This window comes from Anolis sagrei, chromosome 6, assembly GCF_037176765.1.
Source record: "Anolis sagrei isolate rAnoSag1 chromosome 6, rAnoSag1.mat, whole genome shotgun sequence".
In the NCBI taxonomy this organism is placed as follows: domain Eukaryota; kingdom Metazoa; phylum Chordata; class Lepidosauria; order Squamata; family Dactyloidae; genus Anolis; species Anolis sagrei.
In genome coordinates, this window is record NC_090026.1 from 126,819,946 (window position 1) to 127,069,344 (window position 249,399).

General features: G+C 43.3%; 1 protein-coding gene across 1 annotated transcript; it reads left to right on the forward strand.

Moving 5' to 3' along the window:
- Positions 1-35,224: 35,224 nt before the first annotated feature.
- Positions 35,225-177,360, forward strand: LOC132779027 (vasoactive intestinal polypeptide receptor-like). Its single transcript, XM_060782673.2, has 13 exons — positions 35,225-35,669; positions 82,960-83,056; positions 120,341-120,439; positions 133,472-133,578; positions 138,866-138,963; positions 140,250-140,382; positions 158,218-158,371; positions 159,900-159,960; positions 163,783-163,849; positions 165,912-166,003; positions 171,502-171,640; positions 172,373-172,414; positions 174,791-177,360. Exons 1-13 carry the CDS (start codon positions 35,604-35,606, stop codon positions 174,980-174,982), a joined length of 1,347 nt encoding a protein of 448 aa, XP_060638656.2. The 5' UTR covers positions 35,225-35,603; the 3' UTR covers positions 174,983-177,360.
- Positions 177,361-249,399: the final 72,039 nt, after the last annotated feature.

Genomic DNA, 249,399 nt, shown 5'->3' on the forward strand with positions numbered 1-249,399 from the left:
TAGGGCTTAAGCTGCATTGTAATAGGTGGTCTGTAGTTTGCTCTTTTCCACACTCCACATGTCATGGACTCCACTTTGTGGCCCCATTTCTTAAGGTTAGCTCTGCATCTCATGGTGCCAGAGCACAGTCTGTTCAGCACCTTCCAAGTCACCCAATCCTCTGTGTACACAGTAGGGAGTTTCTCATCCGGTCTCAACCACTAATTGAGGTTCTGGGTTTTAGCCTGCCACTTTGGGACTCTTGCTTGCTGAGGTGTTCCTGCAAGTATCTCTGTAGATCTTTGGAAGCTGTTTCTTGATTTAAAACTCGTGTGCCAGCTGCGACCGTACCTCGTGAAGTCGGATCTGGCCATGGTGGTCCATGCCTTAGTCACCTCCAGATTGGATTACTGTAATGTACTCTACGTGGGGCTGCTCTTGAAGATGGCTCGGAAATTTCAATTGGTACAACGGGCGGCAGCCAGGTTACTAACTGGAGCGACTTACAGGGAGTGGTCAACCCCCCTGTTTAAGGAACTCCGTTGGCTGCCGTTCATTTTCCGGTCCCAATTCAAGGTGCAGGTTCTTACCTACAAAGTCCCGAATGGTTTGGGACCCACCTACCTGCGTGACCACATCTCTGTGTATGAACCCACTCAATCTCTTTGATCATCTGGAGAGGCCCTGCTCTCGCTCCCGCCTCTTTCACAGGCACTATTGGTGGGGACAAGGGAGAGGGCCTTCTCTGTGGTGGCCCCCCAACTCTGGAACTCATTCCCCAAGGATATCAGACAAGCCCCCACATTGGCAGTCTTTAGGAGGAGCCTGAAAACGTGCTTATTCCAGTGTGCCTTCCCTGAATAAGGAAATAATGCCCTGTTCTGATTAATTCTCTGCAGTTGTCCTCAGAAGCACTTACCTACCCGTTGGGTTGCTCTCCCAACACTAAATTTTAAAACCCTCCTGCTTAGTTACATCCTACCTCTGTTCACGCCCAGTGTTTATTTTAAAAAATTTAATTTATTACATCTGGCTCAGCCATAAGGTTTTAAATTCTCTGTGTTATTGTTTATATGTGAGTTATATTAATTGTACTGTTTTATTTGCTTGTTGTTTTGTTTTTACTGATTGTTGTTCGGCTTGGCCTCATGTAATCCGCCCCGAGTCCCCTTGGGGAGATGGTGGTGGGGTATAAATAAAGTATTATTATTATTATTATTATTATTATTATTATTATTATTAGGCATTGACTTGCTGGCTGATAAACAAACAGAGAATGGGCCAGATATTTCAATACCTTGTCCCTTTTATTACTGGACACTACTTCCCAATGGATGCCAGGTGGTGCAATACCTGCTAAACAGAATAATTTCTCCAGTGATGTGGGGCATAGACATCCTGTGATAATGCAGCATGTCTCATTAAAATCCACATCTACTGTTTTAATGTGGTGAGATGTACTCCACACTGGGCATGCGTATTCAGCAGCAGAGTAGCAAAGTGCAAGGGCAAATGTCTTCACTGTGTCTGGTTGTGATCCCCCGGTTGTGCCAGTCAGCTTTCGTATGATATTATTTCTAGTATCCACTTTTTGCTTGATAATCAAGCAATGCTTCTTGTAAGTCAGAGCACAGACCAGAATGACTCCCAGGTATTTTGGTTTCCTGCAATGCTCCAGTGGGATTTCCTTTTAAAACACAAAGTACAATCAAGTAATCAAGATGCAGGCGAAACATCAGGAGAGAATGCCTCTAGACCATGGCCATATAGCCTGAAAAAACCTACAACAACCCAACGATTCCGACCATGAAAACCTTCGACAATACATTGAATCAAGTACTTAATTTCTTCTTAATCTTCAGTTTGGATTGCTACAAAAATAAAACAGCTTGTATGACCAATTGTGCACCAAGAACTAAGTACAATTTCTGTTCTTTTCATATTGCTTTGCTTCAAAATGCAGATGAATACCAGGAAGATCAGATGAATCAGAGCTCAAGGTGCTTGCCTGTTCTTAAGGTGAAAAACACACGTTTGCATTTAAGATGGATTAGTAATCAGCTGGTTTTCTTTGCAATAGGCAGTAGGAGCACCTAAAGCTTTGGGGAGCTTCTGTCCAACCATTCCAAAGCTCCCTGCTTGAGCGGTGATAGCACAATTGTCAGCATAGATGAAACTCTCTATCCCATCTGGTAGACATCTCTCCATCCTACTTATGGTGACCCTAAGCAAACTTATCATGGTGTTTTCTGGGTTTTAAAGTATGTGACTTTTTCTCAGTGGGTTTTTATGGTCAAGCAAGGATTCAAACACTGATCTCCAGAGTTACAGTTCAACACTCAAACCATTTGTCACTGTCTGTGATAGGGTTGCCAAAATTCGGAGTACATCACAAAAGGGAAACACAGGCAAAATCCAACCACCAACATGGCCCACGCCAAAATGATTTTCCCTATCCTTTCCTGGAATAGTGTACAATATGGCCCCTGCTTCCATGGGGCTGGTACTTTGAGTTTCATTTACCATGTCCAACAACAAATGTCCTCTATCTAAATAGTAGGAAAAAAATTCCTGATAATCAACTCTCTTCAACTATCCCAACTCTATGGTTCTATGCATTATCTAGGTCCACCAGGTGAACCTATGGTATGTTTCTCACAATCATTGACCATATAGTTGTACTGAAGGACCTGAGCAGTGCTAGAGAGGTGTCCTGGAAGATATTCATCCCCCCCACACACATACACACACATGGATATGGGGGCATACGGTAATTTACATTGAGCCAGACTCCCAATGTAGATGCTGCATGACTTAGTACTATCTGCCAGCCATTCTTCAGGGCATTCAATCCATCCAGCTCCCTTAGCCAAGAAGAATATTCCTCCAAATGGTGATTATACTGATTGCTTTTCCTTCACTTCCCATCTGTTATGGAGCGGTGCAGAGTGTGACTTTGTCTTACAGGGAAAGCAGCTCTTCCCCCTTGGCCAAGCCATTATTAGATTCTGGTCTCAGGCTGATCATATATTTCCTCTCCTTCTCCAAAGAGTGCAATGGCACTCAATCATCTCAACTTCCTCTCTCCCCATAAAGAAGCCCTCATAGCTCAGAGACAGCACCAGATGACTTCCTGGAAATGGCTTCATCCTTAAAGAGCCATAAAGCAGAAGCAGAGTGAAGTTACTAAAGGTCATTTGAATCCTTCTGGGGAAATAAGATGTCATCTATTGAAACATCTCCATCCTATCAACTCTGGAGACACTTGAGAGACTTGATGAGGAGATGGCACTCACGCGGTTCCTTGCGGAAGTCATGACCTTGTGTCAGTTTCCTTACATGCACAGTTGTGTATTTTGGGCCACCAAAGAACAGATAAAGTCAGTTAACAGTTGCAAAAGCTCAATTCCACAATTATAAAGGTAAAGGTTTTCCCCTGACATTAAGTCTAGTCATGTCTGACTATGGGGATTGTTGCTCACATCCATTTCTAAGCCAAAGAGCCAGCGTTGTCCATATATCTTGGAGTCCTTGTGGACAACAAGTTAAACATGAGCCAACAATGTCATGTGGTGGCAAAAAAAATCCAATAGCATTTTGCCCTGCATCAGTAGGAGCATAGTGTCTACATCTAGGGAAGTAATGCTACCCCCCTATTCCGCTTTGGTTAGACCACACCTGGAATATTGTGTCCAATTCTGGGCATCACAACTCAAGAGAGATATTGACAAGCTGGAATGTGTCCAGAGGAGGGTGACTAAAATGATCAAGGGTCTGGAGAACAAGCCCTATGAGGAGCGGCTTAAGGAGCTGGGCATGTGTAGCCTGAAGAAGAGAAGGCTGAGAGGAGATATGATAGCCATGTATAAATATGTGAGAGGAAGCCACAGGGAGGAGGGAGCAAGCTTGTTTTCTGCTTCCTTGGAGACTAGGACGTGGAACAATGGCTTCAAACTACAAGAAAGGAGATTCCATCTGAACATGAGGAAGAACTTCTTGACTGTAAGAGCTGTTCAGCAGTGGAACTCTCTGCCCCGGAGTGTGGTGGAGGCTCCTTCTTTGGAAGCTTTTAAACAGAGGCTGGATGGCGATCTGTCAGGGGTGATTTAAATGCAATATTCCCGCTTCTTGGCAGAATGGGGTTGGACTGGATGGCCCATGAGGTCTCTTCTAACTTTTTGATTCTATGAATCTATGACATCTCCAAGATCATATGGCCGACATGACTGCATGGAGCACCATTACCTTCTTGCCAGAGCAGTACCTATTGATCTACTCACACTTTCATGTTTTCTAACTGCTAGGTTGGCAGAAGGTGGGGCTGACAGTGGGAGCTCACCCTGCTCCCCAATTTCAAACCACTGTCATTTTGGTCAGCAATTTCAGCATCTCAGTGGTTTAACCTGCTGTGCCACCAGGGGCTCCCAATTATAACTATCCCATATAAGCCTAGATCCTATTGTTAGTTCCAACTAGAAGAAAGCCATAAATCAGTTGGATTTACTGATGACTTGACTCATCAGTCAACTACTGGTCAAATGAATCTTGTTTAATTGGGGTTAATTTACAGGCTAAAGTCACTGTAAGTGACAGTAGACAGGTGGGACCTGTGTCATGGCCAGAGATTTCCATGACATGAAAAGAGGATGGGGATGGGATGACCATCTAGTTGCACCAAACCATTTTCAGCACCACTGGCTAGTCAAGACTCCCTTTTGCCTCTGTATTGGAGTGGCTGAGGGTGCCTCACTGACTCATCCTGGACCCAACCCAGCACACGCCATGCAGATAGGCCCTATGATAGTGTGCCTGCCTTAAGACATTGACTAATGGATTCAAACCACAGGAAAAGAGATTCCCCCTAAACATTTTAACAACTTCTTGATGGTAAGAGCTATTCAATAATGGAATATGCCGTCTGGGGTTGTGGTGGAAGTTTTTAAACAGAGGTTGGAGGTCTTTTTCTGCATGACAGAAATGAGTTAGGCTGGATAATCATTGGGGTCTCTTCCAACTCTATGAATCTATGATTCCCTATAAACTTTCCAAGAAAGCCCCATGATATGGTCATCCTAAATTGGAAGCAACTTGAAAGCACACAAGAAGACAACAACCAATGCTATACCACCCACACATTGGCATATTTTGCGGGTGATGTACAATTAATTGTCAGTGTATTTGATGTGCCACTTTCGTTGACAGGATGGCAGAAACATGTCTTTACACAAGGTCTCAACAAACAGTCACATTGGCAGATACACAACTATGTACAGAAATATGATGTATGCCAATCATCATGTAAGGACAAAAGCGCAAGGTTTACACTGCACATTCATGCAGTAGGATTTCACCTTTTGCACACCCTCATTAGTACTAGCTTTCATCTACAAGCACTGGATGTTTCACATATGCATTTCTAACTCATAAGAGCCACCATGATGACCCTGGACAAAGGCTTGCTCATACACTCACTGTGTCACAAGAAATTCAATGTGGAGATTTGAAAAATATGAATTTAAAATGATGTGTGGGAATGAATGGAAGAATGGAAGGATGTGTGGTTGGAGTTAATAATTTTGGAAACACCAGTATAATATTAAGGCCTGCAATGACTAACTACCTGCTTGCTGGAACTGTGATCAAAACTTGCTAATGAGAATTGATAAGAACTGTGACAATGGTTCTTTCAAGTTAAGGAAATGTTTGCATCATTCCTTATGTTAAGAAGGAAGTCAACATAAGATCAACACCAATCAAGAAGATCAACATCTGGCCAGGAAACTAAGATGGAGCCAGGATGGAAGTTGTCTATTATTAATTTACAACTTTGGGACTACATCAACAGAATATTCCTATAAAAGACTCAGTCTAATAATGGTCAAATTGTGACAGACAGAGACACTGTTCACCCACTATGCTCTGCTCCATGGGAAGGAGAGAGATAGTGTACCTAAGGGGAGTGACAGGTATGCTATGGAAAAGCATGATTCTGGTCACTTTGGGGCTTCTTTCTCAAGGGAAGAGGAAGAAGTGCGCTTGTGGAGTCTTAGATTTTGTGCAGGGAGTCAGGTTCTGCTGTATGGAAAACAGAGATCTGGTCCTTGGCATTGTTCTTAGGGAAAGAAGTTTTGGCATTTTGGCGTTTTGAACCGTTATGGAAGTTTTGGAACTATACATTGGCAGGCTGCAAGAAAGCGGGGTCTGGCCTAAGAGGTGCTTCTCCAAGGTGGGAGAAAAATGATATGGTAACATTTGAATACCTGAGGATGAATGGGTGTACATGTGGTGTGAATGTTGAGTGAAAATGTAATTCCCCTTTGTTTGTTTGATAACCAATGTAATTGTGAATCCAATGTAGTTGCATAGAATCTGTATGTCTGTATGTCCAATGTCATTCTTTGTCTACATGTTTTCTGTAATCTGATATACCTTCTCACACTGGAAATTGCAATAAAAAGAACCTATGCTTTAAAATCATTGAAGAGTCATTCATGGCAACTGCCCAAACAAATTGTGCCAAGGAAAGGTTTGTTCAACACTGGACTATGCTGTCTGAGAGAAGATGGTTTCTCCATCTTTGGTGGCCTTTCAAAAGATCAGATGAGCATCTTAGAATTCTTTTGTTGTTTAGGGTTCTTTAGGGATGGGGCTTGATGTCCCAGTTTCAAGAACCCATGATTCCATCATTCCATGAAAAGCAAAATATAAACAGACAAGCACTTGCAAATCCAGTCCAACAACAAACAATAGTTCATCATGCATTTATTTATGTCTTTAAAAGGCTTCTCTTCTGTTCGGCCTCTGAAGATTCCAGGCTGGTGTGTGTGTAGAATTAGTTGCCAACACGAAGGCTAACTTCCCTTGACTCAGCGAACAGATATTGTTCCTACTGCATGGGGCTACGTGAGGATTTGCTTCTGTACATATTGAGCTGGCAAGAGCCCCCCCCCCCCCAAATGCTCCACGTGCCCATTTGGAACACCGGTCCAGAGCCAAGACATACGGCCTAATCCATCACTTACAGGAGACAATGGCAATAACCTTTACAGAGCCTTGGCTCAGCTTGTTTGAGGCTTAATCCTCAGCAGCCTTTTCCTAAGATGTTGCTGAATGCTGTGTTTCTAATCCTTCGTAGGTTAAAACTGTACTCCTATGCACAGTAATACCACTGAACTCAGTGTATGAGCCTGAGCATTGCAGAGATGCAAGACAAAACATGTTCAAGCAACAGCCCAGTGTGATCAAGATGATAGAAGCTACTGTTCTGGTACAGCTGTACCAGAAGCTCCAACTTTATTTACTTTGTATTAAATGTTTGGTTGCAGTCCTGGGTTTCAGGGACTCTGCAGATAGGTGGCTTCTTTTGGTTGCAGTCATAGGGCAAGTCACCTGTCCATCATCGTTAAGTTTTGGTCCCGCCCCTTGCTCAGGGCAATTGGGAAGGGAAGGGAGCCATTTTAGTTAGTCTCAGCAAGGAAAACTAATGTACAGGACGTGTGCAAGCTTCCCCTGTACAAAAGCTTCAACCCTTAAGATTTCTGGGGGGAAACAGTCTTATGAGCATCCAAAAACTCTCAAAGTTTCCCAGGGAAACAGCCCTAAAGCTCTGAGGAATTTCAGAGGGAAAAAACAGCTTTGAACATCAAAGAACTCCAGCTGAAGAGACTACAGGCCTTGCTGGTAGGTCCACTCGGTGTTTTGAGATGCAGTTCAACCCGGTAGTGGTGCCCACATCAGTTAGGTTTAGGTTCACAGTCAGCGTGGGAGAAGTTAGAAAGGGATTTTCCTTTAAAGTAAAGTAACAGTTAGTAGCCACCAGTTGCACAAAAGCCTGGAAGCATTTGTTTAACCTTTTGAAGACAAGAGAAGTTTCTGTTTAATTGTTCCTCAATAAAAGACTTTGTTATATTTCACAAGCACTCTAAAGACTGTTTGTGGTAGAAAATTCCTAAGAGCTTCTCTTTGGGCCCCCTGGCTTTCCTGCTGGGCAAAGGTTACACGTCCTGTTTTAAAGACAATTCTTTACAGAGCCAGCGCGCGACAGAACAGTTACTAATAAAGAAGAAGACGCAAGTTAGGAGGGTGGTTTGTGTGAGTTTATTATTTATTTCTTTATTATTCCTTTATTAGGTTGCTGTGAATTTATTTCTTACTAACTGTACCCAGTCACACGTTGCTGTGGCCCAGTCTGGTTAAATGGAAAAGAAAGGAAAAAGAAAAGGCTGGTTTCTAATATATGTCATTTCATAATGCTTGTGGATATACAATATTTTTTGTTGTTATATTATCTGTGAAAGAAAGGTGTAAATAATAATAATACTTGCCTATATAATTTATATAATGATAACACTGGTGTATATAATTGGAGGGAAGGATACTACAGACAAAGCTGAAGTCTTTTGGCCACATCATGAGGAGACAGCAAAGCCTAGAGAAGGCAATGATGCTGAGGAAAGTGGATGGCAAAAGGAAGAGGGGCCGACCAAGGGCAAGATGGATGGATGGCATCCTTGAAGTGACTGGACTTGGATGAGCTGGGGGTGGTGATGGCCGACAGGGAGCTCTGGCGTGAGGTCACGAAGAGTCAGAGACGACTGAACGAATGAACAACAAAATATAATAATGATAATAGTAACAATGATACTGGTTTATATAATAACTAGCCATCCCCTGCCACATGTTGCTGTTGCCCAGTCTGTGTATATGTATTTTGTGTGTGCATATGTGTGTGTATATTTGTGTATATGTGTTTTTGTATATATATGTGTGTGGTTTTGCACATGCGTTGTAATGTATTTTTGGTTTTTTTGCTTTTTAAGTCTTTTTTTCTGTGTTTTTCAGTGTTTTTATGAGTGATGGTCACTTGTTGGCCTGATAGGTGTCTTGTGTCCAAATTTGCTGTCTATTCGTCTAGTGGTTTTTGAGTTATGTTAATACCACAAACGAACATTACATTTTTATTTATATAGATGACCAGTGGGTTTGGGGAAAACCCTTTCCTTTCCTTCTCTCCTATCTATCTCTCCCTTCCTACCATTCAATCCTTCCTTCCTTCTGAGCTTCTGTCTTCCTTGAGGCATGGGCATGAGGTGGTGCTGGGCAAGGCCGGGCAGGGCGTGAGGCTACGAGAACCTGGGGCTTGGGCTGGGCCCACCTCCTTGCTTTCTGCCTTTCATCTCCCCAGCCTGGATTTCCCTACCTGCCCCGCTGCCCTTTTCCTGCTCTTCTCCAGATTCTGATCTGGAGGGAGGCAGGCAGGCAGGCTTGGTGGGGAGAGATCAGGCTGCGGATGGCTAATAGTGGCCCCGGCCCTGATGGGATCACTTCACGATGTGTTGCTTGGATGTCCAGCAGATGACACTATTTTTGATGCCAAGCATGTTCTTACCTGTCACAGGTGTGACACCTATACAATAGTAAGTATGTGAATACATAAAAACATTCACCTGTTTGAATGCCAAGTTGTGTCCAAATTTTGAAGCAATTGGTGGTGTTTTGGGAGTTTTGAGGTCATTCACAAATGGACATTTACATTTTTATTTACATAGATGTCTTTAGTTACTTCATTTGTATCCTGCCTTTCTCCCCATAGAGACTCAATGTGGTTAATATTAATGGGTTTGACCCCACTTAAACTGCTATAGCTCAAGCTATGGAATCCTGATGTTTGTAGTCTAGTGAGACACCAGCACTCTTTGGAGGGGAGGCTAAACATCTTGAGAAACTACAACTCCCTTGATTGCATAGCATTAAGCCATAGTAGTTAAAGGGGTAAGAAACTACATTAATTCTACAGTGTAGATCTACCCTGAGATAGCTGAATCCAGACAACTCAGTTTGCAGCAACTGAAGTGGAAAAGCATGAAAAAGAGAGAGAAACTCAAATGTTTTAAAAGCTAATGAAAAAGTAGCTTGACAGGGGAGTAAAGAGAAGTTATCACGGCCAAATCAGGACAGCCGTTGGGTATTTCGAGGAGAATGAATTTCCCCGTAAATGTGCACACGATCAGACTGCACTCAGTCTGCTAATCTAGAGAAAATCCATAAAGTATAAAAGCCAGAGACAACTAGAACCCTGAGGCCACAAAAGTAAATAACAATTGAACCAACTTCCAGGCACTGAGAGATAAACAAGCCTGGTCCTTAATCACTGAAGGGATGTCCAATTTCCCCATGAAAGCCAGAATGGTGTGGTGGTTTGAGTGGGTCTGGAACACTACAAGACCAGAGTTCAAATTCCTGTTCAGCCAGGAAAAGCCACAGGGTGACATTGGACAATCCATATTTTTCTTAACTTATGAGGAAGGCAATGGCAAACCTCCCCTGAAGAAATCAGATCAACTTTAGCCAGAGCTGACTGGAAGTTGCACAACAGGAAGATTTCTCATTAAATGTTCTCACCGTTAATAGAACAACATGTCTATCAAGTTATAAGTCTATCTATGTTCCCTTAGTATCTGCACTGGCTTGGTTCCAAGACCTTTGCGTGGATAGTAAAACTCAAATCCCATTATATACAATGGCATGGCAAAATGGTGTCCCATGCATAAAATGGCAAAATCAAAGTTTGCTTTTTTGGATTGTTAAAAAATATTTTCAAGCCATGGATTGAGGAAGGCTAAGGAGGGCCAATTGAATATCTATCCTTAATACAATGGGATAGGCAACTTCTTAGTAGAGAGGAACCCCATTAGTCATGTCTCCAGCTCCTGGAAGCTTAAACTGTGTTTGTCATCAAATTTGGGGGGGGGGGGGGTTGTTTTGTTTTGAGGTTTTTTTTGTGTCAGGAGCGAGTTGAGAAACTGCAAATCACTTCTGGTGTGAGAGAATTGGCTGTCTGCAAGGACGTTGCCCAGGGGACTCCTGAATGTTTTGATGTTTTACCATCCTTGTGGGAGGCTTCTCTCATGTCTCCACATGAGGAGCTGGTGCTGACAGAGGGAGCTCATCAACTCTCTCCTCGGATTCAAACCTGTCAGTCTTCAGTCCAGCCAGCACAGGGGTTTAACCTACTGCACCACCGGGGGCAAATTTGGTCGCAACTACCATGGTTTTCTATGACGAGGGATAATCCTGCATCACCACACTCCTCATTGGAGAAAGAAATGGGGCTACAAAGTGGAATCCACAACATGCTGCAATGCAACCTGAGCCCTGCTACGTGCACAATGGAGGACCTTCTTATAGTAACACCAGAGGCATTCCAAGTTGCCAGCTACTGGTCAAAGGACATTTAATCAACTACCAAGCTTGCAAACTTTGTGCTTTGTTTGTTTGTTAAAAAATGCAATACAACTGTTTGGTTTGCTCCTGACATGATAAATAAGTAAAATTGGAGAAAGCATCTTCACCACTCTCAGAAAGAAAGGAATGCAAAATTGATCTTTGCTTCTGAATGTGGCAATGAATTAGGGAGAAAGTGGACCACAAAAATGTCTGGGAGAGCCACTAATGGTCCACAGTAGATGAAAGCCCTGGTAGCGCAATGGGTTAAACCCTTGTCCTGGCCGAACTGCTGACCAAAAGGCCAGCAGTTCGAATTCAGGAAGCGGGATGTGCTCCCATCTGTCAACTCCAGCTTCTCATGCAAGGACATGAGAGAGGCCTCCCACAGGATGGTAACACATCTGGGTATCCCGTGGGCAACGTCCCTGCAGACAGCCAATTATCTCACACCAGAAGCGACTTACAGTTTCTCAAATCACTCCTGACACAAAAAAGTAGATGAAATTATCACACAATGTGAACAAACTTTTGCAAATGCACATAATACTTCCACATGTGTTCCTAACAATTATTACAATGCACTCTGAAATCCATCTGTTAAGAGTTTTATATCTCAGGCTCATCATCATCAAACATCTGAAATCACCATAACCTTTAATCGTAATATAGTATTTGAAGAGAACTTGGATCCATCATGAGATAAACAGTGATTCACCAGCAATAGATAGGGATGGTTGTTTTTCAATTGCAGACAACAGACAAGCATCTCCTTGGAATGGCAATATGAATCTTGTACTGTTGCTGACATTTCTTAAGGTAGCTCAGTCCTGGATGACAATGTTTTTTAGGAACCAACAGAGAACCTAGTCTAGGCGCTCTGAAGACTTTCATCCAAGCAACAATAGCAGTGATCCAGATAATTAATTGCTTAGCAAAGTTGCTTTTTTTGAACTACAGCTACCAAAGTCCTCCAGATAATATGAGTCTGAGATGATGCCATGACAATACAAGTGGTGAACATCCAATGTATATGCAAAATGAAACGAAAACCAAAGGGCAGGAAGCAAACCCAAAGGAATGAGGTTTGACCACATTCATAAGGTACAGAATGATGTCTCATTTGCAGTGACAGGAACAGGAATGAAATGGAGTACACATAACATAGGTATCTATACCAAGCTCTGAACAAGCAACCCTCCATACTATAGAATTTGTTTCAGGCCCCATTTGTCTGGCCATAGCTTTGCATGCAAGAGGTTCCAAGTTCAGTCATCTGAGGCTGTGTCAATACTTACCTGATTAATCCAGATGGCCAGGAGGGTTAAGGGCTCAATGTGGATGCTGTTTGGCAATGTCAGGCTGTTTGGCAATGTCACATTTCCTGGTCCCATGGCTGGATGTCCTGGTATGACCTCACCAGAAGTAGTGTCATCATCTAGCCTTTGCCAGGGACCTGGCCTTGGCCAGTGAGACAGTGATGGGTCTGTTGGAGGTGTGAACAGTGGATCAGGCTCTTGGATCACTTCTGCTCCATCATCCGGATACTCTGGACTCTGGAGTAAATCCAGTTTCCCTTTGAGTCTCATCAATGTTTGGTTACAGAGCTTCTACTATATTATCAGGACTTTCTGGAACAGTTGAGTGGTGAGTCCATTATTTGAACAATGTCAACATGGCCTGAGAAAGACCCAACTGTAATATTGGAGAACTCATGCATAGTACTATATACAGTGCTAGATCAACCAGGGATCTCCTTCAGCTTCCAAAGATTTGAACTTTTTCACCAAAAGAGAAGAGTAAACTGGAAGTTGTCCAAAGTCCACTCACAGAAGTCAAGGAATTATTTCTATGCCCTCCTAGGCTTTCTTGAGTTACCTCTCTGTCTCCCAACTCTTTAAAGAACAGACAAAGCTTTGGAAATAAAGTCCCTTTCCTCCAAGTTCCCCTTTCCTCATTCAAGTACCCCCTTATCATTTCTTTCTGACCAAAGGTCTGAGGTCTGACCAAAGAAGAATAAAGTGGGACTACAATTTAGCTCAATTTATATCAACACTGTATTGTCAAAGGCTTTCATGGCCGGAATCACTAGGTTGTTGTAAGTTTTTCGGGCTGTTTGACCATGTTCTCGAAGCATTCTCTCCTGATGTTTCGCCTGCATCTATGGCAGGCATCCTCAGAGGCTATGACCTCACAACCTTTGAGGATGCCTGCCATAGATGCAGGTGAAATGACAGGAGAGGATGCTTCTAGAACAGTGGTTCTCAACCTGGGGTCCCCAGATGTTTTTGGCCAAAACTCCCAGAAATCCCAGCCAGTTTGCCAGCTGTTAGGATTTCTGGGAGTTGAAGGCCAAAAACATCTGGGGACCCCAGGTTGAGAACCACTGTTCTAGAACATGGCCATACAGCCTGAAAAACCTACAACAACCTATATCAACACTGTTTGCTCAGAGAAGTTTACACTGGATTCTGCTTGTGTTCTTCTCCTTTTGATGTTCTGGTTGCCTAAGTATCTGGATTACAAACCAAAGCAGCTGATCTTCAAAAAACGTCATACCCTTCAGTCGTGAGTGGATGTGGGTGAACCTACCACTCGATAGCTCCCCAGAGCTTTGGGGTCAGTGACGTGCAAGCAGCATCCATCCCAAATGCATCCAGAGCTCCTCAATGAAGAATTGACGGTGTTTGCACTGCACCACGATGGAGATGATTCACTCTAGACTGCAAGCAATCCACCCACCATGTCAAGGGAAGTGAGAGAGTGCAACTCCGCTCTTAAAAGACACTTCCAAGGAGTCATGACTGAATTAATGTGTTTGAAATCATGAGAGCTGCAAGAGCATGTGAAGGACTACGTATCAAATGTAGAGATATAGGATGGGTGAAACCTGGCTTGACAGCAGTCCATGTAAAACAGTGTTTCTCAACCTGGGTGTCGGGACCCCTAGGGGGGTCGCCAGGGGGTGTCAGAGGGGTCTCCAAAGACCACCAGAAAACAGTATTTTCATGTTGGTCATGGGGTTCTGTGTGGGAAGTTTGGTCCAATTCTCTCATTGGCAGGGTTCAGAATGTTCTTTGACTGTAGGTGAACTATAAATCCCAGCAACTACAACTCCTAAATGTCAATGTCTATTTTCCCCAAACTCCACCAGTGCTCTCATTTGAGTATATTACGTTTTTGTGCCCAGTTTGGTCCAGATTCATCATTATTTGAGTCCACAGTGCTCTCTGGATGTTGGTAAACTACAACTTGAAAACTCAAAGTCAATGCCCACCAATCCCTTCCAGTATTTTATGTTGGTCATGGGCATTCTGTGTCCCAAGTTTGGTTCAATTCTGTCATTGGTAGAGTAAAGAATGCTCTTTGACTGTAGGTGAACTATAAATCCCAGCAACTACAACTCCTAAATGTCAATGTCTATTTTCCCCAAACTCCACCAGTGCTCTCATTTGAGTATATTGAGTTTTTGTGCCAAGTTTGGTCCAGATCCATCATTATTTGAGTCCACAGTGCTCTCTGGATGTCGGTAAACTACAACTTGAAAACTCAAAGTCAATGCCCACCAATCCCTTCCAGTATTTTATGTTGGTCATGGGCATTCTGTGTCCCAAGTTTGGTTCAATTCTGTCATTGGTAGAGTAAAGAATGCTCTTTGACTGTAGGTGAACTATAAATCCCAGCAACTACAACTCCTAAATGTCAATGTCTATTTTCCCCAAACTCCACCAGTGCTCTCATTTGAGTATATTGAGTTTTTGTGCCAAGTTTGGTCCAGATCCATCATTATTTGAGTCCACAGTGCTCTCTGCATGTCGGTAAACTACAACTTGAAAACTCAGTCAATGCCCACCAATCCCTTCCAGTATTTTATGTTGGTCATGGGAATTCTGTGTCCCAAGTTTGGTTCAATTCCATCATTGGTAGAGTTAAGAATGCTCTTTGATTGTAGGTTAACTATAAACCCCAGCAACTACAACTCCCAAATGACAAAAGCAATCCCTTCCAGTATTCAAATTTGTATTTGTGCCAAATTTGGTCCACTGAATAAAATACATACTGTGTATTACATATTTACAGTATGATTCATAACAGTAGCAAAATTAAAGGATTGAAGTAGCAACTAAACTAATTTAATGGTTGGGGGTCACCACAACATGAGGAACTGTATTTAGGGGTTGCAGCATTAGGAAGGTTGAGAACCACTGATGTAAGAGATAAACAAGCTGAACATGAATTAACAGTGTGATGCAGCAGCTAAAAAAGCTAATGTGGTTCCAGGTTGCATCAAGAGGAGCCGTGTTTATACCAAGGGATGTATAATCCTACTCTCTTCTGCTTTGGTCAGACCTCATCTGGAATACTATTTCCATTTCTGGGCAGCTATTCAGGAAAGATATTGACAAGCTGAAACACTCCCAGAGAAAGGCAAACAAAATGTTCAACTGTCCATCAAGACAGGAGGTAGATGATATTTCCAACAATTCCCACCAGTGAGCAAAGTCGGGACAATTAGAAACAGGATGCAAGTACAATTCTTTCTTGCAGCCTTGTTGCAACACAAGGAGACTGGGAACATCCAACATTTTCTCCTTCCTTGATGGTCAACTGAATAACAGACCACCTTCTCCTTATCCAACTGGGAAGTAGTATTTCCATTCTATTCTGCTTTGTACTTCACCTTGAATACTGTGTCCAGGTGAAGAAGAATATTGGCAAACTGGAAGATGTCCAAAGATGGGTGACCAAAATGGCCAAAGGTCTGGAAACCATGAATCTCTCTGAGGAGCAGTTTAAGGCACTCATAGAAGAGGAAGCTCAGAGGAGACATAAGATCCACCTATATAAATAAAAATGTAATGTTTGTTTGTGGGATTAACATAACTCAAAAACCACTTGACGAATTGCCACCAAATTTGGCCACAAGACACCTACTAACCCAAAGAGTGACCATCACTCATAAAAAATGATTTTGTCATCTGGGATTTATAGTTCACCTACAATCAAAGAGCATCCTAAACTCCACTAGCAATGGAATTGAACTAAACGTGGCACACAGGACTCCCATAAACAATAGAAAATACTAGAAGGGTTTGATGCACATTGACCTTGAGTTTGGGAGTTGTAGTTCACCTACATCCAGAGAGCACTGTGGACTCATACAATGATGGATCGGGACCAAACTTGACACGAATATTCCATATGCCTAAATATGAACACAGATGGATTTTGAGGGAAATAGACCTTGACAATTGGGAGTTGTAGTTACTGGGATTTATAGTTCACCTACAATCAAAGAGCATTCTGAACCCAACCAACAACGGATTTGGGGTAAAATTCCCACATAGAACCCCCATGACCAACAGAAAATGTCGCATGTTCCAGAGCAGGCAAACCAGTCAATCTCTACATCAACACTCACAAAGAAACAGCAAGAAATACTGAGTTGTTGTAGGTTTTTTCGGGCTATATGGCCATGGTCTAGAGGCATTCTCTCCTGGCGTTTCATCTGCATCTATGGCAGAGGTAGTGAGGTCTGTTGGAACTAGGAAAAAGGGTTTATATATCTGTGGAATGACCAGGGTGGGACAAAGGACTCTTGTCTGCTGGAGCTAGGTGTGAATGTTTCAACTGACCACCTTCATTAGCATATAATGGTCTGACAGAGCCTGGAGCAAACTTTTGTTGAGAGGTGATTAGATGTCCTTGTTTGTTTCCTCTATGTTGTTGTGCTGTTGTAATTTTAGAGTTAGAGCAAGAAATACTGTTTACCCAAAAGCATCATGAAGTTACATATATTAGAAACCAACACTTTCTCATTACTTTATTTTCCAGATCACCAGGCTGGGCCACAGCAACGCATGGCGGGGGGCAGCTAGTGTGTGTGTGTGTGTGTATGTGTATGTGTATATGTGTGTGTGTGTGTGTGTGTGTGTGTGTGTGTGTGTGTGTATATATATATATATATATATATATATATATATATATATGAAAGGATGATACAGTGAGGGAGGAGGTAGCATGTTTTAGACTGCTGTAGAAACTTGAGCATGGAGCGATGGATTAAAACTATAGGAGAAGAGATACATTAGGAAGAACTTGCTAATGGTGAGACCTATTTGAAAGTGGTATATGGTGCTACTGGAGGTAATTGAACATGGTTGAATGGTCATCTGTTGAAAGTGTTTGGATTATAATAAAGAGTAAATAATAGTGATTGGTTACATGAGAAACTACCTATAAAAAGATCTGCTACACTTGAAGTAAACACATATGGTGTTCCATGTTTTCTGGAAGCCAACCTTAAAATCTCTGGCATAGACACTGAGAACTGGGAAGCCCTGGCCCTTGAGCACTCTAGCTGGAGGTCAGCTGTGACCAGCAGTGTTGCAGAATTCGAGGAGGCACGAGTGGAGGGTGAAAGAGAGAAATGTGCCAGGAGGAAGGCGCGTCAAGCCAACCCAACTGGGATCGCCTCCCACCTGGAAACCAATGCCTTCACTGTGGGAGACGATGTGGGTCAAGAATACGGCTCCACAGCCACCTATGAATCCACAAGGAAACCCATCATAGAAGACCATCTTACTCATCCAACGAGTGATCGCCTAAGTAACTAAGTAAGGAAGTCTACAGAAGGAATAGGTCAGTAGAGGAGGAAGGGAGAAAAATGGGGACATTTAAAAATGGGAATTAAAAAGAGAGCCACAGAGGATTGATCATAATAGTTGGAGGCTGAGCAGTTCAAAGGTGTATTAAAAAGTGTGGCGAGGTCCTTCCATCCTCTTGGCTTCTCTCCTGTGCCCTTGGTTGCAAACAAATGCTGTGGAAACACAAGAAGAGAAGGAAGTGGATGTGGAGAAGTTGGCAAGCCTATAAAAAACTCAATTCTGATAGAAACCCCTTTTGTTGCCCTGTAGATGTTTCCTATATTTGTTTAGTTGTGGGTAGCTGGCATTTGCCAGTGAAACCTGTTAGTCGGAAGAGCCGTTCCTCTTTCCTCCTGGCCCTGAAAGGCCTTCCTCTTCTTTCTATATCATCAGAAAACTGAGGGAGGTTGCAGTCAAGAAATACAATCAGACTCGTATTGTGCAGAAAGGTGAGGTTGGTAGAAGGGCAAAGCTCTTCCAAACAACATTAGATCCTCACTCCTTTAAACCCAGTATTTTCTGGAAGAAGCTTCCAAAGTCTTGGACATCTGGTCTTTCTCAAATCTATAGTTTTAAATCCCTTTTGAATAGGGGCGCCAGGTATAGAATTTGAGACCTTTTTCATACCACCTCCAACTGTTCTGATTTGTCAGGGACATGAATCTTGCTTTTCAAGATGGTTTTAAAATGTCCTGGTTTATTTATCCACCTCCCACTTTCTGGCCTTTCCTTTACCTGCTGCAAACTGAGTTCAAAATGTAAAAGCACAGGCACTCCCAAGTCATAAACAAGAGAGGTTCTGTATGTTTGTTCTTAAGTTTCCTTTCTTTCTCTTAGATACTGCTCCACTGGCTCCCAATTTGCAACCAGGCACAATTCAAAGTGCTGGCTTTAGCCTATAAAAGCCCTAAACGGTTCTGACCCAACTTACCTATCTGAACGTGTCTCCCCTTACAAACCTTTCAGGAATTTAAGATCATCTGGGGAGGCCCTGCTCTCAATCCCGCCTATCTCACAGGCACACTTGGCGGGGATGAGGGATAGGGCCTTCTCAGTGGTGGCCCCTCGACTGTAGAACTCCTTTCCTGTGGATATTAGAGTGCACCCTTCCCTCCTGACCTTTAGGAAAAGTGTAAAAACCTGGCTCTTCAAGTAAGCTTTTGGAACCTCATTGTAAACAGATAAACTCAGTATTGTGAACGAATATGGAACGGCTTAACAATGCAAATAGACATGGATTTAAACCCAGAAGTCATTGATTTTAATAGTTTTAAATTGTTTTTATATGAATTTTATTATGTAGTTTAACCTGTTTTAAATGATGTATTTATGTGTGTTCAGCATCTAATTGTTGCCAGTCTATACGCCGCCCTAAGTCGCCTTCAGGCTGAAAATGGCGGGATAAAAGTGTGGTAAATAAATAAATTAAGTTGAATTTGTATGTAAGTCTTGGGAGGAGAGCAATGTCCAGTCTCGATAAAATAGTGAAGAGTAGAGACATCAGACTGGCAACAAAGATCCATTGCATAGTCAAAGCCATGGTATTCCCTGTAGTCACCTACGGATGTGAGAGCTGGACCTTAGGGAAGGCTGAGCGAAGGAAGATCGATGCTTTTGAACTGTGGTGTTGGAGGAAAGTTCTGAGAGTGCCCGACTGCTCACTGGAGGGAAGGATACTAGAGACAAAGTTGAAGTACTTTGGCCACATCATGAGGAGACAGCAAAGCCTAGAGAAGACAATGATGCTGGGGAAAGTGGAAGGCAAAAGGAAGAGGGGCCGACCAAGGGCAAGATGGATGGATGGCATCCTTGAAGTATCTGGACTGACCTTGAAGGAGCTGGGGGTGGTGACGGCCGACAGGGAGCTCTGGGGTGGGCTGGTCCATGAGGTCACGAAGAGTCGGAGATGACTGAACGAATGAACAACAACAATGTACCTGTTCCAAAATTGTGTGTGTGTATGTGTGGCTGGAATTACACTTAAAAATGTACCTGTTCCAAAATCTTCTGAACAGGGCACAGACAGCAAAACAAACTTCATAGCTGGGCTTTAGCACAGTGGGTTAAACTGCCTACCGCAGAAAATCTTGCCAATCGAAAGGTCAACAGTTCAAGCCCAGGTTGGGGTGAACTTCCAACTATCAGCCCAGGTTCTGTTCACAAAGCAGTTTGAAAACATGCAATGTGAGTAGGTTTTTTTGTCGTGTCAGGAGTGACTTGAGAAACTGCAAGTTGCTTCTGGTGTGAGAGAATTGGCCGTCTGCAAGGACGTTGCCCAGTGGACACCAGGATGTTTTGATGTTTTTATCATCCTATTGGGAGGCTTCTCTCATGTCCCCGCATGAGGAGCTGGAGTTGATAGAGGGAGCTCATCCGCCTCTCCCCGGATTCGAACCTGTGACCTGTCGGCCTTCAGTCCTGCCAGCACAGGGGTTTAACCCACTGCGCCACCGGGGGCTCCTATGTGAGTAGATAAATAGGTAACGCTTTAGCTGGGATGTAATAAAAGGCACCCATGTGTACATGCCAGCAATTCAATCAAGAGAGTGAGTACGGACAACAAAGCTCCTCAGCATGGAAGATGGATCAACAGCACTGTCCATGCCCGGAATCGAGCACAGCGTTCAGATGCCGGAGATGGAAAAAGATAGGAAGCCTTTACTTCTATTTATATGCTGTCTGTCTTTGTTAACTGTATAACAGCATTGAATATTTGCTGTATAATTGTACTGTAATCCACCCTGAGTCCTCTCGAGAAGTTAGAGCAGAATATAAATGAAGTATATTATTATTATTATTATTATTATTATTATTATTATTATTATTGCCTTCTGCCATAATAGTTCACGAGGCGTCCATCTGCTACAGTTCTGCAGTGTGGATACAGCCCAAGTTCAGGCACACAAAGTTCTCAATGAATCCCAGCAGCAAAGAAAAAGAAAGGAAACGGTGCAGGTGCATATTCAATCCAGCTGGGGATGGAGCCAGCAATGATTTTCAAAACCCGAAAGAGCAAAACTACCATTTGGTGCCAGAGTTATCAGTGTGTGATTAAAACAATATTTTATTTTATTTTGGGGACAACACTTCTTGCCAGCAGCACAGAGAATTCATCATGTTAATGGCAGCAATTCTTTGGGCCAGCTTTGGCACTGGATGTATGGAGAGAGAAACACAGCAGTAGAAACCCATTACTGATGTAGGGCAAAGATTCAAGATAGATTTGCTGGGAAGAGTGAGGGCTTTTCCACACGGCCATATAACCCAGAATATCAAGGCAGATAATCCACAATATCTGCTTTGACCTGACTGTGAGAGCCGTTCAGCAGTGGAACTCTCTGCCCCGGAGTATGGTGGAGGCTCCTTTTTTGGAAGCTTTTAAACAGAGGCTGGATGGCCATCTGTCAGGGGTGATTTGAATGCAATATTCCTACTTCTTGGTAGTGGGTTGGACTGGATGGCCCATGAGGTCTCTTCCAACTCTTTGATTCTATGATTCTATGATTTATCTGAGTCCACACTGCCATATAATCTAGTTCAATGTGGATTTTATAAAGCAGCTGTGTGGAAGGGACCGGAGGGTGAGGAATCAGAACTATTTTTTGACCAGAATTCACTTGTGAGTATATCAGTTGCACAACCCAAATTTCGTACTGAAGAAACAAACATCTGTCATACCTCACCTCTAAAACGGGTCCAGCAACTTGGATCACTCTATTCATGATCGGGCTTAAAGTTGTATCAGATTCACCAGCTCAAGGACCTGAGAGCCACCAGATGGCAATGAGCACAAATATGTTTGGAAGTTCTTCCTAAAGAGTTACAAATTTGTTCTAGATACTTGAGATGGTTTGCCGATATGTCTCAAGATGTTAATCCATAAGGATGAGAAGAACAATAGTGGAGAAAGCTGAAGAGATGGCTGGAAGTCCCGCCTAAGAACATCCTCATATCCCAAAACCAGTGGTCACATATGGCTTCCACCACAAGGTAGTGGATTCAGGTTGTGATTCCAAATTTGAAGAGGCTATCCCAGGTGCTGGAACCTATCTTTCAAAATGTGAACTAAACCCTGGAGAAAATGTGGCACTTCACAAACATGAATGCCACCAATAAACAGGAATCACAGAATCATAGAATCAAAGAGTTGGAAGAGACCTCATGGGCCATCCAGTCCAACCCCATTCTGCCAAGAAGCAGGAATATTGCATTCAAATCACCCCTGACAAATGGCCATCCTGCCTCTGTTTAAAGGCTTCCAAAGAAGGAGCCTCCACCACACTCCAGGGCAAAGGGTTCCACTGCTGAATAGCTCTCACAGTCAGGAAGTTCTTCCTCATGTTCAGATGGAATTTCCCCTCTTGTAGTTTGAAGCCATTGTTCCGCGTCCTAATCTCCAGGGAAGCAGAAAACAAGCTTGCTCCCTCCTCCCTGTGGCTTCCTCTCACATATTTATACATGCCTATCTTATCTCCTCTCAACCTTCTCTTCTTCAGGCTAAACATGCCCAGCTCCTTAAGCCGCTCCTCATAGGGCTTGTTCTCCAGACCCTTGATCATTTTAGTCGCCCTCCTCTGGACACATTCCAGCTTGTCAATATCTCTCTTGAATTGTGGTGCTCAGAATTGGACACAATATTCCAGGTGTGGTCTAACCAAAGCAGAATAGAGGGGTAGCATTACTTCCCTAGATCTAGACACTATGCTCCTCTTGATGCAGGCCAAAATCCCATTGGCTTTTTTTGCCGCCACATCACATTGTTGGTTCATGTTTAACTTGTTGTCCACGAGGACTCCAAGATCTTTTTCACACGTACTGCTCTCGAGCCAGGCATTGTCCCCCATTCTATATCTTTGCGTTTCGTTTTTTTCTGCCAAAGTGGAGTATCTTGCATTTATCACTGTTGAACTTCATTTTGTTAGTTTTGGCCCATCTCTGCAAGTTATGGCATGAAGTACTGATCAAAGCAGTTAAAGGAGGAAGTGCATGCAATGGTAACCTCAAGACTGGAGTTCCGCAATGCACTTTACATTGAGTTACCTTTGGGCCAAGTTTGGAAACTCCAGTTGGTCCAAAATACGGCAGCCAGATTGGTTAGAAGAACATCCAAGAGTGAGCATATACTAAAGAAACTGCACTGCCTGTCAATTAGTTTCCAGGAAAAGTACGAAGTGTTGGTTTTGACCTTTAAAGCCCTACATGGTTTGGGTCCAGGTTCCCTACAGGATCGCTTCTCCCGTACAATCCATGGCTCCTTCGGACACTGAGGTCCTCTGCAGGGTGGCTTCTCCAATCAGTCGAAACCCAGTTTGTTGCACACCAGGACTGTGAAGGCATCTCTGAAACAATCTCATACTCCAGGGTCCAGTGTATAAGCAAAGCATTTTATTGAAGATTAAATGTAGCTTCAGCAAAAGAATAAAAAACTATCAAAAGTAATATAAAGTATTGTCCATAAGAAAGATCACTTCAAACTTGAAAACAGAAATCCAAACAGCAAGGCACAGGCAAACTAAAACTGAAGATATGGCACACAAAACTCATCCAGAAGAACAGGAATACATGAAAAACGTGACAATCAAGAGTCGGTGATCCCAGTATAATCCAGGAGCAATACAAAAAATACAGGAATATTCACTTGAAAACATGAAATCCAATGCTCATGAAAGTTGAACAAGAGATGGCATTGCTACCTTAAACCAGATGTTAATTCCGCTAAGGAATCAGTCCTCATATATCACTCCTCATATATACTATTAAAAAAAACTATGCCTTTTCCTTTGGGAAGACTTGGGAGGTTTCTTCTTGTCTAGTAATCTGATGGAGCAACATCTCCCCTCAGCCATCTGTCTTTGTTGACAGATCTGACTCTTCTATCTAACTCAAAGGTGGCATCCTTTTCTGAATCCACAATTAGTACACTCTTTTCACATTCCTACCTTGATTATCTTGGGAAAGCTAACTCAGGCCTCTCACCCTCTTTCTCTGTCTGTAATGGATCATCTAATGCAGGCCTGGCCATTCCAAAATCCTCAGCTTCATCATGACTAACATCACTTTCCTTCCCAAAATCCCTATTTCCAGACCCCTGTGGGTCTGCAGAAGCTTGTTCACTGTTAAAGAAGGAAGGGCATGCAATGGTAACCTCAAGGTTGGACTTCCGCTATGCACTTTACATTTAGTTACTTTTCGGCCAAGTTTGGAAACTCCAGTTGGTCCAAAATACAGCAGCCAGATTGGTTCATTATTTGCATCTCCAAACATGTGCGTGTAAAGGCAGGAAAGAGTGCCATGCACTTGAGTTGTCTCTAGAATCATCCATCAGCATCCCTGTAAACTTGGAAACAAGCCCTTGTCTGCTGACAGCAGCTTCTCTGATGACTTAATAAATGCAAAACTAGGAGCCTCGGCACTTGAAATAACATACACACACCCAAATGTCTTCCCCTGAAAGAATCAGCAAAGATGGCTTGTTTGGCTGCAATTCCACCAACTGCAGCCTTCTTTCAAGAAGACTATGCAACATTATGTAAACAACACTGTTCCATTTTGTCACGATGTTCCCTTGCCGTTTGTCATCACTGAGTCCAGCTTCTGTGTTCCATTAAAACAAAACTGTCCTTGTGTGTGTTGAGTGTGGAAAGATGGAGCATCTGATGGCACCTGTTAAGTTGCCTGTTGAATCAAGCTGCTGAGAGATTGTTATTCATCACTTGCTGCAAAGTGTGTCCGAGACACACCTAAGATCGTCAGCATTTGATTTCTCGAACATTTCCTACATTGTGAGAACAAAGAGCAAAGAGAACCAACACAGTGCTGTAGTTTGCCTCTGGAGACCAGGACATAAATAAATACAAACTGGAAGAAGTGAGAGCTGCCACCAAACAGCTTCCAGGCCTTTGTGATTCAACAGGTCTTGAGCTATTATTTACACTGATTGAAATTGAAAGGTGATGGTTTATACACCTGCGAGTGCGATCTCAAATCTCAAACCTGGAACCATCTGGCAAGTATGTCACCCATCTATCCATCAAGCTTGTGAACAAAGCCCTTGGGTGTCAGGTTGATGAATGGCATTGGCAACATAAACCTGCCACCTATTTTTAATACTGGGTGAAGATGCCAAGGCAGCTTGCATTACAGCAACCCAGGTTGGCAAAGGAGTGCCATGCCTCCCATTTTACCTACCAATAATTCCAAATTAAATAAGCACCTCTTTAATATTATTTCTGCAAAAGAAGAGGAATATTGTGGAATATTGTGTCCAATTCTGGACACCACAATTCAAGAGAGATATTGACAAGCTGGAATGTGTCCAGAGGAGGGCGACTAAAATGATCAAAGGTCTGGAGAACAAGCTCTATGAGGAGCGGCTTAAGGAGCTGGGCTTGTTTAGCCTGAAGAAGAGAAGGATGGGAGGAGATATGATAAGGTAAAGGTAAAGGTAGTCCCCTGACATTAAGTCCAGTCATGTCTGACTCTGGGGTGTGGTGCTCATCTCCATTTCTAAGCCGAAGAGCCAGCGTTGTCCATAGACACCTCCGAGGTCATGTGGCCGGCATGACTGCATGGAGCGCCGTTACCTTCCTGCCGGAGCGGTACCTATTGATCTACTCACATTTGCATGTTTTCGAACTGCTAGATTGGCAGAAGCTAGGGCTGACAGTGGAAGCTCACGCCGCTCCCCGGAATCGAACCTGCGACCTTTCAATCAACAAGCTCAGCAGCTCAGTGCTTTAACCCACTGCGCCACATTATATAACCACCTCTTTAATATTATTTCTGCAAAAGAAGGAGAATATTGTGGAATATTGTGTCCAATTCTGGGGACCACAATTCAAGAGAGATATTGACAAGCTAGCATGTGTCCAGAGGAGGGCGACTAAAATGATCAAGGGTCTGGAGAACAAGCCCTATGAGGAGTGGCTTAAGGAGCTGGGCATGTTTAGCTTGAAGAAGAGAAGGCTGAGAGGAGATATGATAGCCATGTATAAATATGTGAGAGGAAGCCACAGGGAGGAGGGAGCAAGTTTGTTTACTGCTTCCATGGAGATTAGGACAAGGGACAATGGCTTCAAACTACAAGAAAGGAGATCCCATCTGAACATGAGGAAGAACTTCCTGAGTGCGAGAGCCATTCTGCAGTGGAACTCTCTGCCCTGGAGTGTGGTGGAGGCTCCTTTTTTTGGAAGCTTTTAAACAGAGGATGGATGGCCATTTGTCAGGGGTAATTTGAATGCAATATTCCTGCTTCTTGGCAGAATGGGGTTGGACTGGATGGCCCATGAGGTCTCTTCCAACTCTTCGATTCTATGATTTTAAGAGGAACGGGGAAGAGGAGGGCAAATACATGAACTACAAACACTTCTAGAGGTGCATCTACACTGTAGAATTAATTCAGTTTGAAACCACTTTGATTGCTATAAGTCAATGTGATAGAATTGTAGATAGAAACTACAATTTCCAGGATCCCATAATATTGAGCCATATCAGTTCAAGTGGTGTCGATCTGCATTCATTTTATAGGGAAGACGTGCCCTTCTTAGCCTCCTATACATTCATTTCAATCCAAAGGGAGTCTTTCAGATCCATCTTCTTCAGCAACTCAAGGTGGAAAGGGACTAAAGCATGTGAAGTCATTCATGGCTTGGAAGAAGCTGAGCTAGGTCCTCGTCAGCAGGATGTAAATAGCTTGCTTCTTCAGTGTCGATCCAGAAAAAAGCCGGGGGAAGTCAGCCATTGCTAAATAATTAATCTGCTTCAGAGAGAATGACTTCAGCCGAAGCCAATTCTTCTGTTTCAGTATTGTTTGTTGGCTATTTAGCCTTCCTATGGTAGATTAAGCTGGAAACATTCCCGTATTGATTAGTGTGGTTTTTTACATTTCTCTTTACTTGAGAAAAGACATTTGCTTTTCCATGTTCATGCCCTCTATTCTTGAGCCTTTGAAGGCAAGAGGGATGTACAACATAGACCAGGCAAGGGCAAACTTCAGCCCTCCAGGTATTTTGGACTTCAAGTCCCACAATTTCTAACAGCCTAGACCAGTGTTTCTCAACCTGGGGGTCGGGACCCCTGAGGGGGTTGCGAAGGGGTGTCAGAGGGGGTCGCCAAAGACCATCAGAAAACACAGTATTTTCTGTTGGTCATGGGGGTTCTGTGTGGGACGTTTGGCCCAATTCTATCATTGGTAGGGTTCAGAACACTCCTTGATTGTAGGTGAACTATAAATCCCAGTATCTACAACTCCCAAATGTCAAAGTCTATTTTCCCCAAACCCCATCAGTGTTCACAATTGAGCATATGGCGTAATCCATGCCAAGTTTGGACCAGATCCATCTATGTTTGAGCCCACAGTGCTCTCTGGATGTAGACGAACTACAACTCCCAAACTCAAGGTCAATGCCCACCAAACACTTCCGGTATTTTTTGTTGATCATGGGAGTTCTCTGTGCCAACTTTGGTTCAATTCCATTCTTGGTGGGATTTAGAATGCTCTTTGTTTACATGTTAACTATAAATCCCAGCAACTACAACTCCCAAATGGCAAAATCAATCCCCCCGCCAATCCCACCAGTATTCAAATTTGGGCATACCGGGTATTTGTACCAAATTTGCTCCAGTGAATGAAAATACATCCTTCAGATCATTATTTACATGGCGATTCATAATGTTCGGGTTCTGGTTGGGGGTCACCACAACATGAGGAACTGTATTAAGGGGTTGCGGCATTAGGAAGGTTGAGAACCACTGGCCTAGACCTTCATAGCCTAATTCCACTGCATAATTGTAATACCACAGTTCCATCCTCATGAATAAGGTGTGATAGCACAGCAAGTGTCTGAGGATATGTCAGAGGATAAGGGGGATGACGGTTTTCAAAATGAGGAGTCTGTGATTTGAGAGAACTGGAGGCCTCAGATCAGAGAAAATTGCAAGCAGATGAGGCCGAGGCAGAGGACGCTGTCATTATGGATTCTGGAGCTAGTTCCCAGGCAACAGAGGAAAGTGAAAGTCCTTGGACTGATGGATAGTTTTCCCAAGAAACTAGATTAGGCCTGAGAATGGAGGGAGTAAAAAAACAGACAAACTATATATTCTCACAGAATCCATGAGAAGACCTTTAAGTCCATGTGTGTTTGGCATGATGTCATGGGTATCTGGATGGACTTAAATTAAGTGGTCTGGCTTCAAGCTTCTCAGAGGAGACAATGTTGCTAAAGGGATTTTCCTGTCTCTGCTCATGATTCAATATATAAACTTATTAGAATTTCAATGGGAAGTGTGGGCCTGTTTTTGACTGATGAGATAGGATTGTTGTTGTTGTTGTTGTGGAGATGCGGTCACGCAGGTAGGCAGGTCCCGAACCGTTTAGGGCTTTGTAGGTGAGCACCTGCACCATGAATTGGGACCGCAAGATGAACGGCAGCCAATGGAGCTCCTTAAGCAGGAGGGTTGACCTCTCTCTGTAAGGAGCGCCAGTTAACAGCCTGGCCACCACCCGTTGGACCAGTTGAAATTTCCGAGCCGTTTTCAAGGGCAGCCCCATGTAGAGCACATTACAGTAGTCCAGTCTAGTATTCCACCCTCCTCACCCCGCAGGGGACTCAGGGCAGATTACAATGTACACATATATGGCAAACATTCAATGCCAATTTTGACATACCAACATATACAGACATACACAGAGGCTATTTAACTTTTTCTGGCCACCAGGGGAGCTGTCGCTTTCCTCGTCCATCTGCGACGCTGATGGTGCATTCCCCGCATGCTTCCCCGCTGGAATGCTTTGCTGGGGTCTTCTTTATGGCCTCATAAATCAGTTAATTTAGCCTCCCCACACTTTTTTTTTTACTTACTTACTACTTAGGTGATCCCTCATTGTCCGAGTAGGATTGTCTTCCAAGATCAGTGTACTGGTGCTGGGTCCGTAGGTGACTGTGAAGCTCAATTCTTGCTCTGCATCTTCTCCCACAGTGAGGGCATTGATTTCCAGGTGGAAGGTGGTCCTGGTTGGGGTTGGCTTGACGCGCCTTCCTCTCGGCACATTTCTCTCTCCTGTTATATCGTCAGCAGTCCCATTTCGAGTTCTGCCTCCCCATCACTTACTTACTCGTTGGACCCCTCGTTGGATGAGTAAGATGGTCTTCCATTATACGTTCCCTTGTGGGTTCGTAGGTGGCTGTGGAGCCCTATTCTTGACCCGCATCTTCTCCTACAGTGAGGGCATTGGTTTCCAGGTGGAAGGCAGTCCCGGTCGGGGTTGGCTTGATGCGCCTTCCTCCTAGCACGTTTCTCTCTTTCGCTCTCCACTCATACCTCCTTGAATTCTGTAGCACTGCTGGTCACAGCTGACCTCCAGCTGGAGCGCTCAAGGGCCAGCGCTTTCCAGTTCTCAGTGTCTATTGCCAGAGTTTTTAAGGTTGGCTTTGAGCCCATCTTTAAATCTCTTTTCCTGTCCATCTACATTCCATTTTCTGTTCCCGAGTTCAGAGTAGAGCAACTGCTTTGGGAGACAGTTGTCCGGAGCAACATGTATATAATGTATATGAATATTTATGGTTGGAAAAAAATGATTGCATTTGTTTCATCTTTCACCACCGAAGGAGGCACAAGTCAGTATTCAGTGATCCATCTTGACATTATTATTTTTTTAAATGTCCATATGTTGTCATTATTCCTTTACTCTGTTCAGAGGGCATGTCATCGCTATTCTTTGGTTACAATAGCCAGGACCTTTCCATTTCTTTATATTCCTTCTCTTTGAAAAGAAACCTTAGAGTTGATAAGAGAGGGCATAACATTTTTAAAATTCCTTTTTAAAAGTGCTAGAGGTGCCAAAAATGCCCTTTAAAAGTAATTCTGCAATGTAACCATAAAAACAAGGCATATGATTCCGTCTAAGGGAAGTTAAATCAGGTCAAGCCATCAGGAATTACAGGCATTGCAGGCTATTTTCAGAGGAAGGCAGGCACCTGTGAATAATCCTTCCTTAAGAAACCCCGAAAAATATCCCATGATAGGGTTGCTTTAGAGCAGGCATGGGCAAACTTCAGCCCTCGGAATATTTTGGACTCCTGGCTGTTAGGAATTGTGGGAGTTGAAGTCCAAAATAGCTGGAGGGCCGAAGTTTGTGTCTGCTTTAAAGTCACTACATCAGGCATGGGCAAACTTTCTAACTTGGGGGCACATGCTAGCACACCCTGCTAAGAGGACTGGCTGCCCAGTGATGGAACGAAGGAAGTGAAGGAGAAAGGAAAGAGAGATGGAAGGAAGGATGAAAGGGAGGAAGGGAAAGATGGAAGGAGAAAGAAGGAGGGAAGGGAAAAAGGAAAGGAGGAAGGAAAGAGAAAAGGGAGGAAAGAACAAAAGGGTGGAAGGGAAGGAAGGAAGGGAAGGAGGAAGGAAAAAGAGAATGAAGGAAGAGTGGAAGGGGAGGATGGAAGGAGAAAGAAGGAGGGAATGGAAAAAAGGAAGGGGGAAGGAAAGAGAAAAGAAGGAAAAAGAAAAGGGAGAGAAAGACAAAATGGTGGAAGGGAAGGAGGAAGGAAAAAGAGAAGGAAGGAAGAGTGGAAGGGAAGAATGGAAGGAGAAAGAAGGCGGAAAGAGAGGAAGGAAAGGAGGAAGGAAAGAGAAAAGGAAGGGAAGAGAAAAAGGGAGTGAAGGACAAAATGGGAGAAGGGAAGGGAAGGGAAGGGAAGGAAGAGAAAGAGGAAGGAAAAAGAGAAGGAAGGGAGGATGAAAGGGTGGAAGGGGAAGGTGGAAAGAGAAAGAGGGAGGGATGGGAGGAAGGGAAGGAGGAAGGAAAGAGAAAAGGGAGGAAAGGACGGTGGAAGGAAAGGGAAGGATGAAGGGTGGAAGGAAAGGGAAGGATGAAGGCAAAAGAGAAGGAAGGGAGGGAGGGAGGGAAGCAGAAAGGAAAATACAAGGAAGGAAAGAGAAAAGGGAGGAAAGGATGAAAAGGTGGAAGGGCGGGAAAGGAGAAAGGAAGGAAGAGAAAGAGGAAGGAAAAAGAGAAGGAAGGAAGGATGAAAGGGTGGAAGCGTAGGATGGAAGGAGAAAAGGGGAGGGAAGGGAGGAAGGGAAGGAGGAAGAAAAAAAGAAGGAAAGAGAAAAGGGAGGGAAGCACGAAAGCATGGAAGGGAAAGGAGGAAGGGAAGGAGGAAGAAAAAAGAAGGAAAGAGAAAAGGGAGGGAAGGACGAAAGCATGGAAGGGAAGGGAGGAAGGGAAGGAGGAAGCAAAGAGGGGCAAAAAGATGAAAGGGTGGAAGGGAATGATGAGCCTGAGAAAGAAAAGGGGAAGGGGAAAGAGAGAAGGAAGGAAAGACAAAATGGAAGAAAGGAACAAGAAAGAGAGAGAGGGGGAAGGAAGGACAAAAGGGTGGAAGGGAAGGAGGGAGGGAGAAAAATGCAGGTAAGGAAGGGAAGAAAGGAAGGAAGTATGAAAGGGTAGAATGGAAGAGGAGGAAGGAAAGAGAGACGGAAGAAAGAATATGATGGTGAGAGAGAGGAGAGCCTGAGAAAAGACCTCAAGGGGACACATCCAGCCGCTGGGCCTGGGTTTGCCTATACCTGCACTATATGGTGCAATAAACACAGTTGGAAAACTGACATTTCACTTAAAAATAGTAACAAAATATCCTTTAAACAAACAAGAAGAAGAGTAGCCAAGTAAACAGAGCTGATAAGCAATCAAAAGAGATCAAAGGACGTAAGAGCTGGGACATTTAAAAGGCCTTCGTGACAGTAAAAGCTGTTTGTTAAAGAAGGAAACTGCTTCACAGGGTGGTGGATTCTCCCCTTTCCAAGATATACGAATACTGAGATTCCAACCTTTTCGAAAACAAAAATCCAGACTCCAAAGCACTTCTTGGTCCCAAGCTTTTTAGATAAGGGAGACTCAACTTGTAATTGCTGTCATAATTTGATGCATTTCATACCTTTTTCGTTGTCCTGATAAAGGTGCCACCAAAATATATATACCTCTATCTGTAATACAATATCTTGCTTTGCTATAATGCTCTTATGCTAATAATAACTCCCGGAGCAGTAATATGAATTGTTATTATGATCCCTATGAAGTATTAAAATTACTATTGTATTATTAAGGCAAGAAGATAGGAAGAAGTAGGAGGAGGTGATGGGCAAGGAGGAGAAGGAGATGGAAGAGGAGAGGAAGGTAGAGAAGGAAAAGAAGCAAAAGAAGGAGGGAAAGTGGAGCCGGTGGTGTGGGAGAAAAAGGAAAGGTAGAACAAGGTGGAGGAGGAGAATGAAGACGTGGAGAAGAGGGTAGAGAAGAAGGAGGTGGTGGTGGAGGAGGAAGTGAAGGAAGTGAAAAAGAAGAAGAGAAAAAGAAAGAAGGAGGTGGTAAAGGAGAGAGGGAGATAGTGGTGTAGAACAGGGAGGAGAAAAAAGAGAAGGAAAAGAAAAAAGGATAATTGGAGCTGGGGGAGGAAGAGGAAGAGGTGAAGGAGGACAAGGAGAAAGTGGAGAAGGTAGGGGAACTAGAGAAGGAGATGGAAAAGGAGGTAGAGAAGATGGGGGTGGTGATGGAGGAGGGGAGGTAAAAAAGGAGAAGGAAAAAAAGAAAGGATGAGGAAAGAGGGAGGTGGTACACAAGGAGGAGAAGGAAGAGGAGGGGAAGATAGAGAAGGAAAAGAAGGAAGAAATGAAACTGATGGAGGAGAAAAGGGAGAATGAGAAAAGTGGTGGTGGTGAGGAGGAGGAGAGTGAGAAAGTGAGGAGGTGGTGAAGGAGAGGGAGGAGCAAGTAGTAGTAGTAGTAGTAATAATAATAATAATAATAATTTAAAAAAATTAGAGAAGAAGGGGGCGTGGAGGAGGAGGAGGTGTTGAAAAAGGAGGAGAAGGATAAAAAGAAAGGAGTCCGTAGAGGGTGGGGTGGGGTGTAGGACAGGGAGAAGGAGTAGAAGGAAGAGGAGTGGAAAGTAGAGAAGGAAAAGGAGAAAGAAGAAGTGGAGCAGGTGGAAGAGGAGAAAAAGATAGAGAAAGAGTTGGTGGTGAAGGAGTAGACTGAGGAGACGAAGAGGAAAGTGGAGGAGGCGGAGGGGATGGAGGAGAAAGTAGAGAAGGAGGTGGTAGTGGAAGAGAAGGAGGAGGTGAAGGAGGAGATGAAAAAGAAGGAGAAAAAGAAATAAGGAGGAGGCAAAAGAGAGAGGGTGGTGATGGAGGGGAGGACAAGGAAAAAAATAGGGAAGGCGAAGAAGGATGAAGAAGTGGAGTTGGAGAAAGAAAGGAGAAAAGGGAAGTGGTGGTGGAGGAGGTGGAGAAGGACGCAGAGGATGAAGAAAAAGGAGAAGAAGAAAAAAAGGGAGGAGAGAGGAAGACCATGGTGGAGGAAAGGAAGGAGAAGGAGGTTGAGAAGGAAAAGGAGGAGGAAAAAGAAGTGGAGCTGGTGGAAAAGGAGAGGTGCAGGAGAAGAAGGACAAAAGGAGGAGGAGGAGGCAGGAGGAGACGGAGGTTGAGTAGAGAAGAAGGATGTGGAGGTGGTAGAGGAGGAGAAAGAGGAGTTAAGAATAGGGATGAAGAGGAGAACAAGGCGGAGGAGGAGGTGGAGATGAAACTGAAAGAGAAGGAGAAGAACGAGGAGTAAGAGGAGGAGTCGGAGAAGGAGGAGGAAGTGGAGGAGGGCAAAAAATAGAGGATGAAGAAGAAGAGGAAGAAAAAGAAAGGAGGAAAGAGGGGGGCCGTGGTGGAGAAGAGTTGCAGAAGAAGAAGGAAAAAAGGAGGAGAAGTGGTGGTAGTTGAGAAGGAGGAGAAGAAGGGGGCGAAGAAGGAGGGAGGAGGAGGTGGAGAAGAAGGAAGTGGTGATGGAGGAGGGAGATGAAGAGGAGAACAAGACGGAGGAGGAGGTGGAGACGAAACAGAAAGAGAAGGAGAAGAACGAGGAGTAAGAGGAGCAGTCGGAGAAGGAGGAAATGGAGGAGCCGAAAAATAGAGGATGAAGAAGAAGAGGAAGAAAAAGAAAGGAGGAGAGAGGGGGGCCGTGGTGGAGAAGAGGTGCAGGAGAAGAAGGAAAAAAAGGAGAAGTAGTGGTAGTGGAGAAGGAGGAGAAGAAGGAGAAGGCTGGATGGCCATCTGTCAGGAGTGATTTGTATGCAACATTCCTGCTTCTTGGCGCGGGGGGGGGTTGGACTGGATGGCCCATGAGGTCTCTTCCAACTCTTTCATTCTATGATTCTATGAGAAGGAGGAGGAGGAGGCGAAGAAGGAGGCAGGAGGAGACAGAGGTGGAGGTAGAGAAGAAGGATATGGAGGTGGAGAAGGAGAAGGAGGAGGAGGAGAAAGAGGAGTTAAGAAGAGGGATGAAGAGGAGAATAAGACGGAGGAGGTGGAGATGAAACAGAAAGAAAAGGAGAAGAACGAGGAGTAAGAGGCGGATCCGGGGAAGAAGAAGAAAGTGGTAGAGGAGGAAAAGGAGAGGATGAAGAAGAAGGAGAAGAAAAAGGAAGGAGGAGAGAGGGGGGCCGTGGTGGAGAAGAGCTGCAGGAGAAGAAGGAAAAAAGGAGAAGTGGTGGTAGTGGAGAAAAAGGAGAAGGAGGAGGAGAAGAAGGAGGAGGCGAAGAAGGAGGGAGGACCCGGAGGTGGAGGTAGAGAAGGTGGTGGTGGTGGAGGAGGAGAAAGATGGGGTGAGGAGAGGGATGAAGAGGAGAACAAGGGGGAGGAGGAGATGAAACAGAAAGCGAAGGAGAAGAACGAGGAGTAAGAGGAGGAGCCGGAGAAGAAGGAGGAAATGATGGAAGATGAGAAGGAGAAAGCGAAAAGGAATGAAGGAGGCAGGAGGAGGAGGTGTAAAAGACAGAATAGCTCTGTATTGTCGAAGGCTTTCATGGCTGGAATCACTAGGTTCTTGTGGGTTTTTTCGGGCTATAGAGCCATGTTCTAGAGGCATTTCTCCTGACGTTTCGCCTGCATCTATGGCAAGCATCCTCACACCTCTGAGGATGCTTGCCATAGATGCAGGCGAAACGTCAGGAGAAATGCCTCTAGAACATGGCTCTATAACCCGGAAAAAACCCACAAGAACCCAGAATAACTCTATCAATGGAGCCATGCCATTTCTTCAGTCCTTTATCTGTGACTGTGACTGGCTTGACTCTGAAGGAGCTGGGGGTGGTGACGGCCGGCAGGGAGTCCTGGCGTGGGCTAGTCCATGAGATCAGGAAGAGTCTGAAACAACAACAATCTGTGATGCTCCATTCTGCCAGTGGCTCACCTGGCTTGCAGGTATTTACCTGACAGCTAGAAGTGCCTGCGCTCTTCTCATTGGCTGGCTGAGACCAGCCCCTCCCAGGGGGCGGGGCCTAGCAATGGGACCCCCCCCCCCCTCTCCTCCTCCTCCTCCTTCTCCTGAAATCCACACTGAGCCCGAGTCTGCATCGCGCGAGGCTGGTGCTTGGGTGTCTCTCAGGATCTGGCTTTGTCTCTTTGCGAGGCTGCTGTCAAGAGAAGAAAGGGAGGAAAGAAGAGAAGGGAAAGAGAGGCAGGAAGGCAGGCATCGCCCTTGCAAGCCTTGAACCCATTTACCTCCTCCATCAACTCCTCTTGGCGACCGAGATGGGAGGAAAACCTTCCTCCTTCTCCTCCTTCTTCTTCTGCAGGAACTCCAAAGTCCAACTTTGATTTCTTCGGAGGAGGGAGAGAGAGAGAAGAAGGGGGTGGGCTGAGGTTTTGGGTTGTTTGATTGGAGGAGAAGGTCTCCCTCAGGAGGAGCTTGACCATCATCTTCTTCAAGATGGGATATACAGTCCTGGCGGCGTGGCTTCTGGGGTTGGTGGTGTCCAGTTCCCTCCTGGCCAAGGTGAGTTGGTTTGCAACACCTCCAGAATATCCTTCCCAAAAGTTCCCTTGTTGTTCCATGTCTGAATGGGTGACTTTGGGGGCATTGCAATGCACATCATCCTCAGCCCTGCCTAGATCTTCCCTTACCACCAGCGATGGGAAGCATGACTTTGCGGGCACTGCAATGCACAGCATCCTTCCTCTCACATTTTACTAATTACTACTCTTAATCTTTGCTTACTATGGATGCTGGGAAGTCTAACCTTGGGGCACCACAAGACCCATCATCCTTCACCCCATCCCTTATCTTAATCTTCACTTATTACCAGCTTGGGAGGCATAACTTTGGGAGAACTACAAGACCCATCACCCTTCTGCCAAGACCTTATCTTAATCTTCACTTATTACCAGTCTGGGAGGCATAATTTTGGGGGAACTACAAGACCAATCATCATTCACCCCGGCCCTTATCTTAATCTTCATTTATTATCATCTTGGGAGGCATAACTTTGGGAGAACTACAAACCCTATCATCCCTAAGCCCAGCCTGTCTCTTAATCTTCACTTATTACAAGCTTGGGAAGCATAACTTTGGGAGAACTACAAACCCTATCAGCCCTAAACCCAGCCTGTCTCTTAATCTTCACTTATTACAAGCTTGGGAAGCATAACTTTGGGAGAACTACAAGACCCATCATCATTCAGCCCAGCCTTTATCTTAATCTTTACTTATTACCAGTTTGGGAGGCATAACTTTGGGAGAACTACAATACCCATCATCATTCAGGCCAGCCTTTACTATAATCTTCACTGATTGCCAGTTTGAGAGGCATAACTTTGGGAGAACTACAATACCCATCATCATTCAGGCCAGCCTGTCTCTTAATCTTCACTTATTACTAGCTTGAGAGGCATAACTTTGGGAGAACTTCAAGACCCATCATAATTCAGCGCACCCCTTATCTTAGTCTTTACTTATTACGAGCCTGGGAGATATACTTTTGGGAGAACTACAAGAGCAATCATCCTTCACCCCGGCCTTATCTTAATCTTCATTTATTATCATCTTGAGAGGCATAACTTAGGGCAAACTACAAGCCCTACTATCCCTAAGCCCAGCCTGTCTCTTAATCTTCACTTATTGCCAGCTTGGGAAGCATAACTTTGGGAGAACTACAAGACCCATCATCACTCAGCCCAGCCCTTATCTTAATCTTTACTTATTACCAGTTTGGGAGGCATAACTGGGAGAACTACAATACTCATTATCATTCAGCCCAGCCCTTATCTTAGTCTTCACTTATTACCAGCTTGGGAGGCATAACTTTGGGAGAACTACAAGACCCATAATCCTTAAACCCAGCCTGTCTCTTAATCTTCACTAATTGCCAGTACTGGGAAGCCCAACTTCAGAGGAACTACATGGCCCATCACCCATCTGCCCAGGTCTTATCTTAATCTTCACTGACGGCCAGTACTGGAAGGTCTAAGTTCAGGGGTACTACAGGCTCATATCTTAATTCCCACTTACTACCAATGCTAGGAAGCATAACTTCAGGGGCACTCCAACTCCCATCATCCTTAAGCCCAGCCCAATTCATTATACTTCATTGACTATTACCAGTGATGGCAGTCACTTTGAGGGAGACTTCAACTCTTTCAGCCCAATCCATTTTCTGATCTTTCCTTATCACCACCAGGACTGAGATGCGTAACATCTGGAGCATTACAACTCCCACCACTCTTCAATCCAGCCCATATCTTAAATGTTCACTTTCTCCTTGTACTGGAGAGTATAACACGAAGGTTTTACAACTCCCAGCATCTCCAACCATATTAGGTTAGGGGATGGTGGGCATTGCAGTGTTCCAAAAGTCATACTTCCCAACTCTTAAAATGTACTTTTAAGTACCCTTTCATACTCCAATAGGATTACATATGTTCCCCCACTTGGAAATAATAATAATAGTAGTAGTAGTAGTAATAATAATAATAATAATAATAATATATTTTATATATAAAGTATAATAATAATAGAAGTTTTTATTTGGAAGAAGTTTTAAGTTTTTATTTGGAATATGACATCCTCAGTTCCCAAAACAATAGGTCTGTTGTTGTTGTTGTTGTTGTTGTTGTTGTTGTTGTTGTTGTCCTTTTCTCTTTTAAAGGAGTCACAAAGTAACTTGAGGTTTTGTACAAACATTTTCTTCTATCTAATTTTGAGCATTGCATGCCCTGGTGCATTTACCTCAGTGTTTCTCAACTTTCCAAATGTTGTGACCCCTTAATACAGTTCCTCATGTTGTGTAGACCCCCAACCGTAAAATTATTTTCATTGCTACTTCATAACTGTCATTTTGCTCCTGTTATGAATCGTAATGTAAATATCTGACATGCAGGATGTATTTTCATTCACTGGACCAAATCGGGCACAAATACCCAATACACCCAAGTTTGAATACTGGTGGGGTTGGGGGGAGATTGATTTTGTCATTTGGGAGTTGTAGTTGCTGGGATTTATAGTTCACCTACAATCAAAGAGCATTCTGATCTCCACCAATGATGGTATTGAACCAAACTTTTCACACAGAACTCCCATGACCAACAGAAAATACTGGGTTTAGTGGGCATTGACCTTGAGTTTTGGAGTTGTAGTTCACTTACATCCAGACAGCACTGTGGACTCAATCAATGATGGATCTGGACCAAACTTGGCACAAATACTCAATATACCCACATGTGAATACTGGTGAAGTTTGGGGGAAATAGACTTTGACATTTGGGAGTTGTAATTGCTGGGATTTATGGTTCATCTATAATCTAAGATTGACTCTGAAGGAGCTGGGGGAGGTAACGGCCAACAGGGAGCTCTGGCGTGGGCTGGTCCATGAGGTCACGAAGAGTCGGAAACGACTGAACAAATGAACAACAACATAATCAAAGACCATTATGAACCCCACCAATGATAGAATTGGGCCAACCTTCCCACACAGAACCCTCATGACCAACAGAAAATACTGTGTTTTCTGATGGTCTTTGGTGACCCCTCTGACACCCCCTGGCAACCCCCCTAAGATGTGTTGAGAAATGCTGATATACATATTGCATTTACTTGGGACCTTAGGAGTAACTTTTCCAAGCCTTCCCTATTTTAAACAACATAAGAACTGAATGGAAATCAGCATGGAGGCTTTTAAGCATAGGATGGATGACCATCTGTTGGGGGTGCTTTGAGTGCAATTGTCCTGCCTCTTGGCAGGCGGTTGGACCAGATGGCCCATGGGATCTCTTCCAACTATGATTCTATGTTGCAGAAATATCCTATAGACGGAAGGGTGTATTTCACCCAAATATTATGCAGTACGTGGCAGAGACTGGATGGCCATCTGTTGGGGGTGCTTTGAGTGTGATTGCCCTGCTTCTTGGCAGGGGGTTGGATTGGATGGCCCATGGGGTCTCTTCCAACTCTATGATTCTATGTTGCAGAAATATCCTTATAGACCAAAGGGTGCATCTCGTCCAAATATTATGCAGTACATGGCAGAGGCTGGATGGCCATCTGTTGGGGGTGCTTTGAATGCGATTGCTCTGCTTCTTGGCAGGGGGTTGGACTGGACGGCCCATGGGGTCTCTTCCAACTCTATGTTGCAGAAATATCCTATAGACCAAAGGGTGCATTTCACCCAAATATTATGCAGTACGTAGCAGAGGCTGGATGGCCATCTGTTGGGGGTGCTTTGAATGCGATTGCCCTGCTTCTTGGCAGGGGGTTGGACTGGATGGCCCATGGGGTCTCTTCCAACTCTATGTTGCAGAAATATCCTATAGACCAAAGGGTGCATTTCGCCCAAATATTATGCAGTACGTGGCAGAGACTGGATGGCCATCTGTTGGGGGTGCTTTGAATGCGATTGCCCTGCTTCTTGGCAGGGGGTTGGACTGGATGGCCCATGGGGTCTCTTCCAACTCTATGATTCTATGTTGCAGAAATATCTTATAGATCAAAGGGTGCATTTCGCCCAAATACTATGCAGTACGTGGCAGAGGCTGGATGGCCATCTGTTGGGGGTGCTTTGAATGCGATTGCCCTGCTTCTTGGCAGGGGGTTGGACTGGATGGCCCATGGGGTCTCTTCCAACTCTTTGATTCTATGTTGCAGAAATATCCTATAGACCAAAGGGTGCATTTCGCCCAAATATTATGCAGTATGTGGCAGAGACTGGATGGCCATCTGTTGGGGGTGCTTTGAATGCGATTGCCCTGCTTCTTGGCAGGGGGTTGGACTGGATGGCCCATGGGGGTCTCTTCCAACTCTATGTTGCAGAAATATCCTATAGACCAAAGGGTGCATTTTATCCAAATATAATGCAGTACGTGGCAAAGGCTGAATGGCCATCTGTTGGGGGTGCTTTGAATGCAATTGCCCTGCTTCTTGGCAGGGGGTTGGACTGGATGGCCCATGGGGTCTCTTCCAACTCTATGATTCTATGTTGCGGAAATATCTTATAGATCGAAGGATGCATTTTGTCCAAATACTATGCAGTACATGGCACGTTGTTGGCACAAATAGCCTTGCAGCAGAAGCAACAAGTCATGTTGGCACTGATAACCTTTCAATATATTTTTGATATGATGTATTTCACCCAATTCCATTTCCGCCTTGATCCATTTCTGATCCAAAGAGGCACCGGGGCTCAATTTCCCTCTAATCCCGCCTCTTTTTCCACCTGCTCTCGCTTTGCAGGGGATTTTCCTCTTTGTAGTAACTTTGTTGTAGCGAGAGGTGAAAAAAAACATTCTGCACATGCCCTGGGGACATTTTCCATTGATATTTTTTATTCGGCGCATTCCGAAGCCTCTCGCTGGGATTGGACATGACAGATTGGTCTTTGCAAGCCGGAGCAGAAAGGCAGCCTCTGGATTTTGCCAAGGGATTCCTGCAGGCAACTTGGTAATTATGATTCCGTCTTCAGTTGCAGCTGGAGGGGAAACGGGGATTTTTAGACTCTTCCCTTCCCCCTTTGTTCTCAACATTAATCTCTTTGGATGAGAATAAAGGTGCATCTATACTGCAGAATTGATGCAGTTTGGCACCACTTTAAACACAATGGCTCAGTGCTATAGAATCTTGAAAGTTCTAGTTTGGTGAAACACCAACATTATTTAGCAGAGAAGATTATAAAGTACTTGCAAAACTACAACTTTGCAGTTTGCAGACAACACCAAATTGGGAGGGAGAGCCAATACTCCAGAGGACAGGAGCAGGATTCAAAACGATCTTGACAGATTAGAGAGATGATTGGCCAAAACTAACAAAATGAAGTTCAACGGGGACAAATGCAAGATACTCCACTTAGGCAGAAAAAACGAAATGCAAAGATACAGAATGGGGGACAATGCCTGGCTCGAGAGCAGTACATGAGAAAAAGATCTTGGAGTCCTCGTGGACAACAAGTTAAACATGAGCCAACAATGTGATGTGGCGGGAAAAAATGCCAATGGGATTTTGGCCTTCATCAATAGGAGCATAGAGTCTAGATCTAGGGAAGTAATTCTCCCCATGCTCTATTCCGCTTTGGTTAGACCACACCTGGAATATTGTGTCTAATTCTGGGCACAACAATTCAAGAGAGATATTGACAAGCTGGAATGTGTCCAGAGGAGGGCGACTAAAATGATCAAGGGTCTGGAGAACAAGCCCTATGAGGAGCGGCTTAAGGAGCTGGGCATGTTTAGCCTGAAGAAGAGAAGACTGAGAGGAGATATGATAGCCATGTATAAATATGTGAGAGGAAGCCACAGGGAGGAGGGAGCAAGCTTGTTTTCTGCTTCCCTGGAGACTAGGACGCAATGGAACAATGGCTTCAAACTACAAGAGAGGAGATTCCATCTGAACATGAGGAAGAACTTCCTGACTGTGAGAGCCGTTCAGCAGTGGAACTCTCTGCCCCGGAGTGTGGTGGAGTGTGGCTCCTTCTTTGGAAGCTTTTAAACAGAGGCTGGATGGCCATCTGTCAGGGGTGATTTGAATGCAATTTTCCTGCTTTGTTGCAGGGGGTTGGACTGGATGGCCCATGAGGTCTCTTCCAACTCTGATTCTATGATTCCAACTCCCATAATTCCAAAGAATTAAGCCATGCATTGATTCTACAGTGTAGATGAGGCATGGGGAAACTTTGGCCCTCCAGATGTTTTGGACTTCAACTCCCAGAATTCCTAGCAGCCTCAGGCCCCTTCCTTTTCCCCTTCAGGGTATAGATGCATCCCAAAATGCTAAAACAAGATGCTGGCAAACCAATATACCTCAGATCTCTAACCTCCCAATCCAAACAGGAGGAAAATATTACTCCACTACAATATATCCAAATAGAGCATCCTTGCAGGGTTATTAATTATTCACATCCACATAACCCAAATTGTTGCATCTTGGCTGATCCCCATTCTCAAAAAAAAAATAAAAATCTGAAAAGCGTAAATCCAGTCCTTGATTTTCAACTTGGGAAGTTAAATCGATCTATGAAATGAATTGAAATCACCATGTTTTTAAATTAGGAGACGAAATTGATTTATGTTTTTATTCAGTTCTTGTGGGTTTTTTCGGGCTATATGGCCATGTTCTAGAGGCATTTCTCCTGACGTTTCACCTGCATCTATGGCAAGCATCCTCAGAGGTGACCTCACCTCTGAGGATGCTTGCCATAGATGCAGGCGAAACATCAGGAGAAATGCCTCTAGAACATGGCCATATAGCCAGAAAAAACCCACAAGAACTGTGATTCCGGCCATGAAAGCCTTCGACAATATGTTTTTATTGTTCTTGTTATGGTTTTATATTATGTATTAATGTTGTTGAGCCCCCGGTGGCGCAGTGGGTTAAAGCGCTGAGCTGCTGAGCTTGTTGATCGAAAGGTCGCAGGTTCGATTCCGGGGAGCGGCGTGAGCTTCGGCTGTCAGCCCTAGCTTCTGCCAACTTAGCAGTTCAAAAACATGCAAATGTGAGTAGATCAATAGGTACCGCTCCGGCGGGAATGTAACGGCGCTCCATGCAGTCATGCCGGCCACATGACCTTGGAGGTGTCTACGGACAACGCTGGCTCTTCGGCTTAGAAATGGAGATGAGCACCACACCCCAGAGTCAGACATGACTGGACTTAATGTCAGGGGACTACCTTTACCTTTTTATTAATGTTGTTAAATGTTTTATGGTGTTGTTGGGCATTGAATTGTTGGCTCTGTAAACCGTCCTGAGTCGTCTGAGGGCTGAGAAGGGCGGTATAAAAATATAGTAGATAAATCTATATAAATAAAAATGTAATGTTCGTTTGTGGGGTTAACGTAACTCAAGAACCACTGGGCGAATTGACACCAAATTTGGACACAAGACACCTATCAGGCCAATGAGTGACCATCAGTCATAAAAGCACTGAAAAACACTGCAGAAAAGACTTAAAAAGTAAAAAAAAAGACATTACAATGCAAGCACATAACCACATAGATACACGTATACACAAATATATACACACACAAAACACATATACACAGACTAGGCCACAGCAGCGCATGGCAGGAGATGGCTAGTAAATAAATAAATGTGTTGAGTTACGATTTTCCTCAATCAAGTTGGGATTCATCAATACTAATCTAATTTAGAATCATAGGAAGAAACCATGAAAATGAACAAAATCTGGCTACCAGTATTAAAAAACTCAAAAACAGCAAACAACAGAGAGTAAACAATCAGGAAAAACCTACAACAACCCAGTGATTCTGGCCATGAAAGCCTTCGACAATACATAGAATCCTAGAGTGGGAAGAGACCTCGTGGGCCATTCTGTCCAACCCCATTCTGCCAAGAAGCAGGAAAATCACCTTTAAAGCACCCCCCAACAGATGGCCATCCAGCCTCTGTTTCAAAGCCTCCAACGAAGGAGCCTCCACTACACTCCAGGGCAGAGAGTTCCACTGCTGAGTTTCACAGTCAGAAAGTTCTTCCTCATGTTCAGATGGAATCTCCTCTCTTGTAGTTTGAAGCCATTGTTTCGCGTCCTAGTCTCCAGGGAAACAGAAAACAAGCTTGCTCCCTCCTCCCTATGACTTCCCCTCTCATATTTGTACATGGCCATGATGTCTCCTGTCAGCCTTCTCTTCCGAAGGCTAAATATGCCCAGCTCTTTAAGCCGCTCCTCATAGCACTTGTTCTCCAGACCTTTGATCCTGTGTTCATATTTGGGCATATAGAATATTCGTGCCCAGTTTGGCCCAGATCCATCATTGTTTGAGTCCACAGTGCTCTCTGGATGTAGGTGAACTACAACTCCCAAACTCAAGGTAAACGCCCACCAAACCCTTCTAGTGTTTTCTTTTAGTCATGGGAGTTCTGTGTGCCAAGTTTGGTTCAATTCCATCATTGGTGGAGTTCAGAATGCTCTTTGATTGTAGGTGAACTATAAATCCCAGCAACTACAACTCCCAAATGACAAAATCAATTTTTTTGAGTGATGGTCTTGTGGCCAAATTTGGCGGTAATTCGTTCAATGGTTTTTGAGTTATATTAATCCCACAAACGAACATTATATTTTTATTTATATAGATATTATATGTGAAATAAATAAATATAATGTCATATTGTTATTAGTATTATATTGCATTACATTATAATATTATAAATATTATATGTTTATACAATATATTATATTACATTATATTATATTATTAGCATAGCACAGGAGACAATTGTTAGCTCATGTTTAACTTCTCGTCCACGAGGACTCCAAGATCTCCAAAATATAAAGTATTATTACTTCTGCCTCTGACGACTGAAGCTTTGCAATGCTGGTGTAAATCTACCTATTTAGAACTATTTAGAGTTTTCCACGTCTGCTACCTTTCATTCTAATGCTTTCCACAGTATGTAATGTGGAAATAAAGGATTCGTATCTGGGGCTAATAATAAGGTAGGATAACAGAACAAATAATAGGAAAATATAGGTTTAACTCAGTGTGATTTTATTCCATTCTGTATACGCTTAGGATGCAGTCGTCTTGTAATTCGTTTCCTTATAGGATATTGTATACCTTGTTGTATATCATGTATGTGATTGATTTCAATGCTTATAACTACCTGTACCTGTGATACGAACTAGAAGGGTAACTCAAGAGAATGGAAGAAACATAGCATGGGGTACTTTTAAAAGAACCCTGGAAAAATACCATCATTTTACAATTTTCTTTTCAAGGGGAAACAAAACCGACTGCTTTCTAATTGAGAGTTTTTTGGATGGATGCCTTCCACACTGAAATCAATAGAAATTGGTCACGCTCCGTTGCTGAGCCCATGCATCCCAATGGGAGCTTGACTCAAAAACAAGTGAGATGCAGAGCTTTGAGGACAGAGTTCGAATCCCCAAAAAGCCATGGATAACCTTGTGAGAGTCACACAATATCAGCCTCAGAACACCCATTGCATGGTTACCTTGTGTGTCTGGTTGGGGATGATGGAAATCACAATCCAACTGAAGGCACCAGGTCGGAGAAGACTGATTCGAATCCCAAGAAGGCCATGGATAACCTTGAGAGAGTTACACACTCTCAGCCTCAGAACACCCATTGCATGGTTACCTTGTGTGTCTGCTTGGGGATGATGGGAATCACAATCCAACCGAAGGCACCAGGTCGAAGAAGACTGATTCGAATCCCCAGAAGGCCATAGGTAACCTTGAGAGAGTTACACACTCTCAGCTTCAGAACACCCATTGCATGGTTGCGTTGCGTGTCTGGTTGGGGATGATGGGAATCACAATCCAACCGAAGGCACTAGGTTGGAGAAGACTGATTCAAAAAACCCTATTCAAGTCTATGGGTGCATCTACATTGCGGAATGTATGCAGTCCAAACTGCCATGGTTTAATACTATGGGATTTATAGTTTGGTGAGAGAAGCTGAAGCACCTTGTAAAACTACAACACTCAGGATTCCATGGCTTTGAGCCATGGTAGTTGAAGTGGGGTTAAACTGCATTCATTCTACAATATTTACTTACAGTAGTTAGGCGATCTCTTGTTGGCCTTCCAAGTGTAGTGTCCTTGCGCTGGATACATAGGTGACTGTGGAGCCCTATTCTTGACCCGCATGCTCTTCCACAGTGAGGACATCAGTTTCCAGGTGGAAGGCAGTCCTGGTCAGGGTTGACTTGATATGCCTTCCTCTTGGCACAGTTCTCCCTTTCACCCTCAATTCATGCCTCTTTGAATTCCACAACACTGCTGGTCACAGCTGACCTCCAGCAAGAGCACTCAAGGGCTAGGGCTTCCCAGTTCTCGGTGTTTATGCCAAAGTTTTTAAGGTTAGCTTTAGGCCCATCTTTAAATCTCTTTTCCTGTCCAACAGCATTCCATTGTCTGTTATTGAGTTGGGAGTATAGTAGCTGCTTGGGAGACAGTGATCGGGCATTCAGACAACGTGGCTAGTCCAGCAGAGTTGATGGCAGAGGAGCATTGCTTCAACGTAGGTGGTCATTGCTTCTTCCAGCACACTGACATTTGTCTGCCTGTCTTCCCAAGAGATTTGCAGGATTTTTCAGAGGCAACAGTGATGGAATCATTCCAGGAGTTGAGTGTGATGTCTGTAGACAGTCCACGTTTCATAAGCATCTAGCAGGGTTGGGAGGACAATAGCTTTATAAACAAGCACCTTGGTCTCCCTATGGATGTCCCAATCCTCAACTATATAGCTGTACATTCTTGGATAGCGAGCAACTATTTGTGTCTTTCAGCGCATGGTCTGATTCACTGGGATTTCAGAAACAAGGACTATGCAATCGCTATGGCACAATAGGACAATCAGTAGGCACACTGAACAAATAAAATATGAATATCCTGATCCCCAAACACTCTCTGCTTCATTCAGAATAATGCTGCACTCACAGAGCTCAGGTGGTGTTGTATTTCAGTCTCAATATTGACTTTTGTGGAGAGGTGGTTGCCAAGGGAGCAGAAATATTCAACGTTTTCTAATGTTACACCATTAAGCTGTGTTTCTGGCATTGGAGAGGGATTGGCTGGTGACTGCTGGAAGAGCACTTTGGTTTTCTCAATGTTCAAAGAGGCCGAGCTTCTCGTATGCTTCTGCAAAGGTGTTTAGAGTGGCTTGTAGGTGTTCTGAATGTGCACAGACTATGTTGTCATCAGCATATTGGAGTTATATAACAAATGTTGTTGTAACCTTGGTTTTGGCTTTCAGTCTGTTGAGGTTAAATCGCTTGCCGTCTGTCGGATAGGTGATTCCCACTCCGGTGAAAAGCTTCTCGTCAACAAGATGAAGTATCATAGTGATGAAGATGGAGAATAAGATTGGAGCAATAACACAACCCTGTTTGACACCTGATTCCACCTTAAATGGGTCACTTTGGGAGCCATTGCTGTCCAAGATTGTTGCCATCATGACATCATGGAGGATTCCATAGCATTGAGCCTTGGTAGTTGAAGTGGAGTTAAACTGCGTTCATTCTACAATATGGAATCACTCTTAGTAGGGCGCAACCCCACTGTAAGCTTAATACAGTTTGAACTGCCCTAACTCAGTGCTATGGAAGCCAGGGAGCTGTAGTTTTACAAGATCTTTAGCCTTCCCTGCTGAAGTACATTTCACCAAGCTGCAAGTTCAATTATCTGGCAGTGTAGACTCACATAATCCAGTTCAAATCAGATAATCTGGGATCTGATCCTGGGATGTAGGGCAGTGTAGATACAGCTCGGGACATTCTGTGATGAAAATGAAGAGAAGGGAAAGAAAGGAGGATATTTTAAGGCAGGAGGCCTTCCTGGCAGTGTGAGATCTGGCACTTAAGCTCCAGAGAGAACATGATGCTTCTCTGCAGGAATGTAAACCAACTCTGAGTACAATGCAAAATTACGTAGCCTGGAAACCTCCTGTAGTAAATCACTAGATTGCTGGGTATTTTATACTAGCCATCCCCTGCCACACATTTCTGTGGCCCATTCTGTGCATATATGTGTATGTGTATATATATTTGTGTATAAGTTTATATATGTGCGTTTGCGTGTATGAGTGTGTGTGTGTGGTTTTGAGCATGCTTTGTAATGTATTTTTTTTTTGGCTTTTTATGGATCATAATAAATTGTGGCAAGTTCTTGGTGGGATGGGCATCCCAAGCCCCCTTCCCTCTCTCCTGAGGAATCTGTACAAGGACCAAGGAGCAACAGTCAGAACTGACCATGGAACAACAGACTGGTTCAAGATTGGGAAAGGCGTACGGCAAGGCTGCATCCTCTCACCCAACCTTTTTAACGTGTATGCAGAACACATCATGCGAGGATGTGCGGGGCTTGAGGAATGCAAAGCTGGGGTGAAAATTGCTGGAAGAAACATTAACAACCTCAGATATGCAGATGACACCACTCTGATGGCCGAAAGCGAGGAGGAGCTGAGGAGCCTTCTAATCAAGGTGAAAGAAGAAAGCGCAAAAGCTGGGCTGCAGCTAAACATCAAAAAAACCAAGATTATGGCAACAAGAATGATTGACAATTGGAAAATAGAGGGAGAAAATGTGGAGGCCATGACAGACTTTGTATTTCTAGGTGCAAAGATGACTGCAGATGCAGACTGTGGCCAGGAAATCAGAAGACGCTTCCTTCTTGGGAGGAGAGCAATGTCCAGTCTCGATAAAATAGTAAAGAGCAGAGACATCAGACTGGCAACAAAGATCCATTGCCTAGTCAAAGCCATGGTATTCCCTGTAGTCACATACGGATGTGAGAGCTGGACCTTAGGGAAGGCTGAGCGAAGGAAGATCGATGCTTTTGAGCTATGGTGCTGGAGGAAAGTTCTGAGAGTGCCTTGGACTGCGAGAAGATCCAGTCCATCCTCCAGGAAATAAAGCCCGACTGCTCACTGGAGGGAAGGAGACTAGAGACAAAGTTGAAGTCCTTTGGCCACATCATGAGGAGACAGCAAAGCCTAGAGAAGACAATGATTCTGGGGAAAGTGGAAGGCAAAAGGAAGAGGGGCTGACCAAGGGCAAGATGGATGGATGACATCCTTGAAGTGACTGGACTGAGCTTGAAGGAGCTGGGGGTGGTGACGGCCGACAGGGAGCTCTGGCGTGGGCTGGTCCATGAGGTCACGAAGAGTCGGAGACGACTGAACGATTGAACAACAACAACAATGTCTCTTTTGCTGTGTTTTTCAGTGTTTTTATGAGTGATGGTCACTTGTTGACCTGATAGGTGTCATGTGTCCAAATTTATTGAAACACCACAGATGAGTCCACAGCAGACACTCTGCTGGCTGTTGAATTGGATCACACGTCAGACCCTTCCCAAGTGTCTAGGACTGTGTGATGTATCGGCGAATAATGTGAGCAGATTCCAGTAAGGTGGCCTTTTGCAGCTGGCAGATGGTAATCTTGTCAGCGCAGATTATATTTAAGTGCAGGCCAAGGTGTTTAGGCACTGCACCCAGTGTACCAATCACCACTGAGACCACCTTGACTGGTTTGTGCCGGAGTCTTTGCAGTTTGATCTTTAAATCCTCATATCGGGTCAGCTTTTGCAGTTGTGCAGCTGTCACCTGGGATTGCAACATCGACAATATATACTTTGTTTTTTAACACAATCGTGAGGTCAGGAGTGTTGTGCTCCAAAACTCTTTCTGTTTGAATCCGGAAGTCCCAGAGTAGCTTGACGTCTTCATTTTCTGTAACTTTTTCCGGCAACATCAACCATCCATACTTTTTTCCACTCTGTTGTGAGGTCAGGAGTATTGTGCTCTACACAAAAATTATTATTATTATTATTATTATTATTATTATTGTGAATGTACTTCATTTTTCTCTTAAATAGACGGAGAGCGGTGAACAGTCACAAAAAAGTATAATTTAATACCTAAACATTATAAACATTAAAGCAGGACTTAAACCTAGTGCTATTGAAAAATGAATAATTAAAACCATTAAAAGTCTCATAACCAATTTACACAAAATACCACACAACACCCCTGTCTTTAAAAGTCTTTATAACTTTGCTAATTTCCTAACTATTGCGAGATAATTTCCCCTATTGCAAATAGCTAATCTGTAGTATATTAATGCATTTTAATATCTTAATGTTTAGTGGTTTTAATAACACAAATGGTTTGTCTTTTCTAATTATTTACATGTTAATACAGGCATGGGCAAACTTGGGCCCTCCAGGTGTTTTGGACTTCAACTCCCATGATTCCTAACAGCCGGTAGGCTGTTAGGAATCATGGGAGTTGAAGTCCAAAACACCTGGAGGGCCCAAGTTTACCCATGGCTGTATTAATGCATTTACATTATTATGCTCCGTCTTTGGGTTTGTCCACAATTGCAGTTTGGACTTTTCTAGATTGGATTCTTCCTGGGTTGGATTACAATGCTCTCTCTAGGAATTGCAGTCTTCCAGTGCAAATGTATAGTTTTGCTGGAGAACCTAGAGATTATCAGGAAGGAAACCTTACTGGGGATGTTTCAATCTTCTGTGTATACTCGTATCCTTGGTGACATTTTTAGGATTTTGCTTGGAGTGATGCAGATCCTGGATGTTTTTACGTTGGAGCTCAGCTTTGCCGTGATTTGCCTCCAGTGAAACTCGTGCCGCTTGCCAAATTTGTGTTCCGTTTTCCATCTCCCAGAAAGGTTCCTTGAGCGAATTACTTAAGGCGGCAAGATGCCAGGGGTGAGCGGGGAGGGATTCAGACAGGGCCATATTTCATTCTAGCACCTTCTGCTCTTCCTCCCACCTTACAAAAACTCAGTGGTTGATGGCATGGCCTTCGTTTCCTCCTTTTCTGTCTGTGGTTAGCATCACTTGCTCTTCTGCGTTGGTTAACTAACTGTCACAGGTCTCTCCCCTGCAATCTGAAGTTTCCATGTTCCTTTAGGGAACTGCATGTGTCCAGAGGAGGGTGACTAAAATGATCAAGGGCCTGGAGAACAAGCCCTATGAGGAGTGGCTTAAAGAGCTTGGCATGTTTAGCCTGAAGAAGAGATGGCTGTGAGGGGAAGTCATAGGGAGGAGGGAATAAGCTTGTTTTCTGCTGCCCTGGAAACTAGGATGCAATGGAGCAATGGCTTCAAACTACAGGAAAGGAGATTCCACTTGAACATGAGGAAGAATGTCCTAAATGTGAGAGCTGTTCAGCAGTGGAACTCTCTGCCCTGGAGTGTGATAGAGGCTCCTTCTTTGGAGTTTTTAAACAGAAGCTGGATGGCCATCTGTCAGGGGTGCTTTGAATGTGATTTTCCTGCTTCTTGGCAGAATGGGGTTGGATTTGATGGCCCATGAAGTCTCTTCCAATTCTATGATTCTATCCACACTGAGAACGAATGCAGTTTGACAACACTTTAATGCTATGTTATCCTGGGAGCTGTAGTTTAATGAGATACTGGGCTTTTCTGGTAGAGATGGCTAAAGAACTTGTCAAAGTATAACTCCTAGGATCCAGTAGGAGTTAAAAGGTGCATCTACAGAGTAGAACAGGCGTGGGCAAATTTTGGCCATCCAATTTATTTATTTATTTATTATTTACCTTACTTATATACCGCTGTTCTCAGCCCGAAGGCGACTCACAGCGGTTCACAACAAATAAGAACAGCAAAAATTCAATGCTACAGTATAAAAACAGTTAACAACCTAACACATTACACAATTAATAAACAATTACTACAATAGCCATTCATTATCGTCTCATCATCAAAAACATGATCCAGATCCATCATCCATTGTTCCATTCCAGTGTTCATTAACCAATCATTGCACTAATTATTCGAATGCCTGGAATTGTGGAACTTCAACTTCCACAATTCCTAACAGCCAGTAGGCTGAGTTGCTGTGAGTTTTTGCAGCCTGAATGGCCATGTTCCAGTAGCATTCTTTCCTGATGTTTCACCTGCACCATTGGCTAACATTCTCAGGGGTTTGTTCAGAGGTCCATTGGAAATGAGGCAAGTGGAATGTGTATGCGCATCTATCTATCTATCTATCTATCTATCTATCTATCTGTGGACTGTCCAAGCTGGGGAAAGAATCCTTTCTCTGTTTGAAGCAAGTGTAAATGTTGCAATTGGCAAGCTTGGTTAGCCAGTAGGCTGTTAGGAATTGTGGGAGTTGAAGTCCAAAACACCTGGAGGGCCAACATTTGCCCAGGCCTGCAGCAGAATGTATGCAGTTTGACATTACTTTAACTGCCATGAGTCAGTACTGTGGAACTCTGGGAGCTATAGTTTGTAAAAGCTTATTGGCTGGAGCCGATGGGAGTTGTCATTCAATACATCAGGAAGTGCATCACTTTCAGGAAAGCATGTGCTGCCAGATGGCGTTTTTTCCCTTCTCTCCATCCAACACAAACATGAAATGTCATATTCTCTCAAAGTGAGCATTTCTTAGAGATATGCAACAAACAGTTCTTTCCCCATATGGCTGTAAAAGCTCAGAAACGTGATATTTGGGACTGCAAATGCCAGAATCCCCAGCTACAATGATAGCCATTCTAAGTAGGAAATCTTTGGACTAATAATTCCCAGATTTCCATGCTGGCGAGGGAATTCTGATCCCTACCATTCCCAAACCATTCTGAAAAGCCAAGATTTTGGTTTAACAACTCCCAGAATCTCCATTTGGCATGGTGATTTTTCCAGCTGGAGATCTCTGAATGCTTTCTTGAGTCTTGTGCTTCACTTGTTGAATTTCTGGTGTTTATATCCATATTCACAATAGAAAGCCTGGTAAAGAAGAAGAAATCTGTCAAGCCCAAAGAATTCTAAGTCGGATCAGAATGTGACTCTCGGTCGCTCCTGTTGTGTCTGACGTGAGCGGACAAGAAATCGCACTCGGCTCTCTGCGTGTCGGAGTTTGCTTGCCAGCTTTCTTTCAGCAAACCTTTATTTTTAGCCTCTGCTCCTGCGTGGCTTTGCGCCCTGTGTTTCATCAGCAGCCTCCGCAGCGGTTGGCAAGGGGGAAGTGCAAAGCTCAGCCTCCCCAAACAATGGTTTTGGGTCAGGATCCCAGAGTCTCAGTGGCAGCAAACGTGTTCCAGACACGTTTGGGTGAAGCGCCAAGCCATTCAGCACCTGCAGTGCAAGAGACAAAGCGGAACGTGACATAGTGTGTGTTCTAGTAGTTTCTTATAAGGCCTTCTGTGTGATTTCTTCCTGACATAGAAATATCCTTATTAAATAGCTTTGATAGCATTCATGCCAGTGGGGTGGGAAGTCTGCTCTGCACTCCAAACTTTAAGGAAGCTCTCCATGGTGCTGAAATGTGGCTGAGAATATAGTTCCAAACTATGTTTGTGTCAAGATCCTTTGGCTTGTTCCTTTAAATTTTGGACTGTCGCTGTCCATGGCAAAGATCAAACTATCCCTCTCCCTCCAGGTACCTGCTTCCCAGATGTGTTGGAGTACAACTCCCATTGTTCCCCACAATTCTCACTTTGGCATTGGAACTGGAGAAAGAGGCATTGGAACTGGAGCTGAGCACTGACTTGATAGTTTTTGTGGTCCATTACCAATTTGCTTTGAAGCATCATTGGAACTGGGTCATAAGAACCAGAGCATATGCATATTAGCAAGTTCAAAAAGTAAACCAGCCAGAATCATAGAATTGGAAGAGACCTTGTGGGCCATCAATCCAACCCCATTCTGCCAGGAAGCAGGAAAATCTCATTCAAAGCACCCCCAACAGATGGTCATCCAGCCTCTGCTTAAAAGCCTCCAAAGAAGGAGCTTCCACCACACCATACCTTCTATACTGACCATTTAATGAAGTTCAAAGCTAGCTTCAAGCCAGACAGCAAACTCCCTCAAAAGTGCAGGCAAGAAAGCCCTTGATGTACATGGTTTGTATCATCACCATCTAAGCCTCAAACCAGTTCCAGGATTTCCTATGTATTCCTCTGCACAGCGAAACCACTTTCTTCAATACCAGTTTGAAAATTCATTAAATGGTCAGTGTAGACAGGGCCCCATGAAGATAACTCCCCAGTGTCCCTCTGTGCACAGATATCCTGACAATGTTGAACTGAAGCGCCCAGAAGACTTAGACAAAATAGTGAAGAATGCTGGGAGTTGTAGCACAACAACATCCACAAGCCAATGCAATCCTCTCTCCAAGAGAGTTGTGCCATTCTTTTGTGCATCTCCAATACACAGACATTTGAAATCCCTCAAGATTTCAGCCAAAAGGTTTGCTGAAAAGGAACTCGACAGAAAGCCTCATTTCTACCAGGTCTCCACTGAAGTGCATTGCTGAGTGTTGAAATATCCCTCAGCTGCTGCCAGTGGAATTACAGGCGCATAAATCCATTCTGACTTCGAGCCAAGCACAACACATTGTCTTCTGCATGCCCAAAGTGTACAGTTGGCAAACTCGGTCCTTTCTTGAGCTCTTGAAATTCTTTATTTCCAGCTTTGTTGGTTGGACCACCTGTTATTTCCTTTTGTGGGAAGGGTCCATTGCTCAATAGTAGAGCCACTGCTTTGCACCCAGGAGGTCATGGGTTTAAATCCTGGCACTCTCCAGATAGGGCTGGGCTTGGGAGACATTCCTTTCTGAGTGTTTACAAAACTCGAGCCAGAGAGTGCAAATAGTGTAATGGACAGATCAGTTGTCAGGCTTGTTATGAGGGCGGTATGATTTTTTACATTGTGCAATTTGTCTCTAACAATGTTGTCATGAATAACTTTTTAATAACCTTAAAGCATAGGTTCTTTTTATTGCAATTTCCAGTGTGAGAGGGTATATCAAACATAACAGAACTTTTACACTTTTATACAAAGAATGGCATTGGACATACAGACATACAAATTCTATGCAACTACATTGGATTTACAATTACATGGCTAACAAACAAGCGAAAGAGTTACATTTTCAATCACCATTCACACACATGTACATGCATTCATCCTCATGCATCCAAATATTACCGTATTCTTTTCTCCCTCCTTGGAGAAGCACCTGTTTTGGCCAGGCCCTGCTTCCCTGCAGCCTGCCAACACATAGTTACAAAACTTCCATAAATTCAAAAGGCCAAAACTTCTTCCCTAAGCACAATGCCAAGGACCAGATATCTGTTTTCCATACAGCAGAACCTGACAAAATCTAAGACTCCAAAAGTGCAAATCTGCCTTTCTCCAAATACACCATCTCTGTCCTTTCCATGGACCAGAGAGGCGGGTGAACCAGACTCCTCAGGTCTGTCACAATATGAGAATTGTTAGATTGAGTCTTTTATAGGAATATTCTACTGATGTAGTCCCAAAGTTGTAAATTAATGGTAGACGTCTTCCATCCTGGATCCATCTCAGTTTCCTGGCCAGATGTTGATCTTCTTGATTGGTATTGATCTTATGTAGACTTCCTTCTTAACATTGTAAACATTTCTGTTATCACTGTCCCGGTTCTTATCACAGTTTACTTTTAGTTCTTATTAGCAACTTTTAATTACAGTCCAGCAAGCAGGTAGTTAGTCATTGCAGGCCTTGGTCTTTTACTGGTGTCTCCAAAATTATTAACTCCACCCATACATCCTTCCATTCGTCCATTCATTCCCACATATCATATTAAATTCACATTTATCAAATCTGCAATGATATTTTCATGATATGTGATGTAAATGTGCAATTCACTGAATTTACTACAGAGTTTGGGTAAGAAGCTCTATAGTAGCGTTTCTCAACCTGGGAGTCAGGACCCCTGGGGGGGTGTCAGAGGTATTACCAAAGACCATCAGAAAACACACATTTCTGATGGTCTTAGGAATCAAATTTGGTCTAGATCTGTCATTGGTTGAGTCCACAGTGCTCTTTTGATGTAGGTGAACTAAAACTCCAAAACTCAAGGTCAATGAGACTTCAACTCCCACCATTACTTGGAAACCACCCTGAGTCCCCCTTGAAGAGAGAGAGCGGTATATGAATAAAGTATTATTATTATTATTATTATTATTATTATTATTATTAATGCCCATCAAACCATTCCAGTATTTTCTGTTTGTCATAGGAGCTCTATAAATCCCAACAACTACAACTCCCAAATGTCAAGGTCTATTTTCCCCAAACTCCACCAGTTTTCACATTTGGGCATATATTCCAGATCCATCATTATTTGAGTCCACAGTGCTCTCTGGATGTAGGCAAACCACAACTTCAAAACTCAAGGTCAATGCCCGTCAAACCCTTCCAGTATTTTATGTTGGTCATGGGAGTTCTATGTGCCAAGTTTGCTTCAGTCCCCTCGTTGGTGGAATTCAGGATGCTCTTTGATTGTAGGTGAACTATAAATCCTAGCAACTACAACTCCCAAATGACAAAATCAATACCCCCCCCCCAACCCCACGAGTATTCAAATTTAGATGTATCGGTTATTTGTGCCAAATTCTGTCCAGTGAATGAAAATGCGTCCTGCATATCAAAGATTTACATGACGGTTCATAACAATAGCAAAATTACATTTATGAAGTAGCAACAAAAATAATTTTATGGTTGAGTGTCAATACATCATGAGGAACTGTATTAAGGGGCGATGGCATTAGGAAGGTTGAGAACCATTGCTCTATAACAATGCAAGCCAGTGTGTGTTTGCTCAGAAGTGCATATCTTTTCCATATGTTAGTTTTTCTTGTGTGCCTTCAAGTCGTTGGAGACTCTATATGATATTATTATGGCATTATTTTAGCAAGATTTGTTCAAAGGGTAGTTATCTTTGCTTTTCTCTGAGGCTGAGAGAGTGTGACTTACCTAAGATCACCCAGTGGGTTTCTTTGGCTGAGCAGAGATTCAAACCCTGGCCTCCAGAGCCATTGCCAATGTTTAAACAACTACAGTATACTTTCTTATTGCCTTTAGGGCAATTACAGTGTCTCCACTGCCATTTGGACACTATATATTTTAGGTTCATGACAAGATAGCCTTGGGTAAGTATTAAGTAACACTTTCTTAACCCCAGAAGAAGGCAATGGCAAATTTCTCAGAACACATCTTGCCTAGAAACCCCCAGTGATAGGATCACAGTTGGGTCACCACAAATCAGAAATGACTAAAATGCACACAAACAAAAAGCGCTTTCCAGACCTCACTGAACATCTTGGACTTCCGTTCCCATAAGCTCCAGCAAGCTTGATTAGAAATTGTGTGAATTTATAGTTCGGGGTGTGAGAAGAGAAAGAGTGCCCAACATAGTGCTAATTTGTAAAGCCTTCTAAGGGAAAATAACACAACAGGGAAACTGAGACAGAGAAATAGCAACTCGGAGGGTTGGAGGTAGAGGTGAGACTTGAACTCAAGACTTTCCAATTTGGTGTTATGGTGTGCATCTAAACCGTAGAATTGATGCAATCTGATGAGACTTAATTATTCAATATTATTGAATCATGAGAGTGATAGTTTTACGAGAGTTGAATGGAAAGTAATGCCTCCACCTTTGTAACTCCTCAATAGATGGTGGTACTGGAATGCGGCAGGTACTGGGTTGTTCTGTAGACTCTCCTCTACAGTTCCATTTTGATGGGAAGCCTTAGCATTGAACAGTTGGGTTGTTAAAATGCAAAAAATGGAACCTTGTGCAGACAGTCAGTCAATGTGATTTAAGCAACGTGCAGTCATTGAATACTTGACAACAGAAGGTATCACCCCAAAGGAGCTGTTTATGGTGATTGTGTTGATGTGAGTACTCTGTACTTTTGGGTGAGTAAGTTTAAAGATGTTGAGGTGGGAACGTCTGACTTGTGTGACAAAGAGTTGGACGTCCTGTGACAGCAACCACTGAGTTTCACAAGCAAAAGGTTGACAGATTGATTCAGGACAAACGTCATATCACTCAGAGAGAAATTTCAAGCATAATCAGCATTTCACAAGAAAGTGTGGGTCACATTATTGCTTTGCTTGGCTACCGGAAGATCTGTGCATGATGGGTTGTGACTTCGTCCGTGGCGGCTTCAGAAAACTTGTTCATTGTTGGCAGAAATGTATCCAATTACCTGGTGATTATGTGGAAAAGTGAATAGTGGTAGTTAAAGAGCACATTCTAAGGATTATTTCTGCATTTGATTTATTAAAATATTCCCATCCAAACCCAAGTAATGAAGGTGGAGGCATTACTTTTCATTCAACCCTCGTACAAGCATTCCAGTTCTCTCTGCCAAAGAGTGCTGGTGGCTCATCAAATTACAACTCCCAGGTTTCCTTTGGACTGAGCCAGGGCAGTTACAGTGGTGCCACATTACAGCTCTTCTACAGTGTAGATGCACCCTGATGATGTTGAGGTGAGCTGAACTTGTCAAAATCTTGCCAGAATTGAGAGTATACAAACATCTACAATTCCCAGAATCCCTTAGGCAGCACAGTCAGCTGGGGGATGCTGGGAATTGGTCCAGGAGATTTAAAAAGAGCATTTCCAAGCTCTGTTCCAAAATAGAGAAGAGAAAATACCAAGAGAGGTGCTAGAAAAGGAAAACGAACATTAGGCTTGATGGTGGGAGCGTGAACAAGGACTTGAAAGCCCATTTCATTTTGGTTTGGGTCTCAAAGGCCTTTGATCTGTGTCGGGAATATACCCGTTTAATAAAACATAATGGTGATCTAAATATTTATGAGCATCGCACGATTTAAATCTCCCCCACCCCAGTGGAAACGGGACTTGCTGACTGATCCGTTTTTGCGCCAGTTGTCTTTCCATCGTGTCGCCTGGAGAATAAAGAGCACTGCATGGCAAGCGGAGTGTGTTTGCGAGTGTGTTAATGCTGTCGAAAGGAACAGCTGGGCTTTGACTGGGGAGAGGTGGCTTTATCCTTTTTTCCACATTCCACCTTGATGTACATATGTTTGAAGTTATGGGAAATCAAAGCTGAATGGGACTGGGATGGCCACAGGCAATGTGCGGGTAAACCTCTGAAAGTGCCAGGAAAACCCAGTCCATTTTAAGTTGTATTTTAACTCTATGTGCCTTGTTGTATGTGTTTTAATAGTGTTTTATTACTTGTTTTAATGATGTTGTATCTCGCCTTGAGCTGCAGGGGGAGAGGTGTAATAAATTCATTATTATTATTATTATTATTATTATTATTACATACAGAACAAGAGTAGTACACAGCAAACAAGATGACTATGCTGGCTTTTGTATTTGATCACACGTCAGACACTTCCCAAGTGTCTAGGACTTTGTGATGTATCAGTGAATGATGCATGCAGATCCAAATAGAGTGGCTTTTGCAGCTGACAGATGATAATTTTGTCAGTGCCGATTGTTTTTAAGTACAGGCTAAGGTCTTTAGGCACTGCACTCAGTGTGCCGATCACCATTGGAAACACCTTTACTGGCATGTGCCAGAAAGGTATTATTATTATTTTACTGACACAAAAGCACAGTGTGTCACAGCAAACGAGATCTATATGCTGGATTTCGCATCACAAAATCACAAGTCGAACACTTTCCAAGCGTCTAGGACTGTGTGGTGTATTTTCGAATGATGCATGCAGATCCAATTAAGGTGGCCTTTTACAGTTGACAGATCATGATTTTGTCCATGTTTATTGTTTCCAAATGAGATCTTTTGGCACAGCACCCAGTACGCCAATGACCACTGCGACCACCTGTGCTGGTTGATGCCAGAGCCTTTGCATTTTGATTTTAAGGCCTTGATAGTGGCTGAGTTTTTCCTGTTGTTTTTCCTCAATGCAACTGTCACCTGGAATGGCGACATCAATAATCCAGACTTTTTTCTTTTCCACAATCATGATGTCTGGTGTATTGTGTTCCAAAACTTTGTCAGTCTGGATTCGAAAGTCCCAGAGTATTTTTTGCATGTTCATTTTCCACGACCTTTGCGGGTTTATGATCCCACCAATTCTTTACTTCTGGCAGGTGGTATTTGTGACATAAATTCCAGTGAATCATTTGGGCCACAGAGTTGTGCCTCTGTTTGTAGTCCGTTTGAGCGATTTTCTTGCAGCAGCTGAGGATATGATCCATGGTTTCATCAGCTTCCTTGCACAGCCTGCATTCTGGGTCATCAAAATCATCATCATCATCATCATCATCAACATCATTATATACAGAACAAGAGTAGTACACAGCAAACAAGATCACTATGCTGGCTTTTGTATTTGATCACACGTCGGACACTTCCCAAGTGTCTAGGACTGTGTGATGTATCAGTGAATGATGCGTGCAGTTCCAAGTAGAGTGACCTTTGCAGCTGACAGATGATAATTTTGTCAGCACCAATTGTTTTTAAGTACAAGCCAAGGTCTTTAGGTACTGCACCCAGTGTGCCGATCAGCATTGGGAACACCTTTACTGGCATGTGCCAGAAAAGTATTATTATTATTATTTTACTGACACAAAAGCACAGTGTGTCACAGCAAACAAGATCTATATGCTGGATTTCGTATCACAAAATCACAAGTCAGACACTTCCCAAGCATCTAGGACTGTGTGATATATTTTCAAATGATGTGCGCAGATTCAAGTAAGGTGGCCTTTTGCAGTTGACAGATCATGATTTTGTCAATGTTTATTGCTTCCAAATGCCTGCTGAGATCTTTTGGCATGGCACCCAAATCACCACTGGGACCACCTGTACTGGTTTATGCCAGAGCCTTTGCAGTTCGATTTTGAGGTCCTGAGAATGGCTAAGATAAAAATATCTACACACACAACAGAACAATGCACACAACAAAATCACTTACTTCTCTACTGGTTTCATACCAACTTGAGTATAGGAGCCCCCAGTGGTGCAATGGGTTAACCTTTGTGCCAGCAGAACTGCTGACTGAAAGGTTCAAAACCGGGGAGTGGGGTGAGCTCCTGTCTGTCACCTCCAGCTTCTCATGTGGGGACATGAGAGCAGCCTCCCAGAGGATGGTAAAACAGCTCAGCATCCCTTGAGCAATGTCCTTGCAGATGGCCAATTCTCTCACACCAGAAGCAATTTGCAGTTTCTCAAGTTGCCTCCTGACACACCAACTTAAGTGATCAATGCAGATGCACCTATATTTCCTCCAATGGCACTCTTCCATTTCTGCTGTGTGTGCCTGATCAGGAATTGTGGGCACATGTTTTGCTACTACTGGGCATAACACCCCCCCCCCCAAAAAAATTAGCAGCCATTGTGCTGGAGGGGTAGAACATCCCCACATCCCTGATCTCGTTCTCCATCCAAATCATCCCTCCTTCTTTCTGTTTTTACAAATGTTTCCAAACTTTGCTCTCTGCCAGCCATGCTTGGATGTTTTTCCTTTGCCAACTCGTGCAGTCGAGCAGCTGTTCTCTTTACTTGGCATTAGCAGTGGGAGGAATTGAAAGGGAGTTTTCTTCTATGAGGCAGGAGGCCACAAAGTTTACACCAAATTATCAGCTTTATTTTGACCGCTTGCCACCCGCGGATGCTGCATTTTCCAAACGTGCCATGAAATGCCTTCTTAGCAGTCTCCTAGTTTGCTCCTGTCTCCCTCCATTTGTATGGCAGCAACAATAGTGTTCAAACCAGTGCTTCAAATTAAGTGTGTAAATTCATCTACATGCTAATTAGTTATCCACTCCTCCACCCAATTAGACTTAATGAGTTAATTTGCTGGTGAAGGGCTCTCCTTGTCAGGGTTTGGTTACGTTTAAAACTGTAGTATGAGTCACGTACCCATGTTTCCTTTATCTGGAACTGACAAAATGTGTCCACTGTATCCCAAAGTGCATAATTTCAACAGTTTTCCATATCCACAGGACATCCAAAAACATATCTCCTAGGGGTTGCATTATATAGGATAATTGGTTTCTGATTCATTCACTGTAAACAGAACCCTGAAGCTTAATTAGGTTCCTAATCAATGACTTCTGCTATTGAACTTGGACGTAGCTGGTCAGATTTAATAAGTTGTTTACTAATTTGTTTCTTCTCTTTCCCAATTGATTGTTGCGTGAGTAGATTGTCATTGTGAAAGAGGAGGAGGATTACATGGTTCAGTGCTGGGTTTTTGCATCCACAGAAAGGAAAGTTGTTTTTTTGAAGATGCTTATCTTTGAAAACCACGTTTTTTGATTCTGGGTAGAGGTAGAGGATGTAGTTGTTCCAGAATCAAACAAATTGGAAGTTGTACTTTTTAAAAATATTTAGTCTTCTCTGCCTTAGAAGTTGAAGTGATGTCAAACTGCATTCATTCTGCTGCGTAGATGTGGCCTCAGTTACCAGCCAAGCAAAACTTGTATTGTTGAAGGCTTTCATGGCCGGAATCACTGGGTTGTTGTAGGTTTTCCGGGCTATATGGCCATGTTCTAGAGGCATTTTCTCCTGACGTTTTGCCTGCATCTATGGCAAGCATCTTCAGAGGTAGTGAGGTCTGTTGGAAGTAGGAAAATGGGTTTATATATCTGTGGAATGACCAGGGTGGGACAAAGGACTTTTGTCTGCTGGAGCTAGGTGTGAATGTTTCAACTGAGGATGCTTGCCATAGATGCAGGCGAAACGTCAGGAGAAAATGCCTCTAGAACATGGCCATATAGCCCGGAAAACCTACAACAACCAAGCAAAACTTGTTTTTACCATCATTTTGGATTTTGTTTTCCAAAGCATTTCTCAAGTCAACTGGGATAGAAAGAGTTTAATTCCTGTTTTTCTTTACCGCAGCTACTATTTATGCTGGTCTGTTAGAATACGTTAATTGAATGTCCATGCTAGCCCAAACTAATTTAAAATTAAATGTTGTACCATAATGAATAAATGTCACTTTGTAATTAAATATTTTTTTCTGTAATGAATTAATTTTTGTCCTAATTAAATTACAATTAATGCAGTCCTGAAAATAAATTAATCATTTGAAATACCAATTCATTAATTCTAGGTGTATCAGGGGAATTTTATTTTCTTCCTCCTTTGATCTCATATACCTTCTCTCTCTTTTTCTTCTTTTTTCCCTTCTTCCCTTGTTTATCCTCAGATGCCTTCCCCATCCCCCTCCCTCCCTCCCTTCCTTCCCTCCCTCCCTCCCTCCCTCCTTCCTTCCTTCCTTCCTTCCTCTTTTTCTTTCTTTCTTCTCTTTTTCATTTCTTTTCCTTCTTTGTTTCTCTTCCCTTCTTTCTCTGTCTTTCTTTCCATTCTCTCATACCTTTCCCTCATCTTCCTTCATCCAGCCTTTTCTTGCAAGTCAGTCTCTCAGTCTCAGAGCAAGACACAGGCACACACACTTTTCTTTTTTCCAAATATAAAAAATCATTAAATTCCTTACTTTCTTATGGGGTGGCTGTGTTTTCTCACTCATCCTGTGGCCATTCTACTAGTAGTTAGTTAGTTAACCCTTCTACCTATATATTGCCCTCTTGTGGTTGTACCTGAACACTGCATATACATATCTAGAGGCCAGTAGCTAATCCTTTCTACCTATATCAATCTCTTGTGGTTGCATAGGAGTGCTGCATACATACATACATACATACATACATACATACATACATGCCTAGAGGCCAGTAACTAGCTAATGCTCACTCATCCTGTGGTCATTCTACTAGTAGTTAGTTAACCCTTTCTACCTATATATTGCCCTCTTGTGGTTGTACCTGAGCACTGCATGCATACATTCCTAAGGTCGGTAGCTAATCCTTTCTGTATATATACTGCCCTTTTGTGGTTGTACCTGAGCACTGCATGCATACATACCTATAGGCCAGTACCTAATCCTTTCTATCTCTATATTGCCTTCTTTTTTGTTGTACCTGAGCACTGCATGCATACATTCCTAGAGGCTGGTAGCTAATCCTTTCTGTATATATACTGCCCTCTTGTGGTTGTATCTGAGCACTGCATACATACGTACCTATAGGCCAGTAACTAATCCTTTCTATCTATATATTGCCCTGTTGTGGTTGTACCTGAGCACTGCATGCATACATACCTAAAGGCCAGCAGCTAATCCTTTCTATCTATATATTGCCCTCTTGTGGTTGTACCTGAGCACTGCGTGCATACATTCCGAGAGGCCAGTAGCTAATCCTTTCTATCTATATATTGCCCTCTTGTGGTTGTACCTGAGCACTGCATGCATACATTCCTAGCGGCTGGTAGCTAATCCTTTCTGTATATATATATTATCCTTTTGTGATTGTACCTGAGCACTGCATACATAAATACCTGTAGGCTAGTAGCTAATCCTTTCTATCTATATACTTCCCTCTTGTGGTTGTACTTGAACACTGTGTGCATACATTCCTGGAGGCCAGTAACTAATCCTTTCTATCTATATATTGCCCTCTGGTGGCTGTACCTAAGCACTGCAAATACATACATAGAGGCCAGTAGATAATCCTTTGTATCTATATACCGCCCTCTTGTGGTTGCACTGGAGTACTGCATACATACCTAGAGGACAGTAGCCAATCCTTTCTATCTATATACTGCCCTCTTGTGGCTGTACCTGAGCACTGCAAATACATGCCTAGAGGCCAGTAGCCAATCCTTTCTATATATATATACTTCCCTCTTGTGGTTATACCTAAGCACTTCATACAGACATACCTAGAGGGCAGTAGCTAATCCTTTCTATCTGTATACTGCCCTGTTTTACTTTTTGGAGCCCTCATCTCAAAATGGGGTGGATTTTACAGTTTAAACCCCACAATTATTTTAAGTTGAGTAACGAAGAGTATGTGTGCCAGGTTTGGTTCATATACATCAAGCCACATGGGAGCCTTTGTGGTACAAACAGACAAACCAACAAATGAGCCAACACATATATATACGTTGACTTTTATATAGAGAGCAATGATGACAATTAATGTTTTTTCTGGTCTATGGGGGCCAAAATATGGTAAAATTCCATTGTGCCCTATAGGGGTCATTTGAGGATAGCTTGGGACCAAAAAATCATAGACTTTAATCCATTTCTTTGCAGGTATAATACAGTACTCACTCTCTCACCTCCAATGGTTGCCTCACATGTACTCAATAGCTCTTACTGAAATAAAAATGACCATAAGTCCTCTTCTTTGGCTGTATTTACAAATTTACTCCTTATTTTAAAAGGGAACACATGGGGAAATGCGGGCTTTGTTTTAAACCTCAGTCCTGCTTCCTGGAAGTTTAAATCTCCTGGTTTTCATAAGATGGGGAGCATCCCTGTTTGGTTTTTGGGCCAAATGTGGCCCACAACTGAATAGGAAGAATAGCTTGATTAAATAGCTGGGAAAGACGCATGGCACAGAAGGAGAAAGGAATAGAGTGGGAGGAGGAAGGGAAGCTCATTTAAATGCATGGACTTTCGTAGCATTACATAATTAAGTTATGTAATGGGCCAGGTGGAAGGACTGTGGATAGTCTTACTTGCAGGAGGGGAGGGGATCAAAAGCCCTTGCTGGAATATAATCCTATTTGAGCTCTGAGTCCTTTGAACTTTCTGTCCCACCATCTTCCCAGGAAGATTGGGAAATTCACCTCCGTTTTCTGCACTTTGCACACGTAACGCCTTTTTGCCTCCCTCTCCTCCATAGATTACAGCATTTCTGGGTATGTTTCAAAGATACAAGATGTTTGCACAAAGAAGTAGTACACACGATTTTGTGTATACCAAAAGTATTGTATAATCTGTGGGTTTCTGAGACAAGATGCAATGTGTCTCTCAACAAGTCCTAGAAGATGGAAAATGTGCTCAGATACCGTATGACCCCCCTACTCACTTAGGCAATCCCTCATTGTCTGAGTAGGATGGTCTTCCAGGGTCAGTGTCCAGGCGGTGGGTCCGTAGGTGATCAAGCCCTATTCTTGATCTGCATCTTCTCCCACAGTGAGGGCATTGGTTTCCAGATGGAAGGCGGTCTCGGTCGGGGTTGGCTTGACGAGCCTTCCTCTTGACACGTTTTTCTCTTTTGCCCTCCATTCATGCATCTTCAAATTCTACAGCACTGCTGGTCACAGCCGACCTCCAGCTGGAGTGCTCAAGGGCCAGGGCTTCCCAGTTCTCAGTGTCTATGCCAGAGTTTTTAAGATTGGGGTTGAGCCCATCTTTAAATCTCTTTTCCTGTCCACCAACATTCCGTTTTCCGTTCTTAAGTTCAGAGTAGAGCAACTGCTTTGGGAGATGGGGGTCGGGCATCCGGACAACATGGCCGGTCCAGCGGAGTTGGTGGCAGAAGACTATTGCTTCAATGCTGGTGGTCTTTGCTTCTTCCAGCACGCAGACATTTGTCCGCTTGTCTACCCAAGAGATTTGCAGGATTCCCTCATAGTCCGAGGATGACAGTCCTCCAAGGTCGGTGTTCTGGCAGTGGGTCCATAGGTGGCTGTGGAGCTCTATCCTTGATCTGCATGTTCTCCCGCAGTGAGGGCATCCGTTTCCAGGTGGAAGGTGATCCCGGTCAGGGTTGGCTTATCGCGCCTTCCTCGTGGCACGTTTCTCTCTTTTGACCTCCATTTGTGCCTCTTCAAATTCTACAGCACTGGTGGTCACAGCTGACTTCCAACTGAAGCGCTCAAGGACCAGGGCTTCCCAGTTTTCAGTGTCTATGCCAGTTTTTGAGCCCATCTTTCAATCTCTTTTCCTGTCCTCCAACATTCCATTTTCCATTTTCTACAATACATACTTAGGCGATCCCTTGTTGTCCAAGTATGATTGCCTTCCAAGTGTAGTGTCTTGGCAGTGGATACATAGGTGACTGTGGAGCCCTATTCTTGACCCGCATGTTCTTCCACATGAGGGCATTAGTTTCCAAGTGGAAGGCAGTCCCGGTCCTGGTTGGGTTGACGCACCCTCCTCTTGACATGTTTCTCCCTTTCTCCCTCTGTTAACCCCAGCTTCTGCCAACCTAGCAGTTCAAAAACATGCAAATGTGAGTAGATCAGTAGGTGCCACATTGGCGGGAAGGTAATGGTGCTCATGCAGTCATTTTGTATTTTTTATTTATTTTGAAGACTTTTACCCCACCTTTCTCAACCCCTGGGGGGACTCGGGGTGGCTTCCAGTTGGCAGCAATTTGATGCCACATAATAAATACAAAACACCAACAATTATAATAGTTAAAAAAACATTAAAACATATAACATTAATGTGATGTACTTACAGTCCAGTGAACTATTACCAGTCTGATGGCCATTTATCTAGCCATATACTATGATTGAGTACTCTGTTTAACTTAACCAAAATCCATTTCCAAGCCATTGTCAACATTGTCAATTGTCATTTCCGCCTAATTACCCAAAAGTCAGTTAACCAGCACTCATGGGGACTGGGAAATGATGGAGAAATGTAGTTTCTGGTTGCTTGAGAGTTACAATTAAAATAGGATTAAGTAAAAGATAAAGGTTTCCCCTTGACATTAAGTCTAGTCGAGTCCGACTCTAGGGATTGGTGCTCATTTCCATTTTTAAGCCAAAGAGCCGGCGTTGTCCATTGACACCTCCAAGGTCATGTGGCCAGCACATGCTTGGTGGTGACGAGGGACAGGGCCTGGTCCCATATCCACATTTTTACCTTCTTCCTAAAGGTGAGGAGGAATGATGATGACCTAATTTCCCTGACGAGTGAATTCCACAGGCAGGGGGCCACCACCGAGAAGGCCCTGTCCCTCATCACCACCAAGCATGTGCTGGCCACATGACCTTGGAGGTGTCTACGGATGACGCCAGCTCTTTGGCTTAGAAATGGAGATGAGCACCAATCCCCAGAGTCGGACTCGACCAGACTTAATGTCAAGGGGAAAACTTTATCCTTTACTTAATCCTATTTTAATTGTAACTCTCAAGCAACCAGAAACTACATTTCTCCAGCATCTCCCAATCCCAATGAGTGCTGGTTAAGTGACTGTATTGTTATCTGATAGGACGTAATCTTTCATTGTTTGACCAATATTTTTTTATTGATCCTGTGGCTGAAATAAATCTCTGCACACCCTCCCTGGCATCACTTCCTTGGGTTTATGAGGTTGACTTTTGTTTAGTGTTGTTTCCAAGAAGAGAGTGAAGGTAACAAGCGCAGAGTGGAGAGGAAGGTGGCGTAAAGGAGAGATTGGCAGCGTTTTATGGAAATCCGCTCAGAGCCTCAAGAGGTTAAGGGTGTGTGTGTTTCTAAACATCTTGCCTGGGATTATAGCAACTGAGCAAACAGCCGCAATGGAGGGCAAAGGAGGATGTGTCAACATCGCTGGGCAAATTCGACAAATTCAATAAAGGATGGCTATCAATCAGTGCCGGGATCGACAGCGCTATATAATGCAGTCTGGAATAGCATTGTATGGTCAGTGTAGACCAGGCATGGGCAAACTTCGGCCCTCCAGGTGTTTTGGACTTCAACTCCCACAATTCCTAACAGCCTACCGGCTGTTAGGAATTGTGGGAGTTGAAGTCCAATACACCTGGAGGGCCCAAGTTTGCCCATACCTAGTGTAGACTGATATAATGCAGTTAAACTGCATTGTACTGCATTATATGGATCTATACTGACCCAATAATGAAGATTCAAACTCCATTATATAGCAATATAGACCTAGCCTTTGTTTAGTGAACATTAAGGGCAAAACGTTCTAGATCGGTGTTTCTCAACCTTCCTAATGCTGTGACCCCTTAAAACAGTTCCTCATGTTGTGGTGACCCCCAACCATAAAACTATTTTCGTTCCTACTTCATAACCGTAATTTTGCTACTATTATGAATCATAATGTAAATATCTGATATGCAGGATGTATTTTCATTCACATTTGGCACAAATACCCAATATGCCCAAATCTGAATTGGGGAGGGGGGGAGATTGATTTTGTCATTTGGGAGTTGTAGTTGCTGGGATTTATAGTTCACCTACAATTAAAGGGTATACTGAACTCCACCAATGATGGAACTGAACCACACTTGGCACACAGAACTCCCATGACCCACAGACAATACTGGAAAGGTTTGGTGGGCATTGACCTTGGGTTTTGGAGTTGTAGTTCACCTACATCAAGAAAGTACTGTGGATTCAAGAAATGATGTATCTGGACCAAACTTGGCATGAATCCTCAGTATGCCCAAATGTGAACACTGGTGGAGTTTGGGGAAAATAGACCTTGACATTTTGGAGTTGTAGTTGCTGGGATTTATAGTTCACCTACAATTAAAGGGTATACTGAACTCCACCAATGATGGAATTGAACCACACTTGGCACACAGAACTCCCATGACCAACAGAAAATACTGGAAAGGTTTGGTGGGCATTGACCTTGAGTTTTGGAGTTGTAGTTCACCTACATCAAGAAAGTACTGTGGATTCAAGAAATGATGTATCTGGACCAAACTTGGCATGAATCCTCAGTATGCCCAAATGTGAACACTGGTGGAGTTTGGGGAAAAATAGACCTTGACATTTGGGAGTTGTAGTTGCTGGGATTTATAGTTCATTTACAACAATGGTTCTCAACCTTCCTAATGCCACAAACCCTTTCCTCATGTTGTGATGACCCCCAATCCTAAAATTATTTTCGTTGCTACTTCATAACTGGAATTTTGCTACTGTTATGAATTGTCATGTAAATATCTGATAGGCAGGATGTATTTTCATTCTCTGGACCTTGAAAGTTGTAGTTGCTGGGATTTATAGTTCACCTACAAGTAAAGAACATTCTGAACTCCACCAGAGATGGAATTGACCCAAACTTGGCACACAGAACACCCATGACCAGCAAAAAATAATGAAAAGGTTAGATGAGCATTGGCCTTGAGTCTGGGAGTTGTAGTTCACCTATCTCCAGAAAGCACTGTGGACTCAAACAATGATAGATCTGGACTAAACTTGGCACGGATACTCAATATGCCCAAATGTGAACACTGTTGGGAGTTTGAGGAAAATAGACCTTGACATTTGGGAGTTGTAATTGCTGGGATTTATAGTTCATCTACAATCAAAGAGCATTCTGAACTACATCAATAATGGAAATGAACCAATCCTGGCACACAGAACTCCAATGACCAACAGAAAATACTGGAAGGATCTGGTGGGCATTGACCTTGAGTTTGGGAGGTGTAGTTCACCTACAGCCAGAGAGTACTGTGGACTCAAACAATGATAGATCTGGACCAATGTTGGCACGAATACTCAATATACCCAAATGTGAACGCTGGTGGAGTTTGGGGGAAATAGACCTTGACATTTGGGAGTTGTAGTTGCTGGGATTTGTAGTTCATCTACAATCAAAGAGCATTCTGAACTTCACCTAAGATGGAATTGAACCAATCCTGGCACACAGAACTACCAACAGAAAATACTTGAAGGATCTGGTGGGCATTGACCTTGAGTTTGGGAGGTTTAGTTCACCTATAGCCAGAGAGCACTGTGGACTCAAACAATGATGGATCAGGACCAAAGTTGGCACGAATACTCAATATACCCAAATGTGAACACTGGTGGAGTTTGGGGGGAAAACAGACCTTGACATTTGGCAGTTGTAGTTGCTGGGATTTATAGTTCACCTACAATCAAAGAGCATTCTGATGGGAGGATTCACCGTCTGTTTCCAAAAAGGAAGAGAAGGACAGGAGAAGATATCTTCAGCCTTCTCTGCCAAAGGGATCCCTAAGATCACCAGAAATATGTGTTTTCTGATGGTCTTTGGCGACCCCTCTGAAACCTTCCTCATGATCCCCCAGGGGTCCCGACCCACAGGTTGAGAAAATCTGTTCTAGATTAAGTCTCAGTGCATTGTGAAGTGCTTTCTTCCCTTTGTCTGCACTTCTTATATCATTATCTTCTTTGGGCTTGTCTACACTAGTAAGCAAAACCTCATATCTCAAAACAGGCACTAAAAGTCTTTGTGGTTCATGGCAATTTCCTGTATGTTTCTGGAGTTTTTTGCCCTTGCCTTGACTTTGCTCAGCATTTAGCAAACAGCTGCAGCCTATATTCGCTTGTGCCCTCTTCATCATTAATCATCCATTCTTAGTTGTTCTTGTTGTCACTGTTGTGTGCCCTCAAGCCATGTCTGACTTACAGTGACCATAAAACGAACTTACCACAGGGCTTCCTGAAGCTGAGAGTGTGTGACTTGTCCCACGTCTCATGGCCAAGAGAGGATTCAAACCCTGGTCTCCAGAGTTGCAGTCCAAGTTACATTGATACCGTAGAATGGATGAAGTTTGATGCCACTTTAACTGTCTTTCCTCATCAATATGGAATCCTGGGAGTCGTAGTTTAACAAGGTCTTTAGTCTTCTCTGCCAAAGAGAGAAGGTGCCCCACCAAACTACAACTCTCAGAAGTCCATAGCATTGAGCCATGGAAGTTAAAGTGGAGTCAAACTGCATTCATCCTACAGTGCAGATGCACATCAGCACTCAAACCACTATGCCACGTGTGTCCCTCCCTAAACTACAAATCCCAGGAATTCCCATGGTGGGATCCATGACCATTAAAAAGGGACCATGATTCAATGCTATGGAATCTTGGGAGTTGTAGTTTTACAAGGTCATTAGTCTTCTCTGCCAAAAAGAGAAGGTGCCTCACCAAACTACAACTCCCAGAATGGCAGAGCATTGAGCCATGGCAGTTAAAGTGGAGTCAAACTCCATTCATCCTACAGTGCGGATGCACCTCAGCACTCAAACCACTATGCCATGTGTGTCCCTCCCTAAACTACAAATCCCTGGATTTCCCTTGGTGCGATCCATGACCATTAAAAAGGGACCATGGTTCAATGCTATGGAATCTTGGGAGTTGTAGTTTTACAAGGTCATTAGTCTTCTCTGCCAAAAAGAGAAGGTGCCTCACCAAACTACAACTCCCAGAATGGCAGAGCATTGAGCCATGGCAGTTAAAGTGGAGTCAAACTCCATTCATCCTACAGTGCGGATGCACCTCAGCACTCAAACCACTATGCCATGTGTGTCCCTCCCTAAACTACAAATCCCTGGATTTCCCTTGGTGCGATCCATGACCATTAAAAAGGGACCATGGTTCAATGCTATGGAATCTTGGGAGTTGTAGTTTTACAAGGTCATTAGTCTTCTCTGCCAAAAAGAGAAGGTGCCTCACCAAACTACAACTCCCAGAATGGCAGAGCATTGAGCCATGGCAGTTAAAGTGGAGTCAAACTCCATTCATCCTACAGTGCGGATGCACCTCAGCACTCAAACCACTATGCCATGTGTGTCCCTCCCTAAACTACAAATCCCTGGATTTCCCTTGGTGCGATCCATGACCATTAAAAGGGGCCATAATGTTGCAATCTTTGTGCCACCCACTGCCATTCAGTGCTTTACAATCACATCCGTTTTTGGCAAAATGGACACACTTATGGTTTGTAATTTATGCTTCCACCTGCTATGAATAGAAGCAAGCCGAAATAGCGGAGCAGGAGATCCCTGGACACTGGAGATATTTGTGATGGCAGTCCCTTTTTGGGAATGCTTTATAGCAGAGCTGAGAGAGGCAGTTTTGATGTTGGCCTATTTAAGCATCTGACCCAGTTCTGGTGGCTGCGGGGAGCCGAGGATGGCGAGGTTTCATCTGACAACTCTCTGCCTTTCCCCCCTTCCTCCCCATGTGCTTTCTCAAAATTTTAAGAAAGAAGGGAAAGAAAGATGCGGTAACGAAAAGGAAAGGAAGTCAGAAAAGCACCATTTCGTTCTGCCTTGGGCTGTTCCAGATACAGCAAACACATTGGGTTGTTATCGTTGCGTGCTTTCAAGTGGTTTGGATCGGCAACCCAAAAGCAGACCTGTCACGGGGCTTTCTTGGCAAAATTGGTTCGTAATGGTTTACCATTGCCTTCTCATGAGGCTGAGAGAATGTGTCTTGCCTAAAGTGGGTTTCCATAGCAAAGTGGAGAATTAAACAGTAGGCTTCAGAGTTGTAGTCCAGTATTTAGTTATGATATCAGGAGTGAACCAATGTATTTGAGAAAACACAAAGTTTAAAAACTTGGCATTATACTAAATGTCCTTTGACCAGAAGCTGGCCACTTGGAGTGCCTCTGGTGTTGCTATGAGAAGGTCCTCCATTGTGCATGTGGCAGAACTAAGGTTGCATTGTAATAGGTGGCCTGTGGTTTGCTCTTCTCCGCACTCGCATGTTGTGTACTCCACTTTGTGGCCCCATTTCTCGTGGTGCCAGAGCACAGTCTGTTCAATGCCTTCCAAGTTGTGTGCCCAGGTGGGGGTCTCTCATTTGGCATCAGTCATGGATTGAGGTGCTAAGTTTTAGCCTGCCACTTTTGGACTCTCACTTGCTGAGGTGTCTCTATAGATCTGTAGTCCAGTGCTCAAGTCATGTATTGGGAGGGTGCCTTATATGTCAATGAGATTTCTTTTCAAGCTATCCATAAGTTTCTGTGGTCCTGGGTTATTTTTCTTGGCAATTTCTAGCACCACATTATACCAAATATTAGAAGAGGGGACTCATTTCAGTAGGTATTAAATGCACATCTTAGGCAAGACAAGTATGCAGAGATACATTCACTGTCAAAAGTGACTCCTGGCCCAGTAGGGATTATATTTACTGCATCCTACATAAACAGCACGAATCTGCTTTCCTGGATTTGCCCATGAAAACAATCCTCCAAATTTTGGTGGATCTAACCTCAGTGGGAAAGTGAATCCAAGTTGTATCTGCACTGTAAAAATAATGCAGTTTGATGCCACTTGAACTGCCATGTCTCAAAACTATGGAGTCCTGAGAGTTCTAGTTTTACCAGGTCTTTCCTCTTCTTTGCCAAAGATTGTTGAGCCTTCACCAAACTAAACCTCCCATGATTCTATACAACTGAGCTATAGCAGGCATGGGAAAACTTGGGCCCTCCAGGTGTTTTGGACTTCAATTCCCACAATTCCCAACAGCCTATCAGCTGGATTGTTGAAAGTTTTCATGGCTAGAATCACTGGGTTGTTGTCAGTTTTTCGGGCTGTATGGCCATGTTCTAGAACAGGGATCCTCAAACTAAGGCCCGAGGGCCAGATGCGGTCCTCCAAGGTCATTTGCCCGGCCCTCGCTCAGGGTCAACCTAAGTCTGAAATGACTTGAAAGCACACAACAACAACAACAACAACAACAACAACAACAACAACAATCCTAGTTCATCAGCTAAAAGCAGGCCCACACTTCCCATTGAAATACTAGTAAATTTATATTTGTTAAAATTGTTCTTCATTTTAATTATTGTATTGTTTTGAAGTGTTTTTTGCACTACAAATAAGATATGTGCAGTGTGCATAGGAATTCATTCATGCTTTTTTCAAATTATAATCCGGCCCTCCAACAGTTTGCGGGACTGTGACCTGGCCCTCTCTTTAAAAAGTTTGAGGACCCCTATTCTAGAAGCATTCTCTCCTGAAGTTTCACCTGCATCTGTGGCAGGCATCCTCAGAGGTTGTGAGGTTCTTGCCACAGATGCAGGCAAAACGTCAGGAGAGAAAATAATAATAATAATAATAATAATAATAATAATACTTTATTTATATCTCGCTACCATCTCCCAAGGGACTCGGTGCGGCTTACATGAGGCCGAGCCCACAATACATCAATACAAGCAATAACAATTACAATGCGTAGCAAAATACAAATACTAATACAAAGCAATTAAAATAAATCTCATACACAAATAGCATAACATTGAACAGTGGCACAAAACACATTTAAAAACTATGGCTCTGAGTCGCCAAATGGCTGAGAAGAGCGGTATACAAGTAAAGTAAATAATAATGGCTGGGCCAAATGTAATTAAGTTAAAAAATAATGCTGGGCATGAACAAGATAGAGGAGATGGGGCGTTGGGGGAACATACAAGCAGTCCTAAATCAGTATAAAGTGCTTTTGGAGGACATAATGCTAAGGGTTCATTATTCTGGGAAGGCACACTGGAATAACCACGTCTTCAAGCTCCTCCTAAAGGCTGCCAGAGTTGGGGCATGCCTGATATCCTTAGGAAGTGAGTTCCAGAGTCGAGGGGCCACCACCGAGAAGGCCTTCTCCCTCGTCCCCACCAATCGTGCTTGTGATGCAGGTGGGAGCGTGAGTAGTGCCTCTCCGGATAATCAAAGAGATCATGTGGGTTCGTACACAGAATACTTTTAGAACATTTCCATACAGCCTGACAAAACCTACAACAACCCAGCCTATCACCTGTTAGGAATTGTGGGATTTGAAGTCCAAAACACCTAGGGGGCTGAAGTTTGCCTATGTTTGAGATATAGTAACCAAACTGGTGTCAAGCTGCATTCATTCCATAGTTCATGTGCATCCCAAATCTACATTTCAGTTCCAATTGTGAAGGAGCTGTCTGTGGTGCTGAACCAACTACTCAAAATAGCCTCAGCACCTTGGACAGCGCCATTAAAGCCTTTCCAAAACCCAGACCAGATTTCCTGCCCCACTGATACATTCAGCAATCCTTTATGAGAAAAAAAATCCTCAAACTGTGGTAATATCCATGGCAGTTCTAGCTTATAGATCTGTTGTGTAAAACCCTGCATGGATACTCAGTTCTGATTGAGTTTTGCCCAGGCACCCCATTTATCTCCGCTTGTTTCCAAAGCTCTCCCATGCAGATTGAGCGGCTATTGACTTTTAAATTAGATAGTGCCTTTCAAAGAAAAGTTTTTTTAAAAAAAAATGCCGTAGCAGGCAGTAAAAGCCAGACAATTCCCTTTGATGTGGTGGTGCTCTTAACCCTCCCTTTCCTTCGCCATAAAGGAGCTCTGAGTATTTATCTATTTACTAGAGATCTGTTTACTGGCTTTTCACTCCAAGGCAACTTGTGCTGAAATTAGCCCAGCAAGGAATTCCAAAACAGGCAGAAGAGGATGTTAATTAAAAGCATCAAAACAATATCAGTTATATGTGCAAGATGTTTAATGTTTAATGGCCTCAGATTGGTTGGGTTTCCCATGGGGATACACACCATTGATTGTGAACCATTCGAAGGAATGGAAAGGTGGGAGTTGAAGTCGGAAACACCTAGAAGGCCAGAGTTTTCCCATACCTGGTCTACACTGATCATATAATACAGTTTGAAACTTCATTGCATAGCAGTGTAGATGAAACAGCTAGCTACCTCCTTCTCTCAAAGTCTTAGGGCCAGGGCTCACCCTCCACTCTGCTCTGCGTCTGCTTTCTGTCTAGTAGCAAGTAGGTTAAAAAAGACAGGATTAAAAACGGATTGGAGAATCATTGCAACAATATGATTTTCAACAGGGAAAAGAGTAAGATACGTTTACTTTGACAGAAGAGATTTATTTATTTATTTATTTGTCGTGTCAGGGGCAACCAGACAATTTTATTACATTTCTAACAGAACAAAACAAACAGACACAAAACAAAATTTGCAAGCTTGGTAATTGATTAAATGTCCTTTGACCAGTATCTGGCCACTTGGAGTGCCTCTGGTGTTGCCGCAAGAAGGTCCTCCATTGTGCATGTGGCAGGGCTCAGGTTGCATTGCAGCAGGTGGTCAGTGGTTTGCCCTTCTCCACACTCGCATGTCATGGATTCCACTTTGGAGCCCCATTTCTTAAGATTGGCTCTGCATCTTGTGGTGCCAGAGCGCAGTCTGTTCAGCGCCTTCCAAGTTGCCCAGTCCTCTGCGTGCCCAGGGGGAGTCTCTCATTTGGTCTAAGCCATTGGTTGAGGTTCTGAGTTTGAGCCTGCCACTTTTGGACTCTCGCTTGCTGAGGTGTTCCAGCGAGTGTCTCTGTAGATCTTAAAAACTATTTCTTGATTTAAGTCATTGACGTGCTAGCTGATACCCAAACAAGCGGTGAGCTGGAGATGTCACTGCCTTGGTCCTTTCTTTATTGGCTGCTACTTCCCGGCGGATGTCAGGTGGTGCAATGCCGGATAAACAGTGTAATTTCTCCAGTGGAGTAGGACGCAGACACCTCTTGATAATTCGGCATGTCTCATTAAGAGCCACATCCACTTTTAGCGTGGTGAGATGTGTTCCACACCGGGCATGCATACTCAGCAGCAGAGTAGCATAGCGCAAGGGCAGATGTCTTCACTGTGTCTGGTTGTTATCCCCAGGTTGTGCCAGTCAGCTTTCGTATGATATTGTTGCTAGCACCCACTTTTTGCTTGATGTTCAGGCAGTGCTTCTTGAAAGTCAGAGCACGGTCCAGGGTGACTCCCAGAAGCAACCAAAAGTGACAGAAGAGATGAAATTCAGAGATAGAGAATGGGTGGCTCCTGGTTTGACGACAGTCTATGTGAAGGAGATCTGGGAGTCATAATAGACTACAAGCTGAACAATAGTGTGATGCAGCAGCTAAAAAGGCCCATGCAATTCTAAGCTGCCTCAAGCTGGTTTTCTGCTGCTCCTGAAACTTCCCAATGGTAAGAGCTGTTTGGAAGTGGAATACTCTGCTTCAAAGCCCTGTTGAGTCTCCACCTCTGAAGGTTTTGAAACAAAGGCTGGATGGCCATCGGCTGGGGGGGCTTAGATTGTGTCTTCCAGGCTGGCAGAATGGGGATGGACCAGATGTCCTTTTTGGTCTGTTCAAATACTAGATTGTGTCATCCTGACTGGCAGAATGGGGATGGACCGGATGTCCTTTTTGGTCTGTTCAAATACTGCCTGAGAGTCTGATGGCGTCTCCTCTGGAGGTGTTCAATCAGAATCTGGATGGCCATCTGTAGGGAGTGCTTCGATGGTGTCTTCCTGCATGGCAGAGTGGGGTTGGATTGGATGGCGCTGGAGTTCTCTTCCAACATTAAGTTTCTATGATATTATAGAATATTCTTCTCCCTCTCCCCCTGAGTATGTGAGAATAACCTTCCCATTTCACCTCAATATAAGTCCTGATTTTTATCTTAACACATATTTTTGTGTTTGGAGTTATCTCCTTTTCCACATTTGTAGAAGAATTCCCCACGGCGGGACATGAAAACAGCTCTGAGGCCAAACTTCTTTTATCCAAGGAAGGAAACGATATCTTGGTTGTGACTTTCAAATGTTTCGCGCATCTAGGTGTGCTGCTGCCAAGAGGATCGAAAGTGGCTCTTTTAAGGAAATGAATTAAGACCTTTTGAAGATGGAAAGGGAATGAAGGGCCTCCTATCTTCAAGGAATTTTAGAACTTTTTTCTTTAACTTTATTGCATGCATTGTAAACACGAATGAATCATAGCTCCCTTTATCTTTGGTGTATCATTCTGGAGAATTTCACTAGGGTAAAGCACCCGAATATAGATTCCTAGAAGTAATGCATCATTTTCATGGGAAAGTTAACACATTGGATAAGAGTGACAAAAGGGCAAAAATGTGTTTTGATATTATATATACACACACACACACACATACTTTGATTATATAGTAGCTATATAAATAAAATGTAATGTCTGTTTGTTGGATTAACATAGCTCAAAAACCTCTGGACAAATTGACACCAAATTTGGACACAATACACCTATCAGGCCAATGAGTGACCATCTATATAAATAAAAATGTAATGTTTGTTTGTGGTATTCACAGAACTCAAAAACCCCTGGATGAATTGGCACCAAATTTGGACATGATACACCTAACAACCCAATGTATGTCCTTCACTCAAAATTTTTTGATTTTGTCATTTGGGAGTTGTAGTTGCTGGGATTTATAGTTCATCTACAATCAAAGAGCATCCTGAACCCCACCAACGATAGAATTGGGCCAAACCTCCCACACAGAACCCCCATGACCAACAGAAAATAGTGGAAGGGTTTGATCGGCAGTGTCCTTTGGTTTTGGAGTTGTAGTTCACCTACATCTAGAGATAACTGTGGACTCAAACAATGATGGATCTGGACCAAACTCTACACGAATACTCAATATTCCCAAATGTGAACACTGGTAGAGTTTGGAGGAAATCGAATTTGGAAGTTGTAGTTGCTGGGATTTGTAGTTCACCTACAGTCACAGAGCATTCTGAAACCCACCAACGATAGAATTGGGCCAAACCTCCCACACAGAACTCCCATGATCACCAGAGTGGGCCACAGTAACGCGTGGCAGAGGACGGCTAGTCACTCATAAAAAACCTGAAAAACACAGCAGAAGGGACTTTAAAAGCCAAAAACTAAAAAAATACATTACAACACATGTGCAAAACCACACACACACACACACACACTCATAAAAAACCTGAAAAACACATCAGAAGGGACTTTAAAAGCCAAAAACTAAAAAAATACATTACAACACATGTGCAAAACCACACACACACACACACTCATAAAAAACCTGAAAAACACATCAGAAGGGACTTTAAAAGCCAAAAACTAAAAAATACATTACAACACATGTGAAAAACCACACACACACACACAAACACATATATATGGAAACACACATATATACACACATACACAAATATACACACACATATACACATATATAGACACACAAAATACATATACGTAGACTGGGCCACAACAACGCATGGCAGGGGACGGCTAGTATACTATATATACATTATATTGTGTGTGTGTGTGTGTGTGTGTGTATAAGTATTTCTCAACCTTCCTAATGCCATAACCCCTTGATACAGTTCCTCCTGTTGTGGTGACCCATAACCATAACTCTATTTTAGTTGCTACTTCATAACTCTAATTTTGCTACTGTGATGAATCACAATGTAAATATCTGTTATGCAGGGTGTATTTTCATTCACTGGACCAAATTTGGCACAAATATCCAATACGCCCAATAATTGAGTAATGGTGAGGTTAGGAGAGGGTTGATTTTGTCATTTAGGAGTTGTAGCTGCTGGGATTTATAGTTCACCTACAATCAAAGAGCATTCTGAACTCCAGTAATGATGGAATTGAAGCAAACTGGGCACACAGAACTCCCATGAGCAACAGAAAATATTGGAAGAGTTTGGTGGGCATTGACCTTGAGTTTGGGAGTTGTAGTTCACCTATCTCCAGAGAGCACTGTGGAAACAAACAATGATGGATCTAGACCAAACTCCACCAGTGTTGAAGTCCACCAATAATAGAATTGGGCCAAACTTCTCACACAGAACCCCATGACCAACAGAAAAGACTGAGTTTTCTGATGGTCTTTGGCAGCCCCTCTGACACCCGCTCGCGAATCCCCAGGGGTCCCAACCCCCAGGTTGAGAAATGCTGCTTTAAATGCAGCATTGGTGTGCTCTCTGGCTGCAGAATGAATTACAACTCCCACCATGGTGGGTGAGTCAGTCCTATCAAGTCCCTCCTGTAGGCTGTTAGGAATTATGGGAGTTGAAGTCCAAAACACCTGGAGAGCCCAAGTTTGCCCATGCCTGGTCTATACTGACCATATAATGCAGTTTCAAATTGTATTATATGGCAAACTCAAGGTGCATCTACACTGTAGAATTGATCCAGTTTCACAACACTTCCACTTTCATGCCTCAAGGCTATGGAAACCTGGGAGTTGTAGTTTTGCAAAGTCTTTGGCATCCTCTGCCAAAGACTTCTAGTGCCTCACCAAACTAATAACTCAGATGTTTGTCTTTCCTTTATATCCTTTTTTCACATGTTTAATGCCAGCCTGAAGGGAACCCACCTTGAAAATTCCCCGTAGCCCAAATCCATCAGATGCAGAAGTTTTTGATGATTAGAACAAGCAAGACAAATCCATCTGGGAGACATTGTTCTCTCGGGTACCTTCTGGCCCCGTGTTGTATGATCGGATGGGAGACGTGTTTGCACAGCAGTCTGGAAACTACGCCTTGAAAATTCCCCTTCGTATATATATATTTACCCAAATGTATTAATAGTCCAAGGTTCCACATCTCAAGTACATATTGACCTTTTAAAAATATATATATAAGGATAATAATAGCACTGTGCAGCAGCAGGCATTTATTCAGAGCTTGCAATGACATGTCAAGCTCACATATATCACTCACAAATTGAGATATTACGGCTCTTTTTTCCAGGTCAAGGGATAAGATCTGCATCGCAGTTACGATTGAGTCATGATTTTGTTCGGACTCAATTAGAATCACCGTTGGAAGGCACCACAAGGGCCATCCAGTCCAACCCCATCCTGCCATGCAGGAGGAGACAATCAAAACACCCCCAACAGATGGCCATCCAGCCTCTGCTTAAAGACCTCCAGAGAAGGAGACTCCACCAAACTCCCAGGCAGCATATTCCAATGTCAAACAGCTCTTACCATTAGGAAATTCCTGCTAATGTTTACGTGGAAACCCTTTTCCTGCCATTTGAATCCAATACTCCATTGTGTCCTAGTCTCCAGAGTAGAAGAGAACAAGTTTGTCCCCTTCTCAATGGGATCTCCTTTGAGATATTTCAACTTGGCTCTCATGTCCTCTTCTCTCAGGCTTCTCTTCTACAAACTGAACAAAACAGGTGTGATAATCTGCTCCTCATAAAGCTGGGTTTCCAAACCTTTGACTATTTTGGCCGCCCTTCTTTGGACATGTTGTAACTTGTTGATATCCTTCTGAACATAGGACTGTTCTGGTCAAAGCAGTATAGAGTGGGACTAACATTAATATCTAGATCAGCATTTCTCAACCTGGGGGTCTGGACCCCTGGGGAGGGGTTGTAAGAGGGTTTTTAGAGGGGTCTCCAAAGACCATCAGGAACCCATTTGGCAGAGAAGGCTGAAGATCTCTCCGCCTATCCTTCTCTTTCTTTTTGGAAAGAGATGGTGAATCCTCCCACCAAAAGCCCTCCTCCTGATGTGATTGGCCTCTCAGCCAAGGGGAGGGCTGTTTCTGAGACTTCAAGCAGGGAGGGGACAACAGACATGCACGGTGCATGACAGCATGGTGTGCATGTGAGGACAAGGGAGAGCATGTGAGGTTGAAGGGAAGCTCATGTCAGTGAGTCCCTTCAAGACATGGGGGTTCTGTATGGGAAGTTTGGCCCAATTTTATCATTGGTGAGGTTCAGAATGCTCTTTAATTGTAGGTGAACTATAAATCCCAGCAAGTACAACTCCCAAAGGTCAAGGTCTATTTCCTCAAACTCCACCAGTGTTCACATTTGGGCATAGTGAGTATCCATGCCAAGTTTGATCCAGATCCATTCATACCTAGAGAAGGGTAAGAGAAGCAGTCACTGGCGAAGCAACAAAGGGGGGACATTTGGACAAAACCATGACTGCCTTCAAAAGCGTGGGAGTTATAGTTTTATGAGATCTTTCATCTTATTTGCCAAAGAGTGCTGGTGCCTCAGCAAACTACAACTCTCAGGATTCCATAGCATTGAGCCATGGCAGTGGTGTCAAACTGCATTAATTCTATAGTATAGAATAGATGCTCTCAAAGATGAGCTTCTAGTGTCAAGGTCTATTTTCCCCAAACTCGACAAGTGTTTACATTTGGGCATATTGAGTATCCGTTCCAAGTTTGATCCAGATCCATCATTGTTTGAGTCCGCAGTGCTCTCTGGATATAGGTGAACTACAGCTCCAAAACTCAAGGTCAATGCCCACCAAACCCTTCCAGTATTTTCTGTTGGTCATGGAAGCTCTTGTGTGCGAGGTTTGGTTCAATTCCATCATTGGTGGGGTTCACCTCTTTGATTGTAGGTGAACTATAAATCCCAGCAACTACAGCTCCCAAATGACAAAATGAATCTTTCTCCCAAGCCCACCAGTATTCAAATTTGGGTGTAGTGAATGAAAATGCATCCTGCATATCAGATATTGACATTATGATTCATAATAGTAGCAGAATTACAGTTCTGAAGTAGCAACGAAAATAGTGTTGTGGTTGCGGAGCACCACAACATGAGGAACTGTATTCAGGGGTCATGGCATTAGGACGGTTGAGAAACACTGATCTAGATACTAGATCCTATGGATGCAGCCTATAATTACATTGGCTTTTTTTTTTTTAGCTGCTGCATCACACTGTTGATTCATATTCAGGTTGTGGTCTCTTAGCAATCCCTCTCAATTTGGTGTCATCGGTGACACAGTGGGTTAAACCCCTGTGCCAGCAGGACTGAAGACCGACAGATCGCAGGTTCGAATCTGGGGAGAGTACGGATGAGCTCCCTCTCTCAGCTCCAGCTCTCCAAGTGGGTACATGAGAGAAGCCTCCCACAAGGATGGTAACACATCAAAACATCCGGGCATCCCCTGGACAACATCCTTGCTGACAGCCAATTCTCTCACACCAGAAGTGACTTGCAGTTTCTCAAGTGTCTCCCGACACGACAAACAAAAATCTGCAAAGTTGATAAGCATGCCTTCTATGGTTTGTGGCAGATCATCATAGTGTGTTGTATGTTTTCTGTTCATGTTGTTAGTTGGGCGTAGGATTTTCAAGGGGAGCTTTTCTGGTACGAATGGAAGACAAACAAACCTTTTTTCTCTTGTTCTCTTTGGGCTTTTTATAGGTGTCAGGAATGTCCTCTGATTGCTCCATCCTATTAAAGCTTGCAGCTCTACGGGAGGAATGCTTCGCACGCCTCAACTCTGAAAATGAAACTTTCGGTAAGCAAACTAAAAGCAGATTGCCTTTGAACTTTATCATGAAAAACTTACTGTTCTTCTACAGGAGTATCATTGTAGATAATGGATAGAGTTGAGGACTTTTGATACTTTCTCATCTTGTTGATAGCACAATGGCGCCGAGTTGCCATTCCATTGTCCTGTAATTAGACTTCTGCACACTCTCTCACTTTGCCTTCCTGCATCACCATCAACATCATGATCACAATTGTGCAATTTCAGCATTAAAAACAAACAAAACAGGCAAATATAAATATAAAGGAAAGCAGGCAGCTTGCGAATAGCGTTGAGAGATGGAGGAGAGGAGGAGAACTCCACTTTAGAGTTGTAGTTTGAGAATTATAGTTTGGTGAAGCACCAGCACTCTTTGAAAGAGAAGACCAAAACTGTTAACTCCATCACATTGAATCATGTCAGTGAAATTGGTGACAACCATATTCATTCTACAGTATAGTTGCACTTCAAAATAGATAGAAGCAAAAATGACTACAACTGCCACCATCCTTTCATTATTTCATATTTTCTGGATGCATCTACACTGTAGAATTAATACAGTTCTATGCCACTGTATTAACTGGAACTGGGGGTGGTGACGGCCGATAGGGAGCTCTGGCATGGGCTGGTCCATGAGGTCACGAAGAGTCGGAGGCGACTGAACGAATGAACAACAACAACATGCCACTGTAACTACCATGGCTCAGTGCTATAGAAACATGAGGATTATAGGTTTACAAAGCCTTTAGCATTCTCTACTAAAGAGTGCTGGTGCCTAAGGAAACTACAACTCCCATGATTCCATAGGATAAAGCCATGGAAGGTAAAGTGGTGCCAAACTGCATTCATTCTACTGTGTGGATGCATCCCTAGAGACCAGAAACATTTCTCCAATAGATAGTTACAGCAGATGCATAACCCTTTATGCAGTGATGGTTCTATGTTACCCATCTAAGATACCTTGACTGAAATCTCGGGTTGGAAACTACATTATATGGTCAGCATAATGGAGTCCAACTGGACTGAAGTTCGTTATATTTACCATATAATGCAGTATCTAAACTGTATTATATGGCCATGTAGATGGGACCTCAGGTTTCCTGGGGAGTTATAGCTTCCTGCCCCTTCTAGTAGATGAGGGAATGGAGAGAGTCCTACATCATGCAAAGGTTTGCCCTTCTTCAGAGAAACCAAAAAGACTCTAACATTTCTATTTGCTCTCCTTTATTCGCAGTGATATATATCCACAGTGAATAAATGTCAGGAGGCTGACCCCATCTTTTGAGCTGTCTTGTTAACTAATCAGAGGAGATGATGTCTCTCTTAAACTGCTTTCTTTTTTCTATCAAGCGACCTCCCCTTTCCATACCGGAGATCTGTAGAATTAACTCAGTTTGGCACCACTTGAACTGCTATGACTCGATGCAGTGCAATCTTTGGAGTTGTAGTTTTACAGCATCTTTCACCTTCTTTGCATTGAGGGATGGTGTTTCTCTAAATGACAACTCCCATGGTTCCCCAGCATGGAGCCATGGCAGTTCAAGTGGTGCCAAACTGCATTAATTCTGCAGTGGAGATGCATTCTGAATCATAGGTCTTGGGTTACACAAGGAATAAGTCAAGGGTGGTGAATTGAAGCCTGTGGGCTGGATGTAATTTTCAGGGGCCTAAGGTATGGTTGCTAAAGCTCAGAGACCCAACCCTAACATATGATGGTGATCAAAATGGGTCAAGACCACTGGAAAACATTGTTGTTCACCCATATATTCCCTCATATCATACATAAAACAATACTGCACCATGTTTATTTTCTGTTTTTGTATGTAAGATGCTTGCTATGTATTATGTGCCCTGGATGATGGGCCTTACAATGCAATTAACCATGCTTGTACTTGATTACACAAACCTTTTTGCAAAACCTGCATCAAGAAAAAAAACTATGTTAAAATAATTGCTGGTACCTGTAAAGTAGATGTGATTGATGGGGGAATACTGCTTACTCTCATTAGCTTGGATTTATTTCAACTCTATGCGCAGGGGCGGCTCAACCCATTACGCAAAGTAAGCATTTGCAGTATAGTTGACTTTGCCCAGGGGTGCTCTTGAGGCGCTCTTGGGGGAAAATAGACCTTGACATATGCAAGTTGTAGTTACTGGGATGTATAGTTCACCTAAAATCAAAGAGCATTCTGAACTCCACCAATGATGGAATTGAACCGAATATGGCACACAGAACTCCCACGACGAACAGAAAATATATATCAGTGATTGGTTGGGGGGGGGTGCCAAAATACTGTTTGCTTGCCGTTGAAAATTACCTAGGGCCACCTCTGTCTATGCGTACCTTTGAGTCTCATTTGAGAGAGGAAAATGGGGCAACAACAAAAACAATAATAATAAGGCAATCATTATTTTCTTCTCCATCTCCTTTTCCACCTCCATCTCCTTTTCTTTCTTCTTCTCCATCTCCTTCTCATTCTCCAACTCCATCTCCTTCTCCAATTCATCTCCTTCTCCAACTCCAACTCCTTCTCCAACTCATCTCCTTCTCCAACTTCTTCTCCATCTCCATCTCCATTTCCATCTGCTTCTCCAACTCCATCTCCTTCTTCTTTTCCTTTTCCTTCTCTTTCTCTTACTCCTTCCTTCTCCTTCTTCAAATGCCACCTGTCCTGTTGGCTTAATAAATATGAGAACCTAAGGCTACGATTTCCTATCTTTGCAGCAACTAATCCGCTTGATGCAGTAATGAATGTTTTAGTATACAAGATGCTTGTGTATGTCACCAGAATGGTATATAAATGACATGCATTATCTAAAGAGACTGGTTAGAAGCAAAGGGCATAAGAATCATGTTGTTGATCACCCAGAAGACTCACCATTTGCTCCATGAGTAGGTGAAAGATGACATTCGAAGGAATGAGATCACATTTCCTGAGCAGTTCTAAGACGTTGTGACATGCTGTTGGGAACCATCGTCACTTGCGTGCTCCTAGCAATGGGAAACATGTACGATGGACATAAGAAATTAATAAGCCAGAGCAATGTAATGAAAGGGAAACATATGCTTGGGGATAATGCGCTATTCTTTTGCCAGGAATGGGCTGCACAAATATATAGTGCTGCCAAGGTCATTTTCTATAGCACAGCAGTCTTGTTTGTCGGAAATTATTGGCGTGGCCTTTGTTTTCATGCTGAGATCTCTTGTCTGTTGAATCTGTGGATACAGAATCCACCATATAAAGAGAAGGAGAAAGCAAATAATGCCAGTTTCACCAGCTCTGAATCTGTAAGTTTGGACACCGAAACAACAATCATATGTGAAGTGGAGATGGGTGAAAGAAAACACTCAGCCTTGCATTGAAATCAAATCAAATCAGAAACCTTTATTATGGTCATAGACAAGCATAAGGAGAGTAGGGTACAGCCTCATAAGAGCATGGTACATTAAAATCTAAAAGGCTAGAAACAGAGGTATGTTGAAGGCTAACACATAAAAACTATTTAGAGAAGGGAAGGAACTGGAAAGGGATGGAGAGGGAGGGAGATTGATGGAGGGGTAGGAGCATTCAGGGCACAAGTCTAGGGGACTGGGGAGGGAGCACTGATTTACATTTCAGTTAGCTGAGAGTTAGATTGCTAACTTTTGGAACCAGACATCACCTGGTGGGTTTTAAGTGCTGCTATACAAAACTAGGCAGCATTGGGATCTGAGAGCAGCAGGGTGGTGTAAAATTGTCCCAAGTAATTATATAGCAAAGGCAAGATGAGTCTGGATCGAATGTCTCTGTAGAACAAGCACTGGAGGAGCACATGCTCAGTTGTTTCTATTTGACCCAAGTCACAGGGGCAGTCTCTTTGAATAGGGGGTCTTACAGTATCTGCCCTTGAGTACAGCTGATGGAAGCGTGTGATATCGAGCCATGGTGAAGGCCCTAGGACAGTATTTCTCAACCTGGGGGTCAGCACCCTTGAAGGGGTCATGAGGAGGTGTCCCGGGGTCACCAAAGACCATCAGAAAATACAATATTTTCTGTTGGTCATGGCGGTTCTGCGTGGGAAGTTTGGCGCAATTATATGATTTGAGGGGTTCAGGATTTATAGTTGATTGTAGATCAACTATAAATCCCAGCAACTACAACTCCCAAATGTCAAGTTTGTTTTCCCCAAATTCTACTAATATTCACATTTCAGCATATTGAGCATTCATGCCAAGACTGGTCCAAATCCATCATTGTTTGAGTCCACAGTGCTCTCTGGATGTAGGTGAACTACAACTCCAAAACTCAAGGTCAATGCCTACCAAACCCTTCTGGTATTTTCTGTTGGTCATGGGAGTTCTGTGCACCAAGTCCATCATTGGTGGAGTTCAGAATGCTCTTTGATTGTAGGTGAACTATAAATGACAGCAACTACAACTCCCAAACGTCAAGATCTATTTTCCCCTAACTCCACTACTGTTTACATTTGGGCATATTGAATATTTGTGCCAATTTGGTCCAGATCCATCATTGTTTGAGTCCACAATGCTCTCTGAATGTAAGTGAACTACAACTCCAAAACTCAAGGTCAGTGCCCACCAAACCCTTCCAGTATTTTCTGTTGCTCATGAGAGTTCTTTGTGCCAAATTCAGTTCAGTCCCATCATTGGTGAAGTTAGGAATGCTCTTTGATTGTAGGTTAACTATCAATCCCAGCAACGAAAACATCTAAATGACAAAATCAATCCCTTCCACTCCCGCCAGCATTCAAATTTGGGTGTATTGGGTATTTGTGCACAGTTGGTCCAGTGAATGAAAATACATCCTGCATATCAGATGTTTACATTATGATTCATAACACTAGCAAAATTATAGTTGTGAAGTAACAATGAAAATAATTTTATGATTGGGATTCACCACCACATGAGGAACTGTATTAAGGGGTCACGGCATTAGGAAGGTTGAGAAACATTGCCCTATGATGATTGGGAACTTCTAGATTTGTTAAGTATGTCACTGAGGAGGTGAGATATCTGCTGGTTTCATTGAAAATAAAGGTTGGGTCCATAGACTAGATCCAATTGGTGCTTTGTGTCTGAGATACATTGTTTGATAAGTGCTTTGGCTTGATTGTATTCCATACTGAATAGCAACCATGGAGAGAAGACCAGTGATGAGATTTACATATGCTACAGCTTGTTTCCAGGTGGACTGGAAGTCATCCTTCATGTTTAGTGGGGCAAGATCAAGAGAAGTGTGGGATATTCTGAGCCAATAGTTGAGTGTGACCACCCACACTTTCATGAAACCTGTCTACAACCAAAGAATGGCATTGGAGGCACAATATGGTACTTGCAGGGCCGATCTCAAAAATGTTGATTGTACAAGCTCGGGGGGGGGGGGGGGCAAAATTGGAGAAGGGGCCTAGCTGGGCTCCATGCGGGAGTTGTACCACTGGTTTGGCTTCAAATAGTTTGAGTGCTACAGATATGAAGTGGTCCCATCTTGACTTGAGGTATATTAGAATGGCAAATTAACTCCTTTGCGCAAATTTGGCCATGGGGTCTCCATGGCCTCTGCTGCTACTGTTGGATTGGAGGACTACTCCCAAATACTTGAAACATAAGACCTGCTCGATTATATGTCAATTGATGCCAGCCTTGCATTGGAAGAAGCTTTTATGTGGTTTCTCAAAAGGTGAAAATGCTTGCATTTACACATATTGCGTACTCAAGGAGCCTCTGGTGGCATAGTGGGTTAAGCTGCTGAGCTGTTGAACTTGTTGACCAAAAGATCACAGATTCGAATCTGATGAGTTGGGTGAGCTCCTGCTGCTAGCCCCAGCTTCTGCCAACCTAGCAGTTCAAAAATATGCAAATGTGAGTAGATCAATAGGTACCATTACAGCGGAAAGGTAATGGCGCTCCATGCAGTCATGCTGGCCACATGACCTTGGAGGTGTCTATGGATAAGACTGGCTCTTCAGTTTAGAAATGGGGATGAGCACCACCTCCAGAGTTGGACACAACTAGACTTAATGTCAGGGGGAAACTTTTACCTTTATCCATTGCATGCTCAAATTGGTAGCTTCTGATCAAAATTTGCTGGAACATATTGAACTGCTCTTCTGTTTTGCAATGCAGGAACCTATCCTTATTCCCTCCCCCCCCCCCCCCACCCCAACATGTCATTTCTGCCTCTGAACTACAACTAATGTATTAAATGAGATATATTTTCTGTCTCTAGAATGCCTCGTTAAGCCTGGCAAATGCAGAGATTTCCAAGACCCAGCGTTCTCCATTCTGTCATGAGTCTGGGACAGTACAAAATAGATACATTCACATTGCAATATGAAGACAGTGCATTTCTCTTGTGTTATTATTGCTACTTAAGATGCAGGTCTGCCATCGCAGGCAGAAAATCCTCACCATCCCAAATCTAATAAACCGCTTCGTAGGCAGGTAGGAATATGAACTGTGGCTCGGTTTGCATCCTCTTGCAAGGTGGGGATATCGGTTCTAGTTAAAGAAGCAATTCATTATCCTTGGCTAATTAAGTAAGTTGTGTCTTTCAAAAAGAAATCAAATGTAATCAGTAGAAACTACAAGGGACATTGCATTTGAAAATACACACACACACACTGTCCTTTCATCACTTGTGTTGATTAAAAGTGATTAATCGGCTTTGGCATGTTTGATTTGGCCAGCGACTCGTGATTAATCAGCCCAAGCCAGCCCACCATCCTTGCTCGTCCATCATTGTTTTAGCAGCAACAGCAGCTAATTATCAAAAGCTGTTTCTTTCCAAGAATGAAAAAAAAGGAGAAGAGCTTTCTGTGGTCAAAGGCACGAAAGGCAACAGATGCGGTTTTGCTGATTTGATGACTGGGTGGAATTAGAAAACAGTTGAAGAACTGCACTTTGCACTGAGACAGGAATGGGTAAAACTCTGGGGCCACTGAGGGTGCATCTGCGCTGTAGAATTAATGTATTTCAACACTATTTTAATTGCCATGGCTCAATGTTAAGGACTCTTAGGATTATCAGTTTGATGAGGCTCCAGCAGTCTTTGGCAAAGAAGGCTGAAGATCTTGCAAAACTACAACTCATGACAGGTGACATGATGAGTGCTGTGCCGTAGGGTTCCCTCCTGGGCCCGATCCTGTTAATGACTTAGATAAAGGTTTAGAAGGCATGATCATCAAGTTTGCAGATGACACCAAATTGGGAAGGAGAGCCAATACTCCAGAACACAGGAGCAGAATTCAAAACAGTCTTAACAGGTTAGAGAGGTGATTGGCCAAAACTAATGAAGTTCAATGGGGACAAATGCAAGTTTGGGGAAAATAGACCTTGACATTTGGAAGTTGGAATTGCTGGGATTTATAGTGCACCTATAAAGAAAGGAGTGCGTGTGAAAAAGATCTTGAGAGCAGTACGTGTGAAAAAGATCTTGGGGTCCTCGTGGACAACAAGTTAAACATGAGCCAACAATGTGATGCAGGCCAATGGGATTTTGGCCTGCATCAAGAGGAGTCTAGTGTCTAGATCCAGGGAAGCCATGCTACCCATGCTCTATTCTGCCTTGGTTAGACCACACCTGGAATATTGTGTCCAATTCTAGGCATCACAAATGAAGGGCGATGTTGACAAGCTGGAATGCGTCCAGTGGAGGGCGACTAAAATGATCAAGGGTCTGGAGAACAAGCCAATGAGGAGCGGCTTAAAGAGCTGGACATGTTTAGCCTGAAGAAGAGAAGGCTGAGAGGAGACATGATAGCCATGTATAAATATGTGAGAGGAAGTCATAGGGAGGAGGGAGCAAACTTCCTTTCTACTGCCCTGGAGACTAGGACGCAATGGAACAAAGGCTTCAAACTATAAGAAAGGAGATTCCATCTGAACATTAGGAAGAACTTCCTGACTGTGAGAGCTGTTCAGCAGTGGAACTCTCTGCCCCGGAGTGTGGTGGAGGCTCCTCCTTTGGAAGCTTTTAAACAGAGACTGGATGGCCATCTGTCGGGGGTGTTTTGAATGCGATTTTCCTGCTTCTTGGCAGGGAGGTTGGGCTGGATGACACATGAGGTATCTTCCAACTCTGTGATTCTATAATTAAAGAGCATTCTGAACCCCACCGACAGAACTGGGCCAAACTTCCCACACAGAACCCCCATGTCTTGAAGTGACTCACTGGCATGAGCCTCCCTCCAGCCTCGCATGCTCTCCCTCGTCCGCACATGCGAATTGTGCCGCCATGCGCTGAGCATGCCTGCTCTCCCCTCTCGAAGTCTCAGAAACAGCCCTCTTGTTGCTTGGGAGGCCAGCCAATCAAAGCATAGGATGGCTTTTGTTGGGAGAATTCACCATCTGTTTCCAAAAAGGAAGAGAAGACAGGCAGAGAAATCTTCAGCCTTCTCTGCCAAAGGGGTTGCTAAAACCATCAGAAATATGTGTTTTCTGACGATCTTTGGTGACCCCTCGGAAACCTCCTTGCAACCCCTCCAGGGTTGAGAAACCTCCAGGGTTGAGAAACCTGCTCTAGGTGCTGTCTAAAGTCCTGTCTAAACCACAGGATCAGACCTTGGAATACTTTTGGGGAAAGGTTGCAGCTCCCAGAGTCCCCACCCTTCATGGCCAGGGATACTGGGAGCTGTAGTCCAAAAAGTAACTTGAGAGAGCTTTGCTAATTGTTGTTGCTTTGTGCCTTTAAGTCATTCTCAGCATATGGTGACCCTGAGGGTTTTCTTGGTAAGATTGATTCAGACGGGGTTTGCTTTTGCCTTCCTCTGAAGCTGAGAGAAACCAAGGGTTTCCCATGACCAAGCGGAGATTCAACCCCTGGTCTCCAGTGTCGTATTTCAACATTCAATTTAAGCTGGCTAATAGCCTATGTGAATTGCAAGTGTGCCCAAAAACCTGAAGCTAAAACAATTTCCATCGGAAATGCACCGATAGATAAAGATAGCATAGCAAGGGTTCCCTGACTGCAGCAAACCCCAAAGCAGCAGATTCATAAGATGCGGTCTGTATGTGTCCCAATTTTGCTTCCTGTCGGTGGAAAGCATTGCTCAGATCTTTTCATGCAGATTGCTGCAGGTGCTTTGAAATTTGGGTGCATAGCACATGTACCCAAAACACACACACACATTTTAACTGCAGTACTGCTTATGGTTCCCCACACTTTCCAATGTGTTATGTAATGTTCCCAAAGCATAATAGGAACCGATATTTCTAAAGACTGAAGAAAAGCAGAAAGTAGGAAGTTTCTCTCTTTTCTGGCATTGCCAAAAAAATGGTCAGTTTTAGTTTGAATGAACAAGATATGGGAGAGAATTATCTTTGACCTCTTCTACACTGCCGTATAAAATCCAGATTATCTGCTTTGAACTGGATTATCTGGCAGTGTAGACAAGGTATGGTCAAACTTGGGCCCTCCAGGTGTTTTGGACTTCAACTCCCACAACTCCTAACAGCCAAATTGTGGGTGTTGAAATCCAAAACACCTGGAGGGCCAGAGTTTGCCCATACCTGGTGTAGCCTCTTATATCTGGATTTCAGGAAGAGCTTCCTTTTACAAGGTCTCCCATGACCTTCTGGCAAACCAACTAGTCCAATGTGAGCTAGGCAAAACTATGGTGAGATTAATCTGTAGTTGGTTAAGCGAACAAACCCAAAGGGTGATTCTCCCCAATGCTTCCTCTTTACCCTGGAAAGAAGTGACGAGTGGAGTGCCATCAGCAGAGATCTATCCTGGACCTGGTCCTGTTCAGGATCCTGCTGAATGAGGTAGGTGAAGGGTTAGAAGGCACGATCATCGAGTTTGCAGACAACATCAAATTGGGAAGGAAAGTTAATACACCAAAAGTTCGGAGTAGAATTCAAAATGATCATAACAGATTAGATAGACAATTGGCCAAAACTAACACAATAAAGTTCAACAGGGACAAATGCAAGATGCTCCACTTAAGCAGAAAAAAAAGTGAAATGCAAAGAGACAGAACAGGGGACGGTGCCTGGATCGATAGCAGGACGTGTGAAAAAGATCTTGTAGTCCTCATAGACAGGAAGGTGAACATAAGCCAACAATGTCATGTCGTTGTTCATTCATTCAGTCATTTCCGACTCTTCATGACTTCATGGACCAGTCCACGGCAGAGCTCCCTGTTGGTCATCACCACCCCCAACTCCTTCAAGGTCAACCCAGTCACTTCAAGGATCCCATCCATCCATCTTGCCCTTGGTCAGCCCCTCTTCCTTTTTCCTTCCATTTTCCTCAGCATCATTGTCTTCTCTGAGCTTTCCTTTCTTCTCATGATGTGGCCAAAGTACTTCATCTTGGCCTCTACTATTCTTCCCTCCAATGAGCAGTCAGGCTTTATTTCTTGAAGTATGGACTGGTTGGATCTTCTTGCTGTCCAAGGCATTCACAGAACTTTCCTCCAGTACCACAGTTCAAAAGCATCTATCTTCCTTCGCTCAGCCTTCCCTCAGCAATGTCATTTGTTGTTGTTCATTGGTTCAGTCATCTCCGACTCTTCGTGATCTCATGGACCAGCCCACGCCAGAGTTCCCTGTCGGCCGTCACCACCCCCAGCTCCTTCAAGGTCAGTCCAGTCACTTCAAGGATGCCATCCATCCATCTTGCCCTTGGTCGGCCCCTCTTCCTTTTACCTTCCACTTTCCCCAGCAATGTCATGCAGCAGCTTAAAAAACTAATGAGATTTTGGCATGCATAAATAGGAGTCTAGTGTCTACATCCAGGGTAGTCATGTTACCCCACTCTTCTGCATTGGTCAGACCACACATGGAATCACACTGTGTCCAATTCTGGGCACCACAATTGAAGGGAGATGTTGACTCTAAGCTGGAATGTGTCCTGAGGAGGACGACTCAAAGGATCAAGGGTCTCGAGAACAAGCCCAATGTGGAGTGGCTTAAAGACCTGGGCATGTTTAGCCTGCAGAAGAGAAGGCTGAGAGGAGACATGGTGAGAGCCATGGATAAAGATGTGAGGGGAAGACATAGGGAGGAGGGAGCAAGCTTGTTTTCTGCTGCTTTGAAGACTAGATCGCAATGGAACTATAGCTTCAAACTACAGAAAGGAGATTCCACCTGAACATGAGGAAGAACTTGGAACTCTCTGCCCTGGAGTGTGGTGGAGGCTCCTTCTTTGGAGGCTTTAAACAGAGGCTGGATGGCCATCTGACAGGGTGCTTTGAATATGATTTTCCTACTTCTTGACAGGGGGTTGGACTGGATGGCCCATGAGGTCTCTTCCAACTCAAGGATTCTATAGAACCATTGATTCATAGAGTTGGAAGATACCTCGTGGGCCATCCAGTCCAACCCCATTCTACCAAGAAGTAGGAAAATTGGATTCTGATTCTGAGTGGTGTCAAAGTGCATTAATTCTACACTGTAGAACCAAATCTAACTTCCCAATTTTCTTGTAGGTTCCTTCCCTCTCTGTTTTAGAAACAAGGATACAGTGGCCAAACTGGAAGAAATTTGAATGAAACGTACCCTTCATGTCATTCTGATGCTAATTTGAAGAAACAGAAGCTTATCCCAAAGGTTTCAGCACAGATTTCTTTCTGGTGGTTTTCTTTCTTTCCAAGCGCTTTTCAAAACTCATCCCAAGCTGTCTTTTAAAAGGGGATAGAGCAAAGCATACTGGAAAAAAAAGTTTTTTAAAAATTAATGTTGGCAGAAAGGTTAATGGGATTTTAAAGGAAGCATCTGTTCTATTCTATTCTGTGTCTTGTTTGTAGCGCGGGAAGATAAGGAATTAATTAATACATCTTTGCTGCCTTGGAGATGAGACACACATCTCACACTTCCAATCTGGGCAAAGACGGAGCCGCTTCCTGCAGGACTGAAAAATTAATCTCAGAAACTTTTGAAGTTGAATTGTCAAGTGAGAGATTTCACCTTTGGAACAGAGCGTTCTTAGAAAACATCTCCATCCAAGAGAAGGTCATACATTTATTGTCAAAAGAACAAGAACCTGTAAAAGAAGGATAAGAGAAGCAGTCACTGGTGAGGCAACAAAGGGGGGACATTTGGACAAAACCATGACTGCCTTCACCTTATTTGCCAAAGAGTGCTGGTGCCTCAGCAAATGACAACTCTCAGGATTCCATAGCATTGAGCCATGGCAGTGGTGTCAAACTACATTAAATCTACAGTATAGATGCACTCAAAGATGAGCTTCTAGTGTCAAGGTTTATTTTCCCCAAACTCAACAATTGTTCACATTTGGGCATATTGAGTATTCATGCCAGGTTTGGTCCAAATATATCATTGATTGAGTCCACAGTGTTCTCTGGATATAGGTGAACTATAACTCCAAAAAACAAGGTCAATGCCCACCAAACTGTTTCAGTATTTTCTGTGTGCCAAGATTGGTTCAATTCCATCACTGATGAAGTTCAGAATTCTCTTTGATTGTAGGGTTTTTCTTTGTTTTGGGTTTTTTTTTTTTTGGTCATGTCAGGAGCGACTTGAGAAACTGTAAGTCACTTCTGGTGTGAGAGAATTGACTGTCTGCAAGGATGTTGCCCAGGGGACGCCCAGATGATTTTTTTGATGTTTTTATCATCCTTGTGGGAGGCTTCTCTCATGTCCTTGCATGAGGAGCTGGAGCTGATAGAGGGAGCTCATCCACCTCTCCCTGGATTCGAACCTGCAACCTGTCGGTCTTCAGTCCTGCCGGTACAGGGGTTTAAGTCACTGCACCACCGGGGTTTTAGGTGTAAAACTATTGTAGGTGTAAAACTATGAATCCCAACAACTACAACTCCCAAATGACAAAATCAATCCCTGCCAACCCCACCAGTATTCAAATTTGAGCATATTGGATATTTGTGCCAAATTTGGTCCAGTGAATGAAAATACATCCTGCATATCAGATATTTACATTATGATTCATAACAGAAGCAAAATTACAATTATGAAGAAGCAATGAAACTAATTTTATGTTTGGGGGTCCCCACAACATGAAGAACTGGATTAAGGAGTCATTGCATTAGGAAGGTTGAGAAACACTGGTCTAGACCTTCTAATGGCTACACTGACTGTGGGATGCTGGGAGTTGTCATCTCAAACAACTCTCACTTTCTCAGTCCTGACAGTAAAAATGTGGTCAGGTTTTGCTTCATTTACCATCAAGTTAAACCTGTCTCAGCTGCCTTTCAGCTTTATGTTGTCCGATGACAGGCTTGATATTAAACACCGGTGCCTTGGTGACAAGCCGCGGCTGAGATTTTGTTTGAGCTTGATGCCGGTTGCTCTCTAAGGAAGAAACCGAAAAGAAGTTATATTTATTTATTGCATTTCTATTCTTTCTTTCTCTCAAAGTGACATCCAAAGGAGTAATCTCCATTTTCCCATCACTGTCACCTTGTAGTTTTGTTTCTTTTTAGGTCTCATTCCCAAAAAAGCGAGATGACATTATAGTTACTAAACTGTGGCAGCTGGACCGTGTGGTTTGTTTTTGTGCCTTCAGCTCCGAAGGCAAAGCACACAGAAAGGACGACGGCTCCGCTGTTTGTTTGGGGGGAAACCAGCTGTCCTCCAGCTTTTGGGATTAGCAGCTGTTTAGCAACAAATGCTCTCTTTCGTTCTGGTTTTTTTTTCTTTTCACTAGGAAGGAAGAAACATTATTTGGAGACTTGTAACATTTGGAAGGGCTTTCCACCCACCTCTTCCTTCCTTGGAGAATAATATGCAGAGGTGTTCAACATTCACCTTCCCACCCACTTGGGAAATAAAACAGATGGATGCTCTTGGTGCAGAGATTAATAGCAATATGTCAGAGGCGTTTGGCGGTTCTCCCCTTGGGAAATCTGTGCCTTTTTAATTTTCATTTTCAGTAAAGTGCTCAGAACTTGGAAAAAACTACTTCTAGGGTAACCACAGCATCCAGAATTGTCTAGCTTGCCTGGCTGCCATGTTGGCTGGGGGATTCTGGGAGCTAGAGCCCAAGCCAGTATTTTTTCTGAACTTTGAATTAGTTCTCGTCTTCTACAGGAGAATCTCTATACTTGTGGGAAAGCATTACCAAACTTCATGTGGATACATGCAACCATTGATAGTTGTTGTCTTATACAGTGCAATCCCTGTATCTGCAGACTTCAAATGGATCTGCAGAACCATGGGTAATGGCAAACCCTACTGATATAAAGAATAACATAGAGCATTGTTTCTCAACCTTTCTAATGCCACAACCCCTTAATACAGCTCCACATGTTGTGGTGACCCCCAACCATAAAATTATTTTAGTTGCTACTTCGTAACTGTAATTTTGCTATTGTTATGAATCGTAATGTAAATATCTGATATGCAGGATGTATTTTCATTCACTGGACCAAATTTGGCACAAACACCCGATACACCCAAATTTGAACACTGGTGGAGTTGGGATTTTGTCATTTGGGAGTTGTAGTTATTTTATATTTATTAATTCCATACACTTGTATCCTGCCCTTTTCAATTCCCAGGGGGGAATTATAAATTCACCTACAATCAAAGAACATTCTGAACACCACCAACGATGGAGTTGAACCAAACTTGGCACACAGTACTCTCATTACCCACAGAAATGCTGGAACAGCTCGGGTTGGCATCGATCTTGGGTTTTGGAGTTGTAGTTTGCCTACCTCCAGAGAGCACTTGGACAATGATGGATCTGGACCAAACTTGGCACAAATTCTCAATTTGCCCAACTCTGAACACTGGTGGAGTTTGGGGAAAAAAGGCCTTGACATTTGGGAGTTGTAGTTGCTGGGATTTATAGTTCACCTACAATCAAAGAGCATTCTGAACCCCATCAATGATAGAATTGGGCCAAACTTCCCACAGAGAACCCCCATGACCAACAGAAAATACTGGGAAACTACACTTTGCACAGGGGTCTCCTGGTCCTTCTCCACATCAGTATCATTGACCAAACCATTGCCATCTTGAAATTCCTACATCTAAAGCACGCTGATCCTGAAACACAATCGCAGGCTGAACCCCAACAGGACCATCCAATCCAAATCCACTCTTCCATGCAGGAATACACAATTAAAGCACTCCCGATGGATGACCATCTAGTCTCTGTTTAAAAACCCCCAAAGAAGAAGACTCAAATTTCTTATGCTTATTTAAGCCACTAACTGGATGCCAGCAGGTACACATTTCTGCAGAAAACAATTCCTAGAAGTCAAAAGGAAAGTCATAATTCCTCTGTTTTGCTCAGTTGGGGCTTCCCCAGCATTGCAAAATCCATTGTGTACCGGGAAGCAGATCATAATGAATGTTTGTGCCGTCCTGGCCTTCAAGACCACAGATCTATTGAGTCTCGGTAAAAGAGTGCGAGTTGCAAATTGGAGAGCTTATCCCCTCTTGGATCCAATGGGAGAGAAAAGAATATTGTTTGCCTCTTGACACAGGGAAACAATTGTTACAACACCAACATAACAAGACGACAATGTGGTTGAAGTTACGAAACCTGGTAGATTTGTTGCTTCTGGCTCCAAAGAAAATGTTTGACTTTTGATAAGGAAAAGCTTGTGTTTCTGGCCGGGTGGGTGTCCTTTTTCTTTCCTCTTCTCCTTCTGCTCTCCTCTCTTGGATCGGACACAACCAGTTGAATGTCTCATCTCCATTTGGCTCAAGGTCTTGTTTTACTCCCTGTGCCAGATTATCCAAGGCTTTTGCTCTGAGCAGATCCAGCCATGGAGCCTTAGTCTTGGAAGCAATTGACATCCCAAGTATGAGAGCTATTTATGGTGTGTTGCAAGAAACAATCTGTGTTGTTCACTGCCTGCCTGTGATGGATTACTTAAAGCTCAGGCATTGATTGGGAGCTTAGAGAACCATTTTTAAAAGTGAAGTGTAAATTTCTATGGCTCTTAGGCCAAAGCTCTTTGATAAATAGTGAGCTGTTCTCACCCTCATCTTGTGGCAAGCTGAGAACAGTGAGGAAAAACCTCAACTATTCTGTCTTCTAGTGCAAGGATAAATAAATATAGTATTGAAAGGTCGGAAACCAAAATGGGAGAGTTGGGCCCAAACTAACATCAGACATTTCAAAACGGAGAAATGTTTGAGGCAGAACAAATGGGATGGGATAGGATGGGTGGCACCTGGCTTGAAAACAGCTCAAGGGAAAAGGATCTAGAAGACTTACGACCTCATTACATTGAGAGAGGAGAGCATGGATGACTGTCCTTTTAGCGTTGAGAATCGCTCCTGTTATATCGTCAGCAGTTCCATTTCGAGTTCTGCCTCCCCATCAATTACTTACTTACTTAGGCGATCCCTCGTTGGACGAGTAAGATGGTCTTCCATTATGCGTTTCCTTGTGGGTTCGTAGGTGGCTGTGGAGCCCTATTCTTGACCCGCATCTTCTCCCACAGTGAAGGCATTGGTTTCCAGGTGGAAGGCGGTCCAGGTCGGGGTTGGCTTGACGTGCCTTCCTCTTGGCACGTTTCTCTCTTTCGCTCTCCACTCGTACCTCCTTGAATTCTGTAGCATTGCTGGTCACAGCTGACCTCCAACTGGAGCGCTCAAGAGCCAGGGCTTCCCAGTTCTCAGTGTCTATTTCAGAGATTTTAAGGTTGGCTTTGAGCCCATCTTTAAATCTCTTTTCCTGTCCACCAACATTCCGTTTTCCGTTCTTGAGTTCAGAGTAGAGCAACTGCTTTGGGAGGCGGTGATCAGGCATCCGGACAACGTGGCCGGCCCAGCAGAGTTGATGGCAGAGGACCATCGCTTCAATGCTGGTGGTCTTTGCTCTTTCCAGCACGCTGATGTTTGTCCGCTTGTCTTCCAAGGAGATTTGCAGGATTTTCCAGAGTCAGCACTGATGGAATTGTTCCAGGAGTTGCATGTGATGTCTGTAGACAGTCCACGTTTCGCAGGCATATAGCAGGGTTGGAAGGCAATAGCTTTGTAGACAAGCACCTTGGTATCCCTATGGATGTCTCGGTCCTCAAACACTCTCTGCTTCATTCGGAAAAATGCTGTGCTCACAGAGCTCAGGCGGTGTTGTATTTCAGTGTTGATGTTGACTTTGGTGGAGAGGTGGCTGCCAAGGTAGTGGAAATGGTCAACATTTTCTAATGTTACACCATTAAGCTGTATCTCTGGCATTGGGGAGGGGATGGCTGGTGACTGCTGGAACAGCACTTTGGTTTTCTCGATGTTCAGTGACAGGCCAAGCTTCGTGTATGCTTCTGCGAAGGTGTTTAGAGTGGCTTGTAGATCTTCTTCTGAATGCGCACAGACGACATCACACTCACACATGGAAACTTAATAGCAGGCAATACATTCATCTTACATTCAGCACAAGATCACAATTACTTTTTTGTTTTAAATCAGGAGAAACAACAATATCTGAAAGCCAAGAGATCAATGTATTGTTAAAGGTTTTCATGGCCGGAATCACTGGATTGTTGTAGGTTTTTTCGGGCTATATGGCCTTGTTCTAGAGGCATTTTCTCCTGACGTTTCGCCTGCATCTATGGCAAGCACCCTCAGAGGTAGTGAGGTCTGTTGGAACTAGGAAAATGGGTTTATATATCTGTGGAAAAAAATCTGTGCAGACTACTTCAACCATAGCAGAGCACCTGATGAACCAACCTGGACACAGCATATTATTTGAGAATACAGAAATGCTGGACCACTCTCACAACCACCATGTCAGGCTACACAGAGAAGCCATTGAAATCCACAAGCATGTGGACAATTTCAACAGAAAGGAGGAAACCATGAAAATGAACAAAATCTGGCTACCAGTATTAAAAAAAACTCTAAAATTAAAACAGCAAAACAGCAGAGGGAAAACAATCAGGGACATCTAATCACCTCTCAACAGGGGATTGCTCCAGGCACTTCCAGGCTATCAAATGCTAATCAAGGTAGTCAGTTGAAACATTCCCACCTACCTCCAGCAGACAAGAGTCCTTTGTCCCACCCTGGTCTTTCCACAGATATATAATCCCATTTTCCTAGTTCCAACAGACCTCACTACCTCTGAGGATGCTTGCCATAGATACAGGCAAAACGTCAGGAGAGAATGCCTCTAGAACATGGCCATATAGCCCAAAAAAACCTACAACAACCCAGCCAAGAGATCCCTTGGCCTTGCCAAAGCCCTTTACATTAAAAAAAGACTGTCACCAGTTTAAAAGCACTTCTTTCAATGGGATAAAATTGTTCTGCCCCCAACCCCATAGGATAAAAGAGCCAATGCTCAAGGTTAAAACCACTACTTTTCATGGGATCATATTGCACCCATAGGATGCAAGAAACAGTGAACCAGGTTAAAAGCACTTCTTTCCATGGCATCATATTGGGAGACTGCTGACCGTTGGGCCATCAAACAAGATCAGGAAACAGCTCACCTGTTTTTCAATTGTAAACATGGGAGTAAAGTGCGATAAGAGGCAGGAGCTCTGAACAGGATTGCTGGCCTGTGTTCAGAGTTCCCTCCTTTTAGGACACCTCTGCCTCTTTTCAGTTCTGGAACATGTGATGAGCTCCATGCCTCTCCATGCTCAAAAAGAGACTGAAGTGTCCTATGAGAGGGGAATTTTGCAATGCAATAAGATGTTTAGTAGACCACAAGTGGAATATGAGAAGGCAACTAAAAACACCAATGTGGTTCTAGGCTTTTTGTTGTTCATTCATTCAGTCATCTCCGACTCTTCGTGACCTCATGGACCAGCCCACGCCAGATCTCCCTGTCAGCCGTCACCACCCCCAGCTCCTTCAAAGTCAGTCCAGTCACTTCAAGGATGCCATCCATGCATCTTGCCCTTGGTCGGCCCTTCTTCCTTTTACCTTCCACTTTCCCCAGCATAGTTGTTTTCTCTAGGCTTTCCTGTCTCCTCATGATGTGGCCAAAGTACTTCAACTTTGTCTCTAATCTCCTTCCCTCCAGTGAGCAGCCAGGCTTTATTTCCTGGAGGATGGACTGATTGGATCTTCTCGCAGTCCAAGGCACTCTCAGAACTTTCCTCCAACACCACAGCTCAAAAGCATCGATCTTCCTTCGCTCAGCCTTCCCTAAGGTCCAGCTCTCACATCTGTAGGTTACTACAGGGAATACCATGGCTTTGACTAGACTGATCTTTGTTGCCAGTGTGATGTCGGTTCTAGGCTGCATCAGTAGAAATAGTGTCTAGATCAGGCATGGGCAAGCTTCAACACTCCAGGTTTTTGAACTTCAACTCCCACAATTCCTAACAGCCTGTAGGCTGTTAGGAATCATGGGAGTTGAAGTCCAAAACACCTGGAGGGCCAAGGTTTGCCCATGCCTGGTCTAGACTGACAGAAGGAATAGTCCCACTCACTTCTGCTTTGTTTACCTGAAATGATCCTATGTCCAGTTCTGGGCACCGCAATTCAAGAAAAGTATTGAAAATCTGGAAGGTCTCCAGAGAAAGGAGACCAAAATGACCAAAGGTCTGGAAGCCAAGCCCTATGAGGAGTGGCTGAGGGATCTGGGTGTGTTTACCCTACAAAAGAAAAGATTAAGAGATGACATAATATGCAGAAACAACTACGAGATTCCATAGTCAGTGTCAGAACAGAGAATGAAATGGAGTTGTCCAATATACATTCACAGTTCCTATTTTCCTAAAGCTCACACTCAACCTTTGGCCAACACATGTGCTAAACAAGGCCTAGCACAACATACCCCCCACATAGAAACCATCACAATTGGACAGGTTGATCCTTTTCCTTGCAAGCGTTTCTCATCACCTGTTGTTTGTGTAAAGCACTTGGGCAGGTACTGACCAGATTTCTCCCGGCAGCACACACCTCCCTGACTATACACTCCAAGGAATCTTATTCTAGGAATCTAATCCTAGTCTCCTCCTACCAGCAAATAGGAGTCAGCCAGGCATTTAAAAATAAACAATGCCGACAACAGAGAGAAAAGGATTTCAAAAGCAAACAGGAGCTCTCAGGTTTGTACGCTTTCAGCAAGGTGTGCAATAGGCACACAACGTCGGTATGTTGTCTTCCAAACTCAGAAAACAAACCAGTTTCTCTTGTAGCAGTCAACAGTGGTGGAGAGTGGCTTCTGTTTCCGAGTGGAAGTAGATCTGTTCTGGGTTTTAGTCTGAACTTTAAAGCTGCTGACAGGCATATGGCTTCAGTAACTTGAACAGTTCTTTTCAAACTCAGAATGCAACTTGTAATGAATTCATCAGCCCACTAAAATGGAGTGCGACCAGCAAATTGTGAAGAGAAAACCATTGGGGAAAAATTATGAACAGATAATCAAGGATGTTGTAGAATCATAGAGTTGGAAGAGACCTCCAAGGGTCATCCAGTCCAACCCCACACAATACACAATGCAAACCTTCTCAATATCCAGTCTCTGTTGAAAAACCTCCAGAGGAGGAGTTTCCCAGGCAACATATATCCCTGTTGAACAAACTCTTACCATCAGGATGCTCTTCCTCATATTCAGGTGGAATCTCTTTTCCTGCCATTTGAACCCATTGTTCCATTGTGTCATAGTCCCCAAAGCAATGGAAAGCAAGCTTGTCCTCTCCTCTATGTGACTTCCTTTCAATTATTAAAATATGGTTATCATGTCCACTCTCAGCCTTCTTTTCTCCAAGCTAAACCTACCCAGCTCCCTCAAACCTCCTCAGAGGAATTCATGCTTTTCAGGCCTTAGACTAGTAAAGTCATTATTCTCTTGATGCCTTCTTTCTTGTTAATAGGTAAAGGTTTCCCCTGACATTAAGTCTAGTTGTGTCCAACTCTGGGGGTTGGTACTCATCTCCATTTCTAAGCCAAAGAGCCGGCGTTGGCCATAGACACTTCCATGGTCATGTGGCCAGCATGACTGCATTGTCACAATACCAGGGTGCTGCCGTTATTCCGGCAGAGGTGAACCAAACAATTTAATTAAAGCAGCACTTACTTTCTGGCTGTTTTAATAGTCCAAAACATAAAGATAGCACTCAGCCACAGAATACAAAACAAAACTGACAGAAAACGCTGTTGCAAGTTCAAGATAACACTGTAGTCAAAAGGTCCAGTCCAGTGGTCAAACGCCGAGAGTTCAATGAGCTAAGTTCAGAGATCAAGAGTCTATACCGTAGTCAAAAGCCAGTCCAAAGATTCAAGGTTCCAGGGTTCCAAGGTCAGGATACCGAAAATCCACAAACCTGGGGGGAAACCAGCAGCATCTACCACCAAAATAAGACATACTTTCCCCCCAAAGATCAGTCCCAAGGCTAGCTCCTTATATCCAGAAACACCCAGCTGCAATCTATCTCTTGCATACCTCCACTCTTAATTGCTTTAACCCATGAACTCTTACTTACAGATTACTCAACCCTTTAGAACTAAGACTTGCATTAACCCTTCCATCACCAACTGCTAGGCCTACCACCACCAACCACCATCAACTGCAGAACATGATACATTACCTTCCCGCAGAAGCGGTACCTATTGATCTACTCACATTTGCATGTTTTTGAACTTCTAGGTTGGCAGAAGCTAACAGTGGGAGCAAACTCTGCTCCCCAAATTTGAACTGTTGACCTTTTGATCAACAAGTTCAATAGCTCAGCAGTTTAACCTGTTGCGTCAATGGGTTGTCTAAACCTTTCTCAAATTGCTCTGCTAGAACTGGACACAGGGCTAGTCCAGGTGAGATCTGACCAATGCAGAATAGAGTGCTGCTATGACTTCCTTCCCTCTAGATCAGTGTTTCTCAACCTGGGGGTCGGGACCCCTGGGGGGGTCGCAAAGGGGTATCAGAGGGGTCGCCAAAGCCCATCAGGAAACAACAATATTTTCTGTTGGTCATGGGGATTCTGTGTGGGAAGTTTGGCCCAATTCCAGTGTTGATGGGTTTCAGAATGCTCTTTGATTGTAGGTGAACTATAAATCCCAGCAACTACAACTCCCAAATTTCAAGGTCTATTTTCCCCAGAACTCCACCAGTGTTCACATTTGGGCATATATAATATTCATGCCAAGTTTGGTCCAGATCCATCATTGTTTGAGTCCCTAGTGCTCTCTGGATGTAGGTGAACTACAACTCCAAAACTCAAGGTCAATCCCCGCCAAACCCTTCCAGTATTTTCTGTTGGTCATGGGAGTTCTATGTGCCAAGAGTGTTTCAATTCCATCATTGATGGAGTTCAGAATGCTCTTTGATTACAGGTTAACTATAAATCCCAGCAACTCCAACTCCCATGTCATTACAAATTCAATGCCGCCCCCCACCCCACCCCACCAGCATTCAAATTTGGGCGTATCGGGTATTTGTACCAAATTTGGTCCAGTGAATGAAAATATATCCTCCATATCAGATATCTACAGGAGCAAAATTACATAGTTGGGGGTCACCACAACATGAGGAACTCTTGATTCAGGTTAGAATTGTATTGTCACATCCCATTCTTAAGACATGTTCAGCTTGAGTTATTAGGAAGGGAAATTGTACTGCAATGGGACATTGGGAAGTCTGATCTGGCCAAAGTGGTCCACGCTCTTGTCACATCCCGAATAGACTACTGCAACGCGCTCTACGTGGGGTTGCCCTTGAAGACTGTTCGGAAACTTCAATTAGTCCAACGAGCGGCAGCCAGACTGCTCACCAGAGCGACATAAGGGAGCATACCACCCCCCCCCCCCCCCCGTTATGCCAGCTCCACTGGCTGCCAGTTCAGTTCCGAGCACAATTCAAGGTGCTGGTTTTGACCTACAAAACCCTCTACGGTTCCGGTCCAGTGTATCTGTCCGAACGTATCTCCCTCTACATCCCACCCCGGAGCTTGAGATCATCTGGGGAGGCCCTGCTCTCAACCCCACCACTCTCACAAGTGAGGCTGGTGGGGACGAGGAGCAGGGCTTTCTCAGTGGTAGCCCCTCACCTGTGGAACTCACTCCCGGGGGAAATCAGGGCATCATCATCCCTCCTCTCCTTCAGGAGGAGGGTGAAGACGTGGTTATGGGACCAGGCCTTTGGGCAATGAGGCAATTAAATAAGACAATCAGGTGAATAAGATCAACAGGATTGATGAAGTGGAACGGAAAACTAGAACTATGAGTTAGCAATTGCTGACCATGTAAGAGAGGAATTGGGTTTGTATTAGTTTTTATTGATTTTATTGATTTTATTGATATAATGCATGAACTAGTGTGATGTAATTGTGTAATTTTGTGTCTTGATTGTTTTGTACTGCAGGCATCGAATTGTGCCTTGCTTCTGTAAGCTGCCCTGAATCCCCTTCGGGGTGAGAAGGGCGGGGTAAAAGAAAAGGGCGGGGTAAAAGGGATTTATCTCTTCTTCCACATTTAAATATCTTCAGAAAGAATTCCCTAGAATACCAATCTTTTATACTTTACCAAAGATTCATAAAGGTGTTATTCCCCCCCCCCCCCCAGGCCGACCCATTATTTCAGGTTCTTCTTCAGTGTTGGAACCAGTCGCTAAGTATCTGGACTCTTTCTGCCAACCCTTTGTCCCTCTCTGTGATTCCTATATCAAAGACACTAAGCACTTCATTAATGTTATAGAAAACCTCAAAGTAGAGGAGGATAGTGTTTTAGTAACTATTGATGTCACCTCACTTTACACCAACATTCCATTAGATGAGGCCCGTACCACCATAGAGAATGTCCTCCATAACAGAACCAAGTTACATCCACCCACACATTTCCTTATGGACCTGTTGGATATAGTTTTAGAGAAAAATTATTTCCGTTTTCAAAATCAATTTTACTTTCAGGTCTTTGGTGTGGCAATGGGCAGTCCATTGGCCCCCTCAATTGCCAATTTATTTATGGCAAATTTAGAGAACACTGTATTATTAAATCCATCTTTAAATATGTATCACACCAATATTATATATTATGGACGATTTATTGATGACATATTCATGGTATTTAAATCAACCGAGGCCGCAGTAGGTTTCTCTAATTGGATCAACACCATACATACGTCTATTAAGTTCACCAGCCATTTCAACCTGTCACATATTAATTTTCTGGATGTTACAGTCTATAAAGATCACAATAAACTTTTAGTCAAGAACTTTAGAAAACCCACAGATAAAAATTCTTATCTTCATTACAACAGCTTCCACCACTTTAGTTTAAAAACCAATCTTCCATTTTCACAGCTCCTCAGACTTAAACGGAACTCAAGCACCAAGGAACAGTTTATTCAGGAAAGTGTCACTTTAAGCCATGAGTTCAGAAATAGAGGCTACCCCAAACATCTAATAAGGAAAGCATTAACCAAAGCTGATAAAATAGATAGGACTACCTTACTGAAAGAATGCCCTAAACCCATAAAAAATCAAATTATTTGGACACAAGAACTATCGCACTATTCCAAACAGATTACCAGAATCATCAAAAAACACTGGCATCTTCTTCAAGATATTCCAGGTTGCCAAAACCCACCCATTTTTGGGAATAGGCGTACTAAAAACATAAGAGACTTGTTAATTCATACAGATTTAACCACTACTACTACTACACCTAAAAGCACTTTGAGAGGCCATTACCCCTGTGGACGCTGTAAATGTTGTCCGCAATCATGGAAAACTAAGGAGGTACACAACTATAGGAACAAAGTGGGCACCACACTCAAACATTTTTCCAATTGTAATAGCAGTAACCTTATCTACCTTCTAACATGTGACTGTGGTTTGTGGTATATTGGAAAAACAACCAGACCTCTGAGAATTAGAATTTCTGAACATAAATCTAGAATAAAATGTTTATCTATGGAGTCCCTTCTATATTCACACTTTACACAATACAAACATTCATCCAATTCCCTTAAATTTTGTGCTCTGGAATGCATCACACCAAAACCCCATATGGATTTGGAAGAACTACTATCCCAAAGGGAAATGTTCTGGATCTTTAAGTTGAAAACCCTTTCCCCTCAAGGACCTAACGAGTCACTTAATTTTAGCTGTTTCCTTTAAGTTTCTAACTACTCTTTATAAACCTGTGGATGACCCTTCAGAATTACTCGCAGTGTGAATTTACTTCTAGCAGAGTCACTTTTTGTATTAGCTACCTGGCATGATGTGAGTATATGTTTGTTGTATCCATTATCTTTACTATTGTAATTGTACTGGAAAATACTTGTTACTCTATGTGATGTTATGTTTTATTATAGATAAGAGTCTAGAGTTGCTGAATTTATCAACTCCTGAGGAAGGGGACTGCTTTCCCCGAAACAGAGTACAAAAATACCCGGGCACCCCTGTTGAATGGTTAAATATAAATAATCCACTTATAAGGATAAGATAATGAATAAGTACAATAGATAGGTAAATTGTGAAACTTAGACTGTTCAATTCACAGTGATCACAAAATTAAGCAATATGCAATAAGTTCTGTATAAAGCAATATGAAATAAGTTCTGTACAGTCTTTTAGTGATGTCGTTGTATGTTCATAAATCAGCCTCCCACGACCGGTTTCGGCCTTAGCTTCAGGCCTTCTTCGGGTGGTCTGTAATTTTACATACATAAATACATTTTACAGTTGTATAGGTTGAACATAATGTAATAGAATGCATTTAGAAATACTTACAAAGTTCAGTCTTTTACATATGTTCTCATAAGAGATACTTAAGTTTTTTGTAATGGGATCTAGGTGAAAGGAACAAATTGTGGCTATTAACATTTGAAAATTACATATATCAAAATAAATATTTTCCCAATATATTTCACCAATTTTACATACATCAATACATTTTACAATTGTATAGGTTGAACATAATATGATAGAATGCATTTAGAAATACTCACAAAGTTCAGTCTTTTACATATGTTCTCATAAGAGATACTTAAGTTTTATGCAATGGGATCTAGGTAAAAGGAACAAATTGTGGCTATTAACATTTAAAAAATACATATATCCAAATAAATGTTTTCCCAATATATTTCACCAATTAGGTGTATACTCACAAGATACTCTGCTTCTGAGTTTGATTCTAATTGCGAGTATGGACAGTATTTCTAAATGCATTGTGAGTATTTCTAAATGCATTCTATCATATTATGTTCAACCTATACAATTGTAAAATGTATTGATGTATGTAAAATTGGTGAAATATATTGGGAAAATATTTATTTTGATATATGTAATTTTCAAATGTTAATAGCCACAATTTGTTCCTTTCACCTAGATCCCATTACAAAAAACTTAAGTATCTCTTATGAGAACATATGTAAAAGACTGAACTTTGTAAGTATTTCTAAATGCATTCTATTACATTATGTTCAACCTATACAACTGTAAAATGTATTTATGTATGTAAAATTACAGACCACCCGAAGAAGGCCTGAAGCTAAGGCCGAAACCGGTCGTGGGAGGCTGATTTATGAACATACAACGACATCACTAAAAGACTGTACAGAACTTATTTCATATTGCTTTATACAGAACTTATTGCATATTGCTTAATTTTGTGATCACTGTGAATTGAACAGTCTAAGTTTCACAATTTACCTATCTATTGTACTTATTCATTATCTTATCCTTATAAGTGGATTATTTATATTTAACCTGTCTACCAAGGAACCCATTCATATTGTATCACCCCTGTTGAATGCCATTTGGACTTTTCTTACAGAGACTTATTTTGAGAAGCAGTGCTCCATTTTCACTGGACTTAATTTGGATTTATTCCATGAAGATTTTTGAGAGTGGTGCTCCATCTTCATTATTGACTTCAGTATACATATATATACCTCATGCATGACTCTATGCTTACTTTGTGTATGATTTTTCTCATTGTATGTATCCCTGAAGCCTATATACAGTGGTACCCTTGTTCAGACCTGGAATTGTTACATTTGAGAGCGGTTGCTCCTTTTGATTTTGTTTTGGGCCACTGAATTGAGCTATATACTCGGGATTTTGCTAAATAGCATACTATATGCTCTTTTGACATTATATTTTGACATTATACATAGACTGTTTTGTGTTTGTGCTGATACCCTACAAGTACTCTGGGATATTGTATAGCGGGGTAAAAGAACCCCAAATAAATAAATAATAAAAATAACACAAACCTTTTAAACCTAATGGAAACATTCCTCAACCATAGTTTGATACCCAGCAGAAGGGACTTCCTTCTCCCCATGCAGCCAAATACAGTAGTTTATGGGATGAGTTTTGATCGTGGCAATGGTGTCAAAATGGAGACTAAATCATAAACACAAAATAGTTGCACTTACATAATCTATATTGAAACAAAGTTGTATTCTTTCCAGCTTTTCAAATTTTGCAAGGTACTTTTTGATGTTTGTAAAAACCATATAATAATGTGCTTATGAGGGCGAGAGTGCACAAACATGGGAGCACTCATGAAAATAACATGAAACGCACGAAGGAAAATTGCTTTGTTTAGAAGCGTACATTTGCAGGCTGTGCGAAAATGAATACGTTCAGAGAAATGCCGCAGGGGGAAGAAATACATGCTGATATTAAGGTGCGCACTTCAAAAGAGCATTCACAACCTGGTACAGAAAAAGAATAAAAGATGTTTGAGTTAGGAAAATAACAATTGACAATTGATCCATCCAGATAGGACAGTATTTTTTTTTGCATGCCTATCCAAATGGGAACTGAAACGAGTCTTCATCCATCAGACTTGACTGCCTGGCTCAGATTTTGTTGTTGGCGACGTCTGTATGTACAGCTGTCACCTGTAATTTCACAGAGTCCTGCTCCCACTTGAACTCTTTCATTGCTTTGCTTCTCACCTTGATAAACTGCCCTGAGCTTCAGAGTGACACAAGTCGGCCTGACAGATCAAAGCACCAGGGAGAAATATGGCCACCGAAGCGGAGTTGAAACAACCGATCTATACGTACCAACTCCGCTTGCTTTGTACAAGATTATCAGATTTCCAAGTGGAAAAAGAGGAAGATCAATGAAAAGCAGGCAAAACAGAGCTTGAGGAGGTTGTCTTGTTTCAGTTGCAATGACCAGAATCCCCCATTCTGGGAGGTGGAATCCCCTAAAAGGTAATTACTCTCCAACATGGCTTTGAAACATAGGAATCATGGAATCATAGAATCAAAGAGTTGGAAGAGACCTCATGGGCCATCCTGTCCAACCCCATTCTGCCAAGAAGCAGGAATATTGCATTCAAATCACCCCTGACAGATGGCCATCCAGCATCTGTTTAAAAGCTTCCAAAGAAGGAGCTTCCACCACACTCTGTGGCAGAGAGTTCCACTGCTGAATGGCTCTCACAGTCAGGAAGTTCTTCCTCATGTTCAGATGGAATCTCCTCTCTTGTAGTTTGAAGCCGTATGTTCCACGTCCTAATCTCCATGGAAGCAGTAAACAAGCTTGCTCCCTCCTCCCTGTGACTTCCTCTCACATATTTATACATGGCTATCATATCTCCTCTCATCCTTCTCTTCTTCAGGCTAAACATGCCCAGCTCCTTAAGCCGCTCCTCATAGGGCTTGTTCTCCAGACCCTTGATCATTTTAGTCGCCCTCCTCTGGACACATTCCAGCTTGTCAATATCTCTCTTGAATTGTGGTACCCAGAATTGGACACAATATTCCAGGTGTGGTCTAACCAAAGCAGAATAGAGGGGCAGCATGACTTCCTTAGATCTAGACACTATGCTCCTATTGATGCAGGCCAAAATCCCATTGGCTTTTTTTGCCGCCACATCACATTGTTGGCTCATGTTTAACCTGTACTAAACCTCTCAAAATGGTGGCAGGAATTGATCCTGCTGCAAACAAATTAGTCCAATATGGACTAGGCAAAGTTACGGTTAGGTGGATCTGTAATTGGTTAAGTGAACAAACTCAGAAGGTGATTCTCCCCAATGCTTCCTCTTCATCCTGGAAGGAAATGACAAGTGGAGTGCCATCAGCAGGGTTCCCTCCTGGGCTTGGTTCTATCCAAGATCTTGGCTAATGACTTAGATGAAGGGTTAGAAGGCAGGATCATCAAGTTTGCAGATGGGACCAAATTGGGAGAAATAGCCAATACCCCAGAATTCAGGAGCAGAATTCAAAATGATCTTGACAGAGTAGAGAGATGATTGGCCAAAACTAACAAAATGAAGTTCAATAGCGACATATTTATTTATTTATTTATTTATTTATTTATTTATTTGCAGTATTTATATTCTGCCCTTCTCACCCTGAAGGGGACTCAGGGTGGATTACAATGCAAACATATGTAGCAAACATTCAATACATTTTTGACATTATTTATATTTATCGTGTCATCAGCAACCAGACATTTGTATTACATTTTTAACAAAAACAAACAAACAAACAGACCAAACACAGAATTTGCAAGCTTTGTAGTTGATTAAATGTCCTTTGACCAGTAGCTGGCCACTTGGAGTGCCTCTGGTGTTGCCGCAAGAAAGTCCTCCATTGTGGATGTGGCAGGACTCAGGGTGCATTGCAGCAAGTGGTCAGTGGTTTGCTCTTCTCCACACTCGCATGTCATGGATTCCACTTTGTAGCCCCATTTCTTAAGATTGGCTCTGCATCTCGTAGTGCCAGAGTGCAGTCTGTTCAGTGCCTTCCAAGTCGCCCAATCCTCTGTGTCTCCAGGGGGGAGTCTCTCATTTGGTATCAGCCATTGATTGAGGTTCTGGGTTTGAGCCTGCCACTTTTGGACTCTCGCTTGCTGGGGTGTTTCAGCGAGTGTCTCTGTAGATCTTAGAAAACTATTTCTATTTCAGCAAACATTCAATGCATACAGACATACAGACAGATAGAGGTCATTCAGCAGTTTTTCCACTTCCACTTTGGATCCTGGAGGTTGCTCAATTTTGGCCACAGGGGGAGCTGTTGCTTCATCCACTACGACACTGAGCCTTTTGATCATAGTATTTCCTCCTTGTTCTCGGGCATTTTTATGGTGTCATATATTAACACCCCCCCCACACACACACACACACACTTTAAGCGGTCCCTAATTTCTCTACTCATAGCACAACTGTTTTCGAACTGCTTAGGTGAACAGTAAGCTGGACTATTTAACAATTGGGAGCTCAACCCTGACTTGGACTTTGAACTTGCTACCTTTTGGTCGGCAGTGATTTACGATTGACCAGCTGTGCTACCAGCCCGGCCCTCCACTTAGATACTCCACTTAGGCAGAAAAAAATGAAATGCCAAGATACACAATGGGGGGCGATGCCTGGCTCAAGAGCAGGATGTGTGAAAAAGATCTTGGAGTCCTCATGGGGAACAAGTTGAACGCAAGCTGACAATGTCATATGGAGGCAAAAAAAGCCAATGGGATTTTGGCCTGCATCAATAGGAGCATAGTGTCTAGATCTAGGGAAGTCATGCTACCCCTCTGTTTTGTTGTGGTCAGACCACACCTGCAATCACACTGGGAACCGCAATTGAAGAGGGATGTTGACAAGCTGAAATGTGTCGAGAGGAGGGCGACTAAAAGGATCAAGAACAAGCCCTCTGAGGAGTGGCTTAAAGAGCTGGGCATGTTTAGCCTGTAGAAGAGAAGGCTGAGAGGAGACATGATGAGGGCCATGGATCAATATATGAGGGGAAGTCATTGAGAGGAGGGAGCAGGCTTGTTTTCTGCTGCCCTGGAGACTAGGGTGCAGAGTGATGGCTTTGAATTACAGGAAAGGAGGTTCCACCTGAAGATAAGGAAGAACTTAGTGACTGTGAGAGTTGTTCAGCAGTGGAACTCTCTGCCCTGGAGTGTGGTGGAGTCTCCTTCTTTGGAGGCTTTTAAGAAGAGGCTGGATGGCCCTCTGTTGGGGATGCTTTGAATATGATTTTCCTGTTTCTTGGCAAAATGGGGTTGGACTGGATGGCCCATGGGGTCTCTTCCCACTCTAGGATTTGATGATTCTATGAATTTTGAGAGGAACTGCTGAGGCAAATGGAGGCATTTGGGGTTATTGTAGGAAGGCGCATCCCAAGGGGACGGTGCATGTGGAAATTGGCCGTCGGCCACCATTCGGTAACCCACCCCAATATGTTATCCAATATTCCCCATCGGGGAATGAAAAGCTTGGATAAATTAACCCGCCTCTGCTTGCATGGGATGAAATACTCCCACAACACTTGCAAACGGTGGAATGTTTCCCCTTGCACCGTTTTGACATGACTCATCTACTCGGTGTTTACACTCCTCGCCGGAGGAGCATAGATAACCTAGTATTCCTGTCTTTGTGTCTCTATCACAGATATATGGGATGTGTTTTTAATCAAATGGGCTGTATTTTAGATCTAATGGGATAACTTTGCAATGAAGAGACATCAGATCTGTAATAAAATTACAGCTGACTTTTATTGTCCTGCAAATGGAGAATAGCCTGCCAGGTAAATGACATGTTTTGCAAGAAATTGCTGGCCTTCTACAATTTCCTCCAGCAATGTTTTCCTCTTCATTGAAGATACTGGCTTCAGACAATGTCAGGCTGGTGTTACGTAGTGGTCTGCCTTTGTTTCTTAGATTAATTCTAAGAGTGCATCTACACTGTAGAATTAATGCACTTTGACACCTTTTTAACAGTAATGGCTCAATGATGTGGGAGTTGTAATGTAGTTAGGCTCCATCACCATTTCGCAGAGAAAATGAAAGACCTTATAAAACTACAATTCCTATTTATTTATTTATTTGCATTATTTATATTCCGCCCTTTTTACCCCACAGGGGACTCAGGGCGGATTACAGTGTACATCAGTGTTTCTCAACCTGGGGGTCGGGACCCCTGAGGGGGTCGAGAGGGGGTGTCAGAGGGGTCACCAAAGACCATCAGAAAACACAGTATTTTCTGATGGTCATGGGGATTCCATGTGGGAAGTTTGAGCCAATTCTATCATTGGTGGAGTTCAGAATGTTCTTTGATTGTAATGAACTATAAATCCCAGCAACTACAACTCCCAAAAGTCGAAGGTCTATTTTCCTCAAGCTCCACCAGTGTTCGCATTTGCGCATATTGAGGATTTGTGCCAAGTTTTGTCCAGATCCACCATTGCGTGAGTCCACAGTGCTCTCTGGATATAGGTGAACTACAACTCCCAAACTCAAGGTCAATACCCACCAAACCCTTCCAGTGTTTTCCATTGGTCATGGGAGTTCTGTGCGGCAAATTAGGTTCAAATCCATCACTGGTGGAGTTCAGAATGCTCTTTGATTATAGGTGAACTATAAATCCCAGCAACTACAACTCCCAAATTACAAAATCAATCCTCCCCCACCCCCACTAGCATTTACATGTGGGTGCATTGGGTATTTGTGCCCAGTTTGGTCCAGTGAATGAAAATACATCTTGCATATCTGATATTTACATTATGATTTATAACAGTAGTAAAATGGCTGTTATGAAGTAGCAACGAAAACAATATTATGGTTGGAGGTCACCACAACATGAGGGGCTGTATTAAGGGGTTACGGCATTAGGAAGGTTGAGAAACACTGGTGTACATATACATGGCAAACATTCAATGCCATTGACACACAACATATATAGACAGACACTAAGAGGCTATTTCACATTCCAGCTTTTTCGTGAGGGTATTCTGGCCACCAGGGGAACTGTCACTTCACCGTCCATTTGTGACACTGATGGTGTACTTCCTCATTCTTTGCATGCTTGCTGGAGATTTTTATGGCCTTGTAAATTAGCCTCCCTGCATAAGCGGTACCTAAATTTCCTACTTGAGAGATGCAACTGTCTTTCGGGCTGCAAAGGTCAACAGCAAGCTACACAAATTGGTTGGAAGCTCACTCCGCCCCAGTCTGACTTCAAACTCAGGACCTTTTGGTCAGTCGTGATCTTAATGCAGCTGACTCCCAGCCAGCTGCGCCACGATTTCATAGCATGGCAGCTAAAATAGTGATAAACTGTATTAATTCTCCAGTGTAGATCAGGCATAGGCAAATGTGGGTCCTCCAGGTGTTCTGGACTTCAACTACAGGCTGTTAGTAAATGTGGGAGTTGAAGTCCAAACACCTAGGGGGCCAAAGTTTGCCCATGTCTGGGGTAAATGAGGAGTCAGTCCTATAGTAGCCATATCTATTTGGGTTACCATGCTTGCATCTCTTTAACTGAAAGGGTGGCATCTTGCCTGAGGTCTGATGAGTGTCTTCTTCCAAGCCCTCAACTGAACTTGAATCTACAGTATGTTGAGGCAGTGAAAAAAGCCATGTGATTCTAGGCTGAATCAAGAACAGTTGAATATCTATATCAGTGTTTCTCAACCCAGGGGTCGGGACCCCTGAGGGGGTCTCAAGGAGGTGTCAGAGGGGTCACCAAAGACCATCAGAAAACATGGGGGTACTGTGTGGGAAGTTTGGCCCAATTCTATCATTGGTGGGGTTCAGAATGCTCTTTGATTATAAGTGAGCTATAAATCCCAGCAACTCCCAAATGTCAAGGTCTATTCCCCCCAAACTCCACCAGTGTTCACATTTGGGTATATTGAGTATTTGTGCCAAGTTTGGCCCAGATCCATCATTGTTTGAGTCCACGGTACTCTCTGCATGTAGGTGAACTACAACTCCAAAACTCAAGGTCAATGCCCACGAAACCCTTCCAGTATTTTCTGTTGGTTATGGTAGTTCTGTGTGCCATGTTTGGTTCAATTCCATCGCTAGTGGAGTTCGGAATGCTCTTTGATTGTAGGTGAACTATAAATCCCAGCAACTACAACTCCCAAATGATAAAATAAATTACCCCCCTCCCCCCAAACCCCATCAGTATTCAAATTTGGGTGTATCGGGTATCTGTGGAAGATTTGGTCCAGTGAATGAAAATACATCCTGCATATCAGATGACCATCTGTCAGGAGTGCTTTGATTGTAACTTCCTGCTTGGCAGAATGGGGTTGGACTGGATGGCCCTTGGGATCTCTTCCAACTCCATAATGGTCGTGATTCTATGGAGGAAAACCTAGGCAAACTGTTTACCCTTCACCTTCCCTGCAGAATATACCTGCAAGCGCTGAGTGCGATCACATGGACTCTGGAGCACATCAAAGTTGCAGGAATGAAAAGATGCCGTGCAAGTAGAGTTTAAATGCTTCATCAAAATTTCATGTGCAGTTGCCCACCCTTTACACGTTGCTTTCCTGAGTCACTTCAGCTTTTTTTCTTTTTTCTCTCTCCCTTTTAAAAAAAATGCCCATCTCACTGTTTCTCCCTCTCAAGGAAAACTTGCCTAATGTAGGGATGACTCACCCCCTTATAATATCAACATACATTCTGGGTAGCAAAACGAGACTGACTCAGCGAGAATGGGGGGAAAAAAAAGAATTTTAATAAAATCAATTGAGATTTAAAGTTGCCCAAGGTCACCCAATGGGTTTGCATTACTGAGCAAGGATTCGAATCCTGGACACCAGATTGTTTTAGAGGAGAGAATTATCTCTTAGAGCGATCTAGTGTTTCACCAAACAACAAATCCCAGAATTGCACAGCATATGTGTATATTTGTGTATGTGTGTGTGTGGGGGGGTGTATTATCACTAGGATAACAATTCAAGTGCCTGGGTTTGTTATAGGTTTTCTGGGCTGTATGGCCATGTTCTAGAAGCATTCTCTCCTGATATTTCACCTACATCTATGGCAGGCATCCCCAGAGGTTGTGAGGACTGTTGGAAACTAAGAAAATTGGTGGGTTGTTGTAGATTTTTTCGGGCTATATGGCCATGGTCTAGAAGCATTCTCTCCTGATGTTTCGCCTGCATCTATGGCAAGCATCCTCAGAGGTAGTGCTTACCTCTGTCATAGATGCAGACGAAACGTCAGGAGAGAATGCCTCTAGACCATGGCCATATAGCCCGAAAAAACCCACAACAACCCAGGGATTCCGGCCATGAAAGCCTTCGACAATACATTAAGAAAATTGGGTTTATATATCTGTGGAATAATGTCCAGTGTGGGAGAAAGAACTCTTGTTTGTTGGAGCTAGGTGTGAATGTTTCAATTGATGTCAAACTGCACTCACATCTCAAGAAATGTCAGATTTCAAAAAACGAATCAGGTCAACCAGAACAGGACCACGGACAGCTCATTGGAGCATTTTTCCAAGGAAGGAAAGCCATTCTCCCAGCAAAGATCGGCATTCAGCTGAAGGCTTACAACAGAAGGGCCAAGCCTTCTGGCAACTCCATTCCCATTGGATGCTGTCTGCAATGCTTCAGAATCAGATGCTGTTTTTTGCAGACTTGCATTCCAATTTGATGGAGAATCAGGAAAAGCTGTAGAGAATTATCCTCAGAATCAGAGGGTGATGAGAAGCCTAAGAAGTTGAAAAAGATCTCAATTTTGGAGTTACATCTCCCAGAATCACTCAGCCAGGAGCTTCCACCTATAGATAGATACCAATATTATGGGGGATTCCAGGTATCAGGGCTGCTGTATAACATCCCTTCAGCAGAGCACCAATATATCCACAAATACCCTAAACAGTTCTGGCCCAACTTACCTGTCCGAATACTTCTCCCCTTATGAACCCTCCAGGACTTTGAGATCATCTGGGGAGGCCCTGCTCTCGGTCCCACCTTCGTCACAAGTGTAGCTGGTGAGAACGAGGGACAGGGCCTTCTCAGTGGTGTCCCTTCAGTTATGGAATGCCCTCCCTAAGGTCATCAGATTGGCCCCCTCCCTTTTAACATTTTGAAAGAGAGTTAAGACTTGGCTCTTTGAGCAGGCGTTTCCAAATACAGTGCGTTAGACATAGGAAAATGAAATGGTTGGACGATGTAATTGGACAATGTTTTTAATAGGAGACCCGAATGTTCATGTTTTTATTGATTTTGTTATGGTATTATTATTCGATTGTTTTTTATTGTACTGGAATTGTATTTTATGGTCTTGGTACCAATTGTAAACCACCCTGAGTCACCTGTGGGCTGAGAGGGACGGTGAGGCGACCGAGAGAGATTATTTCCTCTTTAAAAACCTCTTTGCTGCCTTATACTGATTCAGTTTCTTCTTTTATATTGGCTGGGACTTTCTGTGTGCTGTTAAACCTTTGTACTTTATATCGCAAGCAATGAAACACTCTTGTATATAACAAAGTAACACAGTTTATTTATAACTTCTGGCTCCAACGCTTGTGGTTTCATTTGTGTTTTGTTGCAATCTTGAGTCTTACAGTCAGTATCATTTACTTGGTTAACTTTTCTGAATGAACTATCAATGTTACAAATTCCCAAACATGTTACTTGCTTCTCACACTCTTGGCTGAATTATATTCTGAACTAAGGCAACACTAGCCTTCTTTGTGTTCCTTAAAACTCGTGCTCTATTTAACTAACTGCTTCTCTATATCAGAAGTCTTTATCACACCTTCATAACTGCTTATTTCTATCAGGCACTCAAAAACCAACTCTCCTCCTCACACACAGATTCTTAGCTGTCGTTTTTTTACTCCCTCACTCTAACTGCCTCTTTCAGAACCTTGGCTCTGCCCCTTTGGGAGAGCTCTGCTCTCCCCAACTGTCATTTTGGCCTAGCAGCCTTTTCAAATCCTGGGCCTACACTAATCTGCATATGACCAATCGGTTTCACATATTCAAATGAATCCTATCTCTGCTGTTGCTACCCTGTCAGTGCCTATTCTTCCCTATCTGCCGTATGTAAACATAGAGTTATACACCAAAACTTTAACATAGAGTAGCAATTTCACTAGTAAATAAATAAATAAAATACAGATGCCCTATGTCATATAGAATAGCAACTTTTCAGTGACCGGCTGCATTGTATGATGAACAATGTGAAATCTCAGTGCTCAGCATTGCTAGATGCCAAATTCCACTTTCACCATTGTCAGCCACATAAAGGCATTCGCCACTACTTTGCAATAACTTCCTTTTCAATGTTTTGCTTTTCAATAGAACTAAATTATAACCATGTATCACACTTCTGACCCCAGTCTGCTCTTCCAACCACACAGTTTCTTTTCTTTCTTAGTCTATTCATTTTTTTCTGTCTTTCAGCTTTGCAAACTACAAAACAATGGGTTCCGCTTTTCAGCCATTCTCTGGACCTTGGTTTGTCAAATAAGCAGGGGATTCCTTAAATGTATTATACTAGGATGAATAATTTACCCCACTTAGGTGTATGTCACAGGAAAGGAAATGTTTCAACTCCTGGACCTTAGACCAGAAAAATAGATGTAATTGGTGCTCAATGTATGTAATCCAGACACGCTGTAGGTGCGTGTGTTTATGCTTGTTCTGCTTCATAGATCAGAAAAGTTTGTTTCAAATTTTATTCCAACTGTTCTTCTCTTCTCTTCTCCAGGTTGCAGGACTTTCTGGGATAACATCACTTGCTGGCCTGCAACGCATTTCAACGAAACCACCGTATTGCCCTGTCCAACTTTTTTATTCACTTCGAAGAGTAAGTGATACTGAGCAGTGTTTTGCAAATGAAAGTAAATATTTTTTTTTGTTTTGCAAACTTGTTCACCTCCAAAAAGGGAGCCCTCGGTGGCGCAGTGGGTTAAACCCCTGTGCCGGCAGGATTGAAGACCGACAGGTCGCATGTTCGAATCCGGGGAGAGGCGGATGAGCTCCCTCTGTCAGCTCCAGCTCCTCATGCAGGGACATGAGAGAAGCCTCCCACAAGGATGATAAAAACATCAAATCATCCAGGCGTCCCCTGGGCAATGTCCTTGCAGACAGCCAATTCTCTCACACCAGAAGTGACTTGCAGTTTCTCAAGTCGCTCCTGACATGACAAAAAAAACCCTCCAAAAAGCAGATGAACTGTCTGCGAAAATGATCACATCTCTTCATAGGAATGATACCTACTATTGCACTCCAGGCCTGGAAACACCTATGACCACTGCACCACACAAGAGTCAAGAAATATAAGCAAACAGTTTATTGTAAAACATAATAAAAGTATACAAAAATCGGGAATGAGAAAGGAAGATATATAATCCAAAAAAGTTTAGAAAAAGGTGATAAGCAACCAATAATCCAAATGTCTCATAAAGTTCCAGAGGTGACAAAGTCTAGGAACATCCAGAAAACACAGGTACCAGCAAGAAGGTATAATAGTAAAAATTTGAACAAGAGTACATGAACAGGAACATAAAAAACTTCCAGGATATATTAAATCCAAAACCAAGGCTTGACTTGAACCTTTAACAAGAGAACTCAGGCTTAGCTTCTCACTCTAACGCAGCGTTGCCTGAACTGCCTTTAAGATAAATGATTTGTTGTTCAATAGATACCCATGAAAGCATTATGTCTCCCATGATTTTTCTCTACAACTTTTCCACATAATCTCTGAGACTGATGCAATCTGTTTTGAGCTCTGATTTGTAAACGAAGACTTTTCTTGATCTCCGTAGCTACAGATGGTTTGCAATAGTAGTAGTAGTAGTAGTAATAATAATAATAATAATAATAATAATAATAATGACAAGATTACCATCTGCCAGCTGCAGAAGACCACCTTACTGGGATCTGCACCGATACACCACACAGTCCTAGACACTTGGGATGTGTCCGACATGTGATCCAATACAACAGCCAGCAGAGTGATCTTGTGGACTCATCTTGTTGTGTTTATAATAATAATAATAATAATAATAATAATAATAATAATAATAGCAGAAACTCTGGAGCACAGTTTGAAAACAGCTGCAGTAGACTATTGCTACTTAAACTGTGGGTCCCAACCCCACATGATGAGGTCCCCTTGGCTCAATGTTGGGGTCACAAAACAATTGGCAACAGTGAAAGGTTTCTCCTAGTGGCTGTTTTAGACATTTACAAAAGTCTGTTGTACAGTGTTTACAGTGGACTTTGCAGAAGATGCTTCAGCTGTACTTTATAAAAAGGAAAATCAGCAAATGCTGATTTAGTATCAGTAAATGTTTAAGTTTTATACCTATTTTATATATCTAAGGTCATGTACAAAAGGTACAAGGAGTGGAAAAACAACAGAAGCCCAGCTTTGAGTCTCTTTTAAGAGAGAAAACAACATATAAATAAATATCATCATCATTATCATCATCTCCCAGCACTTCCTTTAGTGCTGGGTTGTGGTGCAGCTGGACCGGGTTGTGGCGCAGCTGGTTGGGAGCCGCATTAAAATCACTACTGACCAAAATGTCATGAGTTCGAAGCCAGCCCATGGCGGAGTAAGCTCTAGCTTGTTGTCACCCTTTGCAGCCCGAAAGACAGTTAGATCTGTCAAGTAGGAAATTTAGGTGTCGCTTATGCAGGGAGGCTAATTTAACTAATTTACGACACCATAAAAATCTCCATACATGATAGCCATGTATAAATATGTGAGAGGAAGCCACAGGGAGGAGGGAGCAAGCTTGTTTTCTGCTTCCTTTGAGACTAGGACGCGGAACAATGGCTTCAAACTACAAGAGAGGAGATTCCATCTGAACATTAGGAAGAACTTCCTGACTGTGAGAGCCGTTCAGCAGTGGAACTCTCTGCCCCGGAGTGTGGTGGAGGCTCCTTCTTTGGAAGCTTTTAAGCAGAGGCTGGATGACCATTTGTCAGGGGTGATTTGAGTGCAATATTCCTGCTTTTTGGCAGGGGGTTGGACTGGATGGCCCATGAGGTCTCTTCCAACTCTTTGATTCTATGATTCTATGATCCAGCAGCGTTCAAAAGAATGAGGAAGTACTCCATCGGTGTCACAAGTGGACGGTGAAGCGACAGGTCCCCCGGTGGCTGGAATTCGAAGCATACCCTCAGGAATCTGGAAAGTTAAATAGTCTCTGTGTGTCTGTCTATATTACTTACTTACTAGGTGATCCCTCGTAGTCCGAGGATGATGGTCCTCCAAGTTCGGTGTCCTGGCGGTGGGTTCGTAGGTGACTATGGAGCCCTATTCTTGATCTGCATCTTCTTCTTCAGTGAGGGCATTGGTTTCCAGGTGGAATGTGGTCTCGGACGGGGTTGGCTTCACGCGCCTTCCTCTTGGCACATTTCTCTCTTTCACCCTCCATTCGTGCCTCTTCAAATTCTGCAGCACTGCTGGTCACAGCTGACCTCCAGCTGGAGCACTCAAGGGCCAAGGCTTCCCAGTTCTCAGTGTCTATGCCAGAGATTTTAAGATTGGCTTTAAGTCCATCTTTAAATCTCTTTTCCTGTCCATCAATGTTCCATTTTCCATTCTTGAGTTCAGAGTAGAGCAACTGCTATGGGAGATGGTGGTCGGGCATCCGGACAACGTGGCCGGTCCAGCAGAGTTGATGGCGGAGGACCATCGCTTCAGTGCTGGTGGTCTTTGCTTCTTCCAGCATGCTGACGTTTGTCTGCCTGTCTTCCCAAGAGATTTGCAGGATTTTCCCGAGGCAGCGCTGATGAAATCGTTCCAGGAGTTGCATGCGACGTCTGTAGACAGTCCACGTTTCGCAGGCATATAGCAGGGTTGGGAGGACAATAGCTTTATAAACAAGCACCTTGGTATCCCTATATCTGTCTATATATGTTGTGTGTCTATGCATTGAATGTTTGCCATGTATATGTGCATTATGATCCAGCCTCAGTACCTTGCAGGGTGAGAAGAGCAGACTATAAATACTGTAAATAAATAAATAAATTTGGGCACCTGATCCTGTCCCAAATTAATGTTTTGAAAACCTTGACAGCCCTATTTACAAGGCAGCATTAGACAACCACAATGTAACACTGTGTAATATTCCCTTCCATTTACTCAGTGTAGGATCTTGGCCACTCTTTCAATGATAGGAAAGCGTATCTAAACACACACTTTCCAACCAACACATACAGGAGACTCAGTTATCCTTTGAAATATGCACTTTAACATATGTACACATTTTTCTGTACCATTTTCTCTGTGCTTTGACGTTTCCTCTCTCTCTAGTAGCTCCATCAAATGCACCCATTTTGATACAAGGCTTCCCCTTAAGGTTGGCATTTATATGCAGTTTCCTCTTGCACGGGCATTTTCCAGAGCTGATTTTGATCAGGGAAATGCATCACAGGATCCGCAAAAGTGCAAAAAAAGCACGAAGCCCGGTGGTGCTCCAGTTCACATATTAGTTTGAGAGCGTGAAGTAGGTCGGCTGGTATTAAAATGCACACCAGACAAATTCCTTCTCCGTTTCTCACCCTCGGGCTGCCTGACTGCAGAGGAGGGGGCTGTTTCTCAGCTTGCCTGGATGGAGTTGTTTTCCCTGCGCAGAATCAAGGAAGAGCCGAAAGGAGGCCAGACTCAACGAAATTGCATTTGCGCTGTTGTCTTTCTTCTCATCGCCATCCACATCATGTCTGGAGCATGAGCTCTGTTTCCATCTTTTTCAAAGGTCCTTCACCCTGCTCTGAGGCAGCTGGATTCACAGCAGACTTTTCCTTCCATCTGAAGCTCCACTAAATAATTTTCTTGTGATTTGAGCTCTTGGGCAGACAGGTTAATCAGCTGAGATTGGTTCATTTTTTCCCTCTCTCACCTTCCCACCAAATGATGTTTCTGAAAACCATGCTGTACCAGGCATGGGCAAACTTGGGCCCTCCAGGTGTTTTTGGAATTCAACTCAGTTTTGAACTGCTAGGTTGGCAGGAGCTAGGGCTAACAGCAGGAGCTCACCCTGCTCCCCAGATTCGAACCACCATCCTTTCAGTCAGCAAGTTCAGCAGCTCAGCAGTTTAACCCATTGCACCACCAGCGGACCTTAGATAGGCTGTGTTTATGTTCTCAATTACTATGTTTTACTTCTTTCTAGTTTGTTGATGACCAACCTATTGGGTTGTTGTAGGGTTTCATGGCTGGAATCACTGGGTTGTTGTAGGGTTTTTTGGGCTATATGGCCATGGTCTAGAGGCATTCTCTCCTGACATTTTGTCTGCATCTATGGCAAGCATCCTCAGAGGTAGTGAGGTCTGTTGGAACTAGGGAAAAGGGTTTATATATCTGTGGAATGACCAGGGTGAGACAAAGGACTCTTGTCTGCTAGGTGTGAAAGCCTTGGCAGACCGTGCAAAAAGAATCTGCAAACCCCACCTCCTCCAAGATGAACTGAACCACCTCAACTGGGCTCTACAGGCCAATGGAGACGCCACCTCAGACATCAGAAGAGCTGCAAGACTGAGAACAAGCCACGAGAGTCAAGACAAAAATCCACCCAGAGGAAAAGTGTTCTTGCCATACATCAAGGGAGCCACTGACCACATAGGGAAGCTGGTGAGGAAACACGGCATATAAACTATCTGCAGACCCACCAAGAAAATCCAACAAATGCTACGTTCAGCAACAGACAAGAGGGATCCTCTCACTTCTGCAGGAGTCTACCGGATACCATGCAGCTGCGGACAAGTCTCCATAGGGACCACCAAACACAGTGCCCAGGCACAAATCAAGGAACATAAAAGGCACTGCAGACTACTTCAACCAGAGAAGTCAGCCATAGCAGAGCACCTGATGAACCAGCCTGGACACAGCATTTTATTTGAGAACACAGAAATGCTGGACCGCTCTCACAACCACCATGTCAGACTACACAGAGAAGCCATTGAAATACACAAGCATGTGGACAATTTCAACAGAAAGGAAGAAACCCTGAAAATGAACAAGGACATCTAATCACCTCTCAACAAAGGTTTGCTCCAGGCACTGTCAGGCCATTATATGCTAATCAAGGTGATCAGCTGAAACATTCACACCTAACTCCAGCAGACAAGAGTCCTTTGTCTCACCCTGGTCATTCCACAGATATATAAACCCTTTTTCCCAGTTCCAACAGACCTCACTACCTCTGAGGATGCTTGCCATAGATGCAGGTGAAACATCAGGAGAGAATGCCTCTAGACCATGGCCATATAGCCCAAGAAAACCAACAACAACCCAGCGATTCCGGCCATGAAAGCCTTCGACAATACATTGACCAACCTATTGTTTCGCCCTTTATCTTGCTGGATATCTTAATACCTGAATTTACTTCTTGACATTGCTTACACTTTGGCCACCTGATCCCTGGGTCACTTGCTCAGGAAAGATAGGACACGTTGCACATTGAGCCATGGTATGATTCCACATTGAGCCATTCTCATCCAATGGATGCCTCTATGGCAGAATGGGATGGGACTGGATGGCTTTGTCACATCCCATTTTAACTGTATGCTTCTTTGATTCTGTGACTCTCTGAGGGCATGCTAGGCAGTCACCAAAGAAATGCCTGGGAATTTGCTTCTGGTTTTGAAAATATATATATATTTTAAAATGTTACCACCTCATCACACTTACAATTATTGTTGTCCCCCACATTTTGCAAGCAACTTAAGTGGCTGAGGGGGGGAAGGAAGGGGCCCGAGGCTGTTAGGAATAGTGGGAGTTGAAATCCAAAACACCTGGAGGGCCAAAGTTTGCCCATGCCTGGTTTAGATGCAGAACTATTGCATCCCATGGAAAGGGATTCTGAAGGGAAAAAAGCAGGTGGCAGAGACATTGCCCATGTGTGATGAGGAAGATAGCGGATGCCTATGGAGAAGCACTAAAAGTCTGTTGAAAGGAAGACGAATGAAGACAGCTCCTGATTCCTCTCTTTACTTAACAATGCCTCTCAATATTGCTGTCTGATAAAGTCCTTAAACAGTGCAAGAGAGACCCACAACTTGCTGAAAAGAAGAAAAAGAAGAATCAGAATCAAAGAGTTGGAAGAGACCTCATGGGCCATCCAGTCCAACCCCCTGCCAAGAAGCAGGAATATTGCATTCAAAGCACCCCTGACAGATGGCCATCCAGCCTCTGCTTAAAAGCTTCCAAAGAAGGAGCCTCCACCACACTCTGGGGCAGAGAGTTCCACTGCTGAACTGCTCTCACAGTCAGGAAGTTCTTCCTCATGTTCAGATGGAATCTCCTCTCTTGTAGTTTGAAGCCATTGTTCCGCATCCTAGTCTCCAAGAAGAAGAAGAAGGCGACAGATCCCAATCTGCAAGGAAACAGATGAAACAATAGATCACATCGGGTTGTTGTATGGTTTTTTTGGACTATATGGCTATGTTCTAGAGGCATTCTCTCCTGACATTTTGCCTGCATCTATGGTAAGCATCCTCAGAGGTTGTGACCTCACAATATATATGTTGTATGTTAAAATTGGCATTGAATATTTGCCATATATGTGTACACTATAAACCGCCCTGAGTCCCCTGCGGGGTGAGAAGGGCGGAATATAAATGCTGTAAATAAATGTCAGGAGAGAATGCCTCTAGAATGTGGCCATATAGCCCAAAAAACCCTACAACAACCCAGTGATTCCAGCCATGAAAGCCTTCAACAATAGATCACATCCTCAGCTGCTGCAAGAAGATCATGCAGACAGACTACAAGCAGAGGCATAACACCCTTTCTCAGATGATTCATTGGGACTTATGCCACAAATACCATCTGCCTGCAACAAAGAACTGGTGGGATCACAAGCCGGAAAAAGTTAGAGAGAATGAACACGTCAAGCTACTCTGGGACTTCCAAATTCAGGCTGACAGAGTTTTGGAGCACAAGACTCCTGACCTCATGATCGTGTTCAAAAAACGTATGGATTGTTGATGTTGCAATCCCAGGTGACAGCATGATTGAAGAGAAACAACTGGAAAAGCTGACACGATATGAGGATTTAAAGATCAAACTGCAAAGACTCTGGCACAAGCCAGTCAAGGTGGTCCCAGTGGTGATCGGCACACTGGGTGCAGTGCCTAAAGACCTTGGCCTGCACTTAAACACAATCAGCGCTGACAAAATTACCATCTGTGCAGCTGCAGAAGGCCGCCTTACTAGGATCCGCACACATTATTTGCTATTACATCACACAGTCTTAGACACTTGGGAAGTGTCTGACGTGTGATCCAGTTCAATAGCCAGCACAGTGATCTTGTCTGCTGTGGAGTCATCTTGTTGTGTTTCTAATAATAATAATAATAATAATAATAATAATAATAATAATAATAATAAAGTTTATTTATATTCTGACCTATCTTCCCGAGGGGACTCAGGGCAGACTACAGAACACATATACAGCAAACATTCAATGCCATTATACAATTAACAAAGACAGACAGTACATAAACAGAGGTAAAGGCTTCCCATCTTTTTCCATCTCCAGCATCTGGAGGCTGTATGCAACTCTGGCCACAGGGAGGTGCTGTTGCTCCATCTTCCATGCTGAGGAGCTTTGTTGTGCATAGACTGTTGCAACCCAGATCAGGAAACGAGACCAAAAGATTAAATCCACCACACTTGACTGTGGGAAAAAACAATCCTTTTTTATTGATGAAAAATGGTTACAAAATAGAGGAAAATTTATTTATTTATTTATTTATTTACTTCGCTTATATACCGCAATTCTCAGCCTAATGGCGACTCATTGCGGTGTAAAGTCAAAATGTAAAGTCAAAAAGCCACAGTAAAATTCAGCAGTCAGAATATCTCTGAACTAGATCAACATTCCAAAAGCAACACTATAAAAACCTGGAACCTGTTAGCATCTCACTAACCGTACTTGAAAACTAGAATCCTCTGGGAATGCAGGCCATGGGAAACGGGAAATCTGCCAAGGTAATGCCTCAGTCTAAACGATGCTTGATCTAACAAGACAGCCCGGGGGGAGACACTTAAAACTAAAGAAACTGTTTCGGGACATGCCTCCAGGCTTGGAAGCCTCCTTTTCCTTTAATCTACTTGACCTTCGCAAACTCTGTGATTCACTCCTGTTTTTCCAAATCTGCCCTCTTCTATCCTCATTTAAAAAGGCAGGTGTTAACTCCTCTGGAGAGTTATCACTGCTTGATTCTGAAACATTCTCATCAGGATGTCCAGTTTCACTTTCCCAGCCACTGCCCTCTGAATCAACAGTTTCCAAACCATCAGGGGAAAATACATGTTCAGTAGCCTGTTCAGTTGCATCAGGAAATACAATCAAAGAATCAGGTTCAGGTTCACATGGAGGCTGAGGGTCAGGTTCACACGGAGGCTGAACCCCAACATAGACATCCTCCAAATCGAATCACCAGCACATCCTTATGGGTGCCTTTTATTACCTCCTCGCTTAAAGCAGTACCTATTTATCTACCCACATTGCTGTTTTCAAACTGCTAGGTGTGCAGAAGGTGGGCTGACGATGGGAGCTCATCCCAACCCAGGCTTGAACTGTCGACCTTTCAATCGGCAAGAGTTTCTGCAGCTGGCGGTTTAACCCGCTGTGCTAAAGCCTGGCAGATTCTCATTCATTGAGGCTTCCAGGAAAGGCTCTGAAGACTCTGTCCATGATCAAGGACTGCCAAAACAGGACTGGAGACAACTGATGGTCCCAGAGCTGAAACCTGGCCCAACCCTTGTGTAACTAAATCTAATAATAATTTCAGCTTTGACTTTTTGTGAGTATAATTGTGACCTCCCAAACAGAACCGTTTTTACTAAATCAACATATATTTTTTGTACTTGTTTCTTGGCCTCGGGCATTTTCCCCAAAATTGATTGCAGTCCCTACAGCTCCATTTCCATATTGGACCATGTAGAGAGAGAAACGTTTTTCCCCTGCATCATTTTTCCTCTCTCTCACCCCAACGGCATCCATCATGCCGAAGCCCCAAAACAGAGCAACAAATGTCAACATTTCTTTCCCGTTTTGCCTCTGGCTGCCCATCTTTTGACCCATTCCTGGAGAGTAGAAAGTGATGGATTTGGGAGTCTGGCTTACACATTGCAAGGGAATGTCGGGTAAACAGAGAACTCGGAACGGGGCCAAATGGAAAAGAGCACCAAATCCTTTGAGAAAAAAACAGCCGGAGTCCGAATGGATTCATTCCATTCGGCTCTAGTTCGAAATGTAATGGACTGTATTCATGTATTCTTCTGTAGGTATTGCAGGATCTTGATAAGAGTAAAGCTCAATGGGAGTTGGAGTTGCACTGCATCCTTTTGGTTCTGTCCAAAGGAGCTTAGTTAGAAGAAGCAAAACCTTGTTGAGAGCTGGCATAGGATGTCTAAATAGAGCAATGCTGCATTTTCACTATGTTAGCATAGTTAGCAGCAGGAGCCCCTGTTGGCACAGCGGGTTAAACCACTGAACTGCAGAACTTGCTGACTGAAAGCTCAGCAGTTTGAATCCAGGGAGTGGGGTGAGCTCTCACTGTTAGCCCCAGCTTTTGCCAACCTAGCAGTTTGAAAAAATGCAAATGTGAGTAGATCAATAGGTACTGGCCATGGTAATCCACACTCTGGTTACATCCCGTATAGACTACTGCAACGTACTCTACGTGGGGTTGCCTTTGAAGACCGTCCAGAAGCTTCAATTGGTCCAACGGATGGCAGCCAGATTGTTAACAGGAGCGGAGATCAGGGAGCATACAACTCCGCATCCTAGTCTCCAGGGCAGCAGAAAACAAGCTTGCTCCCTCCTCCTCCCTATAACTTCCTCTCTCATATTTATACATAGCCCTCATCATGGCTCCTCTAAGCCTTCTCTTCTTCAAGCTAAACATGCCCAGCTCATTAAGCTGCTCCTCGTATGGCTTGTTCTCCAGACCCTTGATTATTGTAGTCACCTTCCTCTGGACACATTCCAGCTTAAAGTCAAAATCTCCCTTCAATTGGGGTGCCCAAAATTGGACACAGTGTGATTCCAGGTAAAGTGGTCTGACCAAGGCAGAATAGAGGGGTAGCATGACTTCCCTGGATCTAGGCACTAGATTCCTACTGATGCAGGCCAAAATCCCATTGGCTTTTTTTAGCTGCAACATCACATTGTTGGCTCATGTTCCCCTTCCTCCCCACGTGGACACCAAGATCTTTTCCACTTGTCCTGCTGTCGAGCCAAGCATTGTCCCTCATTCTGTATCTTTGCTTTTTTTTTCTGCCTAAGTTGAGTCTCTTGCCTTTGTCACTTCTGAACTTCATTGTGTTTGTTTTGGACCACCATCTCTCTAATCCAGGGGTCTTCAAACTTTTAAAACAGAGGGCCAGGTCACAGTCTCTCAAACAGTTGGAGGGCCGGATTATATTTTGAAAAAAACATGAATAAATACTTATGCACACTGCACATATCTTGTTTGTAGTGCAAAAAACCCCACTTAAAAACAATACAATATTGGAGCCAATATCACCAAATTCATCAAAGTTTTACAGAAGATGAAAAAATAGGATTTTTAGACCGAGGACTCTGGGATATAATCATGCAAAAAGAAAAAACTCATGAGAATTTTATACCAACAACTTTTAAATTGGTCAACTGAAGAAGAACAAATAAAACACTGTCAAATCAAATGGGCAAAGGACTAAGGTCACAACATTCTTACAAAACAATGGGAAGAAATTTGGAACAATAAAATAAAATACACAGGTGCCAATCACCTACGAGAAAATTGGTATAAAATTTTTAGATGGTACTACACTCCTGAAAAGTTGGCCAAATTTTACAAAAATCTATCAAATCGATGCTGGAAATGTAATAAAGAAATAGGTACCTTTTTCCACTCATGGTGGAGTTGTAAACGAATAAGGAAATATTGGAAAGAAATTCATCTACTAACCCAAAAAATCTTAAAAACTAATTTCTCTCAGACACCAGAAATGTACCTTTTAGGCATATCCAGTTTAAAAATGATTGAGAATCAGGAGAAAATGTTTTTCCTCTTATGCACGGTGGCTAGATTACTACTAGCCAAAGTATGGAAGCAAAAAGAAATCCCAACAACTGAAGAGTGGATTATGAAAATATTTGATATAATTCAAATGGACACCTTATCTCAAAAACTGAACAGAATGCAAAAAAACCCAGACTGGTCAGGTTTTAAAGACTTTATTGTAACAAGGAAAATGACATTAATAATAGATTTGTTCAACATTTGAAAAAGATTAACAAAACAAAGTATTGCCAGGAAAATCATAGGAGAATCTGAAGTTATGAAGATCAATACTTTCTGAAGACCTTGGGAAGTCCCCCCATGAACAATTTTTTTCTTTCTTGGGTTTTTTTATCTCTCTTTTTTAAGGGGTATGGCTCTTTAGTCAATGTTAAACTTCACACTATTTTCTTCTTTCTCACTTCTCTTTCTATAAAACACTTGTTTTCCCCCTCTTTCGATGTAATTATTAAAAAAATGCACAATAAAAGTTTTTTTAAAAAATAATACAATGATTAAAATGAAGAACAATTTCAACAAATATAAACTTATTAGTATTTCAATGAGAAGTGTGGGCCTGCTTTTGGCTGATGAGATAGAATTGTTGTTGTTGTGTGCTTTCAAGTCGTTCCAGACTTAGGTTGACCCTGAGCGAGGGCTGGCTAAATGACCTCGGAGGGCCGGATTCGGCCTGCGAGCCTTAGTTTGAGGATCTCTGCTCTACTCTGTTCAGATCATTTTGAATTCTGCTCCTGTCTTCTGGAGTATTGGCTCTCCCTCCCAAATGTCATCTCCAAACTTGATGATGATGCCTTCTAACCCTTCATCTAAGTCAGCCATCTTCAAACTGCAGCCCTCCAGCTGTTTGGATCTCCAACTCCCAGAAGCCCTAACAAGCTTGTTCAATTGTCGGGAATTCTGGGAGTTAAAAACCCAAACAGCTGGAGGTCCGCAGTTTGAGAATGCCTGATCTAAGTCATTCATAAAGATGTTGAACAGGACCGAACCCTGTGGCACTCCACTCGTAATGAGAAGAAGAAATCAAAACAAGGCTGAAAAGGCATGATTTGAAACCAAGCTGGAAATGAAAAGATTCCAAGACTTCTGTGAACGGAAGGTGTGCCGTTCCATTGCTCAAGTGCAAAAGAGAAAAGAACAAAACAGGCTAATGGAGGGGATGCAACCTGAGAAAAAGCCGAAATGGCTGCTTAGTGTGTTGCCAGTTGCTGGTTCAGCCCACGCCGTAGCACTAAAAACACGACACACTTGAGGTGACAAATCATTGCCTGACCTCATACTTTTTATTACTGTGTGGTCCGAATATGGGCACTTCACAACCCTATCCAATTTTCCAGATACTCTGCAAGTATATATCTTTTTCTGAAGTGTGTACAGTGGGTTCAATCACATTGGTAAGTGCTGTCAATTGCTCTGAGCAATGATCACCATAAAAGGCCTCATAGTGCCAATGCGAGAAAAAGCGGTTGGAGATGGAAAATGCATGCCATTGTCCATTTTTCTCCTACTTAGGATGGAAATACACTGCTATATAATGCATTATATGGGTCTAGACGATGTGTTTTGGACGATGTGTTCCGGGTGTATTGGACTTCAACTCCCACAATTCCTAACAGCCGGTAGGGAGTTGTGGGAGTTGAAGTCCAAAACACCCGGAGGGCCGAAGTTGGCCCATGCCTCGTTCACACTGAGACATGGCAATTAAAGTGGGTTCAAACTGCATTCATTCTACAGTGTAGCTGCATCCTATATCATTGACTGCAACCATTGATCGTGTTCGATTTCTTGCTCTATTTCTATCCAGATAACATAAGTAGGGAATGTACTCCCGAAGGTTGGTCCGATTTGTACCCGGAGTCTTACGGCGCAACGTGTGGTTACGACCCCAACAGCACATTCTCAGATGAAGAGGTTAGTAATATGTATTGTCGAAGGCTTTCATGGCCGGAATCACTGGGCTGTTGTAGGTTTTTTCGGGCTGTATGGCCATGGTCTAGAGGCATTCTCTCCTGATGTTTCACCTGCATCTATGGCAAGCATCCTCAGAGGTAGTGAGGTCTGTTGGAACTAATATATTAGTTTAGGTTAGTAATATATTAACAAGATAGCATTTACTGGCTCTCTTTAAGACACATACTTTTGCATTTGGAATACTTATATTTGGTGCTATGAGAGGTGATGATTCAAATATAAATCCTTGTTTCTTAGTGTGCATCTGCACTGTCGAATTAATGTAGTTTGACACCACTTTAAGTGGCATGGCTCCATGCAGTGGAATCCTGGGAGCTGCAGTTTTACAAGGTCTGCAGCCTTCTCGGCCAAAGAATCCTGGTGGTGACTCATGAAACTACAAATCCCAGGATTCCATAGCCTTGAGCCCTGGCAGTGGTATCAAACCAAAATAATGCTATAGTGTAGAGTTCTGAATTAGGGTTGCCATTTCAGTTTTCTGAGGGTGCATCTAGACCAGTGTTTCTCAACCTTCCTAATGCCGCGACCCCTTAATACAGTTCCTCATGTTGTGGTGACCCCCAACCATAACATTATTTTGCTACTTCATAACTGTAATTTTGCTCCTGTTATGAAACATAATTTGGAAGTTGTAGTTGCTAGGATTTATGGTTCACCTACAATCAAAGAGTATTCTGAACTCCACCAACGATGGAACTGAACCAAACTTGGCACACAGAATGCCCACGACCAACAGAAAACATTGGAAGGGTTTGGTGGGCATTGACCTTGAGTTTGGGAGTTGTAGTTCACCTTCAGAGAGCACTATGGATTCAAACAATGGATCTGGACCAAACTTGGCATGAATACTCAGTATGCCAAATGTGAACATTGGTGGAGTGTGGGGGAAATAGGCCTTGACATTTGGGAGTTGTAGTTGCTGGGATGTATAGTTCACCTACAATCAAAAAGCATTCTGAACCCCACCAATGATAGAATTGAGCCAAACCTCCCACACAGAACCCCCATGGCCAACAGAAAATACTGTGTTTTCTGATGGTCTTTGGTGACCCCTCCGGCACCTCCTGCCGACCCCTCCAGGGGTTCCGACCCCCAGGTTGAGAAACACTGATCTAGACTATAGAATGAATGCAGTTTGGCACTACTTGAACTGCCAAGGGTTGATGCTATAGAATCATGGGAGTTGTAGTTTGATCAGGTTTGCTCCGCCAAAGAGTGCTCGTGCCTTAGTAAACTGTAACTCTCAAGATTACATAGCGTTGAGCCATGGCAATTAAAGTGTCTAATCGCATTAATTCAGCAGTGTAAAGACATCCCTAGTTTTCTCCATTTCACCTTTTTTGCCAAAAGTTCTGGTGCCTCGCCAAACTACAACTCCCAGGCTCTGTGTACTAGACCTGGGCTTCTTAAAATGTTGGGGTAACATTAAACAATGGCAAGAATCAAAGGTTTCTGAATGAAACCTAGACATATACACGGATCTGTTAGTATTATAGCGGTCTCTCTGCAGAAGAAAGTTCTGCTGTACTCCATCCATTACCTGCAATGGCCCACATGCCGCCTCCAATTTATATTCATCCAAAAGCAAAAGAAATCCTCGAGAAAGTATTAAGAGACCATTGTTTGCGTTCCTTTGGTAACGGAGCATTTCTGCAAGGTGTGAATCCGCCATTTCCTGGAAGCACGAGCTGGGAGTTCCCCTAATTGCTTTGCAGCCCCGTTTAGACCTCCTGAGAAGCGTCATTGGCATTCCTGGCAAGAAGCAACTTGTTGCAAACTTTGGGGTTTAAAAATTTCTCCCTGTTTGAACTTGGAGCACAGGGAGGCAGTAAGAAGCCAACCACTGTAAACAACATCTGAGCAAGTAGGCTGTCAGGAATTGTGGGAGTCAAAGTCCAGAACACTCAGAGGACCCAAGTCTACGCTGTAGAATTTATACAGTTTGGCACCACTTGAATGCCATCAATCCTAAGAGGTGTAGTTTAGTGAGACTTTAGTTCTCATTGCCAGAGAAGTTTGAAAGATCTTATAAAACCAGAACTCTCAGGATGCCATAGTATTGATCCATAGCAGTTCAAATGGTGTCCAACTACCTTAATCCTACAGTGTAGATGCTTACTTACTTAGTTACGTACTTAGGCGATCCCTCATAGCCTGAGGATGATGGTCCTTCAAGTGCAGTGTCTTGGCGGCAGGTTGTAGGTGGCTGTGAAGCCCTATTTTTGATCCTCATGTTCTCCCGCCGTGAAGACATCGGCTTCCAGGTGGAAGGCGGTCCCAGTCAGAGTTGGCTTGATGCCCCTCCTCTTGCCACATTTCTCCCTTTTGCCCTGCATTTGTGCCTCTTTGAATTCTGCAGCACTGCTGGTCACAGCTGACCTCTAGCTGGAGCGCCCAAGGACCAGGGCTTCCCAGTTCTTGGTGTCTATGCCACAGTTTTTAAGGTTGGCTTTAAGCCCATCTTCAAATCTCCTTTCCAGTCCACCAACATTATATTTCCTGTTCTTGAGTTGGGAGTATAGTAACTGCTTTGGGAGACGGTGATATTTGGGCATTCGGACAATGTGGCCAGTCCAGAAGAGTTGATGGCGTAGGAGCATCGCTTCAATGCTGGTGGTCTTTGCTTCTTCCAGCATGCTGACATTTGTCTGCCTGTCTTCCCAAGAGATTTGCAAGATTTTTTGGAGGCAACACTAATGGAATTGTTCGAGGAGTTGAGTGTAACGTCTGTAGACAGTCCACGTTTCACAGATATATAGTAGGGTTGGGAGGACAATAGCATATGTAGATGCATTCAAAGATATCTTAGGACCTATCTTATTGTAGATGCACTCCAAGATATCTTAGGACCTATCTTAGTGTAGATGCACCCCAAGATATCTTAGGACCTATCTTAGTGTAGATGCACTCCAAGATATCTTAGGACCTATCTTAGTGTAGATGCGCCCCAAGATATCTTAGGACCTATCTTAGTGTAGATGCACCCCAAGATATCTTAGGACCTATCTTAGGGTAGATGCACTCCAAAATATCTTAGGACCTATCTTAGTGTAGATGCACTCCAAGATAAGTTAGAACCTATCTTAGTGTAGATGCACCCCAAGATATTTTAGGACCTATCTTAGTGTAGATGCACTCCAAGATATCTTAGGACCTATCTTAGTGTAGATGCCCTCCAAAATATCTTAGGACCTATCTTAGTGTAGATGCAATCCAAAATATCTTAGGACCTATCTTAGTGTAGATGCACTCCAAGATATGTTAGAACCTATCTTAGTGTAGATGCACCCCAAGATATTTTAGTACCTATCTTAGTGTAGATGCACTCCAAAATATCTTAGGACCTATCTTATTGTAGATGCACCCCAAGATATCTTAGGACCTCTCTTATTGTAGATGCACCGCAAGACACCTTAGGGGCTATCTTAGTGTAGATGCACCCTAAGATATCTTAGGGCCTATCTTAGTGTAGACGCACCCCAAAATATCTTAGGATCTATCTTAGTGTAGATGCACTCCAAGATATCTTAGGACCTATCTTAGTATAGATGTACCCCAAGATGTCTTAGGACCAATCTTAGTGCAGATGCACCCCAAGATACCTTAGGACCAATCTTAGTGTAGATGCACCCTAAAATATCTTAGGACCTATCTTAGTGTAGATGCACCCCAAGATATCTTAGATCCTATCTTAGTGTAGATGCACCCCAAGATATCTTAGGACCTATCTTAGTGTAGATGCACCCCAAGATATCTTAGGACCTATCTTAGTGTAGATGCACTCCAAAATATCTTAGGACCTATCTTATTGTAGATGCACTCCAAGATGTCTTAGAACCTATCTTAGTGTAGATGCACTCCAAGATGTCTTAGGACCTGTCTTATTGTAGACGCACTCCAAGATACTTTAGGACCTGTCTAATTGTAGATGTACCCCAAGATATCTTAGGGCCTATCTTAGTGTAGACGCACTCCAAAATATCTTAGGACCTATCTTAGTGTAGATGCACCCTAAGATATCTTAGGGCCTATCTTAGTGTAGATGCACTCCAAGATGTCTTAGAACCTATCTTAGTGTAGATGCACTCCAAGATGTCTTAGGACCTGTCTTATTGTAGACGCACTCCAAAATATCTTAGGACCTATCTTAGTTTAGATGCACCCTAAGATGTCTTAGAACCTATCTTAGTGTAGATGCACACCAAGATGTCTTAGGACCTGTTTTATTGTAGACGCACTCCAAAATATCTTAGGACCTATCTTAGTTTAGATGCACCCTAAGATATCTTAGGGCCTATCTTAGTGTAGATGCACTCCAAAATATCTTAGGACCTATCTTAGTGTAGATGCACCCCAAGATATCTTAGGACCTATCTTAGTGTAGATGCACTCCAAGATATCTTAGGACCTATCTTAGTGTAGATGTACTCCAAAATATCTTAGGACCAATCTTAGGGTAGATGCACCCCAAGATATCTTAGGTTGAAACAGCATTGCATGGTCAGTGTAGATGTATAAAATGCAGTTTAACTGCATTGAACTAGGTCATATCAGTCCACCTTGACCAGATGATGCAATTTCAGGCTGTATTATATGGCTGTGTAGATGGGGCCATAGTCAATATTATTCTATGATATTTCCCTTTTAGTTCCTCCTACAACAATTGAGAATTCTATTCTATATTGTTCTTTGGTTGCCAAAACTGTGATGTCCTCTGGCACAACCTGATGCAATCTGCTTCTTCTAAACACTGCAAATTGTGATAAATAAATAAAATCAACCACATTCCTAAAGAACATTAATATTAATTTGACAATGGAACATCTTAGTTGCATGTATTATTATTGGCCAATATACTACATCAGCCACTTTAGGCTTAGGGAGCATCTGCACTGTCAAATGACTGCAGTTTGGCACCACTTTAATTGCCATGGCTCGTTGCTGTGGAATCCTGGGGGTTGTCGTTTACGAACTTACAATCCTATGATGAGCTTGGTCTGGAAGTTGGCCAGGACAGCGACCAAATGTCACTAAAGGGACACACATCTTTTCACGAATGACTCAAACTGCATACTATGAACTTGCACAATACGTGAACATAACTGTAGTGGGAACGAAAGAGGCAGAAACGGTTTCCAAGTAGTGTTTGAAATATTGTAAACTGATGATCTGATTGTTTGAAAAGAAGATACAAGCAAGTGATGGCTCATTTTTTCTCCCTTTCCAGACGGTATTCTATGGCACTGTCAAAACTGGCTACACCATCGGATACAGCTTGTCGCTCATTGCTCTCACCATAGCCATGATCCTCCTGTGTATTTTCAGGTAAGGAGGAGTAGGCTTTCTGGGCTGTGTATTTGCCTTTGAGGAGTACAGTGTGGCAAGTCAATGGTTGACAGTGGAAGACTTGGGTTAGGGTTCGAATTCTCCCTCAAAGGTGGAACTGAGGCTCTTTCTACACCAGTGGTTCTCAACTTTCCTAATGCCGTGACCCCTTAATACAGTTCCACATGATGTGGTGACCCCCAACCATAACATGTTCGTTGCCACTTCATAATTGTAATTTTGCTACTGTTATGAATCGTAATGTAAATACCTTATATGCAGGATGTATTTTCATTCACTGGACCTTTTTTGGCACAAATACCGATACACCCAAATTTGAATAATGGTGTGGTTGGGAGGGGGGTTGATTTTGTCATTTGGGAGTTGTAGTTGCTGGGATTTATAGTTCACCTACAATCAAGAGCATTCTGAACTCAATCCAGAGAGCACTGTTAACTCAAACAATGATGTATCTGGACCAAACCTGGCAGGAATACTCAACATACCAAAATGTGAACACTGGTGGAGTTTGGGGAAAATAGACTTTGACATTTGGGAGTTGTAGTTGCTGGGATTTATAGTTCACCTACAATCAAGAGCATTCTGAACTTGACCAATGATAGAATTGGACCAAACTTGGCACACAGAACTCCCATGACGAACAGAAAATACTGGAAGGGTCTGGTGGACATTGACCTTGAGTTTGGGAGTTGTAGTTCACCTACATCCAGAGAGCACTGTGAACTCAAACAATGATGGATCTGGACCAAACCTGGCATGAATATTCAATATACCCAAATGTGAACACTGGTGGAGTTTGGTGAAAATAGACCTTGGCATTTGGGAGTTGTAGTTGCTGGGATTTATAGTTCACCTACAATCAAAGAGCATTCTGAATCCCCACCAATGATAAAAAATGGACCAAAATTCCCACACAAACCCCCCATGACTAACAGAAAATACTGTGTTTTCTGATGGTCTTTAGCAACCCCTCTAACACTCCTTTGCGACCCCCCCCCCCAGGGATCCTGACCCCCAGGTTGAGAGACACCTACACTGCCATATATCCCAGGATCTGAACTCAGGTTATCTGCTTTGAACAGGAGTATATGAATCTCCACTTCCAGATAATCTGGATTAAGAAGACAATCTGGGATCAGATCCTGGGATATGGAGCCAGTGTAGAAGGGGGCTGAGTTAAAGAACTAGAACTGGGCAGGAGAGAAGCTAAACTTCACAATGTTGTCTACTTTTCCAAATGCTTCTTTCTGCTCTGTTCCTTCCAGGAAACTCCATTGCACTCGGAACTATATCCACATGCACCTTTTCATGTCCTTCATCATGAGAGCGGTGGCGGTTTTCGTCAAAGATCTCATCCTCTTTGAGGGCGGAGAGTCAGACCACTGCTTTGCCACCACGGTCAGTTGATGGTTTTTGTTTTGGGGCCAGTCGGGTTTCAAGAAGGGCATCTTTCATTTACTCAATTTCTATTCCTCATATGTTAATCTTGTATGACAACTCCCATCATCCATCTTGACCATACTCCCTGTTTGTAGTTATCTGGAATTTTAGTTATCTGGAGGGTGCTAGGTTGGAAGATGTTAGCCCAGTGGTTCTCAACCTGTGAGTCCCCAGATGTTTTGGGATTTCTGGGAGTTGTAGGCCAAAACACAGGTTGAGAACCACTGGCTTAGCCCAATACACTGCCCCTTCTACACTTCCATATATACTATCCTGCTTTTCTTGTGGATGAACAATAGGGTTGCCATGGTGGATGTGGGATGGATCATGGAGCAGGATGAGGTCCCATAGATCTCTATCCCGGGATGAAGGTACCTGTCCTTCATCTTCCAAACGTCTGCTGTTGCTGATGAAAAGCATGGAGAAGCCCCTTGCTCCAAGTACCTCTTCATAATAGCTATGTTAGAAAGGATCCTCTGCAGGTGATAGTTTTGATTTGGAAGATGAGGGAAGACAGGCATCTTTGTCCTCCTTGAAGAAGCTATATGTTTGCCTTCATACCTCATTCTATAATAATAATATTATAATAATAATAAAACTTTATTTGTACCCCGCTACCATCTCCCCAAGGGACTCGGTGCGGCTTACATGAGGCCGAGCCCAAATACAACAATACAAGCAATAATAACAACAATACAAGCAATTAAAATAAAAACATGGACAATAAAAATGCAACAATTAACAATAAGACAACACACAATTAAAACTGTGGGTAGGCCAAATGTAAAGTTAAAATTGGAAGTAATGCCAGGGCATGGGCGAAAAGGTAAAAGTGGCATTTGTGGAAACATACAAGCAGACCTAAAATGTAAAGTGCTTTGGAGGACAAAGTGCTATGGGAACATTATTCTGGGAAGGCACACTGGAACAACCATGTCTTCAAACTCCTCCTAAAAACTGCCAGGGTTGGGGCCTGCCTGATGTCCTTAGGGAGTGAGTTCCAGAGTCGAGGGCCACCACCAAAAAGGCCCTCTCTCTCGTTCCCACCAATCGTGCCTGCGATGCAGGTGGGATCGAGAGCAGGGCCTCTCCAGATTATCGAAGAGATCGTGTGGGTTCGTATACAGAGATGCAGTCACGTAGGCGGGCCCCAAACCGTTCAGGGCTTTGTAGGTAAGAACCTGCACCTTGAATTGGGTCCGGAAAATGAATGAGCTCCTTGAACAGGAGGGTTGACCGGTCCCTGTAAGGAGCCCCAGTTAACAACCTGGTTACTGCCCGTTGGATCATCTGGAATTTCCGAGCCGTTTTCAAGGACAGCCCCACGTAGCTCCACCACAATCTGTTCAGGATAAGTATAGAATGGGAATACCTCAATTTTCTGACTGAGATAGAATTTGGAGATCTTAACCGCTTGCAAAACATGTGCAGCAAGGCAACTTGCAGGAACTTTGGTTGCATTGGTACAGGAGTTTGGGACATGCCATCACGTTCAATGTCCAGAAAGCTGCCTAGAAGAAAAAAAACATAACCAGCTGACATTGCCTTTTTTTTTACTCTTTACTTGGGAAAAGGTTGAGAAGGGTTCAACATCATGGTTATAGCTTTGACGGATATAAATGCTCGTACACCAAGTATTATGCAACAGGAAAACAAACAAGTATTTCCCATTCTGAATATTGCACAACTCAAATGTTATGCAAAAACTTGAGTTGACTAAAGCTGTAAGCTTTGCCATTTTGAATATTGTAGGGTTTTCTCTTTCTATGCTGAAAGTTACACAGTTTCTAGAAAAACTGCACAATTTTCTATCATTTTGGGGCGTGTCCGAAAGCTACAGTAAGAACTGCTACTTCAATATCCATTGGTGATCTGAAAAACTGAGATATAGTTCAAGGTTAAAGTCCTCTCCTGCCTCCACTCTTGCAACTCTAGGTAACAAATTCATTTTATTTTAAAATAATGATGTTGCAAACTTTGGCAAAAGGGAAGGTGGGAAAAGGACCTTTGACTTCCATGGCTCCAAGCCTGCCTAGCTCTGCGCAACGTCAACCGCTCCAAATAGGATGTTGATTTTAGCTGTCGGAGTTTAGAGCCACGAAGCTCCGGCAGACTTAACAAACGTTGACGCGTAATGCTAACCAGTCCTTCCAGTTCCATCAGGTGCCTTGCTGAGCGCTCAGTTGTGTTGAACAATATGTTCTTTTATGTTTAAGTTTTGAGCCTTTTCAGATCCAGTTCCACATTTTGATTCTCAAGACTCATTTCTATGTGTTGTCGAAGGCTTTCATGGCAGGAATCACTGGGTTTTCTGGGCTTTATGGCCATGTTCCAGAAGCATTCTCTCCTAATGTTTCGCCCATATCTGTGGCAGGCATCCTCAGAGGTTGTGACCTCATAACCTTTGAGGATACCTGCCATAGATGTGGGTGAAAAGTCAGGAGAGAATGCTTCTGGGACATGACCTTACAGCCCAGAAAAATCACAATAACACAGACTCATTTTCACCCAAACTTTGATCATGTTGAATTGCTCAAAATGGGTATTGTTGGCCAACCCAGACTCATTTCCACCCAAACTTTGATCATGATGGATGTGCTCGAAATGGATCTTTTTAGCCAATGTCTCCAGCTCTAGAAAATTTACATCGAGTACCTATTAAATTAGTTTTGTCTTATTGCTGATATTTATATCCTGATCTATATCTGAAGCCTTCGGGACAAAAGAAACAGTCAACTCTCCAAATTTGCTAGGGATTGGGAGCATAGGACCCCATGAAAGTGAAAAACAAATAAAGACATTGTTATTTTTGTACCTGAGACTTTTCTAGGAATGTGTAGTTCTTCCAAGTCTGCAGAAGACTTAGTACCAATTCACAGTACACAATTATAGTTGTGTAATTCCACTTCAACTACCATGGCAACACCCTGTGGAATCCTAATTTAGGAAGACAATAGAGATCCCTGGTTGAGGCTCCATCTACACTGCCATATAATTCTGTTTGAAATTGTATTATGTGGTCAGTTTTGCAGCATTGAACTGCTTATTTGAGTCTACACTGACCACATTATGACAGTGTAAATTGGGCTATGGATAGGTCACATACTCTGCCTTGGAGAAGGTCAATGGTGAACCTCCTTAAGTTAAGTCATCTCACCACTACACCACTGGAGAAATTACACTGTTTAGCCGGTATTGCACCACCTGACATCCGCCAGGAAGTAGCAGCCAATAGTGAAAGGACCAAGGCAGAGATATCTCCAGCTCATCCCCTGTTTGGGTATCAGCCAGCACACCAACGACTTAAATCAAGAAATAGTTTTCTAAAATCTACAGAGAGACTCGCTGGAACACCTCAGCAAACAAGAGTCCAAAAGTGGCAGGCTCAAACCCAGAACCTCAATCAATGGCTGAGACCAGATGAGAGACTCCCCCCTGGGCACACAGAAGACTGGGCAACTTGGAAGGCGCTGAACAGACTGCGCTCTGGCACCACGAGATGCAGATGCAACCTCAAGAAATGGGGCTACAAAGTGGAATCCACAACATGCGAGTGTGGAGAAGAGCAAAGCACAGACCACCTGCTGCAATGCAACCTGAGCCCTGCTACATGCACAAGGGAAGACCTTCTTATAGTAACACCAGAAGCACTCCAAGTGGCCAGATACTGGTCAAAGGACATTTAATCAACTACCAAGCTTGTAAACTTTGTGTTTTGTTTGTTGTTTGTTAAAATGCTATACGATTGTCTGGATGCTGCTGACACGATAAATAAATAAATCTCAGGAAAACCCTAATAAAGAGTCTCCATAAATCAGAGAGAACTTGAAGGCACTCAACAGCAAATCTCACATAGTTCTGATCCAAAATGCCCCGTTTTCCTAGTCTTGTCCATAAGATGTGAACACATCAGAGGGAATTTTGGCCAAATCTGAACAGAATTCAAACTAAGCATAAAATTCTCATGGCAGAGGACTTTGCCCTACAATATTGGTGGTCACTTGCCTTTCCAACAATACTCTGGGAACAAGGCCATGTATCATTTCATACCATCATTCCCAAAGGGTTTGAGGAACAATTAAAGAAGTGGGTGGCAATGGGAATTGCACCCCATTGTTCAACCCTACACTCCTCCAAACTGAAGGATGCCTCAACCACCTCCCCATATGTCACTCCTGACATGCCTTCTTTCCAAATTCAAAGGGAACATTTCTGGAGGAGAACTTTCAGTTCTTCTCTAAGCAACCATTTCGTACCGAGAAGTGTGTGTACAATGTGTTTGGTGCAATGATGTCACTGACGCTCCAAGCAAAGGAAGGAAACATTTTCCGACTCGACATTTCTTTCGGAACATCGTCTGCAGCGAAAACAAAACACAAGAAGAAAAGAAAGATGAGGTTAATAAGGTGCAGGCCAGGGTGTTATTTCTGATTCATAGCAAAGTCTCCTTCTTCGACCTTTCAAAAAGGCAAGGAACTACATGCGGAGAGGGAAGAAGATCATTTCGAGAAGTATTCGGAGGGGGTCCCATCTGTAGTGACAGCAACAGCTTCCAAATTACTTCAGCTTCACCACCTCTGAGGATGCCTGCCATAGATGTGGGTGAAATGTCAGGAGAGAATGCTTCTGGAATATTATTATTATTATTATTATTATTATTATTATTATTCCGCCCTATGTCCCCGGTGGGACTCCAGGCAGATTCCAAGCACAAAAGGCAACCATTCAATGCCCAAATACAATAATATACATCCATAGTAATGAAATTTAGCAACCCAACATATAAACACAAATTATGACTTAACTAAAATTAAATAAAAAGGCAGCCTGTTATATCAGACATAAGACAAAACATCTACATCAAACAGAAGCATAAATTTCTTAGTACATTGGGGCAAATAAATTGATCATTGTTCAAGACATCTGTTGATTTGGTGGGGCAAACAGAGCACAGATATGGATGGTAGCTATTAATCAGAGGTATAATGTTAGAATTATCAACTACTACTACTACTCGTAAGTCAGTGAGCAAAGATATGTCTTCAGTTGTTTCTTCAAAGCGGGGAGGAAGGGGCCATCTTTAACTCCTTAGGAAGGAAGTTCCAGAGATGGGGGTGGCCACAGAGAAGGCCCTTTCTCTCGTTCCCACCAGCCATGCTTAGGATAGGGTGGGACTGAGAGGAGGGCCTCCTCCGATGACCACACTGTCCCAGATGGTTTATAGTGGGAGATGTGGTTTGTCAAATAGCCTGGACCCAAGCCATTTATGCCATACAGCCTAGAAAACTCACAGCAACCCTGTGATTCAGGCTATGAAAGCCTTCGACCACATATTGCTCCCACTTTCTTCTTCCAATAACACCCAACTTCCCCTCACAAGCCTCTCATTTCAACTTTTCCAAGTCTACCCACATTCCTAAACCATATCCTTATGGTTTATGTTTAACTGTTGTGGCTGTCCTCAAAAGATCTTTGAAAGTATTGATCAGAACCAAACTGAAATGTGATGGTGACAAATTCAGGGTTCTTAATCAGGGATGCTCATAGTTGGAAGAGATCCCAAGACCATCCAGGCTAGATTCATTCTACTATACAGAAGGACACAGTCCAAGCCCTCTTGACAGGTGGCCATCCAGCCTCTGTTCTAGATTAGGAGACTTCACCACCAAACATTCAATCATTAACTTTTCCATCTTGAAATTTCATATAATCTTATAGTTGGAAGAGATTCCAAGGGCCATCTAGCCCATCCTCATTCTGCCATGTGGGCCGGGCTTTAGCACAGCAGGTTAACTGAAAATCAACAGTATGAAGCCTGGGTTAGGGTGAGCTCCTGGCCTTTAGCCCAACTTCTGCCTACCTAGCAGTTTCAAAAACAGCAATGTGATTAATAGGTAGCGCTTAAACGGTGAGATTTTTAAAGCACCCATAAGGAAATTCCAGAAAAATACTGGTAATTCAATCAAGGAGGAAGTTACGAACAATGCTCTTTGGCAAGGAAAGTGGAGTAACAGCACCTCCCATGGCCGAACCAAGCATAGCCTCCAAGATGCCGAAGATTGGAAAACCTATATATACCTCTATCTATATTAGTTGTCTCTATTGTCAGTGTATAACGGCATTTAATGTTTCCTGTATATGTGCTCAGTGATCCACTCTGAATCCCCTTCGAGGTGAGAAGAATGGAATATAAATACTGTAAATAAGCAGGAATTCACAATCCAAGCACTCCCAGCAGATGGCCGTGTAGCCTTTGCTTAAAACCCTCCAGTACATGAGACTCCAATACATGCCCAGGCAACAGCATATTCCATGGTTGAACAGTTCTTACTATCAGGAAATTTTCATAATGTTTAGTTAACGTTTAACGCTCCTTTTCTGTAGTTGAATCTATTGCTCCTAATCTATCTAATTTTTTGTGTGTCAGGAAAGACTTGAGATCTGTATCTTTGCATACTATATAACTATCTACATACATATATATAGGAATATGCTCCTTTCATGCAGACTGTGTTTCTATGCTATTTTAACCTTTTCTTTGCCACGTGCTCATGGATTTTGTCTTGCTCTTGTATCAAGATGCATTAAAACTGGAAAAGAAAACCAACAGTCATATGGCATCTTCTTTATTCCTTGCAGAGTTTTTCTTGGCAAGAAATATATGTGGTCTCTAAAAAGGCATTGAGGACAACCATTCTTGATTTGCAAGAACAACAACCAAACTCGCTGGACAATTGACACCATTCATTGCCGCTGATGGAGGGGGATTGTACTATTTTTATCAGTCTTCCTAGACTTCAGGTCATGCGTTAGCTCAGGAGGTTGATCTTGGCAAGCTTTACTGAGCCAAGAGCATGGAGCGCAAAGGAAGAAAACAGAGTCATGAGGTGTCTCCATCAGAATGGGTTGGCCCTGGGTATAGGTGAAGACGTGACATTATTTCAGATTATTTGGAGAAACTTGGACCAAGATAAGTAAGTTGTTTGTGCAGTTGTGGAAGGCTATGGAGTTGCATTAGTCCACCATGAGAGCTTAGGGAGACACGCATATCCCAACTGCATCCGTTCCCCCTAAAAGATCTTGACCCCAAATCCACTCTATAGAAGGGCTGGGCAAATTTGGACCCTCCAGGTGTTTTGGACTTCAACTCCCACAATTCCTAACAGCCTACCGGCTGTTAGGAATTGTGGGAGTTGAAGTCCAAAACACCTGGAGGGCCCAAGTTTGCCCATGCCTGCTCTAAAGGTTGCAAGGATTGTTTTGTTTTGGAGCTTTCCTAAGCCTAAATTGTCTGGTTCCTTTATAACTTTCCCTTCAACTCCTATCAGGCATTGACACTGCAGAATTGATGGAGTTTGACACCACTTTAACTGCTACGGTTCAAAGTTATGGAATGCTAGTATGGTGGTTTCAGGGTTTGCCCAAACCCCTGAGACTAGGGTTCGATTCCCTGTTTGGCCATGGAAACCCAGATAATAACGGCAGATAAGGTAGAAGGTACTAGGAAAAGAGGAAGACAGCATTGCAGGTGGAGAGATAGTCAACTCAGTCATTGCCCTGAATTGGAAAGATCTGAGCAGGACTGTTGAGGAGAGGTTATCTTGGAAATCTCTCATTCATGGAGATGCCATAAGTCAAAGCCAAACTTGTTCCCCTACCACATCATTAATTCCATGTGAACAGCTTATCTTCACATTAATCCCACCTAGAGGAAATCTTTGGCTACTGCAAGATGTAATGTGTTGCCCATCAGGTCTTTTGGGTGAGATATATAAAAATGTGGAATATTCTAAAAGGGCTTGTTCTTGTGACTTGGTTTCTATTGAAACACTTCACCATTCTTTATTTGAGTGCCCTAAATATGATAATAGGTAAAAATAAAGGTTTTCCCCTGACATTAAGTTCAGTCATGTCCGACTCTGGGGTGTGGTGCTCATCTCCATTTATAAACCAAAGAGCTGGCGTTGATCATAGACACCTCCAAGGTCATGTGGCCAGCATGATTGCATGGAGCATTTTTACCTTCCCACCTCAGTGGTACCTATTGATCTACTCACATTTGCATGTTTTTGAACTGCTAGGTTGGCAGAAACTGGGGCTAACAATGGAAGCTCATGCCGCTCCCTGGATTCGAACCTGCGACCTTTTGGGCAACAAGCTCAAGAGCTCAGTGGGCCACCGGGGGCCCCAAATATGATAATATACTGATGCAATACAGAAATTCCATTTTTTACAGAGTGTTCTCAATGGCAAGGGAGTTAGAAAATTCCATACCTTCTGAGCAACTCATGCATTCTTTTGTGAGGCTGTTGCAAATTGTATCTTTGAGATTAGTAACTCTTAATGAGTCCCCAGCGGATGGCACAGTGGGTTAAACTGCTGAGCTACTGAACTGAAATGTTGGTGGTTCGAATCCAAAGAGCAGGATGAGCTCCTGCTGTTGGGCCCAGCATCTTCCAACCTAGCAATTCAGAAACATGCAAATGTTGGTAGATCAATAAGTGCCGCTTCTGTGGGAAGGTAACGACGCTCCATGCAGTCATGCTTGCCATATGACTTTGGAGGTGTCTACAGACAACGCCGGCTCTTCAGCTTAGAAATGGAGATGAGCACCAACCTCCAGAGTTGGACACGGCTAGACTAAATGTCAGGGGAAACCTTTACCTTAATTATGCTTTTGTTGTTTATGCCTGTGCTGTGATTTTGTTGTCATATCCCAATAAAGGCTGTGTGTGTGAAGTCAAAGCCCATTCTGATGGTGATCCCAGAATGGATAAATGATGTCTACATTGGGTTTGTGATGTAAATCAAGCCAGGACAAGTTTATTAAAATAGTTTACAAAACATAACTATATTTTCCCCAAGGGTCCATCTACACTGTAGAATTGGAGTTTGATGCTACTTTAACTGCTTTTGCTGGTTGCAATGGAATAATGAGAATTATAGTTTTACAAGTTGTGCAGGTACAGCTGTACCAGAAGCTCCCAATTTATTTGCTTTGTATCAAGAGTTTGTTTACAGCCCAAGGCTTGGGATTTTGCAGAAGGGTGGCTTCTTGTTAAAGTTTGCAGTTACAGGGCAGGTCATCTGTCAATTATCATTAGGTTCCCTAGTCATGCCGCCTTTTGGGGCTTTGGAAGGGAAGTGAGCCATTTTGTTAGTTAGTCTCAGCCAGGTTAGCTTTTGTACAGGATGTGTGTAACTTCCCCTGTACAAAGGCTTCAAGCTTTAATGATTTCCAGGGTTACAGAAATCCCAACAGAAACAGAAGAAAAAAGCAATCCAGGGGAGAACAGCTTTAAGAGACTCCTAAGGAACTCCAGGGAAGCATTCCCTCAGCTTTGGGAATTTCCAGGAAACAGCCCTAAAGACAAAAGAACTCCAGCTGGAGAATATCCACTGCCTTGCTAATAGGTCCACTCGGCGTCCGAGAAGCAGTTCGGCCCGGTAGCGGAGCCCAGACCAGCCTGGGAGAAGTTAAAAAAGGGGAATTTTCCTTTAAAGAAAACGTTATTGAAGATAGTGCCTGTCCCCTGCGGACAAGATTGAGAGAACCAATACTTTATCAAGAAAGCATTGAAGTTCCTGTTTGATTTCATTAATAAAAGACTTTGTTGTACTTCTATAGCCATCTGAAGATTCTTTTGTAGTTGAAACCTCTGAGAACTTCTCCTTAGGCCCTGGCTTCTCCTTAGGCCCTGGCTTCCCGCTGGGCAAAGGTTACACATCCTATTTTTAAAAGTCAACTAACTACAGGCCCAGCGGCGACAGAACACAAGTTCTTTAGCTATTTCTGCCCAGAAATGGTACTGCCCCACCAAACTACACATCCTAGGATTCCATATCATAGAGGGGTCAAACTTCATTAATTCCACAATGTAAATGTCCTCTTGAGTAAGGATGTTCAACTTCTTAAATGATACTTAATTAAGAAGCTGATCTAGAATGCTGGAAATGTTGATCTAGAACTTCGGAAAATGACAGCGGATAAATGTGTACAGTAAATGCATTATGGAGTGAGACTGGTGTTCTTTCCCTGACATCTGCTCAAAAATCTCTACAGATCTAGGACAGATTCTATTTGGATTTTGACAAATCCACATGTTTGTGCGTTGTGTGTAGCCTGCCTATAAGCCAAAATAAGCTTTAAATGTCTTGACATTTCTATCATGTCAAAGGGAATTATTGAGGTCAGAGAAAAGTCAAGGATGCATCTGAATGGGGAGAGAAAGCTTTTAGGAGCATGGCATAGAGATAGTTGGGTGCAGGAAAGCTGGATTTGCCTTCTTTTTGAGAACCCAGCATGAATCCAATGTTCATAAATAACATTCTGGTCACCTGAATAGTCCTGGGGTTCATCCATAAAGCCCTCTGTCATAGACACGCTGCTCCAAATTTCAAATTCATCCCTTTGCATTTCACTACAGATTTCTTTGTTACCATGTTTAATGTGGCGTAAATTGAGCATTGCCCATTGGGGAGAGTCATTGCCATGACATTTAGACAACCCGACTGGATGACAATGGGGAAATAGAACAACGTTCGGGTCCCAAAGAGAGGAAAATCAAAGAGAGACCAAATAACGATCTCCCCCGCTCACATTTCCCCAAAATACCTTCGGCACATGAAGTTCTACTTGAAGTTCAAAAGCCCAAGGCTGACCAACTGTTTTCATCAGACGCATGGAGACAAACTCAAGTCATGCATGAAAAGTCAGTCCTCGCATTTTGAAAACGATGCAAACTCTTAGATAAGCGATGCAAATTGTGTGAAGATAGAAGAGAGTGATGAGTGCAAAGCTTGGTAAAGTTATATTTTGGACTTCAACTTCCCATGTTTCCAGCCGAATGTTGAGAGATGTCATTCTAAAAAGAAACCTTACTAATCTTTGGCAGTAGCATATCCAACACTTGAATAGATCTAGGAAATTGCTATTATTTCTACAAAAGATGCGATCTGATGGATTCTGGAAGTTGTGGTCTGGAGAATTATAATAACATTGCCAAGTGCTCCAGAGATATACCTTCAGTTATCTGAAGGACTGTCACAGAAATGATGGACCATATTTGGTTTCTGTTGCTCCAGAAGGCATAACCAGAACCAATGGATGGATTTTACAGGAAGGCAATTTACAGGTCAATGTTAGGAGATCAACAGTGCACAACTATAGTGTGATGACTCCATTTTAACTGCCATGGTGATGTGCTATGGACATTTGAGATAGAGTATTTCAAACTGTAAGCCAAAAAGGTATTGTGTATCACCAAAGTCCAAACCCTAGGATTCCATACAATGTTGTGGCCATTGAAGTGGAATTATAGTGCTAGAATTGTGTGAGATGAAAGGGCCCATTGAAATTTATGGGAGGTATTGGGTAATGGGTAGGAGTTATTTAAATGAAGGGTGCATCTGAAAGAGATGCTAAAGTTGCATCATGTACAGAAGGAGATGTGCTAAGATGTCCTACCCAGCCCTTGAGACATCTGAGAAAGAGAAGGAGGAGAAAAATGAAGAGGAGAAAAAATAGGGGAAAATAGGAGGAGGGACAGACTTGCCAGTTGAAAAGACTCAACAGATAACTGAAAACCAGTCTGACTATTCAACCGAGCAGTTCAGATGGAGTGTATGTAGTATGTATTTTCATCACACAAGACCGATAAAGCACAATTACAGCAGGATAAAACTTCTTTCCATTGGGATTACTGCCCAACACCTTTTCTTTCCGGTAATCTCATCTCATTTGGGTCATCTCTTGTCATTGATGGGAGGATTCCATCAATGAATCCATCACTCTTCCATGCGCAATAATGTCCTTCCGCTGCAGATCTGATATTGCAAAGTGAAGGAAATTCAAAGCTGCATGACTGTGGAAGACCGGTCATGGGAATTCCCATCAGTAAGGTGCTAACATTGCACAATTTCAGCAAAATGTGAAAGTGATCATTCCAACAATGATACGTTTCTGCTTGCTTGAACAACACAGTTGCAATGAGTCAACTTGCTAGTGTGATAGTCCAAAGTCTCCTGTTGAGTAATGGCAACCCCATGAATTTTTCACAGGATAGTCTTAGGCAGGAAATTCTCAAAGGTGGTATTTTCCAATTCCTTCCTCTGACATACAGCCAACGGCATCTGGAATTTGTTGGCAAGTACTAATGGGCCCGACCCTCTTAACTTCCAAGATAAAATGGGATCTGGTACCTTTAGGTATTTCGAAGGAAAGGGAGGCAACAATTAAGACCTGGGAAGAATAAAATGGAAGGAAGCTGTTATTAAATTTAGCCTGGCATCCAGGCGTTGGCTTGCAAAAGCCAAGAGAACACCAGCTTTTTGTTGAATGCAACACCTTTCCTGGCTCTCAGCTCTTGGCGTAGCTTCCATGATTGTGACAGATTTACAACTCTTGGATTACTGAATGACTCAACTATGGATAGCCTCTGTATTTCTGCCGCATTTTTCATCATGTTCTTGACCTTGGACTGAATGATACACGCTTAATCTCTTTCAATTGACAATGTGCCTTTCCTATAGAGAAACACATCTTCTTCTGATCACCAACTTCGAATATTGCAACTGAATTAAAGCAGGACGTGAGACTAGATGACCTCTGAGCCCTCACATGCTGTGACTCCCAATTCGGAGCTCAAACGTGCCCTTCTGCAAATATGCCAGGCTATAATTAATCATGCGGGGGAGGACAAGAAAGCCACGAGCAACGATGGCAAGGAAAGGACACCAGAAAGAATTGGCTATACAAATCCACTCTGTTCCAAACAGGCGGTAATGTCACAAGCTCCATTGCGCCAGCCCAGAAGCATGTCTTTCCTCAAATGCCCTCGCATCGTCCTGCTGCTTCTGTGCCATCTGACAAGCCTGGTTGACTTGGCACAAGAGAGCTAAGAGCCAAACTACCAGCTGTGAGTCTCTCGGTTTGATTCTGGTCAAACTTCCAGCTCCAAACTTGAAGCTCACCTTCTGTTGGCACCTTCTGCTTTCTGATCAAAAGAAAGAATAGTCAGATATTGTTCTTGGAATGGAAAGCTAGTTAGAGGTTTTCTTCCCATTACAGAATCTTAGAATGGCGCACTGGGAAAACCCAAATTGCAGGCAGAAAAATAAGCTTATAATCCTCAACAGGAGGGACGTTTTTAGGCATGCAGTCATGCCGGCCACATGACCTTGGAGGTATCTACGGACAACGCTGGCTCTTCGGCTTAGAAATGGAGATGAACACCACACCCCAGAGTCAGACATGACTGGACTTAATGTCAGGGGACTACCTTTACCTTTACCTATATTATCAGATGTTAGTAGCTTGAACCTTTGTAAAACTACACTCAGACCTACCTATTTGCAGGTCTAACTTTTGCAGATGTGATTATTCCGTTTTGATTAATATGGCCTCTTTAAGAATCTCTAGGTCTCCCAGTACAACCTTGGAGGACCTTCTGGCAAAAGTCAACCATAAAGTCACATGAGAGGATCTAGAAATTGATACGGGTAAACACATCTCTAGGAATCTCTCAGTGCTCCCGCATAATATAGTGGTCAACGTCTGCTGGAAAGTGAGGTCCTCCAGGACAATACCATGGAAACTGACCATAAAGTCACACTGGAGGACCTACAGATCCTAGAGACGTGGACAGACAACCCTCTTACGGACAAACACAAAATTGTCTGGTTCCTGGTGGGTTATTCTATTGTACTTGTGTGTTGACATTCAGCTGAGTGAGTGAACCATGGTCAGAATTAATACATTTCCAACCAAAAGTGGGAGAAGGTCCAAGAAACTAGTTAGAGGTTTTCTTCCCATTACAGAAGAGATGTCTATCTTAGGATGATGCACTGGGAAAACCCAAATTGCAGACAGATAATAAGCTTATTATCCTCAACAGGAGGGACATTTGTAGGACAAAATACATTATCATATGGTAATGCATTGATCGGAATGCATTAACCACAACTTGCAATATCCGAAGTCACCAATTAACTTATCACCCCTCCAAAGCCCTCCATTGTTTTCACTTTCACGTGAATACTTAGTAAGCTGGTTTCCCCCTAAATCAGTGTTTCCCAACCTTCCTAATACCGCAACCCCTTAATACAGTTCCTCATGTTGTGATGACCCCCAATCATAACATTATTTTCATTGCTACTTCATAACTGTAATTTTTCTACTGTTATGAATCTAAATATCTGATGTGCAGGATGTATTTTTATTCACTGGACAAAATTTGGCACAAAATCCCCAATACGCTGAAATTTGAATACTGGAGGGGTTGTGGGGGTGGGGGAGGATTGACTTTGTCATTTGGGAGTTGTAGTTGCTGGGATTTATAGTTCACCTACAATTATTTTTGTTGCTACTTCACAACTGTACTTTTGCTACTGTTGTGAATCTTCATGTAAATCTCTGATATGCAAGATGTATTTTCATTCACTGGACCAAATTTGGCACAAATACCCAATATGCCCAAATTTGAATACTGTTGGGGTGGGAGGAGTTGTCATTTGGGAGTTGTACTTGCTGGGATTTATCGTTCACCTACAATCAAAGAGCTTTCTGAATTCCACCAGTGATGGACTTGATCCAAACTTGGCACACAGAACTCCCATGACCAACAGAAAATACTGGAAGAGTTTGGTAGGCATTGACCTTGAGTTTTGGAATTGTAGTCCACCTAAATCCAGAGAGTACTGTGGACTCAAACAATAATGGATCTGGACCAGACTTGGCATGAATACGCAATATGCCCAAATGTATACACTGGTGAAGTTTAGGGAAAATAGATCTTTACATTTGGGAGTTGTAATTGTTGGATTTATAGTTCACCTACAATCAAAGAGTATTCTGGACCCCACCAACGATGGAATTGAACCAAACTTGGCACACAGAACTCCCATGACCGACAGAAAATACTGGAATAGTCCATATACCCAAATGTGAACAGTGGTGGAGTTTGGGGAAAATATTGACATTTTGGAGTTGTAGTTGCTGGGATTTATAGTTCACCTACAATCAAAGAGCATTCTGATTCACTCCAATGATAGAATAGGGCCAAAATTCCCCTACAGGACCCTAATGATTTACAGAAAATATTATGTTTTCTGGTGGTCTTTGGTGACCCTTGACACCTCCTCACGACCCCCCCGGGGGTCCCAACCCCCACTGCCCTAAATCCTCTCCAATCATTTGCACCTTTGTTTGCTGAGTAGGATTTACACAGTTGCCATTTGTGAGAACCAGTGTGACATAGTAGCTTGCATGTTAGACTAGTGAATTGAGTTTTGGGCTACAAGCCTGGAAATCAAAGTTCAAATCCCCACTGAGCCATGAAAATCCACTGGGTGACCCTGGGCAAGTCATATTCTCTCAACTCCATAAAACCCTGTGATAGATTCCCCTTTAGGTCACCCCAAATGTTTCCCGAAAGCACACAACCATCCCCATAGATTTCCCACAGTTGGTTTTTGGAAGGCTTCCCAGCCTCCTCTCTCCTCCATCCAACTCTAGCTTTGTTGCCTCCACTCAATGCTGTGCCTGGCAGCAAGATTTGCCTTGCGCCATCTGCATCTCAAATTATCCTTGACTTTTGCAAGAAAAACATAGTGTCTTCTTTCTTTCCTGAAGCCATTCTTTCTTTACATCTGTTGACAACGATGACAGGTATTTCCAGAGCTGGGTTAGGGCTGTGCATTCCCAAGGCGCCTCCTTCGTCTTATGATAATTGTCAATGCATTTCTTGAGGAATGAGAACTTTATGCATTGCATATAGAGATGGAAATAATACTTTAAAAATCCCTCAATTCTAATAATTGAAGAAAGTGTGGAGTTTTTTTTTTTTTTGGTTTTTTTTTGGAGGAAACACTAAGATAGAGAATCTTTTATGGATGAGAACCTTTGCAATTCAGGAATTATGTGACAAAAAATCATTTGTGGTTTCTGTGTACAGAAAATTGCATTTTTTTACTCCAAAATTGCTACTCCAGGCATAGAAAATGGCATTATTGCTACAAAAAGTGCATTGTTTCCTGGGCAGAATACTATATGATAGAGATGTTGCTTATGCTAAACACTGAAAACAGAGGACTTTAGATTTCCTCACAGTGAAAAGAAAAATGCCAGAAATTGCTTCTTGTTTCTCTTGAGAATGAAATTAGCAAAGAATTAGATTTTGATTTGTCTGTAACTGGGTGGAGACAACATTTTGTTCTCTTTAAGGCCTGAACTACACTGTAAATGAAATAAGAAGTATGGAACCTAGCCATATTTCTCTCTCTCTCTCTCTCTCTCTCTCTCTCTTTTTACTACATAAGTGCATCTAGAATTAATGCAGTTTCATACCACTTTAACTATCATGACTCAATGTGATGGCATCCTTGGAGTTGTAATTTGGTGAAGATCCAGCACTCTTTGGCTACAATTTCTAGGATTGCACAACTTTGAGCCCCTGCAGTTAAAGCGATGTCTAACTACATTCAGTCTTTTGTGTAGATGCACTTATGTATTCAATGTGCTGGTTATGATCCATAAAGCCCTCTATGACTTGGGTCCAGGATATCTGAAGGGCTGTTTGATGGACTGATTTTATTGCATATTTATTTATTTATTTACTCCATTTATATACCACTTTTCTCAGCCCTCGAGTGACTCAAAGCGGTTTACAGTAGCAAAATTCAATGCTTGGACATCATAAAACAGATTAAAACAATTAAAAACCATAGCATCAATATACAAACATTACAAAGTGAATACTACATAACTCATGGCATCTCTTAGTTAAAATCTTAGTTAAAATCAAGACCCAATCTTGTCATCCAGTCGTTTCATGTTCCAGTATTTGTTACACTTCCTTTTCGAATGCCTGCTCAAATAACCAGGTCTTAAACTTTCTACAAAATGCTAACAGAAAAGGGGCTGATCTAATATCTCTGAGAAGGGCATTCCATAGCCGAGGGGCCACCACTGAGAAGGCCCTGTCTCTCGTCCTCACCAAACATATTTGTGACGCAGGCGGGATCGAGAGCAGGGCCTCCCCAGATGATATTAACGTCCTAGCTGGTTCATAGGAGGAGATACGTTCGGACAGGTAAGTTGGGCCAGAACCGTTTAGGGCTTTATAGGCATATCTCCTTGAGATCCTTTGTTATAGAGGAGTATAGGAATATTTACCTTTAAAAAATATGTTTGCATTTAATGTTGTCATATAGCTTTTGCTATGTTCCTTATGTAGCATCATATTTTTCATTGTTTCTCTTTCATTTACTTATTTTATCCACATATGCTGCCAACTTTGGTTATTTATGCTCAGGTCTGTGCTCTTTAAAGATTTCAGCAGGGATCCCATCAGGTCCGCTGGCTTTGTTATTGTGTGTTGTCTAGAGAAATGTGAAGATGGATGCCATGGACATTCTTTTAAATTATAGAATTAACCAAGCTATTTATTTATTTATTTACGACATTTATATGCCGCTCTTCTCATCCCGAAGGGGATCCAGAGCGGCTTACAAGACATATATACATACAATATATTATATTATTAGCATAGTACAATATCAGTTTTAAATATTGCAGCTCTGGTTAATTGAGATATGCTACTGTATATGTTGTTCAAGAATATTTTTTTTAAGTCCGTGTAGTTCAGATTTCAAGGTTTCCTCTGGAAGGTTTTCACTCCTTCTTTGAAATCCCTTTATTGAGAATATATCAGAAGAGAGAAAAATACATAATTTACAAATACAAAACCATCTTATCCAGCTCCGTTTCTTAGCAAAACTTTGTTTGACTTGCAGATTGGGTGCAAGGCAGCGATGGTTTTCTTCCAATATGGCATCATGGCCAACTTCTTTTGGCTCCTGGTCGAAGGCTTGTATCTCCATACGCTTTTGGTGGTTTCCTTCTTTTCAGAGAAGAAGTACTTTTGGTGGTACATCCTGATTGGATGGGGTAAGTCTTCTCTTTCTGGCTTTCTTCTTCTTCTTCACATCTGTAGGTTGAACTTTTGTGTAATTGATTATTTGCAGATTTGATTATTATGCTCTCCTTAGAAATCTCTTAGGGTACATCTGCACTGAAGGATGAGTGCAGGTTGAGCCCAATTTAACTGCTATAGCTCAGTGCAATGAAGTCATGGGAGTTTGGTGAGGTGTCAACACTCTTTGACAGAAAAAGCCCAAGATTGTGCATGTAAACCAAGTAATAAAACAAGTTTTCAAAGGAAATGCATAGGTATATTCCAGGGATGGCCAAAACTAATTTCTCCTTCAGCTCTGTATAGATATGACTTCTGATACCACTCAAAAATTATAGAGAGAGAGAGAGAAGAGAGAGAAGAATTTCAGTTAACCAGAACCCATAGGGATTAGTAGATGTCAGACAGTTTCTGGTGGCTTGAGAGTTAATATTTAAAAAAAAAATAGGTCTATCTAATACCATGCCCCATACTATACCATACATTTTGTATTGGGTTGATATTAAGATTGAAAAATTGCAATTAAAAACAAACTAAGCCAAATAAAAGACAAACTTAATGCAACACAGTTTTACTGCATTATAAAAGCAGCTCTATGGATGCAACATGCGGTTTTTGTTCAATGGCGTTAAAATTGATTTTCTTTCAATATTTATTCAAAGTATGACTTCTCTGATTTTTGTTGGTGGTTGTTTCAGAGTTCAAGTTGCATGAGTACTGGTTAACTGAGACATACTACTGTATATGTTGTTCAAGATTTTTTAAGTCCACGTAATTCATAGTATCATGGAATCATAGAATCAAAGAATTGGAAAAGACCTCATGGGCCATCCAGTCCAACCCCCTGCCAAGAAGCAGGATATTTGCATTCAAAGCACCTGACAGATGGCCATCCAGCCTCTGTTTAAAAGCTTCCAAAGAAGGAGCCTCCACCACACTCCGGGGCAGAGAGTTCCACTGCTGAACAGCTCCCACAGTCAGGAAGTTCTTCCTAATGTTCAGATGGAATCTCCTTTCTTGTAGTTTGAAGCCATTGTTCCGCATCCTAGTCTCCAGGAAAGCAGAAAACAAGCTTGCTCCCTCCTCCCTGTGGCTTCCTCTCGTGTATTTAAACATGGCTATCATGTCTCCTCTCAGCCTTCTCTTCTCAGACTTCAAGGTTTTCTCTGGAAGGTTTTCACTCCCTCTTTGAAAGCCCTTCATTGAGAAGAGATCAGAAGAGAGAAAAATACATAGCAGCATATTTGTGCATTAATTAATACCTGATGCACATTACTTGTCATTGTTGTGGGAAAAGACATCCTAAAACTCCCAGGATCCCATAGCATTGAGCCATGGCTATTAGAGTGAGGCTAAGCTGCATTCATTCCATAACATAGATGCAGCTTTGGCTTTGCTCATTGCTTTTGACAAGGGCTGTTAATCTGATTTGAACACTCATTTTGCAGCATATCATACCTGAAACCAAGTCAGTTCATGAGATATTTCATCCTTTTTTGACAGGGGCCCCAACACTGTTCACTTCCGCCTGGACCGCCACTAAGATCCATGAGGGCGATGTTGGGTAAGTGAGCAAATGTTTCCTAACCTCATGACAGGTTTCAGATTATTTCAGATTGTGTAGGACCAGTGTAAGAATTTCCGAGTCTTCAGCCGAGGGTGAGGAATGCTGGGGCTTGCTGTCCAACAATATATAGGGTATTGTCGAAGGCTTTCATGGCTGGAATCACTGGGTTGTTGTAGGTTTTATCGGGCTATATGGCCATGTTCTAGAGGCATTCTCTCCTGACGTTTCACCTGCATCTATGGCAAGCATCCTCAGAGGTAGTGAGGTGACTACCTCTGAGGATGGTTGCCATAGATGCAGGCGAAACATCAGGAGAGAATGCCTCTAGACCATGGCCATATAGCCCGAAAAAACCTACAACAACCCAATATATAGGGTATGTTGCAAGTAGGACTTAACTTGTCCTAGTTTCTAAGAGACCGCACAAATTCTGAGGATGCCTGCCATAGATGTGGGTGACACATCAGGAGAGAATGCCCAGAAAACTCACAGCAACCCAACTTATAGGGCAGTGGTTCTCAACCTAGGGGTCCCCAGATGTTTTGACCTTCAACTCCCAGAAATCCTAACAGCTGGTAAACTGGCTGGGATTTCTGGCTGGGATTTCTGGGAGTTGTCGACCAAAACACCTGGGGACGCACAGGTTGAGAACCACTGATATAGGGGGATGCACAGTTTTCATGAAGGCCATGAAAAAGCCACATGTACAGAACAATCCCTTATAACATTTGGTGTTCTGTATCTAGAGAGAATATTTCATAAAAATGGTTATTTGGATATGATTATTTGGTTCTTAGAGTCCCAAACATTTAAAGCAGTGGTTCTCAATCTTCCTAACGCCGCGACCCCTTTATATAGTTCCTCATGTTGTGATGACCCCCAACCCTAAAATTATTTTCGTTGCTACTTCATAACTGGAATTTTGCTACTGTTATGAATCGTCATGTAAATATCTGATAGGCAGGATGTATTTTCATTCTCTGAACCTTGAGAGTTGTAGTTGCTGGGATTTATAGTTCACCTACAATCAAAGAACATTCTGAACTCCACCAGAGATGGAATTGACCCAAACTTGGCACACAGAACGCCCATGACCAGCAAAATATAATGAAAGGGTTAGGTGAGCATTGGCCTTGAGTTTGGGAGTTGTAGTTCACCTATCTCCAGAAAGCACAATGATAGATCTGGACTAAACTTGGCATGAATACTGAATATGCCCAAAGATGAACACTGTGGGGAGTTTGGGGAAAATATACCTTGACCTTTGGGAGTTGTAATTGCTGGGATTTCTAGTTCACCTACAATCAGAGACCATTCTGAACCCCACCAATGATAGAATTGGGCCAGACTTCCCACACAGAACTCCCATGACCAGCAGAAAATACTGCGTATCCTGATGGTCTTTGGTGACCCCTCCAAAACCCCATCGCGACCCCCTCAGGGGTCCCGACCCCCAGGTTGAGAAACACTGATTTAAAGGATGGGAGTTTGGGAATCACCAGTGAAGAGGTTTTAGCATCATATACAGCTCCAAAAACTGGGGTTTGAATTCCTTCTTGCCCATGAAACCCACTGAGTAACGTTGGACACATCAACTCTTTCAGCATCAGAGGAACCAAAGTCAAACCCTTCCTGAACCGATCTTAAAATAAAGCCCTGTGATACTGTTGCTTTAGGATTGGCGTAAGTCAAAAACAATGTGAAGGCACACACAAAATAGTTTTGAGTGCCAGAGTGGCATATGTTCTTATGTTCTGGATGCTCAACATTGGCACCATCTTCTGGGACATCCAAAGCATAGTAACATATCTAGATGCTTCTTGGTCATCCCTTCTATACCCCTTGTTGTCTATTGTAGTTCAAAAGGTGGGTTTGGAGTTGACAAGAAAGGTGTTGTACTTGCAACGGATTACACAGGTTCACTATACAGTATATCCTGAAATCCAAGACCTTGGCCACAATCTTCTGTTCCATATCAAAACTCAACAATACAGCATAAAGTGGTGACATGCAAATCAATATAAATCAGCATTTGGACAATGCTGTCTTCCTCTGCTATCATTTAGTAAGTCCACATCCATTACTCGAGAAATAACAAAAAGGATAGAACTATGTCACAAAAGAGGTGATTTTGTCCCTTGTAAGGTTAGGACCATAATGTAATTGAATTTCCTTATGTAACACGATTTCTGTTCATAGAATCATGGAATCCTAGAGTTGGAAGAGACCTCATGGGCCATCCAGTCCAACCCCATTCTGCCAAGAAGCAGGAATATTGCATTCAAATCACCCCTGACAGATGGCTATCCAGCCTCTGTTTAAAAGCTTCTAAAGAAGGAGCCTCCACCACACTCCAGGGCAGAGAGTTCCACTGCTGAATGGCTCTCACGGTCAGGAAGTTCTTCCTAATGTTCAGATGGAATCTCCTTGGATTTAGTCTTGGATTTGAGGATATGCTATATAGTGAAACTGTATAGTGAAACTGTAGTTTGAAGCCATTGTTCTGCTACCCCTCTATTCCGCTTTGTTTAGATCACACCTGGAATATTGTGTCCAATTCTGGGCACCACAATTCAAGAGAGATATTGACAAGCTGGAATGTGTACAAAGGAGGGCGACTAAAATGATCAAAGGTCTGGAGAACAAGCCCTATGAGGAGCGGCTTAAGGAGCTGGGCATGTTTAGCCTGAAGAAGAGAAGGCTGAGAGGAGATATGATAGCCATGTATAAATATGTGAGAGGAAGCCACAGGGAGGAGGGAGCAAGCTTGTTTTCTGCTTCCTTGGAGACTAGGACGCGGAACAATGGCTTCAAACTACAAGAGAGGAGAGTGAGGAAGAACTTCCTGACTATGAGAGCCGTTCAGGAGTGGAACTCTCTGCCCCGGAGTGTGGTGGAGGCTCCTTCTCTGGAAGCTTTTAAACAGAGGCTGGATGGCCATCTGTCAGGGGTGATTTGAATGCAATGTTCCTGCTTCTTGGCAGAATGGGGTTGGACTGGATGGCCCATGATTCTATGATTCTATGATCTTAGTCTCCAGGGCAGCAGAAAACATGCTTGCACCCTTCTCCCTATGACTTCCTCTCATGTATTTAAACATGGCTATCATATCTCCTCTCAGCCTTCTCTTCTTCAGGCTGGACATGCCCAGCTCCTTAAGCCGCTCCTCATAGGGCTTGTTCTCCAGACCCTTGATCATTTTAGTCTCCCTCCTCTGGACACATTTCAGCTTGTCAATATCTCTCTTCAATTGTTATGCCCAGAATTGGACACAATATTATAAATGTCATTTTCTAATTGGTTCTATCATAAAAACATCAGGAAAGTTTATTAAACTGCAAAAACCTTGTTTCTGTGGGAAGAACATCATCCTGCAGCACATTTTGCTCTAGTTGTTTCAATAAATATCTCATTGAGTCTCAACCAATTCAACCTAGTTTGTAGCAGCCACAAAAACAAATGTTTCTGGAGTATAATAACTACTTTCAAAATAAACCCTGCACAATTAAACAGGAAATAACACTTTCAAACCAAGAACAGAAAGTTTTCCAAATTTAATCACATAGGGTTATAAGTCTGTTACTTCGGTTAGAAGACAATCACAAGCTGTTTGTTTGTTTGCTGGCTCTGTACCTTAATCGAATGTTTGGGTTTTTTGCAATCTGAAAGACTTATGTCCTATACTCTGTACCAAAGTTTGCACACATTTGCAGAGCTGGGATTTTTGTAAGTCATATTTTTCCATCCTCAGAGATTCATCAGACTTTCAATCACAAAAAGGATAAGCTTTTTATATGTGGTTTAATATTTTCATTTCAGTTGCTGGGACTTAATCGAATCTCATTACTGGTGGATCATCAAGACTCCCATTTTGGTTTCTATATTGGTAATGTATCTGTTTTTATCAATAGCAAGCAGAGCCTTGCCTAAAGGTGCCTCTACATCATGCATGGGCAAATTTCAGCCCTTCAGGTGTTTTGGACTCCAACTCCCACAATTCCTAACAGCCAGTGAGAGTTGAAGTCCAAAACTCTTGGAGAGAGGGCCAAAATTTGTCCATACCTGATACTGTATATGAAAAAAAGGATTTTCTCAATTAAAATGTTGTAATCCTTTAGATTTTTCTGTCTTGAGGCCATAGCATTAGAGAACCATGGAGATTCCCCATTATAAACATGACTCTTCTTCTGACCTGGGTTCCTCCTGACTAATGGAGCCTCTTTGCCGGTCTGGATCCTCGGCGTTGTGCATAGCTATGCACTGTGGGCTTGACATCACCCTACTCGAGATGTTATGTAATGCAGAGTCCCAAGTAGGTTGATGTCCGGCCCAAGATGGCTGCAGTCCTGTCATGCCTTACCTTGCAATCCACTGAACTCTCTCTCTCTGTGTGTATGTGTCCTCTCTCTCTCTCTCTCTCTCTCCCTCTCTCTCTCTGCCTGTGTCTATGTTTCTTGTTCTTTCATTATGGCAATCCAGAAAAATGCCACCCTGGATGTGTATTACTTCTGAACATCTTCCCTTTTCTGAGTCTGTACGCATAGGTGTTTTACTGCATGCAAAGGGATCTTAAAGCAAAGATTTCCAAACATTTAGAACTGTTGCAACCCAGAGCAGGAACCGAGACCATAAGATAACAATCCACCACACTTGACTGTGAGGAAAAAACAATCCCTTTTTATTGATGAAAAATGGTTACAAAATAGAGGAAAATGCAAAGTCAAAAAGCCACTGTGAAATTCAGCAGTCAGGAATATCCATGAACATCCAAAAGCAACACTGTAAGAACCTGGAACCAGTTAGCAAACCACTAATCGTACTTGAAGCACTAGAAGCCTCTTGGGATGTAGGCCACGGGAAACAGGGAAATCTGCCACGGTAATGCCTCAGTCTAAACGATGCCTGATCTAACGAGACAACCCGGCGAGAGGCACTTAAAACTGAAGAAACTATTTCGTGACACGCCTCCAGGCTTTGAAACCTGTGCTTCCTTTTCCCTTAATCTGCTTGACCTTCGCAGACTCTGCGATTCACTCCTGTTTTTCCAAATCTGTCCTTTTCTATCCTCATTAAGGAGGCCAGGTGTTAACTCCTCTGGAGAGCTATCACCGCTTGGCTCTGAAACAGTTTCACTTTCCAAGCCACTGACCTCAGAATCAACATTTTCATTACCATCAGGGAAAAATACATGTTCAGTAGCATCAGGAAATACAATCAGAGAATCAGGTTCAGGTTCAGCAATCAGAGAATCAGGTTCAGATTCAAACGCAGGCTGAACCCCAACAAGAACAGCTGGTTAATCACCACCAGCAATTGATCTTTCCCAACCGAAAGGTTGGCCATACGAGCCTGGGTCAGGGTGAGCACCTGACCTTCAGCCTAGCTTACTGTCCACCTAAGCAGTTTGAAAACAGCTGTGAGTAGAGAAATTAGGCACCCCTTAAGCATGGAGGTATTTTACATCACTATAAAAAAGCCGGCGATCAAAGAACAGGAAGGAAAGCCTGTGATCAAAAAGTCTTATCATCCTAGAGAATGGAGCGACAGCACCTCCCTATGGCTGGAATCGAGCATAACCTCCAGGAAGCCAAAGTTGGAAAAATGGCGACATATACCTCTATCTGTCTGTCTGTCCTGTATGTCTAACGGCGTAGAATGTTTGCCGTGTATGTGTTCTATGATCTGCTCTGAATCCCCTTCAGGATGAGAAGGACAGAATATAAATGCTGTAAATGAATAAATAATGCTGGTGGCGCAATTTTTAGGCATGCGCCGTTTCGCAACACAGTAATTCCGTTTTACTTTTGAGCAAGTGGCCATACCTATAATATTGTGAGTGTTTGTGATTAGGTCCTGCAAGGAAATTTCACATTTAGATGTCTTGGGCATCCAGGTTTGTGGCAAAGTCTTGATTCCCTTTTTCCCTTCTGTTTTTCTCTCCCCAACAGATAAATTTTGTTCTCTTTATCCGCATCATCCGGATCCTGGTCCAGAAACTGCACTCTCCCTACGTAGGACGAAATGAAACAAGCCAGTATTCGTAAGTCCAATTTGCTCAAGCGGCTGGTTTTTCTGCATCTGAACCTCCACCTCATCTTTAGCCTTAAATATTTATTTATATTTATTTACTTATTTAGAACGTTTAGGACCCGTTCTTCTCTACCTCCGTGGAGGGACGCAGAATGACTAACAGCAAAAATTCAACGCTAAACGATAAATAATCTAAAACAACATACATAAAACAATAGGTTAAAAATACATGTAGGATTAAAACGACTCGCCTACGGGCTGAGAAAGGCGGTATACAAATACACTAAATAAATAAATATAAAACCATTTGCCAAGTTAAAAACATTGTCCAATAACTTTAGTCTTTACCGGTCTCCGTTGACACTGCAAATGCCTGATTCCAAAGCCAGGATTTCAATTGCTTCCTGAAGGTCAGGAGGGAGAGGGCAGGCCTAACTTCATTCGGTAGATAGTTCCATAGCCGGGGGGCCACCACAGAGAAGGCCCTGTCTCTCGTTCCCATCAGACTCAACTGCAAAAGTGGAGGGACTGAGAGCAGGGCCTCTCTGGAAGATCTTAGCACCCTTGATGGTTTATACTATACATTGGAGAATTGCTGGTGACTTGTATGTCATGGGAAGGTGAATCCATTCTTGACAGCACTTCATCTCATGTGTGAGAGAAGCATCACACTGCCTTCACATTGTATTCCTTAATGTTATAAAACAAAACGCATAGTTCCTCATTCCCCATCCCACGTCATTGTGTTCTTGAAAGCATCCATTTTGAGATTTATCAAACCCTTTGAAATAGCAAAAAATCAAAATTTTGCGAGTCTTTGGGTTTGGGAACTTCAAGGTACCAAAGTAAAGATCTCCTGAAGTAGCTCAATCTTGAATGAATACATAAAATTAAAAAATACAGTTCAAGGCAAGGATCAAGAGGCTGGGTTTTTTGAGACTACCAGGGCATCACTGCTTCTTAAAAGGCCCATAGGAACACCAATTTATCCATGTCACCAAATTGATTCAATGCTGGCGAATCTGGCCGATCCCATCCTACGTGATTTTTACTCTTTTCTCCCATTTCTACGCAGTTCCTAAGCACAGGAGACCATTTCTGCCATCGTCTCTCCCCCTTGTTTCTTAACATTTTCAAAACATTTCAGTAATGGAGCATGACAGATGAAAAGGGCGGGGATCTCCTTGCGTTGTGTGATGAGCTCTGATTAACTATGATTTCAAAATATTTTAGAAGTGTGTGTGTGTGTGTGTGTTGTATAATATCCTTTGTCTCAATTTTAAAGGAGCTTTCCAAAGTTCTGAACTGCTTTCTCAAAAGAGGTTCATCATTAAAATCCAGATAGCTTCCAGTGGCTCAGTGAGTTAAACCGCAGAGCTGCTGAACTTGCTTACCGAAAGGCTGTAGGTTCAAATTGGCATGAGCTCCTGTTGTTAGCTCCAGCTTCTGCCAACCTAGCAATTTGAAAACATGCAAATTTGAGTAGATCAATAGGTACTGCTCCGACGGGAAGATAAGGGTGCTCCATGCAGTCATGCTGGCCACATGACCTTGGAAGTGTCTATGGACAATGCCGGCTCTTTGGCTTATAAATGGAGATGAGCACCAACCCCCAGAGTTGGACACGATTGGACTTAATGTCAGAGGAAAACCTTTACCTTTACCTAGGCCATAGCAACTGGTGAATTCTGGTAACTGTGATCCAAGTTACATTTCCAAGTTATGGGCTCAAATTCTTAAACTTTGGTTCTCATGCTAGAAGACTCTCATGATATTCTCCCATTAATATCAGCCTTCACAAACAATTCGGGGGGGGGGGGTTGCCAGCCCGGCAATGGGAGCTCCAGTGAATGCCACGTTCTAACCTTCACCTGCCAATAATTGTCAGGGAGCTCCATCAAAGCTGTCAGGCTGATCTGGATCCATCATACCTGCATGTATGAAAGCAAAGAGCTCTTAAAGTTCATTAGCAGCTCTTCGTGCCTTTGGGGACCTCTCACTCTAATGAAGAGTCTAGCTTGTCAAGCTTCCTTCACGTTGCACAAGAGCCTTGCTCCCAATAATAACAATGAATAGGTGGCTTCTCTGAAGGAATGCCCTACAGGAGAAGGTGATGCTCAGTTTGATTGGTAATAGTAACAATACAGTAGCCACCACCCTGTCCATGAGTTCACTTGCCATGGTTCCTTTTACCTGTGGTCAATTGTGATCCAAAAGTATTACATTGGACTCATCTACACTGATGTAGAAGACATTTTTTACTATGGCATGGATGTCCACATGACCAGGAAGAAGAAAGGGAGATTATCTGACGAGCACAGTGGGAAAGGAATAGTGCTAATGTCCTATTTGAACAGTAGACCAGTTTGAATTGAACCCAATCCAGCTTTCCAGAGTGCTCCAAAGCCATGGGATACTCCAGAGTTTCCAGAAAAATCTGGAATAACCCCCAACTTTGCCTGAAATGGAAAAAAGCTAGCTTAAACCAAAATATGATGGGACCCTGACTGGAAGTAGCTGTGCATCATGAAGACAGACAGTCTTCCATTTGAGATGAGGCTAAGGGGGTTGTCTTGTGTAGGTAAGCCCAGCCCCACTTCCCTGTGGGTTTAGTTTCCATAGTTCTCATTATTTGCAGTCAAGCATGATCCAAAAATATTATATAGTCCCTCTTTACGCACAGGTTCCCCATTATGAGCAGGTTTGCTTTCTGTGGTTTCAATCTGGTTTCCAGATTTTGATCATCTTAGTTGTCCTTCTGTGAACGCACTCCAATTTGTCAATGTCATTGAGGGTAGAAAGTGTATTTAAATAGCATGTGAAAGAGTGCCTATATCACAAAATAATTGTGGTTTGAGTGTTCAACTACAGCTTTGGAGACCATGAATTCTTGGTTAGCCATGGAAATCTTTTGGGTGATCTTAGGCACTGAAAGGCATGAATTCAGATTCACAGGCTATCTATCTATCTATCTATCTATCTATCTATCTAGACATGCTTATTGATGTTGTAGTTTATTTTTTAAACCAACAAACCTATTTAACCAACCCACTAAATAGGTTTCCATGGCTGAGCGGGCATTCAGGCCCTGGCCTCCAAGTATCCTAGCCCAACACTCAAACCACTACACCATGCTGGTTCTCAGATCATCGTATGATGTAGGGATTATTGCATGTGGGATTTGAGCTTGGATTATGACTCTGGAGACCAAGGTTTGATTTCCTGCTTGATTTAGATGACCTTAGTCAAGTTCCCAGAAAACCCCATGATGGGGTCACCTTTGGGTCACCATAAATCAGAAATGACTTGAAGGCACACAACAACGAACCTTACATAACTTCTTTAGATTGAACATCTGCACCAGCTTCCTGTTTCCAACTCAAGATAGCACAGCTCCGAAGAGCTTTGATTAAATCAGCATATGGAAAAATGTCCTCAATTTGGGTGGCGTCATCATAACGGAAACTAACACTGCGCTCTTAAGAGGGTGGAAGCAATGACTCCAGGCCTCATCATAGGATTGGCAAGTCCGGCTGCAGACCAGCAATTAGATATTCATTACCTGTGGACCTTCTGATCCTAGCTTCTGTTCCAAATTGAGAAGCAATGTAGCGGTGGTGGGGAAAAGAGGAAGACAAGGGTCCTTTGCTGACCCATAAAGCCATGAATATGGCCACCAGCTGGGGCAAAACAAGAGGAACTAATGAGATGGTGGCTTTGGAAGAGGAGAACTGAAACCCACTGCTCTGAATGTCAGGAGAAAAAGGACACAAAGCATGTGTAAAGTCACAGCAAGGATGGTTTGTAGGGAAAGAGTAGACAGCATGGACCTCTGTGATGTAGACAAGATACGATTCTGTTCAGCTGTCCCTGCAGACTTCTCAAACTGCTCTTTTTCTGACCACAAAAAAGAGTGAGTTGGCTTTCTCCCAAGACTCTCTAATGTAGTCCCTAAATGCCTTGATGCTGTCTACTCTTTCCCTACAAACTGTCCTTGGTGTGGCTTTTGGAAGATAGGCTGATCAGCCCTGGTTGGCACTTGGTTGGGAAACTGCCAGTGAATTCCAGATGCTATAGGCTATATTTCAGAGGAAGGAACTGATAGAACCACCTCTGAATATTCCTTCCCTAAGAAAACCCTAGGAAACTCATGGGATCACCAATGAATTATCTGAAGGCACATTCATTTAGCCTTTTTGGGGTCCAACGTGCCTCCCAAAGGAGCAAAAGGACACAAAGCATGTGTAAAGTCACAGCAAGGATGTTTTTTAGGGAAAGAGTAGACAGCATGGACCTCTATGATGTAGCCAAGATATGATTGTGTTAAACAGCCCCTTCAGACTTCTCAAATTGCTCTTTTCCTGACCACAAAAAAGAGTTATTTGGCTTTCTCCCAAAACTCTCTAACGTAGTCCCTAAGTGCCTTGATGACAACAGATTCCATCTTATTTTGGAAGATAGGCCAGTCAGTCCTGTTTGATACTTGGATGGTTAGCTGCTAATGAATTCCAGATCCTATAGGCTATATTTCGGAGGAAGGAACTGATAAAACCACTCCTTGCCTAAGAAAACCCTAGGAAACTTATGGGGTCACCAATGGATTCATTTAGCCTTTCTGAAGTTAAACATGCCTCCCAATGGTTTCATGTGCCCTCTAAGATCCTGGTGGACACTTTTCTCCCATTTCTGGGGTCCCCTGGAACATTTTAGGATCAGGATATACCTTTTTAAAAAAACAATAACTCGACAATTAAATTAAAAGCCAGTATGATGTTGTTGTTTGAGTGTTGGGCTTGAATTCTGGGGACCTGGGTTTGAATCCTTACTTGGCCATTAGGAAGGAGGTGGAAGATAATTGCTCTGTGACATTAGATTTGTGGTAGGCTACTCAGTCAAGTGTTCCATCCATTGATGGTGCTGCAAATAGGTGTAGACTGTACGTGTTTGCAGCAGCAGAAAAGCCATCACAGGTATTTGATTCTTCAATTTGGATATGGCTGCACTTTATGACTAGCAAAGACTGCTCTGTCCATAGTATAGAATCACAAGTTCTTTTTTATTTTTGTGGAGAAGAAGACCTCTGCATATATAAAAAGCAGGTTTTCTGCTTGGTTTCTCTTTTGCAGGGGTGAACAGGCTTTTGCCTTCAATATGCAGTTCTAGAGAGTTTGATGTGCTGTCCAGGCTTCTAGTCCGGCTGATGTAAAGGGTGAATCCACACTACAGAATTAATAGCAGTTCAATACTACTTTCAATGCTGTAGTTCCACCCTAGGAAACCATGAGATTCTTGAAGGATCTTTAGCCTTCTCTACTAAAGAGTGCTATTACCTCACCAAACTACAAATCCCAGCATTCCACAGGGTGGAGCTATGGCATTTAAAGTGGTGCCAAACTTCAATAACCCTGCAGTGTGGATACACTGAAAGTGGATAGGTGTACCTCCATGCTGCCCTTTAAATCCTTTCTCCTCTGTGGATCCATTTATCTTTTGTTTCTTTCTTCTCAGGAGACTTGCAAAATCCACCCTTCTGTTGATCCCGCTCTTTGGCATCCACTATATCGTGTTTGCCTTCTTCCCGGATGCAGTAGAGAAGGAAGTCGTAGGAGTCAAGTTCATCTTTGAGTTGGTCTTGGGGTCCTTTCAGGTAAACCATTTCCTTATAGTTCAGCTTGCACCTCAGATTGTACAGTCGGCCTTCCACATTTCCTGAAGTTTCAGGCTCAGGATCCTGTAAAAGTGAGAAAAAAGAATGTGTGTGTGTGTGTGTGTGTGTGTGTGTGTGATTCCTGAGAAAACACCTCTGTAGGAATCTCTGAGTCCTCCATTGTGACTCAATGGCTAAAGTCCACTACAGATTCCTTGATAATCTCTCTGTCCTGCAGCACAACTCTGTGGTCAGCTTTTGCCAGAAGTTTGCCATGGACCGAAAGATTCCTAGAGAGAACGTATTAATCAAATCCATGAATAATCAAATCCAAAAAAAGTTACATCCACAAATGTGGGAGGACGACTATATGTATTGCATATGGCGAAAGTGGGAATCATCCAGCTCATGGGCCGAATACATGGAAATTGGGGTTGAATTGGCCCAAAAGGCATTGGATAGCTTCCAGATCAATTGAGTGGTGAACCTGCTCCAGGCTTTAGGTTTAAAAGAGCTTTTCAAGGGACTGAGCCCTATCCCCAAAATGGATTCCACATCCTCAATAACTCCTCTGAAGTTCAGACCAAAAACCAGTATGCATTCACTATCCACTAAAATGGGAATAACAGCTAACTCCGGTAAAAGGGTCCATATTTTAATTTGTTTTGGAAGATAATGTAATACTGTTTTCACGGCTCCCGCTCTCATTCTCTGTCTTTCTTCTCTTTTTAGGGCTTTGTGGTGGCCGTCTTGTACTGCTTCCTCAATGGAGAGGTAAGATGGGGACATCCTTTGATGAAAGTTTTCCCTCTAGGATTGCACACCAATTAAAATTCTTTAGCTGATTAATCATCTGGCTTTTAGTTGCTTTGATAACTAATCCATTGATTGAATGCAATTTAACTTGCCCATTAGTTTCTTAAGTACAAAGCATAGGACTCCAAGTGAGGCACATTAGAACAGTTACAAATGAGACTGTCTCAGATATTCTCAGTGCTTGGGCTGTGTATTGTGAAAAATGGATTGGACTGGAAGGCCCAAGATGGAGGTCCTCCTGGTCAGTCAAAAGGTCAGACAGAGTATAGGGTTACAACCTGTGTTGGGTGAGGTTGCACTCCCCATGAAGATGCAGGTTTGCAGTTTGGGAGTCCTCCTGGATTCAGCACTGAGCCTGGAGCCCCAGGTTTCAGCGGTGACCAGAGGAGCTTTTGCACAATTAAAACTTGTGCACCAGCTGCACCCGTACCTTGAGAAGTCTGACTTGGCCACGGTGGTCCATGCTCTTGTTACATCTTGCATAGACTACTGCAATGTGGGCTATGTGGGGTTGCCTTTGAAGACTGTTCAGAAGCTTCAATTAGTCCCAATGGGTAGCAGCCAGATTTCTAATGGGAGCAGAATACAGGGAGCATCAGCTCCCCTGGATGCTGATTTGCTACTGAGCCCAATTTTAAACGCTGGTCTTGGCCTATAAAGCCCTAAATGGTTCCAGTCCAATTTACCTGTCAGAACATATCTCCTCATATGAGCCTACGAGAACTTTAAGATAATTGGGGAGGCCCTGCTCTCAGTCCCAACCTCTACTCTCGGTCCCAATGCGATTGGTGGGGATGAGAGACAGAGCCTTCTCAGTGATGGTCTTTCCATTTTGGAACTCCCTCCCCAGTGATATCAGGCAGGTCTCGTCCCTTCTAGTTTTTAGGAAAAAGTTAAAGACATGGCTTTGCACACAAGCATTCAAAGAATGAGTGACTATGTACAGGCTTCGACTTATTATTATTATTATTATTATTATTATTATTATTATTAATACCCCACCACCATCTCCCCAAGGAGACTCGGGGCGGCTTACATGAGGCCAAGCCCAGCACTGGGACTGTGGCGCAGCTGTCTGAGTGTCAGCTGCATTAAGATCACTTCTGATCAAAAGGTCATGAATTCAAAGCCAGCCCGGGTCGGAGTGAGCTTCCGACCAATTGTGTAGTTTGTTGTCGACCTTTGCAACCCAAAAGACAGTTGCATCTGTCAAGTAGGAAAATTAGGTACCATCTATGTATGGGGAGGCCAATTTAACTAATTTACGAGGCCATAAAAAAGACTCCAGCAAAGCACTCCAGCAAAGCATGCGGGGAATGCGGAAGTACTTCATCAGTGTAGCAGATGGACGATGAAAGCGACAGCTCCCCTGGCAGCCAGAAAAAGTTAAATAGCCTCTGACTGTCTATCTATATCTGTTGTATGTCTTTGGCATTGAATGTTTGCCATGTATGTGCACATTGTAATCCGCCCTGAGTCCCCTGCGGAGTGAAAAGGGTGGAATATAAATACTGTAAATAAAGAAATAAATAAACAATACAATAAAGCAATACACAACAAAAAAACACAGCAGTAAATATATAAAGAAGATAAAAATAAAATACAAGCACTAATATAAATAAACACATAGGTAAAGGTAAAGGTAGTCCCCTGACATTAAGTCCAGTCATGTCTGACTCTGGGGTGTGGTGCTCATCTCCATTCCTAAGCCGAAGAGCCAGCGTTGTCCATAGACACCTCCAAGGTCATGTGGCCGGCATGACTGCATGGAGCGCTGTTACCTTCCCACCGGAGCGGTACCTATTGATCTACTCACATTTGCATGTTTTCGAACTGCTAGGTTGGCAGAAGCTAGGGCTGACAGCAGAAGCTCACGCTGCTCCCCGGAATCGAACCTGCGACCTTTCGATCAACAAGCTCAGCAGCTCAGTGCTTTAACCCACTGTGCCACTGGGGGCTCCCAAAAAAATAATAAACACATAAAACAATATAAAATCACACTATTTCAACACAGAAAATTGATCACAGTGGTTTGAATATGGATTATGAACAAGGATCTTGGACGAATGGAACTATGCACTTTATATGTTTTAATCTGTTTACTGTTTTAATGTGTTTATTAACTAATTATTAACCATTTTAATGGAGGGGGTATATTATTGTTTTTACTGTTGATTTTACCAGTATTGGATTGTACTGAAATTGTAAACCATCTTGAGTCCCCTAAGGGGGAGGAAGGCGGGCTATAAATGAAATCAATCAATAAATAATAAATTGGGGTCTCTTCTCTGAATCTAGGACTCTAATGCCTTCTGTCTTGATGTTCTTCCTCAGGTCCAAGCTGAGCTAAAGCGCAAGTGGCGCAGGTGGCACATGGAGAGGTTCCTTGGCTCCGACATGAAGTATCACCACCCGTCTTTGGGCAGTAATGGCACCAACTTCAGTACCCAGATCTCCATGCTCACCAAGTGCAGCCCAAAGACTCGCCGATGTTCCAGTTTCCAAGCCGATTCCTCTCTGGTTTGAGATCTGGAAGCAACTGACTGAAAGACAGAGAGGTGGGCTGGAAAGCAAGAAACGAGGAACCACCCAAGACTCTGGATTAAGGATGAAAACTCTTGCTGGTCTGATTTTTCTTTTTTAAGAAGAAGGGGAAAACCTTGTTCTTTGATCAATTCAAACAGGGCAATTTACTGGAACGCTGAGACCAAAATAATCAGGACCAGAAGAGATGCATCTGGATGGGTTCTTCTTTTTGTTCTTCTGAGGTTGGAGATGTTTGTAAATGTATCTGAGTACGTAGTTAATTTATGCCTGATAGGGAAGAGAGCATCTTGTTCTTGCATCGGTGGATTTCACACCAAGAGCCAGCTCTGCTTCCAGTAAATGAAGGCTGATGGAAAGGGATGCATTGTTTTGCGACCAAAGCCTTCAGGAGAAAAGACTGATGAGAAACTGGTGGTGAAAAATGGCTCTGTACCAGTAGCACCCTGAGAAATACATCTTCCCTCCAGGTAGACCTTCAGAATCTAGAGTCATCTCAACTCCAGAGCCCAATATCCTGCTTCAAAAGCAGGTTTTTGAAGCGTTTGTTGTGTCCCGAGAGGTGATTCCGAAATGTAGTCCCCTGGACTGTTGAAACCAGATGCAATGGGATCATCAAGCTTGGTGTCATTTGTTCTGGCCTTCAGCAACTCTCAGGTCACTTGGTACTTGACTTGGAGCATTGTTACTGGAGACATCAAGGACTGGTTTTGTGCATGCATAGCATGTGTTCTGCCATTGACTCACAGCACCTTCCCAACAAGGATGTGGGACTTCTGGACTTGCATGCTGCTTTTGAACCAGCTACACTGTGGGCTACTAAGTCAACAGGAATCCCTCACATTGACTGATGAGGTCAATCATATGTCCAGGCAAGCTGCTCCTGGGAGAAAAAAAAATGGTCTTCTTAGTTGGACAACCTGGGAGGGAAGATGTTTCTAAAGATAGAGGTTGGACTTCCATGACAGAGTTGAGGTTGACTTCTTCAGAGGACCTACTGTGCTGGAGAAACTGCAGATGTGACCAGGGTCTGTATTGGACTCAACTGTAAAGTAACAGGCTCAAGATCCAGAAGAGAAATGATTAACACACAAAGCAAAGTCTGTGAGCAGTCTGAACTCCAAGCAGAGAGTCAAGATCAGAAGGCCATATGTGCAACCTGTGGGGTTGGCTGATTCTTACAGAATGTCCTATTCCCAAAAAAAAAATCCCCTTACCCATCTGGAGCCTTTACATATCCAGAAAACATTTGGGTATATGATGACAGACCATACATCTGAGCACCTGAAGGTCTACTAGATCCCACACTCCAGTGCAGAAAGAGGGCGACCAACCTCATGATAGGGAATTGACTGCTCTCTCCTCCAAGACCTTGGGATCTCTCTGCCCTGGTTTGTAGGTCATGAACATGTTGTTCCTCCTTGATAGTTGATTGGGACATCTCTACGTCATTGTGTGATAGGGAGTTTTCTAGTGGTGTCATGACACTGTTGACCACCAACCAGCTTGGTTGGGAAGCTGAAGAAAATTCCATTCCTCGTTCTAGGCATCGGATTGAGTATCAAGGTTTCTAAAATCCACATCCGTCTACTACTAACAGATTCTGATGAATTATATTTTCTCTGTTTTCCTACTGGAGGGAATATTGCAACCCCATCAAGTATAATAATAGAATCATAGAATCAAAGAGTTGGAAGAGACCTTATGAGCCATCCAGTCCAACCCCCTGCCAAGAAGCAGGAATATTGCATTCAAATCACCCCTGACAGATGGCCATCCAGCCTCTGTTTAAAAGCTTCCAAAGAAGGAGCCTCCACCACACATCGGGGCAGAGAGTTCCACTGCTGAACGACTCTGATTGTGGGAAGTAAAACAAAGCAAAAACAAAAAGAGAGGGAGACTTGTACACTTGAACTTCTACATGAATTCTGCCATTACAAGAGCCTGTTTGCTACATGGAAAACCAAACATATCCTGCCCTGGATTGCCTTCATTGGAAGTGGCACCATTCTTTGCGCCATCGTCTTGTAGATATTCCTGATGTTTGCAGGACTTATGCTTCGACAGCAGGGCTGACTGAATTGCTGTGGGACACCTCACTTTCCAGAGGCAGCTTTTCTTTTGGTGTGACGGTTCTTGAGATCTCCTGCCTTTTTTTAATGACCTTTAACCCTGTGTTATTTATTCAACCACATTTAGAATTGTAAATATTGACTCCGTCCTTTTCCAAGGGTTCATCTCAAAAGAATGTTATGTTCGCTTGTTTGTTTCATTGGTTGAAAATAAGAGAGTGGGGTCGAGGGAGCAAGGAATGCTTCTTTCATTTGCGGAAAGCAAATAATAAACGGGTCTGGAAAGAGGTGGTGTCCAAACTCTGCTTTTCTCCCCTGAATCAAGCTCCCATTGTACTAAATAATTTGTGCGCTAAGTACCTGCTTGCCTAGGTACTTGATATAATGCTGTTGCAAGGTTTTAGGCTTGTTTGATCAAGAAAAAAATTGGTTCTAAACTCGCTTCATTTCCAGGGGGTGCCAGCGTTTCGAATTTCTGAGGACTTCCGAAATTTAAGATTTCAAAATTTCGAAATTTACAAAATTTCATTAATTACGAATCAATTCGTTAATGGCGGACACGATTGCCCAATGCTCTAAAAACACCTCCAAACGGGACAGGGGGAACTTCTGAAATTCAGGATGAAATTAAAATATATTAAGTTAGTAAAAATACAAATTAAAATCACTTAAAATTAATAAAATAATAAAATAATAAAATAAAATAATAAAATAAGTAATAAGTAATAAGATAATAAAATATCTCGAGGAGGAGGATGGGGAGGAAAGGCAACGCTGGCACCTTTTCTCTCCTTCTTTCCCGTCTTAATAATTACGAAATAATTGCAAAAATTTGGAAAAATTGTTTCAATTCTTAATTACTCTTCACACTATTCCTGCATGGCTCGATATTGGATTGTAAGCTAATTTAAATACGAATTAATAACGACTTTAGAAACTAACGAACACGATCAAACAAGCCTACAAGGTTTCTTCCTCAATTCCTCACAACGTCCATCTGTTTAAATATGGGAAAACATTGCCTTTTGAGAATGAGGAGCAAAGAATGCTGAGAGTAAAGTTGCATCTTCGCTACACACTCCACTAAGCTTGTGCAGTTTGAGTAAACCACAATCCATTTCAGTGTCCCAGTTTTCGGTCAGGGCCCTGATCTGTTTTTCAGGAGCCTCCCAATTTGAGGAGGGAAAATATCTGTTTTTACTCTGGGGTGCCGAAAGATTCATTTACTATCCAGCCCATTATAGAGGGGGGGGGGACTTCCCAGGTTCCCTTCCCATCATTTTAGGTGTTTAAGCTGTTTCTACTCTAGAGGAGAGACATTGCACACTTTCTCTCCAGGGCTTGAGCACACCACGTATTCTTTCCAAGGCCATTAAAGGAGACTTCTTAAAGCTGTTACTACTCTAGAAGAGGGGCACTGCAGGCAGACATGTCCATTTTTAAGGAGGCTTCTTACCACTTTCTACTCTAGAGGAGAGGTGCTGCAGACAGATGCACACCCCTTAAGGAGACTTTAAAGCTATTTCTACTCTAGAAGAGAGATTCTGCAGGCAGGCGTGCACGCATTCTTCTCTTTTGTAGGTATTTTTTAGGGATTCCTCTTCTTCAGAAGAGGAAGAGGAGCAGGGAAGTGCTCAGGAATTGGAAGAGGAATCAGATGATGAGGGTTTGCAAGTTCCCACATTTCTGGAGAGGTGAAAGGAGACAGAGCACCAACAGCCTTCAGCTAAAATAGCTGCTAGAAACGCTGAGCTAATTGGGAGACACCCTAGCACCTCCTTTGTGGGGAATTCAGGGCTATAAATCAGAAGCAGGAGCAGTCAACTTTTGCTGGTAACAACGACTCTGATGCTGATGTTTTCGCTCCAATGGAACCTGTTTCAAATCTGCTTCTGAGGATTTAGTTCATTGCCCATTGTCTGATGTAAGACTGCTGTTTCTTTTGGGACTTTATAAGAGACTTTAATTTTGTGTCTGCATTAAGACTTCCTTGCTTTCATTTTCATTTTTCAACTGCCTTTGATGTTCCCTTGTGTTTGCTGAAGTAAAGCATTTTTCTTTTATTTTTAACATTTTATGAAGGCTGTTTTTGAAGGGCAAATCAAGACAGCATTTTAAGGAGGCTTTCCCACTTCCAGGTAAGGAAGAGCAATCACCTCCTGGAGCTATCTTCCCTGGGCTTTTTCCTGGGACACTTCAGTCTCCTTTCTGCTTTGGATTTAATACTTCCCTACAGCGGTTTCTACTCTCTACTCTAGAGGAGAGGTAACTGGTACTAGTTTTCAGGGAATTAGGATTTTCTTTTTGTTTGCTGGGATAAAAAAAGATTTAACTATGATGCCAAAAAGCAAGGGAGGAGCAGAGATCAGCTGCCACTTGTTTTTGCTGAGCATGAGTTTTTGTACCAGAAGGAGGGTCCTTACCGTTTTGGGCTCCCGAAAGAAAACAGATCCATGCACAAGTCTACATTCCTCTATTGGTTTCAAACAACTTCAATTATGACAGCTCCATCTTGTGGAATCTTGGGATTTGTAGTTCCATGAGCTTCTTAAGACTGCTGCTATAATCCACTCACTTGAACTACAGTTCCCAAGAAGACTGAGAAGGAAGCTGCTATTCCACAGAAGTTGTATGATTGCCAATACCAGATGCATTATTATTATCACACCCCTCTTAATTTGCACAATTATGCTAATTTGCCAATCTGTGGTCCAGTATTTGCATCTGCCTCCCTCGTGTGATCCCGCCTTCTTGCACTGCTCCATATTTTTTTTTATTATTTTGAAAAGCAACCTTGCAGTTCTAGGAATGAAGGCAAATATTACTATAAAAAATACAATAAACAGTTTGGGAATAGTGAGGAGGAGTAGGAAAGAAATGTCACTTTACTGCTGGGATGCCAGCACTGAAGTGGAACAAGCCCAAGGAAGATGGAATCATAGAATCCTAGAGTTGGAAGAGACCTCGTGAGCCATTTGGTCCAACCCCATTCTGCCAAGAAGCAGGAAAATTGCATTTAAAGCACCCCTGACAGATGGCCATCAAGCCTCTGCTTAAAAGCCTCCAAAGCCTCCACCACACTCTGGGGCAGAGAGTTCCACTGCTGAACAGCTCTCCCAGTTAGGAAGTTCTTCCTAATGTTCAGATGGAATCTACTTTCCTGTAGCTTTTTAAATATTCTTTATTAGAAGTTTTTGAAACAAACAATTAAAATAGATTTGGGTAGAACTCATAGGTAAGAGGGGGAAGATGGGCAAGGGGAAAAAGAAGGGGAGGAGAATCATTTCCAAAAGCTTGCTGGAACCACCGGGTCTTCAGATCCTTGCAGAATATTTATTTATTTATTTATTTCATTTACTTATACCCCGCCCTTCTCACCCCGGGGGGGACTCAGGGCGGCTTACAGAGGAGGCATAATTAAATGCCTAACAATTGACAGTAATACAAATACAAAAGCAGTTCAACAATTAGAATTAAAAACATCAGCGCATAATAAAATATTAAGACAGTCTCATGCTCAGGTTCAGAGTCCATATATCCATTCCATTCCGTTGTCCTTGTCTGTCGTCAGATCCTTAATTTAACTGCCAGCGTGTCCAAAGGCTTGGTCCCAAACCCAGGTCTTTAGTTTTTTCCTGAATGCCAGGAGGGAGGTCGCCGATATAATCTCCCCGGGGAGTGAGTTAGTGACAGGGCTTGTCTTAACTCTCTGGGGAAGGCGTTCCAAAGGCAGGGGCCACCACCGAGAAGGCTTTCTCCAGAGAGTTAAGAGAATTAAATTCCACTGCTAAACAGCTCTCACAGTCAGGAAGTTCTTCCTCATGTTCAGGTGGAATCTCCTTTCCTGCAGTTCAGTGGTTCTCAACCTTCCTAATGCCGTGACCCCTGAATACAGTCCCTCATGTTGTGGTGACCCCCAACCATAACATTGTTTTTGTTGCTACTTCATAACAGTCATTTTACTACTGTTATAATCATAATGTAAATATTAGATATGCAAGATTCACTGGACCAAACTGGGCACAAATACCCAATGCACCCACATGTAAATGCTAGGGGGGTTGGGGGAGGATAGATTTTGTAATTTGGGAGTTGTAGTTGCTGGGATGGATAGTTCACCTATACTCAAAGAGCATTCTGAACCCCACCAGCGATGGATTTGAACCTAATTTGCCACACAGAACTCCCATGACCAACGGAAAACACTGGAAGGGTTTGGTGGGTATTGACCTTGAGTTTGGGAGTTGCAGTTCACCTGTATCCAGAGAGCACTGTGGACTCACGCAATGGTGGATCTGAAACAAACTTGGCACAAATACTCAATATGTGCAAATGAACACTGGTGGAGCCTGGGGAAAATAGACTTTGATTTTTGGGAGTTGTAGTTGCTGGGATTTATAGTTCATTACAATCAAAGAACATTCTGAACTCCACCAACGATAAAATTGGCTCAAACTTCCTATATGGAATCCCCATGACCATCAGAAAATACTGTGTTTCCTGATGGCCTTTGGCGACCCCTCTGACACCCCTTCGCGACCCCCTCAGGGGTCCCGACCCCCAGGTGGAGAAACACTGCTGTAGTTTGAAGCCATTGTTCCATTGCGTCCTAGTCTCCAGAGCAGCAGAAAACAAGCCTGCTCCCTCCTCCCTATGACTTCCCCTCACATATTTATACATGGCTATCATGCCTCCTCTCAGCTTTCTCTTCCGAAGGCGAAACATGCCCAGCTCTTTCAGCCGCTCCTCATAGGGCTTGTTCTCCAGACCCTTGATTATTTTAGTCGCCCTCCTCTGGACACATTCCAGCTTGTCAACATCTCCCTTCAATTGTGGTGCCCAGAATTTGACACAGTATTCCAGATGCGGTCTAACCAAGGCAGAATCGAGGGGTAGCATGACTTCCCTGGATCTAGACACTAGACTCCTATTGATGCAGGCCAAAATCCCACTGGCTTTTTTAGCTGCTGCATGACATTGTTGGCTCATGTTTAGCTTGTTGTCCATGAGGACTCAAAGATCTTTTTCACACATAGATGTGAGTTACTGATGGGTTTTGCCCATCAATGCCGCAGGATGGTTTAATGACAGGGAGGAGGTAGACTGGCTATACAATGAACATATCATTGTGTAGGTTCTTGTGGGTTTTTTGGGGGGGGAGCTATAGGGCCATGTTCTAGAGGCATTTCTCCTGACGTTTCGCCTGCATCTATGGCAAGCATCCTCAGAGGTAGTGAGGCTCACTACCTCTGAGGATGCTTGCCATAGATGCAGGCGAAACTTCAGGAGAAATGCCTCTAGATCATGGCCCTATAGCCCGAAAAAACCCACAAGAACCTAGTGATTCCAGCCATGGAAGCCTTCGACAATACATTATAACATTGTGTGATAGAGACCCCATGTCCATGCCAGTCTGCTTCCCTCGTGTGATAAAGTTCAGAACGTGAGCATTTCCTGCTTACAATTTGCAGGTCATGGGGCATACACTTCAAGTTTCAAACTATCAATGGCCTGGAACTGGAACAAATGAGATCTGGAGGTGACTTAAGTGGAACCCTCTCTTGTGTTTAGCCAAAAGCTATGATTCATTATAGAAGTTGAAATAAATGTGCTTCATGATGATGATAATGATCTAATCTTTTTGTTTTATTTGGAGCAAGAGCTTAGTTACCAAGGTGCAAAAGTCGGTAATACCTGGAAAAATGAGGAACTTTTTCACAGAAACGCAGGTGGAGCTGCTTTGCTCAGTCTCTTCTTGTTGCCAACCTATTAGCCCAGCAGTTTGTTGTTGGCAACAGGCAAGGGCGGCCACAGGCCATTTACAGGATGTTTTTCTTTACTTCCTGCTGGGTCTTGGCTTACTTTTTACTTACTTACTTAGGCGATCCCTCGTTTTACGAGGATGATTGTCTTCCAGTATTCTTGTGAGTCCGTATGTGGCTGTGGAACCCTATTCTTGCTCTGCATCTTCTTCTGCAGTGAGGGCATTGGTTTCCAGGTGGAAGGCAGTCTGGGTCGGGGTTGGCTTGATGCGCTTTCTTCTTGGCACGCTTCTCCCTTTCGCCCTCCATTCGTGCCTCTTCACATTCTGCAGCACTGCTGGTCACAGCTGACCTCCAGCTAGAGAAGTCAAGGGCCAAGGCTTCCCAGTTCTCAGTGTCTATGCCAGAGTTTTTAAGGTTGGCTTTGAGCCCATCTTTCAATCTCTTTTCCTGTCCACCCACATTCCGTTTTCCATTTTTGAGTTCGGAGTAGAGCAACTGCTTTGGGAGATGGTGGTCGGGCATCTGGACAACGTGGCCGGTCCAGCAGAATTGGTGGCGGAGGACCATCGCTTCAGTGCTGGTGGTCTTTGCTTCTTCCAGCACGCTGACATTTGTCCGCTTGTCTTCCCAAGAGATTTGCAGGATTTTCCGGAGGCAGCGCTGATGGAATCGTTCCAGAAGTTGCATGTGGCGTCTGTAGACAGTCCACATCTCACAGGCATATAGCAGGGTTGGGAGGACAATAGCTCTATAAACAAGCACCTTGGTATCCCTACGGATGTCCCAGTCCTCAAACACTCTCTGCTTCAGTCAGAAAAATGCTGCGCTCGCAGAGCTCAGGCGGTGTTGTATTTCGGTGTTGATGTTGACTTTGGTGGAGAGGTGGCTGACAAGGGAGCGGAAATGATCAACATTTTCTAATGTTACACCATTAAGCTGTATCTCTGGCATTGGAGAGGGATTGGCTGGTGTCTGTTGGTTTTTTCAATGTTCAATGACAGGCCGAGCTTCTCACATGCTTCTGCAAAGGTGCCTTGGCTAGGTCTCAAAAGAAAGAAATGGGCACCAGTTGCCAGAAAGGGATAACCAAAAAGGTGGCATTTGTTGTTGTTGTTCCCATTGTTTCATTATTATTTTTTTGCACTTCAGGATGTCTTTGTAAAAAAAGAAAAAAAATGCAGAAAGCATTGCAAATTTCTGAAGTTGCCTTACTTTATAAATCCGCAGTTGCTTTGCAGAAATACAACAAAACCATCCAGGTATCAACAAAGGAGTTTCTGGGTACTTCCAACGTACATCGGATGTACCTGAAGCATATTGACCACTTCTGTGGTATTCTAGAGACGTCTGACACTCTTTGGACACTTCTCATGTTCACCTGTAGTGCATGTTGGGAACTTCCGCTGCACTCAGACTTCTTAACTGGTTCTGGGCCATGTTATTCATTGCACCTCAAAGTCATGAACCATTAGTCACTTCACTGGCTACTTATTGCAATGGCTCCAGTATTTTGAAATATCATGGCAGCCCCAGGTGAATATGGACATTGCAAAGCTACTCAATTTCAACCAGTGTATTCTCGAAGGCTTTCATGGCCAGAATCACTGGGTTGTTTTAAGTTTTTCAAACTGTATGGTCATGTTCCAGTAGCACTCTCTCCTGATGTTTCGCCCACATCTGTGGCAGGCATCCTCAAAGGTTGTGAGGTCTGTTGGAAAATAGGAAAATTGGATTTATATATCTGCGGAGGAGCCCCCAGTGGCGCAGTGGGTTAAAGTGCTGAGCTGCTAAACTTGTTGACCGAAAGGTCACAGGTTCGAATTTGGGGAGAAGCGTGAGCTTCCACTGTCAGCCCCAGCTTCTGCCAACCCAACAGTTCAAAAATATGCAAATGTGAGTAGATCAATAGGTACCACTCTGGCAGGAAGGTAACAGCGCTCCATGTAGTCATGTCAGCCACATGACTTTGGAGGTGTGGAACTGGAGGTGAGGAACTGTACTAAGGGGTCACAGCATTAGGAAGGTTGAGAACCACTGGTCTACATCATGCATCCTTGAAGTGACTGGCTTGACTCTGAAGGAGCTGGGGGTGGTGACGGCCAACAGGGCGCTCTGGCATGAGATGGTCCATGAGGTCACGAAGAGTCGGAAGCGACTGAGTGAATAAACAGCACACCAGGCATGGGCATATTTGGGCCCTCCAGGTGTTTGGACTCCAACTCCCACAATTCCTAACAGCCTCAGGCACTTTCCTTTTCACCTTCAGCCGCTTAAGCGGAAAGGGAAAAGGAAAAGGAAAGGGCCTGAGGCTGTTAGGAATTGTGGGAGTTGAAGTCCAAAAACACCTGGAGGGCCCAAGTTTACTGATGTCTGGTCTACACCGATCATGTAATGCAATTTCGAACTGCATTATATATGGGACCCATGACTCAGGTTTGAATTCTTACTCAACCATGAACTCTCATCAGTTGACCTTAGTCATCAGTTGACCTTAGTAGGTGCAGTGGGTCAAATTCCTGTGCCGGCAGGACTGAAGACTGACAGATCGCGGGTTCGAATCCAGGGAGAAGCAAATGAGCTCCCTCTATCAGCTCCAGCTCCTCATGCGGGAACATGAGAGAAGCCTCCCACAAGGATGATAAAACATCAAAACATCTGGGCGTCCCCTGGGCAACATCCTTGCAGACGGCCAATTCTCTCACACCAGAAGCGACTTGCAGTTTCTCAGGTCGCTATTGACACAACAAAAAAAGAAGTTGACCTTAGTTTAATCACACTCTCTCAACTTCAGAAAAGCACAATAGCGACACATTTCAAAACCCTACCCAGGAGATAAGTGAACATAATAGCACTTAACAACAACTTCAAGTTGTTGTTAATCATCATCTTAACAGCATCCACCCAAACATCCAGTTCACCATGGAAAAAGAAAATGAAGGAAGACTGCCTTTTCTAGATGTCCTAGTCATCCGCAAACCAGATCAACAATTGGGTCACACCGTCTACAGAAAACCCACGCACACAGATAAATATCTACATAAAAACTCCAACCATCACCCAAGTCAAAAAAGAAGCACCATCAAAGCCTTGGCAGACCGTGCAAAAAGAATCTGCGAACCCCACCTCCTCCAAGATGAACTGAACCACCTCAACTGGGCTCTGAGTTTAAGAGAGGAAGGAAAGCGATGCAGAAGAAGCTGGAAATCAGAGTAAAAAGAAAAACTATCCCAGAACAAGCATGGTTTTAATTAAAAAGCGAGCTCTCAAAGGTATATTCCTAATTAGCCTGCGGAAGAGCAAAGCTGCCTCTTTTCATCCTTAATTTCAAAACTGAATGAACAAAACAAACGGCTCCTTTCCTCCCCTCCAAAGTTACCAGCTGTGAAACAAACAAAGAGGAGGGAAACAAGCAATTAAAGATCCTTGCATACTATACAATTTACATCACAACTAGCCATCCCCTGCCACACGTTGCTGTGGCCCACATGGGGGTTTTGTGTGGGAGGTTTGGCACAAATCGATTGTTGGTGGGGTTCAGAATGCTCTGTAATTGTAGATGAACTATAAATCCCAGCAACTACAACTCCCAAATGTCAAAATTCTATTTTCTCCAAATTCCACCAGTGTTCACATTTTGGCATATTGAATATTCGTGTAGAGTTTGGTCCAGATCCATCATTGTTTGAGTCTACAGTGATCTCTGGATGTAGGCGAACTACAACTCCCAAACTCAATGTCAATGCCCACCAAACCCTTCTAGTGTTTTCCGTTGATCATGGGAGTTTTGTGTCCCAAGACTGGTTCAATTCCATAATCAGTGGAGTTCAGAATGCTCTTTGATTGTGGGTGTACTATAAATCCCAGCAACTACAACTCCCAAATGACAAAATCAATTTTGTTTTTAGTGAAGGACATACATTGGGTTGTTAGGTGTCTTGTGTCCAAATTTGGTGTCAATTCGTCCAGTGGTTTTTGAGTTCTGTTAATCCCACAAATGAACATTACATTTTTATTTATATAGATTGAACTGGTTCAGAGATTGGATAACTCCTGAGTTCAAGAGGGAATACAATTGCCTTTCCATATCTAGGTTTCAAAAAACAGTGTATTTTTATTTATGTTCTTTCTGCTGTCATAGAGTCCCCAGGGAATACAACTAAAGCAACCCTAAGAGATGGCCAGCCAACCTCGGGTTGAGGACTATCAAAAAAGGAGAGGTCACCAACTTGGATGTAGTCTATTCCATCGCCAAACAGTTCTTGCAGTAAGTATGCGCTTCATAAGAATTGATCGGTGCAGCAGGTTAAACTGCTGAGCTGTTGAACTTGCTGACCAAAAGGTCATTGGTTTGAATCCAGGGAGCAGGGTGAGCTCCCATTGTTAGCCACAGCTCCTGCAACCTTGCAGTTCGAAAACATGCAAATGTAAATAGATCAATAGGTACCACTTTGGCAGGACGGTAACAGTGTCCCATGCAGTCATGCCGGCCACATGACCTTTGAGGTGTCTACGGACAACGCCGGCTCTTCGGCTTAGAAATGGAGATGAGCACCACCCACCAGAGTTGGACTCGTCTTAGACTTAATGCCAAGAGGAAACTTTAACCTTTACTTTAAGGATAGATCCTCTCCTTTTCATAGAATCATGGAGTTGGAAGAGACGTCATGGGCCATCCAGTCCAACCCATTCTGCCAAGATGCAGGAAAATTGCATTCAAAGCACCCCCAACAGACGGCCATCTAGCCTCTGCTTAAAAGCCTCCAAAGAACAAGCCTCCTACACCTTTTGTAATTTGCTCCCTTTGGCTCGTGTCCTGGACTGAAGCAGAAGAAGAGAAGTCCGCTCCATCTTCATCAGTTGCTTTTTTGACCTCCTCGGTCAGGTTTCCCAATCAATACCTTTGAAGCAGGGGAGAAACAGCAGTTTGTTTTATTCATTTAATTTGGAAATTAAAGATGAAAAGAAGCAGCTTTGCTCTTTGGCAGGCTAATTAAAAATATACCTTTGAGAGAGCTTGTGCTTCATCAAAACCTCATTCGTTCGGGATCCTTTTCTTTTATCCCAGGTTCTCGCCTCTTCCCAGCTTCTTCTACAGACATTTCCTTCTGAGGCATTGTTGTTGTTATTGTTATTGTTGTTGTGTGCCTTCAAGTCATTTTGGGTTTACGGTGACCCTACGACGAACTTATCACAGGGGTTTAATGGCACAATTTGTCCACATAGAGTTGCACTGGTGATCTTGGAACATTTCTCTGGGCATTTTTAGGTCATCCAGTGCCATTCTATGGAGCCAACTTGTCTAGTATGCCAGAGAACCTGGACATTTCAAGAGAGGTTGTTGTTTATTCGTTCAATCACTTCCGACTCTTCCTTCCAAGAGAGGTATTTTTAATAATAGTAATCTTTATTTCCGTTTGTTCTGGAACGGGTGTTCCAGGGGCTCCAATTTTGTATTTTGCACTGTTTGTTCATAGTCCTAAGTTGCAGGGATTTTGCAGATAGGTGGCTTCCTTTGGCTGCATTCATAGGGCAAGCCACCTGTCAATAATAGTTAGGATCCCTGGTCCCGCCTTCTCTGGGTTTTTTTGGAGGGAAGGGGCCATTTTTCAGTCTGTCACACAAGGAAGCCAGTCTATAGGACGCAGATCAGCTAGTCCCATAGGAAAGGCATCATTCCTCAAAGCCATCCGGGGAAATAGAAACAGACCATCCGGGGTCCAAACTGACTCCAGTTCCAGGGAAACAGAAGGAAAAGATCCCAAAGGCTCTGGCTGAGAGCTCACAGCCTCTCAGCCTCACAGCACCATAGGGGAAAGCCCTGAAGTTTCCACAGGACAGCATTACAGAACAACGGAACTCTAGCTGCTATATCTTCAAGCCTCAGCCGGTAAGGTCTGCTCGATACCCAGACGCACGTGGATTTCGGTAGCAGCACCCACGCCGACTAGGCATAGATAGAAAGCGGTCTGGGAGGGGTTATAAAGAGTTCTTCCTTATGCTGAGATAGTACAGTCAAACCAAGTTAGTGCCAGTCTCTTAAAGACTTGAATAGTAAAGCCTTGAAGTTTTGCTTGAAGATTTGTTCCTTAATAAAGACTTTGTTTGTTGTACTTTTAAAGACTCTAAAGCCCATTACTTCTGGAAGTCTCTAACAATCTCTCTTCGGGCACCCCAGCTTCCCACTGGGTTTAAAGTGTGCGTCCTGTAGAATAAAAACATTGTGTACAGGCCCAGTGGCGACAGAACACCATTTGTTCCACTGTCATGGGGATCCTATAGCCATAACCCCAATGCAAATGGAGGGTCAGCTATAGCTCTATATCTTAGCTTAGTCATTAATGCAGTGGTCCTCAACCTGTGGGTCCCCAGTTGTTTTGCCCTTCCACTCCCAGAAATCCTAACAGCTGGTAAACTAGGATTTCTGGGAGTTGTAGGTCAAAACACCTGGGGACCCACAGGTTGAGGACCACTGCATTAATTAAACTCAGGACTGTAGTCAAGAGATCATGAAGAAGACTATGGGTGCATCTGAACTGGAACACGAATCCAGTTTGAGCTGCACTTTAACTGCCATGGCTCAATATGAAATCCTGGGAGTTATATTGATGGGGAGATATTGGAAAAATAGATATTTATTTATGTATAAATTGTATGTACAAAAACTGAAATGTATAGAAAAATCAGGTTCTCTCTCTGTATTAGAATGAATGCTGAAGGATATCTGTGTCCAAGGCACAGGCAGAAGGGGGATGAACATTCCAGGAAGGGGGGAAATAAGCCCGTCCTAGTAGCAACAGAGATAAGTAAAAAGTAAGGAGCCAATCCCCCTCCCTCCTGACAAGTCCAAGTAGGCCCCTTGATTGATTAATGTAAGCTGTATGCTGTTCTTTAAGAAAGAAATACAGAGACATGCCTTTTGTATGTTGGAAGATGGAATTTGATATTTCTGTGATGCTAAAGTGATGCAGATAATGTATGTAGAAGCATGTTTCTTTTTTTGCCTGCATTTGAAGTGTATAAAAGGCAGTCAACGCCTTTATCGGGCACTCTGGTTGCTTTTGGACACAGCTCCACTCCAGGGTCCCAGCTGGAAATAAAGTCGTAGTTTTCTATCTCCAAAAAGGATCTCTCTTGATCTCTCCTATCATGCTGCAACAATATAATAGCATCACAGAGTTGGAAAAGACCCCATTCAGTCCAGCCCCATTTATGTAATGCAAACACAAATCCAAAGCACCCACAACAGATGGCCAACTAGCCAACTAATGGTTCTCAAGCTGTGGGTCCTCAAGTGTTTTAGCCTAAAGCTCCCAGAAATCCCAGCTAGTTTACTAGCTGTTGGGATTTCTGGGGGTTGAAGGCCAAAACTTCTGGGGACCCACAGCTTGAAAACCACTGTTTTAGAAGAATCATAGAATCCTAGAGGTGGAAGGGATCAACAAGAGTCATTCAGTCCAATCTTCAATGCAGGAAAAGCACAAAGGATCCCCAAACAAATGGCCATGCAGCCTCTGCTTAAAAACCTCCAAGGATGGAGTGTCCACTGGACTTCCAAACATTGAGTAAGCACCAGATGAATGCTGCAGGAATAAACATAGCCAACAAAGAAGTAACATTTGGGTAAAGGGAAATAAATGGTGGGGAAGTTAAATAAATACAGTATGGACTTCCATATGGCTTCAAATTACAAAAAAGGAGATTCCATCTGAACATGAGAAAGAACTTCCTGACTGTGAGAGCCATTCAGCAGTGGAACTCTCTGCCCCGGAGTGTGGTGGAGGCTCCTTCTTTGGAAGCTTTTAAGCAGAGGCTGGATGGCCATCTGTCAGGGGTGATTTGAATGCAATATTCCTGCTTCTTGGCAGGGGGTTGGACTGGATGGCCCATGAGGTCTCTTCCAACTCTGATTCTATGATTCTAAAATTCTATGATCTGTTTCATTTATCCACAAGTGACAAAGTGTGTCCCCTATAGGCATTTAGTAGGTCCTCCACCACAACTCTTATGGCCTTCTTGGGGCAGAAGTCTATGGGTTGCTGTAGGTTTTTCGGGCTATATGGCCATGTTCTAGAGGCATTCTCTCCTGACGTTTTGCCTGCATCTATGGCAAGCATCCTCAGCAGTAGAAGTCTATTGTTTCACCAGTGTTCACTAGTACCTGCCATTTCACATATCTACGCAATGTATCCCCCACATATACAGTGGTCATAGTCAATATTGGAAGAATGTATGGCTGGCTGGTTGGAGCTTCTGCACAGGAATTGAGCTGAACTCTATACTACTGTATCCTTTTGTTCCAGTGCAATGGTTTGAATGATAGCCTCTGTTCCTTCCAAGCCTGTCATCTTCCCTTCAACCTACACTATCAAGCGACAAAGTCAGAGCCTTATCTGCGCCTCTCCACCTGTCTCTCGGCAGCCAGATGTCAGCTTTCAAAGGAATGTAGGCCAGGGTTGCTAACAAGAGGGATGCCATATAAATAAAACACGAGAGTGCAGAAACCACAGCTGTTTGAACAGGGAGATTCCTCGCCCATCCGAATTGGCACGGCAAGCAGCGTGAAATGGACCGTGCCTTTCTGGGTTTAGCCATTTTGCAACGTAATGATGCCTTCTGGCTGTTCGATGCAAACAAGGGCCTTTCTTGGCAACGGCAGCAGCGGAATGAAGCAAACCTCCTCCTTGATGCCAGTGTGGCATAAAATATTGGAAGCATAAGGCAAAAGTGAAGACTTCTGTGCAATGGCCACTGGACACTCTGGACAATCCCAAGTAGCCACTCACTCATCCTTTGGGTCAGGACAGCTTAGAGAACCGGTCCCAAAGTAACCAAATGGATTTCTCTACAGGGTCTCCTCAATGGGACACCCTCTGAAATCTTGAAACATGCTTCTCATGTTCCTTCTCTACTTTCTCTTCTCCTAGCTAAACATCCCCCAGGAGAAAAGCAGGAAGGAAAAAGAGAAGGGAGAAAGAGAATGATGGAAGGAAGGAAGATTGGAAGGGAATGGAGGGAGGGAGAAAAGAGAGAAGGAAGGAAAGACAAAAAGGGAGGGAAGGAAGGAAGGAGAAACAGAAGAAAGGGAGGAAGAGAAGAATGGTTGGAAGGGTGGGAAGGAATGGAGGGAGGGAGAAAACAAGAGAGAAGGAAGGAAAGGCAAAAGGGAAGGAAGGAGGAAGGAACGAGAAAGAGAAGAATGGATGGAAGGGTGGGAAGGAATGGAGGGAGGGAGGGAAGAAAGAAGAAAAGAAAGATAAAAGGGAAAGAAGAAAAGGAGGGAGGGAGGGAGGAGGGTGGGAGGAGAAAAAGGAGGGATGGAAGGGAATGGAGGGAGGGAGGAAAGAGAGATGGAAGAAAGGGAGGAAGAGAAGGATGGAAAGTTGGAAGGGAATGGAAGGAGGGAAGGGAAGGAGGGAGGAAGGAAAGAGAGATGGAAGAAAGGGAGGAAGAGAAGGATGGAAAGTTGGAAGGGAATGGAAGGAGGGGAGGGAAGGAGGGAGAAAAGAGAGAAGGAATTAAAGACAAATGGAAATGAAGGAAGGAGAAAGGGAGAGGGGAAGGAGGGAGGAAAGAGGGGAGAAAGGAGAAAGGGTGGAAGGGAGGAAGGAAAGGGAGGAGGAAGGAAGAATAAGAGAGGAGGAAAGCCTGAGAAGGCCCCCGGACCTGGGTTTGCCCATTCCTGCTGTATAGTCAACTTCTGTTGGATGTTAACCATATGATCGTGCTGCAGGACTTAAAAGTTTCCTAGAGAGAACACATGTTGCTGTTGTTTGTGTTGCTACTAAAGTCTGCTTTGGTCAGACCTGGAATCAGAGAACAGGAGCAGTCATTGCGTATTGGCCAAGCTTGTCTGTGATGATGACTGGACTGAGAGAAAGCCCCCTCCTGTGAATCTTAAATCTCCAGCTGGTTCATATTAGAAAATATAGTCTGTTGTATATTCTGTGCTGCTTCTGACCAAATATTTTCTGTAATCAGGTCTGAATAATGCAAGATCACGACTTCCATGGAAACCCAATCTCTCAGTAATTAGAAATGGCACTCCGTTGGCTCCCAACGGCTGCATCCCAGATTCACGCCGAGACCTTTTTTTTTCTTTCTTTCTTGGGGCTTCAAATAATGAGAATTAAGAGATCTTTTTTGGATGAGTTGCTTTTGGCCTCCCGAGGCTTTCTGGAAAGATGGCTTCATTGACAGGGATGATGAAATTGTCTTGATCCTAAGCATTGCCTTGCTTTCTGGACTTTCTGAACCCCTCGAGGATTGTTTTGTTGTGCGACTTCAAGGTGTTTCCAACATGTGGCACCCCTAAAGTGAGCCTATTTCAGGGCTTCATTTGCAAGATATGTTCAGTGTTTCTCTCAAGCTGAGACAGTGTGACTTGCCCAAAGTCACCCAATGGATTTCCATATCCAACCAGGAATCAGAACCCAGGTCCCCAGAGTCAAAGTCCAAAGCATAAACTACTGCAACGCGCTGGTTCTCCAGAATGTGTTTCTCAACCTTCCTAATGCCGCAACCCCTTAATACATGTTGTGGTGACCCCCAACCATAACATTATATTCACTGCATTTTCATAACTGTACTTTTGCTACTGTTATGAATCGTAATGTAAAGATCTGATATGCAGGATGTCTTTTCATTCATTGGACCCAATTTGGCACAAATACCCGATACGCCCAAATATAAGTACTGATGGAGTTGGGGGGAGATTGATTTTGTCATTTGGGATTTGCTGGGATGTGTAGTTCATCTACAATCAAAGAGCATTCTGAACTCCACCAATGATTGAATTGAACCAAACTTGGCACACAGTTCTCCCGTGACCATTAGAAAATACTGGAATGGTCTGGTGGGCATTGACCTTGAGTTTTGGAGTTGTCGTTCACCTAAATCCAGTGAGCACTATGGACTCAATCAGTGATGGATCTGGACCAAACTTGACATGAATACTCAATATGCCCAAATGTGAACACTGATGGAATTTGGGAAAAATAGACCTTGACATTAGAGAGTTGTAGTTGCTGGGATTTATAGTTCAACTGCAATCAAAGAGCATTCTGAACCCCACCAACGATAGAATTGGGCCAAACTTCCCACACAGAACTCCCATGACCAACAGAAAATACTGTGTTTTCTGATGGTCCTTGGTGACCCCTCTGACACCCCCTTGCGACCCCTCCCAGGCGTCCTGATCCCCATGTTGAGAAACACTGCTCTAGAAGGTCTCAAATGGAACACAATTGTCTAAATTGTTGGCTCCTATTGTTTCCCCGAAGTCATCCTTCCCCAACAGCCGCTTTTTATTTGTCTCAGATAGCTTGCCATACAGAGAGAGAGGTCTAAAAAGTAAAAACCACAGTAGTTATTAGAGCAAATTGGCATTCTGCGTTTATCATTTTCACAGACTTGTCCATTGGGACTTTTGCACGCCAAGCCTCACGCAGAGAGCAGAACAGCAGAAAAGAATTGTTTTGAAGGAACAGCCATTTCAAAAGCAAAGGGGAAACAATCCAACAAGATGTAGTGCTTGTTGCATCTACATCAGGCCTGTGCAAACTTTGACGCTCCAGGTTTTTGGACTCCAACTCTCACAATTCCTCACAGCCTCAGGCCCTTTCCTTTTCCCCATCAGCCACTAAAGCTCCATTTGTACAATTTCCCAAGGCTTTCCTCAATAGGGCAAAACAATCACATAGGTTTTCATTCCGCTTGTGGATCAGCTGGGCCCATAACCCATTTTTAACTGTGTCTGCTTAATTCTTCTCCCTTTTACTTTCTGCTTGTAATTGAGAGATGCTGCTGGAGCTCAGCCTGTGATTGTGTTTCAGGATCAGGGTGCTTAGGATGTGGGTAGTGATGTCAATGACTTTCAAGATGACAGTGGTTTGGTCAATGATATTGATGCCGAGAATGTACAGGAGATCCCTGTTCAAAGTGTAGTTTCCCATGAGAATGTCCCTGAAGAGTGTGGGGATGATGGTGTACTCCCTGAATTGCTACCAGAGAGTTCCCAGGATTTGGGGCATGAAAACACCTCGGCACCTGCAGAAGTTAATAAGCAAATAGATAGACTGCAGGAGATTAGTCAAAACAGACAAGCCGAACAGTGGCTTCGGCATTCTGCCAGGCTATGACAGAAAAAGATAAGGGAATCTCAATTAAAGGGAAACCAATTCCTGAGTGCTTGGGATAGCTTAACGAGGGGATCAAAGTCCCAAGTACCGGAAATGTAGCCAGATGAAGCATTGTTTGGAATCAAGTTAAGTTCTCGTCCTTGTTTCTTGAAAGCCTAGCTTAGAAGATTCATGCTAAAGTATTTCTTATTTCGTGGTTTTGATTCTTGCATTTTATAACTACATACTCATGCCTTGGATTAATGTTTCCTTGTTTTCTGCATTATATTAGAGAAATGTGGACTTTGCTGAACTTTACCCTGGACTATTTTGTTCCTGCTTATCTTCTTACTTAATTGGATCTACCTGTTTCTTTAAAGTGCTTTTTACTTTGCTGCTTTTTAGTTATATCCAATAAAAGGATTGTTTTCCTATTCAATATCTGGTGTTTAAAGTCAAAGGGCTTTTCCTGTCCTGGAGTGCAACAGACGCCCGGCTTCAGAAATTAATTACATCTCTGTATCTTAATGAACTCCAAATGAAGATGATTTATGGAAGACTGTAGGCTGTTAGGAATTGTGGGAGTTGAAGTCCAAAACACCTGGAGGGCCCAAGCTCGCCCAGGCCTCTTGTATATATTACTGTTCTCTACTTCAGTCTGCAAGAAGAAGCAAGTAGGATATGATTTGTAATATGGGTAGTATTAGTAGTCGTTGTTTCCATCTTAATTATGAAGCAATTTGCAAATTTTGGAAAGCTCTTAATAGGGCAGGGAAGCGAAGCGGAGTGAAATGCTTTCCCAACCCAAATGCCAACTGAGCAGATTTCACCTTGTGGGCAATTGAATAGACAGATGATGCTTTGGCTATTCTAAATTCAGCTCTTCAAAGAGCATCGCTTTCGTTACCTTTCTCTCTCCCCCCCCCCCCCCCCCTTACACTGGGCAATGTTTCTCTGACAGTTGCCAGCTGTCTGGAAGATCACAGCATCCCCATCTTTAAGCTTTTTGATTTTCAAAAATGGAGTTCAGAGATAAGAGGCTGGAGGCTTGGTGTTTGAAATTCACAATGTTCCGCTTTCTAAATGCTCCCAATCGCTATCCGGCAAGCAAAAGTTCCCACCATGAGTTGAGCACCTCTCTCTCAGTCCTATCTTTCCTTCCTTCTCTCTTTCCTTCCTCCTTACCCCCCTCCTTCCCATCCTTACCTCCCTCTTTGTCCTTCCATTTTTCCCTTCCACCCTTTTGTCCTTCCTTCCCTCTTTCCTCTGTCCTTCAATCTCTCCCTCTTTCTATTCTTTTCTCTTTTTCCTTCCTCCTTCCCTTCCTTCCTTCTCTTCCTCCCTCCCTCCCTTCCTTTTCCTTCCTCCTTCCCTTCTTTCCATCCTTCCCTTCCACCCCTCATTCCTTCCTTCCTTCCTTCCTTCCTTCCTTCCTTCCTTCTATTACTTCCTCCCTCCCTTCCTCCTTCCCTTCCATCCTCTTCAACCCTTTAATCCTCCCTTTCTTTTGTGTCTTTCCTTCTCTCTTTCCTTCCTCCTTACCTCCCTCCCTCACTTCCTTCCCTCCTCTTTCTCCTTCCATCCTTCCCTTCCACCCTTTCATCCTTCCTTCTCTCTGTCCTTCCACTTCCCCTTCCTTCCTTCCTTCCTTCTATTACTTCCTCCCTCCCTCCCTTCCTCCTTCCCTTCCATCCTTCTCTTCAACCCTTTAATCCTTCCTCCCTTTCTTTTGTGCCTTTCCTTCTCTCTTTCCTTCCTCCTTACCTTCCTCCCTCGCTTCCTTCCCTCCTCTTTCTCCTTCCATCCTTCCCTTCCACCCTTTCATCCTTCCTTCCTTCTCTCTGTCCTTCCACTTTCCCTTCCTTCCTTCCTTCCTTCCTTCCTTTACTTTCTCCCTCCCTTCCTCCTTCCCTTCCATCCTTCTCTTCAATCCCTTAATCCTCCCTCCATTCCTTTTGTGTCTTTCCTTCCTTCTCTCTTTCCTTCCTCCTTACCTCCCTCCCTCCCTCGCTTCCTTCCCTCCTCTTTTTCCTCCCATCCTTCCCTTCCACCCTTTCATCCTTCCTTCTCTCTGTCCTTCTACTTTCCCTTCCTTCCTTCCTTCCTTCCTTCACTTTCTCCCTCCCTCCCTTCCTCCTTCCCTTCCATCCTTCACTTCAACCCCTTAATCCTCCCTCCCTTCCTTTTGTGTCTTTCCTTCCTTCTCTCTTTCCTTCCTCCTTACCTCCCTCCCTCGCTTCCTTCCCTCCTCTTTCTCCTCCCATCCTTCCCTTCCACCCTTTCATCCTTCCTTCCTTCTCTCTGTCCTTCCACTTTCCCTTCCTTCCTTCCTTCCTTCCTTCCTTCCTTCCTTCCTTCCATTACTTCCTCCCTCCCTCCCTCCCTCCCTTCCTCCTTCCCTTCCATCCTTCTCTTCAATCCTTTAATCCTCCCTCCCTTCCTTTTGTGTCTTTCCTTTCTTCTCTCTTTCCTTCCTCGTTACCTCCCTCCCTCGCTTCCTTCCCTCCTCTTTCTCCTCCCATCTTTCCCTTCCACCCTTTCATCCTTCCTTCCTTCTCTCTGTCCTTCCACTTTCCCTCCCTTCCTTCCTTCCTTCCTTCCTTCCTTCCTTCCTTCCTTCCTTCCTTCCTTCCTTCCTTCTTCCCTTCCTCCTTCTCTTCCATCCTTCTCTTCAAACCTTTAATCCTCCCTTCCTTTTGTGTCTTTCCTTCCTTCTGTTTAGGCCTCCAAAGAAAAGGGACAGGAAACAAAACCCAGGGAGCTAATATGGTGGTGTGGTTTCAGCCAACATTGCTGACAGTATCACGCAATCAGATAAGAAGCCACACATTTGTTTAATGCTTTTAATGTATATTCCACATATCTCTCAGTACAGGACTTGATATTGACATTCCTCCTTCTACACAATCATTAAAGGTAGAGGGTATGATAATGAAAAGGGCTGTGCAGAAGGAAAGATTGATGACACCATCTCTGTAAACCAAATCTTGTCTGTTGCTTACAGTCAAGCTAGTAGTCTGAGTCTTCCATTGGGCCGTAATGCCAGCAGTGAGCAAAAGATTCATCCATCCATCCCTAATTGGAAAGGTTGCCAGTCCATTTGTCACTTTTCTAGACACACATATTTCCCTGGCAGGCACTTTTTCTTAATATAAGAACCTTCTTAGGAAGATCGGGTTTATTTCTTTGAAGACAGAAGGATGCTCTTCCCTCAAATTACATCTCTCCTTCCAAGCAAACTTCATTATGAACCAAATTTCATTCTGGCTGAAAATTTGCATGCATCATAGAATCATAGAATTAAAGAGTTGGAAGAGACCTCATGGGCCATCCAGTCCAACCCCATTCTGCCAAGAAGCAGGAATATTGCATTCAAATCCCCCCTGACAGATGGCCATCCAGCCTCTGTTTAAAAGCTTCCAAAGAAGGAGCCTCCACCACACTCCGGGGCAGAGAGTTCCACTGCTGAACGGCTCTCACAGTCAGGAAGTTCTTCCTCATGTTCAGATGGAATCTCCTCTCTTGTAGTTTGAAGCCATTGTTCCGCATCCTTTTCTCCAGGGAAGCAGAAAACAAGCTTGCTCCCTCCTCCCTGTGACTTCCTCTCACATATTTATACATGGCTATCATATCTCCTCTCAGCCTTCTCTTCTTCAGGCTAAACATGCCAAGCTCCTTAAGCCGCTCCTCATAGGGCTTGTTCTCCAGACCCTTGTTCTCCCATGAGGGAGTTGGAGTGTAACATTACATTGATGGGGTGCATCTAGAATCATTGCAGACTGGCACTGCTCAAAGCTATGGAAGTGTGGGAGTTGTAGTTCAGCAAGCCCCAACCACTCTTGGGCAGAGAAGGCAAAAGAAAGACCTTGTAAAACCACTCTGCAAATTGTGAAGTCCAGAAATGATATTACTGCTCGAGTGAAAACAGTTTTACAGGTGCATTTACACTGCAGAATAAATGCAGTTTGACATTACCTGAACTGCCATGGCTCCGGGATCCCATAGCATCGAACCATGACAGCTCAAGTGATGTCAAGATGCATTCATTCAGCAGTGTAGATGCACCTGTAGAACAGTTTTCACTCGAGCAGTGCTATCATTTCTGGACTTTTGCAGAGGAGTCCTGAAATAAGGCAAATACTATCCAAATGGAGACAGTGAGGGGGAAATCTCTCAGCCAGGAAGATCTGGGCATCAAATCAAGAGACATCTGGTGCACTTGAGGCAAACCAACAGGAAGCCATCCTGCTCTTTCCTAGTGAAAAGAGCTTAGCTCTGTTTTCCAAGGCAGCAATTTAGTTGTTTATTTGTTTGTTTATTTATTTATTTACAGTATTTATATTCTGCCCTTCTCACCCCAAAGGAGACTCAGAGCAGATCACAGAACACATATACGGCAAACATTCATTGCCGTTATACACAAGACAAGACAAACAATTGTGCATAGATAGAGGTATATATAGGCTTTCCCCATCTTTAGCATCTTGGAGGCTTGTGCTCGGTTCCAGCCACGGGGAGGTGCTGTTGCTCCATCATCCCTGCTGAAGAGCTTTGTTCATAAAATTGCAACAGCACAACAACAGAGAGGAAGCAGGCAGGGACATCTAATTACCTCTCAACAAAAGTTTGCTCCAGGCACAATCAGCCCATTGTATGCTAATCAAGGTGGTCAGTTGAAACATTCACACCTAGCTCCAGCAGACAAGAGTCCTTTGTCTCACCCTGGTCATTCCACAGATATATAAACCATTTTCCCTAGTTCCAATAGACCTCACTACCTCTGAGGATGCTTGCCATAGATGCAGGCGAAACGTCAGGAGAGAATGCCTCTAGACCATGGCCATACAGCCCAAAAAAACCTACAACAACCCATTTGTTCATAAACTTCCTCCTTGATCAAATCAGCAATTTTTTTTCTAGCATTTCCTTATGGGTGCCTTAAATATCTCCCCGCTTTGAAGCAGTACCGATTTATCTACTCAAAACTGCTAGGTAGGTAGAAACTGGGCTAAAGGCCAGAAGCTCACACTGACCTGGGCTTCCAACCGTCAACCTTTCAGTTGGCAAGATTTACTGCAGCTGGTGGTTAACCTGCTGTGCTATAGCCCGGCTCAAGTTGTTCCCAGAGTTGCCCAGCTATTCATCTTTCCAGGTCAAGGCTGGGTTTGATGATTTGTAATGCTAACAATCCAATATACCATCAAAATAATGTATAGTCCAAAAAAGTAAACCGAAAAAAGAAAAGGAAGGAAAGTGGAATGGGGCAAAGATTCACAGGCTGACTATCTGTATCTGTCCAGGCTTAAGCACAGTTGGTAAATCACGAGCAATGTTAAGATCTACCAACCAAAAGGTTGCCAGTTCAAATCCCCAGGTCAGCATGAGCTCCCGACTGTCAGCCTAGTTTACTGTTGACCTAAGCAGTTTGAAAACAGCGTAAGCTGTAATTTGGGAAATAGGTACTGTTAAAACAAGTGGGGGAGGCATTTTACGACACCATAAAGAAAAAAGATCAGAAAATGCCCGGTAATGAAAAGGAAGGAGGAAGTCCTGATGGCTCTTCATCAAAGAGGATGGAGTGACAGCACCCCCTTGTGGCTAGATTTGAGTACAACCCTCCAAGATGCCAAAAAGCTGAACATCGAAACAACATACTTCCTTTATGTTCTGCCTGTCTCTGTATTGTCTATCCAAAAATGACATTGAATGTTTGCCGTGTATGTGAACTGTAATCCACCCTGAGTCCCCTTGGGGAGACAGGGTGGAATATAAATAAAGTGTTGTTGTTGTTGTTGTTGTTATGGGACAGGAACTATTTTGGATTTTTGAAAGGAGAGAAGGAGACTGAAATTTTCCCTTCCTCAAAGGCTTAGGCGAGGAATGGGCCAACTTGGGCCCTCCAGGTGTTTTGGACTCCAACTCCCACAATTCCTAACAGCCTACCGGCTGTTAGGAATTGTGGGAGTTGAAGTCCAAAACACCTGGAGAGCCAAGTTTGCTCATTCCTGACTTTAGCAAAATCCCCCTTTCCTCCGATTTTTCATAAAATGCAGTCCTTCCCAGACCTTCTCATCCAAAGACAGTTAATAAGTGCTAGTAATTAATTAAAAAAAGGTGCCAGACTCTGGGGTCAGCGAATGTGTCTTCCAGACAAGATGGAATCCTTTTGTCTTTTCAAGAGGTTAATTGCAACAATCCAGGCTTTGAGAGGAACAATGGCCATTCTTGCTAACTTCAAAGACAATCACTCAGAGCGAAAATCCATCATAGAAAAGCTTTGGTTTCATGGGATTCAGCCGCACGCCAAATATGCAACAGTCTAAAAACTAGGATGTTTTATTATAGGACGGACAGCACACATTGCTTTATTTCAAAGTAGGCTGCTTTCTTTTTCCATAACATTAAAGCACATTGCAAATCTTGACTTTTATGGGCCTGTTTTGATATCACACCTGCTTATGGATGCTTGCAGTGCATGACTGTAATTTAAGAAATTCAAGATTCAACCCATGTGCAGCAGTTTAAAGCATAACGAGAGCTAATATAGTGTAATAGTTTGCATATTGGACTATGACTCTCTATTTCAAGATTCAAACTCCACACTCAGCCATGAAAAACTACTGATTAATATACTATTCTACCTCTGCAATGGCTATCCTAACCCCTGGGACCTGCCTTTTAGCTGTAGCAGCTCCTTCCTATAGCTAGTCAGTGACTGGTAGCTGTCAGGTAGATAATACTTAGAAAAGCATTGTCTGTAACCCTAGTGTGTGAAAAATACAGTTCTAATAGACATGTGGTCACAGCACATTCCACTGAAAGAGTTAAGCATGTGGACAAATGGCTCTAGAGCTGTTATTCTCAACCTTCCTAATGCTGCGACCCCTTGATACAGTTCCTCATGTTGTGTTTACCCCCAACCATAAAATTATTTCTGATGCAAATTCATAACTGTAATGTTGCTACTGTTATGAATCATAATGTAAACCTCTGATATGCAGGATGTATTTTCATTCACTGGACCAAATTTGGCACAAATCCCAATACTCCCAAATTTGAATACTTGTGGTATTGGGGTTGGGGGGGGGGGAGTTATAGATTTTGTCATTTGGGAGTTGTAGTTGCTGGGATTTATAGGTGTCATGTATTATGTTCTGCAGTTGATGGTGGTTGGTGATGGAAGGGTTAATGTAAGTAATCTGTAAGAGTTCATGGGTGAGAGCAATTAAGGGTGAAGGTATGCAAGAGATGGGTTGCAGCTGAGTGTTTCTGGATATAAGGAGCTAGCCTTGGGACTGTTCTTTGGGAGAAAAGTATTATTTTTATTTTGGTGGTAGATGCTGCTGGTTTTCCCCCAGGTTTGTGGATTTTCGGTGTCTTGACCTGTCTCCTGAACCTTTTGAATCCTGGAACCTTGAATCTTTGGACTGGCTTTTGACTATGGTATAGACTCTTGATCCCTGGACTTTGTTTATTGAACTCTCACCGTTTGACCACTGGACTGGACCTTTACGAACTACTGAGGACTTTAAGATCATCTGGGGAGGCCCTGCTCTCGGGCCCGCCTTCATCACAAGCATGTTTGGCGGGCAAGAGAGACAGGGCCTTCTCAGTGGTGGCCCCTTGGCTATGGAATGACCTCCCTAGGGAGATCAGATCTGCTCCCTCCCTCTTAACGTTTCGGAGGCAAATTAAAACGTGGCTATTTGAGCAAGCGTTTACAAATACAGAGTAGCTGATATAGGAAATCGAATGACCTGACAATGGAATTGGACGATGCTTGAGAATAATGAGATGCTGATGATGTTGCTTTTATTGCTTTTGTGATGTCTTATACTGTTTAATGTTTTTTTATCTATTATGTTTTATGTATACTGATTTGTTGGAAACCACCTTGAGTCGCCAATTGGCTGAGAAAGGCTGTATACAAATACAGTAAATAAATAAATAAATAAATTTTGACTGCAGAGTTATCTTGAACCTGCAACAGTGTTTGCTATTTTTGTTTTGTAGTCTGTGGCTGAGTGCTATCTTTTGTTTTATATTTTGGACTATTAAAACAGCCAGAAAGTAAGTGCTGTTCTAATTAAATTGTTTTATACAAACTGGTTTTTTGTTTGGTTCACCTCTGCCTTTGTAAAGGCAGAGCCCTGGCAACGTGACAATAGTTAACCTACAATCACAGAGCATTCTGAACACTATCAACGATGGCATTGAACCAAAATTGGCACACAGAACTCCCATGACAAACAGAGAATACTGGGAGGGTTTGGTGGGCATTGACCTTGAATTTTGGAGTTGTCGTTCACCTACCTCCAGAGAGCACGGTGGACTCAAAACAATGATCGATCTAGATCAAACTTTTGGAGTTGTAGTTCACCTACAGAGAGCACTGGGGATTCAAACAATGAAGGATCTGGACCAAACCTGGCACGGATCCTCAATATGCCCAAATGTAAACACTGGTGGAGTTTGGGGAAAATAGACCTTAACATTTGGGATTTGTAGTTGCTGGGATTTATAGTTCACCTGCAATCAAAGAACATTCTGAAGCCCACCAATGACAGAATTGGGCCAAAGTTCCCACAGAGAATTCCCATAACCAACAGAAAATACTATGTTTTCTGATGGTTTTTGGTGACCCCCCTAACACCCCCTCGTGACACCACCACCACCACCCCCAGCTTGAGAAACATTGATCCAGGGACAGCTGAGTCATGATCATGTGACAGACATGATGACAATTTTATTAGTTCCTGTGGTCCCTATGGGTATAAAAGTAAGTGGCAGACATGTGCATAATCTCTTGCCATGCAGATCATTTTGCCATGTGAACGTCTTGAATGCAGATCCCTTGCTATTTGCGTGACTTGCCATGGTCGTCACTGCTCATTGTGTTGCTGTGAGTATATCTTCACATATAATGATAACAGAGCTGATATGTAAGTATCTGTATATAATGCAAAGAGTGGAGATGAAAGACTCCAAAGGGGTTTGGATGAAAGCAAGAGCTGAAATGTCGTATTAAAGAGGTGAGTGGCAAACAAGGTCAGAGACTGTGCTTTGAATCTCTGCTAACTACAGATCAAGACTGCTATGTCTTGATTCAACTTAACTGCTTGAGACAATCAGTCCCATGCGCAGCACAGCGAGGATGTGAGAAGAGTTATAATCCACGTACCTACCCAGCAGGTGTTTTGTTTGTTTGTTTTTATTTACCCCGACAGTAGAGAGCCTGTGCAGGATATGGCAGTAGTATTGCCTTTGCAGCTCCACTAAACTGTGGGTTCAGGTTCCTGCCGTGCCTAAACTCCGAAGTTCCAAATAAGACACGAACAGGATGAAAGCACAAACAGAGGTTTCATTCACTTTGCATAAAAGTAAAATCAAATATAAAGTCAATGGATACATACAGAGACATTTATAGAGTCTTAACTGCAATTTGAAATACTGGACCTTTGTGCAACTGGGTACAAATTGGTGCAGATTATGAGGCACACATTAACTGGTGGAGGCGCACTACCTGCTGTTGCTGCTGATTGCTTCTGGTCTGTCGGAAATTTGATAAATTGTCATTGCTCAGTTTGAAGCCTGTAGCCATTTTCTGTGCCCACCTCCTGTGATGGGCTTAAGGGAGGAATGTGGGCAAGGTCCGAAGTTGATTGTTCTTAATGGTTTTAATCTGCCCTTGCGCTGTGCTACTCTGCTGCTGAGTATGCATGCCCGGTGTGGAACACATCTCACCACACTAAAACAGTAGACATGGCTCTTAATGAGACATGCCGCATTATCACAGGGTGTCTGTGCCCTACACCACTGGAGAAATTACACTGCTTAGCTGGTATTGCACCACCTGACATCCACTGGGAAATAGCAGCCAATAGTGAAAGGACCAAGGCAGAGACATCTCCAGCTCATTCCCTATTTGGGTATCAGCCAGCACGTCAATGACTTAAATCAAGACATAGTTTTCTAAGATCTACAGAGACACTCGCTGGAACACCTCAACAAGCAAGAGTCCAAAAGTGGCAGGCTCAAACCCAGAACTTCAATCAATGGCTGATACCAAATGAGAGACTCCCTCCTGGGCACACAGAAGACTGGGCAACTTGGAAGGCACTGAACAGACTGCGCTCTGGCACCACGAGATGCAGAGCCAACCTTCAGAAATGGGGCTACAAAGTGGAATCCATGACATGTAAGTGTGGAGAAGAGCAAACCACTGACCACCTGCTGCAATGCAACCTGAGCCCTGCCACATGCACAATGGAGGAGGACGTTCTTGCGGCAACACCAGGGGCAATCCAAGTGGCCAGATACAGGTCAAAGGACATTTAATCAACTACCAAACTCACAAATTTTGTGTTTTGTCTGTTTGTCTGTTTGTTTGTTTGTTTGTTTTGTTCTGTTAGAAATGTAATACAATTGACGGGTTGCCCTGACACGACAAACAAATAAATATCAGCTGGTATTACGTAATAGGTCCTAGATGAGGAAATAATATGTACTGAGACACCTTGATTGTTTACCAGGGAGATAGGTGACTTGTGGAACCTTTTGGCTTAATTCAGTGTTGAACAGAAGGGTTTATTGTTGTAGGCTATCAGGTGATGGATATCAGGTGATTGTGTCATCAGCCTGGAGGAATTATGGGATTCACCCCATTTCCCGCCCTGGGTGTGTGTATGCCACTTTATATACAGGGAAAGGGTCATTCCTGGATGTCAGCCAGAGGGACACTAGGTACCTATCCAATGGACCCCTCTTGGGTTGTGGGTTTGGAGGTCCTGGTTTTTTAAAACAGTAGTATCTGACTTGGCTCTGTAGCCTGATACAAAATGAGTATATCATCTATTGAAAGTTCTGGAAGATTCCATGGATTCTGCCTACTTATTTTTATTTGTCATGTCAGGGCAACCAGTCAATTGTATTACATTTCTAACAGAACAAAACAAACAGACAAAACAAAAAAAATGCAAGTTTGGTAGTTGGTTAAATGTTCTTTGAGCAGTATCTGGCCACTTGGAGTGCTTCTGGTGTTGCCGCAAGAACGTCCTCCATTGTGCATGTGGCAGGGCTCAGGGTGCATTGCAGCAGGTGGTCAGTGGTTTGCTCTTCTCCACACTCGCATGTTGTGGATTCCACTTTGTGGCCCCATTTCTTGAGGTTGGCTCTGCATCTCGTGGTGCCAGAGCGCAGTCTGTTCAGCGCCTTCCAAGTCACCCAGTCTTCTGTGTGCCCAGGGGGGAGTCTCTCATTTGGTATCAGCCATTGGTTGAGGTTCTGGGTTTGAGCCTGCCACTTTTGGACTCTCACTTGCTGAGGTGTTCCAGCGAGTGTCACTGTAGATCTTAGGAAACTATTTCTAGATTTAAGTCGTTGACATGCTGGCTGATACCCAAACAGGGGATGAGCTGGAGATGTCTCTGCCTTGGTCCTTTCACTATTGGCTGCTACTTCCCGGCAGATGTCAGGTGGTGCAATACTGGCTAAGCAGTGTAATTTCTCCAGCGGTGTAGGGCGCAGACACCCCGTGATAGTGTGGCATGTCTCATTAAGAGCTACATCTATTGTTGTAGTGTGGTGAGATGTGTTCCACATTGGGCATGCATACTCCGCAGCAGAGTAGCATAGCACAAGGGAAGATGTCTTCACTGTGTATTCTGTCTATGATGTCTGCAAGTTGCATTTGACTATGGAACATAGCCAGATTCTTTGGTTCTCCATAAACCATTTAATGACTGGGAAAGCTGCATCAGAAACAGTAAAACTCTGAAAGACCCCATGGATTCAGAAGTATTTTGCACCTGAGTATGGAGCATAGCCAGGCTCTTTGCCTCTCCATAAACCATTGAATGACTGTGAGAAAGCTGTGTCAACTAAACAGTAAAATTCTGGAAGATCTTATGGCTTCAGCAGATGGTGTCATCACTTTGCATCTGTCTGAACATCACCAAACCCTTTGGCTATCCATAAATGACTATGGAAAAGCTGCACCAAAAAGACCCCATTGATTCAGAAGATAATGCCATTAGTTTGCATCTGAGTACAGAACATAGCCAGATCCTCCATCTCTCCACAAGCCACCACATGGCTATAGGGAACCTGCATCAGCTAAACAATACAACTCTGTATGATCCCATGGATTTAGCAGATTATATCTGACTGTGGAACACAGCCAGTCCACAAACAACCAAAAACCTGTGGAAAGACTGCTAAAAAGAAGAAACTTTGTATTTAGCAGATGACACCATCAGTTTACATTTGATTACAGAACATAGCCAGACCTTCCAGTTCTCCAGAAAGAATTATAATTTCATAGCGTGTGACATAACATATTATAACATATTTTTGTCATAATAGACTAGCAGGAATATCCCCTTTGAACATCATTGCAGAAAAGATGGCACTCTGTATGTGCTCAGAGGTAATATTGTCAACGCCAGCCTGCAGAAAAGATGGCACTCTGTATGTGCTCAAAGGCAATACTGTCAATACCAGCCTGCAGAAAAGATGGCACTCTATATGTGCTCAGAGGCAATATTGTCAACGCCAGCCTGCAGAAAAGATGGCTCTCTGTATGTGCTCCGGGGCAATATTGTCAACGCCAGCCTGCAGAAAAAGTGGCACTCTGTATGTACTCGGACGCAATATTGTGAACCAGCCTGAAGAAAAGATGGTACTCTGTATGTGCTCAGAGGCAATATTGTCAACGCCAGCCTGCAGAAAAGATGGCACTCTGTATGTGCTCAGAGGCAATATTTTCAACACCAGCCTGCAGAAAAGATGGCACTCTGTATGTGCTCAAAGGCAATACTGTCAACGCCAGCCTGAAGAAAAGATGGCACTCTGTATGTGCTCAGAGGCAATATTGTCATCACCAGCCTGCAAAAAAGATGGCACTTTGTATTTGCTCAGAGATAATATTGTCAACTCCCGCCTGCAAAAATGATGGTACTCAGTATGTGCTCAGGGGCAATATTGTCAACGCCAGTCTGCAGAAAAGATGGCACTCTGTATGTGCTCAGGGGCAATATTGTCAACACCAGCCGGTCATTTCTGAGAGATCACAACTCACTCCCCAAAGATTGGTCAGTCTTTTGATCTGTTCTACTTTGATTATTTGGATTGTATGGCAATGTAGAAGGGGCTTCAGAAACCAAGACTTTCCCAACACTTCAGCTGAAGGCAGGCCATTCACTTTTGGAAAGAAGAGCCATTCATTGGTTTTGGGATTTTCCCTGTCTGCACTTATTTGCCCGGGGCGTTTTAGAGGGATAAGACAGACTTCTTCCATGGCAGACCTTGCCGTGACTTTGATAATTTTGTTCCTCCCTTCTTTTGAAGAGATAAAAGGGAACGGGTTAGAAGGAAGAACAAAAGAGTTCTGCAGGGAAATAATGTAAGGGGAGGAAGGGGCTTGTCCAACTCTTTCCTTTCAAAAGGGAAACGAGAATAGAAAGAGAATATCTTAACCCCCAAATATCTCTCGGGCCTCAGTCCACCAAACCGATATACCATTTTCATACACTTCATTGGGGTACCAGATCCTATTTGATCTTGGAGGCTAAGCAGAGTAAGCTCTGGCTAACATTTGGATGGGAGACTGCTTCCAAATATCAGATGTTGTAAGCTGTAGTTCGGAGCCCATGGTGGTGCAGCAGGTTAAACTGCTGTGCTGATGAACTTGCTGACCAAAAGGTTGGTGGTTTGAATTCAGAGAGCAGGGTGAACTCCCGCTTCACCCCCAGCTTCTACCCACCTAGCAGTTTGAAAACATGCAAATGTGAGTAGACATGCAAATATTTTGGAATTCCAGGGAGCGGCGTGAGCTTCCGCTGTCAGCCCTAGCTTCTGCCAACCTAGCAGTTCGAAAACATGCAAATGTGAATAGATCAATAGGTACCGCTCCGGCAGGAAGGTAACGGCGCTCCATGCCAGCATGACCACATGGAGCACCATTGCTTTCCCACAGCTCCGGTGGGAAAGCAAGGGTGCTCCATGTGGTCATGCTGGCCACATGACGTTGGAGACATCTATGGACAACGCCGGTTTAGAAATGGAGATGAGCACCACCCTCCAGGGTCGACTAGACTTAATGTCAAGAGGAAATATTTACCTTTACCTTTTTAGACACATACATACACATAGAAACTTGGAATGAGAGAAAGATAGTAAACAAAATATTCACAGTTTGTCAGTTTTGTACAAGTTGTCCATGACTCTGAATTCTCATTTACTCCAAAATTCAAAATTGTCAACACAGGTGTGGGGTTTTTTTTTTTTTTTTGGTTTTTGGTTTTTTTTGCTACTGATGTAGTCATATTGGCCTTTTTGGCTACTGCATCACACTGTTGACCTTTGTCTATCGAGACAACCTGTGGGACTACAGTTCCCATCTTCCCACCTGGATTGAAATATGCCAGCTTTGTTTCATGCACAAAATTATTAAAATAGTGTATAAAATTACCTCCATGTTATGTGTGTAGGAGCCGCCGGTGGTACAGTAAGTTGAGCTGCTGAACTTGCTGATCGAAAGGTCGCACGTTCGAATCCGGGGTATGGGGTGAGCTCCTACTATTAGCCCCAGCTTCTATCAAACTAGCATTTCGAAAAAAATGCAAATGTGAGTAGATCAATAGGTACCACTCCGGCAGGAATGTAACGGCGCTCTGTGCAATCATGCTGGCCACATGGCCTTGGAGGTGTCTATGGACAACGCTGAGTCTTCGGCTTAGAAATGGAGATGAGCACCAACACACAGAGTTGGACATGACTGGATTTACTTTCAGGGCAAAACCTTTACCTTTACCTATGTTTGTAAGGCATATATGAAACATAAATGAATTTAGTGTACAGACTTAGGTTCCATCTTCTTCATGTAGTAAGGTAAAGGTAGTCCCCTGACATTAAGTCCAGTCATGTCTGACTCTGGGGTGTGGTGCTCATCTCCATTTCTAAGCCGAAGAGCCAGCGTTGTCCATAGACACCTCCAAGGTCATGTGGCCAGCATGACCGCATGGAGCACCGTTACCTATTGATCTACTCACATTTGAATGTCTTTGAACTGCTAGGTTGGCAGAAGCTAGGGTTGACAGCGGAAGCTCACGCCGCTCCCTGGAATTCCAAAATATTTTAAAAATCCAAAATATAGACCATTTGTGGTCCAAAGCATCCAGACAAGAGATGCTCAACCTGTGCTACAGTTTTTCTTTGCTGCAGGAAACAGGTCGGCATTCCCCTTTAATAATAAAAATAATAAAAAGTTTTAAGGGATTCTGAAGTCGGGATTTAATTGAAGGCCAAATTGATTTCACGGTGCTGGACCAGAATGGATAAACATGGGCCACGCAAACAAGCTGTGTTTTCTCCCATAAATCTTTTTCATCTGGAATTCATTAAGAGAGAGAGATGCAATGAAATTTCCAAAGCCAGGCATCTCTCAATTATGAATAGAAATGGGAGAAGCATTAAGTGGACAGAGTTAAAAATGGGTCATGGGCCCGGCTGATCCACAAGCGGAATGAAAAGCCGTGTGATTTTTGTCTAATTGAGGAAATTGTACAAATATATGCAAGGAATAAAGCAGCACAGAATGGTACTATTACTTCTCTTGACCTAGACAAGATACTTCTATTGCTGACTGAGGGTGCATCTCCAATGTAGATTTAATGCAGTTTGACACCACTTGAACACTATGGCTCTATGCTATGGAATCATGGGAGTTGTAGTTTGGTGAGGTACCAGCTGTTGCAGCTCAGCAGCAGTCACAGCAGCCAGGAGCTGATGGGTTCATTGATGACTTAGAGTCATAAGGGGTTGTGGGCTTTCCTGGGATTCATTCTGATGCAGGCCAAGAAAGTGAAACTGTTAAAGATAGAGATACAGAAACGATGCTTCATCTGACTACATATCCTGTACTTGGGACTTTTATCTCCTTATTAAGGTATGTCCCAAGCGCTCAGAAACTGTTTTCGCTTTAGCTTTGAGTCTCTTATCTTTCTCTCTCTAAGCCTGGCAGAACACCGAAGCCACTGTTCGGCTCTTCTGATTTGACTAATCTCCTCTCATCTATCTATTTGCTCCTTAATTTCAGCAGCCAGATGCTGAGCTGTTTTCAAGCTCCAAATCATGGGAATTCTCTGGTAGTGTGCTGGTACGGCTGTACCAGCTCCAACTTTATTTGCTTTGTATTAAATGTTTGTTTGCAGTCCTAGGTTTCAGGGACTCTGCAGATAGGTGGCTTCCTTTGGTTGCAGTCATAGGGCAAGTCACCTGTCCATCATCGTTAAGTTTTGGTTCCACCCCTTGCTCAGAGCAATTGGGAAGGGAGGGGAGACATTTTTAGTTAGTCTCAGCAAGGAAAGCTAATGTACAGGACGTGTGCAAGCTTCCCCTGTACAAAAGCTTCAACCCTCAAGACTTTCAGGGGGGAAACAGTCTTAAGAGTCTCCAAAGATTTCCAGGAAAACAGCCCTAAAGACCAAAGAACTCCAGCTGGAGAATATCTAAACTTTTACTGGTAGGTCCACTCAGTGCTTTGAGACGCAGTTCAACCCGGTAGTGGAGCCCACATCAGTGAGGATTAGATTACAGTCAGCCTGGGAGAAGTTAAAAAGGGGATTTTCCTTTAAAGTAAAGAAGAAGTTATTGAAGAAAATTGCCTGTCCTTAGGAAGTCACCAGTTGCCTAAAAGCCTGAAATCATTTGTTTAATTTTACTGAAGTCAAGAGAAGTTTCTGTTTGATTGTTCATTAATAAAAGACTTTGTTATACTTCACAAGCCATCTAAAGACTATTTGTGGTGGAAAACCTCTGAGAACTTCTCCTTGGGCCCCCTGGCTTCCCACTGGGCAAAGGTTGCACGTCCTGTTCTAAAGGAAATTCTTTACAGGCCCAGCGCATGACAGAACATGACAGTAGCAATTCAAGGAGCACACCATCATCCCCACATCTAAAGCACCCTGATCCTTAAACACAATCACAGGCTGAGCTCCAACACTGAGGGGTAAAAGGAAGGGGTTTGAGACTGTTAGGAATTGTGGCAGTTGAAGTCCAAAACACCTGGAGGGCCCAAGTTTGCCCATGCCTGGTGTAGATGCACCCTCACATTGACTCAACCTTTTGGACTACATTATTTGTCTTATCCAGTATGTAAGCCAATGGGATTTTGGCCTGCATCAATAGGAGCATAGTGTCTAGGTCCAGGGAAGTAATGCTACCCCTCTATTCTGCTTTGGTTAGACCACATCTGGAATATTGTGTCCAATTCTGGGCACCACAGTTGAAGAGAGATATTAACAAGCTGGAATGTGTCCAGAGGAGGGCGACTCAAATGATCAAGGGTCTGGAGAACAAGCCCTATGAGGAGCTGCTTAAGGAGATGGGCATGTTTAGCCTGAAGAAGAGAAGGCTAAGAGGAGATATGATAGCCATGTATAAATATGTGAGAGGAAGCCACAGGGTGGAGGGAGCAAGCTCGTTTTCTGCTTCCCTGGAGACTAGGACGCAATGGAACAATGGCTTCAAACTACAAGAGAGGAGATTCCATCTGAACATGAGGAAGAACTTCCTGACTGTGAGAGCCGTTCAGCAGTGGAACTCTCTGCCCTGGAGTGTGGTAGAGGCTCCTTCTTTGGAAGCTTTTAAACAGAGGCTGGATGGCCATCTGTCAGGGGTGCTTTGAATGCAATATTCCTGCTTCTTGGCAGAATGGGGTTGGACTGGATGGCCCATGAGGTCTCTTCCAACTCTTTGATTCTATGATTCTATGTAAGGCATGATAGGAGGTGTAGTCCAATATAACTGGAGGGCACCAAGTCAGAAAAAGCGTGGTTTGCTAAAATACGGGCCTTCCCTTAGTACAGCAGCATTTCACAATGGCTTGACCTGGTATTAAGGCAGCGTCGCCCGTCAACATGCTGCTCTCTACACAGTTTCCATAACATTTTACTTGATTCCAATTTTCCTCCCTGAACTGCATCCAAAAACAAAATATGTTTTTTCCCTCTACAGCTGTATCCATTAGGCTTTGAGCACGTAGCTTTGCTTAAAGAAGAAAAGACACAAAAGAAAGGAATGACGGTATTTCTAAATGCTGGTGCAGGAAAAGCTCTTGACAGTGTTCCTTTAATCTAAACACTCTCCAAGAACCGCTGGAAAAGCTGCCTCATCTGCGAGGAGACTTTTATGTAAACCAGCTGATGCTTGACAAAGGGCAGCAAATCAAAATGTTCCATTGTTGCAAATCTGAAAGAACTCCTGATAAAAGAATACCCTGAATAGCGCTGGCATTCATGAATATGATGGCTGAAATATCCTTGCTCTTTTGTTTGCCATCAAGTTGGCTTTGACGCACAAGAATCCTATGAATATGACACTTCCAAGAAACTAGGTATTAGCAACCTCACTCAGGTCTTGCAAACTCAGGTCCCTTCTACACTGCCATATATCCCATATTATCTGCTTTGAAATGGATTATACAACAGTGTAGACCAGTGTTTCTCAACCTGGGGGTCGGGACCCCTGAGGGGTCGCGAGGGGGTGTCAGAGGGGTCACCAAAGACCATAAGAAAGCACAGTATTTTCTGATGGTCATGGGGATTCCATGTGGGAAGTTTGAGCCTATTCTATTGTTGGTGGAATTCAGAATGTTCTTTGGTTGTAATGAACTATAAATCCCAGCAACTACAACTCCCAAATGTCAAGATCTATTTTCCCCAGACTCCACCAGTGTTCATATTTGGGCATATTGAGTATTTGTGCCAAGTTTGGTCCAGATCCACCATTGCACGAGTCCACAGTGCTCCCTGGATATAGGTGAACTACAACTCCCAAACTCAAGGTCAATGCCCCTCAAACCCTTTCAGTGTTTTCCATTCGTCATGGGAGCCAAGTTTGGTTCAAATCCATCGCTGGTGGGGTTCAGAATGCTCTTTGATTATAAGTGAACTATAAATCCCAACAACTACAACTCCCAAATTACAAAATCAACAGTAAAATGACTGTTATGAAGTAGCAATGAAAACAATATTATGGTTGGAGGTCACCACAACATGAGGGACTGTATTAAGGGGTCACGGCAATAGGAAGGTTGAGAAACACTGGTGTAGACTCATATAATATGAGCCCCCTTCTATACTGCCATATAAATTCCAGATTATCTGCTTTGAACTGGATTATATGGCAGTGTATTTATTTATTAATTTATTTGAAGCATTCCCACTCCGAAGGGGACCAAAGGCAGAGCACAACATACTAATGGCAAACATTCCATGCATAAAATAACTATAAATATACACAAACATTAAAATCAGTCGTATCTACTTTAAAATCAGCTGTTCAAAACCATCTCAAGACATGTTCCAGAAGCATTATATCCTAACGTTTCACCTGCAGCTGTGGTAGGCATCCTCAGAGGTTGTGAGGTCTGTTGGAAACTAGGAAAATTAGGTATTTATATCTGTGGAAAGTCCAGGGTGAGAGAAAGAACTCTTGTCTGTTGGAGCTGGGTGTGAATATTTTCAATTGGCCACCTTGATTAGCATTTGATGGCCTGACAGTTTTTGGTGTGGCTTGTTACTGCCTGGGAAATTTCTTTGTTGAGAGGTGACCAGGTGTTCCTGATTGTTTCTTGTCTGGAGTTCCTCTGTGTTTGACGTTTGTTCTTTATTTACTGTTATAATATTAGAGTTTTTTTTAATACTGGTAGCCAGATTTTGTTCATTTTCATGGTTTCTTCCTTTCTGTTGAAATTGTCCACATGTTTATGGATGTCAGTGGCTTCTCTGTGTAGTCTGGTTGTGAGAGTGGTCCAGCATTTCTGTGTTCTCCAATAATCTGCTGTGTCCAGGTTGGTTCATCAGGTGCTCTGCTATGGCTGACTTCTCTGGTTCAAGTAGTCTGTAGTGCCTTTCATGTTCCTTGATTCATGTTTAGGCACTGCACCCAGTGGGACCACCTTGACTGGCTTGTGCCAGAGTCTTTGCAGTTTGATCTTTAAATCTTCATATCATATATGCTTTTCCAGTTGCTTCTTGTCAATCCTGCTGTTGCGTGGGATTGCAACATCCACGATCCATACTTTGTTCTTTAACACGATCGTGAGGTCAGGTCTCTTGTGCTCCAAAACTCTGTCAGTCTGAATTCGGAAGTCCCAGAGTAGTTTGATGTGTTCATTTTCTGTAACTTTTTCAGGCTTGTGATTACCAACAATTCTTTGTCAGAGGCAGATGGTATTTGTGGCACCATTATATTATTATTATTATTATTATTATTATTATTATTATTATTATTATTTGAAACACAACAAGATGAGTCCCTAGCAAACAAGATCACCCTGCCTGCTGTTTTATTGGATCACATGTCGGACCCTTCCCAAGTGTCTAGGACTGTGTGATGTATCGGCAAATAATGCGTGCAGATCCCAGTAAGGTATCCTTCTGCAGCTGGCAGATGGTAATCTTGTCAGTGCTGATTGTGTTTAAGTGCAGGCCAAGGTCTTTAGTCACTGCACCCAGTGTGCCGATCACCACTGGGACCACCTTGACTGGCTTGTGCCAGAGTCTTTGCAGTTCGATCTTTAAATCCTCACATTGTGTCAGCTTTTCCAGTTGTTTCTCTTCAACCCTGCTGTCACCTGGGATTGCAACATCAATGATCTATCATTTGTTTTCTAACATGATTGTGAGGTCAGGAGTATTGAGCTCCAAACCTCTGTCTGTCTGAATTCAGAAGTCCCAGAGTAGTTTGACGTGTTCATTTTCTGTAACTTTTTCCAGCTTGTGATCCCACCAGTTCTTTGTCGCAGGCAGATGGTATTTGTGGCACAAGTTCCAATGAATCATCTGAGCAACGGTGTTATGCCTCTGCTTGTAGTCTGTCTGTGCGATCTTCTTGCAGCAGCTGAGGATATGATCTATTGTATTATTATTATTATTATTATTATTATTATTATTATTATGTTACTGACATAAAAGCACAGTATGTCACAGCAAATGAGATCTCTATGCTAGATTTCGTATGAAAAAATCACAAGTCGAACACTTCCCAAGCGTCTAAGACTGTGTGATGTATTTTCGAATGATGCACACAGATCCAAGTAAGGTGGCCTTTTGGAGTTGACAGATTGTGATTTTGTTGATGTTTATTGTTTCCAAATGCTGGCTAAGATCTTTTGGCACGGCACCCAGTTATTATTATTATTATTATTATTATTATTAGCCAATGTAGAAGGGTATGTCATTTAATTAGTCCACAGGTTCACAACCTGCCACTTAAAAGTCTTAAGAGATTATACATAGCTCATGGTAGACTTGGCAGGACTGTATATGTCTTGATTTTTCCTACAATCCAGAGGCTGCAAAGAATACTGTAAAAAAAAAATGCACCCCAAGAATCTCTTCCGTAAATGCCATTCTCATGCTTAGTATTCCAGCATCGTTTTGTGACCTCCTCGAGGGAAATTCAGTGCTGTTAAATCAACACTATCCATTAAGAACTGGGCATCACCAGGAGAGGGGTGATTTACTTAGATGCAGCCGTAAGCTTGAATCCAGGCCAGAAACTATTAACAGAACTGTCGGGCGGCCACCGTGATATTCTCACCAACTGTATTTATGGCTTTCTGATACAGAAATTGGGAATAAATTAAATTATGGCTTCGTCTTCTCAGATTCCTCTCCTCGGGGAAAGAGTATAGTGACAGTTCCTACCTTGCTAGGTTACAGAGCCAAACTTTGCAGCTTTCTGCTTCCTTGGAGACTAGGACGTGGAACAATGGCTTCAAACTACAAGAGAGGAGATTCCATCTGAACATGAGGAAGAACTTCCTGACTGTGAGAGCCGTTCAGCAGTGGAACTCTCTGCCCTGGAGTGTGGTGGAGGCTCCTTCTTTGGAAGCTTTTAAGCAGAGGCTGGATGGCCATTTGTCAGGGGTGATTTGAATGTAATATTCCTGCTTCTTGGCAGGGGGTTGGACTGGATGGCCCATGAGGTCTCTTCCAACTCTTTGATTCTATGATTCTATGATTCCTTGTGAGCCCCCACCAGTGTAGATCCATGGATCAATGAGATTTGCCCTCCAACTGTCCCAGTTTGGCAGAGACAAACCCAATTGAGTTGCTGTGAGTTTTCCAGGCTGTATGGCCATGTTCCAGAAGCATTCTCTCTTGACATTTTGCCTATGAAATGTCAGGAGGGAATGCTTCTGGAACATGGACATACAGCCTGGAAAACTCACAGCAACCCAGTGATTCTGGCCATGAAAGCCTTGGACAACATGTGGTGAAGTGTGAATTTTAATCTACAGTTATGTATAATTATAGATAGGTGTTTAAAAGGGTAAGGATTTAAACTAGCATAACTGGGGGGGGGGGTGGTAGCCAGCTTAGCTCACTCTGAGCTGAGTTGCCATGGAAAAAGGGATGGAGCCAACTGCCACTTGGCAGGGCAATCATTTTAAAACAGCTAGTCTGTAGTCAGCGAACTACAGGGGAGGCTGGTTCTGTTGTGTGTTGAGAACCAGTAAGGTAGTCTGTAGTCTAAGAAGTACAGGGAAAAGCTGATTCTACTGTGTTGAGAATCAGGAAGGTTTTGGCTTTTAGGCATTCATACAATCCAAGAATCCAAGAATCCAAATCATGAAAGAAGAAATACTTAGACAAGAATCTTCCCAGCAAGGCTTCCATGAACAAGAATGAGAACTTGATTCTAAACGATGCTTCATCTGACTATATTTCCTACAGTTGGAACATTTATCCCCTCATTAAACTATCCCCAGTACTCAGCACTGGTTTCAATTTAATTGAGATTCCCTTATCTTTTTCTGTCGGATTCTGGCAGACCGCCGAATCCACTGTTCGGTCTGCCTGTTTTGACTAATCTTCTGCCTCCTATATATTTGCTCATTAAGTTTTCCAGCTGGGCCAGGTTCCCAGTTGTTTTCAAACTACAAATCCTGGGAACGCTCTGGTAACAATTCAGGGAGCACACCATCATCCCCACACCCTTCAGGGACATTCTCATGGGAAACTACACTTTGAATTGATCTCCTGGTCCTTCTCTGCATCAGTGTTGTGCTGTCACGCGCTGGGCCTGTGAAAGAGTCTGTAGACATGACATGTTTTCTGAATGGCCAACGAGACGCTGGGGGTGCCTCGGCTGAGAGGCCTTTCGGATTTCCCCACACAAAGTTCTTTTAAAGACTTAGAAAGTTCAACAAAGTTTTTATTGTTGCTTAAATCTTCAATAAATCAAACAAATACTTCAAGGCTTTGAATCAACTGGTGGCTTGCTTAAATCCACAAGGGACAGGCAACTTTCTTCATAAACTGTTTCTTCCTTCTACAAGGGAAATCCTTGACCCCTCCCTGGGCAATCTGTCTTAGGCTCTGCTGGCGTGGGCCCCTACACCTGGTCCAAATTGCTTTATGGCTGCCGCGAGTGGTCCTTACCAAACAGAGTCCTTTAGTAGATTTCCAAGAGGAAAGAAGGCTTTCAATTCCCAGCGAAGGCTGGCTGTAAAACCGTGGAGCTGTATTTCTCCAGCAAAGAGCTGGCTGTAGAGTTGTGGAGCTAAATTCCCCAACAAAGGCTATGCTGTAGTTCTCTGTAGAGCTGTGGGACTGGATCCCCCAGCAAAGCTGGAAAAGACGAAGCTTTCTACAGGTGGAACTGATTCACGTCCTGTACGAAAGGCTTCTCTGTGTGAACTGAACTAGAGGTCCCCTTCTTCCCTCCTTAACCCAGAAAAAAGGGTGGAACTAAAGAACATAACGATAATTGATGGGTCATTGGCCCTGTGATTGCAAACCAAGGGAAGCCACCTTATAGCAAAATGCATGGAACTTTGGAATGCAAGCAGACACTCAATAGAAAGGAAAAGAATTTTGAGCTCCTGGTTCAGCCGTACCAGCACAAGTATCATTGACCAAACCATTGCCATCTTGAAATTCATTGGCATCACTTCCCACATCCAAAGCACCCTGATCCTGAAACACAACCACAGGTTGAATTGCAACATCTATTACCAAATATGGAAAACAATACTAGATTCCCACAGACTGGAAATGCTCACTAGATGTCCCAATCTCCAAGAAAGGGGATGTCAAGAATTGCACTAACCACAGTCCCATACATCTCAAAATTTCTACATTACAGGAGGTTGCCCTGTGTTATCCCAGAGCTAGTACAACACGGTGCCAAAGAGACCAAAAGCCTTGATTTAAGGAGCTGGGCATGTTTAGCCTGAAGAAGAGAAGGCTGAGAGGAGATATGATAGCCATGTATAAATATGTGAGAGGAAGCCACAGGGAGGAGGGAGCAAGCTTGTTTTCTGCTTCCCTGGAGACTAGGACATGACACAATGGCTTCAAACTACAAGAGAGGAGATTCCATCTGAACACGAGGAAGAACTTCCTGACTGTGAGAGCCGTTCAGCAGTGGAACTCTCTGCCCCGGAGTGTGGTGGAGGCTCCTTCTTTGGAAGCTTTTAAACAGAGGCTGGATGGCCATCTGTCAGGGGTAATTTGAATGCAGTGTTCCTGCTTCTTGGCAGGGAGTTGGACTGGATGGCCCAGGAGGTCTCTTCCAACTCTTTGATTCTATAAATCTATGATTCAAACCCAGCAATCAGAGATTCACCCCAAATACTTGGTTGGAGCAAAAAGCCTTTCATAGAATCAAAGAGTTGGAAGAGACCTCATGGGCCATCCAGTCCAACCCCATTCTGCCAAGAAGCAGGAATATTGCATTCAAATCAAATCAAAATATTTATTTCGGTCATTGACCAGCACAGGAAATAGTGTCACATTTCCAGACAAACCTGGCATGTTTGGTACATTAAAAATATAAATATAACTACTAAAAACACAATATGGGTGAGGGAGCAGAAGGGGAAACAGGGTATTCAAATCACCCTGACAGATGGCCATCCAGCCTCTGTTTAAAAGCTTCCAAAGAAGGAGCCTCCACCACACTCCGGGGCAGAGAGTTCCACTGCTGAACGGCTCTCACAGTCAGGAAGTTCTTCCTCATGTTCAGATGGAATCTCCTCTCTTGTAGTTTGAAGCCATTGTTCCGCGTCCTAGTCTCCAAGGAAGCAGAAAACAAGCTTGCTCCCTCCTCCCTGTGGCTTCCTCTCACATATTTATACATGGCTATCATATCTCCTCTCAGCCTTCTCTTCTTCAGGCTAAACATGCCCAGTTCCCTAAGCCGCTCCTCATAGGGCTTGTTCTCCAGACCCTTGATCATTTTAGTCGCCTTCCTCTGGACACATTCCAGCTTGTCAATATCTCTCTTGAATTGTGGTGCCCAGAATTGGACACAATATTCCAGGTGTGGTCTAACCAAAGCGGAATAGAGAGGTAGCATTACTTCCCTAGATCTAGACACTATGCTCCTATTGATGCTGGCCAAAATCCCATTGGCTTTTTTTGCTGCCACATCACATTGTTGGCTCATGTTTAACTTGTTGTCCATGACGACTCCAAGATCTTTTTCACACGTACTGCTCTCGAGCCAGGCATCCCCCATTCTGTATCTTTGCATTTCGTTTTTCCTGCGAAAGTGGAGTATCTTGCATTTGTCACTGTTGAACTTCATTTTGTTAGTTTTGGGCCATCATGTCTCTAATCTGTCAAGATCGTTTTGAATCCTGCTCCTGTCCTCTGGAGTATTGGCTATCCCTCCCAATTTGGTGTCGTCTGCAAACTTGATGATCCTGCCTTCTAACCCTTCATCTAAGTCATTAATAAAGATGTTGAACAGGATCCGGCCCAGGACAGAACCCTGCGGCACTCCGCTTGTCACTTCTTTCCAGGATGAAGAGGATCAGGCTAGCACAAGAAATAGATCGCAACACTTTGTGTCCGCTGTAAAGCTTAGATCTGCACCAACCTGTTTGTTCTAATTGAGACTTCACAATTTTGGGTGTAGGGAACCTGTAGCCAAAGGAAGTGCACCTCTCCAATATGGAATCACAGGTGTCTGTTCCCCCCTCTCTTCCTTTAATGTTGCAATGTCAGAATAATTCATTACAAGCCACTCCACACATCATCAACATTCCTTCAGTTCTTTGCTTGCTTTGGGATTTTGGGCATCAGAACCCAACACGATTCAAAGAGTTGGCGAAGGAAGTTTCCCCTCTCTCTTGCTTTTCTTCGCTCTGAGGGTAGCATCCTGCTGAGAACGTGTGTCTAATCATCTTAGGAAAAGAATCCCCCCCACCTTTCGCTCAGCCTCTGCTGGGAGTTGGAGGCTCCTAAAGGCAACAGCAAGGCACTTCAAAGCCTGCACGCTGAGGAAGTGGTTAATGAGAACCAGCATTGGGGCACGAGCAAGGGGTGGCTCGCTTCTGATCTCCTTTGCCGTCTGTGCACATAGAATCATAGGCTCATAAAGTTGGAAGAGACTCCAAGGACAATCCAATCCAACCCCTTCTGCTATGTTGAAAGACACCATGCAAGCCCTCCCAACAGATGACCATCCAACTTCACTGAATGAGACTCCACCACCATCCATTCCATCTTTAACAATGAAATTTCACAGATTCATAGCCGCTTAAGGTTGGAAGAGACACCTAAGGGCCATCCAGTCCAACATCACTCAGACATACAGGAGGACGCCATCCAAGCCCTCTTGACAGATGGCCATTCAGCCTCTGATTCAAAACATCCAGAGAAGGAGACTCTGCCTGATTCCAACACAGTCAATTCCACTGTCAAACAGCTCTGTGAAATAGTATCTCTTCTTGATCCTCCCAAGCTTATTGCTTGGTAGCTATTCAAACAAAGAAAAATGATATAGTTGAATGTTCTATGTTGTTGTTGTTGTTGTTGTTGTTGTTGTTGTTGTTGTTGTTGTTGTTGTTATTGTTACGATGGCCTGCATAAATAGGAATCTAGTGCCTAGATCCAGGGAAGTCATGCTACCCCTCTATTCTGCCTTGATCAGACCACACCTGGAATCACACTGTGTCCCATTCTGGGCACCGTAATCGGAGATGTTGACTTTAAGCTGGAATGTGTCCAGAGGAGGGTAACTCAAAGGATCAAGGGTCTGGAGAACAAGCCCTATGAGGAGCGGCTTAAGGAGCTAAGCATGTTTAGCCTAAAGAGGAGACATGATGGAGGCCATGTATAAATAAGTGAGGGGAAGTCATAGGGAAGAGGGAGCAAGCTTGTTTTCTGCATCCCTGGAGACTAGGTCGCGAAACAATGGCTTCAAACTACAAGAAAGGATATTCCACCTGAACATCAGGAAGAACTTCCTAGCTGTGAGAGGTGTTCAGCACTGGAATTCTCTGTCCTGAAGTGTGGTGGAGGCTCCTTCTTTGGAGGCTTTTAAACAGAGGATGGATGGCCATACTGACCTAGTGATGTATAGCAGGGCGTTGCTATGAAAGAATACACAATCCAAGGGCCAAATGGCTCTTGTGAATCTTTAAAACTCTACAATTTTACGATTCTGTGTCAGCTAGATAAATAGGAAACTTATGGCTGATAATTTCCTTGTGGCAGGGCCATTCTCTTGCAGGAAAACAAGGCAGAATAGCACCTGCTTCCTCCAATCCTTTCTGAGAATTTTTGCAAAGTTGATTTCGATTGCAAAGCTTCCCAGTCCGCCAATCACTTACTTGTATTCATTGCAGTTTTGATTTATATGAACAGTGGCTGTATTTACATGATCTGCCCCAAGCTGGCAATTGTGAGTCCTGGGAATGACTCTAGTGGTCCAGCCATGGCATTTTTATTAATCATTAACACCACAATGTCAATATGTTGACTTTGGGAAGGAGGGCTAGTGGAAATCTGCTTTGTTGCTTGACTCTATGGGCTCAGTTCGTAATAATAAAAATAGAAACCCATCAGCTCTGTTTAGACTGCAAGAGAGAACAACTGGGCTTCTAGGGTTTGAAGAACAGAGGTAGAATGAATGCAGTTAGACACCCACATTAACTGAAATGGCATAGAAAAATAGAGTTGGAAGAGACCTCATGGGCCACCCAGTCCAACCCCCTGCCAAGAAACAGGAAAAATGCATTCAAAGCACCCCCAACAGATGGACATCCAGCCTCTGCTTAAAAGCTTCCAAAGAAGGAGCCTCCACCACACTCCGGGGCAGAGAGTTCCACTGCTGAACAGCTCTCACAGTCAGGAAGTTCTTCCTCATGTTCAGGTGGAATCTCCTTTCCTGTAGTTTGAAGCCGTTGCTCCACGACCTAGTCTCCGGGGCAGCAGAAAACAAGCTTGCTCCCTCCTCCCTATTACTTCCCCTCACATGCCCATCATGTCTCCTCTCGGCTTTCTCTTCTGAAGGCTAAACATGCCCAACTCTGTAAGCCACTCCTCATAGGGCTTGTTCTCCAGACCCTTGATCATTTGAGTCGCCCTCCTCTGGATCCATTCCAGCTTATCAATATCTCCCTTCAATTGCGATGTCCAGAATTGGACACAGTGTGATTCCAGGTGTGTTCTAACCAAGGCAGAATAGAGCATGGGTAGCATGACTTCCCTGGATCTAGACACTAGGCTCCTATTGATGCAGGCCAAAATCCCCTTGGCTTTTTTGCCACTGCAGGACATTGTTGACTCATGTTTAACTTGTTGTCTACGAGGTCCCCAAGATCTTTTTCACAGGTACTGGTCTCAAACCAGGTGTCCTCCATTCTTTATCTTTGCATTTCATTTTTTCTGTCTAAGTGGAATATCTTGTATTAAGAGGAAGGAAGGAAGGAAGGAAGGAAGGAAGGAAGGAAGGAAGGAAGGAAGGAAGGAAGGAAGGAAGGAAGGAAGGAAGGAAGGGATTATGCTGTTAAGATTATAAGAAAGATGCCCTGTGTTATCTGCACTACTTCAAATCCTATCTGTAACTGGATTGATATGCAATGTACTTGTATGCTGAATACATGAAATTTGTGAGTAAACAAACTATAGAATTGTAGAATCATAGAATCAAAGAGTTGGAAGAGACCTCATGGGCCATCCAGTCCAACCCCATTCTGCCAAGAAGCAGGAATATTGCATTCAAATCACCTTTGACAGATGGCTATCCAGCCTCTGTTTAAAAGCTTCCAAAGAAGGAGCCTCCACCACACTCTGGGGCAGAGAGTTCCACTGCTGAATGGCTCTCACAGGAAGTTCTTCCTCATGTTCAGATGGAATCTCCTTTCTTGTAGTTTGAAGCCATTGTTCCTTGTCTTAGTCTCCAGGGCAGCAGAAAACAAGCTTGCTCCCTCCTCCCTGTGGCTTCCTCTCACATATTTATACATGGCTATCATATATCCTCTCATCCTTCTCTTCTTCAGGCTAAACATGCCCAGCTCCTTAAGCCGCTCCTCATAGGGCTTGTTCTCCAGACTCTTATGTTATTCTAAAGAAGACTACTTAATGTTGTCTTGAGAGCATGATTTAAAAGCAATGTGTTTTAAGGGAGAGTAGATTTTTTTGAGCAACTGAAATAACACTTCTGAAACTCTCCTGTTTTGGGGCATTGGCATGTATTTGCCCCTAACAGTTCAAAGAGATACCTAGGTATATCAATCTAACAGCTGAGAAACCTAATTGCCTTGCATGAACACTAGTAGATATTTACCACTAAGGAGAAGGTTGACTCAAGCAAGTTTTTAACTCATCTCAGGAATATCACACTTTACAAAAGGTTATGATTATTCCAAATAGTGCGAAATGCCAATTAATCTCCAAAAGGTCATGCTTCCAAAAGCCTGTGGAAAATTCCTGTTTTTCCCAAATGGTTCTGAATATGCCCTTTTTCCAAAACAAGAAGGGGTGATGGAGGGAAGGCAGGAAGAAAGGAAGACAAGGAGAGTGATATATTGAGAGAGGGGGAGTGGTAAGAGAGAATGAAGAGTTAGGAAAGGGAGGCAGGCAGGCATCCGCAATCTGGCTTTTTGGGGCGATGGTTTAATTTAAGTCTGGACTGACTGGATAGAGAGCAATGTTAACAGAAACATAAGCCAATAACTGCTTATCTGGATCAAGCCCAAATCCAATTTATCGGGCATTTGGGCTCCCAAAAGCTGCCAATCTCTGTGAAGCTAGCAAAAAAAAAGTGTAACGGTGAATGCCGATGATTTTGTGTGAGTTGAAGGAAGCTGAACGGAAGCCAAATAATGTGGCATTGGCTGGAAAACTGCATCCTTGATTCCTGCATTTCTAGCCCTTATAGGTACCAGATGGCATTCAGATACCAGCGAGACGCAAAGATGCTAATGATCACAGAAAGCAGAAGGTATTTGGTCTGAAAATGTGTTGTTGCTTTTTCGCACCGGAAATAATCCATTAATGGGCCCCTTTTCCTGCAATAATTCACTAAACTGTTCAGGTGTGGATATCCCACAGTGCTTTCTTCTGTAAATGATCCTTTAGTGGGTATGATGTGGATGTTGGGAATCCCTCAAGGATTCCCAAGCAAGTCTCTCAACCCACTCTTCTCACTTTATTTATTTGTTTGGTTTAGTGCCATATTGCAATAATGTTATAACACATCCTAGTGACATACCACTTTGCCATCACAGCAGTATTATGGCTATAAAATGGCCATGAATTGAGGAACGAAACGCAGGAGTTGTCACAAACTGCAAGGAGAGGCAGGTAATAAGATGAAGATGATGATGATGATGATGATGGTGATGGAACAACCTTGCAAATGATACTCATAAAATGCAAATATGGCAAGGATGCTATAGAGCAGTATTTCCCAACCTTCCTAATGCCGCAACCCCTTAATACAGTTCCTCATGTTGTGGTGACACCCAACCATAACATTATTTTCGTTGCTAATTCGTAACTGTCATTTTGCTTCTGTTATGAATCACAATGTAAATATCTGAAATGCAATATGTATTTTCATTCACTGGACCAAATTGGGCACAAATTCCTGATAGGTCCAAATTTGAATACTGGTGAAGTTTGGGGGTGGGGGATGAGATCAAACAAAAGCACAACATCCATATCCATGTTTGCTTTTTAAATGCTGGGATGGGAATCATGTGGCCTTGTGGATCTTGGTAGCAATGCCCAGCATTCGAAATCAGATGGGATGTGGTGCATTTAGTGCAGGGGTTCTCAACCTTCTTAAGGCCACAACCCCTTAATAGAGTTCTCTGGATGTAGGTGAACTACAACTCTGAAACTCAAGGTCAATGCCCAAAAATCCTTCCAGTACTTTCTGTTGGTCATGGGAGTTCTGTATACCAACTTTGGTGCAATATCGGCTAGACAGGGTAATTTCTCCAGTGGTGTAGGGCACAGACACCCCGTGATAATGCGGCATGTCTCATTAAGAGCCACATCCACTGTTTTAGCATGGTGAGATGTGTTCCACACTGGGCATGCATACTCAGCAGCAGAGTAGCATAGCACAAGGGCAGATGTCTTCACTGTGTCTAGTTGTGATCCCCAGGTTATGCCAGTCAGCTTTCATATGATATTGTTTCTAGCACCCACTTTTTGCTTGAAGTTCAGGCAGTGCTTCTTGTAGGTCAGGGCATGGTCCAGGGTGATTCCCAGGTATTTGGGTGCCTGAAACTGCTGAAATGGGGAGAGGGCTTCATATCTGTATGGAATGCACGATTCTTTCCTGGATCGCATTCCCCAAAACAAAACAAAGCATGGACCAATCATTTTGATGGCAAATCCCTTCAACCAGCATCCTCCCCTCCCCAATCTCGGCTGATCTAATGCTCCCATTGAAAGTATTTTCGATTGCAGTCGTTTTATATTGTGGCTTGTAAAACCCTAAAGGAGGAGAAGTACTTCATCAATGATACATCTCGCGGTGAATTATTAAAGCCCGCAGAAGGAGAGACGGTTCTTTAAGAAATGCCAAGCTCATTAGCTACCTTGCAGGTCTTGGCAGACGGATGCAGTGTCGTGATGTTCAGAGCATTGATGGAGAGTTCTTTCCTGATGGGAGTCGTCCAGTCCAACTTTGGTGTCACCTCCATTTCCCATGTTAGAATTCGAGACGCTTGGGTCAGAAGTAATTCAGGAAACCTTCCTCTATATAATAAATCAGGGAACATGTGTAATTCAGACATTCCTAGAATTTATTTATTTATTTATTTATTTGCTTTTCTTCTATACCGCATATATCAGCCTGATACGGCGACTCTGTGCGGTTTACAGTGCGATTAATAACAATTACAATAAATAGGACATAACATACACAGACATACAACAAATAATCATCTACGCCTGGATGAAATCAGATCTCGTTCTCATAATCCATTAGCCATTCCTTGTTCAGTAATGCCGTCATTGTGAGTTCAATTGCATTGTTGACCGAATGCCTGTTCGTAGAGCCACGTCTTGGTCCTCCTCCGGAACGCTAGCAACGAAGGGGCCTGCCTGATGTCCACGGGTAGGGCATTCCATAGCCGAGGGGCCACCACCGAGAAGGCCCTGTCTCTCGTCCCCGCCAACCGCGCCTGTGACGCTGGCGGGACCGAGAGCAGGGCCTCCCCGGACGATCTTAATGTCCTTGCCCATGATCTCTCGGCCCACTTTGTGAAACTAGAACTGATGAGTTTTGGAATCCAATGACATCTGGAGAATAGTAGCTTCCCCATTCTCCACTTAGAATCAGAGCATGGAAAAAAAATTTTTTACAGTAGTTATATTCTGCCCTTGGTAGCACAGTGGGTTAAACCGCTGAACTGCTGAACTTGCTGACCAAAAGGTTACAGGTTCAAATCCAGGGAGCGTGTGAGCTCCCACTGTCAGCCCCAGCTTCTGTCAACCTAGCAGTTAAAAAACATGCAAATGCGAGTAGATCAATAGGTACCCGCTCCAGCAGGAAGGTAACAGCACTCCATGCAGTCATGCCAGCGACATGACCTTGGAGGTGTCTACGAAAAACACCAGCTCTTTGGCTTAGAAATGCAGATGAGCACCAACCCCCAGAGTCAGACATGACTGGACTTGAATGTCAGGGGAAAACCTTCACCTTTACCTATATTCTGCCCTTCTAACCCTGAAGGGGATTCGAGGCAGATCACAGAATACATATACGGCAATCATTCATTGTCGATTATACAGTGTCAAGACAGTCAACAGATAGAGGTATATTTATCCTTTCTCTCATCATTCTGCAACTTTTGGAGGCTGTGCTCACTTCTGGCCACAGGGGAGTGCTGTCGCTCCATCTCCCTGCCAAAAAGCTTTCTTGGTTTGTAAACTTTCCTCTGAAATGCTGTGCCTAAAATACCTCCCTGCTCAATGCAGTTCCTATTCATCTACTCACATTGCTGTTTTCAATCCACTAGGGGAGCTGGGCTGAAGGCCAGTGTTGCCACTCAGGGTAGTTTTCACCTTGCTCCCAAACACCACCACACCAAAGCTGTAGATTTTGTAGTTTATTGATTAAAAGGCAAAGTCAAAACATAGTATAGCAAATGCAAGAGTTCCATAGGCAGGACACAGGCTTAAATGCAAAGACACAGTTCCCAAGATCCAAAGGCAAAAACATGAAGCATAATCCTTTAAGCAATGGTCAAACAAGAGTCCATGGTAAAATAGTTGAACACAAGAGCCAAAATCCCAGAATCAGGAAGCCAGAAGCGTGCTGCTTAAAGCCAAGGTTAATCCATAGAAGTTTGCATGGAAAGAGCCACGTTGAACTGACAACGCCTGTTTGTCAGCCAGAAGGCTAAATAATACCCTTTGCAGTCATGAACGCATTGCGATGACCTTTGGCCAACTTGGCTTCTCGTTTACTAGCTAAGCGAGAACTTCTCCAGACCCTTAATTGCAGGCGATCCTGCCTGCTCATTAATTCATTATCTTCAAGGCTCTCTAACCCCTTATCATCTTGGTTTACCAGCTGGGCTGGATCACCGTGGGAAGGCAAAGGAGGCGAAGACATCTCCACCTGGCCATGTGGGAATTCACTCCTGTTATCAGTCTCACTGACATTCTTTTCCTCTGAGAACTGACTTGCTGTTTCCCCTTCTGCAGCCGCACCGTCAACCCTGTCATGAACAGAAATCTGTAACCTATCATCCTCCTCATCAGGGAACTCTGGCTCACAAGACCCACAGGACTCAGCTTCAGACTCAGAGTCAAACTGAGTCACAACAGTCAGGAGCTCACCCTAACCTGGCTTCGAACTGTCAACCTTTTGATTGGGAAGATTCACCATGATTCTATGGCATGCTACTCACAATGAAGCCTCATTTTCCCCTGCCAATTGAAATCCAAGTCCTAAATCTGAACAAGGGAGACACTTGATTCTCTGCCAGATTCAGCTCTCTCTTTTCTTGGCAGACCCCACTGACAGAAACAAATCACCCAGTTCTAAACTGCCTTTGTTGTACTGGATCATCTCATCCGCATCCAGGCAACCGGTGTGTCTGGGAGCTTGAAGCTCGGCAAGTGAACTCCCTAACCAAGGAAAGGAGGAGAAAAAAAGAAATATAGTCTGTTGTTTACAAGAGCACTTGCTTGACCTGATTTCCTTGCTCCAAATATGAGTGATTTTCGATTCTGTTTTGCAGGAATTGCTCCACATTACCTAAATATGCAATTGCTTGCAATGCTGCCTCTAGCTGCTTATAGAATATTAATTTCTCAAGTCCAGCAGATTGGTAGTGATTTCTCTGAAGGCTGCTGGAAAGAAAACCGAATGCCTCCTGCTTATTTAAGCCACACCAAACTTGCGATCTATTTTCAGGATATATCTCAGTTGTAAACATTCATTTCCAATGACATCCATTTCAGAGCGAGCTGCAGGCTGTTTTGCTATTGCCAGGACACCCTGGTCATTAAAAGGTAAGCAGTTTGACCTTGAAGCCATGAATAAGAATGTCCCAAAGCCTAGAAATCATGCCAATGGACATTTGGTTCCTCTAAAGCTCCAGAGAGCCTTAGGGTGCAGCTGCACTGTAGAGGTAATGCAGTTTGACACCACTTTTACTGCCATGAGACGAGTCAATGCTATGGAAGCAAAGGAACCAGAGTTCGCTGAGACACAAGCAATATTTGGAAGTGGAAACAAAAGATCCAAAACTACAGCTCCCATGGTTTCGTAGCATTGAGCCATAGTAATTAAAGTAGTGTCAAACTGCATTCATTCTGCAGTGCACTGCGCTGAGGTCAACAAAAGAGGTGATTATTTCTGGATTTTCTTAGTAAACATGAGCCAACAATAAGATGCAGTGGCAAAAAAAGCCAATGGGATTTTGGCCTACATCAATAGGAGTCTAGGGCCTAGATTCAGGGAAGTCATGTTACCTCTCTATTCTGCCTTGGTTAGACCACACCTGGAATAATGTGTCCAATTCTGGGCACCACAATTGAAGAGAAATGTTGGCAAGCTGGAATGTGTCCAGAGGAGGACAACTAAAATGATCAAGGATCTAGTGAACAAGCCCTATGAGGAGCAGCTTAAAGAGCTGGGCATGTTTAGCCTGAAGAAGAGAAGGCTGAGAGGAAACATGATGGGTGCCATGTATAAATATGTGAGGGGAAGTCATAGGGAGGAGGAAGCAAGCCTGTTTTTTGCTGCCCTAGAGATTAGGTCGTGGAACAATGGCTTCAAACTACAGGAAAGGAGTTTCCACCTGAACATTAAGAAGAACTTCCTGACTGTGAGAGGTGTTCAGCAGTGAAACTCTCTGCCTTGGAGTGTGGTGGAGACTCTTTCATTGGAGCTTTGAAGTAAAGGCTGGATGGCCATCTGTCAGGGGTACTGGTGTGTAAGTCCCACTTGATCTGCAGAGCCTGGGAGACCTGCTGAGTTGTCTTGGAGATGAAAGAAGCACCGTTCTCCAAAGAAATTCATATGGGCAGTCCAAATCGAGGGATGATGTGGTTGAGGACAGCATGACTGACTTCCTTGGCCGTGGAAGTATAACAGGAGAAAGCTTCCGGACACCCACTGTAACAGTCCACAAAGACCAACAGGTACTTGTACCTCTTACTGGATGGCAGCTCAGCAAAGTTCACTTGCCACACTTGCCCTGGTTGAAGTCCTGCCTTAAGGTGCCCAGCTTCTGGCCTCTTCTGGATCTTGAGAGGCATTGCCTACAGGCCCAGATGGATTGTTGGGCCATGCGAGGACCAATGAAGAAAGTCCTGAGATGCTCCAGCATGGCATCATGGCCCCAATGGGTGCTCTTGTGGAGGAAGAGGGCCACTTCGTGCATAAGGGGGTCTGTCAGCAGCAGACGGCCTTGGCCATCTTTCCACCAACCTTCTTCCTGTTTCAGACCCTCCCTCTTTGCAAACTCATCGTCCATAGTCCCGTACACAGGGAGGGTCATCACGGTAGTGTCTGGGATGAGATCCCCTTAGAAGGTGGGCTCTCGGTTGGCAGCTCCCTTGGCAGCAGCATCTGCCCTTCGGTTCCCCTTGGCTTTGAATGCAATTTTCCTGCTTCTTGGCAGGGGGTTGGACTGGATGGCCAACGAGACCTCTTCAAACTCTATGATTCTATGGTTTCTCTTAGGGCCCCAACATGAGTCTATGGTCAACTTCCCATGGAGGTTTTCAACATTTTGGGAGAAGCATTTTCTCTAGGAATCGCTAAGTCAGTAGTACTATCTTTCGTCCTCCAGGTGTTTTGGACTTCAGCTCCCAGAACTTTTAACCATTGGACAAACTGGCCAGGGCTTCTGGGAGTTGGTCCCAAATATCTGGAGGACCAAAGGTTGGATGCCACTGCTCTAACTCCTACCACAGTGGACTTATGGTCACCATTGGGCAGAAATTGACTGTAGAGTCCCAGGAGGACTTTTGATCTTCTTAGAGAGATGCCTCCGGAAAACCCTGCAAATCTCTTGGGAAGACAAGCGGACAAATGTCAGCATGCTGGAAGAAGCAAAACCACCAGCACTGAAGCAATGGTCCTCCGCCATCAACTCCCCTGGACCGGCCACGTTGTCCGGATGCCTGACCACCATCTCCCAAAGCAGTTGCTCTACTCTGAACTCAAGAAAGGAAAATGAAATGTTAGTGGGATTGAAAGATGGGCTCAAAGCCAACCTTAAAAACTCTGGCATAGACACTGAGAACTGGGAAGCCCTGGTCTGTGAGCACTCCAGCTGGAGGTCAGCTGTGACCAGCAATGCTGCAGAATTTTAAGATGCACAATGGAGGGTGAAAGAGAGAAACATGCCAAGAGGAAGGCGCGTCAAACCAACCCCGACAGGTACTGCCTTCCACCTGGAAACGAATGCCTTCACTGTGGGAGATGATGATCAAGAATAGGTGTCCATAGTCATTTACGGACCCACCCTGGAGGATTATCCTACTCGGACAACGAGGGATCGCCTAAGTAAGTGTTGCAACCCAGATCAGGAAACAAGACCATAAGATATTAATCCACCACACTTGACTCTAGGAAAAAAATTCCTTTTTTATTGATGAAAAATGGTTATAAAATAGAGGAAAATACAAAGTCCAAAAAGCCACAGTAAAATTCAGCAGTCAGGAATATCTATGAACTAGATCAAAATTACCAAAGCAACACTATAAAAACCTGGAACCTGTTAGCATCTCACTAATCGTACTTGGAAACTAGAAACCTCTGGGAATGCAGGCCATGGGAACTGGGAAATCTGCCAAGGTAATGCCTCAGTCTAAATGATGCTTGATCTAATGAGAGAGCCCAGGGAGAGACACTTAAAACTAAAGAAACTGTTTTGGGACACGCCTCCAGGCTTTGAAGCCTGTGCCTCCCTTTCCTTTAATCTGCTTGACCTTCGCAGACTCTACGATTCACTCCTGTTTTTCCAAATCTGTCCTTTTCTATCCTCATTTTAAAAAGGCAGGTGCTAGCTCCTTTGGAGAGCTATCACCGCTTGATTCAGAAACATTCCCATCAGGATGGATAGTTTCACTTTCCAAGCCACTGAACTCAGAATCAACAGTTTCCAAACCTTCAGGGACAAATTCATGTTCAGTAGCCTGTTCAGTTGCATCAGGAAATACAATCAGAGAATCAGGTTCAGGTTCACACGGAGGCTGAACCCCAACAGTAAGTAAGTAAGTAAGTTATGTAATATGATCCCTAATGCCCCTTCTTTTTCTTAACACAGCTTGGGCAGTGGGCATTTTTGTTCCATTTATGGTTAAAGTCTTTTAATGGCCAAGTTGAGACTATTGATTGCACTTTGGACATATCATGAGACTGAATAACACATTCGATATTATGGCAATGCTTGATAAAGTGGGAGACAAAAGGTAGACTGCATCACAACCAAAGATGTCACAGCCCTGGATTTGCAAGGCTGTTGATGCCAAAATGTTTTTGGAGGGCTCTCATTCCCAGGGTCATCAAAAGTTGAAGCTGATTTCATGGCTATTAAAAGCAACAAAATCGTCAACGTCCTTCTTGTTCATCCTCTGCTAGAAATCCAGTTTTTTCTTGCATGGAAGACCAATAATCCACAAATGCACAGGCTCCTTCTTCCACCGTCCCATTCCTGAGCCTCAGAGGGGAGATGCAGGTCATGCTTCCAAATGTTTATTTAATATTGCCAACTTTTAAAATGAAACAAAAGAGGTTCCAAGTTATACCATTTCAAACAGGACATTTCATAACATTTGTACAGAGAATTTCAATACCAATTACTGTCTGACTCAGTGCAAAAAGGCACTTGTTTTCCAGCACTTAAAGCCACCAAAAGACATGAGAAAATGTAATTTGTACCACTGATCTATATCATGAAAATGATTCATGCGTTCCTCCAAATGCTACCCGTTGTGTAGAACAATTTGCATCATTGAGTTGTTGCTAACAGGCCCTGGCATGACACACCAGATCATCTTGTAAAGGCAGCCAGTACTACGTCTTCCGGATAATCACTTTACACTTACCTTGACATGAAATTTTCAGTACACATTAACACAGACATCTTTGTAAATGCAAGAGCTGGTGATGGAGCATCAAAGAGCAAAGTCATCATCTGAACTGGAGGCCTTCATGGAAAGGTAACTTTTTGGGACTACAATCCTCGTCATCACCCAACCAGGACATGGATTATGTTTCTTTTAGGATATGTGTGCCTAGACTATACATACACACATACACATAGATGCTGGAATTCTGTTGGTGTCCTGCACACTTCCAAGTTCCCCTGCAAATATGGTTGTATTTCTTGGCTGTTGTGCAACAGACATATGCAGTTCATGGGTGGATAAGTGGAGACCCACAGTGGTCCACGCTCTGGTTACATCCCGTATAGACTACTGCAACGCTCTCTACATGGGGTTGCCTTTGAAGACTGTTTGGAAGCTCCAAATGGTCCAACGGGTGGCAGTTAGGTTGCTAACAGGAGCGGCACTCAGGGAGCATACAACACCTCTGTTGCGCCAGTTCCACTGGCTGCCAATTTACTACTGAGCACAATTCAAAGTGCTGGCTTTAGCCTATAAAGCCCTAAATGGTACTGGCCCAATTTACCTGTCCAAACACATCTCCCCTTATGAACCATCTAGGACTTTAAGATTGTCCAGAGAGGCCCTGCCATCTTCACAGGTTTGATTGGCGGGGATGAGGGATAGGGCCTTCTCAGCGGCAGCCCCTTGGTTGTGAAATGCCCTCCCCAGGGACATTAGATCAGCCCCCACTCTCTTAACGTTTCACAAAAAAGTTAAAACCTGGCTATAGGAGCAGACCTTCCCAACCGCAGTATAGCTATTAAACTCTGATCTCGGAACGGTTGGACAACGTGACTGGATCATGACTGGTAATGAAATGCGGAGGTCTTATGGTTTTTATTGTGTTACTGATGTTAATTGTAATGAATTTTTTACCTGTGTTAAATGTTTTTAATGTTTAAATTATTTTTGTACTGTTGTGGGCATCAAATTGTGCTGTTTTGTAAACCGCCATGAGTCGCCCTGGGGGTTAGAATGGCGGTATAGAAGCATAGTAAATAAATAAATTATTATTATTATTATTATTATTATTATTATTATTATTCTGTAATCCCAGGTGATAGCAGGATTGAAGAGAAACAACTGGAAAAGCTGTTGTTTTAGGTCTGCTTGTATGTTTCCACAAACACGCCCATGTCCAGCATTATTTTTAATTTTAATTTACATTTGGCCTACCCATAGTTTTTAAACTGTGTTGTCCTATTGTCAATGCTTATATTATTCTTTTATTGTCTTGTTTGTTTTTAAATTGCTTGTATTGTTGTTATTGCTTGTATTATTGTATTCTGGACTCGGCCTCATGTAAGCCACACCGAGTCCCCTGGGGAGATGGTAGCAGGGTATAAATAAAGTGTTGTTGTTGTTGTTGTTGTTATTATTATTATTATCATCATCTTGTGTTTCAAATAATAATAATAAATAATAATAATAATAACACTAATTCTGCAAAGAAGCAGATGAAACAATAGATCTCATCCTCAGCTGCTGCAAGAAGATCGCACAGACAGACTACAAGCAGAGACATAACAACATTGCTCAGATGATTCATTGCAACTTGTGCCACAAATACCATCTGCCTGTGACAAAGAACTGGTGGGATCACAAATCTGAAAAAGTTGCCGAAAATGAACACGTCAAACTATACTGGGACTTTTGAATTCAGACAGACAGAGTTTTGGAGCACAATATTCCTGACCTTACGATTGTGTTAAAGAACACAGTATGGATCGTCAATGTTGCAATCCCAGGTGGCAGGAGGATTGAAGAGAAACAACTGGAAAAGCTGACATGATGTGAGGATTTAAAGATTGAATTACAAAGACTCTGGCACAAGCCAGTCAAGATGGTCCCAGTGGTGATCGGCACGCTTACATCTGAAGACTGTGTTTTGGTGTCAGGAAGGGATATCCACATGAAAACTGGAACAGGATCCTGTACATTTAATGGTTGTGTAGAAGAGCCCCAGGTGGCACAGTGGTTTAAACTGCTGAGCTGCTAAACTTGTTTACCGAAAGGACACAGGCTCGAATCTGGGAAGTGGCGTGAACTTCCGCTGTCAGCCCCAGTTTCTGCAAACCTAGCAGTTTGAAAATATGCAAATGTGAGTAGATCAATAGGTAAGGTAACGCTCTCTATGCAGTCATGCTGGCCACATGACCTTGGAGGTGTCTATGGACAATGTCGGCTCTTCAGCTTAGAAATGGAGATGTGCACCAACCCCCAGAGTCAAGCACGACTAGACTTAAATCTTTGCTTTACTAGAAGAGAGGATTTCTTCAAGCTGTTGTTTGCCTTTGCTGTGGAATTCCCTAGGGTGCCCTCCTCTCGCCCCTGTTATTTAACATCTATGCCCGGCCACTTGCTGGACTGGTGCGGAGCTTTGGCATAGAGTGCTACCAGTATGCAGATGATACTCAGCTACTCTTGCATTTCGAACTTGGGACAACCACGATTCCTGAGAACTTTAGGCTGTGTTTGGAAGCAGTGATGAGTTGGCTGCGAGCGAGCAGACTAAAAGTGAATCCTGCAAAAACTGAGATACTCTGGCCCGGCCAGCCGGCAGAATTAATCCAGTCTCTGCCTGATTTTGATGGGGAAGCTCTGCTCCGTCTGCCACTGTTTAAAGCCTTGGGGTTGTGTTGGATTCATCGCTGATGATGGAGGCCCAGATCACTGCCATAAGAAAGCAGGCCTTTTTATAATCTTCACCAGGCAAGGAAATTGACATCCGACCTTTCAGTAGAAGCATTGGCAACGGTCATCCACGCAACAGTCACCACGAGTTTGGACTATTGCAACGCCTTATATGCCGGCCTTCCGAAGTCAACAACCCAGAAGATTCGGATGGTCCAAAATGCAGCGGCCAGGCTGCTAGCAGGATCATCTATATGATCCCATATTACACCAATTCTGCAACAACTGCATTGGCTACCAATAGAACATCGGATCTCTTACAAGATACTGATCCTGACATTTAGAGCTCAAAATGGCCAAGGACCTTTATATCTTAGGGACCGCCTCATTCCTTTTCTCCATCAGTGGTCACCTTGATCCACCCAGGAAAATCTCCTCTACATACCGGGCCCTAGGGAGGTACACCTGGAAGCTACAAGGCATAGAACTTTTTCGACCTATGCTCCAATTCTGTGGAACTCATTGCCTCCATATATTAGAGCAATGTCAGAGTTGCAACCTTTTGTAAAGGCACTGAAGACTTGGCTGTCTGGTTGTGCATTTAAGTAAAGTGATCAGATCTAATTTGCCAAATAGTCACTGTTGAATGTTTTTATGTTGAATGTTTTTATATTGTGTAAATGCTATTTTAAATTGTAAGTCACTCGGAGCACCTTGGTGGAGAGCGACTAATTAAGAAATAAAGTGAAGTGGAGTGGAGTGAAGTTATACAGTTTTTTAAATTTTGCTTTCAAGCACTGGTAATATTTTTCAAAAATTAATTCTGTGTTAAGTTTGATGCATATTGAGCATTCCTTGTCCAAAATGCTTGGAACCACAAGTGTTTTCGATTTTGGATTTACTCGGATTTGTGGAATAACTGCATTTGCATCTACATACATAATGAAATATGTTGGAAATGAGATCCAAATCTAGACATGTAATTGGTGAAGGTCCTATTCCCCTTAGGTCCCCTAGAAGTGTAGGGCCTACTGTAGTTTGTTTGATGTTTTTACTGATGCAAATAATATTCCCCCTCATGTTATTCTAGCCTTATATCCCGAGCACCCATGATTTCAAGCAAGGAAGGTTTCCTTTCCCTTTAAGTTTCTCTTTTTAAAAGCCCTGATATTTTTGAGTATTCAGTATGTGTGCTCCCCAGCTCCGCTTATCTCCTGCCTGACAATTAGGTCAGAAGCACAACTGCCTTCCCTCTCTCTGGCCATTTCTATTTCAATTATTTCACTTCGTTTGGATGTGCTTAACTGCGATCGTGGCTCGGAGTGCCCTCCGTCTCTTCATGCCGTTTCCACCAGCCCCTCAGACATGTAATCCCCTCTGAAAAATGTTTGCTCTCTTTCTGAATTTATCATCACAAATGAACTGGGAGGCTTGCGAGAGCAATCCTTTCATGTTTCTCCATTCCGACTCCGCTGAGGAAACATGAGCTGCTAAAGGCTTTCCCGCATTATGTTCCATTTTCTGTAGCTCCGCTTACTGGTGGATAATTCGGCTGCATGGTTTAATTACTTTTCGCAGGGATGCATCAAGTGGCCAAGTCATATCAGAGTGTGGTCAAGAAGTTATAAATGAAGAAGAACCCATAAGCAGGGAGAGGTGCAGCGGTTTGCTTTGCCCTGAGCTGTTGCACTAGAGCCCTGAAAGACCTTTCACCACAAACCACACTATGTACAGATAATCCAGGGAGTAAAAGTTTACTCAGAAAACAGTACATGAAAATAAGCAAACCTAAAATAAGCAAAAAAAGCCAATGGGATTTTGGCCTGCATCAATAGGAGCATAGAATCATAGAATCAAAGAGTTGGAAGAGACCACATGGGCCATCCAGTCCAACCCCATTTTGCCAAGAAGCAGGAATATTGAATTCAAATCACCCCTGACAGATGGCCATCCAGCCTCTGTTTAAAAGCTTCCAAAGAAGGAGCCTCCACCACACTCCGGGGCAGAGAGTTCCACTGCTGAACGGCTCTCACAGTCAGGAAGTTCTTCCTAATGTTCAGATGGAATCTCCTCTCTTGTAGTTTGAAGCCATTGTTCCGCGTCCTAGTCTCCAAGGAAGCAGAAAACAAGCTTGCTCCCTCCTCCCTGTGGCTTCCTCTCACACATTTATACATGGCTATTATATCTCCTCTCAGCCTTCTCTTCTTCAGGCTAAACATGCCCAGCTCCCCAAGCTGCTCCTCATAGGGCTTGTTCTCCAGACCCTTGATCATTTTAGTCGCCCTCCTCTGGACACATTCCAGCTTGTCAATATCTCTCTTGAATTGTGGTGCCCAGAATTGGACACAATATTCCAGATGTGGTCTAACCAAAGCAGAATAGAGCATGGGGAGCATGACTTCCTTAGATCTAGACACTATGCTCCTATTGATGCAGGCCAAAATCCCATTGGCTTTTTTTGCCGCCACATCACATTGTTGGCTCATGTTTAACTTGTTGTCCACGAGGACTCCAAGATCTTTTTCACACGTACTACTCTCGAGCCAGGCGTCACCCATTCTGTATCTTTGCACTTCATTTTTTCTGCCAAAGTGGAGTATCTTGCATTTGTCACTGTTGAACTTCATTTTGTTAGTTTTGGCCCATCTCTCTAATCTGTCAAGATCATTTTGAATTCTGCTCCTGTCCTCTGGAGTATTGGCTATCCCTCCCAATTTGGTGTCGTCTGCAAACTTGATGATCATGCCTTCTAGCCCTTCATCTAAGTCATTAATAAAGATGTTGAACAGGACCGGGCCCAGGACGGAACCCTGCGGCACTCCGCTCGTCACTTCTTTCCAGGATGAAGAGGAAGCATTAGTGAGCACTCTCTGTGTTCGTCCACTTAACCAATTACAGATCCACCTCACCGTAGTTTTGCCTAGCCCACATTGGACTAGTTTCCTTGCCAGAAGGTCATGGGGGACCTTGTCGAAGGCCTTACTGAAATCCAGGTACGCTACATCCACGGCATTCCCCGCATCTACCCAGCTTGTAGCTCTATCGAAGAAAGAGATCAGATTAGTCTGGCATGACTTGTTTTTGATAAATCCATGTTGACTATTAGCAATGACCGCATTTGTTTCTAAGTGTTTGCAGACCGCTTCCTTAACAATCTTTTCCAGAATCTTGCCCGGTATCGACGTGAGGCTGACCGGACGGTAGTTGTTTGGGTCGTCCTTTTTTCCCTTCTTGAAGATTGGGACCACATTGGCCCTCCTCCAATCTGCTGGAACTTCTCCCGTTCTCCAAGAACTCTCAAAGATGGTATCTAGATCAGTGGCATAGTATCTAGATCAGTGGTTCTCAACCTTTCTAATGCCGTGACCCCTAAATACAGTTCCTCATGTTGTGGTGACCCCCAACCATATTTTTGTTGCTACTTCATAACTGTACTGTTATGAATTGTAATGTAAATATCTGAGATGCAGGCTCTATTTCCATTATTACAAATCGAACATAATTAAAGCATAGCGATTAATGATTTAAAAAACTATATGTTTGGGGGAGTATGGACAATGGATGAAGGGATCTGAAGTACATTCACTCGATTCAGCTCTGACTTCCACAGCCCAATGAGATTCCCCCCCCCCCCCCCCACAAATTACAGCCAGGCTCTTTCTCTCCTTTCTTTACTTTCCTTCCCTGTCTCTCTCTCTTACACTCACACTTCCAGTCTCCCTACTCTCTTTTCTAGCCTTCCTTTCTCTGTTACACACGTGTCTAGGACTGTGTGATGTATTGGTGAATGATGCGTGCAGATCCCAGTAGCTTCTGCGAAGGCCTCGATATCTGTTTGGCGCGCTGTTGAGGGTGCATGGGATCGCAGGAGAAGGCGTGGCCTTACGAGACATGCTGCGACCCCTCCAGAATTGCCAAGAGACCCCTCCGAGGGTCGCAACCCCCAGGTTGAGAACTGCTGGTCTAGAACTAGGGAAGAAATGCTACCCCCCTATTCCGCTTTGGTTAGACCACACCTGGAATATTGTGTCCAATTCTGGGCACCACAATTCAAGAGAGATATTGACAAGCTGGAATGTGTCCAGAGGAGAGTGACTAAAATGATCAAAGGTCTGGAGAACAAGCCCTATGAGGAGCGGCTTAAGGAGCTGGGCATGTTTAGCCTGAAGAAGAGAAGGCTGAGAGGAGATATGATAGCCGTGTATAAATATGTGAGAGGAAGCCACAGGGAGGAGGAAGCAAGCTTGTTTTCTGCTTCCCTGGAGACGAGGATGCGAAACAATGGCTTCAAACTACAAGAGAGGAGATTCCATCTGAACATGAGGAAGAACTTCCTGACTGTGAGAGCCATTCAGCAGTGGAACTCTCTGCCCCGGAGTGTGGTGGAGGCTCCTTCTTTGGAAGCTTTTAAACAGAGGCTGAATGGCCATCAGTCAGGGGTGATTTGAATGTAATATTCTTGCTTCTTGGCGGGGGTTGGACTGGATGGCCCATGAGGTCTCTTCCAACTCTATGATTCTGTGATGCTATAAAAAGAAGAATCCAAGTTCAAAAAGTTATTTCCAAGATAGCCAAGATTCCAAAATCCTTTCAAAGACAGTCTTAAGAGTCAATCCACTGATATATCCATAAACATGATAGCGTGAATCCAAGGCAGGAAACCTATGCCACAACATGAAACTATAAACAGGTACAAACTTGAAACCTGAATACATAAATCACAAAAACGTAGGACCAAGAACTGAGAGCTGTTCATCTGAATGCAATGTTGTTCTCACAAAGGATTGTACCAGCAGAAAACCTACTTAAAAGGCCTCAATCCCTCCCATGACATCGTTTCTCACACACCTGCTTCTCCTCTCCTTATCTCTAAGCCACTGGGGAAAACGTGTCTGTCTCTGTTGTATTGTCTGCCTCCAAAGTTCCAAGTGCCTTGACCTAGACAAAAATTCATTTCCCATATTTCTCTCAGCTGGCACTTCTGGCATGAGAACTGATTTAACTTTCTCCACTCTCATGGGAACTGCCAGGAGATTCCAAAACAACTCTCTCCAGGCCACTTCTATCCTCCTTTGGGCCCTCCAAACCTATCCCAGCATCCCCTTCCTCATCTTCCGAGCACTCAGAATCTGACCAGGGTACAACATAAGCCTCCTGGGAAGGACACGATTTTGCCTCTCCTTTCCACTCTCTATGGGTTGAGTTCATGGAGTACAATTATGCATTTTATACTCAGTTTGCAGCAAGCAGAGGACAGCAGGCAAATGTGAGAAGGAAGAGAAACAGGGACATTCCAAAGATAGCTTTAAAAAGTGAGATGGCCTTGAATGAGTCACATGCTCTCAGCCCCAGAAAAATCCTTGATACTGTTTTCTATGTGTTGTCACAAATTGGAAATGACTTGAAAGCACATAACTATGTAATATGAGACAGACTAGAGAATACAAACGCAATCATGGTGAACAAAATTGCAAATACAACACAAATGAGAGGCAAAAAGAAAGTCAAACAATTGTTTACAGCAGGCATTTGGCAAACATTAGCTGTCATGGTGTTTTGGACTTCAACTCCCACAATTCTTTATAGCCAGTAAACTGTTAGGAATTATGGGAGTGGAAGTCCAAGAAACTTGGAGGGCCCAAGTTGGCCCATACTCAGGGGCAGCTCAACCCATTATGCAAAGTAAGCATTTGCAGTATAGTTGATTTTGCTCAGGGGCGCTCTTGGGGGGAAATAGACCTTGACACATGCGAGTTGTAGTTACTGGGATGTGTAGTTTACCTACAATCAAAGAGCATTCTGAACTCCACCAATGATGGAATTGAACCAAATATGGCACAGAGAATTCCCACGATGAACAGAAAATATATATCAGTGATTGGTTGGGGGGTGCAAAAATACTGAAATTACCTAGGGACGCCTCTGCCCATACCTACTGTTAAGAATTGTTTGTCTTTCTTTTTGTGTTGTATTTGCAAAATAACCAAAAAGTCCCAAAATAAATCTTATTGCTGCATCTCATCAACTGGTTCTCTCTTCAACTCTGATATTCAGCTACTAACATTGCAATCATATAGTAAGCATATGGAGTTTGTTAGGGCTCATATCCAGATAAGTGGGTAGAGTAGGGTGAAACCAACGTCTCTTTTCCTCCCTAGCACAGCTTTGATCCTTTTCTTCTCACTTCCATTGCATTTCTTGCTAAGATCCTACAACCACGTTCAATCAAAATATTTATTTCGGTCATTGACCAGCACAGGAAATAGTGTCACATTTCCAGACAAACCTGGCATGTTTGGTACATTAAAAATATAAATATAACTACTAAAAACACAATATGGGTGAGGGAGCAGAAGGGGGAACAGGGTAAAAACATACAATGCCCAGATCCATCACCAAATTGTAGATTCAGGGAAGAAGATTACTGGACACACAGTTGACTTTTGGAACTAGTCATTCCCTGGCGGATTTTGTATGCTGCTGCACAGAACTTTGCAACATTGTAGGTTGTAGCTGAATTAGTATCTGCAAGTAGCAGGGAGGTATAAAATTGTCCTGAATGGCCTGGGTGCTTGTCTATCAGAGGTAAGATAAGCCTGGCACAGATATCCCTGTAGAACGGGCACTGAAGGAGCACATGTTCTATTGTTTCTACATGACCTGAGTCACAGGGGCAGAGCCTCTCTGGGAAAGGGATCTTCTGGTAGCGGCCTTCGAGTACAGCTGATGGGAGAGCGTGGCATCGGGCCAGGGTGAAAGCCCTTCGATGAATAGGAACCTCTAAGTATGTTAAATATGCCATAGGGGAGGCAAGGTATCTGCTGTCTTCGCTGATAAGGAAGCTTGGAGCCGAGGCCAGATCTAGTTGGCGCTCTGTGCTACAACCACGTTGTCTCTGGACATGGAGCAGATTGCATCCATTGGCCGGCAGCCCAAATCCTAACATCAGTATTCTAGACCATGGTACAGAGGAAGAAGGCATCTGGGTTTGTTTTGACACCTATCCTTCAGAAATACGCATACATTTCTTAACTAGATTATCTGCTGAATGGGCAAATTGGCTCATCAGGCGACTTATAATTTGGGAGTTTTGTTATGACAGATGTCAAACCAATCATACCTTGAGCATTTACACGAAGGCGGAGAATTCTCAAAGGAAACACTTAGAAAGAAATGCGGTCATTGCTAATAGTCAACACGGATTTATCAAAAACAAGTCATGCCAGACTAATCTGATCTCTTTTTTCGATAGAGTTGCAAGCTGGGTAGATGCGGGGAATGCCGTGGATGTGGCATACCTGGATTTCAGGAAGGCCTTCGACAAGGTCCCCCATGACCTTGGCATGATCATCAAGTTTGCAGACGACACCAAATTGGGAGGGAGAGCCAATACTCTAGAAGACAGGAGCAGAATTCAAAACGATCTTGACAGATTAGAGAGTTGGGCCAAAACTAACAAAATGAAGTTCAACAGGGACAAATGCAAGATACTCCACTTACGCTGAAAAAATGAAATGCAGAGATACAGAATGGGAGATGAGTGGCTCAAGAGCAGTACATGTGAAAAAGGTCTCAGAGTCCTCGTGGACAACAAGTTAAAATGTGATGCGGCGGCAAAAGAAGCCAACAGGATTTTGACCTGCATCAATAGGAGTCTAGTGTCTAGATCCAGGGAAGTCATGCTACCTCTCTAATCTGCCATGGTTAGACCACACCTGGAATACTGTATACAATTCTGGGCACCACAATTGATGGGAGATGTCAACTCTAAGCTGTAATGTGTCCAGAGAAGGGCGACTAAAATGATCAAGGGTCTGGAGAACAAGACCTATGAGGAGCGGCTTAGCCTGAAGACGAGAAGACTGAGAGGAGCCATGATAGCCATGTATAAATATGAGAGAGGAAGTCATAGGGAGGAGGGAGCAAGCTTCCTTTCTGCTTCCCTGGAGACTAGGACACAGAATAAGGGCTTCAAACTACAGGAAAGGAGATTCCACCTGAACATTAGGAAGAACTTCCTGACTATGAGAGCTGTTCAGCAGTGGAACTCTCTGCCCCAGAGTGTGGTGGAGGCTCCTTCGTTGGAGGCTTTGAAGCAGAGGCTGGATGGCCCACGAGGGTGCTTTGAATGCGATTTTCCTCCTTCACGGCAGAATGGGGTTGGACTGAATGGCCCATGAGGTCTCTTCCAACTCTATGATTCTTGAAAACATCTGGCCCAATTGGAAAGATGATTTAAGAAGCCTAGGATGTATCTACACCAAGGGTTCTCAAAAGTTTTGAGTTCTCCCGATCTACACTGTAGAATGAATGCTGCTTGATACCACTTTAAATACTATGGCTCATTGCTATGGAATCAGGAGAATTGTACTTTGGTTAGGCACCAAAACTGTGGAAAGGCTAAAGACTTTGGACAACTTAGTACAGTCGTTCTTCCATAGTGTGTTGTGGTTTCCACGATTCCAAACATATCAGCCAATAATTCTGAGCAGGAATTTGCCACTTTTCTCTTGGTTTCCTAGTATCACAGCAGGGACGAAGACATGGCCACATAGGAGACAGAGAAGGTCAGAACAGTTCTGTTTGAATCAATACCTTGACATTTTATCAGTCTGGCAGGGAACCAAATGGACTTTCTTTGGCAGTCAAGTCAATGCCCTATTTCTTCTATTCTAAGATGCCATCAATTGCAAGATGCACAGTAATTTCAGTATATTAAAATCACCCACAATTCTAAACCCACCCCATTTTAAAATATGTTTTTACTGGAATTGAAGAAATACGGTCTCTCCTTTTGCTATGCGCTGGGCAATCAGTGTTTGAATCAGAGGATGGTGCAAGGAGTAATCACGAAATGGCGTTCGTGAAATGAGATGCTGGATTTCATTTTTTTTCAACCCCTTCTTAATACATGGGAGCAACTCCTGGGGAATTTCAATGCATGGACTTCGGATGTCTTTGTGCCTTAGGTGAGAACAGCAACAGAATAAATGCTTGCAAATTGAATCTAGGATTTGGTATTTCCGACACTATTCCTGACAGGTGGCATCTCAAGCAAATGAAAGGTCACTTTCTTCTATTTCATAGAATCATAGAATCAAAGAGTTGGAAGAGACCTCATGGGCCATCCAGTCCAACCCCCTGCCAAGAAGCAGGAATATTGCATTCAAATCACCCCTGACAGATGGCCATCCAGCCTCTGCTTAAAAGCTTCCAAAGAAGGAGCCTCCACCACACTCCGGGGCAGAGAGTTCCACTGCTGAACGGCTCTCACAGTCAGGAAGTTCTCCCTAATGTTCAGATGGAATCTCCTCTCTATCAAATAACTCTTTTGCGAATGAAGTAGCAATGAAAATAATGGGTTGTAGGTTTTTTCAGGCTATATGGCCATGGTCTAGAGGCATTCTCTCCTGATGTTTTGCCTGCATCTATGGCAAGCATCCTCAGAGGTAGTGAGGATGCTTGCCATAGATGCAGGCGAAATGTCAGGAGAGAATGCCTCTAGAACATGGCCATATAGCCCGAAAAAACCTACAACAACCCAGTGATTCTGGCCATTGTGCCAAGTTTGATCCAGATCCATCATTGCTTGAGTCCACAGTGTTCTCTGGATGTAGGTGAACTACAACTCCAAAAACTCAAGGTCAATGTCCACCAGACCTTCGCAGTATTTTCTCTTGGTCATGGGAATTCTGTGTGCCAAGTTTGATTCAATTCCATCATTGATGGAGTTCAGAAAGCTCTTTGATTTAAGTGTACTATAAATCCCAGCAACTCCAGCATTACCAAATGACACAATCAATCACCCCCAACCTCACCAGTATTCAAATTTGGGCTTATCGGGTATTTGTGCCAAATTTGGTCCAGTGACTGAAAATAAATCCTGCATATCAAATATTTACATTACGATTCATAACAGTAGCAAAATGACAGTTGTGAAGCAACGAAAATAATGTTATGGTTGGGAGTCAACAGAACAGGAGGACCTGTACTAAGGGGTCGTGGCATTAGGAAGGTTGAGAACCACTGCACTATTCTATTATGTCTTGGGAGAAAATTCAGTGCGATTGTATGACAAAAAGGCAGTGTGATTCTATAGTAACTTCCAACAAAAGCATACCATGGAATTTCCATAGACTCTCGGTATTTATTTATCGTATCATCAGCAACCATACCACTGTATTACAATTCTAACAGAACAAAACAAACACACAGATTAAAAAGAAAAAAGAAAAAAACCCACAGATTTTGCAAACTTGGTAGTTGGTTAAATGTCCTTTGACTAGTATCTGGCAACTTGGAGTGCCTCTGGTGTTGCCGCAAGGTCCTCCATTGTGCATGTGGCAGGGCTCAGGGTGCATTGCAGCAGGTGCTCAGTGGTTTGTTCTTCTCCGCACTCGCATGTTGTGGATTCCACTTTGTGGCCCCATTTCTGAAGATTGGCTCTGCACCTCGTGGTGCCAGAGCGCAGTCTGTTCAGCGCCTTCCAAGTCGCCCAGTCTTCTGAGTGCCCATGGGGGAGTCTCTCATCTGGTATCACCCATGGATTGAGGTGCTGGGTTTGGGCCTGCCACTTTTGGACTCTCGCTTCCTGGGGTGTTCCAGCGAGTGTCTCTGTAGATCTAAGAAAACTATGTCTTGATTTAAGTCATTGATGTGCTGGCTGATACCCAAACAGGGGATGAGCTGGAGATGTCACTGCCTTGGTCCTTTCACTATTGGCTGCTACTTCCTGGCGGATGTCAGGTGGTGCAATACCGGCTAAGCAGTGTAATTTCTCCAGTGGTGTAGGGCACAGACACCCCGTGGTAATGCGGCATGTCTCATTAAGAGCCACATCCACTGTTTTAGCGTGGTGAGATGTGTTCCACACTGGGCATGCATACTCAGCAGCAGAGTAGCATGGCGCAAGGGCAGATGTCTTCACTGTGTCTGGTTGTGATCCCCAGGTTGTGCCAGTCAGCTTTCATATGATGTTGTTTCTAGCACCCACTTTTTGCTTGATGTTCGGGCAGTGCTTCTTGTAGGTCAGAGCACGGTCCAAAGTGACTCCCAAGTATTTGGGTGCGCTGCAATGCTCCCGTGGGATTCCTTCCCAGGTAATCCTGAGAGCTTGGGATGCTTGTCTGTTCTTAAGGTGAAAGGCACAAGTCTGTGTTTTAGATGGATAGGAAACTCTTAAACCCAAGGATTGGCTACTTCACCGAGATGGCAGCTGCTGGATATTGAGAGAAAGCAAAGCAAGAATTGTACAATGTGACAGCAAAATGGGCTGTATGGGAAGGAAGATGGATGGTACCATTTCTTTAAACCAAATCTTGCCTATTGCTTACAGTTAAGCAAGCAGCCGTAGTCCTCCATTGGGCCGTGATGCCAGCAGTGAGCAAAAGATTCATCCATCCGTCCCAAATTGGAAAGGTTCCCGGTCCATTTGTCACTTTTCTAGACACACATATTTCCCTGGCAGGCACTTTTTCTTAATATAAGAAAGAACCTCCTTAGAAAAATCGGGTTTATTTCTTTCAGGCAGAAGACAAAAGGATGCTCTTTCCCCAAATTACATTGACTCCAAGTTGCTTTTTCTTCTTCCAAGCAACCATCATGATGGGCCAGATTTCATATTGGACTCTTTTCAATTATAATCAGATCCCATACTTACGTAATCCACTCTTTTTGAACTATTTGTCACATGTCTATGACTTTCCACACACTTTTGCAGCTATGTGCAACTTCACTTTTCAATTTGCTGAGCTATTTAGTTCTTGCATGCCTTTGGGAGTTATATATAGTGCCTTATTTATGTTTTTTAGCAGTCAAATTGCATCTCAACGTTGGAAAAAAGACAGGTTTGCATTGGGTAAATTTCTAGTTGCCAACACTACTCATCCTTAATTGTGTATCAAATACAGTAGAGTCTTGCTTATCCAACCTTTGCTCATCCAACGTTCTGGATTATCCAATGCAGTCTGCCTCCTGCTCAGATCCACAGCTTTTTCAATACATTACGATGTTTTGGTGCTAAATTCGTCAATACAGTAATTACTACATAATGTTACTGTGTATTGAACTGTATTGCTTTTTCTATCAATTTATTGTAAAGCATGATGTTTTGGTGCTTCATATTAAAATCATAACATAATTTGATGTGGGTTGTTGTAGGTTTTTTCGGGCTATATGGCCATGGTCTAGAGGCATTCTCTCCTGACATTTCGCCTGCATCTATGGCAAGCATCCTCAGAGGTAGTGAGGTCTGTTGGAACTAGGAAAAGGGGTTCATATATCTGTGGAATGACCAGGGTGAGACAAAGGACTCTTGTCTGCTGGAGCTAGGTGTGAATGTTTCAACATTTGATGGCCTGACAGTGCCTGGAGCAAACTTTTGTTGAGAAGTGATTAGATGTCCTTGTTTGTTTCCTCTCTGTTGTTGTGCTGTTGCAATTTTAGAGTTTTTTAATACTGGTAGCCAGATTTTGTTCATTTTCATGGTTTCCTCCTTTCTGTTGAAATTTTCCACATGCTTGTGTATTTGATTTAATTTGATAATTTGATAATTTGATGTTTAATAGGATTTTCCTTAATCCCTCCTTATTATACAACATTTTCGCTTATCCAACGTTCTGTTGAACTGTTTATGTTGGATAAGACTCCATTGTAAGCCTGTATTTAGCTTTCTCTTTCCCTTCCAGGTGCCAGGACTAACCCTCCACTCTGCTTTCTGCCTGGAAGTAAGGCTGGATTGAATACTCCTTAGTCCAACTCCCTACATCCCTAATAATCCCCTCATTTTGCCTTCAAGATTTCTGTTTTATTTTCTAAACTGGAAAATAAATCACCTCTCAACAAAAGATTGCTCCAGGCATCAAATGCTAATCAAGGTGGTCAGTTGAAACATTCACACCTAGCTCC

Excerpts from the sequence above, each read along its gene's own strand:
- LOC132779027 (XM_060782673.2), top strand. The coding sequence starts at position 35,604 with ATGGGATATACAGTCCTGGCGGCGTGGCTTCTGGGGTTGGTGGTGTCC. Across the intron at positions 133,579-138,865 it reads GCACATTCTCAGATGAAGAG|ACGGTATTCTATGGCACTGT; the intron begins GTTAGTAATATG and ends CTCCCTTTCCAG. Across the intron at positions 172,415-174,790 it reads ACTGCTTCCTCAATGGAGAG|GTCCAAGCTGAGCTAAAGCG; the intron begins GTAAGATGGGGA and ends GTTCTTCCTCAG.